We start from the raw sequence: 279,233 nt of genomic DNA, 5'->3' as shown, positions 1-279,233 counted from the left end.
ATTTCTTATGCTAACCACTAAGAATTTCAGAATCACTAAAATTAAAAAGAAAGTAAAGAATTATAAATACTATAGCAATAACTTTTCTGTGCACAATGCACATATATTATAAAGACTCGCGAACAAACCTACTTACTAGAAGGACTGCATTCGTAGTATGGATAATTTTATTCGCATGAAGAATAAACAGTAGTTGCATTAAGTTTGTAAAAGCAGTCTATATTACAATACGCTAAACTTGCTTTGTGGTACAGCCCAAATTCTATGATTTTGTCGTACGGAAATACCGTGGTCAAAAAATAAATTTTAATTGTTAAAATTACAACAACGATATTATGGGGGCCAATAAACTACTGCTCAGTAGTATTATTTATGGCTAATCTAAAAATTATACTCATATTAGTACAAAAAGAAGATGCAATAAAGCTGAAGCAGCAATTCGAGTTTAGGTCTTAAGCGCACCTTTTTACATTTTGCAACGAAATGTAGAGGAAGAGGTTATCGAATTCTAGATATCTAACACCCGAATACAGAAACACCAATAATAAATAATTAGTGCTTTAGAGAGTCTTCAATATAACTGTCTGATTTAGACATTTTGTTTAAAATACAAAATATGCCACTAAGAGCTCCTCAACACTAGCGGTTCTGCACCAAAGGAGTTCACCTAACGTATGACGCTCGACTAAGCAATCGTTGGCGCTGTCGTATCGTCTGCGCTGCGCATAGATTTGTTAAATGTCTACGCTACAGTGATAAAGGGATCTTAGCGTAGGGGATGCTCTTAAGTTGTAAAATTCATTTCAGTATTCGGCGAAAGTGAAAAAATAGAATTACTGCCTAAGTTGTTATATTTTAAGTTAATTTTCTGTAACAGAATCATACTTAATATATTGTTCAATTATCTTATTTTAATTATGTCACTCTTAATAGTATATTATATAAATTATGTATATTAATACATCACGTGACCAATGTTACTAGGTATGAAAGTTGAAACACTATTAGTTTTCCAATCAGCGCTAAGTTTTAAGTAGAAGTTAGTGGATTCTCTTGCAATTTATTAATTCTTAACAACATTATTATTAATAATAATACTAAAAAGAACACTTACATGAAAAAAAAAAACGAATAAACAATAAATTAAAGAATAGAAATATTAGTAAATCCTAGTTGTTTTATTACTAAAACCTTGAAAATAGCAGAGTCTTGGTACCTAAAATAATATTACACCATCCGCAGTTCCTGAATCACTATAGTTAAGGAATGCTGTACCCTGCATAGTCAGGGTTGAAGAGTTGAGACTTGGGGTTCAAACATGAAGTCGCTGCTTGGTATCTACAATATTAAGAACTTAGGCGGTCAGTAACCCTGCAGCATCAGAATTAAGGAGTTGGATCCAGAAATTTTTATAGGACCACCACAAAACTTCTGCATGAAACTTCTTATGGGGAACTTCTGCTGTCGATTTAAAAAAATTGCCAATCGGTCCAGAAATCTCGAAGCAATATCGGTGTACACTGTACATACATTAAAAAAACGGATCGAATTAAGAACCACACAGTTCACGATAATTAGGGAACTTAACAAAACGTCGAGGCTTCGACGTCACTGGCAGGCGTCAAATTTTAGTACATTTGACGCTTGAGAGTTTTGTTTTTCTGTTTGTCTGTCTGTTCATTACCTATGCATTCGGGTATCGTTCATTCGATTGAATTAAAATGTTATACAGTTCTTGGCATTTGCGTGACATAGTACCAGTGGTAACATTGACCATCTACGTTCAATAGGTGGCACGCGATCCGTTCAAACAAAATAGACGATCATTAATACAAGACGATGTCTGCCAGGATTTAATTTTTTTTAATCGCGTGGGATCTATAGCACTTAAATAGCTTGCATCTTGACCTAGGCTACTTTTTGTTCCGGGATAAAAAGTAGCCTATGTCCGTCTCCGGGATGTTGTTATTTCTGAACCGTCTGCTACCACCCATTATAGCCCATCCGTTTGCGGACGGGCTGTAAAAAGCTGTTTATGATGATGGTTGCAGACCGACAGGCGCACGTTCGAATTTATAATATCAGAGGGTGTATGGATTGTGAAAATATTAATATTTTTGCTCATTTTCCACGACACAACGCACACGCTTATAAAAAATCCTATTTAATAGACGCTTTAAGCTAAAGGTGGTGTACATTGCGGTGAAAGTGGGTAAAGGTAGGCGCACACTGGTGCTTGTGAGTTAGTGCCATACAGTGCAATACGTCACGTGCCTCTAGGGATAGCTGACCCCGAATTACCACTACTATGATTTATACTACACGTCTGAAAAGAAGTAAAGGCCTTGTAATATTGTCTGATAATACCATAGGCAATGGTATGAATTATAATATACCAGTCTCATGAATCATGACAGGGTGATGGTACGAGACGGGTGATGTACTAGAGCATTGGGCATTCTTTCTTCTTTCTTTTCTCTGGGCTGGTTCCCGCACCTTAACGTTTCCGTCTGTTGTGCGTGCGTTGCTCCTCCCCGCCGAAGTCTTCACTCCAGCCATCCAAGCTCGCTCCAGAAGCCGAGTAGACCGCCCAGGTTGCCGAGCGCTTTGAGCAATTTTGCTACTAGTAAATCATAGTACTTGAGGTAAAATAAGATAAGGCTAGCTTTAAGTTTTATTATAGTATCCGTCTGTTGAGGTCTGTAGTGAGCCGGCGATGGGCTGATCATGATAATGATTTGATGATACCTAATGATATGTGGCGATATATAACGCCGCCCCTTTCGCTGTGGTGGTTGAATGCTCTGTGTGAAGCCAGCGAAAGGGGACTTGATCTGTGGTCCAAGAGGAGGACCTGAGGTTTGACGGATGAACAAGATAGATATTACGAGAGATTGTTTGATGTATATCAATAATAGTTACGAGGACTAATAAAAGCGTGTATAAACTCTGGTGTTTTTGTGTGGTAAACCCGCGCCTCGTCCCGTTGGTCCAGCGGTCGTACAGATACATGGGTAAATAGACGAGTTGGAATATAAAGATTTAAAGCTATGGCTGTCCCAAACTAAACTAAACCGTACTCGTAGTAAGGGTTCGAGTCCGTCGGAGCGACCATCGCCGATGATACATGTTATTGTCGGATAGAAGCGAATTAAATTATACCACCATCTTTCCAGTTACAGCCCTTATAGACGAATACAGGTTCACTGCCCTAGCTATTAGGTTTCGGACACCTTTAACATAATGTAATACTAGCTGATGCCCGCGACTACGTTCGTGTGGATGTAGGTTTCTAAAATTCCCGTGGGAACTCTTTGATTTTCCGGGACAAAAAGTAGCCTATGTGCTAATCAAGGGTATAATCTATCTCCATTCTATATTTCAGCCCAATCCGTCCAGTAGTTTTTGCGTGAAGGACTAACAAATATAAACACACACACACACACACAAACTTTCTCCTTATAATATTAGTGTGATTTAGGCCTTAAAATCGTTCAAATAGAACAAATGCATTCCCAAGTATCTGTTCGCTTTTTTAACGCGCACTTTGTATTTTCAGCGCAACACCGGGTTTTAACGGAACGCTTTTTTAACGCTCGTGCGAATTAGGGCTTAATATAGCTCCGTCGTTCCGGAAATTCCAATTTAATGATAGACTAGCCGATGCCCGCGACTTCGTAGCCGTGGATTTAGGTTTTTAAAAATGCCGTGGAAACAGTTTGATTTTCCAGAATAAAAAGCATGCTATGCCACTCTTCAGATCTTTAAATATAAATAAATAAATAAAATAAAAAAGCCTTATATTTATCCTTAATAAATTTCTAAACAAAGAAAATAATTTTTATTTTTATTTTTATTTTTAAGGACCTCTCATTGAGTAAAGGCCTCCTCCAGATTCTTCCAGGTTTTCCTGTTAAGCGCCTTTTTTTTCCAGTCTATGCCTCCCGATTCTTTTATTTCATTTTACCAGCTTTCCATAGGTCTACCTCTCTTTCGTTTCCCAACTGGGCCACGCCATTCAGTCACAGTCTTTTTCCATCTTTTATCTGTGAGTCGAATAACATGACCAGCCCATTTCCACTTTAACTTCATGGCATGTTTTAATGCATCAATAGCTTTCGTTTTTTTTCTTATAGCTGCATTTCTAGTTTTGTGTATTCTACGCAGGCCAAGAATGCTCCGTTCCATTGCCCTCTGAGCAGTTTGGATTTTATTTTTTGTATATCCAGGTTTGGCTAGCTTTAAATATACCCATGCAAAAATTCATGTCGATCCGTTGCGACGTCATTGAAGGAAAAACCAATCAACTGACAAGCTCTCAAACACACATTCGCATTTATTTTGGATAGTGAGGTAGTGATTAGGTAGGTAAATATTAGAAAATATAATCTACAATTTTCTTTGAAAGTAATTTAAGTTTAAAGTTTAATATTTGTATAACTTCTTATAATGTAGGTGTGTTTTAATTCTCAATCTGCAAAAGCAACATGTGGCAAAAACTAATCAATTATTGTGTTTAATGTAGAGCTCGCACGGGTGGTCGTCGCCTCAGGCTCTGACGTATTTCGAATTTTACCTACTGTTTGCCCGCACTTAATTCTCTTAACATGTTTAAATACGACCACGTAGAACTACAAAGATCAGTGTTCAAATTTAATTAAAAAACTCAAAAGACTAATTTTAAATTAATTTTGTTTCTTCAAAATTTTGAGTTTATTTTTGATCGGTTCAGAAAGGTATAAGTGACAGAGAACTATCACCTTACCAGCACAGCTATGCCCCCAAACGGTTTAGCATTCCGGTACAATGTTGTGAACAAAACGATAAAGGGTATGGGTTCAATTTTGAAAAACTGCCATACCTCTTTCCAGTTGGCTTGCTACTTTCTTAGACTAGATCACGACTTACCACCAAGTGATATCGCAGTCAAGAGCTTACTTGTATTGGGGGAAAAATTAACACAATCGATTTGAAAAGTTTCCGTTCGTTACTGAAATCTTCCAATGATGACTGTAACATGTAACTTAGCTGCCCTATTCCTTAATGTTCACTAAAGTTTAACGCACAAATGCCTACTCTAAGCTAGAATTTGCCTATTCTCGGATCTTATATCTTTTCCATTATTATACGATTTAGACTTAAAAGCGGACCCAGGGATGGTGTGTGTGGTGTGACCAGGCTCCGTTTTATGGAAGGCGCTGAAACAAGTTAAACAACATACTTACTTAGAACTCAGGAGATCAGTATTAAAAACATTTTGCGCTTGCTTCGCTTGCGCGTTTTTTTAAAATATATTTTAAGTCGTAACAAGCTTTATGTAATACGTCAATACTATTTTTTTCTATTCCGAATAGAAAATTACGAACTCATTCGTTTGAGCTTCATCTATTACCTACCTAAATTTTTTTTCATATCATTTCATTTCAACATTCCAAAAATAATATTGTAATGTACTTAGAATAAAAAAATCACTCATCAAAAATCATCGATTGTTAAAATTCATTCGTTTGTTTTATACCAACAATTGCCCATCACTAGTCTTTCTGTCAGGATAGGTTGTATCGTTTACGGCGTTCTGGAAGAAAAAAATTGTACAGACAAATAGAATCTTAGTGACGTCATCAGTAGTGTTTTCCGATTAGCATTTCGGGATGAGAGCTCATTACAATAGCCTCCTCTGATCCATAGACGTACTCGTAGGTAGACGTGCGGCGGTGGCGTGTTTGATCAAGCTACTGCCCGAGGCGCACTCTCCCCTCAGTTCGATGATTGTTACTCCCTAATATTGGATGTATGGAGATTGGTCTTGTATTGTGTAACACAAACAATATTTGGCTAATCTAGCTGTTTGGTTTAACGGTCTAATTGGATGAATGTTTGTCGATGTTTGGAACCATTCGGTCTGCTTACCGAGAGGAATTGAGATCTACTGTGGGATATCTATAGGAATCGGACAATGACGTCAATGCCAGAAGTCAATCATGGATTGTTTGATTTCAATATACACTGAATAGATGTTTCTTGGACAACATACTGATTCAACTAACTTTAATAATAATTGATTTCAGTCTTATACTTACGCAAGTGATTAAATCTTGCAACATATTTTGTCATCATGGACGCGTCTCGTCCAATTACAGGATTCCTTCTTAGAATGTCCAGGTCCCGAACTTTTCACTATCATCACTTGGAGTATGGTTACATAGCACAAAGATCTCATCACGTGTAGCTACTTATATTATCTTCGGACATCATAATAAACTTTTGAATTTAAGATAAATCCTATATTTTAAACCAGTAAGTATTCACAATAAATATTATACTTAGTACCTACCATTATTATTTTGGATACAACCTATCCCTATACCAAATGGATGATGCCTGTGATTTCGTCCATGTGGAGTTAAGTATTTAAAGATCTTATGGGAACTTAGATTTTCCGGAACAAAAATAGCTTATGTCCATCCCCGGGACGCAAGATACAATAATATGTCTGTAGGGAAGTTTTGCCAAATATGCCAACAGTATGCGACAGTTTGAGATGGCAAGCGGGGTATGAGATAGGGGATGCCCCGCACACCCGCACGTCACCCGCGCTCCCCCGCAGCGGGTTAGCGCGGGGGCTGTGCGGGTGTGCGGGGTGTCCCCACCCCGGTTACCATATCAACCTATCGCGCTCTATAGGTTGGTAGTTTAGTATTAATTATAATATGTATTAGGATAAAGGTATATGTCTTCTTGGAAACGGCTCTTACAATTTGGATGAATTTTTTATTTATATATAACGTTTTCAAGTTTACATAAAAACTTAGGTTTCATCTATGAGTTCCCACAGAAATTCAGGTACGAGCTTTGTATTTATTAGCTTTGTACCTAAGTACCTACTAACAATTGTCAATTATCAGGCAAAGGTAATAAATGTACTCCACTTCTGCGATGCCAGTAACAACCGCATTATTGCGCTATGAATATTTTAGGATGGGCAGAGGTTAGCAGGCAGCAGGTGAATTATATGCCTAATGTCTACTTTATAATTAAGTGTGGATATGCTTAAAACATACCTACGTACAATAGGGGAAAGTAGGGTATATTGAACCACCACTACATTGGACCGCCTTCATATTATCTAGAAAAATATCATTTCAATTTTGTAACTAGTAACATCGTGAAAACAACCTAACATTAGTTTAATATTAATAAAAACGCGTTAAAAAAGTGGCCTAAGTTAGGATAGTAAGCCTAAGTTAAGATAGTAATCATAAGTTATTCCTGTTAACTGATAAGTAGGTATACTTAGTACAAAGCACAGGTATGAGATGCAGCCGTTATGAGCTAGATTTCGGGAAAAATAGATTTAAAAATTAAATTGCTATCACATTGTTAAAAGTGGATATACCTACTATACCTATTGTTGTGAAAATAGTTTTGTCCAATAAGCCTAAGTAAATAAATTAAGAAAAAAAACTGTCCCCATTTGCTTGTAAGCATTATATTATTATATTTATTTAATAAGCATTACAAATTTAATTTATTTACAATTTTTATAACTCTGGGCCCTATAACATGTTTTTGTGAATTTCATGAAGGTACACACCGCTCCGTTCATTTAGTAAATTATTATTTATCTACTTGAAAAAAGTACAACTTCTACATAATATTAAACAGCAATAAATAGGCAGAATTAATACATTGTAAAATCGGGGGTTTGTTATGCTATTTACCAGTCACGGATTTATCACTTTCCATTTGAAAACCCAAATCTTTATGTGAGAATTTCTCGATGCTCCCTAAAAGAGCGAAATCAAATCAGCTTAACCTACTAAGTGGCATACCTGATACGGAACCAGAAAACTCACTGTGAGCTATAAATAAATCAATTGCTAACCGCGTGGGGTGTCCACGTAGCCAAGGGAACCCTAAATTTAGATAGGGTGTCACTAAATCACAGTTATTGTTAAAAGCAATATCCGGGAAGTTACCTATAGCTATTATAGAATTGCCAACTCCTACCTGTACGTAGTTTATTACAGAACATTTTGTAATAAGTACTTATACGTATTATATTATAGGAAATGGAAATAAAGAAACTGAATAAATTTCTAAAAACTCAAAATGTCAAATGCCATCCGTTGCATTATAGTCGTACCTAGGTACCTATAGGTTTTCGCTTAGTCGGAAAAGGGGAAAGTGAATATTAGTCATAAACAGAATCGCTGGTAAAACATCACGATTATAAGATTTACCTACTATTATTGTAATACTTAATAATATATCATTTGACCTTTTCTACACTCTATGGCAAAAAAAAGAAAAAATCTTTATTTATATGTCTTTACATTGTCTTAACAGTAAAGTACGGTAAAAACTGCGTTAGTTACAGGCCTGTGTTGCAGTTGTAAACGCCCACCTCCAGATTTACAAAATTAGGTACCTACTTAAGAGAAGAAAAAGAAAAATATAACAATGTTAAAAATCAATGCATGTTATGTCAATTAAGGTGTGCGCGCGTGTGTGTGTGCGCGTGTGTGTGTGTGTGTGTGTGTGTGTGTGTGTGTGTGTGCGTGTGTGTGTGATGATGATTCGATTCAGAGCAGGGTCAGAGTGAAGTGCTAGTACACGAAACGCCAAATGCTACCATATGTCCCCTAAATTTTTTGGGTTACTTAAAAAATAAAGCTCATCATTTAAATTTTAAAGGATATTCAACTCAAAACAGATGTAAAATGTTTTCGGATTGAACTAGAATTTTGATACATAGCAATATGAGTATTTTTTCATTAAACCCTATCAACGTTACTTCTGTAGTATGCTTGTTATCCATCCAGCTGGTTTTAGGCTAACCCTAGTTTTAAAAACCCTATATTTCGTATACGCATTGATTTTCTCAACTGAATTATTGATGTAGATCATGATAAGGGATCTTGAACATGTTCAGGAAAGTATTGCCTTGGTGCCCAGGTATTGCGTAGTTAATGAAAAAATAAACCACAATACCTATCTTAGTATCTATACCCACCATCCTTACAAAGCTATCTTGAAGATTAAGTTTAGTACACTAGGGACTTTAGTAGAGAAAAATAAGAGCTACGTTCCAGAAGCTGCACCTTTAAATGTCTGTTTCACCAACTGATAATAACGAATACCTCCTACTATTTTACCCAAAAAATTGTAGTTAGGTAGGCACCTACTCAACTACTATATCCATTAATATTTTTGTATGATACCAATCTCAATATTAGGTATATCTCAAGAACTTCACGAAAGATATGAAGTCTTTGGAACTTACATCCCTAATGCTATAAAAGTTGAAAAGCCCCTCATTACCAGTTTTTTGTTTGAATACTGCAGTAGCTTGCCAGTGATACCAGATCTCCGCGGCCTAACATTTTATACGTACCTAACATTTTCTTTTCCAAGCGTGTCATATAAAATTAATTAGTTTTAGAAACAAAGAATATAATAACTCCAAACTCTAAAAAATGTTGTCCTTCTTAAATAGCTTTAGGCTGCCTTCAAAATGAAGTAGGTAAGTAACTACATAGTACCATGATCATACCTGTGAAAGAAAAGCGTTTTACGCTTCAATTCGAATTGAAAATACTGAATTATTTAACATTAAATAAACTTTTTAATGATTTTATCAGATTTGATTAAAAATTATGAATTAATTACTGAAACCTAGAATTTGACGAGAAAATCATCCAAAACGAATAATTTATTTATCTGGTAAATCATAACGATAAAATTATGGTATATTTAATAACACATATAATTATTATCAGCATGCAACAGATACCTATTTAATTTTTATCTGGAGGTAATGTTAAAATATTTTAAAATTCATTAAAAACGTTTTAAATTTAGACTGAAAATAAAAAAAAAATAATAAATTAAACCTCCCCTCTGCCTCGAAACTTAAAAACTTCAATTAGCAAGGAAACTTCTTCATGGGGACGAATTTCATTGCGTGAGAAGTAAAAAAATTAAAAATTACCGTCTTTTTACGACACTTAAAAGAAACTTGGTACCGAATTTTCCCTACCTTTCACAATTTCATTAGAGCGTAACCGACTAATTAATTTTTTTTAGTCCAAATTAAACTTGCTGCAAACGATGCTCATTCGTGCGAAAATTTGGAAATTTATACGCCATTTTATTACAATGGGGAATTCAATAATGCCGTCTTAAAATTTCTGGTAAGTATATGTACCTTCCTACCTACATACCTATCTATTAGAACTGGAAGTAGATACGAAAAGTTTTTGTGTGTATGTGTTTGAAGGATATAGCGGCTAATGTCATCACCATCATCATCATCACCATTAGTATAGATAGATAGCTATCCACAGCTGGACATATATCTCTTGTAGGGACTTCCACACGCCATGGTCTTGCGCCGCCTGAATCCAGCGGCGCCTTGCGACTCGCTTGGTATCGTCTTTCCACCTAGCGCGGGGTATTAAACGCTGCACTTTACGGTGCGAGATTGCCATTCTAGCATTTTGAAACCCCAATATCTATCGGTTTTTAACCCCCGACCCAAAAAGAGGGTTTTTATAAGTTTGACGTGTGTATCTGTGTATCTGTCTGTGGCATCGTAGCTCCTAAACTAATGGACCGATTATAATTTAGTTTTTTTTTGTTTGAAAGCTGGCTTGATCGAGAGTGTTCTGAGCTATAATCCAAGAAAATCGGTTCAACCGTTTAAAATTTATCAGCACTTTTCTAGTTATTACTGTAACCTTCACTTGTCGGGGGTGTTATAAATTTTTATTTACACTTGTTCGAATTTTGTGTCCTATCCATTGTCACTTCAGCTTCGCAACCCATTGAGCTATAATTATTTTTAACATTATAATAACACTAGATGATGCCCGCGACATCGTAAGCGTGTATTTAGGTTTTTAAAAATCCCGTGGGAATTCTTTGATTTTCCGGGACAAAACCTTATGTCCATCCCAGGCATGCAATCCATATCTGAACCAAATTTCGTCGAAATCAATTAAATGAATGGGCCGTGAAAAGCGGTCAGACAGACATATAGACTTACGCATTAATATTGTAATGGATTTATATTTTATAGATTATTATTTTAAAAATAGTTTGTAATGGAAATTATGTTTCCGAAAACCTAAAGATATCCTTAATCTTCTAGTAGGCAGGCTTGTTTCACTTCAGGCATAATTCGTTCAGGGAGTTAATTTCGTACCTATATGTAATTAAGAAAACTTTTCGGATTATCCCAGTTTTTCCAACTACTGCAACCAATACAGTTTGATCCCGCTCTCCCTTTTTTGTTTTAATGAAGCGGGACGCTTCGAGAGTGATCGTTACTAAATTGAGGGTCACAGTACATTGGCCGTTTTATCCCATTTTTCGGCCACTTATTTAGTTTTAGTTTATCACCGTATTTCGGAAACACCGAGCCCCTAGACAGTGAGAAATTTGCCAATTTAGTTGTTGCAAATTTGTTTTGTTAGTAACGCGCTTTTACTAAAAGCCGTTTACGTTAGCAATTCATTTCCTCTGTCGACGATGTGGGTGTTGATTCCGATTATTTTTAAATATTTTTAGTTTAGAACCTAATAAATAACTTTAGTATGAGGCAGAAAGGTATACCTACTTTAGTTCATTAATAATTCTGAATAATTATTCTTACATCTATATTCTATATCTAAAAGTACCCTGCCAGAATATTCTGAACTATCCAAAAATCATATTATATCATCATCACGATCAACCTTTCACCAGCTCACAATTATTGAGCACGAATCTCATCTCAGATAAGGCTTGGTCATAAGTCCACCATGAAGGCAGACTTCACACACCTTTGAGAATACTATTTTTTTTTAATAAAGAATATTAGCCATACTAATCATGACTAATACTTCCCTTTCCCCTCCAATTAAGCGTAAAACTTGTGCCAGGAGTGGGTGCGACAATAGTGCAACGGGTGGGGTTTGAACCGCCGACCTTTCGGAATTCAGTCCTCTCCTCAACCGTTGAGCTATCGAGGCTCTAAACGAGAACCCTCAAGCTGCGGGTTTCCTCAAGGTGTTTTCGTTCACCAAGCAATTGATACTTGATTGCTTCAAACGCACACACTTAACTTCGAAAAGAGAAATCCTCTGAAGAAGGAACTGCTAGACACTCTATACTCTTAAATACTTACCTACTTTTAATTTATACGTTACCTATTACCTATTCAGTTTATTACGATTTTCCAACATTTGCACTTTTTAACTTTAGAATACTTACCAATATAAGTGTATAGAATATAGATAGATATTATTACCTAATAAGTAGATACCCAGCTTTGCACTCGAATTCACCGTTTTATTATTTATTTAATCAGGCGTGGAAGTTACGCGCACTTAAAGAATAACAAAAATGTAAATGTAAAAATGTTCATGGGGCCAAGAGCCCCTGAGTGCTAAAATACATAAAATGTATACAAAGCACCTACATATGTAAAACACAGCTAGAGAGATATGTCAAGAGAGAACGTTTCTTTTGAAAAAACAAAAGAAAATTCAGTGGAATGCTTGCCATAAATTGTTCTTCTCGCGGGAGTTGTACCGTTTGCATACCGACCGAGTAGTGTGGCCACGCTACGTTCAGGATTCCTGATACTTGATGCAAGTAAGTACTGATTATTTATTACTAGAGGATGTAGGAATTCTTTGCTTTACGGGATAAAAAGTAGCCTATGTCCTTCCCCAGGATGAACCTCAAGTCCGTTCCAAATTTCATTAAAATCGATTCACCATCAATATCTTTAAGAGGCTGGTGAAAGATCACTATTTGTCACTATCACTTTAGCATTATCGGATTTATTGGAACATATTTTACTAGTCTTAATAATAGTATGAGGATTTATTATTTATCTATATATCATATTTATTTATTATTATTTTTTTAGTCTATATTATGTATTTTATTATTTAGTACATTATTTAAATTTTAACATGTTTCTATGTATTTATTTATTTATTTATATATTTATTTATTCTAATATTATATATAAATGTAAATGTATACTTACACCACCTACCTCTAATATCTATAGCTATATCCTTTGGACCATTTTGGTTGCCTGGAAGAGATCGCTAGGTAGCGATAAGGCCGCCAAATTGTACCTATATTTTGTTGAGCTTTGTATGTGTTTTTCTGTACTAATTTTGTGGTGTACAATAAAAGTATATTCATTCATTCATTCATTCATTCACCGTGAAAACGTAGCAGACAGACAGACAGACACACTTTCGCATTTATAATATTAGTATGGAAGTATGGTTTCGTTAAACTTGAAAAAGTCTATACAATAATAAATTTTTTAGTTTCATGTTGTTTAGATTATCTCTAAATAATATGAAACAAAGATTCAACTTAGGTGACTGTGTGTGAGATTTCTTAGATTTTAGTTGATAGTGAACTCTGTTTTAATTATTATTTACAATTATATCAAGGTTTTTAAAAATCCCTTGGAAACTCTTTGATTTTCTTGGATAAAAAGTAAAACTTATCTTACCCGGCATTCAAAATATCTGTTTGAGTACAAAATAGGTGATGCCCCGCGACGTGACTTCGTAAATGTGGATTTAGGTTTTTAAAAATTTCGTGGAAACTTTTCGATGTCCTGAGGCAAAAAGTAGCCTATGCCCCGTCCCGGGATGGAAGTTATGTTTTACCAAAACTCAAAATCGGTTGATATAATGGGCCGTGAAAAGCTAGCAGACGGACAAACACACTTTCACATTTACGATATTAGTATGGATCATGGATATTTCAAGAGGAAGGTTTACAAACTCGTTGATATTTAAGGGATGCGGACGTGTTGGGTAGCATGGTGATGGAAGATTTTTTATTTTGTTTGCTCACTCATGTAAAACTGAGACCACTAATCGTTATTTTAAAAACTTATAACATTACTAGCTGACGCCCGCGATTTCGTCCGCGTGGATTTAGGTTTTCGAAATCCCGTGGGAACTCTTTGATTTTCCGGGATAAAAATTAGCCTATGTGCTAATACAGGATACTATCTATCTCCATTCCGAATTTCAGCCAAATCCGTCCAGTGGTTTTTGCGTAAAGGAGTAACAAACATACACACACACACACACACACACACACATACAAACTTTCGCTTTTATAATATTAGTCTGATAGAAAGGTAAACTGTTCCAAAACAACTCAAGAACCATTAGGTACACACCATAATGTACCTAGCTACATATCATGCAATACCATTGACGTTACAAAACGTAGGTACGCATCAATAATATTTTGTTTAGGTAGATAGCACAATACACTTAGGTACCTATTGTACTTTTTATTCAATGTTTCTTGTACAATGTTGTTTCGGAGCTACCAGTAGGTCTACTATATTTTACGGTCAGTACAGCCACAGCCGTGCAACGTAGCTGTCGTAAAAATCTAGGATATCACATTACTCAATTTGAAACTATTTTGTCCAAGCACTCGTCGCGTCGGGGACCTTCAACCTTTGAGAACATTATGGAAAAATTTCGAGCATGCAGGTTTCCTTACGATGCTTTGCTTCACGATCAAAGTAAATAGTTAAATAGATCAAAGTAAATAATTGATTAAAACGTACTTATATAATTCCGAAAAGTTAGAGGCGCCTCGTTGACTGAGGTTTATTGAAATAATTCTGAGTTTTCTTTTACAGTATTTCGAAAATAAATGCTTGAAATGAAAATTAACTAAAAACCCTAACCCAAGCCCGAAGCGTTGAAGCCTAAAAAGCTTAATCAAACTTTAGTGCTAAAGAGTGGCTGTGATGAGCAAGTTGATCGACCCAGTTTCCACAACGGAATAGATGTGGCTTCATTATTTTGGCCCCTAGACGAAAACTAACTGCAACAGACAAAGTTCTTTTTCCAATAGAGAGTTTAAACTCTTTGATGGAAGTAATTGCAGCTAGATACACCATTCAGGTTCTGAAATGGCAAGAGCTCAGTTAAGGGCCGGCGCACATATGGCGGAGCGCAGCGCAGAGCATGCCCGCGAAGTGTTCTAATTGCGTGACACATTACGCGAATTTCTACCAGAGAATGCGCGAGCACGCGCGGGACTGCGCGCGGATGTGCGATTATCTGCACGGATGCACAAGTGATTTTAGATATTATTTCAACGAGGATAATGTCGATAATATTTTGACTGTGAAAAATGCTCTGCGCTGCGCTCTGCCATATGTGTCCCGGACCTAACAGTATCAGTCTCAGTATTATAGCACTTAGTACTCACAAGAGGCTAAAAGATGCACCGATCTGCTAATCGGCTCATCCCATATTATATTTTGTGATGACATTGTCAATATTTTATAATAATATGTTAGCAACCCCCTGCCAGACGTTAGAAGGCAAGGCACCTCTGCATATCTGGCAATGCATGACGTGATTTCTAATACTATTCCGAAGAAAATATAAAAAAATTAGACTATATCTACTTTGACGTAAGATTTTTTACACGTTTATTACCTGTTATCTCCCAAAGGTACCATGATCTGAACTTCATAGTCGCTAGTTTCTTCCCAATTTCCTCACAGTGTTGGGAGAAACTTTCAGCTTTTATAAAATGACAAAGGTCTGGCATGCCCTGGCTGGTAGTCAAAAATACTACGTTTAGTAACTTGTAGACATAGATAAGTAGGTAGGCTTAGTAAGATTTTTTTTTTAGGAGCTTTAAGAGTAAGGTGAAGTTCTGGTGTAAATAAAAATATAAAACATAGTTAAAAATATTTTATTACAAATAAATAAAGTACAGTGAAATCTAATAAACTAATATTTTTCATCATTCAATACAAATAATAAAAATATGAAAATATCCTAAAATACACCTTTCTTGTCATTCTTCTTCTTTGGCGAAATACGTGTAATAATTTTGAGAAACAATCTGTATTTTATTAAAATAAGTTACCCAAGTATGACAGTACTTAAATTGTAATTATTTACAAATTGTACCCAGTATATATGGCACAGTATATAATATTATAAAACTTATCTTTACAAAATATTGTTCATAAGATTGTTAAACAACTCCAAAAGATTACAATCTAATTACTTTTAATTTAGGAAATAAAATGCGAATAAATGCAGATTGTTAAACATACAAACAGGATATTTTAAGATTAGGTGCAAAAAAATGGATAATTGAATTGATTTACATAGTGATTCAGACTTATTTTTATTTTACTAATTACGGCTAAAACTCATCAGTCATATCCCCTAGTACATGCATTATGGAGCAGGCAGTATTAAAAATGTAGGCATGTACTATTTCTTCGGCTTAAAATATTTAATATCTTTTCTACAAAGTATATAACGCACTTATTATTATTATTAATATTAAATCCTAACTTAAGGCACTAGATTTTAATTTAGTAAAAATTTTGATAATCTAATCTTGATCAATTTTTAAGTATCCTTTTAATACATGAATTGTAAAATACATGAAAAGGCCACATATATCACAAAAGTCTATAGACGGCCTATCAGACAGCAGTAAAGTCATATCGATCGCAAAAACGAACGCCCTCTTAGTTATAAACATTCAGTCTTCATCCTTTAATATAATATTTATAAAAAAGCAGAAACAATGTACCAACATAATATCAAGTTGTATGTTGCTAATATAGACCTAAGTGTAGTTTTGTTGGGGCATTCCGTTGACCGAAAAAAATACTATCTACTAAAGACAGCAATTCTGTGATGAAATCTTCTATCATTGATTTTATCTAAAGCTAGCAGGTCTACTTGGTCCTTCGGTTGGTTCAAGAACGATCTTCTTAAAACAACCACCGGGTAATTGCTGATAGATGTCTTTGATGTTGTCCACTTCACTACGAAGTTGGTTGTGCTCGTCTTGATACTGCTTAATCCATCTAGACATAAATATAAAAAATACATGACATATAAGCAGTATACAAAACTCAGAGAGACTAAAAAACAAAATTTTCTAATATACTATGTTACAGCGTGACATTTTAATGATCGTTTTCCCGCGGCTGATTGATTTAGGGCCGGCGCACATATGGCGGAGCGCAGCGCAAAGCATGCCCGTGAAGTTTTCTAATCGCGTGACACATTACGAGAATTTGTACCAGAGAATGCGCAAGCATGCGCGGGACTGCGCGCGGATGCGCGAGTATCCGTACGGATGCACAATTGATTTTAGATATTATTTCAATGAGGGCAATGACGATAATATTTTGACTGTGAAAAATGCTCTGCGCTACGCTCCGCCATATGTGCCCCGGCCCTTACCCTCATCTACCTAGGTAAACTATAGAAATATTGAATTTTAAAAATAAAAATGTGGTTTTGAAATAATTAGAAAAATATGAAAGCGTGAGAAACAATAGTATTTCATTAGACATACCTGATGCAGGGACTACTCGAATTTCACTCGCTGCAAAATAAGCTCTCCCGCGTAGTCATGCGGCATAAACTAAAACGCACCGCTGCGCGGCCACGACGCTATCGCGAGGTATTACTATTGATTTGGGGTCACTTTCGCGTTTAGTTTTCGCGATTACCACTTTTGATCCTAATATTTTTTTTAGAAATCGACTTTACTACCCAAACAAAATTATTTCACCGCGGGAAAACAATCATTAAAATTTCACACTGTAATAGAAAAAAAAATACCGTTGGTGGTTGTTCTTAGCTTCTGTTAAGGATTTAATCTTGCCATCTAGGTTCACTGCCCGCAATGAACTTTCAGCCGTTTTTAAACTTTCCTCTGCAATACAAAAAATATATATTATTTATTGTTTTGTACAACATAATAATTTATGAGCAGTTTTATTCATAAAATAACAAATCAATATTGCTAGGTATAACTCGTGCGCATTAACATGGCACCTGGCTCGAAAACAACCCTCCTCCCACTTCCCCGCGCGATGTCCCGCTCTCGCCGTGCCGCTGCGCCGTGCGAGACCAGTAGCGGCACGGCGAGAGCGGGGCATCGCGCGGGGAAGTGGGAGGAGGGGTTGCTTTCGAGCCAGGTGCCATGTTAATGCGCACGGGTAATACTTACCTAATCGATCAAGCGCCGCATCATCTAAAGTCGGTAAGTTCTGTAGCTCGTCCATGATGACTTTTAAATCTTCCAAACCTTTAGAAACTTGTTTTTCGGCTTCTCGAGCATCTGTATTTGCTTGACCCACCTGTCCAAATAAAGTATAAACTTCGATTGTCATGTTTACCAACAAGCCATTTGAACTTAGTTATAGCGTCAGAAGACATATTTTTATTAGTTATAAATACCAATACAATTGATTAAACATACATATCTAACTCAACTAAAAAAATTATATTCCTTAACCTACCTTCATTTTAGCGTCACGAGTTAGTTGCATATTATCATCTGCCTGCTTCTCTAATTCTTTGATTTGTTTTGCAGTTCCTTGCACGCGAGCTGAATCAAATATATTGAATTGTTAAAAAACACACAAACAAAGATATAGGCAAAGCTAAAATAAATGAATAAAAATATAGCTTAATCTTACTTGATAGTTTTTCAGCCTCGTCTCGGAGTCTACGAGCCTCAGCTCTAGACCTCGACGCTTCTTTTCGAATTTCATGAGCAGCCTAAAAATTACATATTATAATGTCGCAAGATATTTTGTACAAAGTTGTTTACTAAAAGATAATGTAGACATTGATATCTATTTAGCAAACTACACGAAGTATTTTAAACATTATTGATTACTTAACCTTCTGCGTCATGCATATATTATTCAAATGTTTCGCATGCCGCCTATAATAAGTCGATGGTTCTACATCAGAAACATTCATGCAAATGCTAAGTACGCGGCCTCAGTCGACGGTAATGAAAAAGATCTGAAACGCCTCCTTGTCCAGACGTGTCATCCAGGTAGCCAAGCCATCTGAGAGGTCACGGGACCAGAAGGCTCGGCCTTGAGGCTTCGGCCGGTCAAACATAACAAGGCATGCGCCAAGAACAACGTACAAAGTTTGAACTATAAGCAACTCATATGTGACAAACAGACAAGCAAACTTTAATTAATATTTATAAGATTTGTTATATCAAAACAGTTACCTCAGAGGCTTTATTGGCATAATCCTGTTGGGCTTGTTGAGCTAAGTCCCTAGCTTCCTTAGCTTTATCACTAGCAGCTGTCAATTCATCCGTAATGCTCGTGATGCTTGCGTCAGCAGCTGCTACTTTCTCTTGTACTCCAGGTACATCTAATGCCGCTTTTTCAGCTAGCTTACGGGACTTCGTCACTTTATCACTGAATCCTGAATCAAATAAGGTTTAATTAAAAAGTGACAAGTATCGTTTTTTGATGATGATAAAGAATGAACCAAACTTACCCTTAAGCGTTTTGTAAATATCACCTGCTTCTTTTAATGTAGTATTAGTGAGTTCTACGTCTTTTTGAGCTTGAGCTCGTAATTCATCGAGCTGACCGAGTAAGTCATAGAGTTTATCTTGTCGTTCGTGACCTTGTTTCAGAAGATCTTTTCCACGGCCAATTTCATCTTCTAAAGATTGAAGTATTTCTTCAGTGTCGCTCCTAAGTTGATCTAATTCTGCCGATTTTTCGTCAATCTGCATACATACGACTGTATTATAAAATTATCGGTTTAGAATTTTTAAATAATTGTAGCATATTTAAAATACTTACAGTTCTATTCATTTCTATGGCAGAATTATGTAATTCATTCAGCTTTATGTCTGGCAGCAAGGTAGTGTTGACCTCAGCATAAAGTCCTAAAGCTTCATCATACACAGTTTTAGCCCGCTTCAAGACCTGATCAGCTAATTCTGCCAGACTACTCAACTTTCCTGCAGCTGCATTTAACTCGTTTGCTAATATTTGAACTTCATTACTGTAGATGGAAAGAAATTTTTCAAATAATATCACAATTAAGAACTTAAAAATGTAAAACGATTACTATCATGATTAAGTTTTTATTACCTTATGTTGGCTTGTTTCGTAATTCCATCTTTAGCTATTGTGTTTGCAGTAAGAGAAGTGTTTAATGCCTTTTCAGCGATATCTTTGATATTTTTTGCATCGTTTTCTAACTTTTCTGCCAGTAAACGAGATTCTTTAGCCAATGCAGACATGTCTACAGACTGTTTACCAAATTGCTCAGATCTATTGCGAGCTTTAGCTAATGCAGCTGCTCCTTCACCATCCAGATATTCCAGTGCACTCTGCAAAATCATAACATGCATGAACTGAAGCAGATTTAAATGAATTAACTTTAAGGACAATTTTCTCTGAATATCTCTGAATTTATTTATTACATATTTTATTTTATTCTGATACAAGTTAGCCCTTGACTGCGATCTCACCTGGTGGTAAGTGATGTTGCAGTCTAAGATGGAAGCATGCTAACTTGTAAGGGGTATGGCAGTTTTACTAAACCCGCGTTCTATGCAGCATCGCACCGGAACGTTAAGTGGCTCAGTGGCACGACTTTGACGATAGCCACGACCAAAGCGTCCCACCAGCCACTTTAAGTATTTACACCTCTTATAATAGAATTACTTACGTTAATTTCCTTTTGTGCGGCTTCTATTGTATCTTCTGCTTTGGAAACATTGCCTTTGCTTCTTTCAACTGATTCATTACCTTCATAGCTTTCGTCTTCAATTTTGAATAACATATTCCTAAAAAGATCACGGTTATTTATAAGATATTAATTACTATTCTGTGATTTATTTACAACTTTTATTCGTCTGTTTAGAACTGATGCATACAAATGAATAAAGTAATAAAAGAAAACGTACTTTTATCGCAGCAGTACGAAATGAGTCAGAGGAAATGAGGGCCTATTTGAGTTGCATCACTTGACATAGTCAATAAACACGTTTATGTACTTTTATTATCTAACTTTTTCTATCTAAAAACTTTAATGAATTGATTTACCTGACATCGGCCAGTCTGTCGGCAAGATCTGCTAAGTTATTGGTGATATTGGTACCGGGCCCGCTACCAAGCTCCGCCTGCGCTTCTTCCGCTAGTCTTTCTATTTCAGCTTTCACACGTTGCAATTCGTTCTCGAAATCAGCATTTTCAACCACAGTCGGTGCTTTAGATATTTTCGAGAGTATCTAGAACAAACGACCAGTTTCAAGTTAGTAACTAACTGAAAACTTCGTGCAAGTATTATAGATTTTATGACTTACCTAATTTAATTATCCCAATGCTGTTGAAGCCGAGTAACGTTTTTAAATATTGATAATTTTCAAACTATGTAAAGGAATGCTGCTAATAGCGTACACTTCTCCCTTTTTTAATGAAAGCAAATTATGAAAAAATAATAAACTCACATCATCTAATTCCTTCAGCTCTTTCCTGTGCTGATTTACCGCGTCTTGCACGAGACTATAACATGGTGGGCACTCTTCACAACCTTGTCTGTCAGCTCTGCGTTTCTTATTCTCCATACACCTATCCATACAAAAAACAACAGTTTAATATTGCAATTGGTGCGTGGTTTTACTGTAAAACACGTGACATGGTAAACTCTTGAAATATTATGTACAGAAAATGACAGCAATTTCAGAGATAAAGCCTCGTTAAGAAATAAAAAGCTATGAACGCTATAACATCGTCGTAGTTCTAACACCACGTAGGTAAGTCATGAGCAGCTTTACAGAAGAGCGAAAAACTTGCTGTTCCTAATGTTTTGGCATTTTAATAGATAGGTACAGTGAAGTTTATTTTTAATCCTTTAAGAGTTCCTGTTGGACTTTTTCTTCTCTCTGATTGACCGAAACAACGCGTGTCTTTCGATTCTCTAGCGAATTGCTTCGAAATTTTGAAACCATCAAAAAGCGAGGATAAGTTCGGTTCCGTATAGTTAAAGATAAAAAAATCGGTCACAATCGTAAACAGTGGATGTTTCAAACTCTTACCTGTCACACCGTCTGCCTTCGACATTTTCAAGACAGGTACACTGACCATCCATACCGCATTGGGAATTAAATGAGCCCCACACATCACAGTCACAGTCCTTACAGCCCTCTACCGAGAAGCCGTAATGGTTCAGCTGGCAACGGTCGCAGTGGATACTGAATATGAACAATGTTGATATAACATTCTCTTTCGACTATTGTTTAATAACTAAAATCTAAAATTCGCTTGTTTTTTACACAGCTAAAGAAGACTAAGGACCGGCGCATATATGGCGGAGCGCAGCGCAGAGCATGCCCGCGAAGTTTTCTAATCGCGTGAATTTGTACCAGGTAATGCGCGAGCACGCGCGGGACTGCGCGCGGATGCGCAAGTATCCGCACGGATGCACAATTGATTTTAGATATTATTTCAGTGAGGATAATGTCGATAATATTTTGACTGTGAAAAATGCTCTGCGCTGCGCTTCGCTATATGTGCCCCGGCCCTAATGTGATAAAAGAATACAGCTTTTCTTTACTTTCCTATAATTAAACCCATGCTCATGGTTGACTAGTCGTCCGGCAACTCGATCGACGGCAACCATTAGAATCTGTAATCTATATGGAAGTTGCCATGTGTATAGTACGATATTGGGGTGATTGCGGTGCTTGTGTATACACACGGCGACTTCCATAAAATTTTAGAAATTCTAACGGTCGCCGTCGACTGAGTTGCCGGGCGACTAGTCGAGCGTAAGTAGCAATTGCTCATTGAAGTTGAACAATTTACTAAAGTCGATATAGTCATTAATCGCCTAAATGTTATTAAATTGTTTTCACATGAGTTTCATATTACTGGCAGCTAACAATAACATGGCTTAATTTATTACTCTTAATAGTATAAGTATATGCAGAGTAACTGTCTTACTGTCTACTAGCATTGAATAGCCCAACTGTTAAACTGATGTTAACTTTTAGTGCAAAGTTGATTTACATCTTAGTGTAAGTGTAGTGAAAGAGTTCCCATGGGAATGCCAAAATCCGCATGTTCGAAGACTGGGCATAATCTTTGATACAGAGACAGCTTGCTTGCTAGAAACACATATAGCTACTTCTGAAGCCGGAAATGAAAGTTCCAATGGGATTTAAAAAAAAATTATATCAACGCAGAAGAAGTCGCGTGCATTATCTAGAAATATTTTAATAAATTGCACTTACCCATCGATACCAGGCTTACAGTAACATTGGCCACTAACAGGGTCGCAAGTGGCGTTGTATGATCCCTCAAGATTGCAATCACAGGTTTTGCAACCTTTGCCCGAACGGATGTCGTAGTAACCATCCTAGATTTAATAGTATAATTATGTTAGTGATCGTACAACCACGAGATGATCTAGCTAAGAACCTCCAAAGTTACAAGAACGGCAAGCATTGGATGTATTATTTTTCTTTCATATGATACCCCACCTGGTATCTTACTTCGAAAATTGAAAATACTAATTATTATTTGTTCATGAACAAATTTTAATTTTTTTTTGCGATGTAATCATTCGGTTTTCGGATTTTTCCCTTTACTTGTGCTATAAGACTTACCTACCTACTAAATTAACGATTTTAGGTCAACGGGAAGTACCCTATGGTTTTCTTGACAGACACGACAGACGGACAGATGGACAGACAGACAGACAGACGGACGGACAGACGGCCAGACCGACAGACAACAAAGTGATCCTATAAGGGTTCCTTTTTCCTTTTGAGGTACGGAACCCTATAAAGTCAAGGAATAAGCTAGTTATTACTACAATATTACCTCACACTTGTCACAGTTCTTGCCAATGACATGGGGCCTACATGAACAATAACCTGTGAGACCGTCACACTGGGATGTTCCCTCTGGACTCTCCAATGTACCCGCTTCGTGACATTCACACCGTTTGCAGTCTCCTTTATTGTTTTGTAAAAGCGCGTCACCAAAGAAACCTACAACATTATTTAAAAAATAAGTTAACAGCCAAAATTTTTTTCACAAAAAAGACTTATAGGTTCCTAAAGCAGTTTCCCTGTATCTCCTACGGTTTTGGATTTCCCCACACTGTATATAAATTAGATAGTTTATAGATCTTTGTCACAATTACGCCAACTTACCACTTAAGCACTTATCACAATGATCACCAGCAGTGTTATAAATACACTTCAAGCACTCTCCAGTAGTCCTATTGCAGTTTCCAACAGCGTTGGGGTCCACGTTTCCGTTACATTGACACTCCTCACACTCTTTTGGTGGACCAAACTGACCAGTGGGATCACCGAAATGCCCGTCTGCACACACTTCACACCTTGGCCCTAAATGAAAAAAGAAAATGGTCAGTATCTGTATTAACACAGCTCACGACAGTTAGGTGAGGTACTTCTAACAAATCGTCAAAGCTTCGACGTCGCTGGCAGGCGTCTAATGTTAGTATACACAATATTACCCAGGTAGTCAAATTGAATTGAAAATTCAAAAAAAAAAACCACTGTCTTATAGTTTTAAGTTTTCACGACAGGAATGCCGAAAGTACCAATTTCTTTCAAATAAAATAGCGTTTTCATATATTTTGCAGAGCATTTTTCACAGTCAAAATATTATCGACATTGTCCTCATTGAAATAATATCTAAAATCAATTGTGCATTCGTGCGGATACTTGTGCATCCACGCGCAGTCCCGCGCGTGCTCGCGCATTCTCTGGTACAAATTCGCGTAATGTGTCACGCGATTAGGAAACTTCACGGGCATGCTCTGCGCTGCGCTTCGCCATATGTGCGCTAGCCCTAAAACGATCAAAAACATCATAGGTACAATTAATAATTAGTCAGACAAATTGTGTTACCTGCGTATCCGGCCGGGCAGTCGGTACAAACGATGCTTTGATCTCTCAACTGAATGCATCCGCTGTCTTTGGGACAAGGGCATGGTTTACAGTCGTCCGGAGTTCCAGCAATGGCATTGCCATAGAAACCCTTTGCGCAGAGCTCACAGTTACTTCCAGTAGTGTTATGTTTACAGATACAAAAACCTGCAATTAATATATTATTAGGTATAAAATCTGTTCATTTCGCTTCTCGCAGTCTGTCCCTCTGTACGCTTAGATCTCTTAAACTATGCAATGGATTATAATGGGGGTTTCATCAATCGATAGATTTGTTCAAAGGGAAGGTTGTGTATAGTTTAATATTTTTTTTGTTAATTTCTTGAAATAAATATGAGGTTAAGTAAGTTCAAAATGTCGAAAGAAATCAATCCGACTGAGAGTTTTCATCGAAAATGTTGTCGTGTTATTTTGAAATAATATAACAAAATAACCATACTGGCACCAACTCTAAGTACATCAGTTCACCCGTGCAAAACTGGGGTGGGTTGCTAGTATAATAATATAATATTTTTGATTCTCTAATGATATATGTAAGTATTTTTACAATAATATAATAGAAAAATCTTATGCCCGCAACTTCGACCGCGTTGACTAAACAACAAGAGACAAAAAAGAAAAAAGAAAGAAAAGAAAAGAAATTTCAAACCCCTGTTTTACCCCTTTAGAGGTTGGATTTACAAAAATCCTTTTGTCGTAGATGTCTACATCATAATAGTTATCTGCATGCCAAACAGCCTGATTGGTCCAGTAGTTTGAGCTGTGCGTTGCAGATCAGTCAGTCAGTCAGTACTTTTATACGAGTATATATATACAGAAGATTTCTCAATTAGTTACGTTATGGTTGTGGCTAGTTTTGTAAACTTGTCCCCATATGTTACAAAAACTATTTATTACAATATTTGGAAGCTATACAGGTACCATCAATTAACTAACCTGTCGCTGTATCACAAATATGAGCATGTCCATTACAGTCACAAGGTATGCAAGTCGAGTAAGGGCCACCGTTCGCTGGCTCGTGTTTGAAGCCAGGCGCACACTCCTCACAATAATCACCAACGTAAGCCTTCGGACATGAACATTTCTCCACCCAATTAGCGGGAGCCGAACCCTTTTCCCGACCAATCTCCGCAGTGTCCAGCTTGAAGCCCGTCAAATAACCCTGACCAAATTTGTTATATGTACCCCTTATTCTAATTGCAGTTAAATTTTGAAGCATTGACATAAACTCAAAGTTGGATAAGGTCGGTGTCCATCCGTATCGGGGATCCTCATGTAATCTAAAGGTATATTCTTGTTCCTGCAACAAAAATATGCTTATTGCAGATACAAGTACCTAAGTAAGTTTTGTTGACAAACTTGAATAACAAACAAAATTCAAATTTTGAAGAGCATGGCATGGCAATAATTTTTATAGTATGAAATCTGCATAGTCTAATATAAGCATTCGCCGCAATGCAATAAAATTGCTAAGATATCGCATAGTGCAAAAAAATTAAAATGTGTGTGTACCTGATCATTAGGCTCTGGATTGTTTTGACCATAAATATGTAACGAGACAGAAGCGCGGGCGCCTTCAAGAATGATATCTTGAGATTCAGGATAGCCTCTGTTCTCGCCCAAGCGTAAAGAAAATTTAAGGTCGTGATTGTAAGAAGGCCTTTGGTCTCCTAGAAACTGCTTGGAAGCCACGAAATAGATTTTTTCAGAATCCTTCGCCGATACAGCTGTAAAAATCCGTTTTTGTACTTTTATATTTCACCCGATACTATATTAATAACACGGAATAGTAGGTATACTTCATCACTAGGAAAATAAAAATTTTGAAGTGTCAATAGCTGACCGGTCAGTTTGTTTACTTGGCTTCTGGAGCGAGCTTGGATGGCTGGAGTGAAGACTTCGGCGGGGAGGGGCAACGCACGCACAACAGACGGAAACGTTTAAGTGCGGAAACCAGCCCAGAGAGAAGAAGAAGAAGCTGACCGGTTAGAGAGTGGGTTTAAATCCGGTGAGTCATCCAGTAATCTAATATGGATATGAATAATTACAAACCTATATTTTGCATGTTGGCATTAAACTTTAGCGGAGCGGAAGTGTGATTATAATATTCGGCGGTCCACTTTTCAGCATCTCGGATGAAATGTGCAGTGAGTTGGTGCGCTTGATACTTAGGTGCTGGGCTGCACTGTGACGAGTGGCCGAAACAGAAACATGGCGTGCAACCGAACTCATTCCCAATATCAAGATTGAAGAAACCAGGTTTGCATCTACAATTAAAAATAATAATAATTACTTCTCATTACATGCCTACAACTTCTTCTGTTTCGAATTCGGTAGCTTCAAAACGCAGTGATACATAGATTAATCTTATTATTTGTGCTACCATAATGGGGGCTACCAATTACCTACCCCCTCTAATATTTCTGCCATAGCAGACTATGACTGAAAACCATAATCAGTTTCCGGGTCATATTAATTTCTATACGCGTACGTTTGATTGTATTCTAGTAAGTATTTGCTAATAAATAGTAGTATTTGCTAATAAAGCTGGTAAAGTAGTAGAAAAAGCCTCACATACAACCTAACTTCGTTGTCGTTTGAACGATAGACAAGGAATAGGTATTTCCACATAATACGAGATACACCACTTCAGCGACTCGCTTGAGATCGTCTATCTACGTAGTAGGGGTCTATCCAGACTGTTTTAACATATTGAGACCTCACTTATGAACTTACAGCTAACTGAAATTTCAAAAATTTCACTCACTCTCTACATTGTCTGCCTTCAACATTCTGTTTACATAAACATACACCAGTCTCAGGATCGCACTGTGGAATATTCGCGAAGGACCCAGAATCGTTGCAACCGCACGGCTTGCACCCCTGGTTCGTGAATTCATAGTGATTTGGCGCACACCTATCACACTTATTGCCTGTCACTCCAGGTTTGCATTGACATTTGCCTTCAGCATTACATTGCAAGCTTCTTGATCCTGAAATACAATACTTTAATTAGTTGGTTTTCGTTATCATCATCTGGTCAACTCATCGCCAGCCCACTACTGCACAGGTCTCCTCCCAGAATGAGAAGGGTTCAGGATATAGTCGGACAAGCTGCTGGCCCAGTGGAGATTGCAAACTTTACACAGGTGCGTGCTCGGGATCGAACCCCTGACCTCCAGAAAAGAAGGCCGAAGTCCAAACCACGGCTACCACCATTCAACATCTTTAATCATTTTTTAGGGTTCCGTACCTCAAAAGGAAGAACGGAAGCCTTATAGGATCACTTTGTTGTCTGTCTGTCTATCTGTCGGTCCGTACGTCCGTCCGATATAATCCTGAAAGTTTACATCCACCTGCGACATTCTTGGATGCATTATTGATTGAAGAAGAATAAAATAAATAAAAACCCTGTACTCTGAAGTTTTACTGTGTATAATGCCAGTGTTTAAACTTTAAACCTAAATAACAACAAAATAATCTAAATCCTAAACAATCTATTTTCAATACAATACTATTTCTTCAGCTAGATTATACTGATCTATAAACGAGAGAAAAACAAAATGAATGAACTCTTTGTCATCCCGCGAAAGTCGAAAAAGGAGTTAGGATTTTATGACCTGGCGACCTGTCACTTCCATTTTTACCCTACCATTTAACCAAATCTGTCTGTTGTGTAACCTTAATACATCATCATAGTTAAATAACAAATGATACAATGATTGTACTTTGTGTTCGTTAAATTATCTGTAGCAGAATATTTTTTACTAAGTAGTTAACACAACTTTTTAGGTAGGTATTTTTAGTGAAATGTTAGGGTACTCAATACGCAATAACCCCACTATCTAGGGTCAAAAATACTAAGTATTTATTAATAATTTAGACAGGGAAACCAACCCAAAGGTAAAAAGTTTCATCGTGACACATAAACTTTTTTTTTCTGGGCCAAACAATGTATTTATATATTATGTAAACTGGTCTGGTCTGGTAAGGTCGGGTCTGTCCTGGTCTGGTCTGTCATGGTATGGTCTGGTCTGATTTCTTCATCCAGGTGTCTAACCAGATCTTCATATGCAAAGGGTAATCGGAATCCAAAGGAATATTCTCCTCTATGCTCCAAACATTACGAAAAATCTTATTATATTTCTGGTTTAAAAATAAAGAAATTCAAATCAGATGCAGTCCCAACTATAATTGAATTACAATCAAGTAGTAAGCACTAAGCACTTTCAAATCTTTTCAAATATGTAATATGTACCTACATACAAAATTCATAAATAATAACTTTTTGACTGGACAAATTGACTGTCCTAGCCTGCTGTCAGCTTTCTCACTCAACGCTCGCTCCTTTAGGCCTCGTAAACCTCAGCTACTTTGCGTACCGAAATCCAATACAAACTACGCCCAAAACTCCGTACTTCTACGCCTGGCGCGAACTTACAATAAAACTTATTCAGATTTAGACCTTTTCCACCTATCCAAAATACAATTAAAAAAAGAAATAATTAAACTGCATCAGAAAAATAATAATATGTAACTATGTATTTATGATATTATAAAACTACTATTTATGAATTATAATATTTATGTTAATATCTATAATCACACACACACACACATGCGTTCGCGCACACAGACACTCAAACGCACACACACTCGCTTAGTTCTGTTATAATTTATAATCTCTTTTATGTTAACTGTAATCATACTCATATATTGTAAACCCATTTGGCCTTATTTTTATATACTTAGTTTAAAATGTAAAATTATAATAATTGTACCGCTGTTGTTTACAAATAAAGGAATAAAATAAAATAAATAAAAAATAATATATTCATTATACTCTTGTTATTACTAAATATATAAAATATTTATAATAATATAATACTAGATGATGCCCGCGACTTCATCCATGTGGCTTTAGGTTTTAAAAAATCTCGTAGGAAATCTTTAATTTTCTGGAGTATAAAGTTGCCTTTGTCAATTTCCAGGACGTAAGCTGCCACTGTAGGTAAAACAGCTGGGCCTTTATGAATCCCATGGGAACTCTTTAATTTTTCCGGGATAAAAGTAGATGTCCCTAGCACCAGGATGTTAATTCATATGAAGGTGCAAATTTCAGTAGATTAGTTTCATTCAACATCATTTTGAAGATTATCATGCTGCTAGTTAAACTGCTAGTTTTTTGTACGTTGGAATGCTAGAAACATCACTGTGCTTGTCACACTTAAAATTTGTGAAAAGGACAGAAACTCTTCACTACCACCACGTGCCAGAACTACCCAGAACGCCCGTCTTGCAAGTCATTCAGATAGCGATATCTTTTCTAGGAAACAAAAGGATATAGAAACTATGCCTCTCTTTCACACTAATCATCGTTCCTATTTGCATTGTTGAAATAAGGAAAGATGATTAGTGTGAAAGAGAGGCATAGTTTATTTATCCTTTTCTTTCCTAGAAAAGATATCGCTATCTGAATGACTTGCAAGACGGGCGTTCTGGGTAGTTCTGGCACGTGGTGGTAGTGAAGAGTTTCTGTCCTTTTCACAAATTTTAAGTGTGACAAGCACAGTGATGTTTCTAGCATTCCAATGTACAAAAAACTAGCAGTTTAACTAGCAGCATGATAATCTTCAAAATGATTTTGAATGAAACTAATCTACTGAAATTTGCACCTTCATATGAAAAAACGATTATAATACCAGAATTACGAAACAACGAGTAATGTGTTATACCTCATTTGAATTGGCATTAAATCAGCAACTTTTTCTAATGCAGGGTCACTTTTTCGTAGTACATTTTTTTTTCACAGTGCGCTTTTAAAGTGACATTTAATTTTTGGTAACGCTTTAAAGTTTTGGAAAAAAATTAATTGCTTTTGTAATTTGGTAGCCAGAGCCTCAATAGAAGGTTTTGAGTGCTGATACATTATCTAGTAATGACACAACATCGTTTGTTTTAGGTATTGTTTTTTATCACATTTTTTTTAATTAGTCTAATTGTAAGAGAATTTGGTATTTTGTTAAAAACCCCAAATATAGTCATAACTTTAAGGGCAATTTAAATATGGCCATGCTGTAGAATTTTTTTTTGCTGGAAATGACCTCCTCTATCTCCCTATTGCGTTTGATCCACGACTTTTTGACCATCCTGTATTATATATATATATATATATATATATATATATATATATATATATATATATATATATATATATATATATATATATATGTGTGTCATTAGTCTGTGCTGAAAAGCATAGACGTGCATGACACGCGTCTGCCCGCGAAATTCAAATTTAATTTTGTTTTTCGCAATTGTAAACTAATACGACAAAGCAGGCTTACAGAATTTTAACTGCGCCAATGGCAGTATCATCCTCACAGGTTTATACAAAAATCTTTACTTGAAATGGTGCACAATGGTTAACTTTTTGGACTATAGAGTTTTTGTGTTTGACACGTGTACAATGTTACCCATCGCCACTGATAATTTCCATAGGTAACTAATACGACAAAGTAGGCTTATGAAATTTTAATTGCGCCAATGGCAGTATCATCCTCCCAGGTTTATACAAAAATCTTTACTCGAAAGGGTCCAGGTTTAGAAATTAGTTATGGTATCGACTATTTTGTCAGTAGCTCATATCAAACTCATTATTTTGAATATTTTCTTAAACTGAACACTTTCAAGTAATGATTTTTATGTGATCCGGTGAAGATGATACCTGCCATTGTCGGAATAAAAATGCCATAAGCCTACTTTGTCGTATTAATTTATAAATTGCGAAAAACCAAATTAAATTTGAATTTCGCGGTTAAATTCGTTTAGTGCATCTTAGTGATTACGTACCTACTATCAATCTATGTTACATTAGTGGTGGGTCGTTGTCGCATTTTTGACGGACGAAACGCAACCGTTTTCCCGACGACGAAAATGGTTGCAGAAAACAGTCGTCGTTGCAACTGGTTTGAAGATGGCTCTTAAGCCGTCTTCGAACCAGTCGCAACGATAACCGTTTTTTATTCGCGACGACGCGTGTCGTTGCATCAATTAACTCTCGACTGTATTTTCTTAAGCGTAATATATAAAATCGAACCAAGTTATTCGAAGACTGGTTTGTGCATTGAAGACTGTTTTAGCCAGGACGTGAATACGGTTTCCCCGTCGCAGAACGGAACACTGTTCTTTAAAACGGTAGGGACTATATTTTAAGAACGAACGTGAACGTTAAGGACGACGCGACATTCGCGACGACGTGTGTCGTTGCATCAATTCACTCTCGACTGTATTTTCTTAGGCTTAAAATACAAAATCGCTCCAAGTTATTCGAAGACTGGTTTGTGCAACGAAGACTGTGTTACCCAGGATGTAAAAACGGTTTCACCGTCGCAGAACACGAAACGGTCTTTAGAAACGGTTCGTCATCGCAACGCTCACCAGTATGTTACATACTCTTTAGTCTTTGGTGCGCCTCACGCGAACTTACCTAAAAATCTGTAATTTGTTATATTTTGTTGTTTTTGTTATTTGCTTTGGATTTGGCCTATTTTTCGTTATGTTGCAAAGTAATATATGAACGTGTAACGTATAGTAGAACTTATAGTGACGATGTTATAGAATTGAGTCCATTAGAATAATTCTCAAGCAAGTGTTCAATTATGCCGGCTACAAATAGGAAAGATCGTACTCCACCACTACGCCAGTATGTTGAATGCTTAAAAATACCTTGAGTTCATATGAATTACTGTAGTTTATTTGATTGACAAAATTTTATAGACAAATGTTAACATGGCAAGCTTGTTTCAGATCACAACGACTCTCTAAAAAGAGAAGTCAACTGAAAATTACAAGTGGGATTCCCGCGAAACGCAAACGCAGCAAGAGTCAAGTGAATCTTGAAGTTAGTAAAAATGTAAGTACTTACATATTTTTACGGTTCTATACCCAAAAAATAACATAGATTCCTATTAATGTCACTCTTTGTCTGTCCGCGTGTCACTGGCCTCTAGCTCCGAGACAAAATGAATTACAAATCTGAAATTTTGGTATTTAGTAGAAAATTGACCCAAAACTCCATGATCCAAGATGATGGTCCAAGATCCCACTAGCGGCAGACATTTCTTATTTTAGGCGAGGCCATAGTCCACCACGCAGGCCAAGTGAGTTTCCAATCAGGCAGGTTTTTTCACGATGTTTTAAACCGCACATCACTCCAAAATGATAGAAGGGTGTGCCCAGGATTGAAACACAGACCCTCCAAATAGAAAGCCGAAATCTTAACCAGTAGGTTATGTAGTACACACTTATCGACATGAACTACAATTATGGAGTACTTTTTGAATGATTAGTACATAAGTAAGTAGTTCGACTATGATATTTTAGTAGGTACATTGTTTCCTCCTATATATTGTGAAAAATTATTCACTTAATTTTTACCAACTTTTGCTGTCTCAATTTTTTCTTTCGGTAGAATGAAATCTTCTTTACATGAATCTGAGTCGATCAGCATTAAAATAAAATTAGTCAATTTCATTGATTTTTATGGATAACTCACACTTGACCAAAAAATGTGTCATTTTTGTGTGTGCAATAATTATTATGACAAGATGGAATGTCATATTGAACATTTATTGAATTATTAGTGTTATTATGTTACCTACCTACCTACCAGTTGCTTAGAAATTGTATGAAAAAATATTTACTTAAAGCTCTTGATTTCAGAAAAAAATTAAACTTGAAACAACTAAGCGCCTTACTGATAAGATTCCCAAAAATATATCTTTGGATGGCAAGAAAGATGATAACAATGAAACCAACAAAAACAAAGATAGTAAAAGTACTTCAAAAATTAATAAAAAGAAGAGAACAACTGGCAAACATAAGAAAGAGGGAGCAATGAAAAATGAAAAAATCAAGTTCAATAAGAAAGCAGGTATAAAAGCGACTACTACTCCTCTCGTGCAGAACACATTCGAAAATTTCTTTGCCAGTCAATTGGATAATACAAACAATGAACTTAATTTAAGAAGTGAAAGATGCGGGGTGTGTGAGGCTTGCCAGCTGCAGGACTGTGGGGAGTGCAACGCGTGCCGCGCCATGTGCAAATTCGGTGGGCTTGGTCGCTCCAAGCGCACGTGCGTGCGGCGCCACTGCCGCAGAATGGCCGACGAGCCCAAAGAAATCAAGGACTACCAAACGACGGAACAGCAAGAGCTCGGTGAAATTGAAGACAAGAAAATTAAATGGATTGGAGAACCGATCCAAGTAGATGAAAAACAAATATATTATGAAAAAGTTGAAGTCGATGGTGTCAAGTATTCATTGGGAGACTTTGTAATGGTACGACCTGAGTTACCGAATGTTCCTGCCCTGGTCTCTAGGTTGATCTACATGTGGAAAGAAATTCGTACTAAACGTGCATACTTTCATGGTGAATTTTATATAAGATCTACATATACTGTACTGGGAGAGGTCGGCCGCGCAAGGGAAGTGTTTTTGGATGATCGATGTTACCACGGTGTCGCGCTTTCTGATATTTTAAGAAAAGCTCGTGTCGAAAAACGAGATCCACCCAAAGATTTTTTTAAATTGGGGGGAAAGGAAGCGAATGAAGAACTTCTCGAGGATGATGGCAAAACATATTTCTATGAAAAATTTTATGAGCGATTTACTTCACGTTTTGAAGACCTACCGATCGACCCCGAATGCCCGAATGTCCTAAGAAAACATAGATCTTGCCCGTCTTGCGAGCGCAAAATGGAACTCTACTCCTCGTGCATCCCTAAAATTTGCGGCCTACTCCCAGTCAAGACGGGCGCAGTTCCGGAAGTGGATAGATTCGAATGGACATCTATCAAATGGCAAAATAATGAGTATAAGAAAGGTTGTGGTGTATTTCTTAGGCCGGTGATTTTCAAAAGTAATTTTGAAAATAGTATCAGTCAGAACTCTACTATTAGCAGCAGAAAAATTAAGTTCTGTGCCAAGAAAAGAAAAATCAGGGAGAGGAAAATGAAATTAAAAAAATTGAAACTGAAGTTAAAGAAAGTCGATGAGAATGTATATCCAGAGTATTACAGGAAGAACGATAATTCACGCGGCTCCAACGAGAAAACGGCCCAGCCTTTCTGCGTGGGGCGCATTGTCGCCGTGGCCGCGCTCGACGAGGGCCCGCTGGTCGCGCCGCAGGAAATGCGCCTGCGCGTCAACGTGCTCTACCGGCCCGAGAACACCAATCACAAGTTTCCGCACCGCGAGGATTGCAACCTAGTCTACTGGAGCGAGGAAATCAAAGAGATACCGTTTGCTGCCGTCACAGGACTGTGCCACTTAGTGTATGTGGACAACATTCCCCAGCAGGATTCCATATGTGAATGGCTAGAGATGGATCCTAGCAGAATGTATTTCAAACAATCTTACGACCGAGCCTCGGGTAAGTTCGGCCCCGTCCCGGACCACGCGAAACTCGTCGGTCGAGAAGACGGGTGGAAAGGCAAAGGAAAGGGAAAAGGGAAATCCAACAAATCGAGCGTCTCTAAGACTCCGGAGATGAACGTGAGACCTCTGAGGACCCTGGACGTGTTCGCTGGCTGCGGCGGCCTGTCGGAGGGTCTGCATCGCTCCGGTGTCGCCAAGTGCGAGTGGGCTGTCGAGAATCTCGAAACCGCGGCTCAAGCATACTCCCTGAACAACAAAAACTGTGCAGTGTTCAAGCAGGACTGCAACGTGCTGTTGAGAGACGTGATGGCGGGCGTCACTCACAGCGCGGACGGCCAGCGCCTGCCGCTCCGCGGTGAGGTGGAGCTGCTGGTCGGCGGCCCGCCCTGCCAGGGCTTCTCCAGCATGAACCGCTTCAACTCGCGCCAGTCCGCCAATTTCAAGAACTCGCTGGTGGCGACGTGCTTATCTTTCTGCGACTACTACCGCCCCAAATACTTCATCCTCGAGAACGTGCGCAACTTCGCCGTGTTCAAGAAGGGCATGGTGCTGAAGCTCACGATGCGCGCGTTGCTGGCCATGGGCTACCAGTGCACGTTCGGTGTGCTGCAGGCCGGCTACTACGGCGTGCCGCAGACGCGACGTCGCCTCTTCATCCTGGCGGCGGCGCCGGGACAGCGACTGCCGCTATTTCCCGAGTCGACGCACGTCTTCAGCCAGCGCACCGGTTCGCTCAACGTCATGATCGACAAGAAACTGTTCACGACCAACATTCGATGGGAGAAGTTTGCGCCGCGGCGGACGTGCACCATCAAAGATGCGATGAGCGATTTGCCTGAAATATCTAATGGGGCTAATAAAATCGAGATAGAGTACGGCTCGAAGCCCGAGACGCATTTCCAACGTTTGGTGCGAAGCCGCGACGAGAGCGTCAAGTTGCGCGACCACATCTGCAAGAACATGGCGCCGCTGGTTCAGGCGCGCATCGCTCGAATACCCACCGAGCCCGGCTCCGACTGGCGTGACCTGCCTAATACATCAGTTAAACTCTCGGATGGAACTACATGCAAGGTACATCTATTATTATCATTACTTTCACCCGAGTAGCTTCCAATTTTAGAGCCCGATGGAGGAAAAGTTTCTATGGTAGTCGTTCGCATGTTTTTCAAGCATCGTGATATATTTTGACTAAACGACTGTAATGATTGAAGTGCAATAATCATTATCGAACCTTGCAGGTGCTCCAGTATCGCCACGAGGACAAGAAGAAAGGACGTTCCTCCACGGACGCGCTGCGCGGCGTGTGCGCGTGCGCGGCGGGCGGCGCGTGCTCGCCGGACGACAAGCAGGAGAACACACTCATTCCCTGGTGTATGCCGCACACCGCCAACCGCCACAATAACTGGGCCGGCCTCTACGGTGAGCCTGTACAGTCAACCCTCCATCTCTCATAGCCTTACCGATTTCCCGGTTATATGGACCGAATCGCGGGAGAGACCGCCGGTACTCGCTTTTGGCATTTAAGTCTGTACAGTCAGTGTCTAAGTGTCGTAACACGCTCGCAGGGAGGGCTTCTATGACATCTTCATCGTTGTTATCATGTTGATATCCCTATCCGTGCAGGGCGCATCTCGTGGGACGGGTTCTTCAGCACGACGGTGACGGACCCCGAGCCCATGGGCAAGCAGGGCTGCGTGCTGCATCCCGAGCAGCACCGCGTGGTTTCGGTGCGCGAGTGCGCACGCTCGCAGGGCTTCCACGACACCTACCTCTTCGCCGGCTCCGTACAGGACAAATATCGTCAGGTAACTTTCATTTACCACCTATGCTAATGACTGAATCGCGATGAGTTCATCCTCTCGATGTATAATAATAAAATAATGTCCTCCCAACCGAATTTCGGCCACGATGGCTAATCTTTATAGAGATTAGCCAATTGCACGGGAGATATTATAGTGCACAAGTATGTGTGCAAACACAGGTGCATTCTCTATTTGCGCACTCTCAAAGCTTGACGGAATGGAAATCCAACACGACCGGAGAGAGCCGAGGCGCCGAACCGAACCAGCTTTACGTGCTTTCCGAGACACGGGGATGGAACATCTCCAACTTCCTAACTAGAGTACTGAGATTTTTTTAAAGGAAAACTCAACGTTCAACTATTTTGCGCCCGACCCGGGAATCGAACTCGCGACCTTGTCGTCTGCATTCGAGCACCACCAAATCAACGACCAACTTGGCCAGACCTTTCTGACTTTTTGAGAGGAGACCTATGCGCAGTTGGCGGCGATGGGTTGTTCATGATTATTGAGATCCGTGAAAGCAATTAATTAAACTAAATAAATTCCTTGTTCCATGACAAATTAACATAAATCACAATCTTTTCCAATTTCAGATAGGAAATGCGGTACCGCCGCCGTTGGGTGCGGCATTAGGCAGAGAAATCAAGAAATCTTTAAGTGCCTCACAATAAATATCGCATAGAGATATTACTTACTCTACACAAAGACTTGTTTTGAACTAATGCGATCAGATGCAATCCGATCCGAATCCGTGAAAATACGTTCCTAAGTTGTCATAGAACTATTTGTATGGCAGCTTATGCACTAGTTCCGTCATCCGAGTTCTCTCCGTCGTACGTGAGAATAACTCTGATGTGCCTTGGATTCAAATCGGACATATGACGTAGATGTCAAAGATGTCCACTGAATAGATTTGAATCAGACATCGGATTAGTGTGTAACCGTTATATTTCTAAAACTTTGAGAAAATTAAAAATTGTTTAAAATTAATGTGCCATATTCGTAAACAAAGACTTATTTTATTTATGTCAGTTTCTTCTATCCGCGGAGTGAAATTAGTAGCGCTTTCTCTGTTACGTACAAAATGATAAAAACAAAATGCACCATTTTGAGACATCAACCAATCACAAACATGTATTCAAAAACGTTCGTTTGTGATTTTCATCTCTATCTTTTGTATGTGATTACATTGCAAAGAGCGCTATACTAACTTCTTTCCGCAGATAGAGTATAATAGTGTCGATTCTGATGTTTTTTCGTTAGAGTTTTAGAGTATCTGCGTCTTTTTTTTTAATATTTCTAAAAAGGATGGAAAGATTCTTGTGCTACACCCAAAGTAACGAAGTTTGACAGTCCTAAATTAAATTAAGTTTGCCCGTCCTTTTGAATTAGTGAGAAAAAGATGCCAATACTCTAAAATTTTGTTGCGATCAGAATCAGTACCATTATATTTCTAAACCTTGTGTGCCTTAATGTCCAAACGCATTTGTGTTGAGCTGCGCGACGCGGCGACGCCTTGCTCAAAACAAACTCATATAAACTATACTTGCCGCACCACGTCGCGTAGTGCAGCTCAAGTGCGTTGAGACTATTAAAAAATAATTAATTAATATAAGTACGCAGACCTATTTTTGTTACTATTATATTACTCCTGGTCTTTGAATTAATGTGTCATATCTGTGCACAAGAATTGTTTTATGTTATTACTTTTATATTTCTGCATCATTGAATGATGTGTCATATCTGTGCACAAGAATTGTTTTATGTTATTACTTTTATATTTCTGCATCATTGAATGATGTGTCATATCTGTGCACAAGAATTGTTTTATGTTATTACTTTTATATTTCTGCATCACTGAATGATGTGTCATATCTGTGCACAAGAATTGTTTTATGTTATTACTTTTATATTTCTGCATCACTGAATGATGTGTCATATCTGTGCACAAGAATTGTTTTATGTTATTACTTTTATATTTCTGCATCATTGAATGATGTGTCATATCTGTGCACAAGAATTGTTTTATGTTATTACTTTTATATTTCTGCATCATTGAATGATGTGTCATATCTGTGCACAAGAATTGTTTTATGTTATTACTTTTATATTTCTGCATCACTGAATGATGTGTCATATCTGTGCACAAGAATTGTTTTATGTTATTACTTTTATATTTCTGCATCACTGAATGATGTGTCATATCTGTGCACAAGAATTGTTTTATGTTATTACTTTTATATTTCTGCATCACTGAATGATGTGTCATATCTGTGCACAAGAATTGTTTTATGTTATTACTTTTATATTTCTGCATCATTGAATGATGTGTCATATCTGTGTACAAGAATTGTTTTATGTTATTACTTTTATATTTCTGCATCACTGAATGATGTGTCATATCTGTGCACAATAATTGTTTTATGTTATTACTTTTATATTTCTGCATCACTGAATGATGTGTCATATCTGTGCACAAGAATTGTTTTATGTTATTACTTTTATATTTCTGCATCACTGAATGATGTGTCATATCTGTGCACAAGAATTGTTTTATGTTATTACTTTTATATTTCTGCATCACTGAATGATGTGTCATATCTGTGCACAAGAATTGTTTTATGTTATTACTTTTATATTTCTGCATCATTGAATGATGTGTCATATCTGTGCACAAGAATTGTTTTATGTTATTACTTTTATATTTCTGCATCAAAGCACAAGAATTGTTTTGTGTTATTACTTTTATATTTCTACATCACTGAATGATGTTTTAATCTGAGCACACTCGACTCGTTTTAAATAATTATGTTACCTTCTATTATATTTTGTTGACTGCTGACATTATTGTTTTATTTCAATCAATATTTAAATATCAGTTATTAAATCTTAGTAATGCTCTGATTTCAATGAAAACGAAATGATCATTAATTCATTTCCTATGACATCCTTAGTTATCTGCTTCATATTTTTCACTAAAATATTCAATTCTGGGCCTTCCTTTATTTTCTTTGTTTTTACTTTATTTTATTTTATTTATTATTATTTACATTAAAAATATACAAAGAGTTTTTGTTACAGTCAGCGCCACAAAAACCACAGTTGGTTTTACCGGGCACTGAGTTTATTAATTATAGCTATACAATAAAAATAAAATTATAGAAACCAGCATAATGACAAATTGGTAATGTAGGTACATAGTACTTAATCTAGTGGGTAGGTAAGATTAATGTGCAGCGCGACGCGTAGCGTCGTGAACATCGCTTGAGGTGCTGGATTGTCTTTCCGTCTATCTATGAGTAATCTATACTAATAGGTACTATAAATGCGAAAGTGTGTCTGTCTGTCTGTCTGTCTGCTACCTTTTTAGGGCCCAACAGTTTAATCGATTCTGACGAAAGGTACAGAGTTATCTTTTATCCCGGAAAATCAAGGAGTTCCCACGGGATTCCTAAAGACCCATCCGCCTGACCGATTTGTATGGTACCAAGGTAACTTGCGTCCATGTAATTGACATACGCAACTTTTTATCCGGGAAAATGGAACAGTTCCTATGGGAACTTTAAAAACCTAATTCCACGCGGACGAAGTCGCGGGCACCTAGTATTTTATATTAAAACCCGTTTATGACCGCGGCTTCGTCCGCGTGGGCTACATACATTTTCAATCCCTATTTTACCCCTTAGAGGTTGAATTTTCAAACCCAGCCAAGTGAGAGTCAGACTTGCGCACCGAGGGTTCCGTAAGTACCACAGTCGTATTTTTTTCGCACAATAAATCAAAAACTATTATGGATCTGTTTTAGAATGTAAAGGTCCCCACCCCAATTGCCATCTCGACCTGTCGCTCCTGTTGTTGCAGTATATTACGTGTGTGAGTGAGTCCGTGTGTGTATGTATAAAACTTACCAGTAGGATTGCAGTTACACGCCGAGCAGTTACCCTGGGTCCCTTGGAAGTAGTTCTCTTTGCAACGCTCGCAGTTAGCACCGTCCCTGTTGTGTGTGCAATCAATACAATGACCGCCGTGGCCAGTTCTCTCGTACAAATCCTTGTCGAAGTAACATTTTTGGGAAAATCCGTTGCAATTGCAAGCTGCAAGAGAAAAAAGTACCTACTGAACTTGGTTGCTAAAATGACAAAAGATAGATAATAAAATAAAAAAAAAACAGGTAATATAATAATTTATCCTCCGATCTACTTTTTTGTCCTTGTTACTGCTGACCACGCCTATCCTTATTTGTTCAGCGGTTATTGCTGCAAACTCAGTAAAATTCTCGCTAAACATGCAACATAGGTAAATGTATCAATAATAAGTATATTTTCTATTTACAAACAATTTACGAAATGATAGCTATGAAAATCGCAAAATTAGTAAAATATCGCATTGCAAATAATAACAAACACAGGTCGTTAACTAAGTATATAGAAAAGCATAAGCTCCAAATAAGTAGTTATTCCAATTCATTACTCGGCAATGATTAAAAAAAAAAAAACGCTAATTTTCAATCATTTTTTAGGTACATATACACATTACGAGTAGGTAGTGTTTGATTTAGAACGATATGAATGCTTATTGCGGTAGATATACAATTTAAATAAAAGATAAATAAATGTTGCAAGATCAAGATCTGGCTATCCTAGCTAGATTTTTTAAATCTGTGTTACGGATAACCAACCCTCTCTCGCAGTTACATGAAAATTAAATATATAAGCGCACAAGCACATATTAGCTACTTCAGTAAGTTATCTTTTTCTGCAACAATTGAATAAACGTATGAATTTAATCCATACTCCATCCATACTAATATTATAAATGCGAAAGTGTGTCTGTCTGTCTCTCTGCTACGTTTTCACGGCTCAACCGCTAAACCGATTTTAATGATATTTGGTGCAGAGTTAGCTTACATCCCGGAGACGGACATAGGCTACTTTTTATCCCGGAAAATCAAAGAGTTACTTCGGGATTCTTAAAGGTCTTTCCGCTTAACCGATATATGAAATTTGGTACAAAGATAGCTTACACTTCGGAAACTGACTTCGGCAAATTATTGTCCCGGAAAAGCACAGAGTTCCCACGGGATTTTTAAAAACCTTAATCCACGCGGACGGAGTCGCGGGCATCATCTAGTTAGTATATAGTTTATAGTACTTGTAAAGGATATAAACTCACCTTTGCATTCGTGAACATTTGTACGTGAGGCTGGACCCCATGGTGCATCGTTATAATAGTCTAGACATCTTTCACATTCAGGACCATCCGTGTTATGCTCACATCTAAAAACATCAAACTAAAATTTTCAACTGCATCCTAAAAGTCAAGAGTGTCATATTATGTAACTTTAAGGCAAGTGCGTACCATCTAAGGTTGCATCGTCACTTGCCAGCTGATCTGATTGCAGCCAAGCGATAGTCCATAAAAAAATATCTATATGTATACCTTATTAATATGAATTGCAAGCTGTGATAGCCTAGTGGTTAAAACGTCCGCCTCCTAATCGGAGGTCGGGGGTTCGATCCCGGGCACGTACCACTAACTTTTCAGTTATGTGCGTTTTAAGCAATTAAATATCTTTAACGGTGAAGGAAAACATCGTGAGGAAACCTGAGAGTTCTCCATGTTCTCAAAGGTGTGTGAAGTCTGCCAATCCGCACTTGGCCAGCGTGGCAGACCTGAGAGGAGACCCGTACTCAGTAGTGGGGCGGAAATGGGTGAATCATGATGATACCTTATTGAGTCTGGAGTTAACATAACATTAAATCATGAAAGGCTCTTTTCGCAAGGTGGAGGTTCCAATTACTGTTTGCCAATTTCGAACATATTAAGTACTAGCTTCTGCCAGCGATTTCGCCAGCGGTACATAGGTACATAATTTATAGCTACCTATATTACTTCTAAATAAAGTTGTTTTCTAAAGATGTACCAATTAAAATGAGTTCAGTAGTTTCAGAGTTTATCGATTACAAACAAACGAACAAATCTTTCTTCTTTATAATATTAGTAGGTACCTATATTAGATTTTATGGATCATTAATAAAAACTTGCTTTATTTTAACATGATCATTACAGTTGTATCTACTGCTGTAAGTATTTTATAAGGATTTTCACAAAACACAGTCTAGTGCGTTTGTGTCTTTGCTTCCAGTTTAACATAAAATTGATATAAACCTGCACTTGGTGTCACACTTGGCCGCGTGGCCATTGCATTTACACCGCGCTCCGACTGCGACGTCAGCTATTGCGTACCAGTACGACTGCAACACTTGCGTGTCAAGGAAGATCTCGTCACCAAACGTATTAAATCGATCAAGCGATATTCTCAAATCTGTGGCTGTGACCCATTCCTATAACAATGATAATAATCAGTGCAAATAAATAATATTAATATAATCAACTATAAATAATATTTATATTGTCATCTATCAGAAAATATTATATTTGTCTCTATTGTATTTGTCATTCTAACAAGTGTAAATTAAAAATTTATAACACCCCCGACAAGTGAAGATTACAGTAACTAGAAAAGACCGAAAAGACCTGATAACTTTCAAACGGATGAACTGATTTTCTTGGACTATTCCGCGCCTACGATCTAAAGTATCTGAGTTTTCCAAAACATCATTTTCAAATAAATAATTATGTATTTAGGCAACGTCCATCTTGACAGCTTGACATTTGTCAATTGACATAATATTATGAACCTAACGGTTATGTAACCTTCTTTTCTACAAGAAAACTAGAAAAGAGCTGATAACTCTTAAACGGCTGAACCAATTTTTTTGGATTACAGCTAAGAAACACTCTCGATCAAGCCACCTTTCAAACAAAAAAAAGTAAATTAAAATCGGTTCATTCGTTTAGGCGCTACGATGCCACAGACAGATACACAGATACACAGATACACAGACACACAGATACACAGATACACACGTCAAACTTATAACACCCCTCTTTTTGGGTCGGGGGTTAAAAATTGTCATTTTAAATGCAATGCAGGTTGCATTGCATTTAAAATGACAAAGAGTAGGTTTAGGTAGAAACTGATTTTTTATTCCAAAAAAACAAAAATATATTCTATGCAAACGAATTTAAGTTATAAGCTGGAATAAAAATATTTTTATTTGGCGCAAACATTGTTGGGTAAATAAATACCTGTAGTAGGTATACCCAAAAGAAACTAGGTACATGTCTTTTTTTTTTGCATAAGTCACTATGCACCAAATGCAAGCATTATTGCAATTGCATTATAGAGTCAATAATACATGTTCTGAAGATTTGTATAGACGAGCGGTGCGTAGGACGTGTTGCACGATTTACTGTTCAGATTTAACTAAGAGTAGTTTAGCGGATGATAGCAAAATTATATTATTTTCCTGTTTCGAATTTTCGCAAATTATGTCTTTTCTAAAGATAACCATAGTTTAAGTATTTACCTGAAGCTCAAGGCTACTGTCGAAATTATATGCAGATGGTCTTCCTTCTAAAGTTGAGAAAAGTACATTGCCTCCTGTCAAGGGTGAGATGTCTGAGTATTCGCTGGTACAGAGGGGTTTTGTTTCCGCGCCAATTTCTGCAGCGCGTTGATCTGACACTCCATATGTATCTCGACACGAGGCACTGGTAAATTTTTTTTTTCTTAGAGACCATCCATAAATTACATCACACGTTAAGGGGGAGGGAGGCGGTCGATAAGTGTGACGTTGTGTGATTAGGGGGTGGGAGGGGTCCTAAATTTCATGACGTCACATTTCTAAATCTATTTTAATCTGTGTTAAGTAAACCCAAACTTTGAAGTATTAACGAAAAACATTTGTAACTCTATCTCAATTTGTTTTGTCGGCCGCTCGCTCTACTAGTACAATGTTTGATTTGATGTTAATTTTATTAAAAAAAAAAAACATTTAAATTGAAATAAAACAAATTTCGGAAGTGTTGACAGTCAAGATATCCTTTGCTCAAAAAATGAATCAGCCCTTCAGTCACCAGATGAGGCTATTAGTGGCGGTGGAATGTTTCGTAAGATGTTTTAGGACTAAAACTCCATGGCAAACGGAACAAAAATGTAATACTTAAAACTATAATTTAAATTTAAATATCTAATTAGGAAAAATCAATCGACTTTTATAGGGTTACTACTTATCCATTTCAAATATTCTGGATAAAAGCAGGTGTTGTGGTTTCTTGTTAACATGGACTTTCACAAATCCATTTCCACAAGAAACCAAAAGTTTAATTCGATATATAATCCACCACAACGGACGAATCTATATGGGTGGGCGGGCGGTACATATTGAATGTTGCACGTGGTTCATATTACAGATTTGTCTTTATTGGAGTAATATAGGGAATCAAACTTGCTGTACCTGGAATATTTTGAGAGGTGGTTTAGAATCGATAACATAATACATTTATGAAATAAAAAATATGCTTAATTTTCAAATCTTTTGGCGACTATTACATAAAAAATGAAATACAATAAAATGAATGGAGAATATTTAACTTCTGACCATCCGAGTCGACCATCGGAATAGAAAACAGACGAGTATTATGCGCTTGGATTTATTTACAATAATATCTTCTACTATGCTGATTGAAATCAGCTCAGATTTGACACAGTGATACTTCGACACAGAGTAACATCGAATGTTCAATTCATTGTGGTAAATCTTTAGCTATGACTGAGTATAATCTACGTAGTAACGTATCTACGTATCTATTGTAACATCCTTCCTAATAATATAGTCTAGTGCTTTTATTTAAATACTACAGAAAAGTTACCTGAAATACTGATAAGGTTCCCAATCAGAATCCGCACTGGCTTTTTTATAGATGGCGAAACTCTGCGGCCGGGGTGAGTAGAAAACTATACGCACATACGTTATATCATAGGCCTTTCCTGAAAACAAAATATACAAATATATTATACCTATCCTACTTACTAATTTGTAATAAACGCGAAAGTTTGTATGCGTTTGTATGCTCTTTGACTTTTGTTACTCTTTCACGCAAAAACTACTGGACGAATTTGGCTGTTTGGAATGGAGATAGATTATACCCTGTATTTAACACATAGGCTACTTTTTATGCCAGAAAATCAATGAGTTCCCACGGGATTTTTGAAACCCATATCGAAGAGACGAACGAAGTCGCGGGCATCAGCTAATATGAAAATAAATCACCTAACAAGGTCAATCATTATCTTTACTAAATATAATTTATTGTTTTTCAAAAAATATACGTTTTACAACGACAACAGATAGTCGAGTGACAGAAAGTTACTTACAACAAGTGTAAATTAAAAATTTATAACACCCGCGACAAAGTATTTGAGTTTTCCAAAACATCATTTTCAAATAAATAATTATGTATCTAGGCAACGTCCATCTTGACAGCTTGACATTTGTCAATTGACACAATATTATGAACATAAAGCTATTAGTTATAATACGTCCATGATTATGAACCTAACGGTTATCTAACCTTCTTTTCTACAAGAACACTAGAAAAGAGCTGATAACTCTTAAACGGCTGAACCAATTTTTTTGGATTATAGCTAAGAACACTCTCGATCAAGCCACCTTTCAAACAAAAAAAAGTAAATTATAATCGGTTCATTAGTTTAGGCGCTACGATGCCACAGACAGATACACAGATACACAGATACACAGACACACAGATACACACGTCAAACTTATAACTCCCCTCTTTTTGGGTCGGGGGTTAAAAATATGACAAAAATAGAACGCTATTTTTCGTTCCTAAATTCTAAATGTAATGAGGTTACACATATAGCTACTTAATAGTTTCGGAAAATCAAAGTTCTCACAGGATTTTTAAAACTTAAATCTATGCAGACAAATCTGTAAATATCTAATATATAGAATGGAAATTGGTTAAATTCACTAAAATAAGGTCAGGGACCTTCTCTTTTAAATTATATTGTTTCAGTATTGATTTAAGAATACCTAACTACTTGTAGGTACCTTAAGGCAAGCTTTATACAAAGAGGATAAGACATTCTACAGAGATCGAAACTGTGTAAATAGGAATTTGTTCATACCTAAATGCAAAGTCAAATTAACTTGAGTGATGGGATACTGCATAAACTCCTTCATTGTCTCCGACTGCCACCAGGTCTGGTTGTCCTGCTCATAGTGCAGGTCTGTCAAGTAGTAGCTTGAGAACTGCCCTGGTTGGCAATAGTCACATGATCTGAATAAACGATTTTAAGGACATGTTAATTGATTTAAGGTGCACGAGATGGGTCTGCCCGCGAATCTCAAATTTAATTTGGTTTTTCGCAATTTGTAAACAAAGTAGGCTTATGGCATTCTAATAAGCCAAATAGTAGTATCATCTCCACAGGTCTATATACAAATCTTTACTTGAAAGTGTCCAGTTTAAGAAATCAGTAAGTAATTATAGTATCGACTAATTTGTGAGTAACTCACGGCAAAATCATTATTTTGACTAATTTCTTAAACTGAACACGTAAAGATTTTTATATAAACTTGTGGAGATGATATTGCCATTGGCGCTAGTATTTATTTATTTATTTTTCATTGCTGTCATGTACTAATAACTATATAACTTAAAGCTAGATAAGTATAGTTACATGACGCCCTGTCAGGGCATCGCAGTTTACAATATATTAATTACATTTATTATACACAATCATTTCAATCATTATAAATTAAGATTAATTTTAATGTTACATAATTATTAAATTATTAAATTAGTAACGCTAAATAAATTAAATAAATAGTTTCTATTTGTAGGTATGTTATGTAGTGAGTAATAGTAGCATGTTATAAACCTACTTTGTCGTATTAGTTTACAGTTTGTGAAAAACCAAATTAAATTTGAATTTAACGGGCAGACCCGTCTCGTATAGCAAGCACAGATTCGCGCCTGTACAAGGAATATTAAAATCTTTTCAATAATTAATAATATCGCTCACCTGGTAGAAGTACCAGCGGAGGTCTGAATACAATACTTCGTAACGCCGTTGTCTCCACATGTATTTGTCGCCTCCATTGGCTGGTTGTAGGCTGCATTTTGAAACTCTGGTACACATTTCTGAAAAAGCAGGACTTATCAATTCTATATGTTTTATAACACTACCATTTTTAGTATTTTTTATTACTAGGTATAGTATATGTAATATGTATAATAATAACACATTCATCTTTGAGAACATTATGGAGGACTGTCAATCATGAGGTTTCCTTACGATATTTTCTTCCACCATCAAAGTAAGTGATATTTAATTGCTCAAGACGCACATAACTCCGAAAAGTTAGACGTGCGTGCCCGAGATCGTATCCCCGACCCTCCCAAATAAGAAGTAATAATAAAATTAATAATATTAACCACTTAACCATAACCACTCAAAAAAAATTAATTCTTCAAATAATATTATTTAAAATACTGTAAAATTTCTGTACAACAGAACATGTGATGTTTGTTTTATCTACAAAAATATATAAATAAATTTAAATGCTTGAAATAACTGCTTGAAAATACGGAAGTGGCTTTACAGGAATTGTCCATATGGTAGGTTTGCCGTCCAAATAGGTACGTTATATTTAGAACTTGCGTTGCCGAGGACGTTCACACCAGCCTAATCCGTGCAATAATTCTTACATCAGCTAGGTATTATGGTCTTCACTAACGAAATACCTATTAGGGAGCTTACAAGTATTCAGGGGCCCCTAAATGACCTCGGCTTTGATGATAGGTACGTATGTGGTAATAGAATGTAAGTAGAAATAAATTCGGTTCATCTCAAACAGATTCTAAAACAACACGGATCACTAATTATTTTTTCATCTTACTCTAACTTCATTAAAAGCTGTATATAATATAATAAGATACATTACATATCTATGTTTAACGGATGTGGCGATAAGCTCGTTCCGTTGGCCCCTGATAACGAAATATTAGACTGCGAGAGTAAACGAACTCGTACAATATCACAGGCTCATAGCATTCACTATTTTGCGTCTCGATAACCTTCTGATAATCAGCCGAAATCGAGCCATTATTAACGTAAATAACATTACAATACAAACTAACGAAGTATAGTACGCGACAGGCCGAGATGGCATTCGGGGTGGGGACGCACCGTACACCCACACAGCCCCCCGCTAATCTAGTGCGGGTGTGTGGGGCGCCCCCCTCCCCCCGCTTCATACCCTGATTGCCATCTCGATCTGTCGTACTCTATAGATACTGTGTGGGTGTTTGTGTGTGTGTGTGTGTGTGTGTGTGTGTGTGTGTGTGTGTGTGTGTGTGTGTGTGTGTGTGTGTGTGTGCTGCGTTACTATGAGCAGAGCGCTTTCAAGTTATAGCGAGAGTAGCCCCTCTGCGTGCACGCAGCTGGCAGCACAAGCTCGAGCTCGTTTATGGTCGGTTGAACTCGCGCATGGTCGTGAACTGTGACATAGTTCAGAGTGGTCATACAGATGGCCGATTACTAAAGGCCGCGGTATTTTGACAGCTAGGCACAGGAGGTTCATGAATGACGATCGCAATCACTTCTGATTGGCGACACTCGCTCACAATAAAGGCTTCTATGCATTCTTGCAACACAAGTGTAAATTAAAAATTTATAACACCCCCGACAAGTGAAGGTTACAGTAACTGGAAAAGAGTAACTGGAACTTTCAAACGGCTGAACCGATTTTCTTGGATTATAGCTAAGAACAATTTCGATCAAACTACCGCGTGCTGGAAGTAGCCTATATTGTGTAGAGAGGACACGCTGATAGCTAAAATCTATACAAATAATAAAACTGTAGAAAAGTGGTGTCTGTACAATGGAAATATATAAAAAAAAGTAGCAGGGGTTGTTATTATATCGATGCCGAACCTGAAATTGTAATTAATTTTTTTTGTTTGTTTGTCTGTTTGTCTGTGTGTTTGTGCACGCTAATATCAGAAACGGCTTATTCGATTTAGATACGGTTTTCACTAATACATATATTGTAGTAAGCTTCACTTAACACTTAATTCATGTCAATCGGTTCACAATAATAAAAAAGTTATGTCAATTTAAAGAATCACGGCGAACATTTTTATTAGCTACCCAAACGACTGTAGGTATATGTAATTCAAAATATGCTGCCCGAAAAGTCACTATTCCACGCGAACGAAGTCGCGGGCACAGCTAGTATCAGCAATAAAGGCTTGATAATGATAAAGTACAGATCATACAGGTTTTCAGTTTGGGCTGGCTGTAATTCACTAATAATGTGTACCTACGAATTATATTCAAAAATATTGTGTTATATAGATTATGATTGCTCAAAAATCTGCTTTTGAATTATTGTTAACTTGTAAGCTTGCTCTTTGCACCCAATTTTTTTTCTCAATTTTAAAGGAAAACATCATTCATTCACAGTGACATTCGGAGCAAGAAAATTACGAACTTCGACACGAAGTTTGGCAATTTCTGTTTTCTGTGGTGCCCATTTTTTGTGAGCTTTTGTGACGTTCCTGTTAATTTCAGAACAAAAACTCATTGCCCAATGAGTTTCTAAAGTATCAATGTAAGATTATATAGATCATGAGATGAATATATAGATTATGAGATCACATTGTACAGACTCCACTCCATTGCTCCAGGGTCGGAATGAAACGCACAACCTACTACCTACATACTAAAATCTAAATACTACTAAGTAGGTACGTTGAGTGTGTTCCGGAAGATTCGTGTGCGTTGGTGGCGTGTATTGCTTGCTTTTGTTGCTACGCTTTGGGTAGGTATCGAACCCTAAAAATGTATAAAATCTTTTGTCAAAGTATTAAGAGGTATAAAGTGTAATTTTTTATCCATACTTATAATATTACTAGCCGATGCCCGCGACTTCGCCCGCGTGGATTTAGGTTTTTCGAAATCCCGTGGGAACTCTTTGATTTTCCGGGATAAAAAGTAGTCTATGTGCTAATCCAGGATATTATCTATCTCCATTCCAAATTTTAGCCAAATCTGTCCAGTAGTTTTTGCGTGAAGGAGTAACAAACATACACACACACACACATACAAACTTTCTCCTTTATAATATTAGTGTGATAAATATTATAAATGCAAAAGTGTGTCTGTCTGTCTGCTAGCTTTTCACGGCTCAACAGTTTAACCGATTTTGATAAAATTTGGTAGCTTACACCATGGGGAAGGACATAGGCTTTTGAGCCTGGGTAATGAAAGAGTTCCCACGGGATTCTTAAAGAACATACGATTAACTGATTTATATGAAATTTGGTACAGCTTACATCTCGGAAATTGACATAGGCAACTTTTTATCCCGGAAAAGCAAAAAGTTTCCACGGGATTTTCAAAAAAATCTCAATCCACGCGGAAGAAGTTGCTGGCATCATCTAGTAGGTACTAACAACAACTACTACATACAACAACATTTTGCTGCGACAGTGAGTTTGAGCCACTAGCGGAATAATGTTAGCCGGTCAGAAATGATTGCAATTAGTCAACCTGTTTGACGTCCGTGTTCTGTTTTCGATTACAAAAAAGCAAGAATTGTTGTTGCAATCATCAATTTTAGCAAATAATGAAAGAGAGTCGGCCAATCAGAGGTCACAACTACCGTCACACCAGTACTATGGCAGTAGGCCTACTGAGTAATGAAAACAATTTTTCATTCTGTCTAGGAAGTAGGGTTGCCACCTGCCTCTTTTTGATTTACAGGCTACCACCATCAAAAATACGGGGTTTAGATTTGTTTACGGGAGACATTGTTTCTTATTTATTGTTGTATTTAGTCCAGTTATTACGTACATTCAAAAAAGAAAATGAATTTGCGCTTCTAATTTTTTAATATGTTGTAGGGGATACCTAGAAAAGCTTAACTTGAGATTGTCGACCAAGCTTTCCTAGGAGCTTTCGCCGCCATGTTGAAAAAAGGAGTAAAATTTGTTTTTCGGCAATAACTCGGCTATCCGATGAGATTTCGAAAATTTTTGTAGGACACTTTTTGTAGCTTTCTTTGTGCTCTACAATAACGCCTGAATCATAGCGTTTCATGCATTGTTATCGAGATATCGATCGATAAAGTCAAAAATTTAGGACACAATTTTTATTTTCCTTTTTTTTTCTTTGGGTCTTAATAAATATGAAAAATTGTAGAATTCAAACTTGTAGAACAAAAATTGTGTCCTAAATTTTTGACTTTATCGATCGATATCTCGATAACGATACATGATACGCTAAAAATGATTCAGGCGTTATTGTGGAGCACAAAGAAAGCTACAAAAAGTGTCCTACAAAAATTTTCGAATCTCATCGGATAGCCGAGTTATTGCCGAAAAACAAATTTTAAGCGTTTTCCAAGATGGCGGCGAAAGCTCCTAGGAACGCTTGGTCGACAATCTCAAGTTAAGCTTTTCTAGGTATCCCCTACAACATATTAAAAAATTAGAAGCGCAAATTCATTTTCTTTTATTTGCCTTTTTTTCGGACGAAATGACTGGAATAATTGTTTATTATTGTATTTGAAGAAATAGGCGGTGGTTCTCTCTGAAAGCCTATTTAGATATTTCAGTTTATTTGTAAGTTTTGTATTTTTTCTCTGTATGTTGCCGTCATCCGATGGTTGCCGTGTCTTGATTGGTGAACTGTGTTTGCAATGTGGTTTTAAATAAAAGATTATTTATTTATTTAAATAGCTTTTAAAAACTCTCCATTTTGTAAAGCAAAATGTTATACATTCCATGCATACAATCTTTGCATGTTAACTTAAAATTACATTTAACTTGTAATTCCACCTTCACAGTATCAATACCATGGCCGTAGCCAGGAATTGATTTCGGGAGAGGTTTTATCAGGGCCGGAACTGAATCCTGTCATGAGGAAAAAAACGTTCGCTCAACTTTATGGGCTAATTACCTAGTTAGTTAGTGGAATTTCGCCTTTCAATTTGACAGTGAGATAAAATAAAACAATAAAAAAGCGCGAGCGCAGTGAGCGTAAGTGTTTTTGGTTCAATACAGAAAAAATTAAGTGAAAGGGAAACGAGTTTAGCCATAGCAAGATTTTATTTTTAAAGCTTCCTATCCATACTAATATTATGAATACGACAGTATATCTATTTGCCTATCTATTTGTTACCCTTTCACGGCCCATCTTCTTTACCAAAATTTTGTTACTTACTATTCAGAGGTAACTTGCATCCCAGACATAAGCTTTTTAGCCCGGAAAATCCCCCACGGAATTTTTAAAAATCTAAATTCATGCAAACGAAATTGCGGGGCTTACACCAAGTACCTAATACAAATTCAAAGCGCAAGTGAAGTGAGCGCGAAATGTTTGATATATTTCCAAAAAAATTGATAAGCAAATGCAAGAAATAGTGTAAGTATTATTTTAGGTTTAGGTTTTTGACGGCTTCCCAGGCGCAGTCGCCATTTCTAAATTTCTGGTCTGGTGGGAGGCTTCGGTCATGGCTAGTTATATGGTTAGTATGGCCCTACCGGCCAAAAAATTAGACTGCATCATCACTTACCACTAGAAAAGATTAAAGTCACGGGCTAACTTGTATAAAAAAAAATTTTCAAAAGAAAAATAAAACCGACTTCAAAAACCACAAACACTAAAAAGTACAAAATAATTTTTGTTTAGCTACACGTGTAATTGTGCCTTGGTATGAAGTCGAGCGAGCATATTAAAACAAAATTAGAAATCCAAGAGTGGAGCTCTACCTCCTAAAAGTTCTACCTCCCCTCCACCCTTTCCATTATGCTCCCTTTTACAATTAGATGAACATTTTTTTGCATTCTTTCATTACCAATAAAATCTTATATTAGCCAGCATTATTTAAAATTATTTTGAATTTTTCTCATCATTGAAGTTAAGCAATTTGTGATGGGCGGAAAAAGTCGCACCACAAGTGAGTTCTTTTTTCACCATTTTTGATAAAGAACTCTGTTATTCTATCAAGAGTATAGTCAAACAAAAAAAGACATAAAATAAAAAAGTACAGTTACATATAAGATAATATTATGTATTTGCTTTAACTCTATCTTTATAGAGATTCTTGAAGAAGCTGGTGCTCTCGGTGCTCTACTAGGCTCTTCAATACAATGCATGGCAAATCACTCGAGAGGTACATAGATAAAACATAACCAAGAAGCGTCAAAATTGATACTCCGAACAAAAAAGTTTCAAAAGCTCCATTTATTTTACTCACTTGTGGTTGTCCTTCATTATTGTAACATGTGGCTAGTTTCTGTGATCCAATACTTGGTGTTTGGAAGTAATCCTGTGCCAATGCGAGAGCCATAAACGTTAGAAAGTATGTGTACATGAATGGCCGCGCCATTTTGTGTGAGCGCGTGGAGCCCCTGGGCCCTGTCGACACGCCTGCTGGTCGACCGAGCACTAACGCCTGGCTCGTTTCACAACACTACAACAAAGATTAATAAAGGGTATCGGGTCGTGAACTACTTTGTCTCTCTGAGGATGAATGAGATATAAAAGAATAGAAAATAATAGTGTAAGTAAGGACTACATTTTTGCGGCGTTTGCAGAGACTCTGGTCATTGGAAACGATTTTTTTTATTAATGTCGTGTCACAGAAATTTATTTAAGCATTTGGTGAGCCAAGATCTGGCACTTATTTAGCCCAACGCACAGCTAAGCCTGCCAGGCTTCATCCAGCAGCAGAACAGCGAGTGACAGTATCTTGGACTTAGACGGTGTATATTTTTCGTAAAAATATTCATTATTATTGGTTCAATTTCAACAAAACCGTTTTTTCTTGAATTTTGGTGTTTTTTTTTAATTTGAACTATGTTTTATTGCTCTTCTTATTCTTTTTTATGCTCTAAGTAAGAGCATAAAAAATGTCGTCAAAAAAGCTATGTCATCATTTGTCTTGTAAAGTCATGAAAATACGTGTTTAAAATTTTGATGCCACCGAAATGATAGAGGAAACTATCTACCAAAATTAAAATGCACTAAAATCGTATACAAACAGGCTTAAATATTACTTAATACTGAGCAGCCTCAACCTTTTTGGCTTTTTGACTTTTTAGTGTCTCATTTCTTCATTGCTTAGGGCAGCCTAAAGCATCATGTTTGAGGGGTTGGGACTTGGGTTTCAATGCCTGTATCTACTTGGCACCTACAATATCAGGTCACCACCTATAGTTCACGAATTCCCATGGATAAGGAATGCAGTGGCCCTGCAGCATCAGGAATGTGGAGGTGGGACTAGGAGTTCAATCATAAAGGCATTGCTTGGTACCTACAATATTAATTCAGCTCCAACTGCAGTTCCTGTATCTCCATAACTTAGGCAGGCAGTAACTCTGCACCTTCAGGATCGAAGAGCTATATATCCAGATTTTTTTTGCGACCATCTCGCAAACTTTCTCAATTGAGTAAAAAAATTCAAATTGGTAAGTATAAAAATATGGGAAAAATCAGAGAGCAAGTTAAAATATTGATGACATATTAAGTAAGTAAACTTATGTTATTTCGTACATAAGAATGATACAAACCAAGGTGTAATATAGGTATAATAATCTCCCTGAAGTATGTAAGTTAAGATAGTGAACAAGTGTAAATTAAAAATTTATAACACCCCCGACGATCCAAAGTATTTGAGTTTTCCAAAACATCATTTTCAAATAAATAATTATGTAATTATTAGGCAACGTCCATCTTGACAGCTTGACATTTGTCTATTGACATAATATTATGAACCTAACGGTTATCTAACCTTCTTTTCTACAAGAAAACTAGAAAAGAGCTGATAACTCTTAAACGGCTGAACCATTTCTTTTAGATTATAGCTAAGAACACTCTCGATCAAGCCACCTTTCAAACAAAAAAAAGTTAATTAAAATCGGTTCATTCGTTTAGGCGCTACGATGCCACAGACACAGATACACAGATACACACGTCAAACTTATAACACCCCTCTTTTTGGGTCGGGGGTTAAAAAATTATAAAACTCAGTTTATTTGTCTTTGAGATCATCACGGCCATACATACACACATACGGGTCAAATACATGAGCTCCCTCAAACTTTGTGTATTATATAGCCTGTATAATCTACCTGAAGTATGTAAATTACGACCGTGAAAAAATTATAAAAATACGTTCATTAATCTTTGAGATCGTGGCTACACACACATACAGAAGTACATCGTACGGGTCGAAAACATAAGCTCCATTTTTGCAGTGGTTTAAAGTTCACCGAAAATACTGGATTTTCACCGAAATAAATAATAATCTACCAAAATGATGAAAAAAATCACTAAAATGAGACAGTTAAAAACCGAAATGATGAAACAATGCACCGAAATGAGACAATTAAACACAGGAATCAGAATTTTTACAATTTCGGTTGACAGTTTAGACCTCCGAATCCACCGAAATGATAACACCGATATGAGAACCACGGTCTAAAATTAGCATTAAAATAAAACTATTCATTATAGGGTGATATAAATATTACACAAAAAAACCGATTTCATTCATGCCGTGTAAATTTTGCTATTGGGAAATCCATCCTTTTTGTCATAGTTTATTTATGTATTTTTTTTTGTTTTTGTAATAACTTATTAAATAAATCTTTAGTATACTGATAAAAATGTATGTAAAAATACGTTTAGGTGCTCACAACGATAAAATGCTATCGTTCTGTTTGAATTTTAGCTAGGTAAGTGCCTACTATCTGTATATTGTTATTCTTTGATACAATATGGGCTATGGCAGAGCGCATTTCTAAGCACGGCGCGGTGGTGGCCTCATAGCGACCATTTTTTTGTGAACCTGAAAAAGGTCTGAGCTTCTGCCAGAATGCCACCTTGTGCGGTCATTTAAGCATAAAATGATCCTAACTTTACAAATTCTTATATGTGAAATACGAATAAGAAGATTATTATATATTATACAAGTAATATTTTTTTAGGTCATTTAAAATTTTTATATTTATATTTTATTGTACAGTAGTATTTAAAGTAGGTAGTAATTAGCTATCTTAGGTAGGTATTTTCTAAATTATAAGAAACTAGCTGATGCCCGCGACTTCGTTCGGGTGGATATAGATTTTTTTTAAATCTCGTGGGAACTCCTTGATTTTCCGGGATAAAAAGTAACCTATGTGTAAATCCAGGGTACAATCTATCTCCACTCCCAAATTAAGACAAATCCGTCTATAAGTTTTTGCGTGAAAGAGTAACAAACATTCATACATTAGTAGGACTAATTAGGTAATAAAATCTTCGACCATATTTTGAGATGTGCGTAATCTCGTCTTTGAGAAATAGAAATAGAACGAATTTTTTTTTTTCAAATTTTTATTTAGACTTCCGGACTTTTTGAAGAGCAGCGCAGTAGTCGCTAGCCGCGACCTCTGCACTCCGCTTCTTCACGAGCCTTTACGATTTCTAGTTTTCCTATGTCGTAGAAATAGATTTTTTTTATAATTTATATAATTATTCCTATCACTACACGTATTAGTTGTTATTTCAAAGTATGTTGCTACATGTGATTCAAATATGTGATATTGGAAGTGCGATGATGACGCAGACGTGTGCATTAGGTCACAAAGCACTGTTCACTGTACCCTTCTGGTCTATTTACTTCTCTCTCGCACTGAGGCTGGGTACATGATCCCTCATTCCTATATGAGCGAAGCGAAAATTGTACGTCTATGTTCCTAATCCTATATGATAAGATCGCTTATAAAATCAAAATTAAAATTATTTACTTAGCGTGCATTTAAATGATTGCTAATTTTTTATGATAAAGTCGTCTATAAAAGCAATATCGAAATCATTCATCAAATCTATTTTCACTGTGGAGTAAAAAAAATATTTATCAGTAAATACTAAGTCTATCGAAATGGCTCTACAACAAAATTAGTAATTATTACATAATATCTAGGTAACAATAATATAAACTAAATAACTAAATAATAATTATTAAAATAATGAACCTAAAACTAAAAAACCTTAAAAAATATAATATAATAACTAAAATAAATTATTAAAGGAAGTCCCTTTAGGCAAGGTTCTGAAGATACTGGCAGCGTTCCCCCTTTGAATGGCTAGACTAATTCTTTGTCCGAGGTAGCTGCCAGCTCTTCGGTCTCCTGTGATGTCGACTAACCTTTTTTACCCGACTACGGCAAAGCCGAAAGGAAGGGTTATGATTTTAGCAGTCAATGTATGTATGTATGTATGTATGTATGTATGTATGTATGTATGTATGTATGTATGTATGTATGTATGTAGGTATGTTGCTATTGTGTCGAGTGAGACGTCCGATGAAAGAGGAGAAAATTTTGAGTTCATAAATATAAATATAGTTATTATTAAAATATACCAAGCGACAGAAAACCTTTTTTTTTATTATAATTATTATTTCTTATACAGCGCCACCTATTGGTCATTCACGAGACCTCGGTTGGTCGTCGCATCATAGACAACGGAAAAGTTTCAAATAAAAAATAGTTGAAAAAACTATAACCCGACTACGGAAAAATGAGACAACTTGAACCCGACTTGGTACAAGTGAAATAAACTAAAAAGAAAGAAACAAGATAGCTTGCTTAGTGTTAGTGCTATCATCGTCTTCATCGTCTTGAGTAAGATTCAATACAAATGCCATGGTCGTGCGATGTCGACAGCAAAAAGAAAATATTCTAATTTGGTAGACAAATAAAATCATTGGGAATGCCGTCAATCAAGGATAAGAAATACGCTGTCGACAACGCACGACCACGGCATTCGTATTGAATCTTACTCAAGACGATGAAGACGATGATAGCACTAAGCACCTATCTTGTTTCTTTCTTTTTAGTTTATTTTACTTGTACCAAGTCGGGTTCAAGTTGTCTCATTTTTCCGTAGTAGGGTTATGGTTTTTTCAACTTTTTTTTTGATATTTCCAACTCTACAACTATGGTTAGCTCTCATCGTAAATTGTTTAGGTCCATGCGCGATTAATTATACAAAATATTTGGTAAATGGAGAGTAAATTTTTCTTTTTTTTTGCAAAAAAAATCGGCAAAACCTTTTTTAGACAATTCTGTCATTTGTTTTTGCCTTATTTATGGCCATTGTGCTTTTCGCTATTCATCATTATGCGCGGATTAAAATTTTGGGTTTGAAAATTAATGCCTACGGAGACTAAATATCGTTTCCCTGTACATGTACAAAATGTTATTATAATATGTAGATTTTAGGTATAAACTTATAGCCAGGATGCAATTAAATGTTGTAGGTTGGCAGATCTAAATTTAATATTATACTTTTCTGCAGGGAGCATTGTAAGAGAGAGAAATATATTTAGACCTGATATTTTAGTTAAGAGATACTGTACAACAGAATTAAACACACTATGTAAAGTTAAGATAACAGGGTTCATGAAACTTTTAAAAATTACTATGTATCTGGGAAATGGGTTACTTTTAATCGCAATTTAATATGAACGTTAAAAAATCTTTTTTTACCAAATAAGTTCCATTAACCTTATTAAATACAAGTGTTAATTAAAAATTTATAATACTCCCGACAAGTAAAGGTTACAGTAACTAGAAAAGAGCTGATAACTTTCAAACGGTTGAACCGATTTTCTTAGATTATAACTAAGAACATTCTCGATCAAGCCACCTTTCAAACAAAAAAACTAAATTAAAATCGGTTCATTAGTTTAGGAGCTACGATGCCACAGACAGATACACAGATACACAAATACACACGTCAAACTTATAACACACCTCTTTTTGGATCGGGGGTTAAAAATAAAATTATCGAATTGCTGCGAAAGTTTAATAAAAATAGTTTGTTGGCAATAGGTTATCTGGTGTACTTACTAGTATATTTGTCAATCAATTTCCATGTACCTATATGGTATATACGTAATAGATCATAGTTTCTCGCACAACTAGTAACCTACATAATATATATAATAGAGTTGGTACCGTAATTTTTTATGGTAGCATAATAAAAGAAACTAGAAATCCAAGTGTGAAGCTCGTCCGACTTCATACATCCCTACATTACATGTGTAGAAACAAAAATTATTTTTTACGTTTTAGTGCTTGTGGTTTTTGAAGTCGGTTTTATTTTTCTTTTAAATTTTTTTTATTTCACAATTTTTAGTGGCCCCCCTGTGCTATAATATGCGATGCCCAGTCAAAACCCTACTGTTTACTAAGCTATTACACTGATCGCGAGCAATTTGCTCGTATCCATTGAGGAGTTCTGTTCTCCATCTCCGAAGATATTCATCAGATCTTCATATTTGTATGGGACCAACTGCGAAGCCCTTTCAAGCCAAAAAATTTCCAAATCGGTCCAGGCGTCTTTGAGTAATCGGGGAACATATTATATAAAAAATAAAATTATCGCAACAATCTACGCCGTGTATTTCTAGAGCGTAAGCGTAAGCTTCACTAATGTAGATGAGTTTATAGATAGGTAGCTATAGATAGATATTTAGAGGTGTAAAGTGACCTATGTTGTCTCACCCCTTTTCACAGCCCACCTCTGCGCAGTCTTTCTCTCTAATTAGTGCGTGCCACGCGGAAAAGCTGTACAACTCATTTTTTTAAAAACTAAAGAAGTACTTCAATTTATATTAAAGATCTGTCTGTTTGAGGAGCAATTTTTCACCGATAAAAGAAAAAAATCTTACAATCAATAGAAACATCAAAAAAATCCCTAAACCTATCTACCTACTCATTTAATTTCCAACATAAAAATAATTATTTATTATAAAAAGTACTACAATTTCACAATTAAAATGAAGTTTGGCATATCATGTTACGTGTGCCAGCTTTTGTTGGTCGGCACTTCAGCACTAAAATGATTTGATGTGGATGAACAAAAGTTCCACTTAAAATATGTATTTAACCACTGACGATACTTGTGTAAAGCATTTGACCATTCTAATTAAAAGTACTCACTTAAAAGCATTTTATAAATTACAAAGCAAATAGTAAAAAACGACGGAGATACTGACATTTGTATGTATTCAGTAATTTAGTACATGTAGGTATATACAGGGTGGAATTTTGTTATGCCACCTGAAGGGAAAGTACTTTTAATACTGTAGATAGAAAATTTTACTCAGAGAAAACTCTCCTTTATTTTTGAATAGAAAGAAAACTGCATTCAAAGATTTTCGAAAATTCGCTTGCCACGCCCGGGAATCGACCCGACTAAAATCTGTGAAAAATTACAACATGTACTTTTATTGTATAGAATAGATCGTTAGGATCAATTATAAGGATCAAATCTCTCCAGGAAACTTAACAAATTAAATGAAAGAAAAACCATGAAATCTGGACTTATAAATTCAATGAGTCAAGTTAAAGCTCTTTAACTAAATATCCATCTGTTCACTTATGTTAGTAATTGATAATTATTATTGACGTTATTTATCCATTAAAATGACGAATTACTATTTCTATAAGACGATTGTAATTTGCACGTGTCTGTAATGCAGACTCCTTTCTTAGATACATAAGTAACCAGATGGATCTTTGAGTTAAAGAGCTTTAACTTGACTCATTGAATTTATAAGTCCTTTTTTTCCTTTCATTTAATTTATCAAGTTTCTTAGATAGGTTTGATCCTTATGATTGATCCTAACGATCTATGCAATAAGTGTACAGGTTGTAATTTTTACAGATTTTAGTCGGTTCGATTCCCGGGTGTGGCAAGCGAATTTTCGAAAATATTTGAATGCAGTTTTGTTTCTATTCAAAAATAAAGGAATGTTTTCTTTGAGTAAAATTTTCTATCTACAGTATTAAGAGTACTTTCCCTTCAGGTGGCATTACAAAATTCCACCCTGTATACTTTTCTTTATGCATAGAACTTACCCACGACTTCGTCCACGTAAAATTTGTGAATTCCTGTGGAACTAATATATAGGTATTTTATCCTATATTACAGTGATCTAGGAAATTCCTAGATCCGTCTCCAGAACAGAAATTATATCTGTGCCGAATTTCGGCAATACGATTCAACCACGTATTGATTCACGCACTTAGCACAATCCACTGAAAAGTGTTACAGGGATAATAATTAACCTGCTCAGTTCTTTGCCATTTTATGGCAAAATTTATATCAATGTCTTTTAAATCCTTTACAAGCTATGCAAATCTTTCCTTTTTACTTTGAGATAAAAATAAATATATTTCCGGAGTAAAATTAGCCTTTCAGGATATAAACTACGAGTATAGTTGAGGCGAAATAGATAAACATAAATTGGTATAAACGAAATAGATAAACATATATTGGCTCTTCGACATCGTTCGCGTGGGTATAGGTTTTATAAAAATCCCATGGAACTTTTTGATTTCCGGGGTTAAAAATGTATTAATCCAGGGTATAATCTATCTCCATTCCAAAAAGTCAAATCTGTTTAATAGTTTTTGCGTGAAAGAGTAACACACAAACACACACACACAAACTTAGGTTTTTATAATATTGGTTTGATGGATACTCGTACAGAAATTTTAATAATTGCAATAAATAGCGTTAGGACTTTTTCCCAATAGAGCAGTTATACACGCGACAGGTAGGATAACCCCAGTCCTTGTCAACGGTTGATAGTGGTCGCGCCGGCTCGGAGATACCATGGATGCAAAGGTATCTAAAATCGCACTTAATGTTTGCCTGCTTGCTTGATTACAATTTTTTTAATAATCTCTAGCTAGGTATAAGAAACATTTTTTTATAGATGGTGAGGAAACTCCACGGTTTAGATTTCATCAAAATAGGTTTATGCCATTAGTTTTGAGGATACTTAATACTTTTAAATTACACAATTAACTCTCTATAGTAATAGGTATGTACTTACTTATTTAAAAATTGTAATCAGTGCGTATCATAGACATGTTTTATTCATATTATTACACATTGGTATTGGAAGAGCCAATATTACATGATGTACATATATATAATTTGTGCTTGGTTATACGTATGTAACATACCTACTTATCTACTTTTTTCTGCATATTTATGATATCATTGATAGTAATACAAGGTTTCTCAATTTATGCACGCATCTCCGAAAGCTCACGCCGCCGCGCCGTATAGCAATAAAATCACTACTCATGCGATAAGTATGTTTGTTTGTTACTTTATTGGTTTGTCTTTCAATCAGGTTACAACGGAGCAACGGATCGGTATGATTTTTTTGTATGAGTAGGTACTTTTATAGTTGTACCTACAGAGTAATATAGGCTACTTTTAATTTCGGAAAAACAAAGAACTCCCATGGGATATTTAAAACGTTAATCGGAAGAAGTCGCGGGCGTCAGCTAGTGCATAATAACTTATTTAGTCAAAAAAATGTATTTCTATGGCTATCAAAATCGGGTCCACTAAAACTCGCCGTGCCTATATCGTTTTGTTTTTGTATATAAGTAAAAGCGCGGATCTTACTACCATTTACTTAATATAATTAAAGATTTTCTGGGAAGATATGTATAAACGTTTCGACGAAAAGCACTCTGTTGCTGTCGTAGATTAATAACCAAAGGAAAGCATTTCAACAAAATCCGGTCAAGTACGAGTTGGATTTGTACACCTTTACCACCGTAGATACAATATATAATACTATGACATACTTTTTAATTTTTTAGTTTGCATGGTGCAGGCCATTTATATTTATTTATTATTTGTTGTTAAAGCGGCAATAGAAATAAATACTCTGAAAATTTCAACTCTCCATCTATTACGGTTCATGATACAGCCGCTGACAGACCAACCGATTGGCGCCTTGCAGCGAAAGTTTAGTAATAGGATAGGGTCTAGTTGACAAACTTCAAGTACGGAACCCATGAAACCAGAAACCAGTCGCTAATGCACTACACGCAATAAGGCCCAATGCAATATGCTCTAAGCAATAAGGCCGCCTTTGCACACAATTGTTTTTTCTTTTTTCTTCTTTCTGTGTTGTGATCCTTTACTTGTGTTTTTGTGTGCAATAAAGTGTTCTATCTATCTATCTATCTACATGCACTGGTGGTTAAATATAATAAATAATCGGCGGTGAAAAAGCCGCTTCAATTCAAGCGGCAATTATAATTTGTACAATTTTATCTGTTAAAATGTGGTGGCTATTTGACCATTCGTTCAGTTATCCACCCATGCGCCTCCGTGTTTCGTAGATAAATAGTTAGGTACTTATGATTCCATCGCTACCCTAATATAGAAAACTGAAAATTTGTCATCGTGAATCGAAATCAAAAATGCAAAAAAAGTGAAAGAGCCTTTACAGGGTTATTTCCAAGTAGGTACATAACAATAGAGCCTCGAGATAGCTCAACGGTTGAGGAGCGGACTGAATTCCGAAAGGTCGGCGGTTCAAACACCATCCATTGCACTATTGTCGTACCCACTCCTGGCAGAAGCTTTACGCTTAATTGGAGGGGAAAAGGGAGTATTAGATAAGACTAGCATGGCTAATATTCTTTAAAAAAAAAACTTGGATGATAAGAAAATACATTCGAGAACCCTCGATTAATAATCATAAAACCTAGGTACTAGGGCTAGGCCAACGCCCTAGAATTTTTCCATTTTTCAATTGTGTAGTGAAGAATGGACATACTTGAAGTACAACAGACTTATTTTTTCGTATATAACAATCACAGTGTAATCTCTATATTGCGAACTTCTATTTAACGAAAAACTCCTTAAAACGTAGAAGTTGGTAAAGTTCGTTTGGTATACCCACCTTGTTATCCTTCTATTGAAACATTCTATATAGCTTAGCAATAACTCTCAATAGCGAAACAATACGGCATTATATTTTAGACCCCAATAAACATTAATTTCACTGACCTGCAAATACCTATAACACTGATATTATAGAGCCGGGTCTTGGGTCCAACCTACCGCGCTGCTTGCTTGGGTCCAACCCACCCCGCTGCTAGCGGGACGCATATTACCATATTTTTATTCAATGTTTTTTTTCTTCCGTTACTTTAGTTTTCTGTTGTTTCTGTTATTTTTAACCCCCGACCCAAAAAGAGAGGTGTTATAAGTTTGAAGTGTGTATCTGTGTGTCTGTGTATCTGTGTATCTGTCTGTGGCATCGTAGCTCCTAAACTAATGAACCGATTTTAATTTAGTGTTTTTTGTTTGAAAGGTGGCTTGATCGAGAGTGTTCTTAGCTATAATAGAAGAAAATCGGTTCAGCCGTTTGAAAGTTATCAGCTCTTTTCTAGTTCTTACTGTAACCTTCACTTGTCGGGGGTGTTATAAATTTTTAATTTACACTTGTATTTTTTGTTGTTTCTGTTATTTTTTCTGTGTTTCTGTTATTTTTTTTGTGTTTCTGTTATTTTTTCTGTTTCTGTTATTTTATTGTTTGTTGTTTCTGTTATTTTTTTTTGTTATTTCTGTTATTAAATTTTGTGAACATTTTTAAAAATAGGGTAAAATGAGAAAAATAAATAAGTGATAGGTGAGTACTTATAGAGCCGTAAATATTCCGTATGCACAATGGAACTCTTAGAATCAAAGTGTTTATTGTAATTGCACGTATTTATATTTGCTATTTTTCCTACTATCTACTATCGTCTTATTGTTAACCATTTATTCATAAAATTAAATTGTTTTCTTTTACTCTCCGTCTAACGAAAACTTTTTATAACGCAATAAAATACCCGGTCTCTTCAATTTCGTTATAAGTGTACAAATTCTGCATACCTTGATCAAATCGATTGAATGAGATTTGGGTCTGAGATTGTGTATTTTTTTAGAGTAAGGAGAAAGGGATACTGAAGCTGGAGCCACGGCAGCGTCCTACAGTTGACACCAACTTGGAGCTGACACCACAGGTATTACAACGCTGTGGGTTTCGATCACTGAGTAGGGACTAGAAATACCTACGTTTTTTCCTTGCGTATTTTTTGGGATTTCGTACCTCAAAAGGAAAAACGGAACTCTTATAGGATCATTTTGTTGTATGTCTGTCCGTCCGTCCGTCGTGTCTGCCAAGAAAACCTATAGAGTACTTCCCGTTGACCTAGAATCATGAAATTTGGCAGGTAGGTCTTATAGCACAAGTAAAGGAATAAATCCGAAAACCGTGAATTTGTGGTTACATCATTTAAAAAATTAAAGTATGTTTCAATTTTCAAAGTAAGAAAACTATACCAAGTGGGGTATCATATGAAATGGCTTTACTTGTACATCCTAAAACAGATTTTTAATTATTTTTATGCATAATAGATTTTGATTTATGGTGCAAAATGTCGAAAAAAAAAATAAGCGAGTACAGTACCCTCGGTGCTCGAGTCCGACTCGCCCTTGGCCGGTTTTTTAATTGAATATGTTACAAAAGCTAGCATTATCTAAAGGATCTTTAATGAATCAGAGGCAGTTTGTTACCAATGGATTAAAATCATGAATTACAATGGACCTTCCTATGGACCTAGTAATTATAGCATCATGTCATCAACGTGCTTTACTCCTGAAACTGAGTGTACTTAACACTCGGTTTAGCTAGAAGTTGGTATGGTAATATTCCAACAATAACACAACAGGAAACTTCTCAGTCGTAGCAATTGATGCCCACCTTATTACACTACTACCGCAGTCAAAAGTTCAACTTGAAAATAGAGTCCAAGAGCTAAAGACAAACGAACTCTACAAATTATAATTATTATAAGAAATAACTAATGCTTGAGCGAAACTGTTTTCGGGCACAGAATAATAAATCCATCATCGACCACCTTTGACCTTTTATTCGTAAAAAATCACTTCTTAACAACGAACCTAGTACATATACATCGCTGCTTCTTAATTATTATGCGGTGTGCTATAAAACGAGGAGGTGGAGCTAGTTAATGGAATGAACGCACAGGGTTGCGTCTCGTGTTACCAATTACCTATAGAGATTTGCGTACCTTTTAGTTCACGATATAATTTCGTCTAACCCATTAGGCGTAATGTAGCCTCCTACAGTTACAAGCTATTCTTATATTTCTGTTTGCGTAGTTTTCGAGATATTCACATTAGAACTAGTTAGCTCAAAATCCATAACTATAAAGGTGCTCGTAGAAATTTAAAAAACATGGGCTACTAGTACCTACTCATCTTTATAAAGAATACGGAAACACATGTTTGATCAACGTTTACAAGTTACAAGTGTACAAGTTTAAAAAACCAGCCAGGACTCGCCCACCGAGGTTTCCGTAGGTTGATAAAATAATCTGCAGTTTAATAAAACAAAATATCCTTTTTATTTTGGACAGTAAGGGTTTGTGGCTGATTATTATTATTATTATAAAAAATACTAAAGAGGGTTCTTGGTGAGAACATGTTGAACAATCGACAGTTTTACATTTGTGTATCCCCCAGTCTTTTGTAGCCATTGCACAGTCGGGTCCTTTTTTTTTTTAGGGATCCGTATTTTGATTTAATAAACGTGTTTTTCCTAAAAATAACGTTGAATTCTAAAAACTACATATTTTTCTGCCATATTGTGTAAGTACGACCCTAATCTCACAGATAAAAGTATTCATTACTAAACCAGATTTTATAGTATTATTAATTTATTTTATCACAAAGTGTAAAAAAGTTAAATCTTTCGTGTATTTAGTTCAATTTTTGGGATGCTTTTGGCTATATTACTTGTAATTTAAAACCGTTCTTATAGAATTTCACACATGAATTTAGTTCCCATGATAATACAAAATTATATGAATTCCAAGTTTCAATCCATTATTTCTGATGCTGCATAGATAAAATCAACAATAGATCTATCGATTGTAAATTATTGATATTATGGGATGATCTAAAAAATTCTAGGTTAAATTACTTGTTTTACCATTGTCAGCCCTGATTCAAATGGCTAATCAGAATCGGCGATTAGCAGTCATGTCATTGGCGCTCAAGGCGCTCAAAGACTGACTGCTCCCAGTCACGGCACTTGACAGGGTGTGTTTGTATCTGAAAATACATGTACAATTGTACATACCACTTTTCGGCTTTATTTAATCAATGGATGTTTATGCTCTAATTATCAAAACGGATATGAAAATTATCAAAACGGAATACGTTACATAAAACTCCAGTACTGCGACATTCATTACGTAGTAGTAATCTCTGGAACTAGTGATCCGATTCTGATAATTCTTTCACCGATAGATAGCTCATTATCCCCGACTCCCGAGTGCTATAGACTTTAGACTTTAAGTTATATCCTGTGAAGTAGCGGGCAAAAGCTGGTTCCAACAAAATGCTCGTCACTCTCCTAACTCTACACCAAAATACTTCACTATGTGTATTTCTGTATTTAACACACAAATAAGTATATTTTATAATGCCAATATTGCTATATAATATATAGTACAAAACGTAACATGGATATAGAACAATAAATTTTGCTCCACGCCTTACAATAACGAACAACAGGCAGTCCTAATTTTTTATGATAAAGCTCAAGTCACACTTACATAGGAAATTATCTATTTTTTTATTAGTATTAGGAATTTAAAAATTACAACGTAATAAAGTAAGAGAATCCACCGTCAGTACCGCATCAGTCTAATTGAAAACTAATCAAATAACACCAGTGCGTGTCTGGACACACCTATGGTGCGGTTCCGTACATCCTTAAATAAAACCGCCTGACCATAAACCAATAAAATACTACTTATAAAATTAAAAACAACCCCGACGACTACCCAGAAGGCTACTTTAATTCGAATTCAATACTAAATAGTATCTCAGCCGGGGAGATTCAAAAGCAAAAAGGCAGTAGTATGCCTGCAACTCTTTGTTAGCAGATTTTTGCGCAGTCAGATTTCCTTTTGGTTAAAAAATGATTTTTATTTCAAGTTAAGTATTTAAGTTTCTAAACCACGCGGTTTAAGCTGTGCGTTCATGATCAGTCAATCAGTCTGGATATCTCTTATTTTTAATCTAGAATGCTTTATCTATTGAATCAAGGTTTTGTTTTCGGATCATTTTTGTACTTTTGCATTTTTGACTATACATGTTGATTACCCACGTAGGTACTCTTTCTATAATAATTGTCGTTTACGTTCTCTTTCTATAATAATTGTCTTGGCCAGTTTTGACCTTTTCACCCAAAGAAATTTTGGCGTAAACAACTTAAAAAATACAAAATTATTCAGGAGGACAGATCAGTCCATTAGTTTAGGTAAATTTAAATGCAGACACAAAATAGCTTATTATGCTAACTTCATGAAAATAATAGTAGCCTTTCAAATTCAAGTTATATTGTGTGAAGTGATCCTAATATTATGCTGTATTTAAGCAAGGTGCTACGCAAAACACCTGAACGATGCCATAAATCGTTTAATTAATTGTTCAGTCCGACCCTGCTTTCATCCACGATACACAACAGTCCGCTGGTTCGCCTCAGGTCGAGGACTAGTATCAAACGTCCGCCAATATATAAAATTTCGTATTTATTTCGTTTGTCTAGGTAATATTATTACCGATTGTTTTATTTCTTCTATAGAACAGTGAGTTCAATAGTGAGTTAAATAGAGTACTAAGATATTAAATTACTTCATTTTAGGTATGTGCCATTGTACTTATGTCGAGTGATGTAAAAAAATGCATTTATGGTAATAGAAGGTATTTTTAAAGTGCCAATCAATTAGATGTAAGTAGATTTACTATGAGAAAATGGCCAATTTTCATCTAATAAATATAATTATTAAATAACTTTTAAACTATTCATATTAAAATTATACAAAAACAATGCCCCCCCCAACAAGCCCTTTTATTTGATATGTCACACTACAGTTTGCGAAACTTTTGGTTTTACTATCTAATTAATTGTCCTCCAAAAGTGACCCCCATATTGCAAATAATTTTAGACGCCCATGTTATAAAAATTCAAAAGTGTACCAAATTTCAACTTCAAAGTCCTATTTATTCGGAGCGAAATTGGCTGTGACAGAGAGACAGACAGACAGACAGACACACGAGTGGGTTCTGTTTTCGTTGTGTTTTCATTCTAACGTACGGAACCTTAAAAAAGATAAACTGTCTGACATATTCACGTACAGCTTAAACCGCTGATGCAGGGACTAGTAACTTGAGATTTTGCATGTATACTTAGTAGTAGATTGATTCTATCACGTAAACGCCTACTAGCTATTACTTTCAGAAATTTCAAGTTAGGGCGCAAGCCCCTTATAAGTAATTTAATTAAGTTATTGCTGTCCTTTGGACTAGCAAGTGGCAAACAAAATGAAAATGGAATTTTAATTGAACATAACGAGCGCTAAGTGCTAAATCATCACCTAGCCGATGCATTCAAAACATGAAATGGAATCAAATTATGGCACGCCTTTGTTTACAAGACTATCACTTTAGTTAAGTTGCTTAGTACCTAGTCTCCAGGTCCAACTTTCTAGGTTTGTATCTATTTAGACTCTTTCATTTACTAGTTTACCTACTAGCCAGAGTTTCCGAAAATCCCGATAGGATATTTCTTAATTTTTAACCGAGGAAATCAAAAACCAATTTTCATATAAACTTTCAACCTTATTTAACTCCCTTGGGGGTGAAATTTTCGAAAAATCGTGAAATACGTATTTCTTTATTTTTATCCGAAAGATACAATGTTGATGGATATAACTTGAAAAATGATAGAGTTCCTTATTTACTTCCCCTTTAACCCCATTAATTGTGGAATTTCCCAAAATCCTTTCTTAATGGGAGCCTACGTCAGAGCGGAAAGAATCTACAGTCAAAATTTCAAGCCAGATCAGTGTTGAAGGGTTCTGTTTGTAAGGGCAATTATTTTTATGTAAAGATAAGATACCCCGTGCCTATATCATACGAACCAAACTATCGCTATTCGTTCGTATGGCTAGGACGGTTTTTTGAAAATTCACATCCTAATATTCTCATTATGTCTAATAGGTATCACTTACTATACCTATCTAGTTGAAAACAGGTTTATAGCGTTTGCTGACGGAAAGGCTCTTGTGTAAATAAAGGTAACCTAGAAGAAAAATCAAGCACCTAATTTAAAATGCTCTAAAAAAGACTAGAACCTAAATACTCCCAAAACAAGAACAAATTAAACAAAAACAATTTTTTTATAAATATTCAGGAATATGGAAAGAAATGAAATTCCGATTCTAGATGTTTGTTAGGAATTGACTATTTGATAAAAATATATAAATCAAAGCAAAGAAAGGAATAAAGCAAAAAGAGTCCAAAATATAATAATCGCACGTCTTTTCCGGTTCACTTTCTGGAATTTCTTTTTGTAGAGATTTTTCTGCAATAAATTCTTGAAAGAAAGAAAAAAAATAATTTACATAATTGTGCCACACAGTCCAATCCATAAAGATGGTTTGCTACTACCCACCAGAGGTTCGACGAAATAGACAGAGCAATCGTGCGGTAACCGGTTGAAAGCGTCCCGGGAGCTCCATAGTAATGCCGGAACATTTACCCCTAGATCAAAGGCGTCGGACTACTGTGTCTCCTTATACTGTGCTTAAAGTATGATGTGAAGCTCCAAACACTTGAGCATTTGCTCAGAGTAACAGAAGGGCCAGTACCCTCAGTATGAAATTTTACTTCTCACCAATTTTGATAGTATTCGAGAGTCGAAATGAAATTACGTCAAAGTGAAATGAACCTAAAGGTCCTCGATTTAAAGTCAAAAATTCAGTAAGTACCATTTATTTTAATTTCGCAACGTTTCCGCTTGGAACCCTGGAAGTAAATACAAACTTGAGCATTAAAACAAGGCAGTTAAGAGCCATTTTACTTTAACGCTAAAGTATTTCGATTTTCAAATACTAACAACGTTGGTGAGAAGAAAAACCATATACTGAGGGTACTACAGGTGGTACAGGATGACACTCATGTGGTCATTGTGGTACATTTGAAGGGTTCCTATGACAAGCCGCCGTCCTCACCACAGCCGTCCGTGGACCGTTTATCAGTGACGTGGGCCGATCCTGGCAGTATGGCGTCTTCTGGAGTCAACCTCTTCCACTTGCCTTCTGAAGTACCTACTAACAATGAAGTCAAGTTTTCTCCGTCCACAGGAGGTTTGTGCTTTAAAGTTAGCGATAGCTACTCGAGCGTTAATATTTCTGTTGTCTAGTTTCTACTATGTCTGGTTCACCGAAACTTAGTACATAAGTGATTTTTAACCCCCGACCCAAAAAGAGAGGTGTTATAAGTTTGACGTGTGTATCTGTGTATCTGTGTGTCTGTGTATCTGTGTATCTGTCTGTGGCATCGTAGCGCCTAAACGAATGAACCGATTTTAATTTACTTTTTTTTGTTTGAAAGGTGGCTTAATCGAGAGTGTTCTTAGCTATAATCCAAAAAAATTGGTTCAGCCGTTTAAAAGTTATCAGCTATTTTCTAGTTTTCTTGTAGAAAAGAAGGTTAGATAACCCTTAGGTTCATAACATTCAAGTGTCAATTGACAAAATAATGTCAAGCTGTCAAGATGGACGTTGCCTAGATATACATAATTATTTATTTGAAAATGATTTGTCGGGGGTGTTGAAAATTTTTAATTTACACTTGTATTATCAACTAAAAAATCGTGTTAACAGGCAATTTAGTACGTAAATTGGTAACTTACTGATTTACACACTTGCTGCCGCACAACCAACACTACAAGTCGATTATCATATTTTTTAAATTCATATCAATACTAATAATATAAATGCGAAAGTGTGTCGTCTGTCTGCTAGTTGGTCACAGCCCATCTTTAACGTTTTTGACGAAATTTAGTAGATAGATATCATGTAAGGACATCCGTAAAGTCCTGGAAAATCAAAAATTTCTCATCGAATTCTTAAAAATCAAAATCCACATGGCATCTTGGATACGCACATAGGCTACCTCACACCGGAAAATCAAAGAGTCCCAACGGGATTTAAAAAACTAAATTAACGCAGACAAAGTCGTGCGAATCATCTAGTTACAAATGAATCAACATTTATTTCAAGTAACGTCATTATAACTTACAATTTTAACACTATACTACATATTATTAATTTATGTATGTAAACCACCATCATTTCTTTGTAAAGTTCTTATGAAGTAAGAGTAGTGGTTAGTAACTAAGTAGAATCATCGATGTTATTAAATCTCAGATGGTTCTGAAGACGAAGATTATTCTGCAAGTCTCAGTGCTGTGCTACGCCAGCGTCGAGCGAGCGTTCGGCGCTCTCGTAAGGGCCGGACCAGAAGACCTTCTTCCCCGTTCTTGGCCGACGAGATGCGCCCCAGGCGACGTTCCTCTGTCTTTACTACTAGTTCCGGCGAGTAAGTACGACTTTTCCCCTTTCTCTACATCTTGGTTTTTCAACTTCTTCTTCAACTTCTTGGGTTTTCAAGTACTTAGTGTGCTTACTTGATCTGCTTTTAGTGAAATAATTTATACCAGAAAGCATACATCAACTTCACATACGTAATTCGGCTGCTACGTGCGGACGTTTCAGGAACAGAATATGTATAATAGTTATTACATGCATACTATATTTCAAAGTATGTAATAATCATGTTGCATAAAGAAATAATATACCAAATGATAGTTTGATTGGTGAAGTACAAAGTACACACAAACAGAAATACTTCTACTTTAAGAGAAAAAAAGAAAGGAATAATTTGAATGACTTAGTAATATTAAAATTGGCGCATTTTTATTGCAGCACTGCAATTTCTATTGATGATCAGCCAATAGTGACCCAAGAACAAATATTTGAAAACATTCATCTTCATAAAGAAGTTCTAGGATCTGTTAAGCAACAACCGCTTGGAATGAGAAGAAAGTTAAAAATTGTACACCAGGTAATAGAGTCATATTTTTGTCGGCGTAGTAATCAATCAAAACACTAAATTAAAGTATTACCAATTAATAGCTTTCTGCTATTTCTGTAAAAAACCGTTTGAAAATTATACTTTATGAAATTATTTATAAATGTAGGCAATAATTAGCAGCTGCCTGATGTTAAGTTACGGATTAGCTTGTAGAAAAGTAATTTAGGAATCAAATCAAAATCTGATTACCATTTCTGTTTTTATATTTTTTAAGGCTAAAGGCTACATTAAACGACATGAAGGACAATTGCAAGAAAGACTTGCGCAATCTAAAAGTACAAGAGACATTTACGCAAGGTTCAATATTCTCTTGGCAACGGTAAGTTAAACTTTGAACAGTTACTTATAAGCTATTTCCTAAAACAAGTGGCAACGATCTCAAAGATTTATTTGTTTTCGTGATCTTCTGGTAGTCTATCAAGTATTAGCTCTTGAAAGGTAACGCAGACTAAAACTAAGGCTCTTTTGTAGAAATGGCAACAACTAAAACGAGAAGCAGCCAACACCTCCAATTTGCTGATACCCTGGGAGTTAAGAATCAAAGAAATCGAATCTCACTTTGGCTCTGTCGTGGCTTCATATTTTACTTTTCTAAGATGGCTATTTTGGGTCAACTTGGTAATCGGATTCATACTTCTTGTGTTCGTCATTATTCCTGAGGTAAAAATTCGCATTAATCTTCATATTACTTACACCCAAAAGTTTTGCCAATCGTTTTTAAATTATTTTACATAGTAGGTACTACTACTGGGCACATTAATTATACAAAATTTATTTCTGGTCGTTTTTGCATAACTCAATTATTTATTTAAATAATGAAAGTTAAACGTTATTGGCCAGACATATCTGGCACCTATCTCATTGTTTATAAACACCACAAGATTTTTTATTTGTTATTTTACGTAATGAAATTACGTGAACTGCATGAAAATTATTATTATAGTACCTGACAGAAAATCCTTCGCAAGACGGCGAAAGAAAAATAATAATGGAAGATGAACGGCGAAACGCTACAAATCTTCTAACTCTCTGGGAGTTCGAGGGCGCTCTCAAATACTCTGCTATTTTCTACGGGTATTATAGCAACGTCGAACGGCCGGAGTACAGAATGCCTCTAGCGTACTTTCTAACAGGATTAGTCGTATATATTTATAGCTTCGTCGCAATTCTAAGGAAGTAAGTTATTTTAGGATTTGATGGGGTCACTGTTCTCACTTTAACCCTTTGATCATTGATGTCCGTACGCACGCACGTTTTACCGATAACATGTAGTTTTTATTTTATTTTTTCAAATAAAAGCAAAGTTGCTTAGCAGCTTCTAATAGTATAAATAATAATCTCTAGGATGGCAGAAAATTCACGAATGTCTAAACTTTCCGAAAAAGAAGATGAATGTATATTTTCATGGAAACTTTTTACTGGCTGGGACTTTATGATCGGCAATGCTGAAACGGCCCATAATCGCATAGCATCTGTCACTTTGGGGTTTAAAGAAGCATTGTTGGAAGAAGCAGAGAAAAAGAAAAATTTAAGAAAGTGAGTTGGTTCAATATTCAATTTATACCTACGTACTTTTCAGATCATTTCTCTGAGAAAATATTTTTTTTCAGTTGGCGCATTATTTCTTTGCGAGCCGTGGTAAACGTCTGCGTAATAATTTTACTAGTGGTATCGGCGTATGCAGTAGTCACTGTCGTATCTAGATCTGATGATAGTCCTAAAATTAGAAGCTGGTGGCGCGAGAATGAAACAACCATTGTGGTTACCGTGATTTCAATAACATTTCCTGTTTTCTTTGAACTTCTGGGATTCCTAGAACATTATCATCCAAGAAAGCAACTACGATTGCAACTTGCTAGGTAAGTTTTATATAAGACAAGTGACCTCTCACAGCTTCGATCCCGTGGAGATTTTGAAAAATCCGGCCTTTTTCTTATCTACGTTATGAAGGAAAATTTTAGCTTTCTAAGTTCAGGGCTTTTCTTTCTATGTATTTAGACTATTTTAAATTAGCTTTTGCCAGCGGATTCATTCACGTGACATAATTTTAAACTTTTTGTATATTAATATACTTAGATAATAAATAAATTAGCTTTAACATATATTTTTTTACAGAATAATGTTGTTAAATTTACTGAACCTGTATTCGTTAATATTCGCTTTGTTCAGTAAAATCGAAGGCATGAGTAAAGATCTAGTTTCATTACAACCAGAATTGAAGATGAACGCTACTAATTTTTCTGATGTTACGCATGATATAAAGGATTCTTTAATAAAAAGTTTACCAACATCATGTTTAGAAACTGCTGTTCCGTGCTTGCCATGCGAAATGTTCACGATGCCAGTACAATTGACTCAAAATAGATTTTTTTCAATAAGTAATGGTCAGCCGTCGCCTGTAAGTGATACAAGTAAATCTATTGGCACTGTGTTTGCGAATTTGGAAACAAAAAAAAGCAATAAAAAAAGAAATCTGATATATGAATCAAGACCTGAAAATTTCAAAATTAATAATACAGATGAAGCATTTTTAAAAGAAATTGAAAAAATTAAAAACTTAAGCAAATTATCCGCAAAGGAAGATTATGTCGATGCTACAACCGATATGAACGATGGTGAATCATACGATATTAATTACGACATATTCGTATCAACTGATTCAGAATCTATATCAGAAAGTGATATAAATTTTATATTAAAATATTATACGTCAAACCCCCTTCACTCTTCTACAAACAGTAACTCAGAAATAACAACTGATCAGCCATCCAGCACAGAATCCAGTACAGATTATTCTAGTTCTGTAACTGATCAAACATTAACTGTAAGCACTTTCGATTCAGATGTCAGTTCTTTTACGATGAATAGCGATTTACCTCCAACTGCTTTCACCGAACCAATATTCGTTACTGACACCGGATTGGGTTCAACAGAAACAAGCACAGCTGGTAAATATTCAGATGATACGTCACCAACACAAACAAATCCCATAAATTCGACTGACTTTACGTCTGAATTAAGCTTTACTGGTACACCTTTTGAAGAAATAACTGAAACAACATCTACCTTTACAGATAATTTATTAGAAGGAATAACTATTTGTCCAAATATATCATTTAATTGTTCTATAACTTGCGGTGATAAAAATATAACTCAAACATTTTACATTTCCAACTGTAAAATTGTGCTTGCAAGATGCTATTTAAGGCAGTGTAAGACTTTACAAGTTGATTTAAAAGATTTGAATACAAATCAAACAAACTCTACTCTCCGGGATATTGTATATCAAGATGCATATAAAAGAAAAATGTACAACTTAACGAAAGCTACCAAGAAAAAGCTACTTAAACTATGTTGGGAAACTATGTTTGGCCAAGAATTGGTAAAATTAACAATGATGGATCTAGTACGTATTTTGTCTATCCTTTGATTTTACTGTAATATTATGTAAAGTAAAACAGCGTATTAATTTTTTCAGGTATTTGTTTTATTAGGTACGTTGTTTATGGATTTTTTTCGAGCTTTATTTGTGAGATACATGAATAAATGTTGGTGTTGGGACCTAGAAAAGAAGTTCCCAGAATATGGAGACTTCAAAATAGCTGAAAATATTTTACACCTCATTAATAACCAGGGAATGGTTTGGATGGGAATGTTTTTTTCTCCTGGACTCGTTGTTTTAAACGTATTTAAACTGATGATAATGATGTATCTACGATCTTGGGCAGTGATGACTTGCAACGTACCTCATGAAGTTGTTTTTAGAGTATCCAAAAGTAATAATTTTTATTTGGCATTATTGTTGACAATGTTATTTCTATGTGTCTTGCCGGTTGGGTACACAATCGTTTGGGTCACACCATCTTGGCACTGTGGACCATTTTCGGAATACGAAAAAATTTATAAAATATTAACAAGCAATATATACAAAGTCCTCCCTGATCGTCTTAATTTTACCTTGGAGTATATTACGTCACCAGCAATAGTAATACCACTACTTGTATTATTAATACTTATAATATATTATTTAACTTCATTAACAAACTCACTAAGAGAGGCGAATAATGATTTAAAGGTGAGTATTTTTGTCTACTAAGGTAATTATTATTAATAGAAACATGTAATAAATATGTACATATCTATGTAAATATGTCACTTTAGTTTTCTGTTGGTTCTGTTATTTTATTTGTCTTTTGTTTCTGTTATTTTTTGTTGTTTCTGTTTTTAAATAAGGTAATATGAGAATAATAAATAAATGAGAGTACATAATAATGAACATTAAATTGTATTAGGTACTTTGTCAATCTTGGATTTCTACGATTATTTCAGAAAGTCATTATTGTTTTTTGTTCAAGATACAACTGAGAAGAGAACGAACCGAAGAGAGAAGAAAAATGTTTCAATTAGCAGATACACGAAGACGAGGTGGTTCATCATCTATAGATAATACACCTTTTGCCAGGTGGAAAAAAGCGTTGCCATCTTTACCCATTAGCAAATCTATAGATTCTGATGATCGCAAAGCTACAATCGATGAAAATAAGGAACCTAAGACTGTAAAAAAGAAAAGTATGACCATATTGTTTAATGGAATCAGTAAGTATAAATTATGATGTGGATTATACATGAAAGATCATTTTATGATTGCAGGTGGAATACTAGCAAAAATTGTTGGCACAATGTTAGATCGAAAATTTAATGGAGATAATATTCAAGACCTTACAGTGTCACATAACATAGACGAAGAAACAGACACTGATTTTCATGAATCTCTTCCAAAAGAAGTTTTAAAAATAAAAGATATCACCATTTCTAAGATTCCAGAATATAGGAAAAAATCAAATGTAGAATTTAAAAATGTTAGTATTTCAAAGCGTAAACATGAAGACAATAAGCATTGTGTAAAACCTGGAAAATCAGATACAAATAGTGCAGAAAAAAATGCTTGCATAGAAAAGTTTAGTAAGACTAATGTTGATGAAGATACAAATACTAACACAGAAAATATTAAAAAACAGGATTCCAAATCTAGTAGCTTTTCTAGGCAAACAGATTCAGTTGGATCGGTAATACCAGTGATTACCATCAGTACTACGGAAAGTGATGATGAAGTATTACAAACCATAGAAACGAAAGATAAAATCATAGGGGAAAAAGATGAAGTGGTCCAAAAGGAAGACGATGATGAAACATACAACAAACAAGAAACTTCTAAAGTAGGCCTTAAAAGAAATAGAAATTGTTCGGATTTAAAATCTCTTCAAAGGCAAAGCAGCGTCGATAGTATAAATGAAAATAAAAGCCCTAAAGAATATAAATTTGAAGAAACTGGCCACAATTATCAATACTCTTTATAAATTTTATAATAAAGTTAATTTAAGAAACTTAACTTATATCTTTGCTTGGGCCAATGGACTTCCTTCACCATCACTGGAGTACCAATGGCAATTCACATGCATTTGTACAATGTCAACTAATATCCATTCCATATTAATTACCTATATACATTACTATTTACTATGTAGTGGTACACCTGCGCATTGGGAAATTAGAAATGACTAAGACTAAAAACCGGTCAAGTGCGAGTTGGGCCTCGCTCTTTTAGGGTTCCATATATATTTTGGGTGTATGAAATATTTCATTTACAAGCTAGAACATCGCAGTAAATCGTGAAAGAAAACCCCAAAAAAATGTTCATTTGTTTTGGTCACAGCTTACAAACTATTTAATGAATCGTTGTTTTCATCATTTCTTGTTAAAATTCAGTAGGTATATGGTCACAAAAATGGTCTGGCGGTCTTGGAATCTTGGACCATATTGACAATGAACATAGAGATAGCGTCTTCCATAATCAATGGCATATTATTCATCTAACATTCGTAACATTGAGTAATTTACGTCGATACATTTGATTGCTAATATTCTTTAAATGTATTTTGTACCTAGCACGAAAGTTCGTGATTATTAAATTCTCACTTTTTTGCATCAACATTGCATCTTCATTGCATTTTAGCAATTAGTAAGAGTGTCAGCCAAGCAGAGCACTAAGGGAGTGTCAAAGGTCAAACTGTAATAAGGTAGTTAGTCTCATGTTCTGTGGCTATATTAACTTTGTGGAAGTTGTCAAAACCATGATCAAATCAAGACATACTCGAAAAATATATTTTGTTAAGTTTCATATTTTTATTATATTTTATATTCCGTTTAAAATATGTGCATAATTTTTCTTATTATGATAGTTATCAGCATATTTACGAGTAAAAAGTATTCATGTTCACTTTTATCTCGATTGAAAAATCGGTATGAATACGTCTCACAAGGAAATAATGTGGATTTATTCACAGAAGATTTATACAATTTTGAATTCACAATTGATGATAGAACTACCATAAAATCAACTTCAACAAATAGCTTTAATGAAATAGATGGCGCAAGGAAAGAATTCTACATTACTTTACAAAGTTCTATTATCAATTTGACTGAAACGTACCGAAGACGAACTGATGCTTTGCCTGGATTTCATAACATTTACGACCGTATTCCTTTTGTTCCTGCTGAGCCTTTTTTCTTATCCAGACCAGTTATAGAAACTTCTTCTAGCAAGCCTAGAAAGACTTGGCCAACATATTTCCTCAGAAAAACGCTGCCACAAAAGTTAGGTAAGTTCGTAAGTTGCTTATAATATTGTATACAATTAACGCAATATGCTAATTTACTATAGTGGGCATAAACAAATTCGTTGGTTTATAAAATTATTTTCAAGACATTCATTTTTATAATTGTAATTTTAGAAACAGGAAAATCAGCCACAACTAAAACTAATGTTACATCAAAAAACATTGAAAGAAATTTTCCGCATCATGGGATCACGCTGATCACTGCAAGTCCTCCCAACAATCCAACCCCTTCAACCTCTTCGAGTACTATGAACACTCTGGCACCCTCGAGCATTTTAACCCCTTTGAGCACTCTAGAAAACTCTACAATCACTTCAAATACTTCGGCAACGGCGACAACACCAACCACTACTATGAAAAACAAAAATATGAAAATTTCATATTGCTACAGATGCGGCCTCAATGAATCTGGAATTCCTTCGGCCTACTGTTACAATTCCTTTGAAGGAAGTGACAGAAGTTATGGCAGAAAGCATTTATTCGAGATAAAATGCGTTCGCGATGAAAGAGTGAGGGAAGACAAAAAAATTGCATATGGTCCGCTGTACAGGAAAGGCTGTTTCAAAAGATTTCTAGATGTGGGTATAGTATACAATGAAAGGGGTTGTAGGACGATAGTACCTACTAGGGGAAAAAGTTATGCATCGAAACGTTTCGCGAGCATGGAATATTTACTGAAGGACGTAAACGATGGCTGTGTATTTAGCCCTCACTCATCAATCACTCCATTTAGTCGAACAATTTCTCTTTTTGCTCGCTACCACGTATGCGTATGCAGTCAAAAATACTGTAACAGAGCCGATCCGATCAAACAGAACCTCATCGAGCTTTTTATTTTGATAATTATTTATACAATCATTAAACACTTTTTTTATTAAGTTCATATTATTATAAACTTTATATAAATTAATAAGTAGTCAGTATTTTAAATAAACACTTAAAATGAAAATATTAACTGTAGGCATCTATTTTTGTTTACTTTTTTTAAGATCTTTCAAATTTTTGGTATCACTATTCTCATTTCAAACATGCCTGTGAAAATTATTAAACCATGCCTACTTATATTATAAAAAAGAATTCAGAAAGGCAAGGATGTAGACGGAAAGATAATTGCTTAGACATACAAACAGGTCGGCGGCAGTGGGCGAGTGTATCTTTCTCTGAATTCGATTAAAAAAATAATCTCTACCACCCTTCCCGAAGCCGACGCATGCTATCTCTACATTCAACTCCATAGTTCATTCTGCGACGATCCGGCGCGCGCGTACCATGGCGCGTGTTGTCGCGCTACTTCTCTTGTACATGAGCGTCGCGTGCGCAGAAATATTGACACCCCCGTACTTTAACTTAGCGCTTGGAAAGAAGATCACTGCTTCAGCGACTTGTGGTGATGAAGGATCCGAATTGTACTGTAAATTGGTTGGTGCCAATGTGGACCACGATGAAACTGTGATTCAAGGACAGGTGATTATATTTTTTATTTGATGCCCTAGATACCCTAGATGATGCCCATGACTTTGTCCGTGGCTGCAAATTCCGTGGGAATCTGTAAATCTGTAGGAACTAAATAGATGATGTTCGCGACTTTGGTGTGGTTTTAGGATTTATAAGAATCCCATGATTTTTCAGGACAAAAAGTAGCCTAAGTCCTTCCCCAGGATGCAAGGTGTACCAAATTTCTTCCAAATTTGTTAAACTAGTAGGCGCTGAAAAACTAACAGACAAGCAGACACACTTTCGCATTTATAATAACAGTGTGGATTATTTTACGTTACTTTGTTTGCTCGTAACTTTAAGCTTAAGCTTAACGAAAAGCTTGATAGTTAAATTTAGTATTAGGTAAGTGTAATAATAAATAATTATAAACCTACCTACTAGCCAGTAAAATTAAGATCACGCTATACATTGGGTTCTATCTGACCGATTTCAGTTGCAGTTGTTAGTTGAATGAAAGGTTTGTTGAAAGTTGGGGTCAATAGAAAGTGATCCTATTGAAACTGTAAAAATTTCGTCGATTACTTGATTGATTGGTTTTGGTTGATAAACATAGTTACGTACTTACAAATAATCGAACTTAATTTTATAAACATTTGTTTAAACTAAACAGGCATGTTAACTGCAATCACATCAAATAACAGGTGAACTCAGTAGCCTAAGGTAGAGCGCACCTTCCTAGAAGATACTCTACTTCTGAAGGTACCATTATTGCAATTGGCGGGGAAAACGGAAGCCGAAAGAGCAATCCATTTTGTTAGCTATTTTTTTTTGTTATAAAAATCCCATCTACCTACATAATATGTAGGCAGGAACAAAATTTTCTAAATATGTATTGCTCTACATGAAATTTTTATCCCCAACAACTTCCGATGAGCTTTTGGTTCTAATCAGAAAATACAATATTTTTACCCAACGAAGTGGGTGGAATATGAAATCGAGTGTGAATATTTGTGTATATTTAACTATCTTTCTCAAAACTGAACATATTCTTATGTACCTATAATCTCTTAGTTGAGCAAAGATTAAATCTAAGTTAAGGTGTTGTGTACCCTTACCTTACCTTGAAGGTACTAAAGATACTTAATATCATCATGGTAGTCGTCAACCGATGGACGTCCACTGCTGATCATAGATATAAGATTTCTTGATAATACATATTCTCAGGATAATATTAATATACGAGGCATAAAATCGCATGCCTGAAGGTTGCTCTACAGCTTAGCGGCTCGTATTAGAAATGTTAGAAAAAACGTTATTTAGCTATTATCTAAGTGCTCGTTTTTTCTAATATTTTTAACCTCCGCCCCAAAAAGAGGGGTGTTATAAGTTTGACGTGTGTATCTGTGTATCTGTTTGTGGCACCGTAGCTCCTAAACTAATGAACCGATTTTAATTTAGTTTTTTTTTGTTTGAAAGGTGGCTTGATCGAGAGTGTTCTTAACTATAATCTAAGAAAATCGGTTCAGCCGTTTGAAAGTTATCAGCTCTTTTCTAGTTACTGCAACCTTTACTTGTCGGGGTGTTATAAATTTTTAATTTACACTTGTACTTTATACGGTTAACGGCCAAAACAGTCGCAATTTTTCTTTAATTCTTGTTTAAATTTTTACTGAGCGTAGAATGGAGTTACATAAAATATATTTTGTTCATCTCTAATTTACTCCCGCCAGTAGCTACATGTTCGATAAAGGGTGCGATAGCTTATCTGAAGCATCCTGTTGGCTCACCATCCTGCGATATGGCTCGAAGCTTGTGTTGTGAAATCTGACACTTGCTCCAAAAACTAGGTACCTACTTAGCTACTAACCAGCAGGAGTGGTCTCACTCTTCTACATCAGCTTTGCTGTGATTTAAAAAACGTCAGCCTTTTCGGGGAAGCTAGACTTCACTTTTATATCGCTACTAGCTTGGATAGCTGCTAGACTTGCGAAATTTGAGAAATCTCAGTGCTGTCAAAAAATTACAATTTGTCAAAGCTCATCAACAGCATTTTTTCCCATTTCGATTTCAAACATATTGATACAAATTATTCAGATCATAATAATTCATAGTTTGATTCTTGGTGCGTCTAAAAATTTGTAAAATGGGAACTTTACATTTTATTTAACGGTATATTTTTCATTTTATACCAAAATTTAGCTTTCCGATATTTTTTCTGAAACACATTGTTTAATTCCCCTACCATATTGGTCCAGAATGGCCCATCTTGCCGTGGCGTTAGTAAGCAGCTCAGTACAACAGTTGCTCTTCACAAAATCATTAGCTACAATATTTTAGATATACCTACCTATAAAAGTAGATATTCAAGTCGGTAATAGATAAAAATAAAAATTAGTTTTATAATAAAAATCATTTTTGTAACAATAATATGGTGAATTGCTTACTAGCTTTTACACTGTGGCTACCACGGCTACTGATGATACTGAGTTCGTAGGTCATGTGATTATTTTTAACTCATATACCTAGGCATCTCTACCAAGTGGGTCGTTAGTCCTCTCTTATCATTATCAATGACGATGACAAATGTCCGGTATTTGGCTGTTTTAATAACATTCAAAAATGTATTAGATTAGAGTTCTATATGAAAATATATATCATATAAAGATTGGTCAGATTGGTACTGCACAAAGTTTTGCATCGACGTCATTTCCGTTACAAGACAATGCGTAAATAGAGCATTCAAATATATAGAGCAGTTTTCATTGAATTAACCATCAGAAATAAAGTATAATGTTACATCATCAATGGAAGTCTTAAAAGCAAAAGGTCCATTTAAAACACCCAATAAATCCGTCCATTCACAAACTATTTTTTCTTTTTCAAAACATGCGAAGAGCATGTGCCGACAAAAAATACATTCAAATTTGGAATCCATTGTGCTGGAGAGAAACAAAAGATCGCTCTAGAGCAGGGATGCGCAAACGCATTTGGCTACCACATGTCCATAAAAACACTACGAGACGGCCCGAACTTTGTCGAAATGAAACGAAAGCTCGGCCAGTGCATGCTTCTAAATTACAGCTTTGAGGCGCAACGTAAACCAGCAGTGACGAAATAAAACTAAGCTTTTTAACTTTGGCATGCAGCCGCTTGGCAGTGCGTGGCTAAGCTCAGGTGCGTCTGAACCCGGTGCATGGTAAGCCCAGGAATGCCCGTGCCTAGACCAATGTCAACGATATGTCAAAATATAAAAAGCTGAGTTTAATTTGTTATCAGAAAGACTTCATCATCTCCACTCCGTGTGTTTGCGCTGGCCGTTAAACGTGCGTGAACCATACGTGGACGTCAATCGGTTGATGACGACTCGGAGTAAAGACTGAGCTTTCGGTTTTCTTTGGAAGCGATTTTTTTTGCGAAACAGGACCATTTAACGAGCAAAGGATGAAAAATAAATAATGTAATTTTCTTTATGTATGTACAGCTAGTGAGTTTTTAACGTGACGTAGTTTTCAGACTTCAATATACTGTAATGATTTCGATTTACCACGTAGGACTAAGAATATACATACATTTATGAATAAAGAGTTGATATGATAATATGATGAATATGATGATAAATGATATGATAGTAAATTAATCCTGCTGTCATTCAGGTATGCGACGTCTGCGATGCGACGAATGAAGCGAAGAGACATCCGCCGGAGTACGCCGTGGATGGGATGGAAACCTGGTGGCAGAGCCCTCCTCTATCACGAGGAATGAAGTATAATGAAGTCAATCTTACCATAGATCTCGGTCAGGTAATATTTTTTTTTTCTAAAACAATTGTTTGTGAAAGCTGAGTGAGAAATGGCGGCGAATCAAAAAAAAATATGTAGGTCGTTTATCCCTGTGTATATATAGGAATTAAATATGTAATTTGATAGTATATACTTTTTTAATTTTACACTCGATTAATTTATAAAAAAAAATTACGTCAACATATTTTTTTAATAATAATATTTTTACTAATTTATTATTTTAATAATTAATTTAATAATTTATTTTTAATAATTTTATACTTAACAAAAGATCCTTAGATAAGTATTTTTCAAAAAGTCGTATTGATAGACTTGGTCTAATTAGTATAAGTCTTGGAGAGTTTTATTAAGTAAAAATATATTTATACTTAAATATATCTATTATCAAAACCAGGCGAGGTTAAAAAACAAAGTGACATTTCCAATGTTGCAGGTTTATAAAAATTCACTATCATCTTTCGTTAGACAGACTCTATCGTAGTTAGTGTTCTTTTTAACGCTGCTGGATTGAGCATTAAAGTTAAGTTATCACTTTAGAACATAAAAACACACGCACATCATACCTAGGTATTTTATACAGGCTGGGCTAATTATTAAATTAGAATATGTATCAACAGATGACATCGCTTTGTATAGAGCGATTACGCACTCATCCAATCCGAATCCGAAAATACGGATATGAATAATTTAGGCTCGAATTCGGATATTGCTTACGTACTAATCCGATCTTTGATCCAAATCCAAGCTATCCAGTAGACAACTTTAATATATATCTACGTCATATGTCCGATTTGAATCCAAGGCACATCCGAGATATAATCACGGATGACGGACAGAACTCGGATGACAGAAGTCGGATCTAGTGCGTAGGCTACTATACTAGTACAAACAGTTCTATGACTACTTCGGAACGTATTTTCACGGACTCGGATCGGACGAGTGTGTAACCGCCCTTAGTGGTCGTCGATGACATCATTCATTACTTCTTGCCCACTCGAAAAACTGTACAGCGTACACACATGTGACCATCGTCAAGAAACAGCTGTCTAAGGATAATGATAAAAAAAAATATTATTATACTTACTTAAGACACTTACCCGACTTCGCTCGAAACAATTTTTAAAATACTTTCTTTGGCACGAACTGCGTTATCTCAAATCCGACATGGAAAATATGTCAAGCCTCTAGACCTAACAGCATTTATTTTGAAATTTTTTATTATGTAGTAGGTATGAATTGTTTGTATGTTGTGTACATGGATGTATAAAATAATAATTAAGATACTATTACCTACCTATTTCGAATTTCTTTGATTGTGTTTCCATCGAAAACAGATACCTACCTACAGATTTTTCGGTTAATTCCAAGTACCTATGTCCCAATGTGCATTAAAATTATGCACATTTCGTGGTTTAGATATTAGTTCGTCAGTTAGTTTAAAAGATGATTACGGTAGTCTACCATCGAGAGTCCCCGATTATGATGATAAAGGTGGGAGATTGACGTGGAAACTCTGTCAAAACACTCATTTGCTTTAATTTCATGAATACTTTCAAAAAATACAATGACAATGGTCTGATGACGAAAATGGAAGGTGGGCACGGAACTCCCTAATGGCACAATATATCAGGATACTTGAATTTGGGCTTATATATTTTGTTTTCATGAAGATATATAAGTATAGGTACCTACTTGATGATGATGGCATAAAGCAGGATGAGTAAGTTTATTTTTATTATGAGTAGGTAAATCTTTCTTCATTAGTATAGATGTAGATAAATTAAGGTATAATAAAGTATAAATTGAAGAAAAATATCGATAGGTTTTAACACCTTAAAGAACGTCTTGAGTAGAAGTCACTAGAGCGATATAAGTGAGAACATTGAGGCCATATTCCCTCGTCGACAGCGAACTTCATAGCTCTCAAAATAGTTCTAATTGGTGAGAGTTCATCGACCCGACAGTTATACCTCTCTGAAACAACGCTAAGAATGGAAGATAATAATATAACAAACAAGTTTTAAATTATTTAGTATACCTACCTGCATATATGTTGTAACTTCAATTTATGGCGAATGCTTTATACCTACCATGCAGCTCTTGACAAAAGCTCGTAATACCTAGTAGGTGTACCTACATACTCGTAATTAGAACGTAGGTAACTATGAGCTCAAGCGAATTTTTTTTAAACGAATTAAACAACCAGGATACTTGAACATTTTAATAGAATTCACCACATAATTTTTAATCGTTCTAATCCTAAATCTGATTTATGCCTTAAATATATATATTATATATAGCATAACGGATTTAGATTAAGAAATTTAAAAAGTTTAATTATTTTTATATGTCTACTGTATGAAACAAGATGATCCAAGTATTTTATTACAAGTTAATTTATGTACTTACCTACTAGAATATTGCATGGTTAGCTGTGTAAAATGATACCTTTGGCATGGCGAAATTTAAGTTGCCTACTCCTAAGAATGCTTCACGTTGTAAACACAATAATGCAGCTCTGCGAACGTAATTACTAATTACTAATGCCTACATAGGAATTGGCATCTTTGTATACATACGTATCTTAAAAATGTATTTTATAAAAACACTAGCTGATGCAAATGACTTATGATGCCTTCCTTTCGGCTTTGCCGTAGTCGGTTAAAAAATAGCCTTAAAAAACAGCTCTAGATCTTCAAATATATTTATGCAAAAAACCACGTTGATCTGATTGCTCAATTACGACTTTATTGAAAGACAAACCAATAACCAAACACACTTTCACATAATTTATAATAATATGGCTTACCGTTACCTTTACCTGGGTTACTTACCATTAGGTAAACCTAAATATGAAATTCTATGCTTGGCGAATGCAATAAGATGCCCATAACATGATTTTTTTTAATAATATTGTGTTCATCATTCACGTTTGCTTGTCCTTTAATCTCGCCGCAATAGAGCAACAGATTGGCATGATTTTTTGCAAAAATATAGTAAAAGCCCTGGAGAGTGACATAGGCTTCCTTTTATCCCCGAAAAGGAAAGAGTTCCAACCGGATTTTAAAAATCTAATTCCACGCGGACTGAGTGGCGGGCATCAGCTGCTAGTTAGTTAGTTAAAATTTTTCAAATTCAAATTCAAATTCAAATTATTTTTATTCAATTAAACTTTTACAAGTGCTTTTGAATCGTCAAAATAATCTACCACTGGTTCGGAATGCTGTTCCTACCGAGAAGAACCAGCAAGAAACTCGGCGGTTGCTCTTTTCAAATGTACAATTTACAATAATATGCCATATAAATAAAAGCTTTTAAAAATTATCACACTAATATTATAAAGGCGAAAGTTTGTATGTGTGTGTGTGTGTGTGTGTATGTTTGTTACTCCTTCACTCAAAAACTACTGGACGGATTTGGCTGAAATTTGGAATGGAGATAGATAATATCCTGGATTAGCACAGGCTACTTTTTATCCCGGAAAATCAAAGAGTTCCCACGGGATTTCAAAAAACCTAAATCCACGCGGACGAAGTCGCGGGCATCGGCTAGTTTCTAATATCTAAAAAATAAATTGAAAAGATCCATAATTTTCTCTAAGCTCTTTTATATTTATGTACTTATTAGTTGATGCTTGGGACTTCATTCGCATGTATTTAGGTTTTTAAAAATCCCGTGGGAACTCATTGATTTTCCGCGATAAAAGTAGCCTATATTACTCTCCGTCCTTTCAACTATCTGATGTCTCTATGCCAAAAATCAAGTCGATTGGTTGATTAGTTAGGGCGTGAAGAAAAGACAAACAAACAAATAAACAAACACATTTTCGCATTTATGATATTAGTATAAATAGTAGATGTCATTTCTTGACTACCTACTAAGCTATATTCTAGAATCTAGACGATACCTACAGTACGCTTACAACTTTTCAACAGTCATTAGAACTTCCTTATAAGTGTTGACATAATCGAGTGGAGATAGGTGATGATCTGCTCGTATATATTTCTAAGCTGTACTATATATTATCTTTTCCAATTGCATTGTTCCATAAAGTTGGGATCCGCTTTCCTATGTTATTCTGTCCATTTTTCGTCTCGAGTTTCCAATTTTTTAAGTCTATTTTATCTTGGGTCTCACGACAGCGCGAATTGGACGGCCTTGAGACTTCGCCAGGGATGACGATGTTTAAACATCTGTTACAAATAGACGTAACTTTGTGATTAATATGTATGTACTTTATAATAAGTAGATACTAGATAGGTATACATTATTGTAACATCGTATTGTCCTGATTAGCGTAACTATGACTTAAATAAATTAATAGCCTGCGGGTTCGTCGTAGTTTGGGATTATGTTTTTGAATATCGATATGTCACTATTCGTTTCTATTACATTGTGTAAAGTACTATGTTTTTTTTTTCTAGGAATTTCACGTGGCATATGTCTTCGTCCGAATGGGCAATTCCCCAAGACCAGGGCTTTGGGCTTTGGAGAAATCTACTGACTACGGAAAGACGTTCAAGCCGTGGCAATATTTTTCCGACTCTCCACAGTACGTTTATCTACATACTATACCCTATATATACAACATTGTAATTTGCAAGAATAGATATAATGTATACCAAAGAGTTATTGCAGTTTTCCGTAGAAATTGAAAGTGGGGTTCTATTGGAACTTTGGAACTTAGGAGTTAGAATAGATTAAGTATTTTAATTTTAATCTATGGAGTTAGATGTATTAAAATAAACTAAGGACAGTTAACTAAGGTCTAATATTATTATCTATTTGATTTAGGATTTTTAATAATGATTTGCTCCATTAAAAATAAATAGTCTATTTTCAAACTCTCTTTAATATCACGCTTATTGTTTTCCAGGGATTGCGTAAGATATTTCGGACGGGAGAGTCTGCAACCCATAACAAAAGATGATTCGGTAATTTGCAGTACGGAATACTCTAAAATTGTTCCTCTTGAAGGTGGAGAAGTGAGTATTTAATTTTGTTTTTCATTTGATGTAACCATCTTAAATATTTAAAAAATGAAAATTATTTTACGCATCGTTAATCCAACACTGTCAGTATCCAAAAAGTCAACTTTATAGGAGTGACAAAAAAGTTTTTTTTGTTGGACTTTATGAAACATGAGTAATAATTAATAAACATCATCACTTGCTAGCAGGTCTGATTGCAGCTAAGCGCTAGCCTGTAAATTAAAAAAAAAAACCATTTATTTTTATATGAATAATAATAATTATGGCTTAATGTTGTACCTACCAATTTCTAACTTGAGTACAATAAATGAATTAATTGCATTTTATCACACGCTATTTTGTATCCATAGCTTCACATTTTGAGACCGATGATAATTTAATAAATTAAAAGACAATTTTGTGAAATTTTTTCGTGGTTAGTGACATTGCTATTAGCGTCCGAATAGGTGGAAGTAGTTTTATTTTAATGAGATAAAAATTCCTTTAGATACCAATTTCGCTGCTAAATTCTCGGCCGTCAGCAAACAAATATTTCAACTCTTCTGTGCTACAAGAGTGGACGCGAGCGACCAACGTGAGATTACGTTTATTGAGAACCAAAAACTTGCTTGGTCACCTTATGTCGGTAGCAAGACAGGACCCTACGGTTACCAGAAGAGTGAGTACAATTTATTATAGATATTATAATGAATAAAAAAAAATTGCAAATTCGTCCAGAAAGATGTGCATATAATAGGTATTGGGCCGAATTGAGAGCCACCTCCTTTTGGAAGTCGGTTAAAAATACAATCATACTAAGTAATATTATAAATGCGAAATGCATTTTGTCTGCTTTTCACAGCTGATTGTTTAACCAATTTTGATAAAATTTGGTATAGAGATAGTTTGTATCCCGGGGAGGACATCTATTTTTTTTTTGGAAAATAAAAGGGTTAAGGGAGACTCGTAAACACTAGATCCACATGGATAAATTCTCGGGCTATTTGATACAAAATCTTTGAAAAGAGCAGCCAAGCAATCCAAGTTTCTTGTTAGCTCTTCTTGGTAGGAAAGCATTCGGAACTATATTAGTAGAAGCATTTGACTATTTAAAAGTCTTTGAAAAAGTTTATTTGAACAAAAATCTTTCTATTTTTATTTCTAAAATGAGCTTACATAACGAAGATGGATATAGACTACTTTCCATCACGGAAAATTAAATAATTCCCGTCGGATTTTTGAAAATCTAAATTCACGCGGACATAGTCAGACAGGGGGATGATATTGTAATCATTTATTATTTCTTTTAATTTGCGTGTAGAAAGTATTTAATATCTACGTTCTCGGTTTAACAGTACTTCTACAGTATTAAGGATATCAGTATTGGAGGGCGATGCATGTGCAACGGCCACGCCGACACTTGCGACCCGGCCGAGCCCGAGAGTGACAGCAGTATTCTTGTATGCCGATGCCAACACAATACCTGCGGTCCGCAATGTACTGCCTGCTGTCCAGGTTTCGAACAGAAGAAATGGAGAATATCGCAAAATTGGGACAGATTCGCTTGTGAACGTGAGCAAATTATTTCAACCTTTATACGTACAACTTTATACGTACAGACATGCGCTTTTTAGATAGATAGATAGATGAAATCTTTATATATGTATGTTATAGATGCTTTTGACGATTCAAAAGAACTTGTAAAAGTCTAATTGAATAAAAATATTTTGAATTTTGAATTTTATTGAACACAATAACATAAGAAATACAACCACAAAAGGAAGAAAACAGAAAAAACAATTGTGTGCAAAGGCGGCCTTATTGCTTAGAGCAAGCTCTACCAAGCAACCTTGATTGCCTTTTTAATTGAACAACGAATGATTTTGTGGGAATATACTCTCTATGTTTCGTGTCGATGACTTTATCCCATATAAACTATTGAGTATAGAGTACTATACAAGTGTAAATTAAAAATTTATAACACCCCCGACGATCCAAAGTATTTGAGTTTTCCAAAACATCATTTTCAAATAAATAATTATGTATTTAGGCAACGTCCATCTTGACAGCTTGACATTTGTCTATTGACATAATATTATGAACCTAACGGTTATCTAACCTTCTTTTCTACAAGAAAACTAGAAAAGAGCTGATAACTCTTAAACGGCTGAACCAATTTTTTTAGATTATAGCTAAGAACACTCTCGATCAAGCCACCTTTCAAACAAAAAAAAACTAAATTAAAATCGGTTCTTTCGTTTAGGCGCTACGATGCCACAGACAGATACACAGATACACAGATACACAGACACACAGATACACACGTCAAACTTATAACACCCCTCTTTTTGGGTCGGGGGTTAAAAACAGCCATTATAATAGATATATTATGTTTTAGCTTGTAACTGTCACAATCACACCACTGAGTGCGAGTTCGATGCAAGTATTGACGAGAAACGCTTATCACTCGATATACATGGACGATATGAAGGCGGTGGCGTATGTAAGAACTGCCAACACAACACAGAAGGAATAAACTGTAACAAGTGCAAACCAACATACTACCGCCCCTACGGTAAACGCTGGGATGAACTGGATGTATGCCAACGTAAGTCACTTGAATTACTCGTTATTGAAGTTAAACATGGTAGATAAACAAGAGTTAATAATAATCTATAAGTAAGAGACAATACCGCATCTTTTAAAATACTACTTATGAGCCACGATCATGGAAGCGACAACTCGTTGGTAGGTAGAGCCTAAAATAGTGCCGTTTCCACAGATGAAGGAAATAACGTTATCTGTGTGTGTCACCCTTTACCTCTGACCGCACCTCATCCCGAGAGAGAATTAATTTTGCTTGAGATATGAAAAAGTTTAGTCAAAAACGGCAAAGTGAAAATCCGAATCGATATTTGAAATTACGCCTATTTTTCCCCAAAAGAAAACGTTTTTTTACACAAACTACAGACATTTGAAATGAAATCTTGACATGAAGTTGTAAATTTTTCAATTTTCTAGTTTTTTTTATAGCATATTATTTATGCACGAAGTTCCTTCAAAGTATTTTGTCCTAAAATAAAAAAAATTCAAGGGTCCATCATCTAGGTACAGATTTTTGTAGCAGATTATGGCAGAATAAGGTAATGAGCTTCCAAAAGGTAATACCTACTTCTATCCAAAAATTAATCATTAATTTTTTACAGCTTGTAACTGTGACTTACACTATTCGACCGGTAACTGTCAAGAGGAAACCGGGAGGTGTGAGTGCCGAAGGGAATTCAATCCACCAAACTGTGATTCTTGTGCGTATGGATACTTTGACTATCCCGATTGCAAGCCTTGTACATGTAATCTTAATGGCACAGAAGGACAACACTGCACACCTACTGACGGAATGGTAAGAAACGGCTTCTGTAAAGAAAATCTCTGTAACGGCCCAGAATTGTCAAGTTGGCGGAGGCCTTCACCACATCTGTATGGTGAGAGACTTCTGCCGTGGCTAATTACCACCTTACCGGCAAAGCTGTGCCGCCAAGCGATTTAACTTTCCAGTACGATACCACATAGAAACCATGGTATGGGTTTAATAAAACCGCCATATCCCTTCCAAGTAATCCCACTTCCTCTTAGACTGCATCATCACTTACCACCAGGTGAGATTGCAGTAAAGAGCTAACTTGTAATGAAATAAAAAATGTACCTACTCGTATTTGACATATTAGAATAATATTAGTAGTATTTATTAAATAATAATTAGTATCTTTTTAACAGTGTCCTTGCAAATATAACTACGCGGGATTTTCGTGTGAAATGTGTGCAGATGGTTATTATTCACCGGAATGTAAAAGTAAGTTACTAGAAGTTTATTGTCATCCTTATTGATGCCCTTTCTGATGAATTTTTTATTAGCTGAATTAACCAACTACCACTTATAAAAACAACGCCAACCATGCTTGCTAAAAACTTTTATGTACTTAGAAGTTGGTCGTTCCAACCCTGTGTAGCTGTATGTCTGTCTGTCTGTTAGCTTTTTCAGTCCATCTGTTTAACCGATTTAAATGAAATTTGGAACGGACAAAAGCTATTATTTTTTTGTCTCGGAAAATTAAAGAGTTTCCATGGGATTTATGAAAACCCTAAAATCACATGGATGAAGTTGGATTACACATCATTTATTTGGAACAGACGGCTTGTGTCACGGATATGAATGTAGGTTATTTTTATCCTGAAAAATTGTAGAGTTCCCACGGAGTTTCAAAAACCTATTTCCACGTGGACGAAGTCGCGGGCACCTTCTAGTAATTTGAAAATTAGCTAAATAAAATCATTGATTTGAAGAATTTTAATAAATTCCTTCGTGTTTTAGATTGTGAATGTCATTCAGTTGGGTCTGTATCGCACGTGTGTGACAAGGAAAGCGGTAACTGCACTTGCAAGAGCAAATACACTGGCAGAACTTGCAATCAGTGCGAGGCTGGATACTTCAACTACCCAACATGCAAACGTTAGTAATAGTTCGTTAATAACTAAATAAACATTATTATACACAACACTATCATATAAAAAGGTAAAGTTTATAACTTTGTTTGTAAAGGGGTAATCTCTGAAACTACTGAACCGATTTTGAAACTACTTTCACCCAGCTACATAATTCCTGAAAAAAATAGACTATAATATTTTATTTTCAAAAAATTAGAGGTCCCTACGAAAGTTGTAATCCGTACCCGTCCGCTTGGCGGCGGGTTAAGACCTGGCGGGAGTGCAGTGAATACTACCTTAGTGATACCCGCGCAACCGCCAGTCCGTTGAGGAACAAACACAGGTTTTAGTGGGTGCAAGCCCCACATAATCTCTCCGTTTCCCCTGACGGAAGGGTATGCGTTAGGCATTTCCTGTGTATAAAAAAAAATTCAGCCGTAAGTAACTTATCTACGGATTGCAGATAGGATTAATTATCCAGTTTCGGACATAAACAATCGTCTTTCGGCTGATAAAAAGCTAGTTTAAAATTTTTGGAATATTATACTTATAAATAGGTAAGTGCATTTTCTTTTTTATAATAGTTGTTTTTTAAATATATAGATTGCAACTGTGACACCAGTGGTACAGAACCTATCATTTGTGACGACACCACAGGACAGTGTATTTGTAAACCAGGTTTCGGTGGTACTCGCTGTGATCAATGTTTGTCAGGGTAAGATTGCACATCCATACTTCCATACTATTAAGTTAGGAATATTTTGGCGTCCATAATAGAATGCTATTGCCATCAACATTTATGGGCGGAACATAATCAAAAGTGAGATGGACGATATTTCACCAGTGTGAATCAACATTTGGTATAACGGTAATATTTTAAAAACCAATCAATATTTATAAACGAACCTTAATATTTGAAATTATTTATTTTATGAGTAAAGTTTGCTTTAAAGCTATTAATTTGCAATTTTGCTGTTCTTTACATGACCTCAGACCTCAAATAGAAATTAATAAAGAAACTTTCAAAATAAATATAATTTTATTGCATTTATTTTTGTCGGACTTAAATAATGAATAGATTAATCGATAATTGGCTTAATTTTATAACTAGGAGAATCACACTAATATTATAAAGGCAAAAGTTTGTAGGTCTGTGTGTTTGTATGTTTGTTACTCTTTCACGCAATAACTACTGAATGGATTTGGCTGAAATTTGGAATGGAGATAGATAATATCCTGGATTAGCACATAGGCTACTTTTTATCCCGGAAAATCAAAGAGTTCTTACGGGATTTTAAAAAACCAAAATCCACGCGGGCGAAGCCGCGGGCATCTTCTAGTGAATAATAGAACAGTCAACGTAATGCGTTTGTGTCGACAAGCGCGTATGAAGTGTAACCTTAACTCCCTTTACAACTCCCGCCACTTCGTTATATTGGTCATCAACATATTTAATGGCAGTATAGAAGTTTATTTCATTTAACAGATATTACATGGAGGTTCGAGGGCGTGAACGTTCCTGTGTCCCTTGCGATTGTTCGCCAACCGGTTCTACCTCAACCAGTTGTTCAGTTGATGGGAAATGCAATTGTTTAAGTAATTTTGGTGGCAAGCAGTGTGACCAATGCTCCCCAGGATATTTCAAGTTCCCTGAATGTTTACGTAAGATTATTTACATATCAAAAATTTCTTATGTGACAGAAGTAATCACGGAAATAAGAAGCCACTGTGAACGCCAGTTTTGACGATTGGTTTTACTAATAAATCTCTCCTTGAATTTAGTCTTTTATATCTTTTAGTTATAAAAGTGAACATCACTTTAAATTGCTTTGATAGTGGGTAGAATTATTTTATAACCAATTTCTAGGGGTTATGGTTATTATGAAAAAGGAAACTGTTGCCGAAATCATTTTTTAAGATTTTGGCAATAGTTTAAACCCCGTCATTTTGAAACTCTGCTGTTGGATAGAATTTATATTATTTATTATCAGTACCTAGTTATTTTTTATATTAAGACGGTATAGCCTAGTGGTTAAAACGTGATAGCGCCATGAGATAGCGGCTTGAAATTTTAAACATAGGTTGAAACTGGATGACAATGCCATAATGCGCTTTGATGTCTCCCGGTTTATTAGTTTGCTTGTTTGTCTGTTCGCAACAAACGTTTAAAATGGTTTTCCAGCATGCAACTGTGATGAGTCAGGCGCAATTGGCTCAACATGTGATGACAACGGGCAGTGCCACTGTAAATCCAACTTTGACGGCATTAAGTGCGATAAATGCAAGGAGCAGTTTTACAACTATCCTGCCTGTGAAGAGTGTAACTGTGACCCGCGAGGAGTCATTGCGTCTTTTGCCGGTAAGATATAATTAAATAAATTATCTTCACTACATCCATAGACCATACCATATAATTAATATAAATACGAAATTGTGTCTGTCTCTCTGTCTTCAAGCTTTTCACGACTCATCCATTTAACTGATTTTGATGAAATATGGTAGAGAGATAGCTTGCCCTTGCTCTACCTTAGGTTTAGTACTCCTATTTGTTGTGATTGCAGTGAAACGAAAGCCTATATATGTTAATAAAAAAAGGGTTTGGTAAAAAGTGTAAAAAAAAAAATGTTTAGAAAAATCATTATTTCTCAGGTTGTGGTTCAGTACCAGCAGGAGAGCTGTGTCAATGTAAAGACCGAGTGCAGGGCCGAATCTGTAACGACTGTAGACCTCTATTTTGGAATTTACAAGAATACAATCCTCTTGGATGTGAAGGTAAACCAGTTTGTTATTAAACCTAACGATGTTATAAGCGTGAAAAATACCAGCCTCTCTACTACCGTCATAGTCTAGTCTAGTGGTTAAGACGTCCGCCTCCTCTTTAGGAGGTTAAGTAATCTATCCCAGGCCTCTAACATTCAGAGTTATGTGCGCGTTAAGCTATTAGATAAATATCACGTCTTGATTTAACGGTGAAGGAAACTGTCTCGTGAGGAAACCTGCATGAGTTCTTCATAATGTTCTCAAAGGTGTGTGAAGTCTTCAAATTCGTATTTGACCAGTTTGGTGGACTAAGGCCAACTCCTTCTCATTCTGAGTAGAAACCCGTGCTTAGTAATGAACCGGCGATGGATTGATCACGGTGACAATGGCGATGATCCTACTGGTGTATGTTACGCACTAAACGTCAGCTAAAACGAGTAATAAGTTACCTAACTGTTTGTTCTATTATTCTTAGAATGTAGCTGCCACATAGCAGGCACGCTTGGAGGTCTCGGCGCATGCAACACCCGCAGTGGGCAATGTATGTGCAAATTACACGTAGGCGAAAGGAAATGCGAGCAATGTCAGGACGGTTTCTATAAATTAGAAAATCACAACATGTTCGGATGCACAGGTATGGCAAATTCAAATTCAAAATATTTTTATTCAATTAAACTTTTACAAGTGCTTTTGAATCGTCGAAATAATCTACCACTGGTTCGGAATGCCGTTCCTACCGAGAAGAACCAGCAAGAAACTCGGCGGTTGCTCTTTTCAAGTATTCAATTTACAATAATATACAATAATATGTATGGAGATAACAGCCTAATATACCTAAAATTCTAGTGAAACCAGTTTAGCTGTGGTGTTGGTGAACAAAACGGTGTAAGTGATTACATAAAATTAAATTTTAGATGTAAAAAAAAAACTAAAATAAAACTGTTGAAACTTTACTCCATCTTGTACCCTTTTAATGGAAATCACGAACTTTGGATTTATTTCTAGCACAGTTTGAGGGTTTTATAGGATTTGAAATAAGTTCAGATTTGTATTCAGTGGGTCGAAAACGTACCTATAGGTACCTACATATTATAAATAATCGTATTATAAAAGCAAAGTCGTTTAAAATTTGGAGACTGACATAAGCTGCTTTAACACCGGAAAATAGAAGAGTTCGCTCGGAAATTTTATAAATTTAATCCACGCGGATGAAGTCCCAACCATCAGCTAGTATAAAAAACATAATTCATATAATTGATCAATACCGTAATCACTTGCTAGCAGGTCTGAGATGCAGCCAAGTGCTAGTCTATAAATTAAAAAAAAAATCACACCGTTTTGATCTCTAACTCCTTATCTATCGCCTATCGATACTAATATTATAAATGCGAAAGTGTGTCTGTCTGTCTGCTACCTTTTCACGGCCCAACAATTTAACCGATTCTGACGAAATTTGGTACAGGGTTAGCTTATATCCCGGGGACGGACATAGGCTGCTTTTTATCCCGGAAAATCAAAGAGTTCCCACGGGATTCCCAAAAACCCATCCGCTTAACCGATTTGTATGAAAGGTACCGAGGTAGCTTGCGTCCCTGTAATTGACATAGGCAACTTTTTATCCCGGAAAATCAAACAGTTCCCACGGGATCTTAAAAAACCTAAATCCACGCGGATCCATCTTTTAGTATTTTATACTTTTTTATCAACACATATTTTTGAGTTGCCCTTTTTTTTAGCATGTGACTGTGATGTTGGTGGTTCAATCGACAACAACTGTGAGAAGACCACCGGGCAATGTCGTTGCCACTCACGTGTGGAGGGCCGACGCTGCGACCGACCCATCCGCGCGCATTACTTCCCCACACTACATCAGTTCCAATATGAAGCTGAAGAAGGCCTCACCCAATCTGGTCCTGTTAGGTACAGAAACTCGGAAGACGTATTTCCGGGCTACTCTTGGAAAGGATATGTAGTGTTTTCGATGTTACAGGTAACCATATTTTATTTATTTATAGTCCATATAGTCGCAGAACTATCAGTATCATATTATTTTTTATCAATCAATCAATTAATTTATTTATTTGCTGATACAGGTCATCTTGTAGGTGTAATTATACACATACTGGTCTAGCTGTATCACGCCAAGCTGGCATGCAAATACCCGACTGCGGCAAAGCCAAAAGGAAGGGTTATGATTTAAGCAGTCTATGTATGTGTGTATGTATGTATGTTTGTATCCAGATTCTGTGTGTTCCACCGTAGCGCCTAAACTACTGGGCCGATTTTGATGAATGAGGTGTCAATCGATTCGTCGTAAAGGTCCGGGTGATATAGGTTACATTTTATACGAAATATCTAACGGATGTTACATGACAAAAAGTGGGGCCTCCAAAATTTTTTTTTGCTTTTGTATCGTAGGGTGTCAAATGAAAGAGGTGTTAGAAAATTCTGAGTTCATGAATATAAATGTACTACAGCATTAAAATATCTACAGCCAGTTGATTTTTATCACATTGAAAACTTTCATATGTTTTAGAACGAAGTCATCAACGTAGTGCACATCAGCAAGTCGTCGCTATACCGCATGGTATTAAAGTACGCCAATCCTCTTAAAGATCCCGTTACTGCCAGCATTATTATTACACCAGAGAGCGTCATTGATACAAAACAGAGGTAACGACTTGTCACAAAAAACTTATCATTACAGTAGACCCCCTGTAATCCGGCCCCTGTCTAATCCGATACCCCTTGTAATCCGACATGTCTATTATTATTAAATTTACTAAAGACATACATAATGCAGTACGATTTGTACTTCAGAGTATGAATAACATATAGAATCTTATCATAAGATCTGTAATTTCTAGGATTACAAGATACTCTTTTGTAAAAAAATCCGGACTGTAGGGGGTCTTAGGCAGTACTCTATAATCCGCCAAATTCGATAGTTTGAATGCCAAGCCCTGCAAAACGTTTATCGGACTACCGGGGTCACACTGTAATTGTACCTATACTTGGTGTGATTGTTTGAAGGGCTTAAAGTACGTACATTATCCTTCCAGCTTCAATGTTCATTTGAGGCCGACTCATCAACCGCAACTTGTCACCGTCTTAGTAGAGAAAGGAAACGCACCGGCGCCTTTTGTTATGAACGCAGGCAATTGGACCGTTACAGTAAAAACCACCAAAGAAATTATGATAGTAAGACCATTTACACATTTAGTTTTGTTTTTTGTATAGTACGACCAAATGGATAGCTAATTTATTTATTTATCTTGTAGGATTATTTTGTTTTGATACCGGAAGCATACTATGAGGCCACAGTTCTGACAAAGCTAGTAGATACGCCATGTATTATCGGTGAAAACAAATTGTGCAGACATTTTGCCTATCCTAATTTAGCTGGACGTCCTAAGGCTACTGTTTCAGACATGGTAGTAAACGTCACATCATTTATTGATGATCCCGAGGTAAGCTATAAAAATATTATAATATAGCTAAGCTTATTGTGACATATTATTAAATATTAATGAACTTACTTTTATTTTTACATGCTAGCAATTACAAGAGTACAATGCACAACCGAATGAAATACCGATTATTAACAACGTCCAAAATGAACTTCATTACAACATGAAGATAGATCCAAGTGGGCCTTATATATTGATTATAGAATATGTTACTCCTATCAATAGAACAGCTCTGACAATCAGCCAGTCTAATTCTACAGAACATTACGAATTGTCACCTAGAGGAGTAGTCACAGTGAGATTCCAGTCGGGAGATGGACCAGAATCAAATGCTTTAGCAAATTTAAACGATTGCCCATATACAACTCCTTGTAGACAAGTTGTTGTAGACGATTTGTCTAAAATTTACTCATTTAATATTCAAGAACCCAACAACGTTGTATATTTGGATGTAAGTTATAGTTTGTGTTTTTTTAATTATTATTTATTTAATCATTTGCCACTACACAAATTAAAACATAGTATAAAATACACTTATTAAGTCGACATAGTGACAAAAAATTGGGAGCTACCGGCTGAGCTTTGAATAGCGCACAAGATGGTGTAGTTATATTGTTACATATTGTAACGCTATGATTTGAAAAGAGTAACTGCTGAGTTTCTTGCCTGCTCTTTTCAGTAGAATCTTTATTCACAGACGTATCATAAGAGACACTAGTTGTCTACTTGAAAAAATTTGATTTTTTCCATAGAGCTAAATTGGTCAATGAGTTTTACAAGCTCATAATATACTTTGCTATTAATGATAGAGACCTATTTATAAGTAAAATTATGGTGTTGGGAGTTATTTATGCGGTTTTAATAAATACATTAAAAAGTAAATACATACGTCAAAGTAGGATAATAATAGGTCATTATATGGCATATTTCTCTATTAAAATTTAATTTCTTTTAAATATTACAACATAAAAAATGGTCCTCCGAACCGGATGAGATGATCTTCAGATCCTAATGAGTTGTCTCTGTGGTGACTGTTGCAGGGTGATACTGGTACTCTCGCTGGAATCAAATCAATAATAGCGATTCCAGAATCAGAATGGCATCTTGACTACATTATCCCGCGACCGTACTGCCTTCGACACGATGGTCGCTGCAGTCCCGCTGTCTTCTCCACTGCAGTTGACTCCAAAAAGGTAATCTCAGTACTCAAATTACTTATCTGATATTGTTTGATACATAAGTTGTAAATATAACAATATTTCTGAGTAATATTATTATTTTGATTAAGGTTGAAATAGAAACAGGCACAGGAGGGGACAGAGCTCTTAGACCACCAATACTAGATAACTCTACAATAGTAGTGTACATTGCACCTGGATCAGACTCTGTGAAAATAGAATCAAAAGTGCCATCTCCTGGAGATTACATGTTCGTAGTACATTATTATCAACCGGACCATCCAGGTAATAAATAGCATAATAACTACTTATGATACATAAATACATCAAATGACTTTGCGTTATCCAGACGATTCATCCTTTTTTGCATTGCATAAAGGCCGACTATGACACATGTCGTTTGAATCATCATGTAAAGAAGCCTCTATCTTGATAATATGAATTCCAGTGTTAGACGTATCGTGGATGTGCTCAAAGACAATGATTGTAAATATCATTTTTAATTGAATCGAGTGAAAAGAATGGATACTTTATATTTACAGAAAGTAATATGAAAATAAATCTTACCGCTGACGGCCAACAATACCAGGCTTCTATACTTGTGGAGCATTGCCCTTCCAATTCTGGATGTAGAGCCCTGATTAAGCAAACTGAGGGAAATACACAATTCAGTATTTCAGAGAACTTCACAATCGAATTCAAGGTAACAGAATATATTATTATGTATGAGTTCCGAATCATCAATGCGTCATACTAGTCATACTCAATTCATAATCTATACATAATTTCTTGATCTGTGACAGGGTGGCAATAGCAAAGAAGTATGGCTGGATTACGTTCTCGTCATTGCAAACCCAGATTTTATAGACTCAGTACTTAAAGAAGCTAATATGATTGATTATACTCGGGAGTTTATAGAAAAATGTGCCATGAACCATTACTACATAGCTTCTAACGAAACAGGTGACGAATTTGTTATTAATATGCTACTTGTTTATGAATGCTTGTATATTATAGCATTATGTCATTGAAAAATTATATTTACAACAATTTTGTTCTGTTGTGGAACATGTGAAAACATGCAAAATCAGGCAGAAAATATACTTTGCGTATCCTTACATCTTGCGACTTCATTATGACTGGTACAGTGGTACATAAAGATTTTGTCTCACAGGATTTTGCCGCGACGCCATGTTTTCGATAACAGCGGAATACAACAGTGGGGCCCTGAGTTGCTTTTGTGACTTCTTGGGGTCCACGGAACTGGAATGTAACACCTTCGGAGGCCAATGTCCGTGCAAGGACAATGTGGTCGGCAGAACTTGTAGCGCTTGTAGAACAGGCTATTATGGGTTCCCCAACTGCAGACCGTGCCATTGCCCTTCGACGGCCATTTGTGACGAGAACGGTAAGTTTAAAATATTTACAGATATTGGTATATTCATTCCAGACAGGTATACAATTCCAGACAGGAATACAGACAGGAAAGAAAAGGAATTGCAAATATACATAATATATTATCTCTATATCTTAAATCTTCAAAAGTAATTATTATTTTAGGTGAATGTATCTGCCCAAAGAATGTAGAAGGCGAAAATTGTGACCGTTGCAAACCTTATACTTTCAACTTTGACGTACAGCGTGGTTGCGATGACTGTAATTGTAATCCTTTGGGAATAGTTGACAACCAGTTGCAATGTGAAGCTGATAGTGGAAACTGCGAGTAAGTGTTACTATTTACAATGAGCCAAGGCCGTATCCTGATGATAATTTTTATACCTAGTTCTAAATATTTTTCATCAGGTGTAAAGAAAATGTAATCGGACGGGTTTGCGATCACTGCGTTCCAGGACATTATGCTTTCCCTGATTGTCTCCGATGTACGTGTAATGAAGATGGTACTACGGATGACGTATGCGATCAAAACACCGCTCAATGTTTCTGCAAGAAACATGTCAGGGGTCAGGTAAGTGATCTAATGTATAAAACACCAAAATTAGTATTTTTTCAATTTATTTCTGTAACAAAATTCACTGTACCTAATAATATGTATTTTCATCAGGACTGCAGCATCTGTAAAGAAGAATACTTCAACCTTCAATCAGACAACCCTGACGGATGCACAAAGTGTTATTGTTTCGGAAAAACAACCAGATGCAGTAGCTCATATTTATCATGGGCTGAGGTACAATATAACCTGTTCTTAATTAATTTAGTAAACCACAAAGGCACAAGAAAGCGTGTGAAAATCCCTTACAAGACCTATTCAAGTAATCTAACTTAACCAAGACACCCAATTTCTTATGAATTGGTCCATGCCGACAAACTCAATTCATAAAAAAATCAAATCCAAGCATGAATTCCGTCTGCTCTCTAAACGAAGATCCGTATTAATTCCCGTTTAATAATTTAATTATTTATTCCTAAATTATTTTACTGTATTTCTCCTTTAACTGTCAAATTAATCCTTTTATTTTACAGATAAACGGCATGAGTGATTGGTATCTAGTAAATATTGAAACTAGCCGAACGTTGAATATCTTCCCCTTGACTATTAGTCCAAATGTATTGAACGATTCTGTAATAGGAGCCGATCTTGCAAGCAATGAAGATGGTTTGCAAAAAGTTGTATATTTTGGTGCGCCTAATTACTATTTAGGTAAGCCATTCCAAAGTTTTTTTTTGTTTATTCTTACCATTTACAAAATTAGTTTTATTTATTTAATTAGATTATAAAACTTCACTGTCTGAATTTGACTAAGCTTATCTAGGTCTAACTAGGTTTTTTTATGTTCCACATTTAGGTAAACGTCTGACGTCTTATGGGGGATATCTTACCTACTCCATTTTCTATACAACACGTGAGAACGGACATGCCATAGCTGCGCCTGACGTCATTATTGAAGGATCCAATGGGTTTATTGTACACAATAGTATAGAACAACCGCCATCTGTCGAAAACTGGGTACACAGTGTTAGAATATCGGAAAATGAATTCACTAACCTGGACGGATCTCCAATTTCAAGAGACCAGTTTATGAATGTTTTGGTTAATATCACCAATATTTATATTAGAGCTACATATTGGCATGAAGCTGTAACAACCAGGTTTCTATATTTTTTTATTATTATGGAGATGTATAAAATTGTTATGTTCCGTTATTTTAAAATTGAAACTATCGTTAGTGGTACTCCCGATCCGAGTTTATCCGAGCATCCGAGTTCATTATAAAATCTTTTCCGCGTTGGTAGATTAATGGGAGTCACATTGGATATTGGAGAAGAGGAATATAACGCCCTGCCGGATAGAAGAGCTTTGTCGATAGAAGAATGCCAGTGCCCGAAGGCATACAGAGGCCTCTCTTGTGAGCAGTGCGCTGAAGGGCACTACAGAGTTAGCTCTGGACCTCATGCAGGATTTTGTGTACCATGCCAGTGCAATGGACACTCAAAGGAGTGTGATGTCAATACTGGAATATGTTTGGTAATTATATCCCTGGCTACCTTCTTACTTATTCTCAGTATGTAGGTAATTTGAGTCGTGGACTAAGAAAAATCTCTAATCTAAATCTAAGAAAGACTCAGAAGTAGAAGGATTTAGGGCACTGTTCAGCTGGTCAAATGTGGATTGGCAGAATTCACACACCTCAGGGTTGCTCATGATGTTTTCCTTCACCGTTAAAGTTATCGACAGTCAATTGCTTAAAACGCACGTTGCTTTGAATAGTTCGAGATCCAGAATTGAACCAGACCCCCGATTAGGAGGTTGAAATCTTCTGTGGGCTATAATTATCGCTTCAATTATAATTTTGCTTGTGAAAACTGGTCACGTCGTTTATTGAATTTGTAATTTTCACTTTATTTTATGTTTTAAGGGTTGTACCGACAACACTGAGGGTGATCACTGTGAACAGTGTATATCTGGGTATCACGGCGATGCAACGATCGGGACTCCTAGAGACTGTCTAATTTGCGCTTGTCCCATACCAAATGCCTCCAATAAGTAAGTTCTTGTTTTTATTGTACGTTTATACTAGAATTAGCTGACCCACCCCGGCTTTACTCGGGTGGAACTTAGAAAATTGGCGTGGATAGGTGAAATTCCCAAAAATCCTGAAATACGTGTTCCTTCATTTGTAGCCCAAAACCCAAATACCAGTTTTCATGGAAATAATTTGAAAAATTATGGACTTGCATACAAACTTTCATTTCCTATTTAACCCCCTTGAAAGTAGAATTTTCAAGAATTATGTAAAATGTATTTTTTATTTTAACCGAAAGCCTAAATACTAATTTTTATCGAATTAACTTTAAAAATGACGGACTTTTATACTTTTCATCCCTTATTTAACCCCCTAAGGCTCTGAACTTACAAAAATCCTTTCTTAGTGGGTACCTACGTCATAAAAGGAACATATAGTCAAAATTTCATGTTTCTAAACCCAGCGGTTTAGGCTGCGCGTTGATAGATCTGTCTGTCAGACAAGGCAAGTTTTTTTATATAATACTCGTTTATCACACTAATATTATAAAGGCGAAAGTTTGTTTGTATGTGTGTGTGTGTGTGTGTGTATGTGTATGTTTGTTACTCCTTCACGCAAAAACTACTGGACGGATTTGGCTGAAATTTGGAATGAAGATAGATAATATCCTGGATTAGCACATAGGCTACTTTTTATCCCGGAAAATCAAAGAGTTCCCACGGGATTTCGAAAAACCTAAATCCACGCGGGCGAAGTCGCAGGCGTCGGCTAGTAGGTACATAAATAAAAATAAAAAAAATTCTTTATTGGGGTAGTGTTATCGTAAATAGATGTTGTATACTGCAGTGCGTAACTTTGTACCTTTATATTATGTTGTCTAAGAGTCTTAACATAGTGTTTTTTTTAGTTTCGCTTATGGTTGCGATTTAAGTGATAACGGATCGCTTATATCGTGTATCTGTAAACCGGGTTATGGAGGAGCGAGATGCGAATACTGTGCTGCAGGATATTATGGCGTTCCTGAGCAAATTGGTAAGCCTAACTATGAAAAAAAAACATAGTGCAAACCTAGATTTGTGTATATTGTTGTGCTATTCATCTTTTCATGATAAAGTCAAAGTCAAAATCATTTATTCAAAGTAGGTACAATTGTACTTCTTTTGATGGTCGAAATGGTTAAAGTACGATATAGTGGTGATAATGAATTACTTAACCTAAAACTAAATCTGATGGATAAATAAATCATTATAACTATTTTTGAGTATGTATTATATCTACCTGCTTAATTACTTAGGTACTAATGTGTTGTATATATATTATTATATTTTTACTTCTATCCACACATTTTGAACGGTATTTTATTTTCAGGTGACTATTGCAAGCCTTGTAACTGTTCCGGGAACATAAACACCGAAGATCCTGGTTCCTGTGACAGTATTACAGGAAACTGCCTTAAATGCGTTAACAACACTGCTGGAGCTGCATGCAATTTATGTGCACCTGGCTTCTTTGGTGACGCAATCTTCTCCAAAAACTGTACAGGTGAAAATTAATAAATAATTATAAATATCTGAAATCTGAATATAAAAAACCGGCCAAGTGCGAGTCAGACTCGCGCACTGAGGGTTCCGTACTCGGGTATTTTTTCCGACATTTGGCACGATAAATCAAAAACTATAATGCATAAAAATATATAAAAATCTGTTTTAGAATACACAGGTAAAGCCCTTTAATATGATACCCCACTTGGTATAGTTATCTTACTTTGAAAATTAAAACACTTTTTTTTTCGCTGATGTAACCACTTTACATGGTTTTCGAATTTATTTCTTTACTTGTGCTATAAGACCTACCTACCTGCCAAATTTCATGATTCTAGGTTAACGGGAAGTACCCTATAGGTTTTCTTAACAGACACGACGGATGGACGGACAGACAGACAATAAAGTAATCCTATAAGGGTTCCGTTTTTCCTTCTGAGGTACGGAACCCTAAAAAGCATGCTTTGCAATGAAAAGTCTTGTACATGCTGCTTCAAAGTGTCATTCTCATTATATGATCGTAAATATTTTTGTACTAGCCTGTGTCTGTGATGATTACGGCATGGAACGATGCGATCCGACCACCGGTACTTGCGTCTGTCGTCCCGGAGTGATCGGCGAGATGTGTGACCAGTGTCTGCCTGATTATTGGGGTTTAAAGACCGGCCAGGGGTGCAAAGCCTGTAACTGTGGTATTGCTTCGGAATCCACACAGTGTGATGATAATACCGGGAAATGCAGGTATTTACATTAATCGATACTTGATTGTCACATCTATTTATTTCGAAGAGTTGGGTTGTATGTGAAATTTATGGTTTTAGATGCGCAAAAGGAGTGACTGGAATACACTGTGATCAATGTGCAGCTGGTTACTGGAACTACACAAAGAAAGGATGCGACCGTCAGTAGATTTATATCGCAGTAATTTTTTCTTTTCTTATTTTTTCATAAATATAGCATAAAATTTGGGTTGTAGGTTGTAACTGTAACAAGGGATACTCGATTGGATTCATGTGCAATGCTACTGGACAGTGCGAATGTCTACCTGGCGTCATTGGAGAAAAATGTGATCGTTGTCCAGACAGGTACTATAAGCTGATATTTCTGCTTTTTTAAATTTACTGTACCTACTATGCTTGGAGTTCCAGAAAGAATTACAGAAAAAGAGATTTTCAAACATTATATATTGCGTATTGCGTTACATCTGGATTCTGGATATTTGTAACACGAAACTAAAATATGTTATTATTTCCTAACAGATGGGTATTAATCCCTCAAGAGGGCTGTTTAGAATGTGACTCATGTACGGATGCTCTAATCTTTACGGTTGAAGACTTGAGGGATCTGTTGAGTAACGAAACATTTGATTTCAAGGTAAGCAAAAAATAAAATATAATCAATATTTATCGGTCACCATATTTCAATATTATATTTATAATATTATGTACCCTTATGTTATACTTTTATGTTTTTAGGATAAAGCAGATTCGTTCTTTACTACACAACGACTAAATTATATATCAAATCAAACTGATCTTTTAAAACCCAAAGTTGCAGAACTAAGGAATGTAGAATTAAGCGAAGTTACCTCAGCTGTAAAAGCTCTTGAAACCAATGCGAAAAACCTTCTTCGATCGGTAAGAATTCATGCAAATATATACATCTATATGAAATTATTGTATAAGTTCGTTAAAGTAAAAAACTTTTTTTAAACTTACTCATGAAAATAAAATATATGCCATTAAGGAGTTCCAGTGCCCACTTTCCATCTCCACCATGTCCAATGAGTCCAAATTCAACCGTCCTTCAAGCCCCATCTTAAGCGCTTACCAGTACGAAGAAACTAATATCGTTATCATTTTTCTTGAATAATAAATAAATGAAAACTAAATCTATCATCAGAGACACTCTATGGTCATAAACCATAGCACGCCAAACCAATTGCTTCCAATTGGACGATTGGAAGTAGCAGAAATTTTTTACCAATTTGGAGAGAGTGACATCATATAAAGAGCTATAAAAGTCTTTTAAAAATATTTTTGTGTATAATTTCTAGGCTGAATTCGCAGCAACGGATAGCGATAAACAAATTTTAAGAGCTGCAGATTTGACTAATACTGCCGAGAACGTTCTAGCTTCTGTAAGAGAGAATAGCGACAAAGCCAAGGAAATTGTATCCCATGTATCAGAACTAGCGACTGGCCTGGAATTAAGTCAACAACCCAAAATAGACAGCGCATTATCAGAAGCCAGGCAAATTAAGAGCGATATTGCTGGTTAGTTATACAATTCTTACTTATTTCGCGATTTTTAGCCTTATTTCTTTGAACTTATCTGTGAACCAATTGAAATATTATCATGATCATATCATGATAATATTTCAGTTATGTTATAATATATAACATCTATCAAACTAATAAATATTTTACAAGCATAGACTATATATATAAGGGTTTTAATTTTTAACAACAAACTAGCAGCTTTCTAGTTCAATCCAAAATCTGTACTGCAGTTGAATATGCTTTTCTAAAATGGTTGTCATAGTTCAGGTTTTCACCACTTCAGAGATAACTTGGCCGAAGTGAAATAATGTTTTACTAAATCCATTTTTTTCATGATCTTTTTAATAGAAAAAAATTTGAAATCTAAGGAGGTACAAGCTGTCAATGCCTACACAAATGCTTCCCAACAAGTGGAACGAATGAATATTTTCGTACAGCCAGTAAACGAGCAAGTTAAGGTAAGAGACTCATAATCATTTTTATTTTTATTTTAATGTTTCATACAGCTTAGTTTACATAAAAATATTGATTCCAGAAATTCGAATCGTTGATTAACGAAACTCGTAAGCTGAAATCTAAGTTGCAAGAAATGCTCGAATACACCGATTTGGCTGGGCACATTGCTTCGGAAGCAGAAAATCTAAATGCAAATAACAGGTTAGAGGCTATAGGAATATTACTAAATACAAATAAAGATATTTAGTATACATAAATCTTATGATAATACATATATGTTTTAATTTTTACGTGCAGAAAGGCGAAATTCGAGAACAAAGTTTCATCTGTAACAAAATTAAATAGTGCAGCCATGAAAGATTTAATTGACTCTGCATTTGATATCAGCAATGCAACTTTATTCACTGGTAAAACAAAGGAAAAAGCGAGAAACATGAGCCTTGCCTTAGAAGATATCCAAAATACTAACGCAAATATGAACGACTCTATAGAAACAATTATAAAATCGTTGCCTGAGCTAACCAATTTGACGAATGAGGCATTAAATCATGCTAGGAATTTGCGAAACAGAGTAAGATATTTTTTTCATATCCAGTCGTAAAAAATGCAATACAATTAAAGTAATTCATAAAATGCAAAAATATGTGCGCGGATACACCTGTAAGTTTTTCTCATATAAGTAGCTTATACTATTAACTTAGAACTAAACGTATGTAAACACTCTTGTAAGTACAACCTTTGTGAATTTGTTGTCAATTAATTACTTAAGCTACTTACTTGAGTAAAACTTACAGGTATAATCGCGGCCTATATTGAACAACTCTATAGTAACTTAGTATGTAAAGGTTGAATGATTTTAAAATATGTTTTTAGGGGGAAAGCTTGAGAAATTTAGCGGACCGAGAAAATAATAATTCACGTATCCAACATGCGTACAGCGCAGGTTCTGCCTATTCCTCTATAGTTCAAGAAATTTCGGAGGCTAAAAATGCCAGCGAAGAAGCTGAAACTGCTGTTATAGACATCACTGACGTTGTAAGCACGATTAGTTTTACATTATCTCAAGATTCAACACATTTTTTGAATTTATGTTATTTGTTGTAATGCTTTAGAATCTAGAGCATTACAACAAATAACAAGCGTAAATTAAAAATTTATAACACCCCCGACGATCCAAAGTATTTGAGTTTTCCAAAACATCATTTTCAAATAAATAATTATGTATTTAGGCAACGTCCATCTTGACAGCTTGACATTTGTCTATTGACAATATTATGAACCTAACAGTTATCTAACCTTCTTTTCTACAAGAAAACTAGAAAAGAGCTGATAACTCTTAAACGGCTGAACCAATTTTTTTAGATTATAGCTAAGAACACTCTCGATCAAGCCACCTTTCAAACAAAAAAAACTAAATTAAAATCGGTTCATTCGTTTAGGCGCTACGATGCCACAGACAGATACACAGATACACAGATACACAGATACACAGATACACAGACACACAGATACACAGATACACACGTCAAACTTATAACACCCCTCTTTTTGGGTCGGGGGTTAAAAATAGAATCTTTCGAAATCTAGAGTCTAGATTTTAAGTCAGACTTAATAATTACACTTAATCAATGTTTAGGAGTGCACTAAGCTTTCCTATTTTAGGGTTCAGGATTCCAACATATTATGCTGCCTACTTGTCTTTCACTAATAAAGATTTTCTTATTCCTAATTACGTTATATGTGACTTAAGTAATCCATTATTTTTATAGTATATATATGATTTTTTCGACATTATTCTTTGTTTAATAGAATAACAGATTAAAGAACACAGTTGAGCCAGCACGAGCACGTTCTCTCGCTCTTTCGAAAGCAGCCTTAAAAGCTCTTGAAATTGTAGAGCAACAATTAAAACCAAACCTTACTTTAGCTGACGAAGCGCTCACAAATGCATCTTCAACTTTTGGCTATGCAGATGATGAGAATAATGCTATACAATTGTAAGTACTTTACTAACTAATAATATTAACTGAAATAAATAACATAAGCGCTTTTCTACTTTATGAATATAATTTTAGGTCTCTTCCACTTTCCCCGCAAGTAACATTAGAAAGTGAAACAAATAAGGCAGATAAAGTAGCTAAAATTGTGAACTCTACAATGGATACTATGTCTAATCTGTCAAACGAACTTTCAAATAGCAAAGAATGGGCGCAAACTCTACCAAAATTGGCTGATGATGCACAAAAAATGACTTCTAATGTTGAAAGTTTGAGTAAGTTAATAGTTGCTCGAAAATGTTTGATTTTGATTTGTATATTCAAATAAGTAGTTAAATTTTGTTTTTGTATGTATGAAAGATAATGATTCATAAATAAATACACTTACAGTAACAGATATTCGAAATATGGATCCGATAGTCCAGTCAAAATTAGAAAATGTTCAAATTAAACAATCGGAATTAGAATATCGACGCAAAGATGCTGAAGAAAAGATACAGAAACTTAGAGAATTAATTGAACAGGTACAGGTGTCCATCAATACATAATATAACAATGTAGAAGTAAAAATTTTCAAAAGAAAAATAAAACCGACTTCAAAAACCACAAACACTAAAAAGTAAAAAATAACTTTTATTTAGCTACACATGTAATGTACCTAGGTATGAAGTCGAGCGAGCATATTAAAACAAAATTAGAAATCCAAGAGTGAAGCTCGCCCGACTTCATACCTAGGTACATTACATGTGTAGCTAAATAAAAGTTATTTTTTACTTTTTAGTGTTTGTGGTTTTTGAAGTCGGTTTTATTTTTCTTTTGAAAATTTTTTATTTCACAATTTTTAGTGGCCCCACTGTACTATAATATGCTATGCCCAGTTAAAACCCTACTGTTTACTAAGCTATTGCACTGATCGCGAGCAATTTGCTCCTATCTATTGAGCAGTTCTGTTCTCCATCTCCGAAGATATTCATCAGATCTTCACCAAATTTATATGGGACCACCTGCACAGTATACCCTTTCAAACAAAAAAAAAAAATTCCAAATCGGTCCAGGGGTCTTTGAGTAATCGGGAAACATACATAAAAAAAAAAAATAAAAAAAAAAGATTCTGACGAATTGAGAACCTCCTCCTTTTTTGGAAGTCGGTTAAAAAGTATCTACTAAATTGACAAAATGTAGGTACAAAAAACGATAATTTAAAAAAAGGAGGACGAATTATATAATACTTACCGATTGTAAAAGGATGGAGTTATACATAATATCAATAAAAAGATGAAAGCTTATTTTACGTAACCGTCCATCTGTCTTTTTCTTAAAACCAATTTTTGAAACAACTAAACTGATTTTACCGAAACTTCAACAATTAGGCGTAGCCAGAGTGCTCTAAACGATTAGGCATATCTAAAATCCAAAACAGTAGTCTCTAATTACTGCTAGTAGTAAAATAAAAAGTCTCCGCTTTTGTTTAAGCCTCTTCATGAAATGAAATGCTATAATGTTCTCAACTTGGGTCCTCACTCAATAAAACTATACACATACTTATTTCAGGCACGTACTGTAGCAAACCGTATACAAGTGGGAGTGACTTTCGATCGACATTCAACACTTCAGCCTCGCTTACCCGACACTATAGATGAAATGTCAACTTCAACACATGTATCTGCTTACTTCCGCACTAAAGAAAAGGATGGCTTTATTCTATATCTCGGAAATCCAAAAGACACTATGCTGAGAAGAACTAAATCCGTAAGCTATTTGATTGATTTGGTACTATAGGAAGCAAGTGATACGCGCTCAACCGTAACAATAAGCTCTTCTTCCTCCGGGCAGTGTTGGGGAGTCAGCTGGTCTGATCTTTGTATCTTGGAGCACGAATATAGGATAGTTCATCATCATCATAATAATCAACCCATCACCAGATCTCATCGTACCAGAAATGAAAAGGATTTAGGCCTTAGACTGCCACGCTGGCCAAGTGCGGATTGGCAGACTTCAAATACCTTTGAGTACATTATCTATGCAGTTTCGCATCTCAAGCATGCACGTCTCCTCGCGATGTTTTTCTTCATCATTAAAGAAGTGATATTTGATTGCTTAAAAAAGACGTACGAGATACTTAAGAAAAGGTAGAGGCGCGTGTCCAGGATCAAACCCCTGACCCCTGGTTAACGTGGTTCTACTAGTAAAATATATTTCATTGAATAAAAAGAAATTTTATATTTTTTTAATTTCATTAAGCGAAAATAAGTTAGCGAGATTCAAAATCTAGTGGCGACATCTCGTTGTAAGTTACTTCATCACAGCATACGATACCTGTAGATTCTTCCTATGTGTTCGAACATTCTAGTGTCTAGTGTTTGTATGTGGAGACCACCATTTAAAGAATTCTTGACTATTTTCTTTTTTAGGACGACTTCATGGTAGTTGGTATACAAAATGGCTATCCATATCTAATTATGGACATAGGTGATAGCGCCGAATCTGGCCGGGAACCAGCTAGAATAAGCAGTGACAAGTTTGTAGCTGATAACCGATGGTACCAAGTTATTGTTGACAGGTATGACAAAGACTGGTAATAACCAGGTAACGAAGGACCTCGCACTATTGTGAATGATTAAATTTATATTGAGCTAGCTGATCTGCCCCCGGCTTTGTTTTTTTCAGTTTTCGGCAATTTTCAGAACGCATACTAACGCATACTTTGCCTACTGGTAAAGCTGTACCGCCAAGACTTAGCGGTCTGGTACGATGCCGTGTAGAAAACTGCCATACCCCTTCCAGATTAGCCCACTTCCATCATAGACTGCATCTCACTTACCGCCAGATATCAATTTGTAACAAAAGGGGTGGAATTTCCAAAAATTCTTTCTCACAACCCGAGCGGTTTAGGCTATGCGTTGGTAGATCAGTCAGTCAGTCAGGACAAGACTGTTTTGGAAGTATAGATTTCTCAAAATTATATTACCTATTAAATTTGATGATGGGAATCTGTTTAAACTTTTTTGTTTTTAATAGTGCCTAATAAATGCCTCCAACATATTTTGACAGAGTCGGGCGCAACGTTAAACTATCAATTCGTGAAAGTCTTGACAACGGGTCGGAAAAAACATACGACAAAGATGCTGTTTTGCCAGGACAACATACTATATTCAACCTGGACCGGGAGAAATCGAAATTGTATGTCGGTGGCGTTCCGTCAAACGCGAAACTGCAGAGCATAAACTTCCCAGCTTTTGAGGGTCAAATTGAAGAACTCATGATAGGCGATACTCCTGTAGGATTGTGGAACTCTGTTAGCGCTGCCAATTTGAAGGGAGCAAGGCAAAGGTATTTTGTAGTATAGTTTTTTTTACGCTAAGAAGGAGATAGGCACTGGTACGAACGCTGAGTAGAAAAATAAGGATGCGTCGTGAGTCGTCTCCAAAATATTATGGAATATAAGGTTCGTTTACGGGGCTATAAAAATTGACTAGCAGCAATTTACATTTATCGGACTGCGAAGCATCGCAAAGGTCTGCACCCCTACATAAGTACATAATTGAAATTCTACGGACTCGTGCGAAATGATTCGTTTCCTCGTTTCTAGTAAGCACTGCTAGAATATGAAATGCCCTTCCGGCTTCCGATTTCGTCATTAGTTTTAATTTTGGTACCTTCAAAAGAATAGCGAATAAGCACCTCTCAGGCAGGCGCGCTCTGCCTTAGGCTGCATCCTACGTACACAGATCTACGTGAAAACATAGAGACCATGTCAGTTCTATTCTTGTCTCTCGGTACGAGAGTCCACTTCCTCAAAGAATCTTTTATAATTATGACCAATTCCTGTATTGCAACTTGCTAAAGTTTCTCCTTTGTAGATATAAATTGCTCAAGTATTTCTTCTTTGTAGGGATAAATTGATAACGTCTCAGTCTGGTCCTCAAGAATACAGATTTAACGGACGTTCTCATGTAACGATGCCAGGCCGAGGGTACATAGGACCACAGAAAAATCAAGTGTTACTATTCTTCAGGACATACGCTCCTGACGGACTTATCTATGTTGTAGGAGAAGACAAGCATTTCTTTTCATTACAAATGCAAGATGGTCACGTATACTTACAGGTATGCACTCATATGAATAGACTTTTTGTTTTCATTTTAGGATGACGTGCACTTGAGGCTTGTCGAATCGAGTCCCAACGAAATTTATATGACAAGCGATTCGATTTGGCATACTTCAACGCATCGCTGATCGGACTTGTAGTTCATAATAGACATGGCGTGGAGACAGAGACTGAGACTGTTGTAGACTTAAGACGTGGTAGCGTGCGTCACTGCCACTCACCATTATTTTCATGTATTTTCATCTAATATGTTGTATTTAAATAAAACTATTCTCTGTTACTTTAACCGATTTCACAAACAGGTTTCGCTTGGCGATCCGAGCAACATGGTTATCCTGGGTACTCTAAAGACTTATAACGATGGCAAGTGGCATAAACTTGACGCCGGAAGATATTCAACTTCGTGTTCCCTTCGAGTAGACAATGAAATCGTAAAGAAAGTGGCAATTTCAGCCGATAAGGAAATACTTGCACTTGACACGATGAACTTCGGTGGCAATAACAAGGGAATCATACAAGTAACAACTAAAGGTTTTGATGGATGTCTAAGACAAATCAGCATTGATGGCATAAACATTGATTTGAGCGAAAATATAGAATCAGTTGGAATTGCTTACAGTTGCCAGGTAAGACTAAGCATAATAAATTGTATGAGTTATATCCAGCTTAAGCATAAGCATTTGATGAAATCTTAAAGCTCAAATGTGTAATTATATTGTTTCTGATTCTTAGTTACGTTAGACGAAACCTATCCAAGACTATTAGCTGTTTAAGTCGATTTTACTTTAGTATTTCACATATTATCGGAGGTGATTTTCATTTTAACACTTGTAATTCTAGTTTGCATCATTAGTCTCTCTATCTGGTGACAATAGTTACTTATGGTACAAGGACATAACAACTGAACACCTTCAGTTGACTCTAAAGTTCAAGACCTCGGATCCTGACGGTCTACTCTTTATTTACATCAGTCGAACACAGACGACAACTATGCCTGACGGCATCTCACTGTCGCTTAAAAAAGGTAATTTTATTTGTAAATGTCAATATGAATCTAAAATAAATGCCTTACCTACTTTGCTGGACCATTTAAGTTTGATACAAGTGCTGTTCACACAATATCTGTCAACTTACAATTTCGGCATCGTATCTTTACAGTTACTCAGTACTATAATTCAGTCTACAATTCACATATTAGTTTGAGTTCTTAGTACCTATGTGAATCTTCAGACTAGAAGATACTATTGCTAATTTCTTAAACTGGACCCTTTCAAGTAAAGGTTTTTATATAAACCTATGAGGATGATATTGCCATTAGCGCAATTAAAGTGCCATAGTAAGCCTACTTTGTCGTATTACTTTACAAATTGCGAAAAACCAAATTAAATTTGAATTTCGCGGGCAGACCCGTCGCATCCACCTTAACAGTTTCCATGATGTAGTTTTATTTGTTTACCGATTACTATTCGTTTTTTTGGAATTAAAATAATTACTGTATCCTAACTTACAAACGATGAGTTGTGAGACAGATTACCTTGAACATGAACATAATCTCTATCACAAAAATATATCGCTGTACATATATAAAATGTCACTTCTATTTCAGGAAAACTAGTACTTATGAGTCAACGTGAAGTGCTAGATACAGGCCTTAATACATACAATGATTCTCAATGGCACGTGGTGTCTGTAACTCACAACAACAAAGCTTTACGGCTCGTGGTAGATGACTTCGATTACTTTAGGTATATGTCAAATTACATATATCTGTACAGTACAACCAAATTAATAAAGCGCATAGAAATCTTCGTCACTGTTCGGCAACGGTCGTATGATATTGACTCCTATTTGTTTAGAACAAGGTGCAAAATGCAAGTGCATTGTTTAGGGCTCTTACGATTCAATGATTCGGAATACGACAATTAGCGAAGATCTGCATGCGCATTATTAATTTGGTTGTACTGTACTAATAAATAAAATTGGAGTGTCTGTCTGTAATTTCGAAATAACTGCCTCATATTATTGGTCATATGGTTATTTGAAAGAACTTTAACTGAACACCCATAACTGAATTTTTTTTTTTAATTTTTGTCTGTTCGTAACGGGCTAATCTTCGGAACGGCTGGACCTATTTTGACGGGACTTTCACTGACAAGTAGAGGACTAGCCAAGAAGTAACATAGGCTACTTTGTGTGTGGAGGAGGAGTGGAGGAGTTGTGTTTATCTACCTACATACACCGATATCTCCGAGATTTCTGAACCGATTTGCGTAATTTTTTTTTTAATCGATAACGGAACTTTGAGACATTGTTGCATAAAAAATTCGTATTCCAACTCCGCAATCCTGATGCTGCATGCAGCCTGACCACCAAAGCTGGCGAGAGTTTGAAAAAAACTGATTTCCCTCTCGAGTAATATCGCGTGGAATAGGTATTTTAAAAACGTTATGAGGTTTTTGGAACTATCATCAATAATGACCGTCCAAGTTTCTACATCATCTTCTAAAATTTGTAGTAAATAGGTACAGAACTCTATCTTACGCATGTCCCGGCTAGTTTAGTTAAGTAATGCGTACCCAAGTAATTTGATATTTATTTTAATAGTACGGATTCGCCGCCGGCACCGTTGCATATATTGGATGGTGTCCTTTTCATTGGAGGAGTGAAGGCTAACTACGTAGTCGGAGGCAAGGTGGGCTCCAAAGCCGCGTTCAAGGGATGTATAGCAGACGCCAGCATCAACGGACGAGTTCTCAACCTCCTGGAGCCATTCAGCAACCACAGTGTCACTTTTGGCAGATGCGGCAAAATAACTACCACTGGCGGCGCACCACCAGGTATTTTCAACACCCTGGATTGTGAATTCGTACATTATTTTCAGGGTTCCGTACCTCAAAAGGAAACACGTAACCGTTATAGGATCACTTTGTTGTCTGTCTGTCTGCCTGTCTGTCAAGAAACCTATAGGGTACTTCCCGCTGTCCTAGAATGATGAAATTTGACAGGTAGGTAGGTCTTATAGGACAGATATAGATTTTTATTTATTTTTATGTAAATAGTTTTTGATTTATCGTGCAAAATGTTGGAAAAAATACCCGAGTACGGAACCCTCGAGTCTGACTCGGACTTAACCGGTTTTTAGTCTGGCGCAGATAAACGGAAATAGTACGTTTCCAAATATACACCCTAAGGTATCTGTTTTAGGGTAGATCAACGTAATAAGCCTGTTTTGTGTGTCAGAGAACTGAAATATCTATTTAAAAATATAAAATGAATCAACCCTCTGTCCTCTAACAAACTAAATACTTATAATATATAATGCCTATTCTTAAAATTCCAGATCAAACACTATGGCCAGTACAAACTGGTGATGTTCTACCAACTCCCAAAATAATCTCAGAACAAGAAGGAACTACACAAACAGGTAACAATGATCAATATTATAATAAAGTCGTAATGACTTTTTGATTGTTAAATCTTGAATTTGTAAAATAATGATGAAATTAACGGTGGTAATCCATTACGTAAACTTGAAACTAAAGCTGCGAGGGTTCCAAATGTGCCCTAGTCTGAGAAAAACCAACAACAAACTCAGCATTTATAATATTATTAGGATTAGGATGCAGGTGTAGAAAAATGGGCCGAATGGGTATGTGCTAGATTTGGGGTATTTCCTGTTTCTTTTTTATTTTACTCTGTCATTATGCCAGAATATAATAAATATAATATATTATCCTGACTCCTGACTAAAGCAATGAATCCCTTATATCAAAAGATTAATAACTTCTATGCTACTTTGTTAATTAATTTCTAGCTATCCAATAGATTGTAATCCACGACAACATGAAACTAAACACATATCAACCTTAATTTAAACTTCCATGAACTCCTTAGGTACCTACTCAAAATTTAAAACGTCACTTTATGTTCCATCCAGAGTCCCCATTGGAACCTCCAGAGAGGCCTATAACAGAGCCACCGACAGCCGCACCGCCTATCACCACCACTGTTCTCTCCTCAACAAGGACTCCGATCATACCCACAACCACAAGAAGATCGATTCTCATTACCAATAAAATGCCACCGCAACCTGAAACTGGATGCGCATTGGCGTATGATCCGCAATATACAATCGGCGATCCCGAAGAGGGTTACAGATTCGGTAAGTAAATAATACATAATACATATCTACCAACCCCTAAGTACCCTTTTAGATACTTAGAGTAAGTTTTAAAATCAACATTGAAATATTATAGTTATAACCAAATATAACACTGACAAAGCAAAGCTGTCTGTGTGTACCTATACTATTTTAGTTGAGCCACAAAGCTGACCTCACTTGAAGTGAGTTCAAGCATAAGGTGTCGATAGATTGGTTTGGAGATGAACAGTGGATATTAATTTTCAAAAGTCGTTTGTGGGAATGAAATTAATCTTTTATAACAAAATTCCCGCAATCAGTATTAGATTTGCCTTTACTAAACTTTTGCCCAAGTTGAAATCTATTAAAAGTACCTATTCTCCTGAAAAAACTATATAACACAATCAAAATCAAGAGATAAAAGAGCGTTGATTTGGTTCGCAGCTCGCTTCAGCAATGCATGGGACTGCAATCACTTTTATACTTGAAATAATAATATTGTAAATCAAATCTTTGATAAGAGCAACCGTCGAATTTATCGCTGGCTCTTGGTTAGTAAGGCATCCCGAACCAGTCTGCGACGATGTCATTTGACCAAAGGTTATTTGAATATAAAAAATCTTTCTATTTCTAATGATATAACATTGATAGATTTTTCCATTTGTCGTAAAAAATTCACTACATAAACTCAAGCATTACAAGTGTAAATTAAAAATTTATAACACCTCCGACAAGTGAAGGTTACAGTAACTAGAAAAGAGCTGACAACTTTCAAACAGCTGAACCGATTTTTTTGGATTATAGCTAAGAACACTCTCGATCAAGCCACCTTTCAAACAAAAAAAAACTAAATTAAAATTGGTTCATAAGTTTAGGAGCTACGATGCCACAGACATATACACAGTTACACAGATACACATGTCAAACTTATAACACTCCTCTTTTTGGGTCGGTTAAAAATGTGATGTTTCCCTAGGTACAAGGAATGACAGTCGGATAGAATACGCAAAGTTACCTGGCCGGCAACTAGACGGTTTCGATCTCACCATCACATTCCGCACCTTCGATCAACACGGAGGGCTCATGTTCTACGCGGCAGCTGAGAGAGCACCCGGTCAATTTTTAGCTCTTTATATGAAAGAAGCAAAAGTAAGTCCAGTTTTCACTTATTAAGGGCGCAATATGAACATAGACTATAAGGGCCGGCGCACATATGGCGGAGCGCAGCGCAGAGCATTTTTCACAGTCAAAATATTATTGACATTATTCTCATTGAAATAATATCTAAAATCAATTGTGCATCCGTGCGGATACTCGCGCATCTGCGCGCAGTCCCGCGAGTGCTCGCGCATTCTCTGGTAGAAATTTGCATGTTGTGTCACGCGATTAGAAAACTTCGCGGACATGCTCTGCGCTGCGCTCCGCCATATGTGCGCTGGCCCTTACGCTACAGACAGCACGAAAAACGAACTTAGACCTTAAACTTGCGCAGTGGGTTTAATTTACCGAAGCATAAGGATATTTTTCAATGTTTACATACAATGTTTATTGTTTACGCTACTTTGAGTAACATAATAATTATATTTTCTTTAATAGCCCTATTCTACGCCTGTTGAATAATAACTATACTTACCAAGGTTTTCCTATATACTTCAATTTGCGCAGCTCCACTTCTCATTCAACTGCGGTGGCGCGACCGGAGAAGTGGTATCTACTGGTACATACAATGACACCGAGTGGCACACAGTGACGTTGGTCCGGAATGGTGGTCACGGCAAGCTTACCATTGTGAATGAGTGGATTGGCGAAGCGAGCGTTACGTGCAATACGCCTGCAGTTCTCACGGCGCCTTTCTATTACGGCGGCCTGAGAAATGTGTCTAACAGCATCGGACGTAATCTCAGAGTGAGTTATTTTCAATCATTGTCAACCCATCGCCAGCTCACTACTGAGCACGGGTCTCTAAGAATTTTGGCTCTCGGCAAAGTTCACACACATTTGAGAATATTATGGGGAACTCTCAGGCTTGCAGTTTTCCACACGACGTTTTCCGTCACAGTTTAAGTATGTAAAACTTTGTTAAAACGTACATAATTCAAAACAGTAAGAGGTCCGGAATCGAATTATAGCAAATATATTATAAAATTGCAGATTCATATTTTAAAAAGTGAAAACAAATTCGTACGCTATGTGATGTTTGCTCGTAGAGTCTAGAGCCCGCGCTATTCCGGTGTGGGATATTGCGGGTTCCGGTCCTCCCATCCACGACTCATCTTATAGCCCGATTGCCAAGTTGACCTGTCGCAAGCTTTGGATACATCGGTGCGCATTTTTGTCTTGTAGGAAATCCCGGATTAAATAACACCGAAATAACACCTGGATAAATTTGGATTTTTTCTACGCTCTCTCAAAATTGCTGTCTCAAATTTCAATTTTCGTAAAATTTCTCTCTCAAAATTTTGATCTGGTGGGTGATTTTGGAACAACTATCACCCTACAAGTAGTCGTGCCGCCAAGTGATTTAGCGCTCCGATAGGGTGCCACATAGACAATGGTTAAGAGTTTCATAAACTGGTATACCATGTTAGTGCGCTTCCATTTTAGACTTCATCGTCTCTTGCCGTTTAGTATTAATTTAATTTCGAATTAAAAACATTACTATGTTTGGTTTATCGGAACTCACAGGAAAACCAGGTGTTTGCCCAAATATTATAAGAATGCTACATTTGCTTTTTGTTCACTTTAACATCTAATATATGCTTTCAGAACTTTTACCAGCCATTTAAGGGATGCCTCAAGGGCCTTATGATGAATGCGCAGTACGTTACCGATATTCTTCTGAGGAGCAATTCCCTTCGTTGCACAGACAACGTGGAAGACGGAGTTTACTTCGGCCCTTCGAACAACGGTCATAGCAATTATTTGAAAGTAAGTTCATGAAAATTAGCCAAGACTTGCACACCATTGTGGTAGACTCTAATGCTCAGTAACGCTAGAGGCGCACAGTTTTTGTTGCATTGCGACAAAGGTACATCAACTATGTTGAAGGTTAACTGGTAAACCCCACGACTTTTTTGTTTCTAGATATATCTATGAACATTCATAAAATAACACGCAATGCTTGTTGCGATGTCATCAAAAGAATAATATTCAAAATGAAAACTGAATTTTCAGCTCCTGGAAAACTTCAGAATTGGGTATGAAATCTCAATATCAATGGAAGTGAAACCGCGGAATTCTACGGGTCTTTTGTTGAGTGTACATGGAAGGAAAGACTACATGGTCTTAGAGCTGATGGAAAACGAAGTTGTGGCCAATGTGGAGAATGGAAGGGGAAATTTCAGTGCCAGCTACAAGTTAGGTAGCAAATTCTCCCTCTGCGATGGCAATTGGCATAAAATACACGGTTAGTTACATAATATCTCATTAATTTTAATTTTGTCAAAATAACGATAGGAATTTATTAACATACTTCGATCCCGTATCAAGCATGGGTCTACTCTCAGACTGAGAAGGTTTTAGCCATATAGTCTGCCGCGATAACTACGTGTGCATTGGCAGACTTTACCTTTGAAAACATTATGGACAACGCTCAGGCATGCAAGTTTCCTCAGGTTTTCTTTTACCTTGAAGCAAGTGATATTTAATTGCTTAAAACGTACATAACTACTAAAAGTTACGAGGTAAGCGTGCCTGGCATCGAACGCTGGACCTCCCGAATAGGAATTAACCACTGGACTTAACCGTTTAATGCCGTATTATTCAATGAAAAATGTTTTTAATTGCCAGCGGTCAAGTCCCACCACGTGGTATCAGTTGGTGTCGACGGACATTTCTCCGATCCCGGCCTGGGCGTATCGGGTTCGACGGATACTCGGTCTGCAATTTACATCGGTGGCCACGAACGACCGATAAACAGAGTGCGCGGAGTCCGATCCAAGCGGGGATTCACCGGCTGCATCAGAAACATTACCATAAAAGACACCCCAGTACAAATACCGTTGAGTGCAGCAGGCAGAAATACTAATATTGGAGTTTGCCCCAGCGATTAAATAATAAAAGTATATGTATCAGTTTCGGCCTTAATTAATTAGTAACGGCCTAATAATCAATCCTATCTCTAAACTATATATAGGCTACTAAGCACCTTGTTATTTCTCAAAAAAACCGGCCAAGTCGGCCAAAGGATTCGTACCATCTTACAAAAAATACCTAAGCCTTTAATATTTTTTCACGAACTCACAAATTTCGGATTTTTCTCTTTACTTGTGCTATTTAAGACATTACTGCCTGCCAAATTTCATGATTCTAGGTCAAAGGGAAGTACCTTCTAGGATTTGATTCCATTGACAGGACTTAACAGACAGACAGACAGACGGGATGCTAAAAATTGGTCTTTTTTGGCAATTTTAACAATGTCGCTAAGTAAGTCGTCTATAGATTACTGATAGATGATTATATTTATTTATTAATTTTGGATGTTAATCATTGCCCCTAGTATGAGTTTGCAATAAATCTCTAATGTTTTCAGTGTGTTTTGAATTTTTATTTCAAGTAGACATTTTGATCAGTTCTGTTGAGCGAACTGACGGAATTTTCCCTCACTAGTTGTGTGACTAAAATAACATTCAAGAACTACAGGGATTTTAAAAAATTCTTCGCCTGTTTTTTCGCTCACGGCCTTCTGGATGATCTGTTACTATCCCGTAGCCTGAGCCATGGTGTTTTTAAATTCAAAGTGGTGCTCGCCGCTCTTAAAATTTTAAAGTATAGGAAAATATAAAGGAGCGTTCTTAAATGCGCGGTTTGACCCACGGTTGGCTTTTAGGCCGCGACCGGAATAACTCGCACAGAACTTTTCAGAAAAATCATACAAAGTAAGAAAAAATCCCAGTAGTTCTAGATACCGTGTTTGAATCACAGAACTAGTGAGAAAAGAAAAATTCAATAGTTCGGTCAACAAAACTACCGAGAATAAACAGCTTTGAATTAGTAAATTCGACTGCATTGTACCTACAAGACGATTATTATTTTTATAATCGATAACACTTCGTACTAAGGGTACAGATATTTAGTAATGGGCTTTGCCGTCAATATGGCTTTGTACCAGAAGTTCAAAAGTTAAATTACGAGACGCAAGCCTTTTCATTCACTTTATAGACCTAAATTGAATTTTTACTGATTTGTCTCTTTCAAAAATGAAATTACTTAAAACAAACTTTTGTAATGTAAACTCTCAAAATTTTATATTTGTAAATCTGTATTCGAAATATATGTACTTCAGTGATTGGACTACAGACGCTTTTTATTTATCCGTCACCTTTTTGCAATATACCATTCAGATATCTTATATCATAGCTAAAAATCACATTCATTAATACTTGTACAAGAAATATTCTTATATATAAAAATCAATGTTTGTATGTTTGTACCCGGCGGCTAAACCGCTGATCAGATTGTTATGAAACTTTGGTAGGGTGTTCTGAGAACGGACGCCCGAGATGGTTCCTGCATAAAAAAACTATATATGTACTTATATATATATATATATATATATATATATATATATATATATATATATAAGTACTTATACAAGTTTATATATTATAGTTATACTTATATAAGTACTTATATATATATACATATATATATATGAATAAAAAAAAGATGTTTGTTTACGTATTGTTTTTTACGTATCATTATAGAGATGAAAATACTCATAGACTTGATAAAATACTCGAGAAATACTCCGCCAATGATATCTAATATAAATAAATACATAACTACAAGATAAACATCCTGAGTCTACAAATTATTTACATCGAGGTATTCAACATTCAATAATTATGCTGAGACCATAATTATTATTACGTAGTTAGCTGAATCCTATTAAAAACATATTTTCTTCATTCTAACCCAACCCTAACCCCATCGATATAATAGATAGCAGGTATTATTCTTGGTATTATTATACTAGGTCTGTCCCCTACTCAAACTGCTACAATGCCTGAGAAAAATAGTATCCGGGTTACGCTAAAAGTTTAGTGTATGTAATACAGCGGCAATGGGTAACTTTAGAAAAGTGTCTAAATTGTGAGTCGACCACCAACGACGACGAACGCACGGTTCGTCCCCAGGCAGGGCGGCGTATTGATTTTTCGAACATTACGCAATATTATACGACAAAATTCGAGATTAACGGCGTCGTTACAGCTCGTCTCAAAATCACTTTCATCCTATTTTGCCGTATCATTTTGCTTGCATCCGGGCTTCCGCTGTACGAAAATCTGCCAAACAAATTAAAGGAGGGAAATATCAAAATACTGTAATTTGACTGTAGTAAAATGGTAATGTAGCCATTTATTCATTCGCCTATTAATTTTTGTATATACCTACGTCTAATTCGCAAAGTTCCAAGGCAAGCACGATATTAAGTGGTTCTAATGTATTAAAAATGGAAGAAATACGTTCAAGACACAAATCAATTCAAAGTGCGGCGCATCATATTGCACTGGAATGCATTCATCCTCAGGTTGGTCAATAATTTCATGTTATTCTGCATTTTTGTTTGGTTTTGTTTTTTTGGTTGGAATGATTTATAAAATTGATGGATCCTATTATTATGAATATTAACTCTACCTATATTATTATAAAATGCGAAAGTGTGTTTGTTGCGCTGTCCCTCAATCACGCCGTAATATATAGCAATGGATTATCTACTTGCCACAGTCCTTGATCAATGTAAATCGGCTCTTGCGAAATTATTTTTTCACCTCTCTAGCTCAAACATGGCGTCTTTGCTGCCTAAAACCAGTGAGCAACATTGAGATTTGCTCACTGGTTTTGTGAAACTGAAACCAGTGAGAAAAAATACATTTTCTCACGAGCGTGAGAAAAAGTATTTTTTTTATGATGATCCCTTCAGGAAAGGCAAAGGTCGTAGACCATGCAGCCTGGTAGGTCGTAGATGAGTTATTCTTATGTTGTGTTTTTTTTTTTTTAGAATGCTTTGGATTGGCATTTATTCAATTCGTCGTCACAAGAAACGTTCGGAAATGTTGTATATAATATTGCATACCCCCTTTTATTACATTTTATTTCGAGAATTTTTTTAACTACTTACTTTTTGTTAAAATGTGTTTTAGACTTTATAATTCTGTAACACAACATGAAAATTAAGAAAATTAAAATTAATTAATTAAATTTTTTTTTATGAGTGACACAATTCCGAACGCAGATTAAGAAGGAATAAAACATGGCGGAAAAACAAAAGAAAAATTTATTATTTTAATTATTATTTATTAAATCTTAATAAAAACATACCTAATCTCATCTAATTTATTTGTGGATAATTGTTATAAAAGTTTTAAAAATAACAAAATCAGTGATAATTTGAAAGTGAAATTAAAGGAATCAGTGTCTAATGCTGAATTAAACTTTGTTCCGGAAAAGTCACGTGAAAAATACTTGAAAGCCTTTGAATTATATAACGATTGGAAACTTGTTAAAAGTGTGCAGACCTACTCAGAAACTGGTTTTATCATATAAAAATGAAATAAATATACATGAATATAAAAATATCTTAGTGTTTCAATAAATAATTATTTTCTTAGATCTTGTGTTTTCGCTATCGAGGTGAAAAGTTGTATGTGTCACACGATAGCAAAATTTTTGTTTCTTGTGCCTTTGAACCCCTCGCTACACTCAGGATTCTAACTTAGAATCACGAGCGTACCTTCGCCCGCTCGGGGTTCAAACTAGGCACTCGCAGCAAAAATGAATTTTGCTATCTTGTTGAACAAATAACTATTATCCGCTCCTAATATTTTCAACCTATCTATATAATATTAACTTAATAACTTATAATACAAGTGTAAATTAAAAATTTATAACACCCCCGACAAGTGAAGGTTACACTAACTAGAAAATAGCTCATAACTTTCAAACGGCTGAACCGATTTTCTTGGATTATAGCTAAGAACACTCTCGATCAAGCCACCTTTCACACAAAAAAACTAAATTAAAATCGGTTCATTAGTTTAGGAGCTACGATGCCACAGACAGATACACAGATACACACGTCAAACTTATAAAACCCCTCTTTTTGAGTCAGGGGTTAATAAAAAATCTTATTGCGTGCCTTTTAATGCAATTAAAGTGTATGAATGTAATATTATTGTTTATATTGTATATAAATTATTTTAATGTTTTTGTATTTTTTTAAACTAACAAGATTTTGAGAGCAGTATTATTATGCCGCCACTGAGCACTAGCACCAGTTCACAGTGTGGTTTGTTTCTCCATGTCTGTACCATGGAACTGCACAGTCAACGCACGGCTCGCCCTACCACGTCCATCCGTATCCTTCCCCAGTCCGTCTACAACATGCATTCCAAGCTCAGCAAAGTCCACAAATGTTCCATCCTAAAGGACTCAAGCCTCATATCGTAAGTATATATTTATTTACTGCACAATATAATGTTCATAAATATTATCAGTAATATAAACCTAGAAGTATGAATTGAGGAATTAGTCGAACAAAACTGTGATCGATGTATCTACTGATCGAAATACTTTTTTTAATATTCAAGGATCCGAGAGCGTTCGCCACACCAAGTGAAAGCCCAATATTGGGTCGAGCACTCTGCCTCACTCCAAAAGGCAGCCCGATCCCTGGTCGAGTTTCACACCTCAATGAGAAGTTTCAAGACTCTCTCACCCTTAATTCGGACACTGATGCGCTTGTTGCCAAAATAAGTGCAATGTTTCCAACTGTTAGCGAAACGCATATAAAAATTTTACTCAAAAAGTAAGTGCAACATGTTACAATACTTATGACTTTTGCATAGCAGCTGAGCCCACGCTAATAAAAATTAATTTACATCGTATTATCAGTGGTATTAATTTATTGCCTCAAATTCAAATTTTTTTCCACGTTAAGACATGCACACACTGATGAAAATTTACGCAATGCACAAAGTTAGCTAATCGCTTCGCTTGTGGGAATGGGCAGTTGGGAATTTCTGAAAACATATAATGACCCAGCCTACCTGTGAATTACTAATTCATAGTTAATTTAATTACGAAGTAAAGGAAACGGAATGGAATTATTATTATTTTTCAATAGAGTTCTTTTTTGGAAAACTTACTCCTGTGTTTTTCTTTTATCATGTTTGTACAACGACTGATGGATTTACGGTGATGCGTGTTTATTTATTGATAACAAAACAACAACAACAAACAAGACGTACAGCATTTAATACTATGTCACCTGTCGCATATAACTATTCCTATAGCCGGCTCTGCACTCGCACGTGAAGTCGCGCCGTTATTTCACGCTGTGAATGTATGCCGCGATCCAAGCGTGAACTGTGTCCCTCCACACTCGCAAATCTTCACAGTCTTGTTCGTGACTATGTACGAAACCCTTTGTCGCGGACCAAAAACCGACACTGATCGGGGAAAGGCGCGAAGCGCGAACGCGAAGGCGTGAACAACATTCATTCGCAGTTGTCGCAGGCTATCGCGGCCGTTCGCGCCGCGAGTGTAGAGTCAGGTGATTATGAGAACTCTTATTAGGTATACGATACAGTAAAAAACCTACAAGCTCTATTTCAAGTTTCTAGACTAGCGTGCGGTATACCTAGAAGCTGGACATACGCTTCCACCTTTTATTATATAAATCAATTCAGGTCACTTGAACTTGTACTCTCTCTCACTCTGTACCAGATATTACAACCGTGAAGCAGTAGTGATCAGTGCTCTTCAAGTGGAGAAACACCCGATCACGACTCCGGGGCCTCTAACGATGTCACCTTCAACAACGCGCTTACAAAAAAGTGCTCTCGGCGTTTACTCGGCATTGCAATTTGCCAAGGGGATGTCAGGATCTATGCACAGTTCCAATCATTTCACGCCTTTGACGGGTACTCCACAAGGTAAGTACCCCATTGAACATATATAGAATAGAATAGAATAGAATTTTATTCAAATAAACTTTTACAATTGTTTTGAATCGTCAAATAATTTACCACTGGTTCGGAATACCGTTCCTACCGAGAAGAACCAGCAAGAAACTCGGCGGTTGCTCTTTTCAATTTTTCAATTCACAATTGTATTCCATACTATACAAGCAATTGCAGCCCCGCGCATTGCTGGAGCGAGCCAAATCCATGCTTTTTTATCATTTTGTAAAGGCAAGTCTAATATTGACTGCAGAATTTTATTATAAAATATAACACTCATTCCCACAAATGACTTTCCCACTTTTCTGAGGGATATGTATTTTAGAAAAAAATTGCATGCATGTATTGCGTATACAATTGAAAGAAGTGCAATTTCTTTGGTTTAAATGTTTAAATTCGTAGCACGGCCGGCGGATGTTTTTAAAGTTTTGGCAGTTCAGTTCCTTTTATCATACTTAATAATTAGGTAGTACCATAAGAATGTCGTATTGATAGAGCTAAGTATCGCAACTAAGCCATATGTCCCTTTTATAGGCTAACATTATATTACTATACTTTTTTAATAATTAGCTACGGAACAAAGTTTACTTAAGTTTTTATTTTGTATAGGGTCACCATTATTACTACGGCCAGCGTCTGGTGCTTCCAGCTATTATGCTAATACAAAAATTGTTGATGCGCAAACTAAGCATCAATCACCAAAAATGAAATTAAAGTAAGTAATTATTATAATGGTACAAAGTAGGTAAAAATGTTTACGAAACTATGTTTTCTGTTTTTTAACCCCCGACCCAAAAAGAGGGTGTTTGTTTGACGTGTATCTGTGTATCACATCGTCGATTCAAACACTGAATTTATATTTTCAGGTACTTAAAAAGTGTATTCCCAAAAGCCGAGGAAACATTAATTCTGGATGTATTAGCTAATAAAGACAACAATGTGCAAAAGGCTAGCGAAGAGCTTCTTTCTATGGGGTTCACAAAGAAGGAGACTATACTGACTCAACAGAAGAAGAAAGACAAAGAAATACCACAACCGCCTAAGAAAGTAGTTATAGTAAAGACTGCAGAAGAAAAAAATGAATGTGAGTTCTTGCTAATTTAAATAAACTTTTTAATATACTTAGTAATTTGAAGTAACACACAAAAGTAATAGTTGTGTATTTCAGAGAAATCAAATATTTGAGACCTTAAATTTTACGTGCTATCATACTGCAAAATGTATAAATTATTTAAATACTGGTATTTTTTTCCTATGAAATTCTGGCAATGTCCTTTGCCTACAGTGAAGCGGAAACTTCAAAACAAATACAGCAGAGTGGCGGAAAGGGTTGTGTCCATAGCATTAGAGAGTGTAGATTTTAACGAAGAGCGGGCTGAACAAATACTGACGGCTGTCGAACAAGAAGAGGAGACGCCAAAAGTGGTTATCACTACAGAACTCAAGGATATGAGGCGACCTGACACGGTTGATTTGAAAAAAGGGTAATAATACTTCGAGTTTAGTTTCATTCTCACATGACAAGTATTTCCATTTTTCCACAAATAGAGAGGTAACAACAGTTCGGCTCTACATATAACGCGTGATGACAGACTCAGCCACACAGAGACGCATTCGACGTCAAGTTCAGCTTATTTAACTCAGCTGTTATTTAACTGACTAAGCTATGGTTTCCTATGAAAACCGTGCCGCCAAATTGCGGCTTTAATATAACGGCGAAACGGTGTATGTATAAGTAAAAGACGACCGTAATAAAATTCGAGAATCATAACAAAATCTTCGTTATTCCAGTTCTGAATTGAAACTCATTTTGCACCGCTATTGAATAAAGTTATTCAGCGCCGTGAAGACACGGCCAATAACGCCCAGAACCAGATTATTGAAAATTTATCACGTCCTCTTTTAAAAACCTGATTTGTCGACCGAATACATTTATTTCCTTTCGGTGTCAAACACCACTCTTTAGAAAACCATGCCATCTTGTTCTTGTAGATAATAACACTATGTCAGTGACGTGAAACGTCGATTGACGCTACATTACAGCCGCTTTATGGCGGTACCCCTCTCCTATGAAACCGCAGCTTTAGGCTGATTGGCTGAGGCTTTAGGTGAAAACTGAAAATACCTTATCATCTACCTCTCTATTTTGTGCTTTTACCGTCACGGTAAATAAAATTGTACATTGCACTTTTTACTTTATATAATAATAAAATCAATCTACACCTATTTCTTGACTTTCTACTATAATTTTTAATAATTGAGGTACTAAGTAAATATCTATTAAGTATTAATTCAGTAATTATTTATCTATATTAACAATTTGCGTACAATTTTAATCACACAATGCTTCTTAGCTTCTCATAATATTATGCATAGGGTTGCATAAAGGTTTAATTATATTCCAGTGTTGTATATTTAATGTTAACATAAAAATGATATGTAAAATACTCAAATGTTTATGCTACCCTTCTCTACAATTATAATTTAAGGCGAGATTAATTATGGCTCTTACAAATTTTTGAAAAATTACGTTGTTTGGGCGTTAGTTTTTTTAAAGTCTTTATAGGTACCAACTTTTAGGCATGTAATTATACGATTTGATATCTAAACTGAACTGGTTTTGTTGTTCTAAAAAGAGTCTGGGCTGATAACATTTCCGATAGTCTCCAGATCGCTCGTTTTTAAATGAGAGAGTGAACAATTTAATAGGTAATTTCTTTAGCGAATAAATAATCTTTGTTTAAAAAATATAATTCAGTTTAAAAAATATAATATGAAGTTGAAATTATTGTTTAGAATGCAATTTATAATTTAGTTTAGATTTTGATTTTGTAAGGAGTCATGGAAATCTGATTTTGATTTCGAAACGTGTCATGATAATAAGAATTCCGAGGGAGGTGAATTTTTGAAAATTCGTCTACTTGAATTTAATAAAATAATTAATTTTTCTGACAACACATTACACCTGAGCCGAATTGCACCGCGCATCAGCACGCAATTCGATCAGCACGAATTGCATCAGCGTCAGCACGCATTTACTGAAAAATGAAAAATGCGTTGCTTGCGGCTTGACTCTAGTGTGCTATCAGCTTTATAGTAGGTAGTAACTAGTATCACAGTTCAAATTCCATTGGATGTGTTAATAAGTAATCAAACCTACAAACCCAGGATCAAAGTTTGACCATCTATATTATGGGGATCGTATTTTCTTCTGATTGGCTGACCCTTGGGATGAATTGCGCAGTTGCAGCAAGAATGCTATATGTGAGAACTTCCGTACTAGCTGTTCAGGATAAGACTGTATAGTGACAACTTTAAAAAATATGCCCTGTTGCAAACGCTTTTTACATAACCAATCTCGCCTCTCCAACATCAGTCATACTCATAACATTCCGTACGGTTAGCATCAGCCCGGTGGAGCACGAGCGGAGTCCGCCCGCCGCGCCAGTGGCACGCCGCCTCAAGACGTGGACCGAGCATTTAAAGTACGTTCGTGCATGTAAGGTTTGACCCGTTTTGCGCAATATCACCACATTCGATTGTGTCTCACGATACTTTCACAAGCCCACACTTTTATATGTGATTGAAAATAGGAAGTATTTAATTAATTTACTGCGGAGCATAACTAGTAGGTTTTGAAAGCAATGTTCGAAAGGCAAATAGGAACCATAGATTGTGGTCAGCCATCGGACTTAAAACCTAGACCTAGGTCCTAGACGAAGGCCTGAATAGAATGCCTTCGAAAGTATGGTTACAATGTCCGATATGTCAGCTAGCGTGAAATCGCAGTGTATCGCGTTCAATTTTTATTGACTTTCTTAAATCCTTTACACTGGCATACGCTAAAATCTTTATTTTGCATCAAACTACGCATTCCAATTGCTAGTTTAAATCACGTAATTACAAAACAATAACATATTGTAATGTGTATAGTACAATATTATATTAAATACCTAATAATAATAACTAATTAGCTGTAGTATTTACATGAACACGGTAATATGTCGCTGTGCGGGTTAGCTCTTTTAACCTAACTAGAACTGGATCTTGGTAGGTGCGTCTTGTAATGCTTGTTGGTTTTTCTAAAATTTTCCTGTCGGTAGGTACAGTTTACGTAATTTATTTTGAAAACCTGTCGAATAAAGCTAATCGCACATCAAGCAATCGCCTTGCTTGTTGCATTTCACCCTATATAGTTGGTCGTTAGCATTTTGAATAGGTACGAGTACATAGCACTGAAGTAAAAATGTAGCACGGACGGCGAATACGTTTAGATGTGCGATCAGATTTAGACAATAAGTATATCTTTTTTGTGATTTATCGTGAACATTTATATAAAACGTAATAAATATTTCAATCTGATAATGTTACCTACCTACTTTTTTTACATTGGGAAGTCTTGAATCTGAAATTTTCTTTGCATCTCTATGTTTCATTTATGTTTTCAATGTAGACCTAGTACTGAGGAAGTTTATATTTTATTTAGGTAATTGCTCGTTTTGAAAGTTTTGGTGTTTGTGTGATACTGTTACAATTGTTCATTTGCATGTTTTTTCTGGAGTGGTTTGAAATCAATCAGTATCCCTTGATTCTCATTGATGATAATTATTACAAAATAGAATTACGAATACCTACGTAACTTAGTAAGTACCTATTCATTATTTTTGTCATGGGTGCATAGATTTTCTCAACGATTAAATAGTATAAAGAAATATAGATTTGTATTTCCTTATTTTACGTTGTTATATTTTAATTTAAATAGCGTACATTAGAAAGTCAACAGTCATTACATTCATAACAAATCATTAATTTTATTAGCAATATTTGAATAATTTTACTATCTTAGTATGAAACACATGTTTTTTTTAGGTTTCAGCATGTATAGAATATATTATCCTTCTTTCACAAAACAAATACATTAAGTACTTGTAGAACTAAGTAATTCAGGAGTATAGGCCCATGACACAAATGTTTAATTTAGAATTTAACAAGTTTTGCGTCTTAAAGATTCCATACACTAGTAAAACTAGTGTAGGTTAAAATCACGATCAAATTGTATTTATTTCGTGTAGGACTACAGACAGTGTCTCAGCTACGTCTGTGTGTCTCTACCACCGGATTAAAATGAAGATTCTAGTGAGTAGAGCCGGCAAGAAACTCAGCCGTTGCTCTTATGCTATGGTTGTACTTAAGTTTTTAATACCTACCTATTGTAATATACATTCACTTACTACTTGAATAATAGTTGATGTTATGATTTTAAGAATGATTTTCCATAAAGCTTTTTAATTGTATTTTACTGCTTCTTGGTCTGCAGTGTATAATTATGGTGTTCAATTTTTTAATGTTTGGAAAATGTTTGTCATTTTATGTCTACTCGTTTAAAATCGTATCGTAAAAATTAATCACGGGAAGTGTATAACTACCTACTTACATACCTATTTAGATTTCCACCAATATCAATCTGTTTGAAGAATAACATATTTCTACAGCATCACAGAATATTTTAATTACATATTTGTTAACGTCGCCAAAGTTACCTGCTGCTTGCGTTTCAACACTGCTTGCAAAACAATATTATATTGACTTATGTGTGTTATTATGTCACAGACCCATTCTGAAAACGACCAACAATGCCGAATCTAAACACAAATCTCAATATTCCGGCGCAAATGTCGGAGCGAATCCATTCCTTCGACAGGGACCTAAGGATGACTTACTTTTGTGAGTATTTCTATTTGTAAAAAAATTATGATAACTAAGTTTTACATACTAAAACTTTCTTGAAAGTATGTCGATTCTACACCATAATCAACCCATCGCCAGCTCACTACCGAGCACAGGTCTCCTCTCTGAATGAGAAGGGTTTTGCCATAGTCCACCACGCTGGCTAAGTGCGGTTATAAGACACATAACTCCGCTCCGCATAAGACTCATAAAACTTTGAATAGTTAGAGATGCGTGCGCAGGATCAATCCCTTCCCCTCCCCTTCTTGATAGGAAGCCGACGTCTTAACTCTTAACCACTAGCTTAAGAGTTGATTCCAGATTGATCAATTGAACTAACAGTCTCACAAAACAGAATAGAGGTTAAGTAAATACACCCAGTCACTGAAATATAATTTGTTTCCAGGGAAGACTACATGACATGGAATGGTCCAAATCCTGACCTTCATTGCGGTCCATCGGTTAAACCCGATGGACCTGAACTGAGAAGTAAAACGTTCTCCTTGGCCCGCGGTCCTTCTGGTTTAGCCAAAGGGCCTGGAGGATTAGCGAAAGGATCTATCTATCAGAAGCTTAACAAGAAATCTGCTAAAATGTAAGTAAGTAGGTACATCCCTGATACAAAATTATTGTAGAGCCATTTTCATAGGCCACTCGTAACAATAATTCACATAAAGACTGACGGTATTTTATCAACAAAAATATTGAAAAGCATTAATCAAGTACTTAGTTTAAACCAAAAAGATTTAAGTATGTAGTATAATAATATGAACTACAGCAATAAAATACCAAAAATTAGATTTTAAATATTAATACCTAATAAATAAAATAATTTAAAAACATTATGTTGTAAAAAAAAATAGAAATACGTAGTACCTTCTATATAATCTATTAATTTTATAAAAAAATTATCAACTTACATTAACTAAGAAAACTTCTTACAGAGTCGTTTAAATCATCTTTATTCCGAAAAAACTCTGCGATTTTCGAGTGCAATAGTGAAGATATATTTTTTTATGATGCAGGTTTGATTTATAAATAACATATCAAATAAAAAGCTCTTGCAGTTTACAACTTTAGAATTTTTTGTAGACCATATACTAATATAACTAAGTAGGAGTAAAGTTTTTATCATGATCAGTATTCATTAGGTATTCATAATAGGAGGTAGCGTTTGAAATTACCGTTTTGTATTGAAAAATTCGAACATATTATTTCTACGAAAAAAAAAACATTATTTAATCGAAGTAATCCGCAGTGTCTATTCGTTCCTGATATCCCTAGGGAAGGGCATTTATGCCTTTGCAATAGAACTCTAGGAATCTAGACTCTACAAAGCCTATTAAGGCATTTCGTACCGTTTCCTGTGAGCAATATATTTTTACTTTAGCAAATTGTCCAAATCCAAAAAATGATAATGATGGCATAATAATATGGTAACCACGTCAAACTCGTATTCCATATAATATTATTGTTGTATTTTTGCTTTAGAGACCGTTACCAAAAAAAGGCCGGTTATTACATCTTTGTGCCAAGTTTTGTAGATCTATATAATATTTAATGAATATTTAATTTATTGACTGTGATTTTAATGATCTGTTTTGTTAAAAAGTAGTTCGTCTTAAGTCCTGTTTGTTTTATATAATACATTTCTTTTAGGACATTGGTCCAATTGATAATCAATTTTCAGTTTTATTTCAACTGTTACGTATTGTGTGAAGATATTATCTTACCTACTATTTTATGAGGCTAGTTATACTTAATATTAAAAGAACTGTTTTTCAAGAACGTATTAGATTTTTTAGAGAATTTATTTTGGGTCATGTGCACGTTATTATTAATTATTTTATATATCTAAATGTACGTATAAAGTGAAGTGTACCAAGGAACTCCATTATATTGCTTCCGGAACTAAAAAGTAGAATGGAATAATTTTGTAATAGTTATTCTTTATAGGTCCATGGTAATAGGATAGTAATTTTAAATGTTTGTAAGGTAATAATTAATATTTAGGAATTTTGGTTATCTTCAATCAAGTTCAATCTTCCTAAAATGCTTAATAGGTACTTCCATACATACAAAATAATATACTGAATAAACTCGTAATAAAACTACGTATACATTTTGTTTAACATATTTATATTTAAGTAGGTATAGTAATATTTTGATCTCAATTGGTAGTTTAATCAGAGAATGAGGCAGTTAGCACCAGGCCTGATTTTATCCGGTTAATTAGTCTGAGTAGTTTTATATTTGTCTGCAAACTGTACGATGTAAAGATTCTGGTTATTATAAAATTGTAAAAATACCTAAATATGAAAAAGGAAATGGTATTTTGGGTCTCTTAAAATTCCCTCCAATACGCATCGAATGTATCAAATATTCACTTATACTTAATCTTATTAAAAATGTATTTATTTTTTTATATTATAAATATTATAGTTAAATATTATAGGTAGGTACTTCAAGAAATATTTTGTAATACCGACCGTAGTATTTATAGTCCGGGAGCCACCAATCCTGAAAGCTCCGTGACACGGATTCTAATATTTTTAATAAAAAATAAAAGTTCACGTTTAGACGAACAAGATTTGCTTGGTCGGCGTGGATTTGATTTGCCGGAAATATTTTAATTAAATTTTTTATTATTAAATTTTCTATATTTTTTTTCCGTCATCACGGATTTTGATCAAACTTATATAGAATTTTGTGAAATATTATATTTAACAAAAAAATATCCGGCCGACCAATGATTTTTAGCCGGAAAGGTCACGCATACCTATTTCAATGGTGTGATAAGGGGTAAAATTTATCCATTATCACGGAAACCTTTTTTTTTTTTTTAATTCGTGCGTTTGAATGTAAAATTTATAATTATCTTGGTATGCGTGCTCACAAACTGCCGAAAGTATCGCGCATACCAAATTTTAACTCTCCGCTTTTTAACGGTTTCTATATTTCTGTAAAGAGTAAGTAAGGCAGATTTTTGGTTTAAGTTGAAACCTTGCATGAGTTCGTCCCTTTCTATTCTCTACGAATTTAACATTTACCTGCCTCAAAGATACACAATACCGTAAAGTGAGGTTGTTTTACGACAGGGCTGCATAGTGTTAACTCTCTTACTCCGGTTTCTTTTCAAGTCCATAAGACTGCTCCAAGAGTAAGTGAGATAAGAGTAACATCGAATTTATGTTAAAATTTCATAGGTCTTTCTCTCTTACTCCGAAAAGGTCACAGCATACCTACGTTGCCCTACAGCATTTTGGGGGTTCAGATCATTTCGACATTTCAGTCTGCTGTTTTTCTAGCTGTCAAAAGTGTCGTTATTTTGTATAGCTTACTACGCATCAGCATTCTAAATATATTTATTAATTTAACAACACTGTTGAATATTTACAAAAAAAAACTTTTTTTTTGGATTTATAATTATTTTAAAATTGTCAAACCGTCTAATATTTGTACATCTTTTGATATTTTAATATGATAATGATGTAGATGATTATTGATTAATAAACTTGAATTGAACATATTTTTTGTATCAACCTTTATTTATTGTATAATCAACCCAAATAAAAATTTTCCTGAATTTCCTCTTTTCCATATTAATTTGTATAATAAATAGTTAAAAACTTAAGGAAGAGACCGAGGTAGAAGAAAGACTCTAAAAGAAATGTCATCAAGTAAGTAAAATCTATAACAGTATGATCCTCACTCACACAATAAAATTTGGTATGCGCGATACTTTCGGCAGTTTGTGAGCACGCATACCAAGATAATTATAAATTTTACATTCAAACGCATGAATTAAAAAAAAAAAAAAAGGTTTCCGTGATAATGGATAAATTTTACCCCTTATCACACCATTGAAATAGGTATGCGTGACCTTTCCGGCTAAAAATCATTGGTCGGCCGGATATTTTTTTGTTAAATATAATATTTCACAAAATTCTATATAAGTTTCATCAAAATCCGTGATGACGGAAAAAATTATGGAAAATTTAATAATAAAAAATTTAATTAAAATATTTCCGGCAAATCAAATCCACGCCGACCAAGCAAATCTTGTTCGTCTAAACGTGAAGTTTTATTTTTTATTAAAAATATTAGAATCCGTGATCACGGAGCTTTCAGGATTGGTGGCTCCTCGCCTATTAAGAGGGCTATGATACATGACTGCATATCGTTCCATTTTTCGTTTTAGTTATTACTAAAAATCAAACAAAGTTTAATAACCAACTGTCTGATGTTTCTCATTATGTCAGTAAGATAAATTCTACTGTATAAGTATCAAGAAGTTACAATAACGAGACGAAAGATCGAATAGAAATGCAGTATATTATAGTATATTAATTTAGAAACTAGCTGATAGATTTATTATTATAACTTTGGGTATCATGCGAAAATAAGATCCGCTGGACATATTTACATTCATCATATTATGAAGTATTGTAATCTTTGCTCAATATAAATATATGAGGAGAGTTGGTTGTTTCGTGCCACTTTTAACTTTAGCCCGAATATTAAGTAATGTAAAGACACTCACAAAATTAGTAAAAATGTTCTTTATTATTCACTTTTAACCTCGCCGAAGAAATCGTTTTTAAAAAGGTTTTTGATGCCATCGCGTCGCAAGCCTTATAGTTACCTACGAGAGGTAGTTAAATCGTCCAGTAATATATAAATAAAATTTTAACTTAAGCTTATTTATTAGTAGGCATCTATCATTGTACAAATTGTTTTCCTTACAGACTTGAATATTGAAAACAATAAAAAATAAGAAAATATTAGGTATTAATAACAAATACATTTTTGACATTATGTTACAGTGAAGTTTAATATATACCTACATATATACATACAAGATGACCTCATACATACCTGATGATTGTGAAAATAGGAACAATGAATAAATAAATAATAAATAAAATATCTTTATTTTCAAAAAGTTATACGTCTACGTCGTTTGCTTGTAGTCTCCACACTGTCTAGCTAACCTGTATCTTGGCGATAGGTAGGTACCTACTAGGTACATGGCCGTAGCTAGGGGGGGGCATTGTGGGGCAATGCCTTACCTTGAAATCACAAGGCCCTACCTTAAAAATACCAAAAACTAAGATAGATAAAAAAAATTGTAGCGATAGGTAGACCTATCTAAACTTTTCCGAACACCACAGTTTGTGACATTCATTTCATATTGTAATAATTCTTTGTTCTGTGTACAGATGGCATTTGAAGCGCCATCACATGAAGCGATGGGTCTATTTAATTATAATATATCTGTGATGCAGAGGGAAGTCCCCATATCATAGATTGCAAAATGGAAAATACATTTTGTACAGGCAACGAGAGGCGTTCTAAGATACGATACATATAAACTTTTTGAATTCGTGGCGACCATAGGATGTATAGGCTGCAGTGTGCGAATATAAGTTTTCAACTTTAACTACCTACAATCAATAGGCCTCAAAGGCTGTCAATGGGTCACGAAACACGAAAACGAACAGTTAATTATTACCTCACTCTCAGTCAGACGTGGATCTCTACATCCAAATCTGGAAGTTCAAATCCCAGACAAAGAAATTGTTTTTAAAATACATAATGAGCTAGTTCTCGAATTTACTAAGTTTTTTTGTAAATACATGTCTGTATTAGTTGATCACCGGAACTTCGTTCGCATTGATTAGAGTTTTCAAAACCCCGTGGGAACTTCGATTTTTTCAGGATCAAATATCTATAGGATGCAAGCTTTCTCGGAATAGTATTAAATGCCTAAGAAGATGGGCCCTGAATAGCACCTTCGCTAATTGTAAATATTTTTTTTTGGAAATATATATTTCGCGCTCGATTCGCTCGCGCTTTTATTGTATTAGTTAATATCCGGAACTTCGTCCGCATTTTACGTTTTTAAAACTCCCCTAGAAACTCTTTGTTTTCCGTGAAAAAAACATGAGAAAAGTACAGTGAGGTGCTTTAAAAACTTTTATAACATACACACGATAAATCAAAAACTATTATGATTTACACCCCCTCCCCGATTTAGGATTTAGGAGTTCGAGGGCAGACCAATTATAAATTTTTTACTTCCGCCCTACCTATAACCAATGCTGCCCTACCTCAAATTCGACTCTAGCTACAGCCCAGCTAGGTATGTCATACAAATTAGGTAGTTTTATCAAATAGCATGTCATAACTGACCTGAATTGGATAACAAGATAGAAAACCTAAGGAAACTAATAAAATCGTTCAAGTGTGAGTCGAACTAGCAGACGAAGTGTTCCGTACTATACTTTTCAATTTTTTTTCCATGGAGGCTACTGTTTGTCATTTCGACATATCAACGGACCATTGTCTCCTAAGCACAGGTCTCCTTTCAGAGAGGAGTTGGGTTATAGCCCACCGCAGGCTGGCCAAGTGCATGGCAGATTTTACACACCCTTAAGAACATAGTACGAAGGTACGATTTCGTAAAACACATATCCCATGTATATCGCTGACTCTCCTCTGCATATAAAACGACGTGGGCAGATATTGCTACTCTCATAAGTAGGTAAATATTGAACTCTCTTTGCATCAACAAAATCTGGCCGTTACTTATCACCATAATGTTACCTGTGCGACAGTGCATAATATTTTTGGTAGGTAGTAGGTATGTACATAGCTTGGTGTATTCCGGGAAAATGCAATAAAAAACCTAGGGAAATTAAGTATGTATTCTGCTTCAGAAAGAGTCCCCGAAAACTGGATTTTGGAAGCATGTTTTTGTTAGACATTTCGTCTACACAAAACATCAAAAGATCATCGATCCTAGTGCGGCTGATTTTTTTCAGTTTTTATTCCCAAATGGTTTTTCGTGAATATGTAATGTGGTACTGGTTACAGAAAACCCACTATCAAACTGTAGCTTAGGAAATTCCGCACAAAAAGATTTTATTATCATAACTCATCATAAATTCTGTTGCCATTAATAAGGAATTAGCGAAGAGGATAGGTACCCAATGATTAAACTCACGAAAACTGCCATTTTGGCGCTCATTTCCAGGACTATTTCCGAATCTGAATCTTTTTGAAAAAATTTCCTGGACTGTATATGTTAAGTAAATACTCAGAAAAATATTGTTGCCAAATTTTTTGATAGTAAATGCTAAATAGTAAGTAGTCTTTGACTCGCACAAACACATTGAATTTCAGCTTACGACAAATATCTGTTCCAATCTTAATTTATTCCTGACTTAATCGGGGGTTGATCATACCTACACAGCTAGGGAGCAGAAACGTAAGCGTTAAGTTACGATCAAATGTGTTTGCACGGACCCTTTCTTAAATTGTGCGTGCTTATGATTTTTAAAAATAGACGAAAAAGACGATACATAAATCTGTTGTAAAGCCTTTTACATACCAAAACCACCGTCAGTGCATCGTTTGCTCAGGCATATATTGCGTTACTCCTTGAGCCTTACAATGTACCTATATGCCAATAGCAGACCGTCAGTACAGCGGTGGTTTTGGTGTGTAAACTTTCTGTAAATTGTACTGTTCACATATCTTTCAAAATGACTTCGAGAACGCTAAAGTGTGTACAATATAATTATTACATTTATATAGAATTATAGTCCGCGATCTAGTCAATTAGGATTAAGTACTTTAGCATTCCGTTTTAAATTATTTCTAAAATAAATGTTGAAGATTTATACTAGAATGTTTTATTGATATAAAGACCTCCTCGTTCGTTCTGTACCTTCCCCCTGGCTCCTAGTTGTGAACAAAGTGTTTATATACTCTTTGGTTGTGAAGCATCATTTATATTATGCTGAGTTTAGAGCTCAAACTGAGAAAAATTGCACTGAGCCAAGTGTGAAGGCAGAGAGATACACAATTAGTCAAAATCATGTCAGAGTCGACCTTTCAGATTTTGAGAAATGCTAAAGGACCATTAACTGAGGTTAGCGTTCGTCTAAAATAAGCCAGACCTTGTACACAGAGTATCTCAACACAAACAACACAAAAAAATGGGTCGAAGAAAAATAGATAAATAGAAACAAACATAAGATGCCACAGTATTAAGAAAATAGCTGATGATGAATGATAATCCGTATTAATTAAATTCTAAGCTACCATCAGCGATTTAATCTAATGTTAAGTGTGTTTATATGTAGCTAGGCAGAATTAAAATGAAAAAGAAACTTTTTAATGTAGGCAAATATTTTATTTAATACCAAAAAAACACAATTGATTTGAAATCATAAATATAAAAGACAAGTTCAAACTTCGTACCTAATTCGCAACTAAGTATATTTCCACCACAAAGCTCCATTTAATTTAGGTAGGTAGGTATATCGTACTGTTAATATTGTTAAAGAAAGCCTTGTTCGTGCGCGTTGTTTTGCCATTTAAAACATTTTGCACTTTTGGTCGAACACCATGGGGTTTAAACCTTTAAGTTGCCTTCAAACTACGGAAATATAATATATAGTAGTTTGAAGGCAACTTTAAGATTCAGTATTTCTGTAAACTCACCTAATTGAGATGATGAAAAACTAGGCACACGTTTTACAACCAATTAAGATTCGTAGATATAAATATAAGGATTAGATTCTACTAAGGCTATGTCTTTTTCCAGTAGTTTTAACTCCTGTTCCATCTTCGTCTTTCGATGTATCTTCGGGATAGTGTCTGTTAATATTGGAAGCTGTAGGAAGGCTTTCTGCAACAGCTGCCAATTGTATTTTAAGTCCTAAAACAATTCAATAAATTAAAAAAAAAATTGCACGGTGAAACCATCGATTTATAAAGTACAATTATACCTAATCCAGGTATCTTTCAAACGAGTGACTAGGCACCTTCTAGGCAAACGCGCCCTATCTTAAAGGCCAAATCATCATTTCCCATAAGTTGAGATCGTAGTCAAACGTGCGCCTATCTACTTACTCGTATATCTATCTATATCTATACTAATAAATAAAATTGAAGTATCTGTCTGTTTGAACTAGCTAATATTCGGAATGGCTGAACCTATTTTGACAAGACTTTCACAGACAAGTAGTAGATTAACCATGGAGTAACTAACATAGGCTACTTTTGTGTTGTGTTTTTCTACCTATGTACTGATATCGCCGAGATTTCTGAAGCGATTTACGTATATTTTTTTTTAATCGATAGAGGAACTTTGCGACATTGTTCCATAATTTGGATTCCAACTACTCAATCCTGATGCTGTAGAGGTATTTATCAGCTTAAAATTGATAAAGGTATTTTAGGTATCCATAATATTAATAAATAGCCCGGTCAATATAGACATTTCAAATAACAATAATTCCCACAGAACCAAATATTGGTGGAGAGCTGGGGTTTACCATTACAAATAAAGTGTTAAAATCCCCATCGATCCTATGTGTGCTATAAAAGTTATTCGGGGTCAAAGGTCAAGAGGTTTTTTGGATTTTTCTCGAAAACAGTAAGTTTTATCAAAAAAAAAATGTATACTTCAAACTTACTTTAAGAAGTGCCTGCCTTTCTTGTTCACTAATAAGCTTGCACAAGCTCTCCTTGTTCTCTTCCGCGTGTCTAATTTTATCCAGCTCCTTTTGTATTCGTCTGTTTCTTTTAATTAGATATGCAGGCATTTGTCCAAAGTCCTTTCTTAAACAAAATTCTGGAACTTCCCCTGAACCTTTTATTCTTTTTATATGCCCATCTCGAGTATCTACCAACCTAAAAATTATTATCAATATATAAACCATACTATTTCATATAAAATAAGAACTTAAGTAGGTATGGTATTTGTGTGCTAACCTTGGATTTATAGGTTTTGGCTTTGTCTTTATTGCCTTTTTGATATTAACGACTCTGAAGTTAACTTTAGGTTTTTCAGATTTTTTTCCAGGAGGAAGGCGTTTCGGTACTGGAGGCAGATTGCCGGATACAACGCATTTGTGCTCAGACTTTTTAATTGGTTGGCCAATACCTTCGCCTTTCTTTAAAAACTGGTCCGGTGGTTTCACTGGGGTTTCTGCATAACCGAAAGTCTGCCGTAACTGCGGTATCTTCATTTCTTTAAGTTGTTTTTCCAATTCCGATTCGTACCTAAAAATGAGTACGTATCAGGTAGTACGTATACTGTATAGTATATTATACCTACCTACCTTCGATTTTATACTTTCTACTGGGTAACTTTTTAAAATAAGTACTTAAGTAAAATCATATGAACATATTTTATAAACCTTGGGGTCTTTGGTGGTTCTGGGGGAGGTTTGTCCAATATTGTGTAGATCACTTCGTCGTGGTGAACTATCTTTACGATAGACATGATAAATTAATTCAAAATGGTCAAAAAGAATACAAATAGAAAGTTGACCTTTTTAATATTAACTGTAAAATTCTATCAATGCAATTTGATTTTATTCAAAACATATTCAAAACCATTTGTCACTTTAACAAATTGGTTACCTAGCTACCAATCCTTTTTTTTTTTTTTTTTGACGCTGGGGAATGCATTTACGCATCCCTCCCGGAAGCTAGCCAGCCAGCCGTGTGGCAGCCAGCCAGCTGAGGGAGGGTATGTGGGACTCGCCGGCCGAGAGGCGACCGGAATACCCACTAAACCCCAGCGGCGCTACTGCGCGTCGCCTGGCGACTGGGTCACGGGAACGGCCGAAGCAAACAACCGCGACCCAGCCAGCGACGTCTGCCGAGGCAGACCCTCCACCGGGGACCGAGCCGCACCTCCGGGACGCACCAACGACGTGCGTCCCCCGACCTTGAGACGCGCACGTCGCCCGCGTCCCATCCGCCGCTTCGTCCACTGTGCCCTCTGCTAGTCAGAGGGACACGCGGAGAAACCTCCCCCCTGCCAGGTCATTAGACATAGCCAACAATATCTCCGAAGAGAAATTATTAGCCATGTTACCGGGGCGCACCGGCCCGAACACTGCTCTTCCCTTCGGGCGCATCCAAAAGGGACCAGCAGCATCCAGGCACACTGGGAGGTTACCTGGCTGGCGCCCCTAGCTACCAATCCTAGTTTATCACTGAAATGCATATTATGTATATTATGCAAGTACGCTGGAAGAGCGTGGCATGCAAAATGACGCTTATTTTTTGTGCCAATTCTAAGCCCTAATTCGCACGAGCGAGCGTTAAAAAAGTGTTGCGACAAAACCTGGCATAGCGCTGATAATACAAAGTGCGCGTTAAAAAAGCGTTGACGTGTGAACAGATACTTGGGAATAAATTTGTTCTATTTGAACGCTTTTTTAACGGACGTTAAGGTGGATGCGACGGGTCTGCCCGCGATATTCAAATTTAATTTGGTTTTTCGCAATTTGTAAACTAATAAGACAACGTAGGCTTATGGCATTTTAATTGCGATTTGTGAGAATTAGCCGATACTAGAGCTAATTTCTTAAACTGGACTGAATAAATTAGCTCTAGTATCGACTAATTTGTGAGAATAGTCGATACTAGAGGTAGTTTCTTAAACTGGACCCTTTCAAGTAAAGATTTTTATATAAATCTGTGAGGATGATACTGCCATTGTCACAATTAAAATACCATAAGCCTACGTTATAGTATTAGTTTACAAATTGTGAAAAACCAAATTAAATTTGAAATTCGCGGGCAGGCCCGAAAATGATCGAGCACTCCTACCCATGGACGTATTATCTCCTACCTCATACTCCTAAATACCTATTTGAAGCAAATACCTACATATCGCTATGCTATCCCACTTGAACGACTGAGCGAGAGCGAAAAATCGGACCATAGAGTTATCCAACTTGTCTGTCAGATCTGTGATGTTAATCATAGAGTAACAATGTTGTTACTTGTCTGTGTTCTATCATTAGATTAGAGTCTGTGTTTTACTAGTGTTAAGTGTCAGTGTCAGTTGTCAACTGTTGTCAGCTGTTCTGTGGTCATGGTGGTTGTCAAGTGGATGTCAGAATAAATGTTGCACTTATTATTTTTAGATATTACATACAGCTTATTGATATAATATTATAGCTTTGCAGTGCAATTGCGTATGTGCGCAGTAGCCCACTATGTTTGCAAGAAGAGTTAGACATGGCGTCCAAGGATACAGTGCAATTAAGTGCATAGCAGTAGGTAATCGGTCTCTATCAAGCGTCGATTCTCTTGATCTGGAGGAGAAACTCAGTGGTTGTTTATCATCATTGCCTCCTAAAGCCAAGGTAGTAATATGTGGCGGTGGAGTGATGGGAGCTGCTGTCGCCTACCACCTTGCCAGACGTGGTTGGGGAGATCAAACTGTAGTAATAGAAAAAGAAAAGTAAGTAGAAATTGCAGTGAAAGTCCACAAAACTCTTCTTCCACATTATATAACATAATATAGCCAGTACCGCCATACCGTTTGACATGTGTCTGTGTGGTCATGATTACCTTTTTATTGATTTTGAAGGTGCAATCAATGGATGTACTTCTTGCTTCTCCTGCATGCATAGCAGGACATACAATTCACAAGTAGTTTTCATCTTAAGCAGAAGTCTTTGGTTTATAAATAAATGGATAATTTGTTTATTTGGGTTTACTATTTAAAATTTGTACAGAAGAATACAAATACCTATCTTGTTTATTATCATTTATTCTTCATTTTGAACTAATATTGTAATTGGTATTTCTATTAGGGTTGGAGCCGGTAGCCGCTGGTATTCTTCAGGTTTAGTTGGTGCTTTCAAACCATCTCTTGCCCAAGTGCGTATTGCACAGTCGTCAATCAGACTTCTCAAAGACTTGGAATCTAGAGGGAAGCCTACTGGATGGAAACAATGTGGTTCACTTCTTTTGGCAAGAACTAGAGATAGAATGACTGTGTACAGACGGATGAAAAGTCAATCAGTGTATGTAAACTTTTATTTTGGCTGCGAATTGCACACTATGTTAGATTGATTACCTGTGTCAGTTTATAACTTTGTTTATTACTTTAGCATTGTATTTATCAGATCAAAGTAGCATGGGTAGGTGCCGTCATTATATACTAATAACCAAAAACCCTATATATACATATATACTCAAATTTTACATTGATAGCTGTAAATTATTGAACATTACAATATGTCCATGTAATGTTGCCTTATTACTTATGAAAGAACAGTTGGTAACCATTTTTAGAGTTATTCTTTGATTTGAGGTATTAATTATTATTTAAATTGATACAAACTTTATTGAGTGGTGGATGAATTAGACATGTGAACATATATTTTTAAGAATCTCTCACTCACTTAGTGTCAATTTTTATTTTTATTCATTTTGGTTCAAACTGCTTTATCATAAAGTTATGTTTACTACAATTAGTGAGCAAATGAGCAATAAATATATTGCGTCTATTATTTCTAAAGAAGTTCTACACACTTATTCATGTAATGACATCAAATCATTATTAATATTAATTTTTATATCAGACAGTTCCTGGGGTATCGACTGTGAACTCGTAAGCCCAAAAAAATGCCAAGAAATTTGGCCGATGCTCAATGTTGATGATATCCTTGGTGGATTGTGGATACCAGGAGATGGAGTAGGAGATCCGCATCTGTTTTGTATATCATTAATGAGAGAAGCTGTAGAAAATGGTAAGTACAAAAGTCAGCCTTTATAAACTATCCTTTATAATTGTAAAATTATAGAAATTATGATTATAAAATATCACTTAAACCTTCATAAATTATAACATCTTTTTATAAAAAAATTGGTCATCCATTGATGATATGAAAATCCATACAGTAGTTTCTGAGATTAGCTCAAACAGATAAAAACTAGCTGTATGGACTTATTAAGTAATGATACTTTTGTATAAGTAATAGTTAGTAAAAGTAAGTGTTGTAATAAGAGTTGATATAGGTTGAGATTTTTAGAGTGCATTTTGCTCAGACTCAAGACTTAATTAAAACTAGACTGAGTTAACCTTTAACTGTATCTTAAATCTAAGTAAAGTCAAAGTACACTCTGTAGATCTTTGCAATAGATGCAGAGTTAAGATATGCAGATAAAGGTCATATTTTTAGGAGTCGGTGTGATGGAAGAGTGTGCCATAACTGCAGTACATTCAAAGGAAGGAAAAGTATCAGGTGTGGACACAACTAGTGGCACAATTGAGTGTCAATATTTTGTTAATTGTGCTGGATTTTGGGCAAGACAGGTGAGTTGTAATTTATGTCAAAACTAGAAGATGCCTGCGAATTCGTCCACATGGATTTAGATTTTCTAAGATCCTGTAGGAACTCTTTGATTTTCCAAGATAAAAAGTTGCCTATGTGAATTACAGAAACGCAAGCTACCTCGGTACCAAATTTCATACAAATCGTTAAGTGAATGGGTTTTTGGGAATCCCCTGGGAACTCTTTGATTTTCCGGGATAAAAAGTAGCCTATGTCTGTTCCCGAGATATAAGCTAACCCTGTACCAAATTTCTAACTTATGGATATTTTGACACTTACTAGTTAGCATTTTAATGTACTAGAAAATACATTAAAAAGATTTTTATTGCATAAAAGTACATAGTTTTACATATCATTGGCTTATAAGCTGTATTAATTAGTGGAAAATATTTTTAACCAACCCTTGATATGATACTTTTCTTTATTTTCTAGATTGGCCAGCTTTCCAAACCTCAAATTAAAGTGCCATTATTACCTTGTGAACATTATTATCTGCACACCAAACGAATAGATAACTTGGATCCTATGACTCCAGGTAAAATAATGTGTTTATTGAAATGAGAGGCCTAAGCACCAAAATTGTGACTATCACATTATAATTAACGTAATCCTTGTTTTTGGCTAAATGTGTAGTACTCTCGTTGTATTTTAGCCACTGAAATGGACAGTTACGCTGGAAGATGTGTGCACTGTGCATACAAAATGACAGATATTTTATGTGCTGCATTGATGCACCCTACTGAGCGTATCAGGAATTAAAATTTTCAATTATTCATGTTGACAGATGTGTTTTTTTTAAGTTTTTTTTTTAAAGAATATTACCCATATTAATCATGACTAATATTGCCATTTCCTCTCCAACTAAGCGTAAATTTATCACTGGTGAGATCTATAGAGCGAACTTTGACTTTGCTCAGATTATAGATCTCACCCTTAGTTCTGAGCTCGCTCACGTGACGCTGACTGCTGCTATCAGCCAAAATGGCGAAAATCAAGTTGCTTCAAAACGGGTTGGCAATCGCAGTATTGCTTGTATTAATAGAGGTCAGCAATTTCAGCTTATAGTGGAAGAGTGTCTGGTAATATTAATTAGCTGTCTATTGGTGCTAGGTCCTGAAACATACAATGTAAATTTTCACAAGACAGTGGCAAAGTGTATGCTTCCTTTTCAGTTGTTCGGGATCCTGATGGTTACATTTACTTACGTGAAAGAGATGGTTGTATTTTAGCAGGTGGCTTTGAGCCGATCGCCAAACCTGTCTATGAAGAAGAGAGTAAGTACATAGAGACATGTTTTTGGATTCTTTAAAGTAACTTTTTGAGTATGCTCATTTTTAAGTTAAGCTTTAGTTTGAGTTTTATTGGACAAATTTAAATGATATTGGCGTAGTATTTAAGTGTAAATAAATACTTTATGTGGTGATAGCTTAGTGGCTAAGTCGTTGGTATTCTATTCGAGAGGTCGGGGATATGAGACCGGGCATGCACTTCTGACTTTTCAGAGTTATGCGCGTTTCGATCAATGTAATATCATTTGCTTTAACACACTGCAAAATTCTATTTATACTTAGTATTTTCGCGTGCACCGAGAACATACAAATCAGAAATCTTACAATTTTATCAGTATAATCAATTATTGTAAAATAACTACTAAGCGAATTTTTAATATAGTTTTATTTTTTTAGTCATGAATGCAGCACAACGTTGTTTACCAGAAGACTGGGATCACTTTCATGTTTTGCTACAAGAACTACTTAAACGAGTCCCGAGCCTTAACCAAGCGGTTCTGCACAAACTATGCAATGGGCTTGAAGCATTTTCACCTGATTGTAAATGGATTGTTGGTGAGGCGCCTGAGGTAAATTTGTATAAGTCCTAGCCGCGTGCCTGATGTGATCCCATCTGCAACATCTTCGGTGACAGCCTAGTGCTTAGAGCGGGATCTCGACCTATCGCGTTCTATGCCTCTTGCTTTTCGGAGTTATGTGCATTTTAAGCAGTTAAATGTCACTGGCTTTAACAGTAAAGTAAAACATCATGAGGACACTGGCATGCCTAAAAATTCTCCATCATGTTCTCAAAGGTGTTTGAAGACATATGCCATTTAGCACTTGGTCAAACCCGTCTCATTCTGATGTAGCAGTGAGCCGGCGATGGGTGATAATGATGGTGAGACCTGCTCTGCGTAGTCAGTCAGTATCAGTATTAAAATTTTATTGAGTAGATATTTTGAGGTAGTACATATCTGAAATTACAATTGGTTTTCAAGAATAATTATGCTAATAGTTTTGCTTGAGTAAAATTGTTTGATAGAAGAAACACAAAATAGAGGTAACAGAATATTATATTATTACATATTATTATATCTATCTATTAGACTATCGCGCGTTGTATTAGGCGAATCTTCTGTTACCTCTCTATTTTGTGAAAAAATAAAAACGTAATGATTTTCAGAAAAAAGAAGATTTTTGTAAGAACGCAAAAGAAGAATATTCAATATGTTCCTTCGGAACGTTGGATTTGTCGAATGTAGCGATTAATTATGCTGGGACGGCAGCATGGCTAAATTCGTTAAATCGAACGTTTTGAGGAAACATTCTTCTTCAAACACGAAGAAACTGCCCGAAGATTAATATTTAATAGAGGAAAAAAAAATTGTGTAACTAATTATTTTATTGTTAAAAAATATCAAAAATAAAGTCGACTTTCCTTTTTAACCGAATTCATAAAAGGAGGTTGTGTGTTGTATGTATGTATGTATGTATGCAATCTAGCGATTATCTCAAAAACTGAACCGATTTTTTTAATTTTCTCTTTATGTATATTGTTAATAGATATTATGCAATAAGAATGCATGATAATAGGTAGACATACACATACTTTAGTAATACAATCTCTTTAAAAAGGTATATTTAGTTTATTTTTATATTGTTTGAAACATATCACTTTGTCTGTGTGGATTTTTTGATTGTGCCCATAATTAAGGGCATTCTTATTCAGTATTCCAGTTCCCACTTAAATGTATTTATGTTATGGTAAAGATGTTCAACTACCATGTCACATGCGGCATGAAAACGGTCGGGATATCAGCTGCCGGCGGTGTAGCGGAGGCTACTGTCGACGAGATTGTGGACGGTTACACGAAGTACGACATGTATGAGCTGGATATCAACCGCTTTCTGGGCTTGCATAACAACAAGCGATTCCTGAGGGACCGAATGAAGGAAGTACCCGGTAGGAACTATTTGCATACTCTTATTTAATTGGGCTAGGTGCAAGTTATCTGTCTGTTTGGAGCTTCACAAGAATCAGGAGTCAACACCAACAGAACGCCAAACAATACTTTTGTGCTTAAGCACTTCTTACATGGATAAGGACAATATAATAAATTAAATGCTCTAGTGTTGTAGCTTAGCTGAATATAAATTCATATAATACTAGATGATGTATGCGATTTCAGGTTTAGGAAACTAGACTAGTTTAGACTAGCGCTTGGCTACAATCAAACCTGCAGCTGCTGGCAAGTGATGATGCAGCCTAAGATACAGCGTGCTTACCTATAGAAGATGCATATTCACTCTTGACTTTAAGATACCTACCAAAAGTTTTTTTGTCCTGATATTTTTACGTATGGTCACCCTACTGCAAAATACATATAGTACCGCCATGGTGCAGATGGCAAAATCCAAGGTGGTGGTCCACTGTACGCTATGGCATTCTGTTTATAGTATAGTCCCGTGTATAATTCCCAACCAAGTCAATAGATAAATCAATATATTATTTTAAACAACAAATTCAAGAATTCTCTCTTACTAGTCCAGACTAAGAAGTTAGGTCCAATGGAATGCAAAGGCCAGACAAGCTAGTTTCCCTATCAGTAAAGAAAGTACTCCTTCCAGGTTTGTGCGCTTCCACAAGTTAGTTTAGGTTTTTTACAAACCTACGGGAACTTAGATTTTCTGAGATAAAAGTAGCCTCTGTGGAAAAACTAAATCTTTAAAACTCCATGGCAACTCAATGATTTTTCGATACAAAAGCTAGCCTATGTCCATCCTCGGGATGCTGAAAAGCTAATAGACGGACACATTTTGGTATTTATAGTATTAGTTTGGATTTTATCTTTGGCAGGTGTTCACTACGGACTACCCTACCCATTCTATGAGTTTGAGACGGGTCGCAATCTCCGTTTATCACCAATCTACCCTACTTTGCGAGATAAAGGAGCTGTATTTGGCCAGGTTATGGGTTATGAAAGACCGACTTGGTTTGAGGCAGTGGGTAAGATGATCTTATTCTTATACAGGATTTTCCGAAGTTTTCTGTTATGTTTAAAAAATCGTAACTGAGCAAAAAAATTTACTTAAAAGTATACAGTAAACCTTAATAGAAACTGATTTATTAAACTGGACAAAATATTTACAGAAAAAAGCACAGCACCAGATACACCTCAGCCGTTTAAAATAGCTCATACTAAAACCTTTGGAAAACCAAGTTGGTTTGAAACCGTGCAAAGGGAATATTGGTCGTGTAGAGAAGCCGTCGGTCTTGCCGACTACTCTTCATTTACCAAAATTGATATACAGGTAATTTAATTTCTTTGTTAAAAATAATAATCTAAATTAGAAGCTCATCAATAGCGCTATCGCGAAATATTTTTCACTACTGGAAATACGAAGGGTGATACCCCGTTTTCTTGTCGCATTGACACATGTCAATATATGCCATTAGGTGAAGGAAAAGATAGAACACATGAATTTTAGGAAAATTATGACATGATATAAAAAATATGAAATTCGACATATTAAGGGAACATACTCGTAGTTCGCTCGACTGAAATTGGCGGCGCACATGGGTAATCTGTTTGCTATTTCACCTAAAACTGTGTGAGAAAGAGATCTCCGGTATAAAGATGATAAAAGATACGTTTGCACTTAGCGATACTTACTTAATAAGTAATAAAGTAACTTACTTAAGTAATAAAGTAACATACATAAGTAATAAAGTAACTTACTTAGTAATACTTAGTAAAAAGCATTGAAAAAATCTAGGTTAAAGCGCGCTTTGATTGGTTATAGAAAGTCTTTACATTTATGTAACTATTTGACCATTCCACACATTTCAACAGTCACAAGGAAACGAGGTGGTCGATCTGCTACAGTATTTATGTTCGAATAACGTCGATGTACCTATTGACAGTATTATTCACACTGGAATGCAAAACGAGCGGGGTGGCTATGAAAACGACTGCAGCCTTGCCAGAATATCAGAAAATCAGTAAGTGTACCTTACTTGAAAGATATGTTTTAAGCAGTTAAATATTTTCCAGTTGCATGATCATAGCGTTCACAATTATAAACTAGGATAAAAATAATGACGTAAACTGAAAAAACTAATTAAATCGATCAAATAACAAAAAAGTTATAAGCATTTCAATATTTCAGACTAGACTGAGATAGCGATAATAGCATTTTGACGTCACTCCGTGCTAATGCCATAGTAGCTTCCTGCGGTTTCATACAAATTTTCGTTTTGCGAGAAAGAGATAGAAGACCCTCCCACTCCAAAATTAAAATGCCTGTAACTTTGTAAATCTTTGTTGGATTTTAATATTTTTTTCAGCGTACGTCATTATTTTTATCCTAGTTTATAATAAAGTAATAATATTTATCAAATTCAAAAGTAGGAAAATACCCAATTCAACAGACGTAGTTGTTATTTGTAATGATATGTTTTAAGCAGTTGAATATTTTCCAGTTATATGATGATAGCGCCCACGATACAACAGACTCGGTGTAAAGTCTGGCTAAAGCGACACCTTCCACGGAACGGATCCGTGACGATGTCCGATGTCACATCTATGTACACCGCTATTTGTATCCTGGGACCGTTCACGAGAAGCCTTCTATCAGAATTAACTGACACTGATCTCTCTCCGTCCAACTTCCCCTTCTTCACGTTCAAAGAGCTGGATGTAGGCTTGGCTAACGGAATTCGTGCTATGAATCTCACCCACACAGGTGAATTGGGCTACGTGTTGTATATTCCTAATGAGGTATGGGTAACTTATGTTAATGCCGATCCACATCTGCGTACGCGCAAGAACCGTGCACACAACGCGAATCATAATAAAAATGTAAACGTTTTTACGAGCGGTTTGCTAGCAGTTCGCATGCGTGTTGTACAAATGACGGCGTGCACGTGTTCGTGAACTTTTAGGAGTGTGACATGTACGTGCGCACAGAGACAGTGACGCGTCCACAGGCGTACGATACGCGTTGTGTGCACGGTTCATGTGCGTGCTTAAGTGTGCATCCACCTTTAAAAACTAAACAAAGTATAATATCATCATTAAATTAAATTTAAAAAAAATCTGATTAAAAACAAGCTTCATTCGTACGAGAGCTTTTTAATTTTATACTATGAACAACCAAAACTGTAATATTTCTATTATTTCAGTTTGCACTACACGTATATAATCGTCTGATGACTGTTGGAGAGAGATACGGCATAAACCATGTGGGGTACTATGCTACACGATCGTTGAGGGTCGAGAAATTCTTCGCTTTCTGGGGCCAGGACCTCGACACTATGACGACGCCACTCGAATGTGGACGTACTTGGCGTGTCAAATTTGACGTAAGTGATCTTCGATTTCTATTTGTTGCTTTTGTACCCGGAGGAAATCCTCAGCTGTCCGTCCGTCCGTCTGTCTGTTTGTGTCTGTATGTCATGAAACATAAGAGGAGAGAGTTGAAATTTTCACATATATCTATTAGCGAGTCAGGCTTGCATTCAACTGGTTTTTCACTACATATATATTTAGGCTTGTGTTTTACTGCAATCACACCAAATAGAACAAAGACGATGGGGCTCGCCTGTCTAAATACCTTTTAGACAGGCGTGCACCACCATCTGCATCTCTATCTATTCACACTTACTTTTTTTTTTGTAAATAAAAATAGCGAGCAAACGAGCAGGCAGGTCACCTGATGAATTTGTTACTAAATTGTTTTTCATTTTATAAAAAAACTAGACAAACTTTATAGATTATGTTCTGGTTGTGTTAGCCAGATTTCCGAAGATATTTAGTTTCAAAGTTACACAGGCTCAAAAATTTAAGTTTACATACAAATCTATCAATCCATGTAACTTTAAAAGTACGTTTTAAGTAGAGATTATTGACGGAATCTCGAAAACCACAGAAAGCTAAGATATTAGTTTCTAGAACGTGTCTACAAAAATTCATCTAGTTTGATTATAAGAATAATAGAATGAATACGATGAGAACCAAAGTACGTTTGTATGAGGAGCGCGTTAGTGAAACAACTCTTAAACTACAGAAAGACATCCCGTTCATCGGACGTGACGCTCTGCTCCGTCAACGCGAAGAAGGCATCCGGAGACAGTACGTCCAGCTGTTGCTCACTGACCACGACCACGAGTTAGATCTGTGGTCCTGGGGTGGAGAGCCCATATACAGGGACGGTAACTACTGCGGCCAAACCACCACCACAAGCTACGGATTCACCTTCAAAAAACAGGTAGGTCTATGATTGAAACACAGAGACTGGAAGCTAGGGTATAGAGATTCAATTACTGGTATCTGAAAAATGGAGAGGAGAACATCTTAAGAGAATTCTTAGTTTGTAGACCTTCAGACAACATTTGGCATCAAGCAAAGATTTTCCTCATTTTGGGAAATGAAAAAGAAAAAACCGGTTGTGTCTGAAACCGTATAAGGTAGGGTACCGTAGTCATGCCTTTAAGAGATCATCTTACCGTAAACTAAAAACAAGAATAATTAGTTGGATGCAATTTTTGTGATTTTTTTTCCTTTCACTGTTGCTAGTTACACTACACATTATCTGGTCTACAATATATTCAAGGTCTGATAAGAAAGTCTATAATTATATTATATCAGGACAAGGTTTATATGAAAGATTTATTTGGAAAATCTACAGGATTTTTTTTATGAAAATCTCAATACACATCTCATTTTCTTCATTAGTAAATTGAACCTGTGGGAGCCCTGATATGAATACTATGCTTTGCTGAATTAAAAGCGACGATTTTTTTAATAGGTTTGCCTTGGCTTCGTACAAAATTTGGATAAGGATGGCGTACCCCAGCAAGTTACTAATGAATATGTTCTTAATGGCCATTATGAAATCGATATCGCTGGAATACGGTAAGGACATTACATATTACATTTCTACACCAAAAATCTTTCTCTTGTCTCTCTTGGAGTTTGATAATGTTTGTGAATATAGATGGAAGATCATGACAGAAAGACGTGGGGTGCTTCAAATCATCACAAAAAATAACTGTCGCTTTTTATGGTACACTTCCAGTGTACAGTGCCACCAACTTAACTGTGACAGCGTCGCTAATGGGCAGTTTGGGATTGCTATTTTTTTTAAACAACAAGTAAACGGATTTAAAATACTTTTAACATAGTGAAGATTCAATAATAGCAATAGTAGTTGATATTACCCGCGACTTTGTCTGAGTGAATTTTGAAATAGCGGCTGATACGACTCTACTACCAATTTTGTCCACCTGAACATATCGATAAGTTGATGGCACTTGTTAATGTCTGTTTCAGTGATAATATTATAAATAAATAAACTTTTATTTCAGGCCATTAGACCCATAATTGTGTTAGTATGACAAATCACTTATACTATGTTAGTAGGTACTTATTTCTAGCTTAACAACTAATTCTATAACTAAAACTATAACTAAAAAGCCCGAGGGAGCCTCCTGGCGCCTATGTGCGCGCACCCCCCCAGCGCCTCCAAAGAGGACTATCTAGTTTAATACAATTACTATATTTGTTGGCTTTAGAACAAATTATAATGCTCAATCTATTTTTCTGTTGTTTCCAGATACGCTGCAAAAGTGAACCTTCACTCTCCACATTTGCCAACAAAATATCCTGATAAAGAACGCGACGTGTACCAGGCAACCAGGAAGCTCCATGACCCACAACAGTTCCTTGGAAGACATTATCAACCTTAGTCAACAGTCAATACTTTTTGCTTGATGGTTTATATTTTTTAAATATCTGATTTATTTAACTTTAATCTAAGAGTAAACTCACCTAAATACAGAACTGTGTCTGGTCAATTGAAAATAAATTATTACTCTTGATACGAATTTTATTTTTTAGTGTTGCATCCGGGAGATGCATATCACTTTGTCCTGGAAAATCAGAGTTGCCTTTGGTTTTGCCATGAGGTGCATGACACGGGTGTGCCCGCAGAATTCGAATTTAATTTGGTTTTTCGTAATTTGTAAATTAAGGTGGAAGCGACGGGCCTGCTCCCGAAATTCAAATTTAATTAGGTTTTTCGCAATTTGTAAACTAATACGACAACGTAGGCTTATGGCACTTTAATTCCGACAATGGCAGTATCATCCTCACAGGTTTATATAAAAATCTTTACTTGAAAGGGTCCAGTTTAAGAAATGAATTCTAGTATCGACTATTCTCACAAATTAGTAGGAAAACCAAATTAAATTTGAATTTCGCGGACAGGCCCGTCTCATGCCCCTTTTTTTTCTCTCGTCTGGCTTTACAAAGATTAGCCAATGTCAAGTTTGTAGTTACTTGTAACAAGTTATTACAAACTATACAAGTATAGACCCCGTCTGTGCCGGCGCTGGCCGATACCCCCTTAGAGCGTTTTCCAGTCAGTTTTAACAAAAAAAAAACACTCCAAAAAGGCAGAGCACGCCCGCCAGCTACCACACCATAAATTCACATGAAATTCATCTCGTTTTTTTTCTACATGCTTACGGCTTCGGATTCTAGACCATAAATATTTTTTATTTGCATTACGGCTCTGGGTTCTAGACCTTAAAGATTCATGTTTTTTCTTCAGGTTTTTTGTGGCTCTGGGTTCTAAGCGTTAAAGATTCATGTTTTTTTCTTCAGGTTTTTTGTGGCTCTGGGTTCTAAGCCATAAAGATCATGTTTCTTTTTCTATTGGTTTTGTTGCTCTTGGCTTGTTTTCTTTGTTGTTGGAAAGATTCATTTGGCCATCTTTTTTAACCATAATTTTTGTCTAAACTTCTTCTTTTCTCTAATTAATTAGTGGCTTTTTGTTATGTCAGCCCAACACAAAGCAATTCGCCAATGTCGAGTAGCTTGAGCATATGAGATTGGTCGGTAAAAATATGCCAATTTTCCGAGTATCTACTGTTCTATAATATAAGGCTACTAAATATATATATAAGGCTTCACTTTTTAGTAAATTACAATATTTTTTACTAAACTTAGGGCTTTATGGCTCTGGGCTCTAGTAAATATTCATGCTAGTTCTTTCTACCCACAGACTATTACGACCTTATTTTGACTGATTTTGACAAGGGGCAAAGAGTAAAAATTATTGTTATTTATATGTGTTTTTCTGTTATTTACTCTTTGTACCATACTCACACAGTACCCAGAGTACATAACCATACTGACGTGAAATAAATATATCTTGATTTAATTTAAAAAAGAAGAAGTAAATTTTAATTTTAGTACAAATATTAGCTCCATTTTACAAGTTGCTATGCACGTAGGTGATTGTTGGGAGAAAAATCAAACGCCTTGCGTTCATAATGCCAGGCGCAAAATATGAACAGCTGTCGCTAAAGAATGATGCCGAAGAAGATGTGTTTACCAGCAAACCAAAAGGAAAATGGTCAGATATATGTTTACAGAAAGGACTCCTTTCTTTAGGCCTAATACTGTTATATTTCTCCTTGTCTATTGGGCTCACTTTCTATCAAAGATGGCTTTTAAAGGTAAGTACCTACAAATATTTTAGTATTATTCCAGAGTGCTTCCCCTTCTAGGGTATCTAAGTGTGATCTGGAATCACAAGCAAATAAATGATGAAGCAAGCTATAGCAGAGTGTGCTTTGCTATTCATTCTTGATTTTCATGCACATATTGTAATGGTAAATAGAAGCTGAATGAAAGTTGGAAGGATGCGGGCGGCATTCCTAGGTTGCATCTTACTTTTCGAGTAATTAACAGATTTAGTCTCAATCCATACTATGTTTTTGTATGATTCTTCAGTCATGATTTTTATGAATAAGCTGACAGTGCTCACATCATGAAAGTAGTGACATATATTGTGAGTATCACCAGTCATTGTAGATGTAACTATAAGATGACGGAGTATGGATAATCATTTTATTAAGTACAGGATGATGCCCACAACTTAAATTAGATTAGACATAGCCTCAATAGCTCAACCGGTTAAGGAGTGGACTGAAAAACGAAAGGTCGACGGTTCAAACCCCGCCCATTGCACTATTGTCGTACCTACGCCTAGCACAAGCCTGACGCTTAGTTGGAGAGGAAAGGGGAATATTAGTCATTTAATATGGCTAATATTCTTTAAAAAAAAAAAATATTTTATACAAAAATGAATCTCTATTTCCCTTGGTCATGCCATAACTTGAGTAGGACTGGGCCAAATTGAATAATCCTTTTTTTGATGTAATTGTTAGAACAATGTTTATATTGTGAAAGATTTTTTTGAAAATCCACGGGAAAAGACAGTTCCTGAGGGCCGCGGACGGCAACAGCAAGTAATATAATAATTATGTAGCAAATTTATTATTAGTAAATAAATAATAAAGATTCTATATTTGAGTTTATTTTAGGACTTCCACTACCCGTTGACTGTGGTAATGTACCACTTGGTTGTGAAATGGATACTCTCAGTTCTTGTACGATTGGTCCTGTATATAATAACTGGAACACCCCAATTGATGCTGCCATTTATGACATGTCTGAGATCTGTTGGACCTACTGGTCTCGCTAGCGGTATAGATGTGGGATTCTCCAACTGGGGCCTAGAACTTGTGACCATATCTCTTTATACTATGACCAAATCTACTACCATCATTTTCATTCTTGGATTTGCTATCCTTTTGGGACTCGAAAAAAAGGTACTAAATTTATTTTTTCCGTTTTCTTTGCTTGTAACCAATTAAACATTGCAATAGATTTTTAGGCTAGTATCCTAAATCATGCTAGATTTTCAAATCATTCATTTTTGATCAAGTTTGTAGGAGCATGTACCTTCTTATTATTGACATACATAGATTATGCAGCTTGTAGTCTCAAGCGTAAATATATTTTATCTTTCAGTACCTGCTCATAAATTCTGTCCCTATGCTATAAAAAATTATAATATATCTGCAAACTTATGCAATCAAAGTCAAATATTCCTAACTTTGTGCAGTTAGTTGGCTTTTAGTATTTTCCATGTGAAATTCACTGATATATTATTACACTAGGCATATATATACTTCTGATTGATAAAAAATGAATCTAATTGATATAAAAGTGAATCACTACAATATAATGTTTGTTTAATTGATAATAATTAATTTAAACCCAATTGTTATATTAGTAGAAACTAGTATTTCGCCCTGGGTGATGTTGTCACTTACATTCAATATTGGCTGAGTTTGTTGTAGGCTCTTCTCAAACCTGGGCGCATTTGGAACCCTTGTAGCTTCAGTATTAAGTTAACGTGATTAATTATCGCCACTATATCATCTTACAAATCTATCTGACCATGAAAAGTATAATAAAACCTGAGAGAATTTTGAGTTTGAGTAATAGGTACATACCTATTTAATTTTGCACTCCATTTCATGCCACGCCATCAAACGTCTTGTCTGATGTGCTTGTTTTTTTTTAAAATCTAATATTTTAAAAGGTATACCAGCCCCATCGTTACATATTAGATTAACATCAAACTATGATTAAATCTAAAACTATACTTAATAACAATTTGAGAGAATCAGTAACAATATACACTTTCATTACCGAATTACTCAAAGGTTTTCCAAAAATTAGAATAGAAAATACCAAATTCATACAAAAGTAAACTTAGTTTTTCTCCCAAATTGTGATTACGAACACATGGCAATAGCAAATCTAAAACATTAATGCGATGATAAGGTTAGAAGGATAAGGTTAGGAGTAAACAAATATGAGAGTGGTTTGTATGTTTCAGTCGTGGTCGTTAGTGGGAATCGTCCTCATGATAGCAGCTGGGCTGATCATGTTCACATACAAAGCGACACAGTTCAATCTACTCGGCTTCGATTTCCTTCTGCTCGCGTCTTTTGCTGCGGGACTTCGATGGACATTCGCCCAACTGCTGATGCAGAAATCGAAATTAGGCCTCCATAACCCAGTGGATATGGTCTTCCATGTACAACCTTGGATGTTCCTTTCGTTACTTCCTTTCACGATAATGTTTGAAGGTTAGAATCTATTGCTTTTAGTTAAATATGTAATTTGAGGGTTATGAAATAAAGCGTGGACAGTACGTCTGCCTTGTATATTATATGGAAGAACTAGCTGATACCCGCGACTTCATTCGCGTGGATGTAGGTTTTTTAAAATTCCCGTGGGAACTCTTTGATTTTCCGGGATAAAAAGTAGCCTATGTGCTACTAATCCAGGGTATAATCTATATCACACTAATATTATAAAAACGAAAGTTTGTATGTGTGTGTGTGTGTGTGTGTGTGTGTGTGTGTGTGTGTGTGTGTATGTTTGTTACTCCTTCACGCAAAAACTACTGAACGGATTTGGCTGAAATTCGGAACGGAGATAGATAATATCCTGGATTAGCACATAGGCTACTTTTTATCCCGGAAAACCAAAGAGTTCCCACGGGATTTCGAAAAACCTAAATCCACGCGGACGAAGTCGCGGGCGTCAGCTAGTTCATTCTAAATTTCAGCCTGATCCGTCCAGTAGTTTTTGCGTGAAGGAGTAACAAACATACACACACACACACACACACATACAAACTTTCTCCTTTATAATATTAGTGTACATAATGTAGATAAATGAATAGTAGTAACCAATAGCAAGAGTAGTCTTATCCACTTGTTATTCCTCATATTTATGTATGTTGAAATATTAGGCGATAGTAAGGCAAGATGTTCATAATGTTTGGATACTTTTCAGGATTCAAGTGTATTGATTATATACTGACACTTCCACAAGAGGAGTTGATGCCGACCGTGTTGAAGGTGTCTGTCGGGGCGACGATAGCTTTCGCCATGGAGATAAGCGAGTTCCTAGTCGTTACTTATACGTCGAGTCTTACGTTGTCCATTGCTGGTATATTTAAGGTGAATATTTCTTTTTTTTTATTTTGCTTGACAGCCACCATCTGTAATCTGTCGATAGTACATATACATCTGTCGATAGGTGGATAGACTGATTATTTATATTATTACGATTAATTTCCGCCATTAGCCGCGTTGCTGACTTGACTGATGCGACTAGGTAAAATGGAGGCTCTTGTACGGGTGGTAGTGTGTCCAATAGACGTCAAGTTTGCCAACCGTACTAGGTGCTATATAGTGCCGTGTTCTCTACCAGGAAGAAATCAAAGAGAGTGAACACTAATAAATATATGATTCAGTACAATTCAAATTACAATTTGGGAAGCTACAATCAGATACGGTGGTGTTAGGGCAACTGGCGAGTCGCACCAAAGCTTTCTAAATATTAACAGGGGGTTATACAACTAATTTTTTTTTTTTCAATTTTCAGGAAATGTGTATTCTAGTCTTGGCTGTGGAGGTTAGCGGCGATCAACTTAGCCCCATCAATGTACTGGGCCTGGCTTTGTGTTTGTTGGGTATCATTGGCCACATAATCCATAAGGTTCTCTTCATAAAGTCTGTCGCCGGTACAGTGCATGCAATCGATTTTGAGGAACATATGACCAGACCACGCTTACCAAAGTCTAAGGTATGCTATCCTAAAGTCTATTCAAATAAGAATGTCTTAGTTTATACACAAATAATTTAAAGAATTGATCTATGAACGTCTATCAGTTGACGATGATTAACACAAAAATCTGAATTTTCAATGATTGCACAAATAAATCATGATCATCCATTGGCCAATCCTCTACAGAGCACTCTTCGAATGACAAAGGTTATAATGCACGAATGACGTATTCACGCTAGCCAAGTGCGGATTGACAGGCTTCACACACCTTTGAGAAAATAAATTATGTAGAACTCTCAGGCACGCACGTGTCCTCACGGTTTTTTAGGGTTCCGTACCTCAAAAGAAAAAACGGAACCCTTATAGGATCACTTTGTTATTTGTCTGTCTGTCCATCCGTCAGCTGTCTGTCCGTCCGTTCGTCCATCCGTCCGTCCGTCGTGTCTATCAAGAAACCTATAGGGTACTTCCCGTTGCCCTATAATCATCAAATTTGGCAGGTAGGTAGGTCTTATAGCACAAGTATAGGAATACATCTGAAAACCGCGAATTTGTGGTTACATCATTAAAAAAAAATTAAAATGCATTTCAATTTTCAAATTAAGATAACTATACCAAGTGGGGTATCATATGAAAGGGCTTTACCTGTACATTCTAAAACAGATTTTTATTTATTTTTATGCATAAAAGTTTTTAATTTATCGTGCAAAATGTTGGAAAAAATACCCGAGTACGGAACCCTCAGTGTGCGAATCTGACTGGCACTTGGCCGGTTTTTCTTCACCGTTAAAGAAGATAATATTTAATTGCTTAAAACGCACATAACTCTGAAAAGTTAGAGATGCGTGCCCGGGATTTAATCTCGTACCCCCCGACGGCGACCGACGTCTTAACCTTAACCTCTTAACCACTAGGCTATTATTGCTTTATAACATTTGTATGGGTTAAATTCTGTTTTTTGGCGAGATTCTTTAAATACAACTTTTAGCGGTTTATCCCACGTTTTGCTATCTAATAACTTTATAATTTTTGTCTTTGTAGGAAGAACACCACGAGCCACTGTTAGATGGGCACAAATGGCAGAACGCTGCTAGCGAAGACAGTGATTTCGATTCTAATGTTGTCCTATTTGAAGTGTTGCAACGGAGGGATGGAAGATAAAGTGTAAACATATAGCTCCGAGCACCGTACTTGTTGTTACGTGATCTCTTTGCTTAGCTGGCTAAAATACTGTTTTGCAGCAAGAGTGACAATCACGAAGTATTTAGTAGTTAAGTATTTAGAATTTATTCTTGTATACCATGATTAGGATGACGATAATAATCGTGGAAGTAAGGGGTACGTTTGAAAAGCATTTATATCTTTCGCGATTGCTTAGTGGCTGTATTTAGCACCCACAAAGCATAATTTACTACGCATAATAACTTAGGTTAAATTATATTTGTTATTTATTTTTTACTGATTACTAATGTTGTAAATTTACTATTGTGATGACAGGTATTGTGCGTACCAATCTAAAATTCATATAAGATTGATAGCTAGAATTAATAACATATCCTATCTGTTGATAGGTTAATGTTCTTATTATTTTGTCTGAAATTGTATGGTGATTGTATAGTATACAATATGTTAACAACAACGGCAACGGCTAAAATTAACAATCTATCTGCAATCTGTCGATAAGTTACTTTATTTGGTACAATTTTTGGCACAAAAAAATAATATTGTTGCTAAATAACTTACCGACAGATTACAGATAGAATTGATAACGTATATTTTGGACGTAATTTATCGACAGATAGATCGATTATTTATTCATTTCGGCTGTAAATGATCCTAATCCGAAGGTAAGAAAAATAAGTACGCATAATATAGGTAATAAAAAATAAATTGCTAAAATATCAGCTTTCACTGAAAAATTGTCAATAGAGTCAAATTTAATTTAATAACTTAAATCAGCCCCGATGTGAGAAATGTACGGGTCCACGTTTGAGAAACTTGCTCCATAATCAGACCTTGGTAACCGTCTGATTAAGGGCCGAAATTATTTTTTAACCCTATCTGTAACCTGTCGGTGGATTACTTAGCAACATTGTTACTTGTCAAAAATTGTAAGGTCTTTTTTGACAATTAACTATGTCCCTTAAGCTCTGGTTTCCTCCAAAAGCGGTGCCATCATGTAGCGGCCGTAATACAGCGGTGAATGACGTCACTAGAACGTTCTCTATGTAAACAATACTGCGCGGTTTCTTAGATAACGGTAATTGACACCGTAACGTCAAAAAGCGGTGCCGCCATTTGCATGACGGCCGTCTTGTCGGTGCCAAAGTGTCTGTCAACGTTTTTTTCATAGAGGTATTTTCAAGCGTAATATTAATTTGCGTGCCATTTTAAAATATTTATTGTTCAAAATGAGTTTCATCAACTGGACCAGCGAGGATGATGAAATTTTAATTGATTTTGTGCGGGTTCATGATGTGCTATATAATGTAAAACAAAGACTAGACTATTTTCGTCTTCTGATGATTGTTCATCTTCCAAATATACGAGTAACTCTAAATCAAGTTCGTCCATTTTCAACCATTGACACGTACTTTGTGGTCTGTTCACCGTAATAATACGGTCAATGCAGTATCGAAGATTCCACATGTTTACGGCCGTCTTTTTGCGGTCATCATATTGCGTCCGTTTAAAAACGGCACCGCTGTTGGAGGAAACCAGAGCTTAAGTAACTTATCGACAGACTACGTGTAGATTAATTATAAATTTCGGCCGTAAGCCAACTAGTCATCGATACCAAATCAATGAGCCCATGCGCTCTGCTGGAAATTGTCGAGGAGTTAGGTACTCCGTAGGCTGACTTGCTTGCATTAGAAGGTCGAGGTTACCATATTATTGCAGTGCAGTGCAGATTGGACAAGCGAAACTAACACATCAATCATATGATTGAGATATATATGCCTACACCGGTTGAGAGAAAAGACTGATAATTATCAAACGGCTGAACCGATTTTCAATAAATACGCCTTCGAGTAAAACACCGCATATTTATTGGCCCTTTTGAATGTGCGCTACGATAGACGATAAAGCGTTCACATAACAGCTCTTTTTTTGCATCGGGTGTTAAAAATGGAGTATATTTGCAGCAAAATAAATTGCTTTACGCTTAGCAAAGATAAATATATACTACTTTATCAGTTTAACAGTTAAAATTTCTTATTTATAGCTTATTTTTATTTTATCAAAAACTCTAGGTTTCTTTTTTCAATATACTTTAGTTATGTTAATGTGCAATATATAAGTATAATAATGACATAATAAAATTACCGCATAAGATTTTGCAAGATTGTTTTTCATTTCATACTAAATGTTACGTTGTACTTATTAGTAGGTATATTTAATTTAAGGGGCATGAGACCGGAAATTAATTAAAGTATCGACTAATTTGTGAGAATAGTCGATACTTTAATTAATTTCTTAAACTGGACCTTTTCAAGTAAAGATTTTTATATAAACCTGTGAGGATGATACTGCCACTGTCGGAATCAGAATGACATAAGCCTACGTTGTCGTATTAGTTTACAAATTGCGAAAAACCAAATTAAATTTGAATTTCGCGGGCAGGCCGGTCGCTTCGCCCTTAATTATTAGATGGTATTGACATTGTTAATTATTATTATTATCTAATTATGTGAGAAAATAATTTTCATATTGTTTTGTTAAACTTAAAGACATTAGGACATTCCAAAAGTGTAAATTCAGATATATTATTTTTAGTGTTATTATTAGTTAGCATTTAATAATTTTGTTTAAAACTAAGTAAATATTAATGTGCACATAAGTGCTAGAGCTAAATTGAATACAACTGTAATAATTATTTGTAACTAGATGATGCCCGCGACTTCGTCCGCGTGGATTTAGGTTTTTTGAAATCCCTTGGAAACTTTTTGATTTTCCGGGATAAAAAGTAGCCTATGTGCTAATCCTGGATATTATCTATCTCCATTCCAAATTTCAGCCAAATCCGTCCAGTAGTATTTGCGTGAAGGAGTAACAAACATACACACACACACACACACATACAAACTTTCGCCTTTATAATATTATAGTGTGATTCGACGCATTCCTTGAAAAGGGGTTTTCTAGTAGTCATTAGGAAACAATCTGTTCTTTTAAGTTTTATTTTACATTTTGATTTGCTTCTGGTCTAGGTTTATAATGTTATAATATATAATATTTTTATTGGTGTTGGTCGTATTTGTTATTTTTTGTTAGATATTATCCGAAAATGAGTAGTGCCTCAGTAAATGTATAGAAATTTTGAGCTTGTATGGCTGCATTTTATTTTATAATTGTGAGACAATTTTTTTTTACCACAAAAAATATTAAAAAAAGTTTTTTTTTTGGAAGATCATATTATAAGAAAATAATATGGGGTCGCGATAAAAATGTACCGTGCCTTATTGCAGCCGTTAATGTATCATAAGGATAATTTATAATATTCTAAGGGTCTCTTGCAAATAGATTCATATCAAGTAAGTATTACCATCCTATCTTTTTTTTTACGAATAGGTAAGCCTTTAATTTTGTTTGCTAACGGCAGAAGTAATTAATAATACAATCATATCTGTAATTTCGATAAATTAGATATTTAGCAACGTTATTATTATTTATTCAAAATTGTAGGTGTTCTTTTTTGACAAATAACTACGTTGCTGAGTAGCTTATCGACAGATTACAAATAAAATTTAATTTCGGCCATAAGTGTATTTCTCGAAGTTAAAACCCGTTTTCAGACCAAACCTGTTTTATCTCGTAAAAACTAGTTCTGACTGAAAGGCTTTGTTACAACATAACTAGTAAAAACTAGAAATAACTAATTAGCCTAGAACAAAATAGAACTCAATAATCAAGTGGAACAAAATCTGTGTCCACGCAGTCTTGTCTGTCCCATCTCAAAGTGTTATTGTAAAGTGCGAACCCAGGAGCCAGGGGTAAACAAAGGCTGAGTAGGTGAGGCTGAATGAAGGAATGATTGAGCGAGTCTTCTTGCGCAGCCCATTAAAAAATACAATCATTATGTCTATCAGCCAGTTAGTTAGTCAGTCATTCAGTCGACAAATTATTTAAATAGGTAGATAAATATGACTGATTTATTTATGTTGTATTAATTGAAAAAAGGTGCTTAATTCTCATCACGAGAATAATTCTATAAGTAAAATTCTCGGTTTTACCAGTAAAACTATTTAGTTGTAACAAGGCGTTCAGTAATCTATTTTTACTTGGTAAAACGGGTTTTAACGGTAACATATTGATACTACTACACAAATGACATACCTGTTAATTTCCATGTTTTATCTTTTGTGATATTTACCTATTAGTGTCTACTCCGTAATTTTTAAAATAAATAGAATTATCTACTTCTTATTATGACTTTGTAGTTTTATTCCATATAAACAGTGAAATATAGAGTAGAATAGAGCAATGTACTAGATTGAAATGTAGGGAATGAGTTAGCTAATGTTTATTATTATAGAAGCAGGCGTTATTTTGCGGAAGTCCATGATATACAAGGAACCAAAAGCATAATTTGCTATAATCCGCCAAACCAATGAAATCTGTATGGTACGCAGCACCACACAAATTCCAACACCACTCGACGCGCGTTTCGCCCCGACACCTCAGGATCAGCATCCTCAGGAGATGTAGACCTCACAAGGTCTAATTGAAAAATGACTTTGCAATTTGACATTGTAAGGTCATCATAAGCTAGACATCTGAGGATGCTCCGGTGTCGGGGCGACACGCGCGTCGAGTGGTGTTGGAATTTGTGTGGTGCTGCGTACCATACAGATTTCATTGGTTTGGCGGATTATAGCAAATTAAGCTTTTGGTTCCTTGTTTAGCTAATATTATTTATTAGTCCCGCCACATTTGCCCACACTCGCCGCAATACTGTGTGTGGTACTGCATATGCTGTGAGGCGCTTAGACGGGGTGCCGCATGAGGAATATTGTTTGCAAAGTATGATTACCCGGTTTGATTTCTGTTATCTATTCTTAAGGCCAGAAAGATGGTTTGATGTTTGCAGGGCCAGGCTTTCGGCTCTGTCGATCCTAGGTTTATCAGTTTTTAAGTGATTCGCAATCAAAACTTAACTCCGACGGTGTTCTCTGACCTAGCTGTCCGCTTAGCCGAAATAGTTTACCATTGATTGAAGTAGCTGCTTCCATTTTTTGCAGAAAAATATTTTTCGAGCTCGTATTCAATGTCCTTTCCGTCAATGTTTTATTTGATTCAGAGTTCAGAGAATTGATTAACGAATCGGCATCGGTATCCAAGTTGAATATATTAGTTTGTGACTCTTCACGCCACAATTTTTGTAAATTAAGCGCCATTAACTCAAGTTGAACTTGAGATAACTCCTTAATAACATCTATTTGTATCGACATTACATTATCGCAATTCTTCAACAAAGAATTAAGTTTTTCCAAGACATCCGCCCGTCTCTTTTGAATGTTATATTGATTGTCAAGATTTTTTTCAAAAAATGCGAGGTGCTCATACAATTCAGCAAGCTGTAACGAACATGATATATATTGAGCAGAGTGATGTTCAAAGTCGTAATAGTGCTCCGCGCGCTTTAGCCATTTGTGGGTAAAAGAAAACAGTTTTCGTGCTTCCTCTGCATTGTTAATTATGTCTATCGGAACTTTTTTCTCTATATCTGTGAGGTCTAAAGAACGAAAAATATATACTTTGTCCAACAAGCCATCCCCTTTATCGAATTTTTCAGCTCCAGAATCCTTGCTGTTTTCTTTATCTGCCTCCGAATCTTCGAGACTTTCATTCAGCAGATTGACTGATTTCCATAAGTCAGCACCGGACCCACTAGAGGCTGGTTGTGAAAAGAAGTGGGACAAAATCTTTTTCCTTGATAATTTAAACAGAGTTAAACCATATTTAACCCAATGATGACTTAATTCTAAGAAATACATTTCAAAATCAGCCTTTTGAATAACGAATTCTTCGGGCATGAGTTTACAATTGTCATGGCAGGTACGTAAAATGTGATAAGCTGCACACAAATGATGCCGGGCGTTACCAAGTTGGTTGAGATAAGTGAAGTAATTACCAAGTCTCGCAGTGCGCAAGGCCCAATCTTGCGGAGTACCCTCTTTCATTTCCAGTTGCCTTCTAAGTGCTGTGTGATTATATAGGGTATATTTTTGAGGTACATTCAATTTATTGTATAAGAAAGCTAACATCTGAACATTGTTTGTTATCAATTTATCTATTTTCTCTGGATTCATTCTCTTTATATTACCGATTGGCTCAGGTGTAAATAAATATTCAGCATCAATATAAATATCCGGTTTAGATTTACTAATTTTATCGTACAATTCCTCCATATTTTCCAGAATGTCTTTTGCACTATTAATTTCATCCAGTTGTATTAGATAATAACAAAGTAAATTCTGTATTCTAAGAAAAATGAAGAGGCATTCCTCGCGTAATACAAACTGTTTGAGTTTGTCGAAGGCGACAGTTAATATGTTCTTTTTCTCATTAAGTGATAAGGGCATTGTTTTAGCAGAAAGTAGTGCGAGGTAACCTTCCATTGCCAATGATCTTACGTAAAGACCATGATTTTCCTTACCCAATACAAGAAGTTCCGACTGGAGAAGTAATATATCCTTTTTGAGACTTTGAAGACGATTAGATGTATTCTTATCTCTCACTAAGGTTTTTAAACGGTCAAAAACACTAGTTATTTTGACTAACGTATCCATGTTTTGAAAATACACAAAAATTTCTAAAGACGTCCTTATTGTTTATCTAATAAAATAAAGGCCGAACCGTGTAAAATTTTACAATGTCATGTCAGATTTAGTTTTCTTCTTTAATTTTAGTTTTCTTTCTACTAGCAATTTTCGAGAAAAAAAGATTTTATCAGCTTAGTTGCTTTGTGATTATAATAATGTATAATTTCTACGCATGACGATACACTGTTCCTACATGGTTCCTACTTTATTAATAACTAGCCGATGCCAGCGGCTTCGCCCGCGTGGATTTAGGTTTTTCGAAATCCCGTGGAAACTCTTTCATTTTCCGGGATAAAAAGTAGCCTATGTGCTAATCCAGGATATTATCTATCTCCATTCCAAACAGCCAAATCCGTCTGGTAGTTTTTGCGTGAAGGAGTAACAAACATACACACACACACACACACACACATACAAACTTTCGGCTTTATAATATTAGTGTGATTTAATGAGTTATATAGAGATACAGTAAAATGGAAACGAAAATCCTAAATGATATACCTAATTGATTACCTAACATATTTTATACAGATGGTATTTAAATTTGCAATAATTTTAATCATCATCATAAAAATTAATGATTCATCGAGCCACATTACCTTGTATAGGTACTAATTTAGTAAGTTGAGATGAGAATACAAGTCACAAAATTGTGAACAATTTTATTAGTCAACACAATTAGCCGCTAATCAAAAGTAGGTTATAGAATTGTATTAATACTTATTACGTACGTGAGTGTATCAAAAAACTCAATTTTGAATATACTCCAGTCATTACGTACATTCAAAAAAGAAAATGAATTTGCGCTTCTAATTTTTTAATATGTTGTAGGGGATACCTAGAAAAGCTTAACTTGAGATTGTCGACCAAGCTTTCCTAGGAGCTTTCGCCGCCATGTTGAAAAAAGGGGTAAAATTTGTTTCTCGGCAATAACTCGGCTATCCGATGAGATTTCGAAAATTTTTGTAGAACACTTTTTGTAGCTTTCTTTGTGCTCTACAATAACGCCTGAATCATTTTTAGCGTTTCATGCATCGTTATCGAGATATCGATCGATAAAGTCAAAAATTTAGGACACAATTTTTGTTTTCTTTTTTTTTCTTTGGGTCTTAATAAATATGAAAAATTGTGGAATTCAAACTTGTAGAGCATATTCAGACCTACAATTTCCTTCTTGGATTTTTTTATGTTGGACAAAAATTACGATCTCCAGCGCGCCGCAAAGTCGGTGAATCCACACTCAGCGTCGAGCGAGCTGCTCGCTCGGTTGTGTCTGGAATAGTCTGGATGTCGAATCGAATGGGAAATTGTTCAGGAAATTGATGGGATAAAAAATAAGTACATAGAGCAACAAATTAAGGATCACACAATAGTAATTTATTAAACAAATAATTTGTTTGTGCAGTAAAAAATATTATTTTTTTACAATACAAAATAAACAAAACAAAATAAACGGAAAGAAAAATATTTTTTTCTGCACTCGAGACACGAACGATGGACTTTTTTCATGTCTTTTTTCGCTTGGATGGTCCAGGCTGAAGATCTTCGTCCTCCGTAAACTCTTCGAGTTATTGTGTCTATTGAAACGTTGGAAATGATGCTGATTCGATGAGAGCATCGTCATCATCATCGTTACAGACATCGTCGTCGTCGTCAAGCAAAATGTCGACGCTGGCGTTACTGCATGTTTGCCCACTGCAGTGCATGCAAATAACGGAGCAACTGGTAGACCCTAACAAAAGGGTCCCTTTATACCTGACCCCTCCAACTCCAACGGACGCTCTATGCGGGCACTCCGTTATAACGAGTTTACAGCCAACTAGATATCGAAATTTTTGCCCAGAATATCGGAACCCTCGATTTACACTACGCACAGCATTGTCCAACATAAAAAAATCCAAGAAGGAAATTGTAGGTCTGAATATGCTCTACAAGTTTGAATTCCACAATTTTTCATATTTATTAAGACCCAAAGAAAAAGGAAAAAACAAAAATTGTGTCCTTTTTTGATTTTATCGATCGATATCTCGATAACGATGCATGATACGCTAAAAATGATTCAGGCGTTATTGTAGAGCACAAAGAAAGCTACAAAAAGTGTCTTACAAAAATTTTCGAATCTCATCGGATAGCCGAGTTATTGCCGAAAAACAAATTTTAAGCGTTTTCCAAGATGGCGGCGAAAGCTCCTAGGAAAGCTTGGTCGACAATCTCAAGTTAAGCTTTTCTAGGTATCCCCTACAACATATTAAAAAATTAGAAGCGCAAATTCATTTTCTTTTATTTGCCTTTTTTTCGGACGAAATGACTGGAATAATAATAGTTTGCAAATTGGAATAAAAGTAATTGACATGTGAAAGTAATTTCTCATAACTTTTTAGGTAGGTATGCAGTTTTCGCTTTACTCATAGTAGATTGATTGATTGCACGAGAGGTATTATGCCGGATTCAAAGACACGTAGGTATGTCCGAGTGACTCGTTTTACGTTTACCACTTCCACAGGCACTCGTGTGCCGAACCTCGTGCGGAGAGTGGCTTGTGTGTCCACTTTTTCAAACAACTACTGAGTGACCATTGGTTTCAACATTAAGTTTCATGTAAGTATATAATTTATTTGTAGCTGTTTTGTTTTCATACCTATAAATTATGTTGCAAAAACTGTTGTTGTGTAAAGTAACGTTACAGGTAGGTAAGTTGAAGGTTCAGCGAGGTTTTAAAAATTAAAACATTTTAAATTTTTGCTTAAGAGTCAAATGTGTTATGTAAATTGAATAGGTCAGTATTCCAAAAATGTATACGTTATACCTGCTTACATATTATAATATAGGCTTTTTAAACTGCATTATTGTAAAAATATGTTGACTCTTGCAAAAATATTATTATCTAGCTTTAGATAAATTACAGGGCACTTTCTACAAACATATTTCAAAATACCTGTTTCAAAAATTAATCAAATCATAATTATTAAGGTTTAATAAATATCTATATCGGCTTTAAAGACTCCAACCTTTATAAAGGTTTGATGATTACATACGAGAGCTAATAAAATAATTAAAAAAAAGGTTAACTAGGTAATTTTATATCTAGATTGCGATTTCTCATTGAAGTCTCAATAAATAGTGATTTGAATTGTTAACGATCAATTTATTTTATTTGTTTTATGTGCTAAAGTAACTAGGGTGCCAATAATTATTTTATATCGTATCTTTCGTAATATGTACTTCCGAGCTTAATTTTTATTGACAAACCAAGTAAAGTTCGTATTTGATAGATAGGTTATATAATGTTATAAGAGCCTCAATAGCTCAACCGGTAAAGGAGTGGACTGAAAACCGAAAGGTCGACGGTTCAAACCCCGCCCGTTGGAATATTGTCGTACCTACTTCTAGCACAAGCCTGACGCTTAGTTGGAGAGGAAAGGGGAATATTAGTCATTTAACATGGCTAATATTCTTTTATAATAAGAAAAAAAAAATTATGTTCTTTGAAAATCTAAAGTCAGAAACTTAGCATAATATATTAACTTGTGCTTGATTCATATTCGATTAAGATGTAGAGCAGGAGCTCTAGGACCTAGGAAGGTAGGTAGGTACATGTAACCGAGTAGGACAAACCGCGGGTCAGGCAAAAATAATATGAATAAAGATTATAAGTAATCCTAGACACAGAAGGTGAAATAAGTACTTACATAGGCTCACGGTTAGGTAGGTATACCATGCAATAATTAATTTTCCTGCATACCAAGAGGTCCGACTTGGGTCAATTTTGCCCGTGATGCAAGATTACGTTTGGGGTCCTGTTAGTATATTATTTTTTTGCGAAGGTATATTTTTTTACATCTTATTATAATTATTTATTACCGTTCTAAGGCCCCTGAAAAAGTTTCTCCTATCATTAAAAGCATATAATCGGCTTAAGCAAATAAGGACAAGCGAGGCGAGCGAATTTTTTTAATATTCACTTATACAGGAAGTATTCTCGAAAAATAAATACTTTTAGTTAGGGATTTGTTAGAATAGTAGAAATTAAACTGAAACCAACCGACAATAACGAGATTTTTTTGTTATTTAAGCTCGACAGGTGCTACTTTATATTATTATAATACATCTGATCTGGAAATCAATTTCACCAAATTGACAAAACTTGAGCCAAGCGAGCGCGATAAGTTTTATATTTTATGCAGAATAGAAAAAAATAGTGGTATAATAATCCTAGGTACGTACTAATATTATAAACGCAAAAACTGCTGGACGGATTTGGCTGAAATTTGGTATGGAGATAGATTATACCCTGGATTAACACATAGGCTGCTTTATATCCCGGAAAATTAATGAGTTCCCACAGGAGTTTTAAAAACCTATATCCACGGAAACGAAGTCGCAGGCATCAGCTAGTACTGTATAAATTTAACTTACGATAATTGAAAAACGCGAACGATTCATGCGAAATACTCGTGTTTCGGCGTCTCCCTTTTTGTGGCGCCCGGTGCGCCGCTGCACCGCTTCGCTTGCACCTCCCCTAGCCCTGGACTGGCCTTGCATACCAAAAATGAAAGGATTTAAAATTCTTATGTGTTAAGAAGACTGATGTAAGTGTTGGTTCTGAATCAGCGTGTATTCCGAGCTAGGATGTCAGAGAGCTTGTGTAACGGCTTACATAACAATTTGAGGGGTCTCTCCGTCACTCGCTCCATACAAACGTAGTTCCAATTTCATTTGAATATGAAGCAACCAAAGTCCATGAAATTTTGCAGACATATTCTAGAAACTAATATCTGTGCCTGTGGTTTTCCAGATTTCTGTTAATATATTCGGTTTCAAAGTTACGCTTTGAGCCCCTGTAATTTATAACTACATATTTTTGACTTTGGTTGCTTGGTATTCAAATGAAATTGGAACTACGTTTGTATGAAGCGAGTGACGGAGAGACCCCTCTGGTATGTAAGTAATATATTGTATTTAAAGTTCCGAGGTTTTCTAAACACATTTTAGTAGACGATAAAAAACGTTTCTTTATGTTTGAAATGCGTATTAAGTGGTAGCGATAAACCCTTTTAAAGAATGTAATTCATACTGATAAAATAGCTTACCTGCCTAAATTTGTGGAATGTTGTTGATTTTATCTTTTCTTAATGCGTTTTTCGAAACTAAATAAACCTGTAAACTACGAGCATAAATATCCCGAGAAAAATATATGTAGCACAAACTACGCACATGAGTAAAGGAGGGATGTTAAATACCTATTGGTTACTCTGAGGTACCTACTGACCCGACTACTTAAGGGATATGAGTTTATGGGGATCTATATAATAGGTACGTGTTGAATTGCTGAAACATGAGTTTATGGATGGACATGAATAGCACAATTTAGCTATACATATATATATAGCTTACCTTGGATAGGCAAGGAATTGCATTCCTATATACTGGTGACCCCACGAGATTTTTAAAGGATCATCCGTTTAATGTTTTTACGTGGTACAGAAACACGTTGCATCCCGGGGACGGGCTATTACAGATAGGCTACTTTTGTCCTGGGGAATCAAAAGTTCCTACGGAATTTTTAAAAACCTAAATCCACGCAAGCGAAGCTGCGGCCATCAGCTAGTATACAATATGCTAGTACAAAAGTTTGACTAATAGTGCATTCCTATTTTATTCGTGCTCTGGATTTCTTAACAGGGCTCTCTCCGTCACTCGTTTCATACAATCGTAGTTCCAATTTCATTTGAATATTAAGCAACCAAAGTCCATGAAATTTTGCAGACATATTTTAAAAACTAATATCTGTGTCTGTGGTGTTTTAGATTTTTCTAAAAATATGTAGTTTTAAAATAACAGGGGCTCAAAGATTTGTATAAAAATTTTTAAGACCACGTAACTTTGAAACCGAATATTTTAACAGAAATCTTGAAAACCACAGACATAGATATTAGTTTCTAGAATATGTCTGCAAAATTTCATGGACTTTGGTTCCTTAGTATTCAAATGAAATTGGAACTACGATTGTATGAAACGAGTGACGGAGAGAGCCCTCTTAAGGTAGATTTCTTAAGGTATCAAAGCAGGAAAGTTCCATGGGTTGAATAGGAATTGTTCGTTATGTAAGCAAGATGACACAATAGTAGGTAAATAGATAAACAAATTCAAAGTGGACCAGTGATTCCGTGGTCTTGAATCACGATCAGCTATTGTTCCCTTGTAAGGCCTTTTTACATAAGTCGTGATGTATCTGTAGGTATCTATCAGTCTTCCCTTAGATAAACACTAACAATACCACTTCTCTTAGATAACACTAACAATATATATTAAGATGTAAACTAACCCAAATTCGCAATAAAGAAAATTGAATTGAATTGTATTGAAACCTATTCCTTTCATCTAAGTATTTAGTCCTTTTTTAAGAGATTTTACAAAAAAGGCTATAATTTGACCGATACCTAGTATGTATGTTTATGTACATCTTATCTATAAATGTATTATACCAGTCTTATTTTAATATACTAGCTGATGCCCGCAGCTTCGTCCGCGTGGATTTAGGTTTTTAAAAATCCCGTGGGAACTTTTGATTTCCCAGGACAAAAGTAGCCTCTCCGTAATAGCCCGTCCCCGGGATGCAACGTAAAAACGTAAAAACATTTAAACAGATGGTCCTTTAAAAATCCCGTGGGATCACTAGGATATAGGAATGCAATTCCTTACAGCATCAGGGTTGAGGAGTTGGGTCCTCGAGGTCAACGACAAAGTCTTAACTTGGTATAAATACCTTCAATATCAATGAATTTATAACCGACAGTTTCTAAATCTCATCAGTTTTGGTGGTCAGGTCCCCTGCAGCATCAGGATTGAGGAGTTGGAATCCAAATTTTGTATGAAACAATTTTGCAAAGTTCCTCTATCGTTAAAAAAAACGCAAATCAAAAATTTTTGAAAGTCGGTATAGTAAAAAAATTTGGAGATTCCCACTTTTTTGGATCTAACATCCGTCAGGTCGTTTTTTTCGTATAAAATGTAGCCTATATCACCCGGATCATAATAGCAAATTGATTGACACTTCATTCATCAAAATCAGTCCAGTGATTTAGGCACTAAGGAAGAAAATAAAGAACCTGATACAGACATACATACGTACATATATACATTTTATACTTAGACTGCTAAAATCATAACCCTACCTTTTGGCTTTGGCATAGTTGGGTAAAAATACATTCAAAACCTTTATAATTTTTTGAAGATTTCATTACGCACGCAGCGGGCGTGATATGATCGCACGAGCACAATCGACGTTGACTGTTACATTCCATATAAGTGCAGCTATTTGGCTCAGCTCATACGAGGGTGTAAATTAAACAAATACGCGATGAATAATGTAAAGCATAATTTTTAATGTTTTTTTATTGATTATTAAGGAAGGTGCTGTTATCATGTCATTATCTTTTACTAGACGATGCCCGCGACTTCGTCCGCGTGGATTTAGGTTTTTAAAGATTCCGTGGGAACTGTTTGATTTTCCGGGATAAAAAGTTGCCTATATCAATTACAGGGACGCAAGCTACCTCGGTACCTTTCATACAAATCGATCAAGCGCATGAGTATTTAGGAAACCCGCGGGAACCGCTTGTTTTTCCGGGATAAAAAGTAGCCTATGTCCTTCCCCGGAATGTATCCTAAGTCTGTACGAAATTTCATTAAAATCGGTTCAGCGGTTGAGCCGTGAAAGCGTAGCAGACAGACAGACACACTTTCTCATTTATAATATTAAGTATGGATTTATGGATTTCACCTGGAACAGTCTCTGAATCCCTATGGTTTAGGAGTGCTGTATCCATGGCCATGACAGACCACCATGAAAATTAAAAAAATTAAAAAGTGCTTTGTGTTTTATATCATACGATGGTACGGAACTCTTCGTGTGTGAGTCTGACTTGCACTTGACCGGTTCTTTTGTATATTAAAAATAATAAGATGATGTGTCCATTACAAAGTAAAGTAGGCCGTATGGTACATGTGTGATGTAACTGTACCTAGCGTAATTATATGCATAAATCGCCGACGCTCATGTTTTGCGCTGCGCAACAGTATCTCTCTCATGGCCTCCGACGCCACTGTGTCAGCGTCCATTTGCTCTTGAAAATTACCTACTTATCAAGTAATCGAGTCGATATTTAGTATTTCATAATTGGAACTGGTGAACCGCCGATATAGATCTACGGTCGGCGATCTTAACAGCTAATGAAGTAGAGTGCAGGTCATGCATAAAAACACCTTAGTTACCTTAGTCGGTATACATTTTTTTCCACTAGAAACCGCCCATGGCTTCGCTTGGTGAAAATATCGCAGTATAAAGCAGTTAAATATCACTTGCTTTAACGGTGAAGGAAAACATCGTGAGAAAACCTGCATGCTTGAGAGTTCCCCATGTTCAGTCTGCCAATCCGCATTGGGCCAGCGTGGCAGACTATGGTCTAAACCCTTCTCACTCTGAAAAGAGACCCGTACCCGTAGGTGGATCATGTGATTTCAAAATTAACCATAAAAACCTTTTTATTCAACGGCCACGTGCAATAGTATATAGTACGTAAGACGTGTAGTAATTGCGATGGTTATAACGTCAACCTTTTTAACACCAGTTGCAGTGGCAAAACATTAAGTTCAAGACTCATTAGCAAGCCTTTAGCCTTATGTAAGTTGCTTTAACAACATAGGTTAGCATTGTCGTTTTAAGTATAGTTGTAGGTATAGCCATAGGTATGTCAATTCTAGTTCACGTAAGTAGATACTACGTTTATTTGATTTTATTATTTTTAGTGCTCCGAACCAACAAGATAAAGTTCGAAAATTACAACCTAGAAGTATCAAACGCAAAGTGAGTTGTTTCTTGTATCTTACTGATACAAGTGATTTTTTTCTTGTAGCTTTCTGATACAAGAAACAAATCACTTTGCTCTATCTGTTTCACTCACAGGTAGAGTGGAGTGGCACCGAAGCACAGCTTTATTTTCTTATCGACTTAAACGCAGCTTACACAACACAGCAATAATACAGTTGGAATTGATAAAATAGGAATAAAAGCGATATAAAGACATTTTTTCCAAATTAGTCAATCATGGTCCAAATGGCCATTGTGCCCAAATAGCTAGGCTAATAATAAGCGCCAGCTCTTGGGTCACTAGACGCGTAGACCAGCTTTCGGGACACGATGTTAATAAAAGATTTCGTGTCCGATGACCATGGGACCGGAGTCCCAAACGCGGGCGCTGCAAATACGTAGTCCTAATAACTGAGTATTTCAAGCGCTTGAGCAGACTCGGCAGCTGCAGCCGTCTCTTGGCACATGCCTGCTAAATGGGATGCTGCCAACGTATTGACACAGATCGCATCCCACACTAGTGGCATGGTCATGTCCGGCATTTGCCGCTATCCCTAAACAAACGGAAGGTCCTAGCTAAGAAGGGATGGAGGCAGTGGTCAGAGCGCGACGGACTATATAATAATTTTTAATGGCATCATGGCGATATAGTGGCCTACACGCCGAACACAGCTGACTTCATGGTTATATGAAGTGATATAATATAATAATTAGCTTAATATTGTTTCGGTACTAAGTAGTTTATGTTAGTAAGATTATTGTATTCAATGATTGTGGTGACTAATTATAATAACAACGATGCTCGTGATACTCGTAGATCATATTACCTCTGGCTCTAGGACACAAGCGATGACTAAGTCTTGTTTTGCCTTTTAAATGAGCTACTAAAATGTACTCGTTATCTAGAACCCTAACTAAGACATTACACATTAACAACGACGGTTCATTCCTCATTAGGTGAAAAGTAAAAATAAACCTCCAATCGGATATGCTAAGCTTGTTTTACCCTACTTGTAATATCAATGCCTGATTACCATTTATAGTTTAGGTACGTGTAAAGGTGTTCAAATACTCTCAAATTCAGCGAAGCCTACGCGTTGTTTATATTTTTTCAAGGCTGTTAACTGCTATTGTTATGCTATAAAATCATAATTGAATGCCTTTCTTTAATATATTAGACTCACTATATGTGCAATATTTGTTTACTTAAAATTGTCGTGTGCCTAAATATCTTTATGGTTTAAACGTCGGACTAAGTACGAAAAACCTAGGTTCAAATCCCAGCCAAATTACCAGGGCCAATTGAATATACCTACGTATTTGCGTGCAAGTACTCAGATAATTCAGTGGACTTGACAGGATGCCATGTAAAACAATTTTTATTTTATACTTGATGCCCGCGACTTTCTCCTCGTGAATTTAGAATTTTAAAATCCCGTGAAAGTTCTGTGATATTTTGGGGTAAAAATAGCCTATAACACTCTACTCACGACACTGCGGCAGGGCCAATTTAGAGCGAAAAAGTGAGAAGGATTTAGCGGTCTAGGGTCATTCTAAGTCGGATCCTAGATCAGCTGAGCACGCACTGAGCAGCAGACCCATGTATAGGGAGAACTCTAGATTGCTCCAATCTAGCTGCCTCCTAAAATGGCCCTGCCGCAGTGTCGTGAGTAGAATGCTTATCTCACTTTCCAGATCTTTATCTATACCTATCCATGCAGAAATCTCGTTGATCAGTTGCTCCATTGCTGCGTGATTGAAGGACAAACTTGCAGGATTTTGCTGCCAAGTTCTATGTATAAGTTGGCAATTATGTACTTTAAAACATATTGTTTATAAACTCATTTGTTATAATAATTAATTATTATCATCATTAAATATTTAAAATACATATCTGTTTATTTAAAGTATACTCTTACGACATTAAAAACGAAATTTAGCTATCTACATCAACATGTTTATGGCAAGGAGATACAGAAGGCCGTTACGGCGAGTGTTTTTGGAGTTGCCTAGTGCCGCCTATACGTCACCTTGTATGACCTTATTGTAGCATGACTCACTGCAATACATACATTTTACTTATTCTTAATATCTCGAACATTTTTGTGTACCTACTTTAATAGAAAAATGTTTCTTGTAAACCAATCTATGGTTTACAAGAAATATTTTTCTTGCCAACATTTCATTTTTTTCAATGGGTACTTACAAACATTTGTGATTTTGTTACAGATACGGAGATCGCAAAACAAGCAAACCTAGCTAAACACGAGGCGTATGACTACAGCAAATAATAGATCTTGGCAGAACTTGTAATTTTATCCAGTTTATTATCTGCGCAGATGCTATGTGAAAACTTCAGATTGGACTGCTTATTTTGCGATCACTGTACCCACCTACTAGGACAATGGGCAGTTAAAAAACAAGAAAGTTAAATTAGATATTTCCTTCTTAGGTATATTTTTATACTTTAATAAAAAAAGTAAAAGAATGTGTAATAAGTAAATGATATTTTTTTTTCAGAAGACTGATCCTGATATACCTGACTGATGAAAACAGAGTTTAAGATTATTGTCTCATAGAAATTATTTATTTCAAATATGAATGATAATAATAGATTGACAAGTATGGTAGTAGAAGAGCCTTTACGTGATATTGTAACTGAGGAATTCACGTCTATTGTGTTTGAATGTAAAGTAAGTGACTGTTCTAGAAGTTGCATCTCGTATAATTGGTATAAAGACGGTAAACAAATCGAAGCCTCCCGCAGAATTAAAATAAGCTACGATGGAAAATGGCATAGACTAGATATTACATCAGTTACTTGTAAAGATTATGGTGTTTACATTATTTTACTGAAAAACAATTTCAATGAAATATTTTCCAAAGCAAATCTTTATGTCAAAGAAATGAGAAACAAGCATGGCCACGATGTTCTCTACATTAGTCCAAAGTCTCAAAGTTTTAATGTTACAAGCCATTTAAGGTGTACGAAAGTATTAGTAGGTGATACTATAGAGTTAGAAGCAACCTTTAATTCCGATATCTTAGATGACTACTTATGGTTCAAAAGTAATCAACCGTTACTTCCAAATGAACGTATGATTATACTGAATGATACAAGAATGACTACACTTTCTATATTGTGTGCCAAAGAGACTGACACCGGTATTTATCACGTGGTATGTAAATCTGAATATTGTGTCGCGTCAAGTATTGCAAGTGTGGTGGTAATAAATACCAACCTCGTTACATTAAATACTAGTGAAATCACCCCAAGTATAGATGAACCTCTGCCAGAGGAACTAGAAGTTAATATAGGTGAGGAAGGGAGGCTCATGTGTAAAGTCACTTATGACGTTAACACTGTAATTCAATGGTTTAAAAATGGAGTAAAACTAGAAGAATGTGATAACATAGCAATTGAATATTACAACAACAGATATACTTGTTTAAGAATAAAAAACACTTGCATGAAAGATGGTGGAGAGTACTCTATTCTAATGCGAGATGAAATAACTGGACACACAGACACATCCACCTGCTTTTTAACTATAAATCGTAAGTTTTTTACTATTTGAAAAACAGCTTACTGTTCGTTTGGTTTAAAATTAAAACACTTAATAACATTTTCAGATTCTCCTGCAGACACATTGAATTCAGTTCAATTAAAGACACCATTACAGCCGATTGTAGCTTCTATCGGATCTATGATAACAATGAATTGTAGTTTCGTTCTGGATGATTCAAAATATTACTATGTGGTTTGGTATATTGGCCATTACAGAGTAGAACGCACAAATCATCGATTTCACGTAAGTAAAACTTTACTAATATTTCTTGAAGATCAATAAGTTTTAATCTTTTTGTGAGATAATATAAGTGGATTATTATGAAGCTGATAAAACTATTTTATTTTCAGGTAGCAAGCAGTGGTGGAGATTTTTTCTTATTTATTAAACAAATAGTGCCTGGCATGTCGGGTGAAGTCACTTGTGAACTTCGTAGAGCCTTACCTAATAGAAAATCAGTTAGAATAAATAGCGTTGCAACAAATTTAACCATCGTGCCGCCCGCAGTTATTGATCACAAAGTAGTAAAATTGAATAATATAACTTTCAAACGTAATATCTTCAACGCTGGAAATTCCAAACTCAGTATCCCTGTTAATAATACGAAACCGTTTTCAAATGGAATCCAAAAACCCGTAGTAAGTAAAATATAAAGCAAATACATTAAAGGACATTTTTGAAAATTATAGCATTGCTTTTGTTTTCATCTTTAGTTTAAGGCTTCATTGGCTTCAGCGAATTGCCTTGCGAGTCGTTATTGTTAACATATTTTTTTTTTCATTTAGTTTATGCATTCTACTTGTAAGCGATATCTACTTCAAAGTATTTGTACCTACCTATGCGATAAGACTAGTAAACTCTTATCGCAGTACCTAAATTAAAGACTTATGGTCTTTTGTAATATTGTGTTCAGTTAAAAACAAAGTGAAAGAATTTTTGAACGAATAGACCTCAATAACACGATATAGTTATAAAAAAATAAAAAAATAAAAAATTATTGATACTTTTTTAAAGATTGACTAATAATATAATTAATAAGACATAATTAGTTAGGAATTGCCATAACAATTTTAAATTTTAACTTTAATTTTTATTTTTATTTTATTTTTTAATTTTATATACGTGACATTTTATTTATATGTAATCACTTTGCAGCGCCCTGACGGGGCTTCATGTTGTAATATTATAATTATTTTCTATTATGATGTAAAACATGAATGCAAATAAATAAAGAATAAATAAATAAACCGTAACGTTTGATACATTGACTTGTTTGATACTACGCATTAGAATACTTAGCAATACAATCACAATTGATGAATACTTTTCCACAGATTTCTACAAATGGTTCAAATCTTCGTAAAGAAGAAATGGTGATCACATATTGCAGGTCATTTTTTTTCTTTACTATTTGGACAAATTACATGAGATAATGTACTTAATATACCTTGTAATTTCAGACTGGATGATGACAATTTTTATTTAGATATTACAACTAGCGATGATGAAATTAATCATTTTAACCACGTATCACTCTACGAAAACTATGTCTTTTATGACAATTCTAAATCCAAGTCTCAGATTGTGATTGTGGAATGGTAAGGAATTGGAACGACAATATCATTTACATGTGTATATAAATATCATATAAAGTTCAACGTTCCCCTTTTAGGTCCAACACAATAGTAAATAGTACAGGATTCAACGAACCGAAGAAAAAATGGTATAAAATTGAATTTAGAAAAGCAAGTGACGAATTTGTTGAAGCAGGTGTTTCAAGCGTACCGATGCTAGAGTTGAAAGATCCTCCGTTGGAACAAGTTATGAAATTTCGTATAACTTTGGCAGAATCGTTACACAATGCTAACGAATCAAGAGTTTGTATATGTAAGCGATATTAAAAATATTATAATATATTCATAGTGTAAACAGATAATTTCAAAAATTATCCACATGCACGAAGTATTTAGATTTGAACAGATTAACGGGAAGTTACAATTTTTTTCAAAATTTACAGCACCAGTCGTTCAAGAATTACAAAGAATGAACAAGCAATGCGAGCTCAAACCAATAGAAGAGTTTAATTCAATCTTTACAAAAACCGGTGATTTAATTGGGTGTGGTGCATTTGGAAGTGTAGTTCTTGTTCGAAATAATGAAGGAGAATTTTATGCTGCTAAAATATTGAAAACAAGGACACAAAAAAAAAGAGATACTGCTTTAAGAGAATATGAAATGATGAAAAGATTAAGTCATCCAAAATTAGTGGAACTTCATAGTACGTTTACAGCAAAAGAATCTTTTATCTTAGTGATGGATTAGTAAGTAAATTTTTCGTACGCTTTTATGCAAGAATAAATTTAATAAGTTAATGAAGGATAACAAAACATATTAATATCACTATTAGATATACCTATCGTACATACCATTCCAAGAATTCATGTACGTGTTATTGTTACAACAGTGAATGTTTAGTTGATTTAAGTATTTGAAAATATCCAATTAATACAAATTAGGCCTCAAATTTTACAGCCTTTGGGGTGGTGAGCTGTTCGACAGAATAGTAGAAGAAGAACACATTAAAGAACTTGACGTAGTACCTTACGTGAGACAAATCTGTGAAGCTTTACAATATTTACACAGTTACAAAATAGTTCATTTAGATTTAAAACCGGAGAATATTATTTGCCTCAGCCCGAATTCTCGACAAGTGAAAATTATAGATTTCGGTTTGGCCAGAGTTTTAGACGATAGTCAAGTGAGAGCTATCTACGGAACCAGAGACTATGTTGCACCAGAAGTATTAAATTTCGAACAGTTGACTTTAGCCTGTGATATGTGGAGTTTAGGTGTGGTTACTTATATGCTGTAAGTTGAACATTTAATTTAAGTAATATCTAAGAAAATACACACCTGCCTACGAAAGAATTTCTATTTTTAAATCTTATTCAAAGTAGGGTATGACATGATTTCTGCTACATGCAGAAATAATGCATACATACAGCATTTACTAAGTTCATTTTTGCATTTATTTTGTAGACTGTCAGGGGTTATGCCCTTCAGTGGAGATAGCTGGCCCGAGCGATCAGCAAACATCACAAAAGCGAACTATAATTATCACGAATCAGCATTTAAAGATATATCAGATTCAGCCAAAGATTTTGTTGACAACCTTCTTATATTACAACCCGGAAAACGTATGAAAGCACCCGATGCTTTAAATCATAGATGGATAGTCGAAGGGCCTCCTAAAGGTGCAAAGGCTGGGCACATGAAACGAACCAGGCAAAATTTGAAGTCCTATTTAGCTAATAATAGGGCTAGATGGCAAGTGAGTTAAACGACCATTAATTGCTTCAAAAATAGAGAATCTATCTGAATATGCATTAATGAAAGTTATAAATATTTTATTTCTTTTAATCATATCAATATAATTTCAGAAAGCTGGTAACGTTATGATAGCGGCGCATCGCCTACGCAATGCGGGCAGTCAAAGGAACACATTGGAGTCTGACCGCGTCTCACCTAGAGTGACTTAGCTGCAATTTCAGTGAAAACACCAACGCCTGCAAGTAAAGAAGACCATACTATGCTCGTTCTGTGGCTAAAGTTTTTTGGCAAATAATAAATCCGAAAATATCATTCATCTGATTTTTGTGAAAACTCTTACTACTTTTTTAAACTTTTGAAAGGGAAAAAATTGCTTCGCTACTCTAATAAAGTAGCTTTTTAATGGTAAAAGAATTATTCAAATCAGTTAAATAGTTTCAGAGTATTATCGAATACAAACAAACAAAAGTTTTTACTCTTTATAATACATATGAAAATTAGTATAAATCGAACATCCCCTGTCTTCTGCTTCAACCTATGACCGGCCAACTACTGATCATGGGTCTTCACACAGAATGAAAAGAATTCAAGACACCGCGCTTGTCTCAGCTCGGATCAGCTCGAGTTGGCAGACTTGAGACTCCAGGCATGCAGGTTTCTTTACGATAATATTTTCCTTCACCGTTTTAGAGTCACCGTGCTAGTAAGTGATCCATACTAATATTATAAATGGGAAAGTGTGTCTGTCTGTGAAAACGTAGCAGACTACGTTTTCAGGGCCCAACCGCTGAACCGATTTTAATGTTTGGTACAGACTTGGGATACATCCTGGGGAAGGACATAGGCTACTTTTTATCCCGGAAAATCAAAGATTTCCTACGGGATTTAAAAAAATCGAAATCTACGCGAGCGAAGCCGCAGGTATCCCTTAATATTTAATATTTTAAAAGGCACATCTCTTCGAAAAGTTAGAGGTGTGTCGGTCTACACCTATTTAGTACAAAATATCCTCTTCTGATACAAAAAAAATGAAGAGAAATAAAAAAGAAAAACTTCCACAAACTCATAATACAATTTAATTTATAATACTCCAGGCGTGCGATTGGACTATATTCTAAGATATAACAAACTATATATAATATAGGTACATAATGTGCTATAAACTACTCGTCTATGCCTACGAGGAAAATAAAAACAAGGATTCGATTCAAACGTCGCTAGCGTACCAGTTGACTCGTTTGGATATTATATCGCATGGTTCGCGATACATTAAAAAACAATACAATTTTATGTGTCCTGCCAATGTAAATCACATTATAAACAAAAAATGTGAAAAATTGGCCCCATTTTACTATAAGATTCATTTCCTTCTGGTACGGTAACGGTCGTCAAATGGTTTTGTAATATATTTTTCTAATTAAGTAATATTTTAGAAGCAGATCTACCTATCTATTTTTTGCAAAAATAACTTTCCTTATCACTATGAAATAAATATAATTCAAGGGACACGCAAAAACGCAAACTGGTGTTCCTAGAACAGATAAATAGTTAGATGTAATCATTTAACTATATTTAAAATATTTTAATGCCTAAATGATTACTGTTTTTGATAGTATTTAAAAACTAAATTCATTATGTTCTATAAGATATTGTGACATTTTTTAAAGTTAGGTTAATAAACCTACTGTAACAACTACATCGATTAAAATGCAAAGAAAATATTTGAAAAATCTAAATAAAACAGTTTGTTGCACAAGCCGCCTGCTCCTTTAAATATAACCTGAAAAAATACATAGTCAATGTAAATCAATTGTTATATATGGATACGCACGGCAATGCGGCGGCGTTTCAGTTGTCAATAGTAGCACAACTTGGAAAATTGTCCAAAATACTATTCGCTTTGCTTATGTATTTAATAAAAAATGGGTACCCATGCACTTCGCATTGCTTACTAGTTTACGATTTTTAGAAATACCTACTTACTTATCTAAACAGTACTTTCTTGGTCACCTCTTGCTAGGCCGCACTGCACTGTTATGAATTTTCGTACGATATAAAATTATTTCAATCTGGATTTACTTATCAGTCTTGTCTAGTCAAAGAAGGCGTTCTTCTTCTGTAGGGAAGACATTTTCTCGGAGAAACACTGTAGGATCTACTGCCGTAAAACTTTCCTGTTTGAGATATAACTTCCAGCCTAGCTGAAGCTTCTGCTCTACCGTAGTCATTCTCCAACGTGACTCTATAAAGCCCCACATCTTCTATAGTGACTTGCTCAATTTCTAATATTCTAAACATGTCTTCCTTTTCTCTTATGCTGATTCTTGCTGTCGGAGTTATTATAATTCCATCCTTGTCCCATGTGGCCCAAGGCGGTGGAAGGCCTCTCACTGCACACTGGAACACTACCGTGTCGCCTTCTTCAACTACTCTGTTGTATGGATAAGTGTAGAATTTTGGCGCGATTTCGCGCGATGGACTGCAAAGACGCCTGAGGTCCGGACCTTTTAGATAAGGGTAAAAATTGTATTAAAAAAACTGACTAAAATCACGGCAAAAGATTTAAACAAGCGTAAAATATTATTTTAAACCTGTTTGAAAAAAAAACGTTAATTTATTCATCAATGAAACTCTTGGTAAACCTTCTCTAACTTTTTTAAAGTCGTTTGTTTTTAACAAAATTCGAAGAGCATAGGTAGGTAGAGCGTAAGTATAAAATAAAGTTAGCTACCTATTTGCACTATTGTCGGACTGTAAACACTAATTCAAAAAAAACTCAACTGTAATTATAGTAGGGACCTAAGTCTGTAATATAAAAGGAAAAGAGTTACCTGGTGTCCTGGAGAGGGACCTGGCAGGAGTGGTGCGCGGTGTGGAGCGCGGTGTCGAAGAGGCCGACAGGAGCGCGGGCGGCCGGCGTAGCCTTTGGCTTAGCGTGTTTGGTTCGCCGGGAGCTAAAATAATGCTTTAACTTAGTTGCCATTGGAGTGATCTCATGGAGAAGTCTGTTGCTTTTACGTAATATAAAGCATAAAACGACGGCAATAATTTTGAAGATTGAGTATCTCTCTAACTCACGCTTCATTGTCCAACGTGTCGGTACTATCAAGGAACAAATACAGAAGATAAAATTGGCACCATTCCACGCGGGCATGATTTGTATAGTAATTAGATAAGGCTAGCTTTAAGTTTTATTGTAATATTTTCATTTTTTTTTTAAATGTAATAAAAAAAATTAAATTTTTTATAACAACATTGAACAAAAACTTACGGTATATAACTAAACAAGCACTTGAAGTTGCTTTTCCCAAACTATTAGAAGCTTCGCAAGTGTAGGTGCCTTCATCTTCAGCGGTTACTTGCTTTATTTTGAGTCGCGCTGTGCCGAGATCGTAAGACGTTTCAAAGTCTGGGCACTCCGGAAGCACCTAAGAAATTTAATAGAAAATACTTACAAATACAAATACAAAACAATAAACCAGAGTTATCATCAAGCATATTAACATAAAACTTTAAAGTTAAGTTAATTAGTTTAATTTATATTTATATAAATTAATATCGTTACCTCTTTGCTCTCATAGTAGGTATATAGGTACATAAACACTGTCCCATTATTTCTAAAATAAGGATTCAGGTTATGGAACCAGATGTTGATAACATAAATGTTGCTGACGATTACAAAGTCTATGTAAGTAGTACAATAGTTGAATAATTGGCAGATCCATGACTTTCCGGTTTTAGGCGGGGTATCACTATCAGGGTTTTAAGGAGTTGGAGCCCAGAAAATAGGAATAAATAGATAGGTACAATAGGAATAATGGAAAAAACTATTGCTGTGTTTAAAATATTATTTGAAAATGCTTGGAAATGTTTTTCAGACAAGGCCCCGCTATAAATGTATTACAAAATTACCTCAGTATAATGGATCCATCTAATATCTGGTTCAGGATTTCCAGATACTCGACACTCGAATTCTATAGCATCACCGTCATAACACAGCAAGTCTGTGAGCTCTTTGTCGAAACGTGGGATTACCTCTACACGTCTGAAATTAAAACAGCTGTGTGTCACATATGCCGTCGAAGGAAATGCACATTACGCAATATTTTATTATTTTATTTTGTTTCTAATTTTTGAACGAGAACAGTTTTCATATACCACATGTTATTTGAAGGTATTATATGTCTTGATAAAGCCCACAGGCATTACGCGTACAAGCTGAGAAAGAACTCGCCATATTATTTGCTTTTAGTTAAGTAAAGTTAACCTAGTAGAAGCCTGCATCAATCATTATTACAATCGCAATTGTTGTTATTGGCTAGAACTATTCTTGTAGTAACCAATCAGAGATGATTGCAATCGTGATATTGTGGCTGTCATTCTACCGCAATCGAGCTGCAGATAAATCATACTTTTGACATGCCAGTTGAGACAGAGCAATTATGGCGAGTCATTTCTCAGATACTACCTCTATGTTTCTTAGAATGTACGGGTTCTATTAATGAATACTATTTCGATATTACTTACCCGTATCGAATATTATGGGTATCATCGCTGCACGTTGAATCTGCGAATAAACATTTGGCATATGAATGAGATGGATAATTGATAATGCACGTATTTAACTCGCTTCAGCAATGTGCCGGACTATTTGATTATTAAATGAAAAGAGCAACCGCCGAATTTCTTGATGGTTTTTCGTGGTAGGAACTAGGAAAAAAATCACTTGTAAAAGAATAAAAATTTTTCTATTTCTATAGATGTCTCAAATTATAGCTAAATTTATATTTAAAGTTATTTTTATTTAGGTAATTTTACCTATTTAAAAAAACTACAATAGCTGATGCGCTATTCAATTTTAATAATAGCTGGAATAGAAATCAAAGACATGCAGAAGTAAAAACTTAACGAACCTTTAACCAATATTTGCAATGATATAATCGCCTTTGCTTCACCGTGTATATTCTTAGCTACTATAGAGTAAGCACCGGTGTAGTCAAACTTTGCATGAGGAATTTCAAACCGGTATGCAGGTCCTGCACCAACCCGCTTGAAATGACTCGAGTCTCGGTAGTAATCGGGCTGGAATATGTTAAACAAAAGTTTAAACAAGTGTACATTAAAAATATATAACACCCTCGACAAGTGAAGGTTACAGTAACTAGAAAAGAGCTGATAACAAAAGTCAAACATCTGAACCGATATCTAGGATTATAGCTAAGAACACCTCGATCAAGCCACCTTTCAAACAAAAAAAACTAAATTAAAATCGGTTCATTAGTTTAGGAGCTACGATGCCACAGACAGATACACAGATACACACCTCAAACTTATATCACCCCTCTTTTTGGGTCGGGGATTAATAAATATTTCAATATTGATACAAAGTGATTGGCGGTATTATTTAAAACATTCGTAACCAAACTTACGCAAGAATCTTTAACTTATAAACTACATAAGACTTATAGAGTATTTTAGAAATAGTTTAGTAGTTTATTTACCTTAAGAAAATCTCTTAGCCAATAAACTTCAGGTTTAGGATCGCCTATCACTTCACATTCAATTATAACAGTGTCTCCTTCATGTGCCTCACTGGACCGTGGTTTTTTTATGAACATTGGCTCCTTTGAGTATCTGTAATAATTAAAATAATAATTAAAAGGTCGTCGTTTCGAAAGGCCGTCATTTTGATGGATGGTTACCTTTAATAGCGGTAAGCCTGAACGTTAGCTATCTAAGTTAATTTAAAGGCGTGTTTTTATTAAAAATATTATTATACGTGTTTTATTTAAAACTTACGGCAAATCTGGGCTAACAACAATTGGTGGCACTTTAGGAGTTTCACTTGTTTGTTCTCCTTGTACGACTTCCACTTTACAAGAGGTAGAAGCTCTTCCTACTTCGTTAGATGCAGTACATGTATAGATGCCAGCATCACGTGCAGCGACAGAGGCAAGAGCTAATTCAATCTGCCCATCACGATCTAAAGTCATAACGGCTCGACGACTTGTCCTTAATCTGACGCCATCTCGATACCAGGTTACGCCAACAGATGGGTATGCTTCAACGACTGCTGAAATTCTAAGTTCGTCGCCTAGAATTATAAAATACAATTTCATATAAAATAGGTGCATGTGTCAAATTGGGTCAGTTAACTGTAAACGAGACAAAAGTAGACGTATAGAAGATTATCCTTAATTAAAGTCGTACTTTATTCTAAGTGATCGAACCTCGATTAAAAACCACGAAAATGAGCTGAACTTTACACTACAAAAATAAATGGTTCACAACTAAATAGTTTTAAAGAAACTAAATTTTCACGCCTATTCGTTGCAAAGCAATTGTTAAGTTCATAAAATTAAAAATAATCACGAATTTATTGAAAAATATATATTGCAGTGATGTAGTGGTTATAATCAATTGCGTAAATTTAACGGTAACTTAACAGTTCCAAATTCGCCTTTACTAGGAAGTTAACGTACCTTCACATACGCGATATAGTGGGTCAAAACCACAACAAAATTCGGGTGCGATATATGCTCTGATGCCTTTATCAACCACGAGATTGCATCGACAACTGATTGCTCCACATCCATTTCTTGCCATAGCTTCATAAACACCCCCATCGTCCAAAGTAGTGGGCGCAATTTCCAATGTGTAAAAATATTCATCTTGAGATGTTGTACGGCGACCTGTAATTTTTTTCCAACTATTGAACCTATCAATAGGTAATTTATGAGATGCACTGAAATTCCTCAGACGGTCGTATTTAATCCTAGATGAAGCTAGCTTGGAATGTAAAGCTAATTAAAATCACACTAATATTATAAAGACGTAAAGTATGTATGTATTTATGTTTGTTACTTTTTCACGCAAAAACTAACAGATGGATTTGGCTGAAATTTGGAATGGAGATAGATTAACACATAACCCTCGATTAACACACAGGCTACTTTTTATCCCGGGAAATCAATGAGGTCCCAGGGGATTTTCAAAAACCAATGAGGTACCAATATGGAGTAACAAATGATTATTCGATTTTTACGTATATGTAGCTAATACACTTGTTTAAATGAGAAAGTAGAAGAAAGCAAGTGATATTCGCACATCCGTTATTTCATACGAACTTTAAAAAATGTGGAAAACTAATCTACTTAATTTATTTAAAAATAGTCTTACTGTCTACTGATACTTCTTCTCCGTCTTTGAACCAAGTTACTATTGGGGATGGACTTCCAATAACCTGGCATGTAAGTCGTACGGGGTATGTGGCTTGCACACGACGGTCCCTTAAGCGCATTGTAAATTGTGGAGGATATTCTCCATTGGCCCCTGCTGATCTTTCTCTACAAACAATAAGGTTTTGTATTAACCGCTAAATAATTTATTAAATCTATATACAACCAAGCGGAAACAGTATTTTGACATTGTATCTTCAAACCTATGTGCTTTTATAAATACTTGTAAATTATTGACTAAAATTGTAAACCTTTTTGACCTTATTTTAATATTTTAATTAAGTCTGAACTGTGAAACTACGTATATATCTGTAACGCTGTTGATTACAAAAAAATAACAAAATAAAATAATCTTTCCTAAAAAGTTATATTTTACATTTACCTTTTAAGTTTAGCATCGGCTGCCCAGATTTGTCTGTCCGTTATTACTGCCATTCTCGAATATGTAGAAGAACGACCATGAATATTGGTAGCTTCACAACTATATCTGCCCTCATCTTCTATATTTATGTCATTTATTTGTAGGGAAGTATTGTTACCATTTAATTGTACCACAACTCTTTCTGTTTCTTCTTCCACTTCATGACCATTCTTCATCCATACAATTTCCGGCATAGGGTTGCCTTTAAAACTGCAACATAAAGTTGCTGTTTCGCCAACCAGTACTTTTAACTGGCCTGGAAGAATTTCTATAAACTCTGGCCTATCACCGACTAGTCCAATACGAATAGGAATTGATGTTTGAACAGATTCTCCCCAGCCATAACGGTTTCTTGGGGTGACTCTAAAATGGTATTCTTCGCCTTGTTTTAAGTTAAAAGCATCAAAGCAATTTCTAGGTGTAATTCCTAATTCAACCCATCGAGCGCCTCCTTCTTTTCCAAGTAACCAATTCTCCACTTTGTACGCTAGAATAGGGGCTTTCACTTGAGATACTGGTTTAGGCCACGCAAGTGAAACCCAGTTGTTTCCACCATCCACAGTAGTTGGCTCACTTGGGATCCTATCGGGCACAGCTACAAAACCAAAATTATATCAAATATACGAACTACGAACATAAAAACTAATACTATATTGATCTCATATTACATATAGACGAGGAGCAGGGAAGGGTCTGGAGATGGTTCCCGGGCACGCATTACTAACTTTTATGAATTACGGGGCTTGATTTTATATTGGAAAACCGTGAACGTTGGCATCCTTATGTGGTCGACATAAAAGCAACTCGCACGAAATGTTTTTGCTCAACTTTTTTAGGTAGCTTTATACATAAGTTGACATTAGTAGTTGATTCATAATTGTTTTATAATGTTTATTAGTAATATGGTAAGTAACGAGTAATCGATGTTGTAAAAAGATTTAAATTTAAACTGTAATAGTACAGTAGGAGTAATAGATAATAATTTCAGAGATTTACTTACATTGATAATTTCGGTCAACGACTGAAATAGCTAAATCATCCATTGGGTATGTCCAGTCAGATATAAGATGGTCAGAAGAAGCACGTTGTCGAATCTAAAAGAAGAAAGTAAATAGGTACTTGAAAATATGTTCATATTTTTATTTAGTGTCTTGAGTTTCAGATCGGCAATTTTTTAAAGTTTTAAAAGTGAAGAACTCACCACTACTGTTACAAAAGCTCTGTCACAACCATAGGCATTTCTCGCAAAGACACAATAAGTTCCAGCGTCGGCGATTACGGATCTCTTTAATGTAAATTTTACGTAATCGTCAGAAGTCATTTTACATACTCGTTGACTGTTAGTAATATCTCTGATTCCTTTCATAAGGAAAACTGTAAAAAAATTGGTTACATAATGTATCAAAATTATGATGCAGAGTAATTATAAATATAATATGTTTTTATATAACTTCTGGCGTATTTCTCCGCTAGGAGTTTTTGAAGACTGTTATTTTTGCTTACATCCGAAATTAACTTTTTAACATAAATTTTTAGAACAATATCATTAATCGATAGTAAAACACATTAACCATGAAAGACTCATAAATTACCTTTTGGCTTCGGCTCTCCTTGTACCCTAAAGGAAATATTTAAATCTTCACCAACAGATATTAGTAAATCTTTTACTGGTCGACTTATTATTGTGGCTGGCTTTCCTTCAAATTGATTTGGTTGAACCACTGTTATTGAAGCGTTCATATCTACAGTACCATGAGTACTCCAAGCTCTACAAGTATATAAGCCCGATTCTTTTTCTGTTACATCGGACAGAGCTAATGTGTATAAACCACGGTCAATGTATGTCTGTGCATTTCTGTAGGTCTCTGTTACCGACTGGCCTTCACGCAACCATTCTACTCTAGTGGGTGAACCACTTATTTCTACTTGCAATCCTATAGTACCACCACTAACTACTTTGTGATCAGATAAAACATTTGTGAAATGAGGACGCCTTGACTCAGTAGCTTGACGATTTAAACGTACATATTCAGAGCTAGCGATATTTTTAATGTGACGACGTTCCTTATCTGTAATAAATCAAAATAGATAAAAATATGTATTAAGCTTAGTTAATATTTTTAAATAAATAAGTACACATATGTAACTGTTAGTATTAAATCACATTATTGTTCAAGCGGTGATGGTTTTCGGAGCCCCTTCGGCCGCCTACGAAACGAAGAGCTATGAGAGTTACAGAAATAAGAAATATCATTTGCTTTAAAGGTGAGGGAAAACATCGTGATGAAACCTATATAGTTATATACCTAAGACTTATCCATAATGTTGTCAAAGTGTGTGAAGTCTGCCGATCCGCATTTGGCTAGCGGATTAGGGCTTAAACTTAAACCCTTCTGTTTCTATTCGGGCCATGGTGGTAGTAAGCCCTAGCCTACCATTAATATTATGGGTTTGGCGGCAGAATTTGTGTGTGGAGCGAGTGCATAGTGATAATCTCATCTAACCTGATTCATTTATTATGAGAAACGCAAGCTGATATAATAAAATTTTACATAACAAAAATCAAAGTTCCCACAAAGAAATCTAATTTGCGTGGACGAAATCGTGGGCATTATTTAGCTTAATTTAAGTATAATTAACTTACTAGTGAAGTAAACCTCATGCGTAATTTGATCTGACCACATAGAATTTTCAGCTTTGCACGTATATTTCCCAGAATCATCTTCATTAGGAGATTGAATGGTTAGTCTACAAACACCGTCAGCTAAATAGTGTGCCTGATATCGCTCGTTCATTAAAATAGGTCGGTTATCCTTAAGCCAAGTTATTGTTGGTAAGGGTTGTCCTCGAATTCGGCATTCAAGCACTAATTCATTTTCATGTAAGTGATAAGTATCTGTAAAAAAAAAAATATTTAGCTTATTAGTTTACACTTAAGAAAATGACTTTTTTTACTTCATTGACACTTACCACGAATAGAGCGTGTGAATGTTGGCGGTATCGGGGAAGCTTCGAAACCTGGATACACTTTTAAATTAGCGGATGATGTGACAGATCCATTTTCATTCTCTACAGTGCAACTGTATTCGCCAGAATCACTCGGAACCGCATTAAGGATTTCTAAAGTTATTAAGCCATCCACACACTTGGTTCTACATTTATTGTGCTTATTATCTAATAAAGTACCATTTTTATACCAAGTAATTTTAGGGTCTGTTACTGATAAAACACTGCACGTAAGTTTCACGCGGGAACTTTCTACTGCCGTGCGATCTGTTAAATATGTTGAAAAAACTGGTTTCCTTTTAAAATCTCTGGAGTAACTACCACGTTTTTCCGATATTGTACTTTTCGAGTCGCTTGTGGTGTTTGATCTTTGTTTATGCTCAGAACGCCCCTCTGAAATATTCGAGCGTTGGTCAATGTAAGGTGGCAAAGAAGATTTAAGCTGCGACTCTTGAACAAGGGTTTGGGCTCTATATATAGTGGGGCTTTTACTAGTTGTCTTGATTTCCAATGGTGAGTTGTCATTATCAAATAACTTAGTAGTATAACCAGGAGGTCTTGCAAAGTCTTGTCCGTAATCCGGTTGGCTGCGGTCAATAAATAAAGGACGTTGCCTAATTTCTTTATGTTTGCTCACTTTAGAATCCAGGTTAATTTCGTTTCTGCTTATTAAATTACTTTCTTGAATATCATCACTGTTTATAGCATTTCTTTCTTGAGAAGTACTCTGTAATTCGTCCGCACAATATGCAGACTGACCATGTAAACTATAATCCTCGCCTAATGTGTGTTTTTCATCTATTTGATATTCTGTTAAAACATTCTTAGATTTTTGGAGTTTCTTTGTACTAGTGCATCCGTCTATTAGCCCAATTGGTATATCGATATCGATATTGGTATAAGATTCGTCTGGTTTCAATATTTCATTTTCATTTGCTTTGTTTAACCCACATATTTCTTTAGTTTCCTTGATATCCTTATTTTTGTCATTGTCGATGATTTTTGGCTGTTCTTGAACATCACGTGGATGCTTTACAGCTTTTTCCTCTTTTGTGATTAAATCCCTACTTTTTTCGTCGTCGATAGCTTCTATCTCACTTGTATTTAGTTCTACCCTATTATTGTTTTTTATTTTGTTATTTATTTCATCAAGCAATAATGTTTTAGACAGCTGTTGGTCTTGTTCATTCCTTTCGACATTTACGGTATCAGTTTCAATAAGGTGTTTTTCTCCAAGCTCTTTCTCTGGCTTACCTAAATTTTCTTTTTTCACGAACGTTTGATTGCTATCAATTTTTTTCTTTTCAACAGATTCCCCATCTAATTCACATGTTTTTTCTCTGGGTGTTATATTAAGGATCTCATCTGTTTCCTTTTCTTCAGTTTTTGGCTGTTGTTTATAATCCTGCAAATGAATTTCAGATGTTCTCTTCTGAGCCCCTCTTTTTTCACTGTACTTTTCCGTTTCAATAATATTTATATCGTCTGTCTTAGGCAATATTTCTTCGGGTACGATCTGTTGATTTATTATTTGGTCTTTGTTTTTATCACTTTGAACTACGGGTTGCTCCCTTAGGTCTTCTATTGGCTTAACATTATTTTCATTTTCTTCTTCTGTTTTTATATTTTTACAGTATTGATTAAGTTTATTTTCTTCCTGCATCTCAATTATTTTTTTTTCAAGATTTTCTGTTTGACTTATCTGTGGCTTTTCGATACTTTGGAATTCTACCTCTTCCTGTTTCTTGAGATGCTTTTTTTCATTATTTTTACCTTTAATCGTCTTTTTTACTTTTGCTTTAGGTTTTTCATTTTGTTTTTCCAATATGCCATCTGGTGTTTCTGCAATTTCACTTGTGTCTAAATGTTGATCCTGCTCTTTTTTAATAGGTTCTGATTTTTGTATCGGCGTAGCTATATCTTTTATTTCTTTTTCAACATTCATATTCTCATCAGAGACTTTGCTATCTGTTTCTTGCTGCAGTTCTACATTTGATAAAGTTACTTGAATATCAGAATTCTCAGATTCTGTTTTGATTTTTGGTTCAGTCTTATCTGTTTTGTCACTGAAATGTTTTTTTACACATTCATTTTCTTCTTTAGTTTCCACATCTTTTGAATCACTTTGTTTTTCGAGTAATGTGCTTATATTAGAATCTATGACATCCTTAGATGAAATCTCTCCTTTACTCCTTTCAATATCAAGATGTTCATCGACGTCAAGCTTTACTATGTGTTGTTTTGACTCAATCTCTTCCAATAATATGGTTTCAGGTTTACATTCATTCTTTTTTGCCTTATCTTGGAGGTTTTCCTCATTATTATTAATAAGTACACTTTGATTTGACTGCTTTTCTTGACACTCTTCTTCGTTCATTTTGCATCTGGATTTATCGGAAGCACTAAATAACTGGGTTTCATCTTCTTTTTCTATTTTAGTTATTTCTGTTTCTGTCTGTTCTCTTTGTTTCTGATTTGAATTAATCATACAATATTCTTTGGTTTCGGGTATGATTTTGTCACTGTTCACATATTCATCTGCAGGTAATATTTCTTTTGAAATCAAAACAATTTCACTATCTTGCTCTTCATTATTTTTGGATTCAGATATTTTGATTGGTAATCTGACTTCATCTTTTTCTTTAAATTCACCCATATATTCCATATCTGTTGTCATGCTTTCATAAAGCAAATCTTGAGATCCACAAACCTCCATGATAATTTCAGCCTTATCTGTTTTTTCTTCTGTTATTGAGTTCTCATTATTCATTATGATCTTTGGTGATTCACTTTTAGAGTGTTGATCATTTACTATCAAAATTGCTTCTTCAGCAATTTCCTTTGTATTGTCTTCAAGCTTTCTGTCTGTGTTTTCAGCTTCTATTATACAACTTTCATCATGCTTTAGTTTTTCAATCTTAGTATTTTCAGCTTGTTGTGGTTTTTGAGAAATTATTTTATTTTTATCTTCAGTCTTTAAATTTTGTGCTATTTCTACCGTTTTTACTTCCTGTATTGATATAGGTATTTTCTTCAGTTCTGTTATATTTGGTTCTGTTACATTATATTCTTCTTTTGGTTTATCTTTGATTAGCTCTTCTGAACTTGTTGATGGAGTGGTTTTGTCATATTCTTTAGAGCTAATGTCTTCTTGTGATGTTTGTCCATTTTTCACAATATCAATTTGTAGTCCTGTTGTGACAACAGTTTCTTTTTCATTTTCTTCACTTTTCAATATTTTCTCACTATTTATTTCTGACTCTTTGATTTCCACTTCTTGCAAATTACCTTGGATTTCCTCTTCTTCCTCTTTAATTATGTTCATATCTATAGATTCAGATGGACCGACATTTAGTATATTGCTTTCGCTTTTTTCTTTTGTAGAGTCATATTTCATTTCTGCCCTACTTTGTGAATCTGGAAATACTGATCCTTCAACTATCTGAGTTTCTGCTATTTTATCCTTAATTTTACTACTGCCATTAGTGTCAGCCATTTTTTCAATCAATATATCTTCTTCAATGTCAATTGTTACTTGTTGCAACTTACTTTGAATCTCCTCTTCTTTTTTTACAATTGTTTCAAGATCTTTGGGTTTGGAAGGGGTATTGTCTGTGATAGTATTTTCGGTATTTTCTTTTTGAGGTTCGTCTTTTTCATCTGCCTTTCCTTGTGTATTTGAAAACTCTGAAACTTCAAGTATCTTAATTTCTGCCATTTTAGCATCACCTGTGTTACTTTTAGTGTCAGTTACGTAATCAGTCAATAAATCTTCTTTGATAATTTGTACACTAGATTCGGTACTATCTACTTTGTTTGATTTTATCTTTAAATTCATATCTTCCTCCTTTTCTTCATTTTGTTGTACTGCTTTTAAGTTTTCCACAGTATTTTCATTTATTAATGTTCCAATGTTTTCTTCACTATCAGAATCTTTTTGTTCGGCATACTGTAAGGAATCCAAGGATATAATTTTATCATGTTGTTGCTGTTTTTCAGGTTCAGCAAAGTAACTTTTGGAGTCTTCGGCAATAAGTTGTTTAGCTATGGTGCTATGAATTTTATCTTCCTTCATTTCTTCTATATTCAGTGATTGGACAACATCATTTGATTCAGAGGGGGTAAGAACTTCTCCGGCATAATCAACGATATATTCTTCTACTTTTGGAATTATTTGACTCGCCTCGTAGTTATCTGGTGCATCAAGAATATCTATACTTCTTTTTTTGATATCTTGCTCTTTTTCTAGATCCAATTTTCTTATCTCTTTATCATTTGGTATAACAACTATACTTTCAGCGCATGAATCCAAGGTTGATACGTCATTTTCATTTTGATTTTTAAAAGTCGTTGTATTATCTTTTTTTTCAAATCGATTTATATCGTCTAACCCAGTCATTTGAATTTCTGATTCTTTAATAATATTTTTCTCTTTTTTAAGTTCTCTTAGCTGTTGGGCATCTTCACTTTCATCTTGTGAAGATTCTAAAGTTTTATTACTCAGAAGAACTTCATTATTGTCTATACTAATAGAATTTATCACGTTTGTAGTCTCTGCATTGACAATATTTATTAGTGTGCTTTCATCATTTTCTGCACTACCATGTGATATTTTTATCACATTTTCTTCTTTTTTAGATAATTTCTCGTTAGCTTCTGAAGGCTGATTGATATTGTCTATATTTGTCTGTACGATAATTTTGATTGTTTCTGTGATGTCATACATTTTAATTGACAATTTCTTAAAAATTGGTATTTTTTCTTTTACTTCTAAAGTTGTTCTATTTTCCATTTTGTTAAGAGTTTCGCTAACATAATTTAGAGCCTCTTTGACTCGATCCGTAAGACTATTATCTAAATCTTTTGTGTTTTGCAAAACTATTGACAGCATGGTACTTAGTTCACCAAGAAGAATTTTCGTAAAAGCCGAATCACTGGGTAATCGAGCTGTTTTGTCAAAATTTATATAGAACTTAACATCTTCAAAATGATTTAAAACTTTGCGAAGTGATTTTGCAAACTTCTTCCAATCGTCATTTTTATCATAATTTAATATTAGATTTACATTTTTTATTGATTTTAAAAAGTTTATTGATGGCTGTCCGTAATTATCATACATATATTTCTTTTGTATGCTGCATAAGTTACCTCTCATATCTGAAATACTTCCATATATAGAATGTGTTGCTGCAATTATACTATCTCGAAAATTCACATCAATTTCGCTATTTGCTTCTAACTCTTTTTCTAAAGCAAAAACTTTCTCTTCAACATGATCTAAATTTTGTAGTACCTCAATACCTCTGAGTATCAAAGATTCTGCATTATCCATGAAACAAGATTTTAAAGATTTCATAGTACCTTTTATATCATTGAGGTTTAAAATTATATTATCTAAGTTAGTATCAACCTTCGAACAAGATACTTCTTCTAGTATTTCTATGACCTGCTCAGCTTCATTTATACAAACAGAAAGTGCGTTATTTTCTTTTGAAAAGGTATTTTGTGTATTGTGAATGTTACTTATAGAATTTGCAAGAGTTTGCAAGTTCGCACAAGCTTCCTTCAACAGGGCTGGTGGACAATTTTCATTTATTTGAAGCTGTACGCTTCTTACGTTACACTCTAAATCTTCAATATTTTCGTTCAGAATTTCATTCCTTGAGCCATCAAAGTCACATTTTAATTTTAATATTACAGTCTGTACTTCTTCAAGTATGTCTTGCAGCTCTTCAGAATTTTGAATAATAGGATAATCTTCCGATAAATAAACTGTTTCGTTAGCTTCTTGTAATAAAGTCTCTAACTGAAGCACAGCATTCGATTTTTCTTTATCCGTATATGTATCTAAAAGATAAATATATTGTTAAAAAGTTGTAAGGACTATAAATTGTAAGTTTTTAAAATTGATTTATTTTGCTTAGGAATAATCAAAAATATCGTGTCACGCCGGTATAATCGTCGTAAAGTGTCGTCATGGCTACAAGGTGAGTATATGAGTTTGTATGTCAAAAAACTTACCTTCACTACCTGGGATTATTTCATCTTGTACCGAAGTTTTGATTTCAATGACACTCAATCCGTTACTATCCATCAATATATTTTCTTCGTTTAAACTAGATTTATTATTTATTTCACCCACTGTTTTCTTTTTGTTATTTGTGTCAATAGACTCTTCTTGAACATTAATTGAATCGGCAATATTTATATCTGTTATATTTTCAATAGTTGCCATGAAATTAGGTGACTTAGAATCTTTTGAAGACGAACCTTCGTGTTCAGTTAGCTCCAATTCAAGTGCTTTATCATCAAGCTTCTGGTCTTCCAATATAACTTTTATAGTTGTTGCACTCTCTAGACAAATCAAAGTATGTTTGTTTATTACAAAGATATTTGTTTTAAAAATATAATGCAAGCAATTTTTTTTAAATATAAATGAAAATCATATAAAGCCTTCGTAACTGACCGACTGATCTATGAAAGTAGAGTCGATATTACATCTTCTATTACCGCTATAAAAACAAATAATAAAAATTTCTAAATACCACCACGTAAATTAAAAATCATGTACGATGGTATGGAACCCTTCAGATGCGACTGGTATTCGCATTTCTCCAGTTTTTTATGGATTTTGATTCATAAGTAACAGGCGGCCAGCAATTATTTGCTTTTTATTACTATAATAAGTATTGTGAAGTTTAATCATTATGATATACTTCAAAAATTTAAAAACCTCCGACACTAAAATGTCTGCAAAGTAAAAAATGTATATAAGTAAGTATGTATTGGCCGTTTAAGTTTAATCTAATTAGTAAAGTAAAGTTTAGACTTTGAAAGTCATTTTTAGAAAGAATAGTTTCTGTTATCTTTAGCGATCCCCCGACGGAACGAGCGTTTGGATAAAACTTTACTAAGATTGAAGATTAAACTTAAACGGCCAATACCTACCTACTTACTTATTTTTTTTTTTACTTTTTAGAGGTTTTAGTGTCGGGGGTTTTGTAAATTTTTAATCAAACTTTTTTTCACCCTTTTAAAACCTTCAGGCTCAAAATGTTGGATCCCAAGATGTTGGATTCGCAAAATATTGAATTTCAAATCTCAAAATGTTGATTCCCAAAATGCTGAATCTTAAAAGTAAGCTTTTAATTCACATATGCTTAAACGTAATTAACAGAAAAAAACGGTCAAGTGTGAGTTGGACTCACGCGCCGAGGGTTCCGCACAAAGTTGTAGGTATGTAATTAGTTCTCTTACAAAAAGATAAACTGGATTCAGGGAAAAGCAATTAACTTTTGAGATAGCTCCTGTCACGAAAATGGTCTAAAACTGACAACTTTAACGAGTAAGTCTTTGATTCCTTTTTTGTTTTAAGACTTTTAAGATTCAACATTTGGCGTATTCAACATTTTGGGGTTAAACATTTTGGGAATTGAAATTCAACATTTTGCTCAACATTTTGCAACTTCAACATTATAGGAATTCAATATTTTGGGCCTGAAGGGGATAGAAAAGAACATTCTCGATCAAGCCACCTTTTAAACAAAAAAAACTAAATCAAAATCGGTTCATTCGTTTAGGAGCTACGATGCCACAGACAGATACACAGATACACGGATACACAGATACACACATCAAACTTATAACATCCCTTTTTGTGGGTCGGGGGTTAAAAATAGATGAAATACATAATTGTTTTTGAGCCATTTATGATGTTATACACCTACCGTAGGACCACTCTCCGATCCCACTCACAGCTTCAGAATTGTAATTTGAATCGTGATCAACCCATTGCCAGCCCACTACTGAGTTCGGGTCTCTTCTCAGAGTGAAAAGGGTTTAAGCCATAGTCTGCCACGCTGGCCCAATGCGGATTAGCAGACTTCACACACCTTTGAGTACATGGAGAACTCTCAGGCATGCAGGTTTCCTCGCGATGTTTTCCTACACCGTTAAAGCAAGTGATATTTAATTGCTTAAAAACGCACATAACTTAAAACGTTAGAGGTGCGTGTCCGGGATCCAACCCCCGATTTCCGTTTAGGAGCCGAACGTACTAACCACTAGGCTATCACAGCTTTTTAATTTAAATAAAACTTTTGAATTAATAAACATCTACACAAGTTTACTAAGACTGTTAGACTTTAACGGTACCCATACCGTGTCACATAAATAGAATCTCATGTGAATAGAATAAAAAACTTTTAACTAAAACTTACCTATATTAAATTCGTCATTAACATTTTCATTTCCCACAATTCTAGTCTTATACATATCTTCAGGCAACGCATTTACGTCGTTAAAATTATTGTCCTCTTCAACAACTGTAAAATCGTGTTCAGATCTTTGTCTTTCATTTAAAGTAGCTAATGCTAAGTCGTCATTTATGAAAATATTTTCGTCACTAATTGTGGAATTGGTTGCATTTTCTTCACAAGTTTGTTTTGTTAAAGTTTTACTCTCACCTATTTCACCCTCAGACTCAATTATAGTATTTATTAAGGCTATATATATTTGAACTGAATCAAGTAGATTCTGTACGACCGATTTTGCTGTTTGCAATGAATTTTGTACAATCTTTTCATTCACATCACAAAGGTTTTTGCTATAAATTGCTGAAATTACTTCTTGTAGTGTCAAGACTAACTCCAATTGTTTTTTTAAAAATGCCTGTTGACCAGGAGAACTACTATCTTCTAGTATAGCGTTATTATGTACTTCTACTGCAATTTGTAGAGACTGTTCAAGCTGCTCGAAACTTTCAGATGGCAGTAACTTTTTAATATCATCGACGGTATCTTGACGTAAATAGTCATTGATATCCTTTCTGAGTGTATCTGAAAAATAAAAATATTGGAGTACCTCAATGATGTTCAGAAACAAAAAAATTTAGACTCAAACCATGCTCATTGAAAAGTAATATTATAAGCTGGGAAATTGGTGCTAGCGGTGAAGTGATAAAAATACAAATGTTAAAATTCAAACAGTCCTCAAATATTAGGAGATAAAGATAATGCCTGCATTTAAAAAAATCAGCTTTGCATGCTCACCCACTTAAATACTACTGCTAACTGTAACTATTCAAAGGCTTTCAAGTTTGTAGCAGATTGTATCATAACCGAAAATATCATGGCTTTAACATTTATTTCCATTAAAATATTACCTTTAATTGCATCAAACTTCATCTCTGATAAATCTGGCATCTTTAAATGTAAGGGATCAATGTCAGATTTTAGCTCTAATGGTTGTTTTTGGTCACAAATATCAAGACTTGAAGTATTAGAACTCTCAGTTTTATGCTGAGCTTCTTCAATGTCTAAAATTAACGGAGAATCACACTGAGTGACTAAATCTGTACTAATAACATTAAGTGTCTCTTCCAGATTTTCTTCCGAATTCTTTATAGCATATTGTCCATGTTTAATCTCTTCGACTACACTTCCAACGCCTTCTTCTTCGTGAGTCGACATTATACACTGTTGTTTCATTTGCTTATCAATTTCTGACAATTCTGAATTTTCTAGAGCAACATCAATGCTAGTCAGTGCGACTAAATCATTTTGTAAATCAGAGATCACTTCAATAATTTGATGTCGTATATCGTCATTTATAAGTGGTGCTAACTCTTGTTCAGAGTCCAAAGCATCAATTTGCAATGTTGTTAAAGCCTTTTGCAAGTTTTGGGCCAGTTGTACCTGTTCTTCTTTAATACTGAGTTCTGAACCAGCCAAGTTTATATCAGGAGATGTTTCTGACGTTATACTTTCTCGCAGTTCACGCACTATATTGGCTGACTTTTTAAAGTCATCCAATTTTATAACTGCAGATACCTCTTCTACAATTTCTATAATCTCGATATATTGCTCCATATGTTGTAGAAGTGAGTCCGATTTGTCTAAAATATTTAAAAAAAACTTACTACGTATTATAAATAACATTTTGATTATGTATAAAATAAAAATAGGAATAGTAAACTTCATAATCTAGTATAGACTTTAAAGTTTCTATTTCACTGCTGAGATAGTGCTTAAAATAAAAAATACAAAGCAATAACAGTAAACTACAATTAACCATTCATTATGATATCTCATAACATCTTTAAAAAACAGTGATTTTCTTAGCCTATTCCTAGCTGTTAGTCACTATTGTTACTAGTATCAACTTCGGTGTTAGATAAATGAATGCGTGAAAAATATTTCTGCCAAAAGTCCCCCCTGCACATGACGTATATTTTCCAAAATTGAAATATATTGACAGAAATAGTTATTAGTGTTACAAGGAGCTATAGTGGTATTTTGTTCCTCGAGGGCATACTCGAGGGCGCTATTTTGAATTCAGAGCGAAGCGAAGTATTCTATAGTAGAATCCCAAGTGCAGTGAGGCATTCTAAAGTAGGATTTTGAGCGTAGCAAATAATTCAATATACACCGCCGTCGTGTTTGTTTGAACGTGCTAATATTCGGAATGGCTTTTTTCCTTTCACTGACAAGTAGAGGATAAGTAACCAAGGAGTAAAATAGGCTTCTTTTTTAACCGACTTTGAAAAATGGAGTTGTTTTTCTACCTATGTACACTGAGATCTTCTACATTTCTGAACCGATTTGCGTAATTTTTTTTAATCGTTTAGGGAACTTTGCGACATTGTTTCTCAATCCTGATGCTGCAGGGGGTTTGACCAATATGGATTTGGATTTTTAATTCGTCCTGTTTATACGTCATAGTTAAAGTACCTAAATAATCTGACGAAATCGCTATAATGTTTGCTATTTCACTAAGCATTGGTGAGATACACTATGGTTCTTAATTTATGTGTCAAAGTGTAGATCTTTCAATGTTCGGCACTTCTCAACCAATATTTTTTTCTCTCAGTTTTTCTAGATAAAAAGCATATAGATCTCATGCTTAATTAGGGACTATTTATCAAATAATGGAGTACCTAACTAAGTCGTTCTTCTATAAAATAACCATCTGGATGCCATCTGGTTATTTTAGTAAGTAGAGCGTAAGTCTTAGAATACAATAATTATTATTATTATGTCATTTTACTTAATTCATGCAAAATTTTAAAGTAAATAAAGATAGAATATGCGTAATATTATGGTTAGCATAATATGATGCTTTGATATTATAGTTATATAAGATTCAAATACAGAATGTTAATTTAATTAATCTCTAAAACTACAATAAATTAATTACAATACTCTTTATTATAGTAATAAAATAATTAATTACAATAAATAAACTACAATAAATAAATAAATTATAATAAGTTATTTTTTCTGTTGTTTCTGTTATTTTTTCTGTGTTTCTGTTATTTTTCTGTTGTTTCTGTTATTTTTTCTGTGTCGCTGTTATTTTTTCTGTTGTTTTTGTTATTTTAATTGTTTGTTGTTTAAAAATAGGATAAAATGGGAAAAATAAATAAATGAGAGAAAAAAAAACTTACCCTTAAACTGGCTCTTTTCCTCGTTCACAACTTTGTTGTCTGCAAATAAGGTATTTAGATTTTTTTCTATTTCTTTGATAGGTTGAATGTTCATAATCAAATCAACAGAGAATGCGCTTTCCAGATTTTCTAATCTATTTTGCATACAACGTATTTTACTGACAATGTCTTTTGCTAAATTTACTGTAGAAAAGTCTGCAAAAGGATCTACGGACAGGTCTTTAAATTTCAATAATTTTTCAGCTACCTTAGCTTCATTGATAGCTTTTGCTTGAGATTCAAGTAACTCTAAATGTTTCAAAATGATGCTTTTGTCAGTAATTTGTAAATTTTCATCACATATGTGCATTATTGTTTCATATAAAATTTCAATGGGTCCAGATAATTCCGTTAAGAGTTTTTTCAATTCATATGCGTCTGGCGTAGTTTCCAAATTCACAACAATTTCTCTCTCTTGACTAGTCTTTACCACACCCAAAGTTTGTTTTAATACATCTAAACAGTCAGAGATACATTTTATAAAAATAATTTTCTTTCCGGTACCTCTAATGTTTTTGTAATATGCATGTTTTTGAATCACTTTAAATATGCCTTCAATATCTAGTTCATTTTTAACGTCTTTAATTTCTATTATTTCAGACAAATATTCAGAAAGTATAGCAAAATTTTTATCTGCATCATCATTGACATTTAAATTAAAGTTACATGATTCCAACTCTTTGACAACATCAGCGTGTATATTTTCAAACCAAGGTTTAATTGATTCGATAGTGTTTAATAACAATTTCACAAAATGATGTGAATTTGCAAATTCACTGGATTCTAGTAATTTATTTAAAGTTGTTTCTTCATTTCTAATATTTGAGATCGGAATATCAAAAACTAATTTATGTTGACTCTCTAATAGCTCAAGAAGTAATGCTTGAATATTGTTTAAACATTCTTCCAACGTAGCCATCCATCCATTAAATTCTTCTGAGACCGTATAAGGTTCCTCTTGATGTAACTGGAATTGTTTTAAATTTTGGAATAGGTCATAAAATAACTGCAACATTTTAACCATTTGTTTAGCTGTAGGCTTTTGATTGAATAAGCAACACAATAAAGTTATTTCATCATTGAATGTTGCAACAAAGTTCTTCGCAGATATTAAATTATTACTATTTGGCATGTCGAGAGGTAGCTGTTGAATACAATTTTTAATTGTTTCAACAATATTCTCTATCTTATTTAGTTGATCACAGTTTACTTCTTTGTCTACTTGTTGGGAGACACCGGAGTCAAAATCGGAGACTTGCCCTATGTCGACAAATTGGAGTTGTGCTAACGACGCAATAGTGTTTTCAATATCCACAACTGACTTTAAAACCTTAGTTTCATGATGTAAGACCACAGGATTTTCTACTGTAAATCCCAATATTTCATCTTTAGCCAATACTATAGTCTGTTGCAATTTTTCGAGAGCGAGCTTTACTCTGGCGATATTTATTTCTTGGGAGCAATCGGTTGTATTTAAGATTGTGGTCAAACTATTTTCTAAAATAATGAATTCTGAACTTTCAACAATAGCATCAATTTTAGCTGTGTCCAGATATTTTTTTAATTCTACACACGATTTTCGCAATTTGTCTATTTGAGTCGATATCTCTAAAGTAATATCCGCTGTTTCAATTGCAACATGTAAACAATCTATAGTTTCACGTAGGCAGTCTTCAAGCTTTGATAAATATTGCGACAAGAATTTTGCTTGGTCCTTTTTTAATGCGCTTTCAATTGGCATATTGTTTTTATCGAGAACCGATAAACATTTGTAAAGTTCTTGTACTGGCTGCATTATTACTGAAAGGTGAATCGGATTGATGAAATTAGATAGCTCTTGGGACTCTTCTAATATAACAGGATGTAAAATTTCTTCTATTGCAAAATGTATTGTACTAATTCCTGTAGTAATTGACTTTATACTAGAATGTTCATCATATTTAGACAAGTCATCTAGTATTTCCATTATTTCAGGCTTTTGTAACATTGAAATGTGGTCATTTAAGTTACTTAAAATTTTAGCCGAAACAGATTGCATAATTTGCGTCTCAAATTCAGTAGCCACTTGCGTATCTATTTCAGTAGGCATTTCATGTACAGTGGGCGTTAACAAATGATCACAGGATAGTATTTCTGCAGATGTTTTAATTGCGGAAATATCATCTAACGTGGATAATTCATCTGCATTTTCTAACAAATGCGGTTCTTGAATCATTAATATGCAACTCTGAATGCTTTGTACAGCATTTGCTACACTACTAATAATGCTAAGATTATTTATATTTTCACTGTTTTGTGATATCACATCTTGTTGTAAAACTTCTAAAGCATTATGTAGTTCTAATAATGGTGTCACCAATTCCACTTTTAGCTCGTTTTCACAACGATCTAATGTTTTTTCACAAATTATCTGATTAAGCACACTAATACCAATATTTAATTCACAAAGTGGATTAGCAACTGCTTGTGTAAAGGTAAAGTTACTCATATCAGAAATATTTTCGTCTTGTTCATTTACATTTACATTTAATGAAGCAACACAGCATCTGATTTCTTCAAGTGTAGGAATAATTTTATTTAAAGCTTGTTTTATGTCTAAATCTTTTGTAGTTTCTAAGGATACTACATTACTAATTGTACTTATAGCTTTATCTATCTGTTCCAAAACAATGTTTAATTTTCCTTCTTCGAAATGTCTGATAGACAAATCTTCTAAATTTTCTGAAATCATGCTACAGGTTGATATATCTGCATGATTCATCGTTTCATGTATATTAACTAACAAGTTGTTTATATTTGATAAAATAGAAAAGTTTAGATCTGCTGTAAATTCATTTTTTTTTATATTTGCTTGAATAATTTTAAGATTATTACTGATGCCAGCCAGCGATAATATTTCATTCGAATCCATATTCTTTATAAGAGCATTAAGCTTACTAACACCATCACAGATTTCCAAAAAGGTAAAATATTTTTTTGCTTCATTACTCTCAATAACATGTTCTAGTACTTTAGTTAAATTTTTGTGAAAGTCGGCCATGTGAATTTTTAAACATGGAACTACATCAAATAACACTAAATTATTTTCTAAATTAATCAAAATTTGAGCCATTTTCTGTAGAGCTTCTAGTTTATTTTCACTACTCAATACATCAAATGAACCTATTTTTGCTTCAACCATATCTAAATGAGCAGAAATTTCATTAATGTTATGTTTTACACCAACTAAAACTTTTTCCAATATGTCTACATTTTCCGCTGTTCCAACATCTTCAGATATTTGTTCGAATGATGTTCGTAGTTTTATCACAGAGTCCATAACAGTCTCCATAATTTCAGTGTTGTATTTTTGCAAACTTGATTGTGTTTCTGTTACTGAAAGAAACTCGATTTGTTCCAAAGCACTTTGTAATTCTTGAATAGGTGTCGACATATCATTGAGAATAATTTGAGTGTTACTAATATGTTCTGCACTTATGAAACTTGAAATATCTACCGCTTCAGTTATATGTAGTAGTGACTTGAGTGGATTCCTTAACTCATAGACAGCTTTTTGAGTTTTTTGTAAGTGTTTTAATTCTGGTGTCATCTCATCAAGGCTTGTGTCTATTTTATCGGAGACTTTTTTATTTTCCTTAATTGCAGCCACCGAATACGTGATTGTATTAAGAATTTCACAGTTCGTAGTATGTATAGAAGAAACGCAAGTGTCTTCCAGAAATAAACTGTCTACGTTCACTATTGAACTTATATCATTAACTAACTTATTTAGTTCATCAGCACATTTCTCAATAATATTTGTACATGTCTTCTTCACTAATGTTTTATTTTCACTTTCTAAATCAATGCACTTTTCTATGATCGTTAAGCTCTGATGAAGTATACTTAAAGATTGTGGAAGTCTATTAAATAATGATGCTTTAACTTCAAGAGATTCCTTTACTGTTTCTTTGATGGCTTCTGCAATACTATGTATTTCAGACAATGGAGTTATAATACTATTAATGATCTCTAAACTTTGTGTTGCTGTAGCGGCTGTTGACATTAGTTCGGATTTGAGTATAATATCTCGTTCAATCATTTGTACATCATTTATTAAGTTTGTTAAAGTGGAACATATAGTATTTATTGCTGCATTAGTTTTTTCTTGATCAAAAGTAGGCTCAACCAGTACATTTGCAAAATTACTGTCTAAAATTTCTTCTTTATTTTTGTTTAATGATTTTTCGCTACTAGAACTGGATCTTCTAGAACTTCGACTCCGCCGCTCTCGTTCTCGTATATTTTTCATACCTAACTCTATTTCATTTTGTTTACGCAAGGTCTGTAAATCTTCTTTCAGCAAAACTGTTTTTGTCACATCTGAAGACTCTTGGCCATCTTCAATAGAAGGTTTTGAAGATTTGGACTTCACTTTTCCAGAACTGCGAGCACTGGCAAAACTTTGTAAATCACTTTCAGATAGAGCTTGAGTATCGTCATCCCGTTTTTCTTCAGATAGAGACTGATCTCGTGATAAACTAAAGTAATCATCGACACTTTTTTGTGAATCTGATTTCTTCCTATCTGTTTTTTTAGGAAAATCAGCTTTTTCATCAGACAGTCGTGCCATGGTTTTTTCTAAGTAATCGTCACCATCTATTTCCTGATCTAGAGATAAGTGTGGTAGACCATTTTCGTCAGCAATAGAAATATCTTCTATATCAGCTTCAGTTCTTAAATCTTCTTCTGGAGACGTAAAGTATTCAGGAGAAACATCAATAATTATCGCTTCCATTAATAAATTACCTGAAGTTGAAGTTTCCTTAACAAATCGTAATGGAGGAAGCTCAACCACATTGTGCTCACTAACATTTTCTGATAGTTGATCCGCATACATTTCAACTATTTGTAGAGCTTCTTCTTCTGTTAAATCGGGAGTTTCATACAGTGATACAGAGACTTCCTTTCCATCAAATGAAAACGAAATTTCCCCTTTGTCATCCAAAGTAATATCCCCAATAGGAGTGTCGTACATCTGCGAAGTTCTTTCTTCATGTATAGTGCTGAGTGATAAATTTCTTTGTAAGGTTTGTTCATCAACTTTCTTCTTATTCTTTGTTTTCATAGAATCTTCAAAGCCAAGCAAAGATGCAGAGCTAGCTGCAATACCCATACAATTTTGGGCTTCACATGTGTATGTTCCTAGACAACAGGTTCCGTCTTGGCCAGAAATTATTCTGTGTATATCTCCTGGTTTTAGTTCTTCCCCGTCCTTGTACCATTTTAGTACTGGCTGCGGTACACCAATAACTTTGCACTCTAAATTCACAGCTCCTTCGTCAGATAAAATAGCTTGAAGATTTTCTAGGAACCGTGGCTTTTTAAAATGTCGCGGTATGATAAGTTTTAAGAAACAAGAAGTTTCACTATGTCCAAAGTCATTCATAGCAACGCACTTCCACTCAGCTTGGTCCATAAATTCCAAGCTTTGAATATCCAGAAAGAAGACACCACGTTCTTCTTTTCCATGGTGACAACGAGACGATTCGTCCACCGGTTGATCGTCACGATACCATAATACTGTTGGTTCAGGCGGAATGGCAACTACAAAAAAAATAACATGTTAGAGTCATGATTAATAATAAAAAATGGTCATTTAAAATTCTTTTGAAATTTTTTGACTTTCTATTAAAAACAAACAATTCTAAAAAAAAATACTCCTTGTGCCCTGAAATTATACTTTTCTGTAAGCGGATGAATTAAATATTTGTTTTTGAAATAAAATTTTAGTGAAAGATTTCCCTAATGGATTTTAAATGCATATCAAAATTTGCGGAACAAGCAGCGATTCAACTTGCATCCTCTTGGCTATCGCCTTAATCTTAGAAACAGGAGGTCTCCTGTTTCTACTAAAGATCTATTAAAGATCAAGAATTACGAGTAAGTGAAATTTCTAAAAAAATTGTTTAGACTTCAACAATAAACTAAAAAAATACTCTATCGATACAGATTATGGGAAAAGCATTTTATATACTTTCTAAAAAGGTAATAATGTTACCGCTTTCTGCGTAGAAAAATAATAATAAATGCGATGATAACGCGGTACTCAAAAGCTGAAATGTTGAATTCAACTTTTTCACCACATGTACCTAGTCATGACGACACTTGAATATTCTGACGGCACATAATTAATCGAAGAGAAAATTCTTCATAGCTAATCATTATATTATAGTCTTTGTAAGATTATTTACATAATATACCCAACTTAGAAAAATATTACAATTTTTTGATTACCTTTAATAGTAAAACGGAATGGTTCATCTATTTTAGCCTCAACACTCTTCAAACCCTGCAGGAATTTAGGGGCTTGATTTTTCGAGAATAATTGCAACTTTTCCTCTTCATTAAGCTGATTTTGAATATCTTCCACTGTTAGTTCTGCAGAGCTGCTAGCTTGTCCCATACAATTTCTTGCTATACAGCAATAAGAACCTAGTGAATTTGTGCCCGTGAGCTGATATACGTCACCAGGTTTTAATTCCTGGCCATCCTTGAACCAGCTTAGTACTGGTGTCGGAAACCCGACAACCTTGCATTCAAACGACACAAGTCCTTCTTCAGTTAAAACAGCTTGAAGATTTTCCATAAATCGTGGCTTGCGGTAATTCTTTGGGACTGAAAAATGAGATTTTGATGTTTTTTAGCTATGTGTTATTTAATACTATGATTTTGGATACGAATGATCGTAAAATATAAATGGCCAAAAGTGTGGCTCCAAATTCAACAGTCGATCGGTGTGAGAATAATTAAAAGTACAATGAAAATATCTAATTTACCATTTGGCAAAGTGTATAGATAGGTACACTAGGGTATTAAAAATATTTAGAAAACATTAAATAAAGTTTTCTCACATACCAATTTATTTTGGTTAGCTAAAAAACTTCTGGAACAGCCCATGCACGTATTCATATTAATTTATCTTACATTTCAATATTATTCCAAATATTTTGCATCACGGGTCGGGTGGCAACACCATCGGGGCACAGCAATATGCATTTAAAAAGAGCCATAATATTTACAAGGCGATTTCAATTCCTTATAATATAAGGCTGGTTTTACAGTGACGCTTACCGTCCGCGCGGGTGGTAAGCGCGTGGATGGTAAGCGCGGTGGCCGAATTGCCGTCAGCGCGGGCCATCCGCGCGACTATGTAACGATCTAAGAGACGCAAAGCTCGTGGCCCGCAACGCTTACCAACCGCGCTGGCGAAAGCGTCACTGTAAAACCACACTAAAGGAGGATGATACGCTAGCTGCTAGTATACTGTGTAACCAAAAAATAATAATACCATCCATAGAGACATAGCAAGTGGTAATGCCAATTCTGCCTCCTGAGCTAGTTGCTACACATTTCCATTCACCCTCGTCGGGCCACTCTGCTGAAGGAACCTCTAGTAAATACCCCCCTACTCCATCTTCTAGAACACGATACCTGAAATAAGATAAAATGTACTAAATATTTACTGTAGGTACAACTTCTTTTCAGGTCAACTTATGAATTTGACAGATCAAAAGCTGTGATAACCTAGTGGTTAGAACGTCCGCCTCCTCATCGTAGGTCGGGAGTTCGATTTCGGGCACGCACCAATAACTTTTCAGTTATGTGAGTTTTAAGCAATTAAATATCGATTGCTTTGACGGTGAAGGAAATCATCATGAGGAAACCTGCATGCCTGAGAGTTCTCCATGTTCTCAAAGGTGTGTGAAGTCTGCCAATTCGCATTTTGCCAGTGTGGCAGACTATGGCCTAAACCCTTCTCATTCTGAGAGGAGACCGTACTCAGTAGTGGGGCGGAAATGAGTTGATCATGATGATCAGGATGACCTAAAGATTGAAAAGTCAAGGTGAATGTGGATAGTTTTACAGCTGACGTTTTTCTAGACTTACTTACTTTTCACTAGGTTCAATTTTCCCTTCTTTATTGTACCAAACAATGCTCCGAGGCCACGGCGGCACTACGATATGGCAGCTGAGTGTCAGAGGCTCACAGATCCTCACGAACTGGTCCTCTAATTCTTTAGTGAAAATCGGAGGTGGTTCGAGTGCAATGCCCCTACAATTATTAAAAATTAATATAAATATTTTATCTCTAGAAATACAGTATAACAAATACGGATGTCAGCACACGAATGCATCAAATTATTCGAGATTATAACCGCAACTTCGTTCTCATGAATTTAGTTTTACAAAGACCCAAGGGTCTTGAATGAAAGAGTTCCCAAGGGAACTCTTTCATTTTTCAGGATAAAATGTAAGCTGTATTCTTTTTCGTCATACTATAATATCATATATATATAATATCTCCGTAACAAATACTTTAGTAAGTATAGACTACATCTTATTAATAGGGATACCCATACCCAGAAGTTGGCCGAGCAGAACTCTCTCTACTGGAGCGTCCGATGACGTGTACTTTTGATGAAGAATACGCTCTGCCCATACAGTTCACGGCTTCACATGTGTATGTCCCGAGTGACGTTGGGTCTTCCGCATTTGCAGTTAAAGCAAAAACGTCACCGGCTTTGATTTCGCGACTATCCTATAAAATAATATTTTACAAGATAAAATAGAAAACTAAAACCCAACTGCGATCGTCTGTCGCTTGGTATATTTTAATGTTGTTGTACATTTATATTCATGAGCTCAGAATTTTCTCCTATTTCATTTGACATTCCGCTCGATACAATAGCAAAAAAAAATTTTTGGACACCTCCACTTTCTTTAATGTAAAATCAATTAGGTCATTTTTTTTCGTTTACAATATAGCCTATGTCACCCAGACATTTACAACGAATCAATTGACACCACATTCATCAAAATCGGGCCAGTAGTTGAGGCACTACGGTGGAACACACAGAATTTGGATACAAATATACATACTCGTAGACTGGTAAAATCATAACCCATCCTTTTGGTTTTGCCGCAATCGGATAAAAATTAACAATTAAAAATTGTATATTTGTACCTAAGCAAATTAATGTTATTGACTTCAATACCTTAAACCAACGCAGTACTGGGGTCGGAACCCCCACCACTTTACACTCGAGCGACACCGTTCCCTGTTCAGTCAATAATGCCCGAAGCTCTTCAACAAACTCTGGACGTTTGTATGCTTTAGGTACTGAAAAATAAGACGGAATCTAAATATATGCATTAAGAGGGGTCTCTTCATCACTCGCTCCATACAAACGTAGTTCCAATTTCTTTTGTATATTAATCAACCAAAGTCCATGAAATTTTGCAGACATATTCTATCTATGCCTGTGGTTTTCCAGATTTCTGTTAAAATATTCGGTTTTAAAGTTACGCGGTCTTAAAAATTCACATACAAATCTTTGAGCCCTTGTAATTTTAAAACTACATATTTTTAGAAAAATCTTAAACACCACAGGCACAGATAGTTTCTAAAATATGTCTGCAAAATTTCATGGACTTTGGTTGCTCAATATTCAAATGGAATTGGAACTACGATTGTATGGAGTAAGTGACGGAGAGAGCCCTGTTAATGCGCCCCGAAAATGTCAAACACTTGGACAATTGGAGACCATAATCGCAGTGTCTTTTCCATTTTGAGAAATGGAAATATATTTTGCGGGCTCATACGTTACAACTACTCGGTACACACGGTCTACACACGTCCTAATTCTACAGGCCCTACAATGAACTTACGGCTATTCTGCTGTTGACGTTGCTAGGTGTAATGTTTACAATGGCATAATTAGCAGGTGTTCCAGTTTTTAACCCCCGACCCAAAAAGAGGGGTGTTATAAGTTTGACGTGTGTATCTGTGTATCTGTATGAGCCATCGTAGCTCCTAAACGAATGAACCGATTTTAATTTAGTTTTTTTTGTTTGGAAGGTGGTTTGATCGGGAGTGTTCTTAGCTATAATCCAAGAAAATCGGTTCAGCCGTTTGAAAGATATCAGCTCTTTTCTAGTTATTACTGTAACCCTTCACTTGTCGGGGGTGTTATAAATTTTTAATTTACACATATTATTTAGCAATCCTCCTTTCATTTCCATCTTTCGCAGTAGGATGACAGAACTAATATGCAACAACGATTAAAAGTAAATCTGACCTAAAACATTTAGATGTGCAGAACAGCTAGCCCTGCCTCCGACATTCTCAGCGGTGCACGTCCATCTTCCGGCGTCATCCACGCTCACGGCAGATATATCTGCGCACCAGAAGTTACCGTCGCGAACCAATGCAATCCGTTCCGCTTCTAACAGCCGACGTTCGTTGCGGTACCAAGTCACCTGTAACACAAGTCGTCAGGGATGAAAAAAATTATATTAAATGTTATCATTTCGATTATTTATTGCTGTCCTTGTGCGTCTTTACAATATCGTGACGGAGAAGATGATCCGTCACAAGGATTTTGAGCCTCAGCATTGTGCATGATGACGCAAGGTTTTTTTTCTTTATAAAGAATATTAGCCATGCTAATCATGACTCATGACTAATACTCCCCTTTCCCCGCCAATTAACCGTAAAGCTTGTGCCAGGAGTAGGTACGACAATAGTGCAACGGGTGGGGTTTGAACCATCGACCTTCCGGAATTCAGTCCGCTCCTCAACCGTTGCACTATCGAGGCTTGGTGAAAGTGGAGTAGGCTTTCTCTTTACCACTATCGGAAAAAGGTAAAAGCTGTTCTGGTCGGAGATGATATACGAACTGCGTTGAACTTCTTCAGAGCTCATTAGAGTCGTCTTAGGATTGCAATTGACTGGGAAAGCATTTGATGATACGACGCTAAGGCGAGAAACAACCATCAACACTTACTTTTTGGGACTTTTACGGGCTTTCAGGCAGCGATTCACGTATAAAAAGAGGGTGTTATTTATTGAGATAGGTACGGTACACACTACACAATATTGTCGTGACTATTCTGGGATGAAACACCTTCGCGCCAAAAACTATTAATTTAACTCCTGTCACAACTCTTGCTCATGTGGAATCTACAAGACGCTATTAATATTTAAATCGATCTATGTATTTTAAGTCACGTAACTATTTTGTAAGTACATATTTTTTCAGCCGTAATGTTGAAAAACTCAGTTTGCTTTGAGATTTAAACTTATTTAATTAATAACAAAGAGAATCACGATTAGGTAGCGGAATATTGTGCCCCAGCATCGTGAATCGTGATGCAATATACTCAAAAGGCAAAACTGCCCCTAAAAGCAGTACAGTAACGCAGACCACATAGAATTTTGCGCGAGCCACTAAAACGACGATTCCTAACCTCGTACTCCTACACAGACTGACAAAAAGACGGACAAGCAGGCGGACAGACGGACGGTCAGCGGAGGCTTAGTAATAGGATCCCGTTTGGGATTCTCTGGATACGGAACCCTAAAAAGAGCTTTTAACTCGATAAAAAATGGCTGCCTCAAAATAGCTGTTCTATTTGGCAATTATTTTAAATACGGATGAAAGTAACGTACGGGTTATATATATGAAAAAATCCGAGTTACTTTCAAGTTCAAAGCGGTTTTACTTCTATTGTTTCATATTTTATTTTATTTACTACTTACCTACTTTTGGTCGCTATTACTTAAAATTAAAAAATTGTAAACACAATAAAAGAAATAAAAATGTGTTTTTGCATACACTAACATAAAATTATACTCTTACAACATTATAGTAGAAAATCAGGAACAGAGGGACGTGAAGGTTTAAAATAGAGAAATTATGTCACTAAGTATATAGGTTTGACGTACGGCGCGACGGCGTACGCATTCCTTAGAATTTCAAGGTCGCATTCAGTTTCAGTTTATTCTCTTCATTCACTAGCTTCTAAGGTCGAGTTGATTTATCAGTTTAGTATGTACTTATCCACGTGAGCATGATTTGCGTAGGCCGACCTACTAAAGTTGTAAAAGCCCAACCACACTAACCTAATCACTATCGCGTTCCGTAGTGTGACGTGTTGAATCTGCTTCCGCAATTACCTGCGTGCTACCGTCCAGTCTGACGTCCTACCATCGCTCATTGCGTCTTTGGGGCTTATCTATATACAGGTAATTACTAATTTCACGTACCCTGCATTCTGTAGAACTGACTATTTCCACAAGGAACCTTGTCCGTGTTCCAACTTTAACGGTCAAGTCTTGGAGTCGCCTAAGAAATGTTGGCGGATCTTCACCAGTTGGCTTTTCATCCGGGGAAACTTCCAGCTGTACCCGGGTCGTATCTTTACCGGCAGCATTGCTAGCCTGTTGACAATCATTGAAATTCATTTTTATAAGTTTGACGTGTGTATCTGTGTATCTGTCTGTAGCATCGTAGCTCCTAAACTAATGAACCGATTTTAATTTAGTTTCTTTTGTTTGAAAGGTGGCTTGATCGAGAGTTTTCTTAGCTATAATCGAAGGTTCAGCCGTTTGAAAGTTATCAGCTCTTTTCTAGTTACTGTAACCTTCACTTGTTATAATTTTTTAATTTACACTTGTTTTTTTATTTGTGTTTATTTTATGACATTGATAGGTTAGTGCTTGATAGCGGTCTCGCCAATGATATATCCCAAAACCAAAGATGGTGAGTTTTACAAATGGGGACCTGATAGTGAAGACACTCACTTGCAGGGTGTACACGCCGCTGTCTCCAGTGCTTACAGTGGAGATGGTGAGGCGGACGCCGCCTGCACCGTGCGTCGACTTGAAGCGATCATCTAATTTTGCTCCCGCACGACTCCTATAAATAATCAACATCAAAGTGCTTACTTAATAAAGTTCTAAATTAATTGATTTAAGACTAGCTAGTCTCATAAAAGGGCTCTGGTTGACAATATCTAGTCTCCTAGAATGTCTAGTATGCTAAAGTACCCAGTGTCCTCTTACGTCCACTCCCACAATATCCACTGTTTCATGGCTTGTTTGTATGCGTGGATTTAGGTTTTAAAATCCGGCATGAAATCTTTTTTCTCAACATAAACGCTATCCTGTGTGTTAAACTTAATCGGTAGTTCTATAAACGGTGGTACAACATAATTAAATAACTTTAAACCGGAGCCCGGAACGGTCATACGCTATTTTTACCCTGAAAAAGCAAACAGTTCCCGCACGGTATTTTCAAAATCTTGATTCACAAGGACGACATAAGACATCGCCTCTTCATATTATATTTGGGACAAAGATTGCTAGCTTGTATCCCGAAGATGGACACTGACTTCTTTTTATTTTAGAAAATCAAAGAGTTCCCATGGAATTTTCAAAATCTTAATCAATCAAATCATATGTTTGAACCAATGATTGAACTTAGGTATAGACATAATCTAGTTCATATCTAGTTACATTTAAAAAACTTTTTCTTTAAATTTAAATTACGACACAAGTTATAGGTATAGGTACCACATATTTCGCTACAGTCTAAATATATAATTCGCAATATACATATTTGTAGTAAATATAATTAGGTAAATACAATATAATTAGATTTATAGTAAATTCAATTAGCATATACAATTTAAAAAAAAATATTTTAAATGTACAAATAGCAGGCATGCTGCCACCCATGAAATTTTTCAGCACCAAAGAGACCAGAGGAGTGGAATATTTACAATATAGGTATAATTAAGGCACCTCCCCAATAAGATATACATATAAGCGTCCTAACACACAGATGCAGACAAAAGGCTTAAGTAGCTGAACCAACACATATTAAGTTACGATCCACCTTGTTTTGCATAACCTGTTATGTTACATTAATCCCCTTGAACCAAATAAAGGCAGGTATATACGGCAGGCAATAATGAAAAAGTGTTTACAAAGGGCCAGTGACCCGCCAGAGCTGGCGTGCCAGCGACGCGACTGTCGTCAGTCAAATGTCCATTTTAACCGACTTCAAAAAAAGGAGGAGGTTCTCAATTCATCGAAATCTTTTTTTTTTAATGTATGTTCCCCGATTACTCAAAGACGTCTGGACAAATTTGTTTTTTTTTTTTGTTTGAAAGGGTATACTTTGCAGGTGGTCGCATATAAATTTGGTGAAGATTTAATGTCTTCGGAGATGAAGAACAGAACTCCTCAATGGATAAGGTTATAATAAATATATGTTTTTATCCCAATGGGCCGGCATGGATTGGTTCCCTATATCTATATGCCATCCCATACAGGTACCCTTGGTCCCATGAACCCATCACCAGCGTTATGCGTGATCGTTACCAAAGTTATGACCTCCTAATCAACTGGTTTCAAGTGAAAGCAAACCAGTCATAATGACAGTATCAAAGATGTACCGATCTATTTCATTATAACAGCAATATGTAAAAAAAACCGGTCAAGTGCAAGTCAGACTCGCGCACTAAGAGTTAACTCGGATATTTTTTCCAACATTTTGCACGATAAATCAAAAACTATTATACATAAAAATAAATAAAAATCTGTTTTAGAATGTACAGGTAAAGTCCTTTCATAAGATACCCCACTTGGTATAGTTATCTTACTTTGAAAATTGAAACATATTTTAATTTTTTTAAAATCATGTAACCACAAATTCACAGTTTTCAGATTTATTCCTGTAATTGTCCTATAAGACCTACCTACCTGCCAAATTTCATGATTCTAGGTCAACGGGAAGTACCCTATATGTTTTCTTATATTATTATATGCATACTCGTAACACCGAATTGCGCAGAACTGTGGTAGAGCCCTCGGTCGAATGCAACAGGTCATGTAGTACAGTGATTACATAGTGCAATACGTTTTTTTATTCTGATAGAAGTTAGCCCTTGACTTTAATCTCACCTGGTGGTAAGTGATGATGCAGTCTAAGACGGAAGCGGCTAACCTGGGACGAGTATGGACGTTTTTTTAACCCATACCCTTTCGGTTTCTATACGGCATCATACCGGAACGCTAAACCCTCCCTCTAGACCAAACCAGAAATTTAGAAATTATAAAATTCTAAACCGCTGCCGGGAATCGAACCCGGGACCTCTCACGAATAAGAGCACAGCGCTTACAACTGTGCCAGGGAGGACGTCAAAAACGTCACGTAGATACAGATCACCGGGAATCTGCTGCTACTTTATATAACAGCTCTGTTCCAGGTATTACCTACAGGCGCAGGCGAAATAGGGCGGATCGATGATTGCAACCCTAGGTGCAGCTATTTATAATGTCGTATCACTCGTATCTGCCGCGCAGGCCCGTTGTATAGAGACAATAAAGCTCACCTAGAAATAATGTTTTCATAACTTGTATACACATAGAGTCTGCTGTCTGCTTAACGAAAGCTAATGGTTATTTTTTTGCGTTTTTAAAAACTTGCAAAATACGGAAAATATCACTTGTTGATGTTATAATCGCCAAGTTTTGAAACTAGATTTATTTAATAACTAGCCGATGCCCGCGACTTCGCCCGCGTGGATTTAGGTTTTTTGAAATCCCGTGGGAACTCTTTGATTTTCCGGAATAAAAAGTAGCCTATGTGCTAATCCAGGATATTATCTATCTCCATTCTAAATTTTAGCCAAATCCGTCCAGTAGTTTTTGCGTGAAGGAGTAACAAACATACACACACACACACACACACACACACACACACACACACACACATACAAACTTTCACCTTTATAATATTAGTGTGATATAGTATGTATTTTATCTAGTAACTAAATATGTACTACTAATTTGTACAAAATAGAGACAGAAAGGGACAGATTAGTTGTTTGCTTGTAATTGGTAAACTCTGAAACTACTGAACCTTTTAATATTTTTTCACCATTCATTACATCCTATAAATTACATATGTACCGCGAACGAAGTTATGGGCAAAAGCTAAATAATCCTTTGCACACAAAAGAAGCCAGCCCTTCTATCACCAGATGAGGTTATAAGACTCCATGGTTGGGACCATGATCTCCACGGCAAACGGAAGAAAAATGTAAGTAGTTCTCGATAAGTGAGGCGGTAAACGGTTTCCACCATTTCTGCTGCGGTCAACGTTCCTTGTGTCATATCAAGGCCCATCCCCTTTCCCAGGGAACCAGTATCAATCCATCAGGTCTCTTGCCATCATCTCGACTAATCCCTGCCTGCTCAATAAGCGCAGGAACATCTATGGTGGCAATAGCCCTTTTGATCGTATCGCCGAAATAGCCTACCCAGAGCTCCTTTTATTTGAAACTTTCAATATGTACTTATATTAAAAGAATAAATACGTTTATTTGTAGAAATAAGTACACAGATATACGCGACCTAAGTTTTATTTTGCCTCCAAATCTCACTCAGCTTTCACTAGAAATACTCAACCTCGTTTAACTTGAAAGTATCAGTCGATTCATCTTTTTGGCGGTTGAGAAGTTATCTGCGTCTTCAGGCGAGTGATTCGTCCGGATATTTTGCCAAGCGCATGCAAGGCGAGGGATCACAAATGTACCTATCCACACTATCCATCCACACTCATGACCAGCGGGCATAGAGATGCGTGCGCTAAATATTGCAGAATATCCTTTGGGTTCGAAACCCAACAAAAGGCTTATAGGCACGTGAGATCGAAATTGCGATGCAGTATATTTACTCTTATCTCGAGCAGAATTCTGTAGAGCGTTAGTTTTCTCTGGACAAAGTGATGGCTAAAATTGAAAGTGACTACTATTTCCTGGAGATAAAAAAAACATAAAAAAACCACGCCACTCACTCTACCACATGGTGGTGTGGAAATGAGTTATTTGGCCAAAACGTGTGTTGGAGTGGGCTTTGTGGCGCTCGTTCGCTAAAACTATTGAATCTACAAAAAATGTGACTACACAAATTGTAGAAAATTGTTTCTAGTTTAGTTGTTAGCCATTTTTACCCTAAAATTAGTCTGAAAGAAGTTATCGTCAAAATTTCCAAAACTCCCGAAAAACTTTCCATCTAAAACTACCAAATGACTGGACTAATAACTAAGTTATAGATCTAAGCTGCTTTTAACCCCGACCCAAGAAGAGGGGTGTTATAAGTTTGACGTGTGTATCTGTGTATCTGTCTGTGGCATTGTAGCTCCTAAACTAGTGAACTGATTTTAATTTAGTTCTTTTTGTTTGAAAGGTGGCTTGATCGAGTGTTCTTAGCTAAAATCCAAGAAAATCGGTTCAGCCGTTTGAAAGTTATTATCAGCTCTTCTCTAGTTACAGTAACCTTTACTTGTCGGGGGTGTTATGAATTTTTTATTTACACTTGTTGCGACAAAATATTATAGGTTCATGCTTTCGATGTGTTTCCTATTTAAAACAATTTAATCATAACATCAACTAAACATTGTAGTTTTCTAGCCTGTACTGCATCACATGGGCAGCGACCGGCTATTAATTAAGTATACAGCCTCACATTAACTTGAAATGCATCTTCCAACTAAAATGCCCACGCTTACTAATATACATGAATCTACCAGTTGAAGGGTCTGTATGCAACGGTTCCGGTATAGCGACCTAGATACCAAAATGATCTGTTTGTACTGCTACAATAATAGCTGTAAGGAGAAAAATGTCGGCTTTAATGAAAAAGGGGTCAAAGCGATAAAACTGGCAGCTAAGATTATGCACACACAATGTGCTTCGAGATTACCGAAATTCGTTTACAATACAGTCGACTAGAAGACCCGCCCCAGCTTCAGTCGGGTGTAATTTTAGAGTATCCTTTCTCAATTGCTTTTATAATAGGTATGGTTCCGAAAGAATTTTATATTTGTTGTAGGTAATCTTTGTGGAAAACCTATTTAGTAATCAAGGCTATTATACAATTGATGAATTCGTCAAAGATAGAGTTGCGTGGAAGATACTGGCTAGCTTTCAGTTGCCCACAAGATGGTTAGTGTACTGATAATGTTACTACTTTTTATAATTTGAAAAGAGCATCCGCTGAGTTTTATGCTGGCTCTTCTCAGTAGAATCTGCGTTGCGAACCAGCTGGTAGAGTCACAAGTTAGTCTTTTATTCCAATTGGGTACTATTGTATACTTTCTGATTGTCAAACAATAATGAAGTGGTGATAATAAAAGCTACGAGGGTTCCAAACGCGCCCAAGTCTGAGAAGAGCTTACAACAAAGCCGGATATTCTTTTTTTTTGTCACCACTTTACAAAATTACTTATAAGTACTTATTAGAACTATGAAAGCTATTTGGCAACTCATTCCCAAGCTTTCTTACGATTTAAATAATCCCTTTCATTGTAATAGTTTAAGTTTTATGTAAACTTTGAAATTGTTGAGAAACATCTCCATATGTCTATCATATATTTCCAATATACCTACGAGCTTCGGTATATCAATGAGCCTTCGACTCGGCGGCGTACCAAATAGGTGATCGATCCGTCCGTCCGAAATCAGAATATATAAAGACAAATCCTGCCAGCTGGTAACCTTACTCTCGAGGATTTGCTTTGTCTGGTAAAGCTGCAGTCTTGTAGTATCACGCTGTATCTATAAAGAGTTGCACTTTTGCCTCGATGCTTTGAATATTAATGCACTCACTAAATTTACTAGCTTATACTCGCGACTTCGTCCGCGTGGACTACACAAATTTCTAACCTCTATTTTACTCCCCTTACGGATTGAATTTTCAAAAATCCTTTGTTAACGGATGTCTACGTCATAATAGCTATCTGCTTGCCAACTTTCAGACCGATCCGTCCAGTGGTTTGAGCTAGATCAGTCAATCAGGCTGCTTTTCGTATTATATATATAACAAGCGCAAATTAAAAATTTATAACACTCCCGAAAAGTGAAGGTACAGTAACTAGAGAAGAGCTGATAATTTAATTTTCAAACGGCTGAACCGATTTTCTTGGATTATAGCTAAGAACACTCTCGATCAAGCCACCTTTCAAACAAAAAAAATACATTAAAATCGCTTCATTAGTTTAGGAGCTACGATGCCACAGACAGATACACAGATACACATGTCAAATTATAACACCCCTCTTTTTGGGTCGGGGGTTAAAAAACCTGTACCATAACCAAGGTAACCTAGTAGCTTACTACTTGAGTCATTCGATAGGTAGTTTTAATAATTAGGTTGAAGATAAATATCTACAATCAAAATATTATTAGGACCTAATGTACCTAAATACAGTAGGTAAATAACACGAACGTACTTAAGTAGTTATAGGGAGGATTATAGAATAACAAATGATTAACCGCCAACAGTCGCGGTGTCGAATGAAACGATTTATAAATAAATAAAATCAATACAGCCCGTCTGTGAAAAGAGTCGACATTGGGAACGACGAGATCTTTTTATAGCTACCAAAATCTTTTAACTATTCACTGTTAATAGCCAGTGTACTAAAAGACACTAATAGTCGTAAAAGACATTTTCTCAAAACACACTTTTTTAATCCCCGACTAAAAAAGTGGGGTGTTATAAGTTTGACGTGTGTATTTGTGTATCTGTCTGTGGCATCGACAGTGTTCTTAGCTATAATCTAAGAAAGTCGGTTCAGCCGTTTGAAAGTTATCAGCTCTTTTCTAGTCACTGTAACCTTCATTTGTCGGGGGTGTTATAGATTTTTAATTAAACACTTATTATTTCAACGATCTATATATTATTTGAAATTAGGGGACTACTACGTTAAAAAAAGAATTGCCTAGCTAGAGCGTCGCTTGGAATTAAATTTATTCTTGCATGAACAACTGTTCATTTGTTAAACATTTTGATAATTCTCGTATTTTTGTTAAATTTTACCTAAATTTTTGCAACCAATTGTTAAAAAAAATGGAAACCTCTCCATTTGGAAATTTGGATGAATTATACGTAGTAGTGTGTATGCGTCGCGAACCTTTTAACAAATTGGGAGCAATTTTGTATGCAATGTACCGGCGTAGTACATTGCATGCTTGGCTTCGTTAAGAAATTGCACAAGAATTGCAACACACTTGAAATTAAGCCAAAAATAATGTTATAGTCAAAACTCTTAAACGTAACTATCGATCCATTAAAAATGCACGCATCCCCTGCCTAATAATGCTAAATAGGTACATATAACTACATAGTAAATTACTTCTTTTGTACTTACTTATTTGAGTACGTATCGTAAAAAATAGGACAAAAGAACTCTGGAATATTGTAAATATATTGTAAATATTGTGCACACATTCTTACATTAATAAAATTATAACTTTTCGTGTTTTAAAAAGAGTAACTACCTACTTACTGAGTTTCTTGCCAACCCTTCTAAGTAAAATCTGTTTTCCAAACCGGACCGGTGGTAGAGTTCTAGACGTAACTGTAAGAAACAGTGGTCATATACAACAAGCGCCGAGGGCTCTAAAACAAACAAACTACAAAAAAACCGGCCAAATTCCAATCGGACTCGCGCACAAGGGTTTCGTCTCACAACAACAAATACTGAAAACAACGATATTTAGTACATATTTAAAGTAACTTTAGATAGTTTGTAAACTATGACTAAAACATAATAATGTACGGAAACTTAAAAGACTCCAACGAGGCCCAAGTAGCACCTCTCCGGTTTTTTGGTTTCCAACTACGCACTACAGTAATTCACCTACCGTAGTCACGTTCGTAGCGTGCTCGTAGGCCTTATTAGCGCGACGCAGCTTTCTACGATTTTGTCAGTTAGATCGACTTGTTTTTTATGTTAAAATTCTTTCGAAATCAGTAGGGTTTAACTACTTCCAACTTCCGATAAGACCAGAAGACGGATATAAATAAGGAGTATCTCCGATGTGGAGGTGGACAATGGAACTGTCTGAAGGCAGGATGGTAGATTTGGACTCATTTGCTTTATTTTCTTATGAAATTCTATGAAGTCTTGTGTTTTTAACCCCCGACCCAAAAAGAGGGGTGTTATAAGTTTGACGTGTGTATCTGTGTATCTGTCTGTGGCATCGTAGCGCCTAAACGAATGAACCGATTTTAATTTACTTTTTTTTGTTTGAAAGGTGGCTTGATCGAGAGTATTCTTAGCTATAATCCAAAAAAATTGGTTCAGCCGTTTAAAAGTTATCAGCTATTTTCTAGTTTTCTTGTAGAAAAGAAGGTTAGATAACCCTTAGGTTCATAATATTCAAGTGTCAATTGAAAAATGTCAAGCTGTCAAGATGGACGTTGCCTAGATATACATAATTATTTATTTGAAAATGATTTGTCGGGGGTGTTGAAAATTTTTAATTTACACTTGTACTACGAGTATTTAGAGATTATTCATCAAACACGGTAGACAAATGCAGACCCACCGATCAGTCTCTTAGGTCATAATAACAACATGAACCTAAAGCGTGCCAAGGAATCGTTGTTTACTTTAGATGACGACACAGGTAGTGCAACTTTGTACATGTAGGAATCTGTAGGATAGTAGGTATGGCATCGAAGCGATCAAAATATAATTAGGGATATGATTTATGTATGACATCACACTAATATTATAAAAGCGAAAGTTTGTATGTGTGTGTGTGTGTGTGTTTGTTACTCCTTCACGCAAAAACTACTGGACGGATTTGGCTGAAATTCCGAATGGAGATAGATAATATCCTGGATTAGCACATAGGCTACTTTTTATCCCGGAAAACCAAAGAGTTCCCACGGAATTTCGAAAACCCTAAATCCACGCGGACGAAGTCGCGGGCGTCAGCTAGTAGTTACATAGGATTGTGTATAAAACACTTATTAAGTCAAGGCTGTTATGTCTACTGAAGGTCGATTCCGAAAAACCTGCATCAATCATTATTTAATTTATTAACCCCCGACCCAAAAAGAGGTGTGTTATAAGTTCGACGTGTGTATCTGTGTATCTGTCTGTGGCATCGTAGCTCCTAAACTAATGAACCGATTTTAATTTAGTTTTTTTTGTTTGAAAGGTGGCTTGATCGAGAGTGTTCTTAGCTATAATTCAAGAAAATCGGTTCAGCCGTTTGAAAGTTATCAGCTCATTTCTAGTTACTGTAACCTTCACTTGTCGGGGGTGTTATAAATTTTTAATTTACACTTGTGGTATTCTTGTTGCAACAATGCATTGTAGCCAATACGTCAGAGCGAACGTATCAAAGGTGTTTACGCGCGTGACATTGTAGCTGTCATTCTACTGCAATCGAGCCCCGTTGACGAATTCCTCAATGACAAAGTTGCGTGGAAGCAACCGGCTGAGTTTTCAGCTGCCCACAAGATGGTGTAATTGGGATGATGACTACGTCAAAAATAAATTATTTCTTAGGAATTATTAAATAGTGTTAGTTAGTTAGTTTTCAGTTTGCTAACCATTTATAAACCCCCGACCCAAAAAGAGGGCTGTTATAAGTTTGACGTGTGTATCTGTGTATCTGTCTGTGGCATCGTAGCTCCTAAACGAACGAACCGATTTTAATTTAGTTTGTTTTTGTTTGAAAGGTGGCTTGATCGAGAGTGTTTTAGCTATAATCCAAGAAAATCGGTTCAGCCGTTTGAAAGTTATCAGCTCTTTTCTAGTCACTGTAACCTTCACTTGTCGGTTGTGTTATAATTTTTTAATTTACACTTGTATTCCAATTTATTCTGTTTATTCATCAGTAGCACAACAAAAAGTAGGCAGGTAGTGCAACAATGAGCAGGTTGCAGTGCAACGTTGGCTCTACCTTTTTCCAATAGATATCCATATGCATCTAGTAGGTACTGGTTGCTGATAATGATACTGACGATGAATAAATTACCGTTTAAATTAGACCATTGAGGTAGATATTTTTAAGAAACAATTACCGTCGTACAGTTTTAGAGCCTTACTTTTTTAAACATTACTCTTCATGAAATGTATTATAGATAAACTCGTTATTACCATGAAATATTACATACAGAAAAAAGTGCGCGATTATGCGGTGTTATTACTAAAACTCCTCTGATATTCCTTTTTTACGAATTTGTAATATTGAAACGGATTAGTGCAACAATATAAAAATAATATTAAGTATCCTATTTACCAATACGGGTTTCATAGATGCTTTCATGTACAAAACAATAATACTGAAAATAATATTGAAATTGTATCAATCCTTAGGGGTGACCGGATGAAATCTACCTACTTAATACACGTTTGATCGCCTTGGAATATTTTTGTCTCTACGTCAACAAAATTTTTGGGCCGTACTATTTTATGATTCCGAAGCAATGATTAACAAAATTAAACTTCTTCTGATCAGCCTTAAAATAGGTAGCTACATACTTATTTCAACTCATGCGCATGTTGCGGATCTAGCCAGGTAGCTTTGAAGTAGGTATTAATAACAAAATTTGAATTACATCACTGGGTTCACATAGAGAAGGAAAGTTCAAACCGTTATACTAACTAAGCATACGCATAATACGAGAGCATAATAATCATAAAATTGACAAAAACACTGATGATTGCACTGCACTCTACGTACGGAGTCAAGCTACGAAGCACCCATGGTACACCGAGATACTCTTGGCCGATGAAGAAAGCCAGCCACAAATACCTGCTGTAGATGGAAGAACTCGATCGTCCGAGAGGTTTCCCTGCTGCATCACCCTTGCAACAATTGCTGCCCATGGCGGGAGCTCATCTCGTTTCGAATCGAGTTCGCGATGGCCAGGCGCGTACTGCGCGTACTAAAAGATATTTTTGTAAAAGCGCTGCTAGCGCCGCTGTTTGTTGTTTACTATTCAGTGAAGATTCAAGGCATGTCCGAATCGTGTAATATGTACCTTCCTACCAACCAAGCAATAGTAAATACTACTAACACAACATAAAATACTGTAAAAGTTATACCTATACACAACGATTGTGAAGTTATAAGAATTAATTGAGTAGTCGTGTTCTGGTTCATGAGTTACCTACTTCTCGTTCATGAAAGCTGCTCATTTCAGTGCTTTCCGGCCTACAGATGGCATTAGTAGAGCGGAAAATAGGAGATCGATCCACTGAAACTGTTTCAGGAGGTTTGGACAAGATGGCGCTTTTCCTGATAGGAAATTAATAGACTTGATAACCTCATGTTTATTTTGGTAAGAAAAATATTACTATTCCCAGCTCCGTAAGGTAGGAGTTGAAGTAGGTATTATAGCAGCACCGCATTCTATCATAACAATAATTGTAGAGACAACTCTGTGAGTAATGTTAAACTGTCTGTTTTCTGATTTTTTGGAAAAAAAAACCTGTACTTAAATTACAACTACAACTAAGATAAAGCTATCCCATAAGTTACATACAGGGAGGCAAATCATGGATGATTGGGTCCTTATTTATTTATATTTAGTATGTGCTTTCCATTGTTAAATAAGTAATACTTAAACATGAAATCCTGACTTGGACTAAGTTATTTCTATTCTATCTAGAAATAGTAAATTTCTCAAACAGGGTTCATATGTTTGACAAGACTCCATCCTGAAATTAGGTAAATGCAAAAATATGTCCCGTCTGTCTGTTTGTTACCTTTTCATGTCCCATCCATGTAGCTAACTGATTTTAACGAAAGTACAGAGAGAGCTTACATCCCGAAGATGTGTATTGTATAGCCTAGTTTAAATAAAAGTTCTCACGAGACTTTAAATAAATTAAATGCACGCGGATGAAATCGCGAGCATTCTAATCTACCTGCCTAGTTTAGTCTGTAAATTCTAAACAATTACATAAGTATCTTTTATTACTAAAAAATTCCAATCGAATCATCCACAAACAAGTGTAAATTAAAAATTTATAACACCCCCGACAAGTGAAGGTTACAGTAACTAGAAAAGAGATGATAACTTTCAAACGGCTGAACCGATTTTCTTGGATTATAGCTAAGCTAAGAACACTCTCGATTAAGCCCACCTTTCAAACAAAAAAAAACTAAATTAAAATCGGTTCATTAGTTTAGGAGCTACGATGCCACAGACAGATACACAGATTATTTTTTTATTTTATTTTATTTACACACACGTCAAACTTATAACACCCCTCTTTTTGGGTCGGGGGTTAAAAATGGAGTTGAATGTCTCAGAATTCAGACATCGCTTCCTGGTCTGTATATTTATACATCGACATATGAAAATCAAACAACGCGTACCGGCGCCGCGGTCGCAAGCGCATACGTTTTATTCCAGCACTCTATTTTAATTTTTAGTACAGCTACTATCTAAAATATCGAATAATTAACTAGGTTTTCAGTGAATTTAGAGAAAAGCATAAGCTATCTCGTGAGCAACTCATTTTGAGTGAAAATTGTCTTCGAAACATTAAGTTCCAAATATTTGAACGCACACACCATTATTTATGAGTGGGGGGAGTAAGGCTAGAAATAGAACATACCATTCGAAATGGAAAGGTGGTGAGCCGGAGGGCAGCGGGAGGACGAGGCTGGCGTCGCCGCCCGGGGCCGCTCTGACGACTCGGGGGCCGATGGTGGAAAACGATGGGGGCTCCATGGACTCCAGTCCTCTCAGCCCGCGCGCGTCGCACCGTGTGCGCGCGCACACTCTCGCCGGTTCACTTTCTATAAATAATACGAAAAAATGTACCACGCGCGGAGCGAATTTCGTACGATGCGAAAGTTTCGCTAATATCACTCTTGTAGTGTAACTCTTAAATATTATATTAGGTAATTTCTATTGTACTTTACCCATCACATAGGCATTTCTGAATCCTAGGTAAGTAGGTATTATAGGAAGTTAATATGTAAAATAAAATAAAGTCATGTTATTACCAACAGGTCGTAGCGCATCTATCATCAGTCTAGACATAAGCTGTCCTTTTTTAACCCCCGACCCAAAAAGAGGGGTGTTATAAGTTTGATGTGTGTATCTGTGTATCTATGTATCTGTGTATCTGTCTGTGGCATCGTAGCTTCTAAACGAATGAACCGATTTCAATTTAGTTTTTTTTGTTTGAAAGATGGCTTGATCGAGAGTGTTCTTAGCTATAGTCGAACAAAATCGGTTCAGCTGTTTGAAAGTTATCAGCTCTTTTCTAGTTTTCTTAGAGGTTTTTGTATCGGGGGTTCTTTAAATTTTGAGTTATGTATACTTAGTAAAAACTAAAAAGGGTTGATAATTGGAACATAATTTTATTTGTCATTCATAACTCAATATAGGGTACGGGACCCGGATTCCGTCCAATTAGTAGAGTTGCATAGTTTGACAGGGTGAGAATATAAATGTTCTTGTAAAAACTCAAAACGATAAATTGTTAGAATATATTTCTAATATACTCTATTTTTATAAAATGTGAGATTTAAAACAAAAAGTATCTTGTTTTATTAGCTGGCCGACGCGACGGTAACTAAAACTTCTATATATATAATATATATAGTGCAGATCCTTAAACTCCTCCGTTAATGCAATTCAGATTTGCGTATTCTACTTCAACTTCAGCTGTAACATACTGATAAGATAAGATTATTGACTGATTTCTTCGTATGAGTGAGAGGCGCCATATGCTTGCGAGTGGCAACCGCCACAGCTGAAAATGCTGATTTCACTGGTTACCGTCCACTAAACCCAGATCCCGTCCACCTGTGCACCGGTTACCGTCCACTTATTTGTATGAAGAAATTTACCATGGAAACGTGCAAAATTTTGGACATTATTATGTGAAATAGACAAGGCAACGAATATAGCATAATATGTAGTATTTATTTTAAACCGACTTCAGAAAAAGTAGGAGATTCTCAATTCAATGGGTGTTTTCATTTTTGGCAATGTCACTCCATAGCTCCATCTAATCTTAAACGATTTTCGCTCCCCTGTTTCTCCCAACGTCGTAGCCGGTCCATGCTTTTGTATTTTATCTGGAGCACGTCCTTTCAATCTATCTGGTATGGTATCTAATTCACTTTTGGGTAGATTATATTTTCGAGATACTTTTTAACCCCCGACCCACAAAGAGGGGTGTTATAAGTATGACGTGTGTATCTGTGTATCTGTCTGCGACATCGTAGCTCCTAAACAAATGAACCGATTTTAATCTAGTTTTTTTTTTGTTTGAAAGGTGGCTTGATCGAGTGTTCTTAGCTATAATCGAAGAAAATCGCTTCAGCCGTTTGAAAGTTATCAGCTCTTTTCTAGTTTTCTTATAGAGGTTTTTGTGTCGGGGGTTTTTTAAATTTTGAGTTATTGTATTATCTAAGGGCCGGCGCACATATGGCGGAGCGCAGCGCAGAGCATTTCACAGTCAAAATAAATAGGTTACTTTTCATTTCGTATAGAGCTTTTTAAAGCCTCCTCTGTATATTAGTGCTCTTACCTTCTGAGTTAAGAAGTTCAAGTTATAAGTATGTTCAAGAGTCTAATACTATTAGTCCCTTACAGGGCAATTGTAATTAGTTCAAAATATGAAACTTTCATAATTCGAGCTGATTTTGATCACACGGAATTCTAATTTCTTAATACGCATAGTTTTTTATTCAGGGTTAAATAAAAAATATCAGAAAGCCCTCGGCACGTAAATGTTATCATTAAAACTAACAACTTTTGTTCTACGACTTTTCAAAATTTCGCATTGATTTATTTCATACCAAAAACTGAATAAATTATGTTATTTCTGTAAAGTAATATTACACTGTGAATCCAAACACGTGATCAGGGATCACCATGACGATAGGATAATTGTGGTTCTAATAAGACAGATGTCAAACAATCTGGCGAGACCATGTGTGGTTCGCGCGGCGTTGCCGATGTTTCAGAATAGTTACAAGGAATCTAAGTATAATATTGAATATTTGATATTTTACAAAATGTCGAGTTAAAAAAAGTCCACCCTGTATATGTGTATAACAATCGAATTACCACCATTACAAAATTCCACCCTGTAGCACCCATTAATGTAGCCATATAAATTTTTTTGCAAATCTCTTTATGTACTAGGAACTAACTAGGAACCACCTCTTACATTGTGTCTGGACCCCGTTCCCGACCGGCCCGGACGGTATCTAGATTTCTTAAAGAATTCGTGATCCGGTTCCCGTCCACTTCTTATTTTAGTATTCTAATAATTTTTGTATTAAAACAACTATTTCATTATTATACATTTATTTGATTACAAAAATCAAGAAAGTCAAAAAAAAATCAAGGGTTTTTAGGCCTGCTAAACCATGAAAATACATTACTATAATTTAAATACCTACTTATCATAAATTCTACTACTTTATCCATTAATAATATAATTACTATCACAAACCAAAAACTGCATTATGAAAATGCGAGAACTGTTTACAGTGTACATCTCAGATTCGAAAAAATATTTTGATTACCAGCCAGCTACCCCTAACATGAACACACGATTCAAATTAACAAACAATTTTAAGACTACAATTTCATCAAAAAAATTCGAAAACCGTGAATTTGTGGTAACACTACAAAAAAAAAGATTAAAATGTGTTTCAATTTTCAAAATAAGATAACTATACCAAGTGAGGTTTCACATGAAAGGGCTTTATCTGTAGGTACATTCTAAAACAGATTTTTATTTAATTTGCATAATAGATTTTGATTAATCGTGCTAAATGTCAGAAAAAAACCTGGGTATGGAACCCTCGGTGCGCAAGGGTGACTCGCACTTGACCGGTTTTTTTATTATTTTAACACGTTTCAATTTGATAATCTTGTCTATTAAATAATAATATTAGGTACTATATGGCCAGTTATTTGATTATAGTACCTATCTAGTAATAAAAACATTTTGGAATGCAAAGGTATAAAACTACAAGCTTTTTACTGCAGTCAAAAATTCTATATATATACGTACTCTATTAATATAAAAGTATATTATATAAGCATACATAATTCCAAATATTATCTATGCATTATTTCTAGCATCTTCATTTTATTATATATTAGCCAGATCGTACTTCCAAAATATTCTTAATAATCATAAGACAGTAAATTAAAATACTTTTAAGTTAAACAGTAAAATAATCATTAATCATAATGTAGGCCTGTGAAGCAAATTATACACAAGTTTTACATTGAATCAGATGTTAATATGTTGTGACGTTTCAATATTCGATCTATCTATCAATGATACTTAGTAAGAATGTTATTATTGCATTTAAAAACATAATTACTATAGTATTATATATATATATATATATATAGTATAGTATTTTTGACAAATAACTAACTTTATAGGTAACTTACGTTGTTATATGTGACGTAAATGAATGAAAAAAATGTATTTGTGGTTTTCAGGACTCTAAGACCATTGAATAGAATAGAATAGAATATATTTTTATTCAAATAAACTTTTACAAGTGCTTTTGAATCGTCAAAATAATTTACCACTATTTTTTTCAATCGTAACTTAAGCCCTTGCTTTAAATCTTCCAATACTACTTATGATAACTAGGTAGCTGCAAACATTACCCTTAGATTAACTTGTGACTGTCTCCACAAACTGATACTAGGTGTCTTCAGTTGGGTATTTTCCTACTTTTGAATTTGATAAATATTATTATTTTATTATAAACTAGGATAAAAATAATGACGTACGCTGAAAAAAATATTAAAATCCAACAAAGATTTACAAAGTCACAGGCATTTTAATTTTGGAGTGGGAGGGTCTTCTATCCCTTTGTCGCAAAACGAAAATTTGTATGAAACTGCACGAAGCTACCATGACATTAGCACGGAGTGACGTCAAAATGCTATATCGCTATCTCTGTCTAATCTGAAATATTTAAATGGTTATAACTTTTTTGTTATTTGATCGATTTAATTAGTTTTTTCAGTTTACGTCATTATTTTTATCCTAGTTTATAATAAAGTAATAAAAAATTTGTAATAAAATACTCTATTATTAAGTATGAGCCTGAATTTCGCAAGGTTTTAATTACAGAGCACTATATAATATATACAAGATCCCAACGTCGGACATACTAGTCCCCAGGCATAACACTAGCTTTTGCTACGGTCGAGCCCATTTCTGCTCCTGTAGTTATAAATCTGACGTGTTGCAGCTAAGTATATCCTTTGCTACACTAAACCATACTTTCGACATGCCAGTTAATAGAGCAAATATGGCGAGTCCTTTCTCAGATCGTACGCAATAATTATTATCATTTGACATTATTCCGCTGGAACTACGCACATCAAACCCCACCCGTTGCACTATTGTCGCACCCACTCCTGGCACAAGCTTTACGCTTAATTGGAGGGGAAAGGGGAGTATTAGTTATGACTAGCATGGCTAATATTCTTTTTTTTTTTTTAAAAAACATGTCATCTAGTATCAGTATGTAAAGACCGCCTGATTCTAGTCAAATACACATAGTGAAACTTATAATTCTAATTACATACACACAACAGTAATACAGATCAGGAAATGAGATCCTTTATTGGGGGAGTCAACCAAAGAATAAAATTATAAGAGATCATTAATGTCCTAAAAGTATACTTAAAATTACTAATTTTCCTTTCAAATAATAATTACAAAAAAAGCTTCTAATAAATCTCGTCCAATATACCTACCAAATCATTAATCAAATAGGTAATTAATTGTATTTGTAAAAACATTAAAGAAATTCTCATATATCTTAAATAGATTAATCATAAGTACATTTTTTAAAATTCTCTAATTTCAACTAAACCTAAACATGAGCGAGGTCTGGAATATAGTTATCATTGACGGAAATTTCATTGTTGCATCCGGTATCCTTGACGATTATGTTTCCATTGTCTTCGACAATGGTGTCTTTAAATGTCGTGAGGGTTGTCACATTGTTGTTTTGGATGCTCTCATCGTTGCAGACGCAAGCTACACAATCATCCGATGCCGCGATGGCTGTTTGGGTTTCATTTGGTTTATCTTCATCATTCACTAATAGCTGAGCAGAATTGTTGATACCGTGTTTCTTCTTCCGACGGCGTACAATGTTTTCAGTGACGATAGCCATCGCTCCTTTCACGCCGTCCGAGGATGAAGACGTCTGACGGTGAAAGTGTTTAAAGTTTTTCCGGATTCCACAGCGGCAATTACTCAGAGCCATCTCTTTCCTGTTTATCAAAATGTCATATTTCAATTAAACGTTTAAATACAAAGAAAATATTGTTTTTCACATAAATAAATCTACATACTCAGCAATGATTCGTTCTCGTTGTTCAAGCTGCAAACGTACAGCACATACTTCCATGTAGAGCTCGTTGGCGCGAGTGAGCTGTTGTTCGTACACGTAGCGCACGTCGCGGGCATGATTCAAATCTTCTCGACGCTGTGCAGTTGGTACAGGCTTATCACTCCTAAGCAAAACAATATTTTATTAGAAGCAATCATCTGTGTGACCTGTGCCTAATGTTCGTCGTAGATAGAACAAACATACTTAGCGTAAAGTCTCTCCATGCAGCTATGCGCCTCCTGGCGCCATAGAGCTTGTGTTATATTGAAAGTTTCTTGGTCCAAGGAGCAAAGATCTTCACCTGCCATCTCTAAATGTGCTGCGATGATCTTAAAAGGTGGTCTGTAAATATTAATTTTTAATTTAAGACAACTTGCTCGCTTGCTCCATATTACTTGGCAGTGCAATGACAATGCTACAAAGGATTTGTCGCTTAAGAGCCTGCTTCATCAAAGCGATAACTTGTTGGTGGGTGGAACCTAAAATAGTGCTGTTTCCACAGATGAAGCAAACAATGTTATTTGTGCGTGTCATCTATTCTCTCTGACTGCACCTCAAGAGAGGCCAGGTGAATGAATTTTGCTTGGGATTCAATCCAGTGCCATCACACAAGAAATATTTTCTTTTTAATTTTCATGGCAGTCATTTAAATTTTTTATTATTTTTTGTTATAGTGGTGATGGAAATACACATTCTGTGAAAATTTCAACACCCTACATATTACAGTTAAGCTTACAAGTTACAGAGATACAGCCCGTTGACAGACAAAAGGATAGACAAACGGACAGATGGACAGCGGAGGCTTAGTAATAGGGTGCTGTTGATACATACAACATGAATAGAAAAAGACTTGAGATAACTTGTAAGGTGTGATGTATTACCTGTTGCGAGGTACTCGATTCCAGCATTGATTTAGCAATAGTTGTATGCTACTTGGGCACGTTGATGGCACAGGTAGTGCAATGGTGTCAGTTCCCACTCCCCACATTATAGCATGTGTTTCTAGATTCTTGTATGGGACTTCCTGAGTAAGAAGCTCCCATAGTACCACTCCATAAGACCACACATCAACTCTTTCCGAGCATGGCTCATGGCGGATTACTTCTGGAGCCATCCATGCAACAGTGCCAGTAAAGCTCATAATAGCACTGACATCATTCCATTCTCGACTTGTACCAAAGTCGCTCACTTTGACTACAAGGTTATCAGCAATTAGAACACTGAAAAAAAAACAACATAGTCGTCAGACATAGTATGCCGATTGAAAATAGAAAAACATTGACATAGTGAAACTTACTTAGGGCTTTTAAGATCTCTGTGTATAATCTTATGTGTGTGGAGGTAACTCATGCCTAGAGCAATATCCCTGGCCCAACGAACTATCTGCTTTGGATTGAATGAAACTCCACTATGGATAAAATCGAAGAGAGGTCCATATTGGCAGTACTCCATAACGAGGCAATGAAATTGAGAACCAGTGCAAACACCACGGAATCGAACTGCAAGTACAAATATATAATAATGCAAAAAAAGTACATACTATAAGTAACTACGAAAATCTTGAAGATAATATATTTTGGCAAACACAAATATTTAAAACATTATGTCCCATACCTATGTTTTCATGATTTAATTTCCTGAGGTGATTTATGTTTGGCTCACTTTTATCTCTTAACTTTTTGACAGCTACCATTTCACCTTTGAAGGAACCTCCAAAAACCACGCCTTGAGCTCCAGAGCCCAAATATACCATATCTGTGATAAGTTCAAAGGGAACCTCCCAATCATCTTCTGCAAAGAAACAGAAATCAGAAATTAATAATAATTTAGATTGGCTTGTCATTTGCCAGTTGGCAGTGTCAAAGTTTCGGAATTCGGATATATCTAATATCTGAATTCCGAAACTTTGACACTGCACCGTACCTTACCGGTTATAGTACATAATTTTGATATATGTGTATAAAAACTTAGAAGTGTTCCGAAAATGTAGTAAAACATTAAAATTATATTATTATCAAGCATAGAAGCTTCAATTTAAAAAACCTAAAATATCCTGACAAAAATAAGGTAACTTAGACCATTAGGCAAATAACAATGTTGCTAATATGGCCTTATATAAATGACACTCAAAAACTCAAAACTCAAATCATTTATTTAAAGTATTGTGCTTTTTTTTTTGATGGTCATTGTCTGATGGTCAATACTGTAAGTAATTAATTAACACATTATAGATGGATTGATTAATACTTTGGTTCTTACAGCTCAATTATAATGCAGTTGTAGGGGTAAACCAAGCTAATATCACACTAATAATATTATCACACTAATATTATAAAGGCGAAAGTTTGTGTGTATGTGTGTGTGTGTGTGTGTTAGTTACTCCTTCACGCAAAAACCACTGGACGGATTGGGCTGAAATTTAGAATGGAGATAGATTATACCCTGGATTAGCGGATAGGCTACTTTTATCCCGGAAAATCAAAGAAATCCCACGGATTTTTTAAAAACCTACATCCACGCGAACAAAGTCGCGGGCATCAGCTAGTTATACATAAATACAAAAGCATGTTTGTCTGTTTGTAGTCCTTTTACAGTCCAATACTTTAACCAATTTTGACATTTTTTACATAGATATTATTATATTATTATTAGATACTATTATATTATGTAACTATTATACTATAACTAATATTATAATATAACTAATTAACTATTATATTCTATGGAAGAAAACATACATCCATATTTAAGACTTTATTATGATACAACTTTGGATACAACAGTAAATGAAAAATCAACTGATACACCAGAACTGCCAGAACTAAAAAGTAATAATATAGTTAAACCTTAACCTAAACTTTATGCTATATCACAATAACTTGCAAGCATTTTTTTTATTTAGATACAAGTTAGCCTTTGACTGCAATCACACCTGGTAGTAAGTGATGATGCAGTCTAAGATAGAAGTGGGCTAACCTGAAAACAGTTTTCATTAAACCCACACACCTTTGGTTTCCACACTGCATCATACTGGAACGCGGTACTATCGCTTGGCGGTACTAGTAACTAGCCACGGCCGAAGCCTTGCACCTGTCTGGAGAGAGACTATAAGGTAAGCTACTTTTTTATTCTAAAAAAGCTGTGATGTGTCATACAATTTTTGGAAGCTTAAATCCTTACTGATGCAGTTGCGAGCATCACTTTGTACAACATATATCATGAGAATAGAATAGAATAGATTTTTATTCAACTAGACTTTTACAAGTGCTTTTGAATTGTCAAATAATATTTACCAATGCCGTTCGTACCGAGAAGAACCAGCAAGAAACTCGGCGGTTGCTCTTTTCAATTGTTCAATTGAATGGGCAATCTAACAATTTCTTATGAAAAGTTACAATAAAACTGTATAACATTTTATCTTTATTAAATTAAATAGGGCAAATATGTGCAATAGTAATTTTTATCCATTACCATTTCGCAATGCAAGCTATAATATTGGACACACTTCAAATAATATTTGAATGAAGATTTGAATTGTAAATAATGTATGTACTTATTTAGGAAAATAATGTCACTAGCAGGTTATGTTATATCAAAGCGAAACTATGTGCAAAGCTGTGTGAGCTTTGCAAATAATTTCGCTTTGATTCCTAGTTCATCTTATCTTATTAACTTAGATCTAGGACTTTTAGCTGTCCACTGGCAAAGCCACACAAGCACACGTGAATATAGGTTTCTTAATCCTGCGGGAACTCTTTCATTTTCTGGGACAAAAATTAGCCCATGTGTTATTTTATTTTTAGTTTGGTTAAACATCTTTATTGGTTAATTCTATGGCAAAGAATAAAATGCAGGATAGATTTAAAAACAAAGGCCAACCTTATCACTACAGTGTTCTCTTCCAGGCAATCAATACTTAAGAACCTAAACAACTGTAAGACGGGGAGTCGCAATGCAACTATACATACATAGGTATACTTAAAAATACATAATATACATGCATATTTATAACATAATATCAATAATATATAACATAATTAAATAAATAATACACAGCTGTACATATACTTTAAATGACAGATAATCTAAATTTACAAAAAAATAATACAAAGATAAAAAAAAATTGGGATCGCCTTATTTCAACCAGGAGTGCATTCAACAGCAAGGTTGCTTTTAGTAAATCTGAGTCACTGTGCGTATTATATTTGGTCATTTTAAGCTTAAATTCGCGAGATGAGCGCAGGACGGGATCATGTTCTAGGAACTAAGAAACTTAAACTGATCTTTAAGGTAGGACCAGGAATGAAAAGTTTTGGCAAGATAGAAAGGATATATAGATTACATCGTGTTTTGTCAGGGTATAAGCTATCTTCATTCCAAATTTCAGTCAATCCGCCCTAAAGTTTTTGCATGAGAGAGTAACAAACATATATAAATACAAACATTCGTCTTTATAATATTAGAGTGATAGCGTGATTAGTAAGTATATGTTAGTAAGTGATATGTTAACTTTTTTTTTAAGGTATTAGTCCTCTGTGAGGCAGCAAGGGCAATATTTATATATTCTATCTTAAGTATTTTAATTTATTATTTGATGTATCTAGTATACAAGCCCTAAGTAGACACTTAAGTAAACAACAAAGCAAATAAAAAAATTAAAACAGTCATATTTATATTTAAATTCTAAAAACATAATTTACATGAACATTAATTAAGTCAACAGTGAGCCATCAAAATAATCAATAATGCAGGTTTATGTTGGTAACAGGTACCTAAGCAATGTTTTTGCAATTTGCATGAAAATCAATGACTCCTCCTTCCTACCTTAACAAACATGCGTGGCGCATCGACCTTGAATAATTCGTCTCTGGGCCTGCATCCCTGAACTCTACGTATATTTACGTGAGATCAATAGGTAAGTATGTGTATTATTATCACATCGCAACAAAAGCAATAATTATTACCTTGAGATTCTTCATATTTCCCAGTCTTAAAGAGGGACCAAACAGTCGAAAAACAATCCAAAACACCACTCGTCCAGTATATAGTCCGTTTATCCCTCTCCAACGCAGGGGAGCCGAGAGGTGGGTTATCATCCTTCATTGTGTAGCGAGCAGTAGTAGCACTGAATTCAATATGAGCTAATGGATCCACCATTTTAAATGTGTAAAATAATCAGTGTAAACACTGATATTGAAATTCTTTCTCTATTTAATATGTAGCAGGCACACCACTCTTTATTGGAAAATTGGAACTGGACTTGGATTAATTTAAAGAAAGTAAAACCAAGTAAAACTTCCTCAGCCTAGTTATTTAACTTAACCCACAAAACATGCACAAAGCCACAAATACAGTAGGTAGATAATCTATGCCACAAAAGCAGTAATTTTTTTAACTGGCTTTATGGCTCTGGGCTCTAGCTCTTTATAAAACCCATATATAGAACTTTCTTTATAGAACCAGTAACCATTCACTATGATGTACAGTAAAAACATTATTCTAATGCTGCGTACAGACCGGCCAAACGAATGCCAACGAACGGGTTTCGTTGACCTTCGTTGCTGCAATCTGCAGTGCGATTGTGTAAGGTTTAGACCATCATGATTATTCAAAACGATTGGTCATATGATCGCTAACGTCAATTCGAATTGTGTAAAAATGGCCATCAAATGAAGACCGAAAAGTGACCGGTGGCTTAAAAACGTATCATAGAATTGCGTTTTATTATACCAATAGCATTTTTAAAACTCAATTTTTATGTTGATATGAATTAAGATGTATATAAAAACAATGCAACTTTTTAGGCTAACTTATGATATTTTATCATAAAAATTTACTTTCATAGCTTATAACATTGAATTCTAACGTTATTATCAGTTATGCAAAATCAATAACTAAACGCAAAGAATGAACAATACTCGAGCTTACTGCTTCTCAACAATAGATGGCGTTAGTGGACCTATATTTTCCTATGTTTTTCTATATTGTCTAGGGTTAAATCGATGTCAGTGTCGCTGTAAGTGACAACTGACAAGTTACGAAATAAAAATAACAATACCTAATTACCTAATTATCCAAATAAAATGATTAAAAGCTAGGTATACAAATAACAAAATTCTTTCTGGCGCTCAACTATTAGTATCGACCATTTTTTCGCTTGTCTCCATTCCACTCGTCACTGAAGAAGTCTCTGGTAGACCCTATTGGCATGAGGTTTGCCTTGGCCAGCCAGCACGTCAGCAAGTATAGGAGATGAACCCACAAAGGTCAAAGACGGCACAAGGGTGGAAAGCCGTGAACATTAACAGTGGAGCGTTTGCTATGTGAAATTGACAAGAACGTAAGTTACAACACACTACTTAATAAGTTTTATCACCTATCCGACTGCGGCTAAGCTCAAAGGAGGGTTATGTGTTTGACTTGTATGTACGTCCGTTTCTATGTCCGCTCGTAACTACTCAACGGCTCAACCGATTTTGATAAATGATACGTGACTAGATTCATCTTGATAGTGCAAACTAAAATTCTTAAAAAATAGATATTACCGGTTTTATGAGCTTTAAAGTGAGAGCTGAAAAAAGTTGCAGTAGTTATCGCAGTGTAGATTTCCTCATATTGTTTTACTTACAAATAAGAGATATTGGTACCACTCACATAGAAATAACAATCTTAAATTTTAATAATTCCAGAAACAACCCAAGCACAATAACACAAAGGAGGAGCAGCACCTTGAAATCAATAAAGGTCGAGTGCACCTGCTTGGAAGTGGAGATTGCAGAACAGGCGATGCAGAAATTGCGAAAATATTATCCTTAACCTTAAAACCCTACTTGGTGTAATAAAACACCCCAGAGTGTTAAGTTTTCTCATATTAAGACATTAGCATATAAGAACTAACTAGGTAAATAAATAATTTAATAATTCCTATGTTCATAAGTAATCTTTGATTAAGAGCGATGATAGCCTAGTCCTTAAGACTTCTTCCCCAAGGTTGGGTGTTCGATCCCGGCCTTTTACGGTAGTTATGTGAGTTTTAGGCAATTGAATATATCATTTGCTTTAACGGTGAAGGTAAACAACCTGCATGGCTGAGAGTTCTTTGTATAATGTTCTCAAAGATGTGTAGAGTCTGCAAATCCGCACTTGGCCAGCATGGTGGATTATGGCCTTCTCCTTCTAATAGGAAAGCTGTGCTTGGTAATAAACCGGTCATGGGTTGGTGATGATGAAAATGTAATTTTTTATTATGATGTTTAGGTGAGACATAATGCTAGTTCTTAATACAAAGTTGGCTGCGTATATTTAGCATTTTAGCATATTATAAGTATTTATTAGGTAAAATATTTCAATGTTCCTATGGTCATAAGTAAACAGTAAAATATGTTAAACACAACTAAAGCCAGACTACTAGGTACCTAGTAGTCCCAGTTCAGTTCTCCCAGTGCAGTTCTCACCACCCCTAGGTACCTAGGGGTGGTGAGAACTGCATATAGATAGCATCTGCCTAGTAAGTAGACCATTCCTAATCATCTGTCACTTAGTATATTATAGTATGGCTTTTTAGTTATTAGTGTACACTGTATTTTTATTATTTTGTAATATTGTATAATAATATGTTAAGCCTTTATTCACTGAATTCCATTGAATTAAATTACGTTAATGCTGTGTATATTATAATATATTTGTTGACAGTGGTGTTTTGTTTTTTTTCCCCTCTCCTTTCAGTTTGCCCTTGGGCAACTCCAGGGTTCTCCATATAAGTCTTTCTTTGGCTTTTCTTCTCCATGTATTTCCTGCTTTTTCTCAAATGTCATCCTCATCTTTTTCCCGTTCTTGGGTTTCATCCACTTATTTCTCTTCTCTCGTGCCCTTTAATTACCACTTAGTTTTTTAATGGTGACTGACAAATTCCTTGCTTTTGTCCTGTTTCTAATAGTAGAGAGCCTGATTTTAACTCTTTTTTTTTAATTTTAAGCATACTTCTCTCTATACTATTTTGAATAATCTTAAAGTTTTCTCAGTCAGACCCCATGTCTGTTAGTCATAAGTCAGACATGGAAGGTTGCATACATTGAATGCTTTGGCTTTTTCAGATATGGTATTATCTTTGTTTTTCATAATTTCCTTTAGAGACTAGTATCTTTTCCAGAAATGCAATACGCATTTCCTTCTTTTTACTTCTTTTGATGTTTGATCTGTTGCAGGTGATATTGTTAGTCCTAGATATATGTATTCATCTACATATTCTAGTTCTAGTTTCTAGTATAGTTTTTTTTCTGGGAGTTGGTCATAATCTTGGTTCTGTCTCTATTCATGGATAATGTAGTTGTAATATTGTAGTTAGTAATAAAAATGTTTAATTAAATAAATATGTATAGTAATTTACATACTTTTTATTTTATGAACAGAATTTTCTCCTCTTTCATTTTGATATCCTACTTGATACCATAGCAAAAAATTCTCAGAGACACCCTATATTAGGGTTTTGCACCTCAAAAGGAACTTATAAGGATCACTTTGTTGTCTGTCTGCCTGTCGTGTCTGTCAAGAAAAAGGAACTAAATCTTAGGTATCAAAGGTACTTTCCATTAACCTAGAATCATGAAATTTGGCAGGTAAGTAAGTGTTATAGCACAAGCAAAGGAAAAAATCGGCCAAGTGTGAGTCAGACTCGCGCACCGAGGGTTCCATATAGGTACTTGGGTATTTTATTGACATTTTGCAAGATAAATCAAAAACTACCATGCATAAAAAGTAATAAAAATCTGTTTTAGAATGGTACGTACAGGTAGGTAAACCCTTCCTTAAGATACCCCACTTGGCATAAGTAGTTATCTTACGTTATAGGTAATTTACGTTACGTTTTCCTATAGTAGGTACCTACCTATTGAAATATAGAGCTACCTAGGGAAGACCTATAAATTAAACAAAACTTTCCATATATGAAATGAATAGATTTAATTGAAAAAACATTGTCACTAAATATTTACAAGGTAATTTAAACTATGATGAAACAGAAAACTAACTAAAACAGCAATTAATTAAGTAAATAAAACTCTTAACTAGTTGGCAGTAGTTTAGGCACCATACACCGGGACATACTTGCTTAAATACGTAAACACCTAGGTACATAGACTGCTAAAATCATAACTTCCTGGAATTAGCTTACAAAAGTTAGAAAATTATATTTAAATCAATTTAATACGTACATAAACCACTAAACTATCTAAAATGATCAACGATAATCATGGCTCGCGAGTCGTCGCTATCATTTGACATAAGCGATGGCTCAAAAAAGTTAGACAATTCGAATTAAGCTGTCAAATGGTATCAAATAGTTCACTCATCGTCTAAAATAACCATTATGATCAACCATGATAACCATCCAATCGCTAACCATTTATGAACAACATACACAATTCGAATTTGCCGTTTGACAGCTGAAATCGTACGTTTAAAGCCATCAAATGAATACCATTTTCATCGTCAAGTTTTACACAATCGCACTGCTGGACGGCTTAGCGAATGCCAACGATCGCTCGTTGGCGTGTGCCGGCGATCCGAAGCGTGGCGGTAACATCAAAGAAATCGAGCTATTTGATCGAACTCTGTTTGGACGGTCGCCGAAGGCCAACGAACGAACGCTCAGTTGAAGCAAGAGTGCGTAGCGTGTAGACGTCCAATTTGATAATTACTTGGATATTTCTTATTGTTTATTTTTTCTTGTTCTTGCTATATATCGTGTTAGTATATAAAACTAGCAATTATAATGATGTCGTCGTCGTCCATGATTAAATTGCGAATGAAAGAGAAAAGAACCGGAATCAAGTGCCAACGAACGTTCGTTCGAGCACTAAATGTATTTGGACGTATTAGCGAACTCCAACGAGCGTGCGGAAGCCAACGCTAGCGAACGATAAATATCCATCGTAGGGCGTTCGTTGGGCCGGTCTGTACGCAGCTTAAGTCGTGAATCGGCCTACCGAATAAATGAATTATTACAGTGCGACAAGGATCTTTTGGCGCGTGACCAAAATCGGAACCAACGTGTCCTGTCCAGAGACGTGCTACCTAAACATGATTGTGCACTTCAGCTTTAATTCCCTGCAAAAATAAATTCTATTGCATTAGCTTAAAGTCCAATTTCTAATACAATTATGCTAAGCGGAAAAACGAGCCGAGCGAGAGGTCTATAAATTGGAGTGTGTCACTGTCTAATGGATTGCAAGCATAAAAAAATAATTTCTATGGTACGAATTATGATGTAGCTCACAAAGTTCTTATTCATTGTTTATTTAATTTCAAACAACAAGATTACTTTCTTTTGTTTTCGCAGTAATTTTCATACTGTTATCTTTATTTTATAATGTCATTAAAATATCATTTAGTTTAAAAAGTATTATAAATATTTTTTTAAATTAATAGGATGACAACACTTGGTGTCAAGCAAAACAATATGGCAAACATTCTGTACTATTCTGTACAGAAGTAGTAAGGTAACCATAATTTGATAGTTTAATGGAAGTGTTTTTTTCTGTTTATCGATAGATTTCTCAAAAATGAAGACTTAAGGCAAAAATGGATCGCTGTCGTTCCAGGAAATATCACCAAATATTAGGCAGTTTGCGGAATGCATTTTAAAGCGGAAGATTTTGCTACGGCTTCGTGTGCACTGAATTTTTTTTAAAAAGAAACGCTGTACCATCAATTTTCCCAAAAGTATGCCTTGCTTACGAACTTCCTAAAACTGTTTAGGACCTAAACACATGCACCAGATTATACAAAATAATTTTACTTACCTATATTATAGGTACCCATACTTAACATGACTGGTACTTTTTCGCAGAACAAAAAAAAATTGAATTTCTCTACTTTTATTACTACAGCGCGGCAGACTATGGCCTTAACCTTTATCATTCTGAGAAGAGACCCGTGCTCAGTAGTGAGCGGCGATGGGTTATCATGATGATTCATCCTCTCCTATTCTCATATAATCCGTCAAATGTCTTACATTATCAAATCGTGTTGTCACCCTAATAGAAAGGGACACACTCCAATTTAGCGCTATCTCAATAGGCTCGTTTTTGGTGTCTCAGTGCACAATCTTGTTTAGGTAGCATGTCTCTGGTCCTGTCCCATCGATAAACAAAAGGAAAAGGACTTTCGATTGGCAATACTGAATTTTTATACCAAAGAGTAAATGTATATTATATAGGAGTAAATGTATATATGTAATGTATCACAAGTCAAATAGTTTATAATAGTTATAATACGTCCATGAGTCAAAGTGTTTATTACTTTTGATAAACCTGTATATAGTGATCTGTGTGATAAACTTTTTATTTGAGATAGGATACTAAAAATAATTGTCACCTCTGCATATCTTATTTAAATAAAGAAATGGATAAAATGTTCTCTCTTCCTGAACTATCTACTCTATACTCCTCGTACAAACGATGGGTTATCAATAATCCCGGAGTGGTGACTGATGTTGAAACAATTGCAACTTGGTCCTCATATTTTGTTGCTGGCAAAATTAATCAGTCACCAATTATTTCAGAACTAGTGTATTCAATATCAAAATTATTATCATTATTTAATGATCGAATAATTAAAGAGGCTTATGGTAATGACTTGCAGTATTATGGTCTACAAGAGCAAATAAAATTGTTGTTGACAATTATTCATTATTGTGAAGTGTTTGTTGAGCTTTTTGTAAAGAATCGATGGGGCAACATAGGTAAATGGACTGCAGTAACATTGCTTCAAATATTTAAGTGCTCCTCTGCACTCATCCTGCTGTACCGTTTCAAGGAAGTACCCATTCAACATCCACCCATACCTGCTTTAGTAAGGAAAAAAGTGACAGAAGGCAAAGATTCAGATGATAATTCAAATGGATTTTTCACATTAAGAAGATCAGGAAGAATTGTACGCTGTGTTGATGGTGCACCTCCCATTGCATTACGCGACTGGCAACCCATAAATGCCAAAGATGATGTTTCATTGAATATTGAAGTTAAAGATTTGATGCAAGCAGAATTATTACACGTTTTGAAACCATTAATCCATCTTGCGGCGATGAGATTATTTGGCACTAAGTCTTGGAAGCAATGGCTTGTTGCCCTAGGCATTGATTTGACCAGTTTTAGACTTTACAACAATCATTTTAAAAACTTGTCATATGAACAGAGATTGGAAATAAGTAGAAGGAAACTTGGTCTTGTATTGTATTTATTGCGTAGTCCAATGTATAATGGCTATTCTAAGCATGTGATTGAGGAAACATTGAAATCAGCTTCTAATAAAATACCAATGATGTCATTTATTTGTGGTCCGATCATACAATATCTTAGCCACTGGCAGGATATTTACTTCTACATGTGGGCTTCCTAAATATTTAATTATATTTTGAAGTTGTCAATCAAGTAAAAGTTAAGAACTCTCTAAAACTTTTATAATATTTTTTTTTTATGTTATAATTAATTATTCTTTTTTTTTATAGAATAAGTTTATGGTTGTAATGGTATTGAGAAATATTTGTATTTGGCTAAACATTGTGTTACTCCAAGATGTAAAACACATATTCTAAATAGTAGTAGTTTCTATTTTTTCCATTTTTTTTATATTAAACTCCAAAAGCAAGGTGTGACTGTACTGTAGTAACAGTTCACAACAGGAAATTCGTAACAAAATCTTGAGGGTGGGTATTGGTATATTATGATCTTATTAACAAGAAACCTCTTTTGTATTAATTATATTTTCCTCATTATATCACAGAAATAAAACAATAAAAGATGTCAATGTAAACCTTGATGGAGTCTTATTATGCTAAATTAGTTTATAATAAATTATAAACACAACAGGCATGATTATGCATTTTGAGTTGAATATTTATGAAAAAATCCTGTATTGTTTTTTCTTAGTACTAGTTTTAACTAAGCTAACAACAAGTAAATTGTCTATCTGCAAGCCTGCATGAACAATCACTTTCTACAAGCATGTACAAATGTAAAATCTAGAGGGTACAAGTTAGAACAGCAGCAATATTTGCTTGATCAAGCTCATTGAATCATGTTAGTTGCAATGTAACTATGTACACACTGCTAGCACAAAATAGAGACACAAGCATACTCATATAAAATGATTGTTCATGCAGTGTAGTATAAGTATAATTATGATGGAGTATGGTGTTCCTTATTATCTGGATAGAAAATAAGTGAACCACCTGCTGGTAAGTATCACCTGACACCTACTAATTTGGGTTCCAAGTTGATTTATAGTTGAAGTTTATCAGGATATAATAAAAAGATATGTGTGCAAGGTAATATATTTATTTTCCTTTATTATACCTATTATAACTAAACATTAAATTATACATGCCATTTCAATGTTTTAATAAGGAACTGGATCTGATTGGCCAATTTGATGAAATATTATGACACAACTACACCAAATAAGTTGTTACATTAGTGCTCTTTAATTAGACTAATCTTATATTATCATCAAATAGGGCTTCAGGTTAAACCATCTTTCGAAAATGCCAAATTTCTCATTAGATCTAGATGCTCTTGTTTAGGACATTTTATTAAAACTAACAGGTAGGTAATAATAATAACACTATCCTTCCCATATGTACAATATATATATAATTTTTACTTTATTCATATAATATAATAGATAATAATAATTATTGGCTTTGTACATAGAAATCATTATCATATTTAGCTATTTAAAATAAGCAATTATTATTTTAAAAGAATGAAATTCAATAATATTAATTACTCTAAAATTAAATAAAACTTAATATACAAAAAAACGTGTTAAAATAGACATGTTACTGCCTGCATCATGTTCAAGTTAAATTGTGGAATGTAACCTTGACAATATGCTCCCACCGCTGTTAATATTTCCCTTAGTACAGATCGAAGTCTTATCTCATTGGGAGAATCCTACATACAATACCAACATATTTTGTTCCCATTCAAATTCAAATTATTTTATTCAAGTAAACTTTTACAAGTGATTGATTTAAATCGAAGGGAAAGTTACAGCCAGAAAATCTGGACGGAGAAGGCCACCACAGCAATAAAACTTAGGGCCGGCGCACATATGGCGGAGCGCAGCGCAGAGCATGCCCGCGAAGTTTTCTAATCGCGTGACACATTACGCTTTCTAGCAGAGAATGCGTGTGTACGCGCGGGACTGCGCGCGGATGCGCGAGTATCCGCAATAAGGACAATGTCGATAATATTTTGACTGTGAAAAATGCTCTGCGCTGCGCTCCGCCATTTGTGCGCCGGCCCTAAAATGCCAGTAATAGTAGATAAAAAGCTGCTACAGATTCATAAAGTTCCATACTATTTTCTAACCGTGAGACGGACGGAGTACTGAGTAGTATAGCTCATAAATCGTTAAAAACTGACGGTAAAGGAAAAAGGACGTTTTAATATCATGTAGTCAAAAGCCGAAACACGCGCATATCAAAATTTTGAGAACCGAATAGCAGGGAGTTTAGGCACGTTATTTGTCTTTAAAATAATATTTTGTTTATTTTTATTACTTCACCAAACATCAGAAGGTAACTGTAGATTTGAAATCATTTTTAAAAAATCTATGTCTATCTGCCCTACTATGAAATTAGGCAACTTTTTAGTATTTTTTTTTTATTTCAGTTGCAGAATATTAGAAAATATACGCGACTTTGTTCGCTAGATTTAGGTTTTTAAAATATAACGGAAGCTAGTATACTCCAGAATAAAAAGTAGCCTATGTCCTATTTCTGGGATGATAGGCAAGCATCTCACCAAAATGAAGCCCACGACTAAGTTCACGTGGATTCAGATTTTAGGTTTTACAAAAATTCTGCGGTATCTGTTTGATTGTCCGGAATGCAAGCTATGGCAGGACCAAATTTCGTCAACAGGAATTTCGGTTTAACAGGAAACTTTATAAACTACGTATATATTAAAATAACAGTTATTTCAAAAATTGCGTCTAGTCAATACTTTGTTGCGCTAGTTAGTTTTGAGCTACCTATAGATATTCTACAATTTAAGAGCTGGTAGATAATAATTTTAATACAAATAATAAATCTGTTAAAATGTAATAACAGTATTCATAAGGAAATATACAATTTGAATCTTAGTAATATAATACAATCATAGCATCTTTTTATTAGGATTCCGTACCTGAAGAGTGCTGACTGCCAACGGGACCCTTTTACTAAGCCTTCGCTGTCCATCTGTCCGCGGGCTATATCTCGTGAACCACAATAAGTAAAGAGTTGAAATTTTCACAGAATGTATATTTCTATTGCCGCTATAACAACAAATGATAAAAATTTCAAAATGGCCACCATAACACTATAAAAATTTAAAAAGTGCTACTTCTTGTACTTGTTCTTCTGGCACGGAACCCTTCGTGTGCGAGTCCGACTCGCACTTGGCTGATTTTTATAATAATAATTATTGTTCACCAAATAATAATCTACCTACTAAGCTTATGAATGCTACCAAGATATTCTTATTTAATGTAAATATAATTATTTATTATTATTAGCATATTTTCATTCATCAACATGAATAAAATTTATCATCCAAAAAATGACAAGTAGGCTGCAAATTGGAATATAAAAATCACATTAAGAGTAGTAAGTGGTTAAGCGTATGTTAACATTTACTGTTCGCAACAGGAAGACATGGCAATTTCCTAGCAAGGTGACTTCACATACCGGGCCATCGATACTCTTGTATTTGGATTTATCAAATGCAGGAGAGAATGCACTTCACAAATATTTACTTGATTGGATACAATAATATAGATCAGGAATTATTTATGATACATAATTTGAATAAATTATGAATTACAGAGACACATTATAGACATTTGTTGTGAAACGGTGAATCGGAAGGGAAGTGAGCGCAAGTAATTGACATCTTGTCTATCAAAGTGTTTATGGATGGATACGAATGCGTCCAGTTTTACCTCATTCAAGTTTTAAAACTACTGATTTTGATTCGGATTTGGGTGGTTTTTTATACGTGACGTGGAATAGGCAACAGAATTTCATTTCCAATACACAAAACTGCAAGTAACAACGTAATTATCAATAAACGCTATCGACGCGAACTCATGCAGCACTAGGATCAGGATAGCTCGGGCGCTGTGCTGGCGTGCGAAGTATCTTTCCCCGTACGACTCGCCTCATACCCCGCTAGCCATGTCGACCTGTCGCGAACTATACTTTAGTGTCAAATTGTTTCAAATCCTGGGGCCTATCGTCGCAGTTTGATAGTTTCGTGTGTCACATCACACAGGACACGATCACGATCACCCCTCATTGGCCAATACTCTCTCATTATTAGCTAAAATGCTTTGTTGCAGTAATATTGCCATAAATTAAGACTATAACATTGATTGACGCAGATTTGTCTTATCGACCAGCTATAGTTAAAAATTAAGTTAGTAACAGATTATTTTTGTATGTACATAGATTAATCAAATGAAACCCTTAAATAAATTTATTGCACCTATCTTTCATTGAGTAGTAGATGGGGAACACTACAATCAAACCGATTTACAATTTATTAGAAGCACTTTTAAGGGTTTCAGTTGTTACAATATAATAAAATGTCAAATATAAATAAAATTAATTAGGAATAACAGCATGCTAATATTATTCGATCTGATTTTATTTTTTGTGGATAATGTAAAAGGCATTTAATACAATTTACAAATCCCGAATCGGATATATTAGATGCTACGCATTAATATATACGATGGGCACAAACACATAATGTTGCATATTTTTGATTAAATACGCAAAAAGAGAAGTCCTAACTCACTGACTGATTCATCGAAATCCAGCCTAAACCCTTAGACCTAGAAAGCTGAAATCTTACAAACGAAGCCGCGGTCGGGCGCTAGTCTTATATATAATAAAAACATCTCAGTTGGCCTTTTGAAATATATCCTATAGAAGGCTCGTAAAATCCAACATTTGTATTATCAGTACACTAAATTTTAAACATTCTAAAGCACATGATAATCGAAGTACTTGTAATTAAAAAAATATAAAATTTAAGTCATTTTAAACAATCAAATTTTTGTACCAAAATATAGAGAAATTATGACTTACTAAATTAATTTATTCTATTCTTGCTACTATGTCACCACCATCGATGATAACTGCACGATAGGATGTTGAGATATTTTTAACCATAAAATACATCTGAAAAGAAATTACATTTTTAACCGACTTCAAAAAAAGGAGGAGGTTCTCAATTCGACTGTATGTTTTTTTTTTGTATGTTTGTTACGCGTATGTTTGTTACGCGATTTCTCCGCCAAATATGAACTGATTTTGAAATTTTTTTTTGTTTGGTAGGCCATACTTCCGAGGTGGTCCCATTTTAGTTTGGTGAAGATGCGATGAATATCTTTGGAGATGGAGAGCAGAACTCCTCAATGGATAAGAGTAAATTGCTCGCGATCAGTGTAATAGCTTAGTAAACAGTACGTTTTTACCAGGCATAGCAAATTTTAATACAGTGGACAACTAAAAATTGTGAAATAAAACTGACTTCAAAAATCACACTAAAAAGTAAATAAATAATATAATATGTATACAAGAGTTAAAGTAGTTCTATAATAATTGGGTAGTAATTCATTTTGGATTTGGTGCCAATGAGGTGCCAATGTGGAATCACAAACAAGACAAAGAGTACCTAAACGGTTCATGTGGCTAATGTCAAAGTTGTTGTCTGCTTTTATGACTTCTAAATTTTCAAACGATTTTCTCCATCATTTAAAGCAAGTAGAATAATGTATAACATATTTTTAACCCCTGACCCAAAAAGAAATCTGTCTGTGGCATCGTAGCTCCTAAACAAGCGAACCAATTTTAATCTAGTTTTTTTTTTGAAAGGTGGCTTGATCGAGAGTGTTCTTAGCTATAATCCAAGAAAATCGATTCAGCCGTTTGAAAGTTATCAGCTTTTTTCTAGTTACTGACACCTTCACTCGTCGGGGGTGTTATTAATTTTTAATTTACACTTGCTAACTTTAAAGAGGCAAGGCTAACCATGCGAATCAGTAATTAATTTGTATTTTCATTAACTTACCAGATTCTAATTGTTGAGCCAATCCCACGACTCATCATCTTGTTTTTTCTTGATAGTGATATTCTTGATGTCGGGAGGGGGGCTCGACACCCCTACCTGAGACAGGTCGCGAGAGTCCAAGTTGTTTCGCGCTGCTACAGACTGCACTACACCGGGCTGAGTTTGTTCATTCCTGTAAGAAAATATAACAAGTTCAAGTTTTCCCACTTTCAAATCAAGCTTTCGAGGCTTGCAAGCCTCAATAGCTCAAAGGTCAGAAGATCAAAGGTCAAGGTCAAAGGCTCAAAGGAGTGGACTGAATTCCGAAAGGTCGGCGGTTCAAACCCCAGCCGTTGCACTATTGTCGTACCCACTCCTAGCACAAACTTTAGCCTTAGTTGGAGGGGAAAGTGGAATGTTAGTCATGATTAAAATGGCTAATATTCTTTTTTATAAAAAAAAAAATTACCACTTGGAGTATGGTTCAGATGTAGAGTTCTTCATGGCACCATAGCTAGCAGACTGGAAGGCAGTGCTTGAGTTGCTAGCGCGACGCAATTCACTGCCGCCAAGTGAGCTCCAACCACCGCGATTGTTCACCTATGAAAAAAAGTTCATGAAGATACTATACGTAGTAGTATGCAAACCTTTTAAATGATTAAATACCGGCCCCCTATCGGCTAAAAATATATCAATCATTAAAGCCAGCATGAATGTCATAACATGATTTTTAGCCAATCGGATTGGCCAAAAACCGTGTTTTGATATTCATGCTGTCCTTAATGATTGATATATTTTTAGCCGATAGCCCCCCTGAACTCTGATAATACTAAAACGTTACTATACTCTAGAGTGGGTGCAAACAGGATGATATACAGTCTGCCATCCCAAACTAATTCAATAAATGGACGGAAGGCTAGAGAACCTGTATCATCAATGAAAAAATAGATATATGTATCATCAATGAATAGTTGTTGCCAGTGTTTCATTTCATGGTGTGCTGCATTTTTGGTCAGCTTACCACTTTGGTAATTAATGTTAGGGTGATACCTAAGCAGAACTTTTGCGATGCGGAGCGTGGAGAGGCCGAGCTTGATTGAATGCAATGCAAGTGGCATGCAACAACGTTGATATTCTCAGGTACTTGATGAGCATATGAACCAAAAAGATTTATGACGTCAGTGAAAACATTTTTTGAGAATAGCACACATACTGGATTGATTTAAGTAAGTAATATAGGTTTATAGCTGAACTACTTTTAATTCCGCTAATACTACTAAAAAATGCATGTTTACACTTGAAGGGATGATATATCTTTTCTTCATTGGTTTACAGGGTTCTGCCCAGATTAAAAATTTAAGCATGTGCTATAGACTTTCATTTCATAGGCAAGACATTATATTGGATATACTGGCCAACTTGTCCCATCCTCCTTTATGATTACACTTACTTTCTCGGTAACAGTGGAAGCCATCTCAGACACTTTCTGCGTAGCTATGCCCCCGTACCGCACCGCACTTTCTGTGGCAGTGCGCGCCGCTTTTGTCACCGATGACGCAAACATCGACCAGCCCTGACCAAAAATAATGAATATTAAAATAACTGTATCCAAATTATTTCTTAGTACATGGTAAGATGCAGAAAAATAATACTTATTTGTTCAACAAGATAGCAAAGTTCATTTTGTTGTGAGTGCCTAGTTTGAACCCTGAGCGGGCGAAGGATTCTGTGATAGAATCACGAGCGTAGCGAGTATCCAATTATTTGGACATACACATTTCGTTTTCATAAGTTTCAAGCTTTTTAAGCGTATTAAAAAAGCTTTTACTTTTAACTTATTTTTGAAAGGCTCGATCTCACCGTATAAAAGGAACTATAACTAAAGGAAATATATCTAACGCGGCTCCTTAGTGTAGGTAGCGTATTGTATGCAGTTTGGTATGTTTCGCTTGTCGTCACAGTCAGTCAGCGCGCAATTAGATCTAGTCAACGTCAACAAATGCGCGCCATTCGCAGCTCAGAGTCAGCCGCAAACTGTTTGAGTAATGGGTCCGAACTTTGAAACATTAATTGTTTAAAAAACATAAGAAACTCACCGTAGCTAAAGATGCCAGAGTGTTATCAACCATCTCATTGCCACTGTGCATTGGGGACATAGGAGTAGAATGAGATTGCTTTGATGTATTTCCAAACCCAGTGTAACGCCCACTGCCATATTCACTGCTATATGAACAAGTTAAAATACATTTTTAAAATGTAATATACTGTCACTTGACGAGTTTTCTCCATGGTTGATAAAAAGAAGTAGAAAATTAGTGTGTTAAAATTTTCGGTTAATATTTTCGGGAATTATTTAAAGATACCTGGAAGCTCGTACAATTAAAATTATTACGATCGACAGCTCAGTATAGCTGGTTCCACAGATGATGTACAACCTCTATGGCCAGTTGGGTCCGTGAGATTATGCCCCAACTGTCGAGATAAATTGGCAGTGCGGATCCCCATAGATGCATGTGAATACGGTAGCAGATAGACACATTTTCGCATTAAATAATAATAATATTATATGGATAAAATTAAACATATTGAACATTGTATGAAAATAAATACTAACTGGTAACTTATATTATTGTCAGATCCACTGGTGTGGAATGTGTTATCACCAGCTGATGAGTAGAAAGTTTGTGACTGACTCCAGTCAGAAGGCCTTTCAGCTACTTCCGGTTTATAGTCCGAGGGACTCCAGTCACGACCTTCGGCTAGTGACGTTATCTGAACAAAATAATTACCATCAATAATAAATTATGCCTGTGTTCATAAACTATACATAAAATAAACTTAAATGGGATACCTAAGGTAAGAAAGCATGGACGAAAGATGATAATTCACCAAAAACAGGCCAGGTGCGACAATTGTGCCACAAATTCACAGTTTTCGGATTTATTCCTTTACTTGTGCTCTAAGACCTACCTACCTGCCAAATTTCATGCTTTTCACCCTATTGATTTTCGTGACAGACACGACGGACGGACGGACAGACAGACAACAAAGTGATCCTATAAGGGTTCCGTTTTACCTTTTGAGGTACAAAACCCTAAAAATGAATCATTTTATTTTAATAATATGCATAAAAAGGTGGATATACACATACATTGTTAAATTGTTTTGTGATTTTCTCTTATTTGAATGATATATTATTAGAAATCATACTTAGTAATAATAATACTTAATATTTGCAAATAAAACAAATTAATTTATCTTAAAATATAGTTCAACCTTTTTTCTTATTATATCTATATTTACAGAATCTATTTACATAAATATTTTTGAATCAATAGAAAAACACTTATCTACTGTTTTAAGTAGAAATTCTGGCACAATCTTACTTTTTGTCGATACATGGCTGCAGCTTTAGTGTTATACTTTTGCTGAATTTTCATTTCTGGTGTGTAATCTGGTTGACTCTCAAAAAATTCACGAGCTTTTGAATTGCCTCCCACCTACGCAAGGGAAAGAGGAAATGTGTTACAGGCAATATAAAATATAAATAATTCCAAAATTATCAATAATTACATTTTATCAATGACTTTGTCAGTGTGTGTGTGAACAAAGGAAAACATTGTGAGGAAACCTGCATGCCTGAGAGTTCTCCTTAATAATCCTAAAGGTTTGCAAAGTCTGCCAATCCGCGCTTGGCCAGTGTGGTAGACTATGGCCTAAACCCTTCTCATTTCATGAAGAGACCTGTGCTCAGTAGAGGGCCTACAACGGGTTGATCATGATGATGATATTATTTTAATTATTATGTTTACTCTTACCATCATTTTCTCCAACTCAATTTCTTTCCATTTGTCCATTGTGACCGACCTGACAAACGACAAGTGAACTCCAAGGCTGCGATGAACACCCGAGCACTCTAAGCATATCCAAATACCATAGCTCACAGACACCCATTGTGGATTCAGAGTGCCGCATTCGAAACATTTCTAAAAGGGAAACCACTTGCATTAAGTCATTATTCTATCTTGTCACATTAGTTAACATTTCGATATTGGTAGAGGACAAACTGGCACACTAACAAAGGTAAACGGGAATGACTGACTCACTTTGTCGAAAGAGGCGGACATGAACCAAAATAGTTTTAAATCACAGACAATACTGTAACCAGTATCTATATAAATTTTGATTCAAAATCAATTCGGAAAAAAGTTATTAAATAATAGAGGATGCCCGCGACTTCATCCATGTGGATATAGATTTTTAAAGATCCCATGGGAACTGTTTGATTTTCCAGGATAAAAAATAGCCTATGTGATATGTCCATCCCCAGTATATAAGCTAAGTCTGTACCAAATTTCGCCAGAATCATTTAAACTGTTGGGCCGTGAAAGGTAGCAGACAGACAGACAGACACACTTTTGCATATATAATATTGTATGGATTAAAATTGAGTAAGTATATATTAATAAATTAGGTCTCTTTTCAATCTTTCCATTCAAATTTATAAGTGCCATTTTGCCCCTTACCAGCTACCCTATCATGTTTCTGTCAAGTGTCAATGGGACAAAATAACTGAGTCTCATAGTCGTTACAATGAGAGGCACCATACGGCAGTTTACAGACTTATTTACATATTATAGATATACTTTATATAGGTAGGAAGGTACTTACGTGATTCTCATCCTGCGTACGTATGGAGTTCAATTTACGACGTGTACGCGGCGACGCCATTTCAAAGGATTAACTAATATTTAAGAGGAATTTAAATAACTAGGTACAACAAATTAATTAGGTACCGTGCCACCCAGGTAAGAAACTGCACTAAAATTTAAATGATTAATTGATCAGAGACATTGACTTATACGTTCAGTCGGGGCAAGAAAGATACTACTATTTGACGAGAGCCAGGGTAATGGTCAGGCCCCCAAGGTTCCCCAGATTTTGAAAAAGGAAAATCTGGAAGGCAAGTGACGTTTTTGCGTTTTTGACGTTCTTGACAGAGGGTGACGTGACAACGTGACAACTAAGTAAGCAGTGCAGTGTTTCTACTTACGATTTTTGTTTTACCCAATTTCTGTAGGATTTCGCTCTATAATAATATTACCCTATTTGAATAGAGTATTTTAAGTGAGCAATATTTGAATTTATAGTGATTAATTACCACAAATAAAAAAAGGACCAGAAACGTTCAACAGAAGGAGAAAAAAATAAAAACCACTGAAGAATGAAAATTACGAAAAAAATCATTCAAAAAATCATAGGTAACTAGGTACCTATCTCCTAAACTAGTTACGAAAAATCGCTGAACATGTACCATGCCCTAGACAACCCTTCGATCATAGATTTACTTAGTCTGTGACATAACCAGACCCAGACCACAGACATTATTGTATAAAACCAAGGTATAAAACCATAGATTAGATAGAAACGTAGCGATTACATACTCTTTGAGTATCTGTGCATTTACCGCTTCTCTGTGAAACTGAATTTGTATTTTGTGATTGTGAAGGAACTTGTGTGAATTTTCTCTACTGTAAATCTGGTGAATCCATTCTGACGAGAGACCGTTTGATTTCCTTCCACCTAAAGTTGATGTGTTCTGCGATTTCAATTAACTAAATGAAGATTCGATTCAATACAAATTACATGCTTTTATTTAGATCTGTTCCAAACTAAATCCAGATCCGTGAATTTTGCGGCATCCGGCTGCTTGTTGTACCCTCTTCTTACTACTGTACTAGTATCACTTTGTTCTGAATGCAACTTTGAAATGTTATAGTTGAGCTATGAACGACGACAAAATGAATTCAAATAACATTGAAGCGGAATATATGGACATAGCGGTTAGAAATGCGTGGCCTATCATCTACCAGGTAAGTTTTGTCTACTAAGATTAATGACGCGTTGCTTAACGTAGCGTATGCCACGCAAAAGTAACTAGCCTTACAATGAGAACCAATTAATATATTTAATATGGGCCCGTTTTTATCTTTATATTTAACTGAATATGATGATATAAATTAAGACTGAAAAAGCATTGAAATGATACTACATCATTATAAAAAAAGTAAAATAACAAAGTAGATTTTTTTTAAATGATTAATAGACTCTTAAAATTATTTCCTCCATAACATATTCCCTGCGGAAAAACTATCATTTTAATACTTACTGTCAATTTAAATTTAATTGGTTTAATGTAAAACATAGATCAAACTTAATGAGAAAACAAGTAAAAACACAGCCTAGAAAGATACTTCATACATTGGTTCAGTAGAGGTTTCTAGAGAGAGCAATCCTGTGGGATCACAGGGATGAGATTGGGGAGGGAACAATCTGATATGTCTCATCAACATAAAGTCAGTTTGCAAATAATATGGGTGTTGTCTCACTGTATGTATTTAGCATGTACTAATAGACAGCCTTTTGAAGACAGCACTCATACACTACAGATACAGCAAGACACTGCGTCGGTTTTATTTAAAAGTAGCTACATAAAAAGTTATAGGTACATACCCTAACTCATTTGGTATATTAAAGCTCTTCTAATCTACTATACAATCAACATCATATAGAACAAAATGTTACCAACAAAGTATTTAAAGAAAAGCATTGTGTGCAATACTTTATTTTGAGATAAGTATGAAAAATGGTTCTATAAATGACTACCCAATATTTCCGAAGAGAAACAAGCTGAGAAAGAATACCAAAGTTTAACATTTATAGGAAAATTATAAAAAAAATTAAATGTCTTAAGAAAATCAAATTCTTTACTGCTAAATTTTTTTATCCGCTTGATATGCCTAAGATAATTTATAATAATACATAATGTTTATTTATATTTACTAATTAAAAATACATTGGTAAAAGTATCACAAGTCATTTAATTTTTAATTACAGTATAAACTCTTCATAAAGTTGTTCATATAATGAAAAACTTTTTATACTATTTCTCTTGGGTTGCATTGTCTTTAAGAAAGTATAGTCTGTTACTAAACAGTCTAGGTACCCATCATCATAAGTCATAAACCAACTTTGAAATTGTATGGCTAGTATAAAAAAAATTAATGTTCATATTGAAAAAATTAAAAAAATGTAAATTTGGTTACTTTTTTCTTTATAATGAAAACTATAGCACGAGAAATTACTCTGTCCTTTGTTACAAAGTGTTTACACTATAGGTAGTCATAAGAACCTGTTTCTAAATTGTTACAGTTTGAATCTCAGGTATCAAACTCTAGGTCTCTTTGTCCCTGTTCCTCATGAAATAAATATTAGCCATAAGATGTCCAAAAAATATAATTTTAATTTTATTTAATTCTTTTGAGGATTTTAAAGGTCTAAATTTAATAGTACTAAATGTGCATGGACTTGTTCTGTGTTTCTTTGTTCCATTATGATAACTAATGAGGTCTTAATTGGACTAAACATTACAGAAAATTGGGAGAGAGTGTCAATCTTACACGTACACATGTCTAGAAGCGAAAAAACCTAAAAATAAGCCTTTAAATCGGTACAGAGATGTGAACCCATATGATCACAGCCGTGTTATCTTGAAGCGATGTGAAGTAGATTACATCAACGCTAATTTCGTAAAGGTAAGAATATCCCAAATATTTATTACAGAACTAACTAACTATAATAACCTCAATAGCTCTACAACGGGTGATCCACAAAAAGGTAAAGATATTTCAACCAAAAAAAGGTCAAGACTCATCACAATGCAATGAGTAATTCGGGTGACAGGGTAGAACAAAAAAATATGAACTTGTACTTTACCACCCAAATATGGAGTGCTCAATTGGTTCACCATAATCAGGCAAGGTAAGGATGTAGGCACATCTCGACTTTAACATCTAACGAGTATGTTCATTTGTTACCAGATGGACCGAGCGAATCGGAAATACATTCTTACACAAGGGCCGCTTGCATTCACCGTTGGTCATTTTTGGCTTATGGTCTGGGAACAAAATTGCCGTGCAATACTAATGCTCAACAAGATTATCGAGAAGAATGAAAAGAAATGCCACTGGTATTGGCCACACGGCATTGGGGAAGAGGAAAAATTTATTCTTAGCGACGTCAAATTAACTGTAGAGCAAATAAGTGAAGAGGATTGCAGCTACTATACTACACGAGTTTTTAGGTGAGTAAGAGTTCATATGTAATAATTATAATTTACTAGTTGATAATAATTCCGGGATACAAAAGTATCATATTGCTATCTCTAGGATGCAAGCTGTCTCTGTGCCAAATATTGATTCAATTTTTCAGCCGTAAAGAAATAGAAGCACTTAATAAAAAATCTTAACTGGACAGCAACAACGCAGAGCTGTGCGGGCGTACGCGCTTTATGATTTACTAGAAAGCGTTCATGATTAACAGTCGGCGCTGACTATAGTTTCGCGTTGCTCCCACAGCGGTGACGATCAGCGTAAGAAAACGCCTGTCTACTAAACTCCTGGTATTCTTTTTAGGATCTTTGATATGGAAACTTGTGAAAGTCGTGAAGTGGTACAGTTCCATTACACCACGTGGCCAGACTTCGGCGTACCCTCGTCGCCAGTGGCATTCCTTGAATTTCTGAAGAAGGTGCGCTCCTCGGGTGCGCTCGACTCCAACGTGGGCCCTGCGGTGGTGCACTGCAGCGCGGGGATCGGCCGGTCAGGGACATTCTGCTTGGTGGACTCGTGCCTTGTTATTGTGAGTGATATTATTAGAGACTAGCTGATGCCCGCAGCTTCGCCTGCGTGGATTTAGGTTTTTGATAATCCCATGGAAACATTTGATTTCCCAGGACAAAAGTAGCCAGATAATTTAATGGGTATAACCAAATTTATCAAGTTTATTTGTTTTAACTCATGCATACTTTTAATTTATGGTAAGAATTTCAGTATTATGACATGCTGCTATTGATTAGTTTATCTGTTTTCAGATTGAAAAGGAAGGTTTAGAGAGTGTTAATATCCAGCAAGTTCTATTGGAAATGCGCAAGGATCGTATGGGCTTAATACAAACTCCAGACCAATTGCGATTTTCATATCAAGCTATTATCGAAGGGTACAAGAGATTCGATCCGAATTTCGTAAGTAATTAGTAAAATTACCATATATTTAGGTATATTATCAAATATTAGCAATTGTCAATCAGGTTCAAGTTATATATGAAACAAAATTGAAAATCTATCATACTAATATTATAACTACGAAAGTGTGTCGGTCGATCTGTTGATTAGAGTCTCGGTATGGTATGGTATTGAGTCAAAACCAATAAAATTATATTTTGTTGATTAAACTTGTTATTCCACAGAAAGAAGATCCAAAAATGGATGAGAGCATATACTCTGCCGTTGCCGAAGAAGAGGATGCGCCGCCGCCTCCTCCGCCGCGCGCCGAAAGCCTCACCAGGGCCCCCGCGAGGCCGCTTCCCAATATACCAACCAGTGCTTCGCTCGGTGAGTTGTATGCTACATAATATGCTCAATCTCTCAAAAAAATACTCACACACAAACACTCACAGCTGTGATAGCCTAGTGGTTAGAACGTCCGCCTCCCAATCGGAGATCGGGGGTTCGATCCCGGGCACGCACCACTAACTTTTCAGTTATGTGCGTTTTGAGCAATTAAATATCACTTGCTTTAACGGTGAAGGAAAACATCGTGAGGAAACCTGCATGCCTGAGAGTTCCCATGTTCTCAAAGGTGTGTGAAGTCTGCCAATCCGCATTGGGACAGCGTGGCAGACTATGGCCTAAACTCTTCTCATTCTGAGAGGAGACCCGTAGTGGGGCGGAAATGGGTTGATCGTGAAACACATGAAATGAAAAAATCATAGTTTTTATTGCATTTTGCCGTTTTTGTATAGGTTATATTTCAGGGTCCTTAAATGTTTTATTTATTTTTATTGAAATTTTGTTATTATTTTACTATTTTATATAATTATAACTACCTACATTAAATTATTTATTAACTTAAGTCCCTGCCCTTGTGACGTCGACGCAAAAGTCGGGGAATTTTGGTTTTATAGCGAAATAGGACGCTAATTTGTACAAATAAATGTTGAAACCTTGTTAAAACTGTTGTTTGTGAGCGCAAGTGTGTGATTGACGCCAGCGGAGCCAATAAACGTGGAATTGCCACTGCCCAAAGGCCTGTGCTCATTCACCACGTAAGAGGAAATTCCAGTTTAAGCTTGTGATTTCTGCATCAACATCGAACTCGGGTTTCAACCTACGAGTACATGCATTTAAGCACGGGCACTTGTTCAGAACATGTTTAAATGTTTGCCCGGTGCCTGAAGAGCAGAAGCATGTAAGTGTGTCTTAAAGTTGTGGAGAATGCGCAAGTCCACACTTGGGTCTTCCAGTATGATACGTCGACCTTTGACAGAATGGCCAGATACCTGGCAATAACAATTTGGTAATTTTCAGGCAACCTGAACTACAACTCGGAGAGTTCGAGTTCCGATGAGGAGCCACCCGTGCGAGAGTGTCCATCCCCGACCCCCTCCGCCGACGATGAAGACGACGAACCTGCCTCTCCCAGTGAGAGGTACGTAATAAACAACATCAGGATTACAAAACATTTACTTCTTAAGTGAGTTCTCGTCGATTAGGGAGTGGTGTGATGGTGTGACGCGAGAGCTTAGTGATTCATCAACTGCTGACAATTACTATCACCCATCCCGCAGTCCACAGCGCTCCACTATCGCAGAAACCCACGCAGTTATGCGTTATACCTATAATTGTTATTTTTCTTACTGGGATATCATCTGGTAAGCGGTAATCAAGTCTAAAATAGTATGAGGCTAACTTTGAAGGGATATGGCAGTTTTCATTAAACTCATACCCCTTATCGGTTTCTACACGGTGTCGTATCGTAACGCTAAGTTGCTTGGCGGCATCGCTTCTTCTGGAGGGTGGTAACTAGCCACGACCGCAGCCTCCCACCAGACCAGACCAGAGATATTTAGAAAACATAATCCCTCCCGGAAATCACACTCGGTCCTTCCCACTCGTAAAACCACTGCGCTAGGGAAGGTGGTAGAAATTTTAATTTAAGGTTCCGTACTCGAAGGGTGCTGACGGGACCTTTTTACTACGCCTCCGCTGTCCCTCCATCCGTCCGTCTAACTGTTTGTCTGTCTATCAGCGGGCCGTATGTACCGTAATGGGTAGAGAGTTGTCACCGAATGTGTATTTCTAATACTGCTATAGCAAAATGCAAATCAACAAGTGTTATTTCTTGCACGATGGTACCGAAGCCTTGTTTGTTGACGTGATTGGTCGTTTGCAGCGGCGAGAGCGCGGGCGCGCTGCGCCGGCGCCGCACGCGCGAGCTCGCCGACCGCATCTCCGTGATGAAGAAGCGCGGCCGCGACGCCGAGCGGTGGCGCGCACTCAAGAGGTCTTTATACAAGCCACTCACCATCACATTCGGATTCATACTAGCCGGCATTGTCATCTACACATACGTCAAACATTAACCCGACGCTCTATCTTCCCCATGTACTCTGTACGCCCAATGTATACGTAGATGTATCGTCCGTCACCCGTCGCGGCCGCACTAAGCTATACAGTGAACGCCGGCGGGAACTGTAGTCCGTAATGGACACCATAGTTACTATGTTATCATATAATATGTATATTATTCAGGTGAAGTAGCTTTTGTACAAAATCCACTCACGATGTTGAACAAAGTTTGTTTATTTGCTTGATTTTTTATATTTTTGTTAATAGATTCCCAGAGCTGTATTTTGAACAGGCGTGGTCGATTTTGCTATAATGCCAGCTGCAGTGTGGCGATCGCAATCGCCTCTGATTGTATTGTTGCAGCAAAATCACACTAATTTAGATTTAACAGTGGTTGATGCAGCTTTTCTGCAATCGGCTAGCAGGAATCTCTGTGGCAACTAGCACTACCATAAAAGATAGGAAACTTTGTTCATGTTGATTCTTTTAAAGTGGCAACCTATGTATGATGATAAGAAAGCAGCTACTGATAGAATGATCTTGGCTTAGTTAGATAAGAACTTCTAAGAACTAAAATTCTTCGTATTATGTTTAATGATTCGGGTGGCTGCCACACAGATACCTGATTAAAACTCACCTCAATATATATATATATTACTTATTAAATCAAATAAAGACGTTTTCGCATGCTACCAAACTTGAACTTTAGTTTTATAAGGACTTTAGAAAGGTCTAAATCTGCATAATAATCATTCCTACTTTTATTTCGTTGTATAAGATAAAATAATAAAATAAATATCGCAATAATTGTGGCAATATAAAAATGTCACATTCGGTTACACGACAAAGTTTTCACTACAGTAAGTAATCAACCTTATAATTTGATGTTACATAAAAAATACAGTAGCTATCGCTGTCCGTATGTGTCAATGATTTGGTGATTATAATGCGATTGCCCATTTGTTAAAATGTCAATTACTGTTCACATGCCATAAGCCTAGTATTAGTGTGGCTGTAGTGTTAAAGCCAATGCATACGTTCCAATTGCATTTCAATAATATATTTACGTTATCAGTGAAATTATGTTTACATAAAACATTAATATTCATGCTAGAAATGCTGAAGCATAATTTATCTCATAATAATTTATCAGACATTTCAATTTTCTAGTTTTTTTTTTTTATAGTGAATTAACATTTTGTTTTTTCTTTCTTAAATTAAATAATTTAAACGATCAACTTTGGGTACTACTTTGTCTATTTTTTTCATTCGGTACAATTAATTGATTTATATATTATAATAAAAAATACCTTATGTTGTGATAGATTTCTTATGAAAGTGAAGATTTCGATATGATTATATGAATCATCAATTTACTATATTTAATTATTTTGCTTACAGTACGTTCATCAGCATTCTATGTAACGAAATAACCCAAAATATTAAATGGTACAGCGAAAATATCTTTAGTTCGTTAGGAATAAAATTTCTATAAATGTAATTTTCTATGGGAAATTTATACACTCCTTTCGTATTTTTATATCTTATCGAATCCGTAAAAATTACTAAATATACCAATAGTGATAGCTAAAGATTAAAGATCTTTTATTAGATAAGTTAATAGTCACTTTACTGACCCCAAAATCAACACTACAGTGTTTTTGAGGAGGTAAAGGAAGGTGCACAAAGATCTGTCAAATTTTATCAGTTACAATTGAATATTTCAATATTGCATCTTATGTTTCTAGTACATATCTAATAAACCAAGTTCTAATAAAACATTTTCTCTAATCAAAACGGCGACGCACTGGCACTATAATATTTTACACAAACCATTTTAAGCTACTTTCGACCCCACCATAACTCAGAAACTAATTAGACTTACACGTTTACAATTTTGCACATCTATCAATACCCTTTTAAACACCAAGAATCCTAAATCATGAAAAAACATTTACACTTTTCAATAAACGATAACTTAAATACTTCTTCACGAATTTTGAAACCATTTTTGGTCTTTATTTCATGTAAATAAGTAAGTGTGTTCACTTATAAGGTGTTGCATGTAAAAAAAATTAAGATTGATTCATATTTTTTATCTTTTCGGATTACTTTTGATTTACATAATAAAAATGATAAGTAACTTACCCCTTCATTAAATATGTATCGAACTGAATCTGACTGTAATTTTAAATAATAATTAGGTCGGCAGTGCCTTCTAATTGAAGTTCGCGTATTTGATAAATGATTTTCTACACTAAGTATATAGTGCAATAAACATTACTTAGATACTTAAAAATAACAATTTTATGTTTTGGTGAATATACGTCCATTGCCCCAATCATCTCATCATTAAGTACGTAACAGTAAATAAATCAGAACTAAACAATAATTATTATTAGCCTATAAATTACCTGCGTCATAAGAATGACGTTATCATACAAATTTAAACTAAAAAGTGACATTTTATACGATTATAGTGGTCTAAACTGTAACACTGTAATAAACAATACTGTTTGGTTCGTAGACTGACGGTCAGAAATGTTATATGTTAATTAAAGCCATCGATTTAGAATTAATTCAAAATTAAGAGTCAGGAACAAAACCTCAACGGTCAAGTGACCATATTTGCAAAAAGTTTTATGATATCAACAACTTTTTATTATAAACCATACTTAACACTTGAGCATAAAGTTTAGTGACGATTGCAAAATATATACATTCAAGCCCTCTTGTAATCGAAGACAAGGAAAAAAATAGTTAATAATATTATTTGGTAATTTGAAGAGAAAGTAATGTACTGTTTTGTATCATGAGTCATGTATGCAACAGCTTGGAACTTAAATGTTATCACTATTTATGGGGCATGTAGAATGCTAGAAGTAGGGTAGTTTAAAATAATATTATAATTGATAAAGCCGGCGAGATTTTAACGGTGGTCCCTAAAGCGAAAATTGAATTATTAGAGGTCTCGTTTAAACTAAAGAAGTCAAGCGAAAAGAAAATTTGATTGAAAGCCTTTGAAATAATTTGCAGAGTCAGCTGAAGATTCTGGAATACGATGAACTATCTTAACTTTGTCTTTTTTATTTGACTACTGCAATAAAGTTTCTCACAATTTTAATATATATTAATAATAATTTAAAGTATGGCATGTGGCGCGTATGATATGCGCGTTCGGAAATATATATCATATAATTTTTGATACTAGGTACATTTAATTTGAAATTCCAAAAGAAAACACTATTATTTCATAGATTGTAGGTTTCCACGTCGATTAGCTGTCCCCGCTGACTGCCATTTTTTATCCCAGTATGACGTCCAAATTGGGTGCCATATTATTTTTTTCACTAATTTGATATCTGACACTCGCAATATTGAGGAAAACTGTTGCTGAGCTGCAAATCGGTCCCAGTTAGCCTAGTTTCTAGAACATCTCAAAGGGACAAAAACATTATAACATAATACATATAAACCACACATAATCACTCCTTCGCGTTGCGCAGTCGGTTGAAAACGATGGAATAGCCATCTTTACATTAAATTTCTCTGCCTCTATTAGTTACATTTTTCGCCACTGGCGAGGGACTAATCTAGCAGAAATTATCTTTGTTATTTATTGTATCTACGCTATTTTTAAAACACAATTTCAGAATCGGTTTTCATTTTTGCTAGATTTATCCTTGGTCGTCATAATAATCTTACCAATTCTACTATCACAAAATAGTTACCGTTGTAAGCTCGGGTAATTTTTCTTCGGCATCTTGTCGCGCAGATTATATTTTCTAATAGTAGTTAAAAAGCCCCGAACACGTTTTGTATTTATGCGAAAAGTAATATTCATAGCTGAGGTTGTTAAATTTGAACAGGTTTATTAATATTTCAGGTTTAAATTGGAGGAAACCCCTAAACTGAACCATGCGAAGACTGAAGAGCGTAGGTAACAATATTTAAAGAAATTTCAATATTTGTTTAATAATTTTCTATTTCACGTGGATTACTACGGTAAACGATAAATAATAATTTTCACACCGAATCACCACGTAGCTACTTAAAAAAATTAAAACTTGAAACACGTAAGTAAATTACTTTCTCATCGAAATCTTCCGTTAAGTTTTTGCATCAAAATAAAACCAAAGTTTGTACGAAAATAACTACTCAATCAAAAGAATAGTGGCCATCGTTAAATCTATACGGCACCCATATACAAAGTCGACCATAAAATTTAGTTCAAAAGCTTATAAATATAACATGGTAGGTGAGCCAAAATAGACCTTGTGGTTTTATGATGTGCAAACGACATTCAACCTTATATATATATATATATATTTATTTTTCATGTACCAAAATTGTAGTTACAAAGTTAAGATAAATTAAGCTATGTACATAGGAAATGCTTATCTCTAAACAGAGATTTCTTCCAGCTTCCCCGTGCAGGTTGTGAGTAAGGTGCATAAATACGTGGAATAGGTCCCATGGTACTAGATTTATAAAATGGTTAATACAAGTGCTACACAATAATATTTACACAAATATCTTCCAATAAATACCAAAATAAAATACTTACATACAATAATAATATAATAATAAATAGTTATGGTTGGTGGCAAAGCAATTTTATGGTCGATGTTACCAGCACCTTTTCTAAACAAGATTTGTAATGTTCGGAATTATTATTTACTTATGATTTATAATTATTACATACATCAATTTCTGAATTTAGTTTCGAAACTTCAAGCTTAATATTGACATAAATTATAAGCATGTGCGGGGACGGCTATACAGTCAATCAGTTCTGATGCTTCTGCGGAGCAACATACAATCTTGATTTCATTGTCATACACGCAACCGCACCGATCGGTCCGTGTATATTGTTCACCTGCTCGAGCTGCGTGTATATAGCAGTATTCAAACAATATATTTTGCGAGACTAATTCATAACAGAGGAGTCTATCCTTCACTTCCCGTACAAACGTAGTTTCATTCTCAATTGAATTCTAAGCAACCAAGTTAATGAATAAAATTTTATAGACACGGGCTTAAAGATTTATGTGTAAATTGAGATATGATTTTTGAGCTAAAACAAAATAATTGATTTAATTATTGGTTAATTTCGGCACTTAATAACTCTATACGTACCTACAATAAATAAATATCGAGCTTATAAGCGCGTCTAAGCACACACTAGGCACGCGCGTGACTAATAGTTCGTTCACACAGGCTGCGTAAGCGTAGAGGTAGCGCGTATGAAACATGGCACACCGCTTGCCAGCGTGGACGTATGCGTAACCCGGTGTGTTAAGGGTTTACGCGCGTCACTACGCACTTGTCACGTGTACGCAATTGGTGTGAATCGGCCTTAAAGATGCGTGGATATATATCTACGCATCCTTAAGGCCGATTCACACCAATTACACGCGCGTACAAAAACGAGCTTATATGCGCAAAAAAGCTGATCTGAAACCACTTTAAGGCTGAAATTTACAGAGCGTACTTCGACTTTGCTCAGATTTAAGTAAGTTTCTTTAAGTTTCCGCTAAACCGAGCCAAATAAAAATGTATGTCAGTGATATAACGCTGCCTCATTGTAACGTGTGAAGTCTGAACAAAGTCAGAGTACTGTCTATAGATCTCAGCCTTAGAGTGTTCCAAACGTTAAGTGATTGTGTTTTTAGTTTTGACTTTCGCTGCTTGGATGATCTTAGTAATTATAAAGAGACTTAAAAATTAAGACACGTCTCAGTATTCTGTTCTTACTCATAAATAGTTATTTTCTTAGGTTTTTTTCCGTTTATTTACTGTTGGAGGTTGAAATTCATCTTTTTTAAGTTTTTCTATGATTTTTTGTTAGATTGTCTAATCTGCCTTACGAGTATCCTTTTACACCTATTAAGTATGAGCAGAGTAGCCATATTATAAATGTATATAAATGTAAGGTACTTCTCTAGAATATTTATTTAAGTTATGAAATATAATGTGCACCTTTATTGGGGAAATGCGAGTCATTTTTTTTTGCACGTTAGTACCTAATCTTATTCTAATAAAATGCATAATGTAATTCGGATTGATTTATTTATTTATTGTTTGCAAACGGTATGTTTAATAATATGTAAAATGTACATGCATATGCAATTAAAATGAATACGAGTCAATTTTGAGACAAGTATTATTACGTTATTCGTTGTGTTTAGTTCAGTGTATTAATTATGTATTCATTATAATAATTGAGCTAATTACGAATAGCGTTACAGCTATTTGTCTAAATTTATTTTGTCTTATATGATTTTATTGTTATTTGTATAAATATCTCTTTTGTATAGTAAATCTTGCCATTTGCATGAATGAAATTGTCTGTTCCGGAATCATAAGCGCCCCCAAGCTTCTATGTAAGTCAATCCAGATCCCGATCAAGATAACGATCAGGTGCAGGTGATTGTCAAGAAACCTACAAGAAACAGATTTCGACAATGCATAATACGAATGTATATTAAAGATGGATCAAGCGCTCCTAATACCCATTTGAAGCAAATACCTATACATATACTTATCGCTATTCCACTTCGACTAACAAATTAGAGCAATTATCGTCCATCTTTACATTTGTGATTCAATCCGTGATTCTTTTTCGCACACAATGAATTAGAATCTCAATCTTTGATTTTGATTGTGGATCCTGATCTGAATTGACTGTATGGGGCATTTATAAATGACAATAAATATCGTATAGTGCCTATTATCTCAATAAAGATGCACAAACATGCGATGCGCGCACGTTGGATAAGCCATCTGTCATTCAATTAAGGTCATCACACACTAGATAACTAATGCATGATTTTCGTAATTAATATTAGCGGCAAGCACAAGTCTTTAAAATATTTATTATTTGCCTCTCGTAGACTCATAGAAAGTAGCGTGCAATAAACTGAGATAGTTCCAAGGCATAATATTATATAGTAAGGGTAGCGGCCAGTGATTAAGTACCAAGTTGTCGCGTTTCACTTTTTAAATATGTACATATCATGGA

General features: G+C 35.4%; 17 protein-coding genes and 1 long non-coding RNA gene across 29 annotated transcripts; 11 read left to right on the top strand and 7 right to left on the bottom strand.

Annotated features, from left to right (window-relative positions):
* Window positions 1-16,731: 16,731 nt before the first annotated feature.
* LOC123880151 (laminin subunit gamma-1) lies at window positions 16,732-54,471 on the bottom strand. Its single transcript, XM_045928105.1, has 29 exons — window positions 54,263-54,471; window positions 48,019-48,137; window positions 47,119-47,270; window positions 45,837-45,954; window positions 44,492-44,675; window positions 43,227-43,402; window positions 42,231-42,334; window positions 40,967-41,152; window positions 27,584-27,809; window positions 26,869-27,083; window positions 26,329-26,543; window positions 25,753-26,116; window positions 24,778-24,963; window positions 24,052-24,249; window positions 23,717-23,886; window positions 23,125-23,249; window positions 21,928-22,083; window positions 21,340-21,460; window positions 20,936-21,120; window positions 20,559-20,676; window positions 19,976-20,217; window positions 19,682-19,886; window positions 19,368-19,605; window positions 19,090-19,292; window positions 18,536-18,617; window positions 18,356-18,444; window positions 18,064-18,193; window positions 17,673-17,766; window positions 16,732-16,906 (listed from the first exon to the last, which is right to left on the bottom strand). The coding sequence occupies exons 1-29, from the start codon at window positions 54,392-54,394 to the stop codon at window positions 16,756-16,758; spliced, it is 4,884 nt and encodes a 1,627-aa protein (XP_045784061.1). The 5' UTR covers window positions 54,395-54,471; the 3' UTR covers window positions 16,732-16,755.
* On the top strand, window positions 32,287-38,195 carry LOC123880156 (DNA (cytosine-5)-methyltransferase PliMCI-like). Its single transcript, XM_045928116.1, has 6 exons — window positions 32,287-32,521; window positions 32,626-32,731; window positions 33,541-36,327; window positions 36,495-36,675; window positions 36,880-37,061; window positions 37,652-38,195. The coding sequence occupies exons 1-6, from the start codon at window positions 32,478-32,480 to the stop codon at window positions 37,727-37,729; spliced, it is 3,378 nt and encodes a 1,125-aa protein (XP_045784072.1). The 5' UTR covers window positions 32,287-32,477; the 3' UTR covers window positions 37,730-38,195.
* LOC123880188 lies at window positions 38,200-39,900 on the bottom strand. The gene is made up of 2 exons (XM_045928174.1): window positions 39,802-39,900; window positions 38,200-39,754 (listed from the first exon to the last, which is right to left on the bottom strand). Exon 2 carries the CDS (start codon window positions 39,721-39,723, stop codon window positions 38,722-38,724), a length of 1,002 nt encoding a protein of 333 aa, XP_045784130.1. The 5' UTR covers window positions 39,724-39,754; window positions 39,802-39,900; the 3' UTR covers window positions 38,200-38,721.
* A 14,722-nt stretch (window positions 54,472-69,193) lies between the features above and the next one.
* On the top strand, window positions 69,194-79,297 carry LOC123880153 (transmembrane channel-like protein). Of its 4 annotated transcripts, XM_045928108.1 has the most exons (14): window positions 69,194-69,514; window positions 71,954-72,116; window positions 73,182-73,353; window positions 73,740-73,878; window positions 74,123-74,227; window positions 74,380-74,568; window positions 74,852-75,084; window positions 75,253-75,444; window positions 75,519-75,767; window positions 76,024-76,856; window positions 76,983-77,314; window positions 77,387-77,983; window positions 78,264-78,477; window positions 78,559-79,297. In XM_045928108.1, the coding sequence occupies exons 2-14, from the start codon at window positions 72,032-72,034 to the stop codon at window positions 79,263-79,265; spliced, it is 4,047 nt and encodes a 1,348-aa protein (XP_045784064.1). In that variant the 5' UTR covers window positions 69,194-69,514; window positions 71,954-72,031; the 3' UTR covers window positions 79,266-79,297. The 4 variants fall into 4 exon arrangements, with proteins under 4 accessions (XP_045784064.1, XP_045784062.1, XP_045784063.1 ...); XM_045928106.1 differs by having other exon boundaries at window positions 76,024-77,314; XM_045928107.1 differs by lacking the exon at window positions 69,194-69,514 and adding an exon at window positions 69,574-69,697 and having other exon boundaries at window positions 76,024-77,314.
* Window positions 79,298-80,077: 780 nt separating this feature from the next.
* On the top strand, window positions 80,078-81,759 carry LOC123880481. Its single transcript, XM_045928621.1, has 3 exons — window positions 80,078-80,567; window positions 80,700-81,437; window positions 81,668-81,759. The coding sequence occupies exons 1-3, from the start codon at window positions 80,120-80,122 to the stop codon at window positions 81,757-81,759; spliced, it is 1,278 nt and encodes a 425-aa protein (XP_045784577.1). The 5' UTR covers window positions 80,078-80,119.
* Window positions 81,760-81,807: 48 nt separating this feature from the next.
* LOC123880149 (laminin subunit alpha) lies at window positions 81,808-126,485 on the top strand. The gene is made up of 62 exons (XM_045928097.1): window positions 81,808-82,049; window positions 85,676-85,822; window positions 90,247-90,374; window positions 90,699-90,807; window positions 91,301-91,471; window positions 92,148-92,364; window positions 93,191-93,400; window positions 93,999-94,192; window positions 94,567-94,642; window positions 95,162-95,299; window positions 95,878-95,989; window positions 96,761-96,936; window positions 97,457-97,633; window positions 97,924-98,046; window positions 98,510-98,668; window positions 99,771-100,024; window positions 100,571-100,707; window positions 101,097-101,235; window positions 101,316-101,504; window positions 101,593-101,955; window positions 102,545-102,697; window positions 102,793-102,967; window positions 103,225-103,385; window positions 103,486-103,645; window positions 103,857-104,090; window positions 104,243-104,405; window positions 104,486-104,648; window positions 104,745-104,867; window positions 105,164-105,341; window positions 105,487-105,790; window positions 105,935-106,166; window positions 106,558-106,685; window positions 107,573-107,697; window positions 108,034-108,207; window positions 108,746-108,947; window positions 109,028-109,107; window positions 109,183-109,291; window positions 109,466-109,580; window positions 109,682-109,843; window positions 110,263-110,482; window positions 110,837-110,946; window positions 111,024-111,145; window positions 111,242-111,515; window positions 111,818-111,979; window positions 112,754-112,941; window positions 113,020-113,216; window positions 113,332-113,465; window positions 114,493-114,690; window positions 115,353-115,501; window positions 115,993-116,271; window positions 116,834-117,047; window positions 117,352-117,675; window positions 117,890-118,073; window positions 118,656-118,794; window positions 119,654-119,886; window positions 120,390-120,473; window positions 120,987-121,211; window positions 122,167-122,339; window positions 122,856-123,095; window positions 123,957-124,118; window positions 124,365-124,596; window positions 124,980-126,485. The coding sequence occupies exons 1-62, from the start codon at window positions 81,855-81,857 to the stop codon at window positions 125,240-125,242; spliced, it is 11,061 nt and encodes a 3,686-aa protein (XP_045784053.1). The 5' UTR covers window positions 81,808-81,854; the 3' UTR covers window positions 125,243-126,485.
* Window positions 126,486-127,379: 894 nt separating this feature from the next.
* Window positions 127,380-139,376, top strand: LOC123880177. Of its 3 annotated transcripts, XM_045928149.1 has the most exons (11): window positions 127,380-127,722; window positions 129,518-129,637; window positions 129,782-129,999; window positions 130,920-131,128; window positions 131,765-131,870; window positions 132,022-132,239; window positions 132,441-132,639; window positions 134,560-134,640; window positions 136,766-136,879; window positions 137,289-137,477; window positions 137,827-139,376. In XM_045928149.1, exons 1-11 carry the CDS (start codon window positions 127,645-127,647, stop codon window positions 137,834-137,836), a joined length of 1,542 nt encoding a protein of 513 aa, XP_045784105.1. In that variant the 5' UTR covers window positions 127,380-127,644; the 3' UTR covers window positions 137,837-139,376. The 3 variants fall into 3 exon arrangements, with proteins under 3 accessions (XP_045784105.1, XP_045784106.1, XP_045784107.1); XM_045928150.1 differs by lacking the exon at window positions 134,560-134,640; XM_045928151.1 differs by lacking the exons at window positions 134,560-134,640; window positions 137,827-139,376 and having other exon boundaries at window positions 137,289-137,599.
* A 5,778-nt stretch (window positions 139,377-145,154) lies between these two features.
* Window positions 145,155-147,328, bottom strand: LOC123880195 (enkurin). Of its 2 annotated transcripts, none has more exons than XM_045928182.1 (4): window positions 147,100-147,328; window positions 146,672-146,962; window positions 146,374-146,590; window positions 145,155-145,613 (listed from the first exon to the last, which is right to left on the bottom strand). In XM_045928182.1, the coding sequence occupies exons 1-4, from the start codon at window positions 147,183-147,185 to the stop codon at window positions 145,440-145,442; spliced, it is 768 nt and encodes a 255-aa protein (XP_045784138.1). In that variant the 5' UTR covers window positions 147,186-147,328; the 3' UTR covers window positions 145,155-145,439. The 2 variants fall into 2 exon arrangements, with proteins under 2 accessions (XP_045784138.1, XP_045784139.1); XM_045928183.1 differs by having other exon boundaries at window positions 147,234-147,328.
* Window positions 147,329-148,792: 1,464 nt separating this feature from the next.
* Window positions 148,793-160,200, top strand: LOC123880161 (pyruvate dehydrogenase phosphatase regulatory subunit, mitochondrial). 2 transcript variants are annotated; one of them, XM_045928123.1, is made up of 16 exons: window positions 148,793-149,165; window positions 149,521-149,733; window positions 150,299-150,462; window positions 150,895-151,028; window positions 151,480-151,582; window positions 152,220-152,321; window positions 152,733-152,905; window positions 154,089-154,281; window positions 155,176-155,325; window positions 155,470-155,630; window positions 156,173-156,321; window positions 156,802-157,099; window positions 157,504-157,683; window positions 158,388-158,588; window positions 159,129-159,235; window positions 159,936-160,200. In XM_045928123.1, the coding sequence occupies exons 1-16, from the start codon at window positions 148,918-148,920 to the stop codon at window positions 160,066-160,068; spliced, it is 2,709 nt and encodes a 902-aa protein (XP_045784079.1). In that variant the 5' UTR covers window positions 148,793-148,917; the 3' UTR covers window positions 160,069-160,200. The 2 variants fall into 2 exon arrangements, with proteins under 2 accessions (XP_045784079.1, XP_045784080.1); XM_045928124.1 differs by lacking the exon at window positions 148,793-149,165 and having other exon boundaries at window positions 149,603-149,733; window positions 150,295-150,462.
* A 1,292-nt stretch (window positions 160,201-161,492) lies between these two features.
* Window positions 161,493-169,280, top strand: LOC123880183 (solute carrier family 35 member C2). Its single transcript, XM_045928161.1, has 6 exons — window positions 161,493-161,844; window positions 162,715-163,002; window positions 164,082-164,334; window positions 165,050-165,216; window positions 165,644-165,844; window positions 166,868-169,280. The coding sequence occupies exons 1-6, from the start codon at window positions 161,659-161,661 to the stop codon at window positions 166,985-166,987; spliced, it is 1,215 nt and encodes a 404-aa protein (XP_045784117.1). The 5' UTR covers window positions 161,493-161,658; the 3' UTR covers window positions 166,988-169,280.
* Window positions 169,281-171,719: 2,439 nt separating this feature from the next.
* LOC123880173 (KIF-binding protein-like) lies at window positions 171,720-173,701 on the bottom strand. The gene has a single exon (XM_045928143.1). The coding sequence runs from the start codon at window positions 173,617-173,619 to the stop codon at window positions 171,952-171,954; it is 1,668 nt and encodes a 555-aa protein (XP_045784099.1). The 5' UTR covers window positions 173,620-173,701; the 3' UTR covers window positions 171,720-171,951.
* Window positions 173,702-176,080: 2,379 nt separating this feature from the next.
* On the top strand, window positions 176,081-189,734 carry LOC123880160. Of its 3 annotated transcripts, none has more exons than XM_045928122.1 (11): window positions 176,081-176,250; window positions 185,045-186,079; window positions 186,155-186,333; window positions 186,441-186,728; window positions 187,425-187,480; window positions 187,551-187,688; window positions 187,763-187,977; window positions 188,108-188,411; window positions 188,623-188,958; window positions 189,130-189,421; window positions 189,531-189,734. In XM_045928122.1, the coding sequence occupies exons 2-11, from the start codon at window positions 185,119-185,121 to the stop codon at window positions 189,627-189,629; spliced, it is 2,868 nt and encodes a 955-aa protein (XP_045784078.1). In that variant the 5' UTR covers window positions 176,081-176,250; window positions 185,045-185,118; the 3' UTR covers window positions 189,630-189,734. The 3 variants fall into 3 exon arrangements, with proteins under 3 accessions (XP_045784078.1, XP_045784076.1, XP_045784077.1); XM_045928120.1 differs by having other exon boundaries at window positions 185,042-186,079; XM_045928121.1 differs by lacking the exon at window positions 176,081-176,250 and adding an exon at window positions 184,956-184,973 and having other exon boundaries at window positions 185,042-186,079.
* Window positions 189,735-191,467: 1,733 nt separating this feature from the next.
* On the bottom strand, window positions 191,468-236,995 carry LOC123880148 (titin homolog). The gene is made up of 31 exons (XM_045928095.1): window positions 236,842-236,995; window positions 224,199-224,313; window positions 223,662-223,835; window positions 221,692-221,872; window positions 220,609-220,733; window positions 219,973-220,151; window positions 219,504-219,665; window positions 218,901-219,043; window positions 217,847-218,227; window positions 211,532-217,156; window positions 209,249-209,980; window positions 208,305-208,922; window positions 206,107-206,439; window positions 203,012-205,932; window positions 202,746-202,981; window positions 200,050-202,520; window positions 199,724-199,975; window positions 198,672-199,148; window positions 198,281-198,453; window positions 198,080-198,173; window positions 197,041-197,674; window positions 196,600-196,766; window positions 195,903-196,112; window positions 195,220-195,514; window positions 194,922-195,054; window positions 194,334-194,502; window positions 193,948-193,987; window positions 193,333-193,465; window positions 192,692-192,848; window positions 192,252-192,374; window positions 191,468-191,924 (listed from the first exon to the last, which is right to left on the bottom strand). Exons 1-31 carry the CDS (start codon window positions 236,955-236,957, stop codon window positions 191,503-191,505), a joined length of 17,991 nt encoding a protein of 5,996 aa, XP_045784051.1. The 5' UTR covers window positions 236,958-236,995; the 3' UTR covers window positions 191,468-191,502.
* A 3,787-nt stretch (window positions 236,996-240,782) lies between these two features.
* On the bottom strand, window positions 240,783-248,012 carry LOC123880175 (mitogen-activated protein kinase kinase kinase 12-like). The gene is made up of 7 exons (XM_045928147.1): window positions 247,603-248,012; window positions 244,253-244,429; window positions 243,936-244,137; window positions 243,520-243,858; window positions 242,843-242,980; window positions 242,601-242,762; window positions 240,783-242,519 (listed from the first exon to the last, which is right to left on the bottom strand). Exons 1-7 carry the CDS (start codon window positions 247,793-247,795, stop codon window positions 242,114-242,116), a joined length of 1,617 nt encoding a protein of 538 aa, XP_045784103.1. The 5' UTR covers window positions 247,796-248,012; the 3' UTR covers window positions 240,783-242,113.
* A 196-nt stretch (window positions 248,013-248,208) lies between these two features.
* Window positions 248,209-250,332, top strand: LOC123880206. Its single transcript, XR_006799180.1, has 2 exons — window positions 248,209-248,978; window positions 249,328-250,332. It is a non-coding gene; the product is annotated as an uncharacterized LOC123880206 (long non-coding RNA).
* Window positions 250,333-253,974: 3,642 nt separating this feature from the next.
* LOC123880190 (peroxisomal membrane protein PEX16) lies at window positions 253,975-255,966 on the top strand. The gene has a single exon (XM_045928177.1). It carries the CDS (start codon window positions 254,039-254,041, stop codon window positions 255,032-255,034), a length of 996 nt encoding a protein of 331 aa, XP_045784133.1. The 5' UTR covers window positions 253,975-254,038; the 3' UTR covers window positions 255,035-255,966.
* Window positions 255,967-257,261: 1,295 nt separating this feature from the next.
* LOC123880186 (ADP-ribosylation factor GTPase-activating protein 1) lies at window positions 257,262-265,750 on the bottom strand. Of its 2 annotated transcripts, none has more exons than XM_045928168.1 (9): window positions 265,414-265,750; window positions 264,561-264,728; window positions 264,129-264,242; window positions 263,357-263,514; window positions 262,839-262,965; window positions 262,193-262,315; window positions 261,212-261,342; window positions 260,759-260,935; window positions 257,262-259,871 (listed from the first exon to the last, which is right to left on the bottom strand). In XM_045928168.1, exons 1-8 carry the CDS (start codon window positions 265,471-265,473, stop codon window positions 260,770-260,772), a joined length of 1,047 nt encoding a protein of 348 aa, XP_045784124.1. In that variant the 5' UTR covers window positions 265,474-265,750; the 3' UTR covers window positions 257,262-259,871; window positions 260,759-260,769. The 2 variants fall into 2 exon arrangements, with proteins under 2 accessions (XP_045784124.1, XP_045784122.1); XM_045928166.1 differs by having other exon boundaries at window positions 260,764-260,935.
* A 454-nt stretch (window positions 265,751-266,204) lies between these two features.
* LOC123880181 (tyrosine-protein phosphatase non-receptor type 61F-like) lies at window positions 266,205-276,516 on the top strand. 2 transcript variants are annotated; one of them, XM_045928155.1, is made up of 9 exons: window positions 266,205-266,615; window positions 268,176-268,337; window positions 268,623-268,885; window positions 269,217-269,442; window positions 269,675-269,824; window positions 270,049-270,193; window positions 271,169-271,289; window positions 272,034-272,144; window positions 276,096-276,516. In XM_045928155.1, exons 1-9 carry the CDS (start codon window positions 266,529-266,531, stop codon window positions 276,151-276,153), a joined length of 1,323 nt encoding a protein of 440 aa, XP_045784111.1. In that variant the 5' UTR covers window positions 266,205-266,528; the 3' UTR covers window positions 276,154-276,516. The 2 variants fall into 2 exon arrangements, with proteins under 2 accessions (XP_045784111.1, XP_045784110.1); XM_045928154.1 differs by lacking the exon at window positions 276,096-276,516 and having other exon boundaries at window positions 272,034-275,112.
* The last annotated feature ends 2,717 nt before the right edge of the window (window positions 276,517-279,233 follow it).

The sequence above is a fragment of the Maniola jurtina genome, chromosome Z, assembly GCF_905333055.1.
Source record: "Maniola jurtina chromosome Z, ilManJurt1.1, whole genome shotgun sequence".
NCBI classification, from domain to species: domain Eukaryota; kingdom Metazoa; phylum Arthropoda; class Insecta; order Lepidoptera; family Nymphalidae; genus Maniola; species Maniola jurtina.
This window is presented reverse-complemented; position numbering and strand designations above follow the sequence as displayed.

What these genes read in the sequence shown, in the direction of transcription:
- LOC123880156 (XM_045928116.1), top strand. Translation starts at nt 32,478, where the DNA reads ATGCCGGCTACAAATAGGAAAGATCGTACTCCACCACTACGCCA. An exon ending in ATCTTGAAGTTAGTAAAAAT is followed by an intron (nt 32,732 to 33,540) that starts GTAAGTACTTAC and finishes TCTTGATTTCAG; the next exon opens with AAAAAAATTAAACTTGAAAC. An exon ending in TACAGGACAAATATCGTCAG is followed by an intron (nt 37,062 to 37,651) that starts GTAACTTTCATT and finishes TTCCAATTTCAG; the next exon opens with ATAGGAAATGCGGTACCGCC.
- LOC123880188 (XM_045928174.1), bottom strand. Translation starts at nt 39,723, where the DNA reads ATGACACATCATTCAATGATGCAGAAATATAAAAGTAATAACATAAAA.
- LOC123880151 (XM_045928105.1), bottom strand. Translation starts at nt 54,394, where the DNA reads ATGGCGCGGCCATTCATGTACACATACTTTCTAACGTTTATGGCTCTC. An exon ending in AAATGTTCACGAATGCAAAG is followed by an intron (nt 41,153 to 42,230) that starts GTGAGTTTATAT and finishes TTTCTCTTGCAG; the next exon opens with CTTGCAATTGCAACGGATTT. An exon ending in CTCGTGACGCTAAAATGAAG is followed by an intron (nt 18,194 to 18,355) that starts GTAGGTTAAGGA and finishes TTATTTGGACAG; the next exon opens with GTGGGTCAAGCAAATACAGA.
- LOC123880153 (XM_045928106.1), top strand. Translation starts at nt 72,032, where the DNA reads ATGGCGTCTTCTGGAGTCAACCTCTTCCACTTGCCTTCTGAAGTACCT. An exon ending in AATTAACAATGATGGATCTA is followed by an intron (nt 77,315 to 77,386) that starts GTACGTATTTTG and finishes TAATTTTTTCAG; the next exon opens with GTATTTGTTTTATTAGGTAC. An exon ending in TAAGACTGTAAAAAAGAAAA is followed by an intron (nt 78,478 to 78,558) that starts GTATGACCATAT and finishes TTATGATTGCAG; the next exon opens with GTGGAATACTAGCAAAAATT.
- LOC123880481 (XM_045928621.1), top strand. Translation starts at nt 80,120, where the DNA reads ATGTGCATAATTTTTCTTATTATGATAGTTATCAGCATATTTACGAGT. An exon ending in AACGCTGCCACAAAAGTTAG is followed by an intron (nt 80,568 to 80,699) that starts GTAAGTTCGTAA and finishes TTGTAATTTTAG; the next exon opens with AAACAGGAAAATCAGCCACA. An exon ending in TATTTTGATAATTATTTATA is followed by an intron (nt 81,438 to 81,667) that starts CAATCATTAAAC and finishes AAAAGAATTCAG; the next exon opens with AAAGGCAAGGATGTAGACGG.
- LOC123880149 (XM_045928097.1), top strand. Translation starts at nt 81,855, where the DNA reads ATGGCGCGTGTTGTCGCGCTACTTCTCTTGTACATGAGCGTCGCGTGC. An exon ending in ACTTCACAATCGAATTCAAG is followed by an intron (nt 103,386 to 103,485) that starts GTAACAGAATAT and finishes GATCTGTGACAG; the next exon opens with GGTGGCAATAGCAAAGAAGT. An exon ending in CTCACTGTCGCTTAAAAAAG is followed by an intron (nt 118,074 to 118,655) that starts GTAATTTTATTT and finishes CTTCTATTTCAG; the next exon opens with GAAAACTAGTACTTATGAGT.
- LOC123880177 (XM_045928149.1), top strand. Translation starts at nt 127,645, where the DNA reads ATGGAAGAAATACGTTCAAGACACAAATCAATTCAAAGTGCGGCGCAT. An exon ending in ACGGTTGATTTGAAAAAAGG is followed by an intron (nt 132,640 to 134,559) that starts GTAATAATACTT and finishes CCGTACGGTTAG; the next exon opens with CATCAGCCCGGTGGAGCACG. An exon ending in ACGTGGACCGAGCATTTAAA is followed by an intron (nt 134,641 to 136,765) that starts GTACGTTCGTGC and finishes ATTATGTCACAG; the next exon opens with ACCCATTCTGAAAACGACCA.
- LOC123880195 (XM_045928182.1), bottom strand. Translation starts at nt 147,185, where the DNA reads ATGTCTATCGTAAAGATAGTTCACCACGACGAAGTGATCTACACAATA. An exon ending in CCAAAACCTATAAATCCAAG is followed by an intron (nt 146,591 to 146,671) that starts GTTAGCACACAA and finishes AATAATTTTTAG; the next exon opens with GTTGGTAGATACTCGAGATG. An exon ending in AAAGGCAGGCACTTCTTAAA is followed by an intron (nt 145,614 to 146,373) that starts GTAAGTTTGAAG and finishes GAATTGTTTTAG; the next exon opens with GACTTAAAATACAATTGGCA.
- LOC123880161 (XM_045928123.1), top strand. Translation starts at nt 148,918, where the DNA reads ATGTTTGCAAGAAGAGTTAGACATGGCGTCCAAGGATACAGTGCAATT. An exon ending in GACTTGGTTTGAGGCAGTGG is followed by an intron (nt 155,326 to 155,469) that starts GTAAGATGATCT and finishes AAATATTTACAG; the next exon opens with AAAAAAGCACAGCACCAGAT. An exon ending in TGTTGTATATTCCTAATGAG is followed by an intron (nt 157,100 to 157,503) that starts GTATGGGTAACT and finishes CTATTATTTCAG; the next exon opens with TTTGCACTACACGTATATAA.
- LOC123880183 (XM_045928161.1), top strand. Translation starts at nt 161,659, where the DNA reads ATGCCAGGCGCAAAATATGAACAGCTGTCGCTAAAGAATGATGCCGAA. An exon ending in TTTCACGATAATGTTTGAAG is followed by an intron (nt 164,335 to 165,049) that starts GTTAGAATCTAT and finishes GATACTTTTCAG; the next exon opens with GATTCAAGTGTATTGATTAT. An exon ending in CACGCTTACCAAAGTCTAAG is followed by an intron (nt 165,845 to 166,867) that starts GTATGCTATCCT and finishes TTGTCTTTGTAG; the next exon opens with GAAGAACACCACGAGCCACT.
- LOC123880173 (XM_045928143.1), bottom strand. Translation starts at nt 173,619, where the DNA reads ATGGATACGTTAGTCAAAATAACTAGTGTTTTTGACCGTTTAAAAACC.
- LOC123880160 (XM_045928122.1), top strand. Translation starts at nt 185,119, where the DNA reads ATGAATGATAATAATAGATTGACAAGTATGGTAGTAGAAGAGCCTTTA. An exon ending in CAGATTGTGATTGTGGAATG is followed by an intron (nt 187,689 to 187,762) that starts GTAAGGAATTGG and finishes TTCCCCTTTTAG; the next exon opens with GTCCAACACAATAGTAAATA. An exon ending in GGTGTGGTTACTTATATGCT is followed by an intron (nt 188,959 to 189,129) that starts GTAAGTTGAACA and finishes TTTATTTTGTAG; the next exon opens with ACTGTCAGGGGTTATGCCCT.
- LOC123880148 (XM_045928095.1), bottom strand. Translation starts at nt 236,957, where the DNA reads ATGGAGCCCCCATCGTTTTCCACCATCGGCCCCCGAGTCGTCAGAGCG. An exon ending in CAGTACTGCGTTGGTTTAAG is followed by an intron (nt 220,152 to 220,608) that starts GTATTGAAGTCA and finishes ATTATTTTATAG; the next exon opens with GATAGTCGCGAAATCAAAGC. An exon ending in GATGGATCCATTATACTGAG is followed by an intron (nt 192,849 to 193,332) that starts GTAATTTTGTAA and finishes TAAATTTCTTAG; the next exon opens with GTGCTTCCGGAGTGCCCAGA.
- LOC123880175 (XM_045928147.1), bottom strand. Translation starts at nt 247,795, where the DNA reads ATGGTGGATCCATTAGCTCATATTGAATTCAGTGCTACTACTGCTCGC. An exon ending in AGAGATCTTAAAAGCCCTAA is followed by an intron (nt 243,859 to 243,935) that starts GTAAGTTTCACT and finishes TTTTTTTTTCAG; the next exon opens with TGTTCTAATTGCTGATAACC. An exon ending in ATGGAGAGACTTTACGCTAA is followed by an intron (nt 242,763 to 242,842) that starts GTATGTTTGTTC and finishes TGTTTTGCTTAG; the next exon opens with GAGTGATAAGCCTGTACCAA.
- LOC123880190 (XM_045928177.1), top strand. Translation starts at nt 254,039, where the DNA reads ATGGATAAAATGTTCTCTCTTCCTGAACTATCTACTCTATACTCCTCG.
- LOC123880186 (XM_045928168.1), bottom strand. Translation starts at nt 265,473, where the DNA reads ATGGCGTCGCCGCGTACACGTCGTAAATTGAACTCCATACGTACGCAG. An exon ending in CTTCCACTGTTACCGAGAAA is followed by an intron (nt 261,343 to 262,192) that starts GTAAGTGTAATC and finishes TTTTTTTCATAG; the next exon opens with GTGAACAATCGCGGTGGTTG. An exon ending in TCTGAACCATACTCCAAGTG is followed by an intron (nt 260,936 to 261,211) that starts GTAATTTTTTTT and finishes ATTTTCTTACAG; the next exon opens with GAATGAACAAACTCAGCCCG.
- LOC123880181 (XM_045928154.1), top strand. Translation starts at nt 266,529, where the DNA reads ATGAACGACGACAAAATGAATTCAAATAACATTGAAGCGGAATATATG. An exon ending in AGAGATTCGATCCGAATTTC is followed by an intron (nt 269,825 to 270,048) that starts GTAAGTAATTAG and finishes GTTATTCCACAG; the next exon opens with AAAGAAGATCCAAAAATGGA. An exon ending in CCTGCCTCTCCCAGTGAGAG is followed by an intron (nt 271,290 to 272,033) that starts GTACGTAATAAA and finishes GGTCGTTTGCAG; the next exon opens with CGGCGAGAGCGCGGGCGCGC.